Below are 288,358 nucleotides of genomic sequence, written 5' to 3' on the forward strand. Positions count from 1 at the left end.
GAAGAATAAAAAGACTTAAGGAGGACGAAATAAGTATAAGGGCCATGAATCAAGAACAGACAAAAAAGGAAGACAAATAATGAAAAGAATGAGGAGGGGAAATCTTTTTTTAGAAAAAAGCACAGAAAATGAAATTTAAAAAAAACCTAATGAATAAAACAAGTTGAAGGGAATGAGAGGAAGCAAAATAACTAAGTAAAAGTAAGCAAGAAAAGTGAACTAATAAATAAAACTAAGGAAAACAAACAAGAGGGGAAGCTTGAAGGTAAAGGGAAGAGAGCCAGATGATTGAGTTACCTTAAAATATATTGAGCCAAAATAACAGAAGAGACATAACACTGTGATTACAGATTTAGAAAAAAAAATTATGAGGGAAAAATAGAGGAAACTATAAACTTAATAATTATAACTTTAAATGTGTATAGATTAAACCAATAAAATTTAAAAGAGTGATAGATTGATAAAAAAGCAAAATCCCACAATCTGTTGCTTACCAGAAATACATTTTAAAAACAAAAACATAGACAATAAAACTGAGGGGCTAGAAAAAAGATATACTATTCATCAAATGAATCCAAAAAATCAGGAGTTGCAACCATGTCATCAGACAAAGCAAAAACAAACATTCAAAACATAAAAAGCATTAAATAAGGAGCTATTTGTTTATAGTTTATTAGGCTGAAATGAGCCATACACAACAAACCAATATCATTATTAAACTTATATGCTCCAAATGCCTTAGCATCTAAATTCATAAAGGAAACATTAACTGAACTACAAGAGGACATAGACAGTAACATAAAAGTATCAGGACATCTTAATGTGTCTCAGTTTTGGATAAGTCTAACAGATCAATAAACAAAAGGGAAATATATAGAACAGAACAAGTTACTAGAGGAACTAGAGCTAAAAAATAATAATAAAAAACCAACTATAATATCTTCTAAATGGGATTGCTAACCAATGTTTCTCAGAACCACTTAGATCTTTTACAAAAATTGATTATGTGTTAGGGCATAGATACAATGCACAATAAATGTAAAAGACAGAAATAGTAAATACATCCTTTACAGACCATAACAATAAAAATAGTCACTGGTTCAGGGAGCACAAACAAAAGACACATACCACAATATACATTTATCAATGAGGAAGTTGAAAAGCAAATCAAAGAAGCAATTAATAATTATGTAAAATGAAATTATAATGATGAAACAGTATGCCAAAACAAAAAGAGAGGTCTAATGAAATGAATATTCATTTTAAAAATTAGAAAGCAAATAAACCTAAAATAAGTACAAAAGAATATACATTAAAATATTGAGAGGAGTGGATAAACCGGAAATCATAAATACTATAGAAATTATTACTAAAACTAAGAACTATTTCTTGAAAAAATATTGATAAACCATCAACAAATAAACAAGGTGAAACAAGAAGAAACAAAAAGATAATCAGAACCCATTACTAACAAAACTAATAACCTAAAAGAAACATAGTAATTCTTTCAAAAATATAAAATAATTAAACTAATAGAAGACAAAATAGAGATCTTAAATAACCCACTTAGACAGTGACAGCTAGGTGGCGCAGTGGATAGAGTACCAGCCCTGAAGTCAGGAGGACTTGAGTTCAAATCTGAACTCAGACCAAACATTTGACACTTACTAGCTGTGTTGCCCTGGGCAAGTCACTTAACCCCAATTGCCTAATAAACAAACAAACAAACAAAAATAACCCACTCAGAAAAATTAATAGAATTAGCTCTAAATGAATCACTAAAGAAAAATCTGATCATCCTGGTAGACCTACAGGAGAATTCTATGAAACTTAAAAAAATTAGTACCAATACTACACAAATTATTCCTCAAAATTTAGACAAATGAGACAAATATAGTCCTAATACCACAAACCAAGGAAGGATAAAGCACAGAAGGAGAATTACAAATCAATATGTCAATTAATAATAATTGAAAATTTAAAATAAAATCCTGTCAAATGAATTACAGCAAATCATTCAAGAAATCACTCATTATGACCAAAATAGATTTATACCAGGATGCCAGGATGGTTCAACATTAAAGAAAATAAGAACATAAACTCATTGAAAACAAAAACATCCAAAATCACATGATTATCTCAACAGATGTGTGTGGGGGGAACCTTTGAAAAGCATAATCCTCATTTACACTAAAAATCCTACAAAATGCGGCATACATGGACCCTTTCAAAATATCATTAAAAATGTCTATTTAAAACTAAGAGCAAGAATCATATGCAATGCAATCACATGCAACACTAGAACCTTTCCCAGTAAATATAGGAGTAAAGCAAGGATAGCCGCTCTCCCTACTATTATTTGATATTTTGGAAATGCTAGCAATAGCAATAAGACAAGAGAAAGAAAATAAAGCTGTAAATATGGGTAAAGAGGAAATAAAGCTATCTATATATATTGACGATATGATAGTTTACTTAAAATTTCTCAAAGCACTAGCAAATATACTGAGACAATAACTTCAGCAAAGTTGTAGGCTACAACATAAAACCTCACAAATCAACAGTATTCCTATAATAGTTATTACAAAATCCAAAAGCCAGTAATAGAGATTAAGTCCCATTCCAAATAACCACAAAATGCATAAAGTACCTGCCATATATAAAATATTTATATAGATTCAATTCAACTAATTAAAGAAATAAAGAACAACTTAAATAACTGGAAGAATAGTCATGGCTGGATCATTCTAATATAACAAACATGATGATATTTCAAAAGGTGCTAAAGAATATCATTGAGGAAATGCACAATTATTTGAAATTGGGGAGGAGGGCCAGTAAGATGACTGAGAAAGAGGTGATGTCTACTGTAAGGAGGAAATCCTTAGATGGTCAGATAATTATAATGTTCTGGCCCTGAAATTAAAGACATGAGCTGACAAAGCTGGGACAGTGTTCAGCAATCAGGACATACAGCCCAAGAACTCTGAATACCTTCAGTCCTTTTATTTGAGTTTCCCTTGAAGAAAACAACACTCTGAACACAGATGACATGGGGAAGTCTGTAAATTGCTACCACTCTGAGTACAGATACTACTACAAATAAAAGACAGAAGCAAGACCCTAGATAATATAAAGATAAAATGGATCCACTATCCCATCTAAGAAGATTGAACATGAAACATACCACTAACCTCCTTCCAGGTAGGTAATATACTTAAAAAGAAAGTGAAATACATTTTTGGACCTGGCAATGGGAGAATTTGTTTTGCTGGACTATGCAAGTTTATTTTGACAGTTTTGTTTTTCAGTTTGTTATTGTTATTGAGTAGGGGAGGGATACATAGCTTATATATGTATGTAAAAAAAAGAATTTTTTAAAAAGAAATTGATTAGAGAAACGTCTTTACAATTTAAAAGAAATTACCTAAACACTATCTAAATAGTAATGATTTATTTATGCTAAGAATCTGGAACTATCTAACTCAAACATAGTCAAGCTTATTTTCAGGTACTTTATTTTTTGTTTCTCATTTAATTAAAAAAAGATGGTAAATTTAAAATAGTGATAAAATAAAATAAGACACTGGAGCCAAATATATTGTTTCAGGTGAACTACAAACAAACACTCACAGAGTTAGCAAATGTGATCTCAGACAAGGCTATAGTAAAAAGATACTTGATTAAAAGAGGCCAACTAGGAAACTACAATATTATTAAAGGTACCATAAACAATAAATTAGTATTAATATTTAATATGTGCAGTTAATGCCATAGCATCTAAATTTTCTGTTGTTGTTCAGTCACAACTGACTCTTTGTGACCCCATTTGGGGTTTTCTTGGCAAAGATGCTGGAGTGGTTTGCCCTTTCCTTCTCCAGTTCCTCTTACAGATGAGGAGCCGGAGGCCAACAGGGTTAAGTGACTTGCCCAGCATCACGTAGCTAGCAAGTGTGTGAGGCCAGATTTGAATTCAGGAAGATGAGTCTTCCTGACTCCAAGTCCAGTGTTTCATCTGCTGTACTACCTAGCTGCCCCTAGCATATAAATAGTTAAGTGATGTATATGAGGAACTTGACAATAAAACTATAGTAAGTAAGGACTTCAATACATACCTTTTAAAGATAGATAATGTTAACAAAAAGAAGATAGTTAAGGAAGTGAGTGGAATTTTTCTTAAAAATTAGAAGTCATTTAATTTCTGGCAATTAGTGAATAGAGATCAAAAGAAATTTATGTATGTACACACATATTTTTACATATTACACGTGAATGTATATTTATATACATATATATTTATACATATTTATTCATTTATAATTAGCTGTGAATGACACCTTTAAAGAATTAATCATGTATTAGGACATAAACACTTGAAGAAAAAACATAGGCATTAAAAACATTCTTTACTAACCACAATGAAATAAAATTATAATCTATAAAGGGACTTTGAAGAAAGGGTTAAAATTTATTGGAAACTAAATAATAGTAAATATTTGATAAATGAAAGGATATGTCATAGAAAAAAATTAATTTCTTCCATGAAAATGACAAGGCAACATACCAGACTTTTGGGGATGCAGCCTATGCAATCTTTAAGAATATTTTTATATAGAACCTATATCAAATTGCATGCTGTCTTGGAGTGGGGAAAGTGGAGAAATGGGGAGAAAAATTGGAACTCAAAATCTTATGAAAGTGAGTGTTGAAAACTAAAAATAAACAAATAAATTTTAAAAAGAATATTTTATATCTGTAAATACTTTCAATCAACACAAGAGGCAAAGAAAAATATCAATGAATTTAGTATGAAACTTTAAAAAGTAGATAACATAGAAAAGCAAGAAATTAGAAACCCAACACCAAATTATAAATTCTGTAAGTAACAAAGGACAAATATTGAAAGCAAAAAAAGCAAACTGATAAATGCATTAGAATAAAAACCTTTAAAAAAAACTATTACATTTTTAAAATCAACTATTTTGATTTTAAAAGACAGAAGAAAGCCTGATTATCAGCATCAAAAAGGAAGGCTATTTCACAAAAAAAAGATGAAAAAATAAAGATAAATATTAGATACTATTTGTCTAATTATATACCAGAAAAACTGACAAGTTAAATGAAATGCATGAATATTTACAAAAAAAAATAAATAAAATCCCCAGATTAACAGAACAAGAAAAGAGAATTTAGATAACTTCAAGAATAGACAATGAACAAGCAATAAGTGAATTTTTAAATAAACAAAAAGACAAGGACAGATGGATTTATAGACAAATTCTATCAAACTTTCATAGAACAATTAATTCCAATATTAAAAACAGCTGTTTAGAAAAATAGGAAAAAGATACTATCAAAATATTTCTATAACATACATAGAGTCTTGATTCCTAAATCATGGAGAGAGAAAATAGAGAAAGAAAATTATAAATTAATACCCCTAATGAATATCAATATAAAAATTTTAAACTTAATATTGTCAAAGAGGTCCCAGTAAGTTATCAAATAGATTATAACACTTATTGCCTGCCACATTAAGTAGGTGCTTAATAAATGTTAATTTATTTTACCCCATGACCATGTTTATTTATACCAAGAATACAGAGTTTATTCATTATTAGAAAAACCATAAACATAAGAATATTAGTATCAAATATAATAATATTAGTAACAAAATCAGTTTAAAAATCACATGATTATAGATGTTGAGAAAGTTTTTGACAAAATAAAACACCCACTTCTGTTAAAGACTACATAGTAATAAACGGATCTGTCCTTAATATAATAAATCATTTCTGCACAAAATCAAGAGCTAGCATCATAAATAATGGAGATAAATGAGGGACATTTCTGCTAAGACCAGGGATAAAGCAAGGATATTCATTTTCACTACTATTGTTTGAAAAAGTGCTTGAAATGAATTCTAGCAATAAGATAAGAGTAAGAAATTAGGTAAATAAGTATAGGTAAAGAAGAAACAAAATTTTCCTTATTTGTATGTAAAATAGTCTTCTTATTTGGCTCCCTAGAGAGTCAACTAAAAATCATTTAAAATGATGTAAAATAATTTTAAGCAAGAATGTATGTAATATGTATATGTATATGTATATGTATATGTATGTATATAATTATATATATATATATATACACATATATATATATATATAAAATAAACCCAAATAAGTCATTAGTGACTTTCTGTTTATTTCACCAAAGCCTAATATAAAGAGATGGAAAGGAAAATTCCACTCAAAAGAAATGCAGAAAGAATAAAATATTTAAGAAACTACCTACCAAGGCACAGCAGCAACCATATAAATACAAAAATAAAATATGCTCTACAGAAATAGAGAAATATAAATAATTTGGGAAATATTCATTGTTTACTGTTGCAACAAACCAATATGACAAAATAACAATAATACCTAAATTTATTTATTTATTCAGTGCCACACCAATCAAACTACCACAGGTTACTTTGTGAACACAGAAAAAATAAGTCCCCTGAAGAAATAAAAGATTAAGAATATCAATGGGAAATAATGAAAAAAAAAGTGGGAAGGAAATGGTCTTAGTGAATCCAGATCTCAGACTACACAATAAAGCTATAGTATCCAACTATTTGATAATGGTTAAAAAATTTGGGATCAGTTCATAGAACAGATTAGGCCCACAGCATAGAGAAGCAAATGAACATAATGTTTGACAAACTCAAATACACCAGCTAATAGGGTAAAAATTTACTATAAAACAAAAACTGCTGGGAAAACTGGAAAACAGTCTTGAAGAAATTAGGTTTAGACGAACATCTCGTAATATATTTCAAGATAAGCTCCAAATGCATAAACAACCTAAATATAAAATTTCAGATCACAAATAAATTAAAGAAACAAGTGAAGAAATATCTCTTGCAACTATAGAGAGGGGAATAATTCATGAAAGGGATCAAAAGAATCATAAAAGATAAAATGAACAATTTTGATTACATAAAATTAAACAATTTTACACAAATAAAGCCAATGCAACTAAAACTAAAAGGGAAAAAGTTAACTGGAAAAAATACTTATGGTATGATTCTCTGATAAAGTTCTCATATCTAAGATACATAAGGAAGCAATTCAAAATATAAGAGCAAGAGCCATTTCCCAATAGATAAATGGTCAAAAGTAGGCATACTCATTTCTCAAAGGAAGAAATCCAAACTATTAATAGCCACAAAGAGGAAAATGCTCCAAATTGCTAGTAATAATAGAAATTCAAATTAGAACGCCTGAGATTCTACCATACATACCACATACCTATCAATTGTTAAAGATGACAAAAAGAGAAAATGACAATTTTTGATGGTGTTGTAGAAATATAGGTACACTATTGCATTGTTGGTGGAGCTGCAAATTGGACTAGCTATTCTAGAAAGTAATTTGGAGCTATGTCCCATGCAATCAATCAACTGTACATCCTCTGACCCAGAGATGCTACTATTAGGCCTATATTCCAAAGAGTTCAAAGAAAAAGGAAAATGACCGAGATGTAAAAATATTTATACCATCTTTTTTTTTTGTAGGAAAGAACTGGAAACCTAAAGAAATGTTCATTAATTAGAAAACACTTAAATTAATTATTTGAACATAATAAAATATTACTGTGCCATAAGAAATTACCAAAGATGTAGTTCTCAGAGAAGCTGAGAAAGCTTCTATGAAATGGTACTGAATGAAAGAAGGGGTTTAACAGGACCAGATTTTACTGAGTAAAGAATGCAATTACATATTTACACACACATACATATGTACATATATATATATATATATATATATATATATATATATATAATGATTAAGGTAAATTAAAACTACAAAAAAAGAGAGCTGAACTCAAATTAATGCAATTAATTAATTGATTGATTTTAGAAGAGAGATGTTAAAACATTCCTTCCTCTCCTCAGCAGAGATACAAGACCACAGATACCAAATGAAGCAGTCATGGATAAACATGATTGTTGTACTGGTTGGTTTGGTTTGACTTTTTTGTTTTTTTGTTTTGTTTCACTTTGTTTTGCAGAGGAGAGTCCTGGGGGGAGGATTGTAATGCAAAAAAAAAAAATCCTAAAAATGTCAAAACTTCTTTTAAGAACTGTGATTTTCTTTAATTTATTATTAATACTAATTGGCAGCATGACAGAATGCTAGGCTTCTTTGCTGCCAAATGACAAGTTGACCTTTAGCTTCTGAGTTGCTGAAAAGAGGAGTTAAAAAGAATTTAAATGACCTCAACAGAAATTCCTGTACCTAAGTTTAATTTAATTTGGGAAGGTGTAGATCTAGATAATAACAAGGAAAGTTCACATTTTTCAAAATTAATTCCTCATTTGTTTAAAGTCATTCAACAACTATATTACAGGCCAAGGAGTTGGGGAGGGTGGGTTGGGTTTAGACAATGGGAAAAGTAAAAAAAAAAAGTGAAACAGGACATAAAAAAATATTCTACATAGCACTCTGTTTCAGAGTAATTGTATATATTTGAACTTATTTTATCCTCATAAAAATCCTATGGGATAGACATAGCAAGTATCATTAGCTCTTTTTTTACAGATAGGGAAATCAAGGCTCAAAGATGACTTATTCATGATCAACAAATCTAGTAAGAATGAGACTCAAATCCAATCCCCATTCCAGGTCAAGAATTTTTCCATTAACTATGTTGATTTTTCTTGTTTTTAACGCCTGTGATTTCCTTTCTCCCACTGCCTCTAAGTGATACCTATTTTTTTACCATTTACCAATATAGTACCTCGAGGCTCTCTCCACTCAGATGTACAACTAACTGTGATAGTACCCTTCATTTCTAATCTTTTCCTCATGCCTCATTTTACTAATCCAGTGTCAGACTTGCTTTTGCTTTTATTTGTGATAATTTTGGTTAACAATATATTATCCAAACAACATACCTATTTAATCTTTCTAATGTATAGGTCTCAAAGTAGTTAATAAACATTAATACCATAATCCCTGAAACAATTCATTGAATGTTTCTTAATAATAAACCTCTAAGTCCTCTCTCTCTCTCTCTCTCTCTCTCTCTCTATATATATATATATATATATATACACACACATATATATTTATATATATATATACATACACATAGATACACATAGATATACACACACACATACGTACATATATATACACATACACACGTACACACATACATCTAGATATATAGATATAGATATAGATATAGATATAGATATAGATATAGATATAGATATAGATATAGATATAGATATAGATATAGATATAGATATAGATATAGATATAGATATAGATATAGATATAGATATAGATATAGATATGAATGGGATATCTCATTCCTTCCAGTCACCTTGATACCTTCACGATTCAGGGCATCATCACTTATGTCAGATTCTTCTGAGTGCCTTCCAGTTGGTTTTTCTGCCTCAGGTCTCTCTCTACTCCAGTCTATCCTCCATTCAGCTGCCAAAGTGTTCTTTCTAAAATGTAGTCAATACTTTTGAATCTGAGATCCTTTCACTTTGGTCCTCTCCTAACTTAATGAATTATGAGGTTTTCTTTCTTCAAGCACTTTTATCTTAGGGCCTCTTTTCTTTCAGATTCCCTCAGCACTGTCATTTTTCTTCTCAAGCTGATTTTCCATTTCACGCAAAACATCTTTTTCTTCCCCTTTCAAGAAATAAAATGTCCATATAAGGAAGGATCAGTACCTTATATTCTCTTGTTATATTTTTAATGGTGTATGAGTATTTTTGAACTCTAAAGAAACATGCTGGTGGAGCTAGGTGGTACAGTGGATGGAGCTCTGGCTTTGGAGTCAGGAGCACCTGAGTTCAAATTTGACCTCAGACTTTCACTAGCTGTGTGACACTAGGTCAGTCACTTTAACCTCATTACCTCATTAAAAATGAAAAAAAAAGAAAAGAAAAGAAAAGAAAAGAAAAGGGGCAGCTAGGTGGCACAGTGGATAGAGCACTGGCCCTGAAGTCAGGAGTACCTGAGTTCAAATCCGGCCTCAGCCAAACACTTGACACTTACTAGCTGTGTGACCCTGGGCAAGTCACTTAACCCCAATTGGCTAAAAAAAGAAAAAAAACACAAAAAAAGGAAAGAAAAGAAAGAAAAAAGAGAAGAAAGGGGAAAAAAAGAAAGAAACATGTAAAAGTTGTAGCTCTTTAAGAGCATTCTTAAATAACTCTTAGAAATAATAGGGGGCAGCTAGGTGGTACAGTGGATAGAACTCTGGCCTTGGAGTCAGCAGGACCTGAGTTCAAATCTGGCCTCAGATGCTTTATACTTACTAGCTGTGTGACCTTGGGCAAGTCACTTAACCCCAATTGTCTCACCAAAAAGCAAAAATAAATAAATAAATTAATGATACAGTTGCTGTTGGCCTGGGAACACCAAATGTCTTAAACTGTTGCAAAACAGCCTACTTCGGGACTTCCAATCTTTTTCTGTGTGTCATGTACCTCTTTGGCAATCTGGTGAAATCCCGTGCACCCTGTCCCCACTAATGTTTTTAAATACATAAAATAAAATATATAGAATTACAAAAGAAACTTATTATATCAAAATAGTTATTAACATATTAAAAACAAAGTTCACAGACCTTAGATTAAGAAACCCTGAACTAGTTAATCCTTAGAAAACAAGCTAATACTTTCTGAAGGGTTGCTATTGATTGCTATACAGCATGGGATGTGAGGCAGGTTTCTTGAAGTTGGAAGAACAAGACTGTTTTTTTAAAAAAGCTGACTGTTGTATGAATATAAAACACTTTTCATAGGCAAAAAATTTTTGAACAGGGAAGTCCTGAAAATGATTTTAAGGTAATTTTTACTGTTGAAGCCCTCTTGCTACTCAAACAAGACACTTCATCTCCTGCTGCCTTCTGGTTTCCCAGGCTTCTTTCAAGTCCCAGATAAAATTCCACCTTCTACAGAGATTCTTTTCTAATCCCTCCCAATTTTAGTGACTTCCCTTTCTTAATGATTTCCAATTTATCCTGTATGTGGTTTGTTTGTACGTAGTTGTTTGCATATTGTCTCCCTCATGAGATTGTGAGTTCCGTAAGTTGCCTTTCTTTGTACTCCTAGCATTTAGCATAGTGCCTGGCACATAGTAGGCACTTAATAAATGTTTATTGCCTGTTTTTTTTTTAATTTCAGGCTATACCAAACCATTGTCATGACAAACTCAGGTGAGCCTATAAAATTTAAACTATAAAACATCCTCCCAAAACTGGTTGGGTTTTGTGTGTGTGTATGTGTGTGTGTGTGTTTTCTTTTAAATTTCTGGTGGGCCTGGAAGTCTTGTCACCATTGAGGAAATTATGAACTCTGATTAAAAGGAAAAAAGACTGATAGACTGAGAAGCAGATTTATTCTAGAATTATAGAAATTCTGAAATAGAAAGAGAATACTGGAATGACACACATCGTAAAAGAAACGTACAGACTACGTATAATTGAGTAGACTTGGAAAAATAAAGTGTTAGTCAAAGATATGCTAAGTATCCAATGTGATATGTAATTTCATGATGAAGAATATGAACATGCATCAAAGAAGAACATGTCAAAGTCTTGTAAACTCAATGTCAAATACTATAAGGCAAGTGATTATATTAAAAAGGCACATTGCATATTAAACATTTTTTAAAGATATCAAAAGTTGTATACTTTATTAGTTGATAAATTTAATTATTTTACTTTGTTCCAGTTAATCCATACAACACTGTACTATATCAACACTTACATGTAAAGTGTCAGTGACTTGTCCAAAAAGATCAAGGTCTCCCACTGCACCCCTGCCATCACTAGTCATCTTGACCTATGTCTTGCCAGTCTACTATGATGACTCTGAAGGAGAGAGTGAGGCCAGTGACTTTGCATAGCTCTGCTTCACTTAAATTCAATTCAGTTGCAAATCATGATATCACCCTCCTGATGTCATTGGTCCTCTTCAAGAATGAAGGATGAACAACAAACAGCAACAAGTGACTCATCCAGGGTCACACAGCTAGTAAGTTTCAGAAGCAGGAATTTGAACCAGGTCTTCTTGACTCTAATCCTAGCATTCTATCAATTGTACCAGGCACTCTCATTTTTAAAAATTTGTATCTATTTTAAATATTAAATATATGCATTTATACATATATCTAAGAGAAATGATATTTTGAAAAGAATACTGGATTTGGAGTCAGAGAATTTGGGTTTGAATCCTAGCTCTAAAGATTTAACTGTGTGAGTCTCAGTAAGTCATTTCATCTATTTCACCTTTACTTTTCTAATCTTTAAAATGCAGATAATAATACCCATAAAGGACTGTTAAGTGGGAAACATTTTATTGCTCTCTTTGTAACATATTCCAATATCTTTTCAATAAAGTACTCTGTAATAGGAAGTAGAATCAGAAAATACCTAAAAGAAATACAAATACATAGATGTCCTATAAAGCAGAGACAGTCTTGAACTTGACAAATGTTTGTTTCCCTTTCCCCTCCCCCCTCCTAAATATTTTTGAAACCTACTTGTCCTATACCAACAACACTGCTGTTCTTTGAAATAGGGTAGGATGGAGAACAAGTACAGGTCTTTCATTAGTAAGGATAGGGTCAAAATCACTCTATCCCATTTAGCTCTGATATATTAATTAGTTAAGAACACATAGTGAATCAATCAATTAAAGGTTTGATTAATTGTAAAAAAGTCTTTGAAAGCCACTAGATGAATTGCAGTGATTAGGCTATTCCAGTTGGGTGAGGAATGGGGTCATGAAGAATTGTATAAAACTGGGACCTATATCAGAACCAGGAGATATTTCAAGGGTTTGGCATAGGAACAGGAGGAATAGGCAGACCAGGAGTTGATCTGGAAAGAATCAAAGAGGTACAACCAGTGAAAGAAGAGAAAGTAGTACTGAACTGTGGCAAAGAACAGAGAAATCAAGATGACCCATTGACTCTAAATGCATCCCTGGGCAAAACAGTAGGGCAGATACCATCAAGTATACCCACTTCCTCAGGAACTGAGGGAAATTACAAGAAAAGTCCACTTTTTGTCCAACTTTCCTTCTTGGTGCCTATTAGCAAGCAGACACTAATATATTCTTTCTACATCTTTACCCAAATGTTTCTTGTAACCTGAAATTTGTCTCAACCACAAAGAAGCAAGGAGTTAGCAAAAGATAATCAAAACGTAAATTAGGAAGACAGTCAAACTTCTGCTTAAATTTTAGAAATTGTCAGCTGGGGGGCTTGGAGCAAGTGTGATAGTATTAAAACTTTTCATTTAATAAAAAAAATTCTCTATAACAACAGAGGCAAATGTTTACCCAACAATATTTTTGAAATCTACTTGTCCTGTCCCAACTATATCATTGTTCTTTCAGGACATATTGACCTTAGTGGCCATTATATTTTCACTAGGCTTAAAATGAATTGATTATTGTAAGAGAGCGTGATAAATATGTATTTCAGATTTCAATCATCCTAGTCAATTAGTAACTGACTTTGTGCAAATTTACCTATTTTAGATCAATATATGGTTCTAGACAGTAGACCATACTTTAGTTTCACATCCCATGTAGTTGACCAGCCAGAATATCTTACCATTTGACTACAACTGTTGGGGCTTTTTACACCTCCCCGGAACAAAATCACTTCCTTAGTCATCACTTCCTCATATGTGTTAACTTCTCTTATTGGAATATGAGCTCCTCTAGGGCAGAGATCATCTCTATTTTTAAAAATATTTGTATCCAGTGCTTAGTATAACCCCTGGCACATGAATGCTTAATAAATGTTTTTCATTTATTAATTCAAATATTTTCATCAATTCCAGTGGTCTAAATAGTATATTAATGTTTCAGTACCAGTTTTGTTTGTTTGCAACTGAAAGCAACTTCTAGATTTTTATTTTGAATAAAGATATTATCTGCAATTTGAAAGCTTTATTGTTTAATTAGGAGGTTGCTATAAAATATAGATTTTTCACCTAATCTATTATTAATTATATTGATAGATGACAAGAACTCTGAGGATGAAGAAAACATATTTTTCTGTTTCTGCAAAACTCAATTGATGTCATTTTTTAGTCTTTGAAGATCACCTTTTCATTTTTCCAGGCTAGAGCTCACGTTATCCAGGTTTGAATATAGAACCTTGGAACCAATGTCACATATTTCCCTCTGTATTTTAAAAGAGTAATAGGAATTTTGAGGTTGAAATTCATTTTTACATCCCTTTTCCAGAATAGGTAGTGTCAAAGTAAGAAGCTTTTCCCATAGAAATTAGAACTGAATGCTATGAGGAAGAAGCTTCTTGCATTCCAAGAAGTGATGACATAAATCCATAGGTACCATTAAAAGAGGTTATCCAATAATGATCAGAGGAAGAAAAGACAAGTATGGTGGTTCATAACTCCTTGTTGAAGAATGTTGTTAGGTCTTTATCTACATGACAAACAATACAGGAATCCACTATCTTCAATAGTCAAATAATCAATCAATAAACATTTATAAAGTGCCTATTATATGGCAGGCTCTGTGCTAAGCACTGGGAATACAAAAAGAGGGAAAAAAATACATAGTTCTTGTCCTTAAGGAACTCACACTCTAATGGGGAAGACGACATGCAAACAAATATATACAAAGCAAGCTATAAACAGGATAAATAGGAAAAAATTACAAGACATTAGAAGGCATTAGAATTAAGAGGGAAATGTCTATTTCTGTGTCGATAATGATATTGACATATCCAGGCCTTGACAGATAACTTCCAGACACTAGTCAAACCTGATGACCACAATACATATCTGGTGATTCATATGGAAATAAGTGATTCAGCCAGTTTCCTGAGTTCTATCAGGAAACATCATAAACTATTTATTGGACATTTCTAACCAGATGTCCTCATAGGCATATTCAAAACAAAACTATTATGCCTCTAAAGACACCACCTTTTTCAAGCTTCCCTATTATTGTTGAGGGTACCAACATCCTTCCAGTTACTGAGATTCAGAATCTTGGTGTCATACTAGATTCCTCCCTATCCCACATATCCAATTAGTTGCCAAATCCTATGGTTCTAGCTCCAAAATATCTCTCATATACACCTCTTCTTCCCTCATACAGCCAGTACCTTAATTCAAGACATTATCACCTCTTGCCCAAATTAGAATAATAGTCACATGATTGGTTTCTCTGCCTCATCTTTCCTCACTCTTCTAATCCATCCTCCTCCATCCAACTACCAAGTCATTTTCCTAATGTAGAACTGATTATGTCACTCTTTCACGCCAATCCTTCAATCAATAAATTTCAGTGACTCCATATTACCTCTAGGTTCAAATATAAATTCTTCGGTATTTAAAATTCATCTCAAACTTGCTCTTTATCATTACAGTTTTCTTATATATTACTCCCCTCCACGAATTCTGTAGTTTACCTATACTGGTCTACTTGATTTTCTTCACACATAACACATTTCTTACCTCAGTGACTTTGCACTGGCTGTCCTCATGCCTAGGATAGTCTCTCTTCTTACTACTGCTTCTTAGAACCCCTGGCTTCCTACATGATTCACAGCAGGACCTCAAAATCCTTCTTAAGAAGGCCTTTACTGGTCTTCTTAGTCATTAGTTCCTTCTCTTCTAAGGGCATCTTGTATGTATTTTACATATGTCAATAGATTTAGATAGCTATCTATATCTAAAGTTGGTACCCTCAACAATAATAGGGAAGTTTGAAAGTTTAGTATATTTATATGTGTATGTATACCATTGTCTCTCCCATTAGAATGAAAACACCTTGAAGAAAGGAGCTATTTTAATTTTTCCTCATATTCTCAGCACTTAGTACATTGTAGGCATTTAATAAATTCTTGTTGATTGATTATAAATTCATGGACAGAGACTTGAGTCTTAGTGAAGATGGGAGCTTATGGAGAAAAAGGCAGATTTCAAAAGTGAACAACTTTAGAAGATATTTTCTGACCCTGAAAGACTTAAATACTCTGATCAATGCAATAAAGACCATGTGTCCAAAGATTGATGATCATACTTCCTATTTCTTGACAGAGAGGTAATGAGTTAGAGGTGAGGAATGAGACATACTTTTTGGATACAACCAATTTGTGGATCTGTCTTCTTTAACTATGCTTATTAATTACGGAGAAAGATATTTTCTGTTTTTGTGTTTGTGTGAGGGGATAATGTTATTGGGGATAGATTTATGGGAGGAAGGGTGGAGTGACGGTAAAAAAAAAAGTAGGAAAGAAAGAAATTAATGAAATATTTATAAAATACATAGAAGAGATCAAAAGAGAAATTCAGAAAAAGAACATTATTGTAAGCACCATGTTAAATTTACCACATACTTTTTTAAAAAGCTGTGCATAATTGAGTTTTATAAGTAACTATTTTTTCTGAACTTTTTTGTATATGTAAATTATCAGATTTGTTGGTATTAGTCTTTATTTTATGGTCGTTTCAACTCATGGTATACATGATGAATGTAAATCAGAGAGGTTTCCAAGCTAAGGTATGTCCAGGATGTAAGGAGCTTATCAAGGGCACATAGGAAATATTTAGTTAATAGCTATATTATTCTATTAAAATATTACAAAAATAGTAATGTTAGTGAATATATCTGCATAAACGTGTGTGTGACTAGAGAGGAAAGGCTGCAAGGTATGTAAGAAAAGAATTATTGTAGTATATCTGAAAAATTTGAAAGAGAGTTGAAGGAATAATTCCTACTGACCAAAACCAAGTAAACGAGATTCAGATATTAAAATCCTCTTTGTATTGAACTAGAAAACTTAAGTGACAATTATACAGCAAAAGATAAAGTTAATTGCTTTCCACAATAACTAGAAATGCAGAATTTATTTCCAATCCAGTTACAAAATTTTGGTTTACCCTCCTAGAAGCATATGCTATTCTTGCTTACAAAGCTTTAGTTTCACTTCCCTCTGTAAATCAAGATTCTCAGTCCTTTTAATCAAATCCAAAGTCAGAAACAAACTAGAGACCAAGAATGATTTGTGGTTATTGCTTTCAAAAATTATACTGAAAACTCATAGTTGGCAAGACAGAATCAAAACTCTAATTCATTCAACTATTCTCATAAACACGTAACAACTTTATGATAGTAAAAATTGTTATGTACAAAAGAAACTGTTAATGAAAATGTAATTTATTTCTCATGTGCACATACTTTCAGAACACTCTAGAATTTATTTTCCATTATACTGAATACGGGGTATAGGAAGATTTACTGAAAGCCAAAAGACATGGAGACCCAAAAGTCTGGAAACTTCTGATGTAAATAGACCAGCATGCAGATAATGTGAGATTATATACATCTGTTGCAGAGTCTAAAAAGTCTAAAAAGACTATGTAGAAACTTCACAGGATACTTCAAACTAAGTCAGAATAGAGTTTGATACTTGATGACTTCAGTGTGAAGATGGGTATAGGAGAGGATGGCCAAAAATATATTGGAAAAATTATTCTGAATTCAGAAATGAAAGAATCCAAGGACTTCTAGATTACTCAGAAGTCTCATTTCAATAGATCACAGATATAGAACCGGAAGGAACCTCAGAAGTCATCTAGTCCTTAATGCTTTCTTCAGAAAAGAATACTTTCTTCCCCCTCCCCCACTACAATTTTCAGTTTAAATCCTTGCTGCAAATTTTGCAGATTTGCTTTAGGAAAAATAAAAAGGGGAGGAGGGGCAGGAATAACAAAGAAAATAATTTTGTAAAATACATTGTAATATTGTGTCAAATTTTCATCTACTTCTGATATTTCAATGACCTGTGGTTTTGTTAGTGTTGGCATTTCTTCTGCTAATGCAGATTACAACTCCTCTATGATTTAGCAGAGTGACTGCAAGAGTTGCTGTGGCAGAAAAAAACTCACGAATTTGTCGCAACTACGACGGTGAACCTCTCCATACTTACATCCGTAGTCCATCCTTAGCCAGGTGGTTCCTGAAGCAATACGCACAGTCAAAGTCTTTCTAGATTGAGAGGATCTATCGGATGTGCTCTGCAGGCATCGCGTTTGTGAAGTTAGGGTCATGTGACTGAGGTATCAGACTAGGACATATTACAACAACATTGGGAATGAAGTTTTACTCTTGTAATAAAAGAAGTCCAAAGCTGGCGTGCTAATACCAAAAGTACATTTGGCTTTCATGATAAGGAAGTGAAATTAGACATCAAAACAATGTGATACTTGATTGGAGTAGGGAGGGGGAACTTTATTGTTACTACTTATCGGGCTTGCCAAATAAAGTTGTGAGTAAGACCTCTAACAAGGCTTACAAAATCTACTGAAAGCTATACTTTCTGTACTAGTGACTTCTGGATATTCCTGTAGCATCCATACTCATTATTAAACAATTGAAATGACCATGCCACTAAAGGGATTCTTAATCTAAAGTCTATGAATTTGTTAAAAATATGTGTGTTAGTGTAATTGGTTTCTTTGTAACCTTATGTACTTTATTTTATGCATTTAAAAACATTCTGAGATGGATAGATTTCACCAGACATGACAATAAAAAAGTTAAAAACCCGTCGTAAAAGATACTGGTTTTCTTTTAAGCGTTACTTCCATAATCTCATTCTTCACTCATTTTCACCTTACTGGAAACTAGGGTTTCCCTCTTAACAACCTCGGTCCCCACACTCCGTGCTATCCCCTTCCCCTCCTTTCCAGCACCCCAATAAGTGATATCTTCTCCCATTAGAACGTAAGCTCTTTTGCAGGCAGGGACTGTCTGCCTTGCTCTTCTTTCTATCTATCCCCAGCACATAGCACAGTGCCTGGCACACAGTCAGTGCTTAAAAATGGTCCATCCATCTGTTTGTCTGTCTATCTATCATCTATCTGCCTATTTATCCATCTATCTACCTATTACTGAGGCAAAGAATTTTAGGAGTGCTTCAGCTGATTCACTAAATTCATTGTAAAAGTGAATAAATGAATGGATGGATGAATTCTGCCTCAATTCTTCACATTAGACTAAATAAGTGAACCAACTTAGGGGCTCATTTTTCAGGAATATGTATATGGATCCAGTTTCCCATGGGCTCCAAAGAAGGGTTACTTACCTACAAAGATAATGTCATATTCTTACTTTAGAATTTAAATGTATATCATTGCTGTTAATAGAACTCTTCAAATTAAAGTGAAAAATACGTAATAGTGTACCCAATATATAGCGAACCTGGGATGTAGTACATATTCCATTATGTCTAGAAAAATTGACAAGACTGTTTTCACCACAAAATAAGAGTTATTTTCATTTTTATTAAAGTCAAACAAGATTCCATGGAAGGAGGGCAATTCTGAGGGATTTTGCTTATGTGTGTGTGTGAATGTATATAAGTATATGCATCTGTGTATATATATATACATGTGTGTATATGCATACATATATGTATATATGTGTGTATGTGTGTATATATGCACACATATATATGTATATATGTGTGTATATACACACAAAGGGTTTTAAAAGCAAAAAACATGGAAACTAGAAAAAAATTAATAAATATCTAGAAACTAAAACAAACTGAGTAGCTCATGAGAATATTATATAGTTTTCTTTTAGAAAATATTGTCAAACTGCACAAAAACAAACTGAAGTCTTAACTTACACTTTTAAAATGTAAATAATGATAGTGTAAACACATTTTGATGGCTGAATGTTATGCTTTGGAGATAATAAATACTACTGAAGACCTGGCAATCCTTTAAATAATGTGGTTGAAAGTTTAAAAAATGCTAAAACTTGGGTTTAATTTAGGCAATGAAAAATTTTAGTTGCTTTCTGGTTTTAGCCAGAAATGAAAAAGATTATAGCAGCTTTTTTGGTCCCTTTCTGCTCCAAAATTCTATGATAATATTCTTTCAAATATTTCAGCTTTCATTTACATTAGAAAAATTCCTGTAAAATTTAATATTTTATGGTTCCTGAGTTGCCCTGATTTCATTTAAATTAAAATCAGTGAAAACTGGTCAGTGTATACATGTCTTCCAAGCTCCTTAATATCTATTCCTAAGTTAAAGCACTATTCAGAACTGCATAGCAAAATAAATCTCCGTTTATGACAAGATGTGGTCAGTGTCCCCTTGCCTCAAGAGAATATCATCAAGGACCTGAGTTCAAATCCGGCCTCAGAGACATGATACTTACTAGCTGTGTGACCCTGGGCAAGTCACTTAACCAAATTGCTGAGCCAAAAAACAAAAAACAAAACAAAACAAAAGAGAATATCATCTCCCCACTGAATTCTCTGGAAATTAAGCAGCCATAATATTATTGTTTCTAAATAAAAGTCAGATTTTATTTATCAACTCAGATAGCAGCTAACAGTTTAGAAAGCTTAAGAGAGATTAAAACATTATTTTCATGAGAATGTGGATGAACCTTAGAAAATATCCATCTATATAATAAAAGTAGAATTTTAAAAACCATCTGTAAAGTGCATAGAAATTGATTTCAAATGAGAATATCTCCATTAGTTATTTGCCCTTTTTGGAAGTAAAATATTGGCATATATACACTCTCAAGTGAAATGTAAATCATGTATTACTCATGTACTTCAACATGTTATAGTTGGCTGAACAACTGCAGAATACAAATCTGTGCATTTTGTAGAAAGCATCCTTATGGGATAAAAGGAGTCAGTTTTCTTGGCTCGTGTCCCACTGCCAGCAATGAAGTGTACATAATACCTAGCACCAAGAATCCTTCAGAATGAATACTCAGTCTGTGTGGAGAAGTAGCTACATTGGTCCAAGTTTGGCAAATGCAAGAGATTCTGCAAAAGGAAAAGCCAGCAATTTTTCTATACTATACATGCCTCTTATTACACTGCAAGTACATAGGACTCTATTTTTAAAGTTATCAATATAATATTAGAAGCCAACAACATGTTGTTTGGTAGTAGTTGTTTGAAGGTCATCCACTTACTGAATATTTTGTTTAAAATGCTCTTTTTATGGAATATCGTTACAGATTATACATCAACTACAGTTTTCACCTCAAATTTTTATTGAAAAAATGTAATATAAAATGCTACTTTGTTAAAATATACAAAACATGCATATCACTTTGGAAAAAATAGCTGACTTATGAAAGCAAACAAAAGCATATGGACTGACATGCGTTCCCTGCCTTTTCTAACTGTTACAAATTTTACTCTGAAATACATAAAAGAAAATATAAATAAAATCACATCTGAAAAGACGTAGGAATGTTTTAAGAATTGTTAATAGAAAGTCTTCTTGCACTATCCCATATGCTGAATTTTTAGCACTTGCAAATTAAATTCTTAGTTTGAGAATGTCTTCAGGATGATTAAATCACAAGAGCTTTGAAGAGGATGAATTGATATAACCAGTTTAGCATTTACGGTATCAGCTACAGTAGCAAAAAAACGAACAAACCAAAAAACCTAAACCCAGTGCACATTTCCTTGCACTTTCCAAATTACTAAAATGTTGTTTCAACTTTGAAACTTGTTTCCATAGTGCTTGTAATCCCAATCCTGCAGCAGAGAAGAAAATAGGCAAATGACAGAGTAGCCGCCACTACTATATTGCACATGTTTTCCCTAAATACCGATGCTTTCCCCTCCCACCCAGCACCAGTGTCGACACAGCCTAAATCATGCATTCTATGATTTAGTTAAAAAGTTATCTTCAATTGCAGACTCCATGACTGTTAAGTACGCTGCATTCACTTTTATATATTTACAGAGGAATCTGCCAGACCATAACAGAAGAAACCAGATCATCTTGTCGCTGTTGCTTGGCTTTCTTATTCACTCTTCGATGCCCCTGTCCTCCACAGATGACTAATACTGAACTTGCCTTTGTTTTCTTGAATTGGTGGCTCCTCCCTTTGTTCAGTGCAATATTTGGATCTTTCAAGAGCTCATAAATGGTGCTGTCTTCCGGCCCATGCTCCAAAGAACTAGATCCATGAGACAAGGTTAACGATCCAGACGATGATGACAGGTCACTTTTTTGGGTGATGGATCCCACTGAGTCCCCTAACCAAACTGCATTGTCAGGAGTGCTCTGACTTAGATAGGAACTAGATACCTCATTTGGAAGGATGTCCTTCTGGTCATCATCCTGAGGTTCAGCATTGGGAAGCAGACTGTTTCTGGAGTGACCTTTGTTTTTTTTGTTTAAAGCTGTAGCCATAACAAGAAATTTCACAGGGCCATTATGTGCATGGTACGAAACCATACCTCTGCCTGAGGGGGAGAAAACACATCTTTTTAAAGTAGAGAATATTACCGCATTTAGATGTATATGGCTATTAAACAAGTAAGAATTTCAGTCCCATTTTCTGTAAGTAGTCTTTATCAATCCTCCTTAATGTTAGTATCTTCCCTCTGTTGGTTATTTCTAATTTATCCTGCATATATATTGTTTGTACATACTTGTTTGCAAGTTGTTTCCCCATTAGACTGTCAGATCCTTGAGAGCAGGAACTGTCCTTTGCCTTTCTTTGGGTCCCCAGCCCTTAGAGTGTCTGGTACCTATTAACTTAATAAATGCTTGTTCATTTGACTCAACTCCTTTGTCTCCTACCACAAATACCTAATAATTTTGACCCTGAGACATTCAACTCAAGTCAAAGTGTTCTCAGCTTATGTTATTATTAATTTGGGAGATAATAATTTGAACATTTTAAAGATGGAAGCCTGAGAGAGGCAGGGTGTCAAAGGATTGCTGGGTCATAGATTTAGAGCTGGAAGGGATCTCAGAGGCCATCTAGTACACAGGAGGAAACTGAGGCTGATGGAGGTCAAGTAACTTAACCAAGGTTACTCCAGTAGTAAGTATCAGAGGTGGGATTTGAACCCAGGTCCTCTGACTCCAAAGCCAATATTGTCTTGTTGCTACTTGTTCTAATGTAACAATTTAACATCAAAGATGTCAAACACAATGAGGCATACACATGGCCTGTTTGGAGATCCAGATTAAAGTGTAATTGGGAAATACTTAACAAAATAAATAAAACTACAACATAACATGGTTGTTAATATGTGGTTTTCAAAATTGCCAAACACCTTATATATTGTTTCGTGGTCCATTTCTATTTGAGTTGGACACCACTGGTCTACACAGCTGCTAAAAAGAACTCCCAAATTATAGGGCCCCTGTTCAAGAATCTCCACTGGTCCCAAAGAAATCACACAACTGGGAAAAGGACCCACATGTACAAAACTATTTATAGCAGCTCTTTTTGTGGTGGCAAAGAATTGGAAATTGAGAGGATGCCCATCAATTGGGGAATGGCTGAACAAGTTGTGGTATACGAATGTAGTGGAATACTATTGTGCTATAAAAAATGATGAGCAGGCAGACTTCAGAAAAACCTGGAAAGACTTGCATGGTCTGATGCTGAGTCAAGTGAGCAGAACAAGGAGAACGTTGTACATAGTTGTGCAATGGAAGTGGCTTTTTCAAACTGGCTTTTCTCCTGACACAAAGCATTCCATCTCTCATCTCTGGGCCTTTGCATGGTCTGTCCCCTGTGCCTGGAGTATACTCCACTCTCTCCTTATCTCCACCTCTTACAATCCCAATGCTTACCTCAAACACCATTTTCTACATGGAACCTCTTCTGAACTTCGTATGTCCAGGTAATAGCACTTCCCCCCCCCATTCCCCAATTCCTCTGGATTTGTTTATATGTGTTTTATTTCTACTTTTTTGTGTATACCTTCTCTCCCTCCTTTTCCCCTTCACTACCCCAGAATGTAAGCTTCTTGAGGGCAGGAACTATTTTATCTTTAAGAACATTTTCTCATCTAGTACCAAGCCTGGAAGCTAGAGGGTGCTTAACAGATGCTTGCTAATTGACTGATAGGACCCAAAAAATGTATAGCTTTGTAAACTGTAGTTTCAAGTGTAATCTGAACCACTTCATTAGTTTTCATACACATCTTCTAAATGGCATTATCACACATAGCATATGGCCCAAATATTACAAATCCTTACTTTCTTTGAACAATAAAGACTTCCAGCTTATTGTCTGTGCTACTTCCTCTCCAGGTATCTATAAAAAAATAAGCATTTTTTTTTCTAGGAAGCCCCTGAACTACAATGTGGGTGTGTGTGGTGTGTGGGTGCATACATGTACATATCTACACACGTTGTAGTTCACAGATTTAATAGAAAAAATATATTTACTTATATACATATATGTATACATACATACATAAATATAATGCATATTGTCTATATATACACATATGTATATGTGCATATATAAAGTCACCTCATCTTCATATGCTTTGCTTTTAATATTTACTCCTTACATTACAAACTTTACTAATTTCAGATGTCATAATTGCTGTAAATGAATCTAATCATTCAATCAAGAAACACTCATTAAGTGTCTGCTATGCACCACTGAACCAATACCTCAAATTCTCCATTTCTTTTTTTTAAACTCCTAAGCAATGATCATGTGTTGCTTTAGTGCTGTCATTTTGCAACAGAGTATAACATAATTGTGTGAGACACTATCTCATGGACATAGTACTAGGGTATATACTTCAGAGCATCATATGAGATGACAAATGTATATATTGAAAACTTAGTAACATACAACTATGATTGAGAAAATTTCAGTAAGTAAGCATGTGTTAGCTGGGAGAGGAGAAAGGAGAGGATAGTATTGGAAAAGTATGGGATCACAGACTGTGGACCAGGATGAGATTTTCTGGGTAATCTAGTTTAATTCCTTCATTTACAAAAGAAGAAAAAGAATCAGAGAGGTGATATGATTTGATGGATGTCATTCAGGTGTAATTAACAGAACCAAGAGGCGAACATTATTCTTTGGATTCCCAATCTTTGGATTCCAAATCCAAACTCTTTCACATCAGTAGATGTATTTGAAAATTTAAAAGTAAGTCAGGTGGATTGGGCTTGTTTTGCTTGCTATACATGACATAACTAACCAAAAGCAAAGGGTGGAATTGGTTTTGGCTCATCATAAAGAAACAACATAAAAAATCAGAGCAATCTAAAAGCGAAATGGATTACATCAGAAGGTACTGAGCTCTCCATTAATGTACATCTGGAAAACCACTTGTCAGGCATATTCCCACTCAGATATGGGATGGACTAGATGATCTCGAATTCCTCCCCAATTCTTTGATGCTGTGATTGCAAAAAATGGAAGAGAAGTGACAGAAGGGTTGGTGATCTGTTTTTCAGTCCTACTTGTCCCACTGACTTTATATCATGTGAAGCTGAGCAAGTGATGTTTTAAAATTAGTGTTTACTTAAATCTAAAAGGATTATTTAGACACAAATATTTGAGGCTCTTTACTCACCAGTTACTTTGGGAATTCCTTGCAAACGAGGAACTGGTAATGATACAATGATTCCCAGATTTGTTCCAACCATTAATAAACCATGACACACCAGCAGACTAGTCACAGACACCCGCTGTTGCCCTATAAAAATTATCAATGGCCTGAGATTATTTCCAGTTACAAAAGTGTGATTAACACATTAAGCTAGAACAAACGCAACGTGTATGTCAGTATATATTTAAATACGATATCAATCAATCAACATCATTTATTAATCATCTATCATATACCAAGTACTAGGCACTAGGAATGCAAAGACATAAATGGATTAGTCCCTGCTTTCAAAGAGCTTACATTCTACCTAGAGAAAATAACATGAATATATTAAAGTAGACACAAACACACCCACACCCACACCCACACACACACACACACACATAATAAAGAGAAGGTAATCAAAGGATGGTACATTAACAGCTGGGGGGATGAGGAAAAAGTTCAAGTAATTAAACAATAATTTTATAATTTTTATGGAATTTTTAAGATACAAGGGGCCTTATAGATCATGTGAGTTAGTCCCCTCATTTGGGTGATGAAGAAATTGAAGAAAGTTAAGGAAGTGACTTCCCTCAGATCATTTCCTACCCCAGGTGCAGGACTTCTTTATGCCTTCATTATGCCCTGGTGCAGATTACTCTCTCCCCACTCCCATCCCCACTTTTAAGCATCTTTTTACATGTTTTCTTCTCTATTAGATTGCGAGCTCCTTGAGGGCAGCGATTGTCATGCCTTTCTTTGTATCCCCCATGCACAATGCCTGGGCCATAGTTGATATTTAATAAATGTTTATTGACTATGTCATTGGACCATAGGACTATTGATTTAGAATTGGAAGGGATGTTAGAGATCTTCTAGTCTAACTCTTCGTTTCATAGATGAAGAATATGAGAACCTGGAAAGGCTGAATAACTTGATCATCATGATATAGGTATCGAGTGAGAGGTGATTTGTGAACCCAAGTACTTGCTCTTTCAACTGTCCCTATTTCCACAAAGCCACAGCTCAACCATTTCTTCTAGGGGTAGGCTTCTTTCCCTTTTCTAATTTAAAGGCAGTAGTACTAGATTTTTATTTTCTCCACCTAATTATACCATTGACTCTATTCCTTTATTTTCACCCCAAGATTATCAGCATTAGCCATAGCAGGCAGATAATAAACAGATCTGAAGCAACTTTCTTCTGTTTGTCTGAGACCAACCTGACACAACAACCCAATTTACCCCTATCACATAATAAATGGCCCAGGAAAATAATTAGGGTTAATTTGTGTTTTTTTTCCTTTTCTGTAGAAATATAACTTATTTTCAAAAATCCTTTCAGAAGTTCTAACGTAAATGTGTCAGTTTCAGGTAAGCCATGATAGCTCTGACACTTCTTAAACTGTAGGACATGAGGGTAAAGAATCTACTATCACTGAACATCCTTTGAAATCCCAATTCATGCTCCAGCAGTTTCCAGCTGTAGAATTCATGTGTTTTTTGTTACCACTACAGTCCCTGAAACATACAACTTTATTTTTAAATGTTAACATTCATTCTTAATATAAAGCTTATGCCATTTACATTTTATGATTTATGAAGGTTTTTTAGATAGGAGGGAAAATAATGTGACTTAGAAATTTGCTTGGGAAGTTAGGAGGCATTTTTTTTTAATTTGCAAAGTATTAAAAAAAAACAATGAAAATACTGGTTTTATTCTATGACTGTGGTCTGTCACTTTTTAGAAGAGGTTTCTAAATCCGAATGCAATCAACAGTACCAATCACTTTCAAATATACAGAGACTTTAAGGTTTGCAAAGGGCTTTCCCCACAACAACCCAGTGATGCTAGTATTACAAACATAAGGGTGTGACTCTTAGATTTTGCTACCTTTTCAGGTTATTTGACTGGTTCATCCAAATATGGGAAAAAGTCTGGAAGGTACATTGTCAATGAACTTGCTTTCTTGGTATAGATTACCTCAGTACTTTTCCCTACCAGTTCTTTGGTAGGAACCAAAAGGAAAGACTTAGAATTTAACAACAACTGAAGAACTCTAAATTCCTGAGTCATTTGGTTATTATTAGTCAATTGATCATTACTTGATTAGGATCTATCCTGTAGAGGTGAGGATTTGAGAAATATACTGGAGGGTTACCATAGGGTGAGGCCTCTCAGAAAGGGGAGCCAGACTTGTGTTTGGCCTAGCCATCAACAAGAAGTGAAGCCAAAGGAGTACTAGCTTGACAAGATAAGACAATCCTCCTATCTCCTATATCAGAGGTGGTAGTCTTCACAGTTAAGATCCCAAGTGAGCAGAATTAAGGAGCCTTTTGATAGTTTTAGGGAAAGGATCCTTAATGCTTTCTGAAAGAGCACTGTGAAACCAAACCAAAGATTGCAGCTAAGTTTGAAGGTGAAGGTTGTAGAAACTACGACTGCCTGGCAGATCAAGTGAATCCAGATGGGAGCCAGACTCTAGGAGGAAGCCTGGTCCCAAACAAGCAAAAAGCCAGAGAAATTAAGGCTGTAATGGAGCTACATGGAGCTGGGAGAGTAGAAACTCAGGTAGAGGTGGCTGCCACAAGGAATGGGGCCAGGACTTTGGAAGTCAGACTATTTGGGACAAGAAGGCAAGAAGTTCAGACATATGCCTTCCTTTTCTCCTCTCCCTGGCAGCCATCTCCAGTTATCCTGAGTTATATCTTGCCGCTGGACCCAGATGGCTCCAGAAGAGAAGTGAAGATGGTGACTTTGCACAGCCCTCCCTCACTTAAATCCCATTCACTTACAAGTCATGGCATCAATTTCCTGATGTCATGGTCCTCTTCCAGAATGAAGGACAAACAGCAGCAACTCTCCTTAACCCTAACCCCCCTCTCCCAAGCACACATACACGATAGACCCTGAGACTGTAATTCTGTTTTCGTTTTTTTTTTCTCTCTCTCTCCTTGGACTCTCTTTGAGAAACCAAAGTCTTTTCCTCTGAGCACTGAGGAAAGTCTCTTGACTTTTCTTTGTTTTAAACATTTATTTTGTTGTTATAAACAATTTTAACCACAGACATTTGCTAATTTGGGTGCACTTATTGGGATTTGTGGTTGGGAGGAAGTAATTGTAGGGGAACGTTGGAGGAAAGGAGAAAGATTTAAAAATGATTTGCCAGAATGCTGTCTCTGACAGGGGGTCAGAACTAGAAAGATAGAGAATTAAAGATTCCTTTTATATCATTTCAAAACAGAGAAAAGATATTCATATGGGGAGCCTATTTAAGTCATGAATCAGTAGTAGGGAAGAGAGGAAGGCAAGAGTGGAGAGACTGAACAACCCTGCTCCCTACCTCATCTCACCACTGCTAGATAAGATTCATTATCTCCATTTTCTAGATAGAGAAACTGAAGGTCAGAAAGATACAGTAACTTGCCTAGGATTACACTAATTACTGTCAAAGCCTGGATTCAAACTCAGGTCTCTTAACTACAACTCTAATACACAATTCTCTACATTATACTGACTCTAATTGAAATATTGATATATTTCACAATAGGTTTGAGAACTGTAACCCATCTATAATTTAGTAGATAAAACTTGGAGAGCTGACTATGGCTCAGGAAAGTTAAGTGACTTGCCCATGGCCACAAAACTTGAAAATGTAAGAGCTGGGAGTTGAACTCAGGATATACTGATTCTGAGTCCAACATCCTTATCCAATACATCCCATTGCCTCCAGTCTCCTAACAAATAACCTCAATTTGAAATTGTCATTCTCTAATTCTGTAAGTTTACATTTCAAAAGTTTTTTCCTTCTTTGGGGTCCTGTCTCCCTTCATATCTAGTCAATTTAGATTATGGATAATAGCCAAGATTTTCCTGGAGTCCTGGTACAGTTTTTAAACTAGCAGTAAATATTCTCATTATAGATAATATATTTCAATCCTATTTACCACACAATACTATAGTTCATGAGTCTTTAAAAACTAAAATTTTTTTAGAATCTGAAATGAGAATACGATAAATAAATTCTGTAAGACTCATCAAACTTGAATAAATCTGCTTTTGAATGCCATTTTATAACACATATCATCTAGGACATTAAATTTAAACATCAAGAAAGACTTAATGGAGACTCCATGTAATAGGAGATAAAAGAAGACAACAGTCCAATGGATCTGTGATCTCATCCATAAGGGCATTTTCTCCAGTGATGAAGATTGCAATTTATCCATGCTTGTCCATTCTGAGCCATTCTTGTTCATATCCTACCATAAATTCTCTATAGAGGCCAATCCAATACCTTGGAAGCATCTTTTAGATTTTTTTTATACCATAGGGTGCCATTGTAGTATATGAACTGTCCATCAGTTAATCCTTACTGTTGTTATATGACTCGCCTATCATTTTTATTTGCTTGTTTCTGATCACACATTTCTAATGACCACCTTTTGCATAGATTCTCCTGCATAACTAATTCTTTATTTGTAACATAGTTCATTTTGCTCGTGCCTACCATTTTCTTTGGGTGATCATTTGGATAATCAATGGATACCTTTCCATTTCCCTTTGTGTGATTATAGACTTTAACTCTTCAAGGACTCTAGGATTCCATGACTCACAGCTAAAACTAAACCAAACAAAAATACCCAAGAAGAGAATATTGCTAAAGAACTCCCTGTACATAATGTCCCATAATCTCTTCCATCCCCTTATCTTTGTGGCTGAATGCTGGAAGATAAGAAGAAATATGTAAACCAATGAAAATTTCAGGTGATAAAGAGGGTAACAGTAACATGTTTGTGAGTGTAAATAGGTTATGTATATCACTAGTGATGACTACCGGGAAAGAAGTAAGATTACAGATTATACATTATTAAATGGAAGCTGACTGATTATGTAGTGTTGGTGAAGGATAAAAAATGGCCAATCCAAGTGCTGCATATATAACCCTGGAATATTAAAAACTTAAAGAATGTCCCCTACCTCCCAGAACATTGGGTGGATACTTTATAGAGAAATTTTAGAAGGATATAGACAAGAAATGTGCAACATGAAAAACAGTGGATGAATTTCATATACACAGATGGAGGGAATAATCATATGAATGAGATCACAAACCTCAAGTGTTCAGGGTAATAAGTGTCACATTTCCAGAACACATTTGTTTGGTATCCTATCAATTCTGGGTTTGAAGCCAATCCCACATTCATTAGTTCCTCCAGAAATAAATGTCCTAAGTTATATCTTCCTCTATAGATAATTATCCTAATGATGCTGATTTGTGGGTAAGTGGAGGATTATCAGGATTTTTATTCACTTTTAATACACATAGGCAAATGAAGATGATGGGACTTTTCATTTTCCCACTTTGATACTTTAAAAATCTCTTCATAAAACACATTTATCAATGACATAGGATGTCTTAAAATATCTCTGACCACAATTAGAAACAGAAACGGTAAATCCTTGTAAAATAAATAGTGGATGATTTCATTCTACTTTCACCTTTCCTAAGAAATGCTTTGTTGAAAGCAATTCATAGTACATAAAACCCATGCCATTTTGTGTTCTATGGAAATAACATATCCAGAGAAATTTTACTCTTGATTATGTCCTCTACTATTTTTTTAACAATTTTCCATAATAATTGGTAAATCTATGACCCCAGCTCTATCAAAATTTTATTGTATTACCTGGGTTAAGGCAATCTTTTGGGGCTTCAGTTTCTCTATGTATAAAATAAGGGAGTTGGACTAGATAACCTTAAAGATTCCTTCCAGTTCTGACATCCTGTGGTCTTTGAGTCTATTGAGTATTTGGTTGTTGTTACTGTTAAAGCTAGGTGGCACAGTGGAGAGACTGCCTGCCCTGGAGTCCAGAAGTCTCATTTTCATGGATTCAAGCCTGGCCTCAGACACTTACTAGCTGTGGGACCCTAAGCAGGTCACTTAACCAGGTTTGCCTCAGTTTCCTCATCTGTAAAATGAGCTAGAGGAAGAAATGGCAAACCACTCCAAGATATTTGCCAAGAAAATTCTAAATGGGGTCACAAAGTCAGACACAACTGAAAATGACTGAACAACAACGTGTGTGGGGGGGCGGTTAAAGAGAAAGATATAGGTGTCCTAAGAATTATTTCAAAGTGAGGAGGGGGAGAAAAAAAACAGTGTGTGGGGGAAAAGAATGTGAATTAGTGGGAGGATGAGAAACCTTAAACAGACTCCAATATCAGGAAAGATTAGTGAAAAATACATCTGAACAACAATGGGAACTCTTAGAAGAGCCTCTACAGGTTCACACCACATCTTTTATTTACTAATAAAGATAAAAAAGACCAATGGAACCCCAATGTTGGCTTTTCTCTCCACTTACTAGAACCTCTCAGAAGTTGGGTGAAATTATTATTTTCAGGGGCCCATTGAAGATCTGTGTTTGAGAGTAAACAGTTTTCTCTCACATGAAATGTTCTATTTTTAGACAGAATAAAAGTCAGTAACATGGTGAGTTCCCAAGGCAAGAAAATTTATGCTGGCTAAAAGCTTTTCTATTGTCCCTGAGACTTGCTATGGCAGTTGTCAAAAGAAAACATCATAAAAGTTAATCTGGGTCTTGGAACAGCAACCTTCTCTCAGGCTATAATTGGAAAGGTTGATGTGATCAAGTCCCAGAAAGATTCCAACACACTGAAGTTCATTCAAATCTCAAAGTGGTAGTATGAATAGCAATGAGGTACAGTGGTAAGTGTAAGGAAATAGCAAGACATGAATGGCAACCAAAGGTTGGAGCTTGGCTCTTCAACGTAAAGCCTAACAGGGGTAAGGAACCTGCAGTCCCGAGGCCATATGTGGCCCTTTGACTAAATCCAAACTTCATAGAAAAAATTCCCTCAATAAAAGGACTGAAGTCAAAGGCCTGCACTTGAAGACTTAGCAGGCCACATGTGGCCTTGAGGCTGCAGGTTTCCCACTCCTGGTCTAGCCTAAAAAGATCAGTAAATGGAGCCCCAGATAGACTTTTACAGGAAGTAAAGCAGATGAATATCATGTGCCCCAAGACTCTTTCCTGGGCTCTATTCACTTCTCTATGTATACAGTTTCACTTGATGATCTCATTATACCCCACAGATTCAATTATTTTCTTTATCTAATCCTAATCTTTCTCTTGCACTCCAGTCTCTCATTTCCAATTATCTATTTGACATCCCAAACTAATGTCCCACAACCACTTCAAACTCAACATGCCTAAAACTGAACTCATTAATTTTTTCCCCGTACCTACCCCTCTTTTTAAATTTCCCTAATATTATCAAGGGAATTGGGGCAGCTAGGTGGTACAGTGGATAGAGTGTCAGGCCTAGAGTCAGGAAGACCTGAGTTCGAATCTGATCCCTGGCACTTATTAGTTTAGTTGTAGGACCCTGGGCAAGTCACTTAACCCTGACTGCCTCAGTTTCCCCATCTATAAAATGAGCTAGAGAAGGAAAAGACAAACCACTCCACTTTCTTTGCAAAGAAAACTCCAAATGGGGTCACCAAGAGTTGGATGTCACTGAAATGACTGAACAACAAAAAAAATCTAAGGAACCTTATCCTCTCAGTCACTCCAGCTTGCAGCCTGTTATTCTCAACCTCTCACTGTTACTTATTCCATATACATAATTTGTTGCAAAATCTTATCAATTCTACATTCATTATATCTCTCATATATGCCTTCTTTTCTCATCCAACATTGCCACCACCGTAGCGTGAGCCTGCATCACCGCACACCTAGACTGCTATTGCAGTAGCTGGCTGGTTGGTTTCTGTGACAAAAGTCTCATCTTCCTAAATGGCAAGTATGACCATATGACCTGTCTTCCCCATTTCTCCCTACCCCCCCACTTCAATAAACTTCAGTGCCTCGCTATCACATCAAGAATGAAATATAAAATCAAAACTCTTCATAACCCGGCCCTTTTCTACCTTTTCAGTCTTTTTATATCTTACTCTCCTTCACTAATTCATAATCCAGTGACACTGGTCTCCTTGCTGTTGTTTGTATAAGACACTCTATGTTTGGACTCTGAGCATTTTCACTGGCTGTTCCCCATGGCTGGAATTCTCACTTCTTGTCTCTGCTTCCTTGTTTTCTTCAAGTCTCAACTAAAATTCCCCTTTCAGTAAGAAACCTTTCCCAGTTCTCTTTAATGCTAATGCCTTCCCCTTCAGATTATTTACAATGTATCCAGTATGTATTTCATTTACACATAGCTGTTTGCTCCTAGTCAGCTCCTTGAAAAGAGGAACTATTTTTTGTCTTACTTGGTATCCCAGGGCTTAGTACAGTACCTCACACATATCAGATACTTCACAACTGCTTGTTGACTAGACTTGATGATGGTTACACTGACTAAAAGGGTCGATCTGTGCTCAATGATGGCCATGGTAATTATTATAAAAGCTTGTATACCAGCAATAACAGAGGTTTGGATCTACCTATTGCCTTCCTGGAATATAAAATTTTTCTCTCTTTTTCTTTTAAATGAATGAAGTAAATTAAAATATATAAAGTAGTGCTAAAAACAGAACGCACCAACTTACACCCAAAACAAAATATGAATCAAAATTGAGATGGAGACAGCCCTATCCTAAAAACGCTGAATTAGTCTCTATTTTTACCAAGTCTCTGACAGACCAACCTAACAATGGATTCAAGATGACACCAGGGAACAAGAGGATCTAAACATTTACTTCCTATAGTTACCACCACGATGGAGACAAAACATAAACTGACTCTAATCCCATGAAGGTCAGCCTATGTTCCATCTTACTTGGGACATGAAAAGATACATACATACATATGCAAATATATATATTTGCTAATTAAAATTAGTCTCATAAATTAATTTAGTGGATTTTTCACTTCTCAAGTTTTGTTATTATGAGGGACATAGTATTTAGAAAAGTTATCAATGGCTAATAAAATGATAAATTATTGGCAATTATTTTAAATGCAATTTCTGGGAGCAACATTTGGGGCAACATTTATATGTGAAAACTAGGTACAATTATCTTAAGACTAAAAATCATGTTCAGCAATATCTGTTTTCCACTAAATAAGTAAAGGTCTTTAAGACTGTCCTTTGAAATCCTGTGATAAATGGAAAACCAGGAAACAGCTGCTTCAAGACATAACTTACAATAGCTTATAGGATACGGTAAATAGAATTCCATTAAAGTTTCTTGACATTTCCTAAGCCAGGGTTGGGTTTTACTCTTCAGCCCTGGCCATTTGTGACTTTTAGATATTTAATTTACTGCTTGGGATTAGAATGTGCTTACAGAGGAAGTAAGATTTAGTAACATCACAATTGCTGGACTGTGGGTAACATGGATGGATGAGTTTTATTTTAAGTAAATTATGACAAATTCTATCTTTCAGGCACAGGAGAACCTCGTTATAACACAGGAAATACTCTCAATAAACACTGGCTATATACACAATAACCTTATCATCTGAATCTTAGTTCTTGCTCATGACATGCCCAGTGTCACAACAGGGTTTTAATAACATTCACACTCAATTTTTTTCCTTTTTTGATGTGAGAAAGTCTTCACCCTTCAATCTCTGTTTCAATTCTATGGCCCAATGTTAGACTTTAAAATGTTCTCCAGGAACATATCATCTTGAATATTTTGTGGTAGAAAACTCAGTGGAAATCCTATGTAATGAATGCTGTACTTGTGTGATACATAGGAAATGTTATATTTATAATCTCTCTCTACTCTGTGTAGGTTTTCAGGAAACCCATGTTATTATTCTAAAAGAGAGGAAGGAAGTTACACCTATGCAATCTCCCAACCTAAGCAAAGGCGGACCCACTTACAGATACAGATGGATCATAAATATATACTCAATACAGTATTTTAGAAATAGGATCCTATTTAAAAGCTACACTTCATTAGGACCATCCCTGGGAAATAGGAATACAAAGGATAAGGATACTAGACAAATAGTAAAAAGGCAGGGAAAATAATGAATGCTTCCTTGATTAGTTTATAACCCTAAATTACAAACAGAAATAACTTATTCAATTAAAGTTTCCAAGTTTGTTCCTCAAAGACTTCTGAAAAATTGCATCATGACTTTTACCCTGTGGGACATAAACCTCTCTAGTGGGTGAGTAGAAATCTTGGTTCTTCTACTTAATGCTTAGGTGATCTCAAACACCTTTCTGAGCCTAAGCTGCCACACATTTCTGAGCCTAGGCTGGCACTCCTAAGCATATATCTGGAGGAGGCAAAAAACAGAAAGAAAGGTCTGATCTTCACCAAATTATTCAAAACAGCACTTTGGTAGTAGCAAAGAACTGGAACAAAGTATGTGCTCATGGACTAGGGAATGGCTAAACAAATTATGGTATATTAATATAAAGGAACATTCTTGCACGATAAGAAACAAGGAAGATGAATGATTTAGAGAAACATTGAGGAATCCATATGAAACTGATGTCCAGGGAAGTAAGTAAAACCAGGAAATGAATAAATACAATGATTACAATAATGTAAAGAAAAAATAACACAAAACTCAAACTAACCCTGTGTAATTAGAATATCCTAGGTTGGACTCAGAGAGAAATTGAGAAAATCTAAAAATGTACTTCTATCTTTTCATTATAGGGGTAGGGAACTACAGGTGGAATTTTGCATATATTGTCAGACTATCTATTTATCTATCTATCTGTCTGTCTATCTATCTATCTATCTATCTATCTATCTATGAATATATATTAGTTTTACTAAACGTTTTCTCTCTCTTTTTAATCTTTGTTACATTTAGCTTGGGGCAGCTAGGTAGACCCAGCAGATAGGGTGACAGGTCTGAAGACTCGTCTTCCTAACTTCAAATTTGGCCTCAGACACTTACTAGCTGTATGATCCTGGGCAAGTACCTTATCTCTGTTTGGCTCAATTTCCTCATCTGTAAAATGAGATGGAAAAGGAAATGGTAAACCACTCCAGTATCTTTGCCAAGAAAACCCAAATGGGGTCATGAAGAATTGGACATGACTGAAAATGACCAAATAACAATAACAAAAACATTTAGCTTCGTGGATGAATTACCAGAATTGCTATATTCAGAAATGAATGTGATGTCAAACAAAAACACCAATAATTATACTTTTTAAATGAACAAATTAGACTAAATAACAACTGGAAGGTCCTATCAATTGAGTCCAATCATTAGAGGAACCATTCTCATGACCTGTGTCCACTTTAGGACATGAAGAAAACTGGCAAATGATTGATGGCTAATGGTGTTTGGCTAAGGACAAGATTTTTAAATTTTGATTTAAAAATATGGAAAGTATGCTTTTAAGATATGTACATACAAAAGTGTATATGACAATTTAAAAAAATCCTCCCACACTTGCCTGCAGAAATGCCACACTTTTCTTTCTAACCAGAAGTGGAAAGTGATTGATTAAAATCCTGTGGGTGGTACAAAGCCTTGACTAGGAAAGTTGCAGCAGTACTTCTGCTGCTAGACTGTTAGGAGTCTGGAAACCATGGCAACCATGGTGGGAAAGACAAGAGTGATGTCAACCAGAACACTGGCTCCTGTTCCACAACTGCTGTGCCAACTGGAATGGAGTGAGCTATTGAAAAGCTTGATTGCAGCAACCCTTCCACCCATTTGCTAGGTTTGCAAGACTGCTTGTCATTGCAATGGCATCTCATTCCCTGTGCCCCCTCAAAATCTGACCTTTTGATATGTAGGCAAAATAAATTATTTCCATGAACTGGAAAAATAAATGCATGCTTTGGCAAACCAAAAATTTAATTTGGTTTTATCCCAACAACTACAACAGAGGTCCCAATAGCAAACATTCATTTCACTAACGTGTGTGCTTAGCGAAAACATTTACTTCAAGGACCATTGCAAAGTGTCAGTACACTTTTAGAGCAGTGAAGAAGCAGTAAATAAGTTTATGGGTTTAAAACGAAGAAATCATTTGCATGTCATTTTAATGCTTTATTTTCCTTTTTCACCAAAGTGGCTGAGAATTCATTAAAGAATTCTAAAAAGGTCATATCTGATTAACTCCTGCAAAGACCCTATAGCCAACCTCAAAGTCAACAAAACATGTTTCATAACAGAATCGGCCCTCAGCAAATCTGTGAAACAGACAAAGCTTGTGCTTGGCACCATTCCATTTCTCCTTTTAATGGTTCCCCCTCCCAAGTGCCTTGGGGCCTTTGTGTAATGGCTTGGGTACTCAGAACTTCCCACTATGTCACTATACTAAGACCCACCTTCCTGCCTAGGAAGCATCTCATGATCCAGGCTTCTAGAACCCTTCTCCTTATTCCCCTACCCTATCAAAGTATTTTTGTTTCAGGTCTACTTCAGTTTAGCTATCTCAACCAAAGACAATATGATAATCTAATCCTCATTAAGATGTCACTAAAAGAAGTGATCTCAAAGCATCATCTCTTCAAGGAATTTGCATTTCTGCAGAGGACTTCTAGAAAAACTTTTTTTTTCTCTGAATTTGTGACATAGTCTGCTTGAGGAGTTCTAAGAACTGTTCCACTTCTTATAGTCTTAGGATTGCCTGGGTATTAAGAGGTAAACTGACTTGTCCATGGTCATACAGTCCATATGTGTCAGAAGCAGCACATGAACCTAGGTTGTCTGAGGTTGAGTGAGGCTAAAGCAGACCCTCTGTCCATCATGCCATGCTTCCTCTTAGAGAATCTTTATGCTCAAAAAAATTATTCCAGAAGCATTTCTGATATGAGGGTTAGATAAGTTAGGAGATATTTTTGGACCTTTCTAGCATCCACCAAATCACAATTCCACCTATCAAATACTTAAGTTCACTACTCAAAGTTCCAATAAAACACCCAAATAAGTTAATTAAAATTTTTAAACTTCCTTTTCTCCTTTTTTTCTATAGTTACCTACCCACAGATACTACTTACAGCTTAATAAAGGATTTTCAGCTTTTGTATTTTAAGCTTATTGCATCTCATCATTTTCATTATAGCAACCTCCTACTTTCTTGACTCATAACCTTTTTTAGTTATTATCTTACAGACTCATGGAAACACGCAGGATATTTTCCCCCAGAATAATTGAAATATATCTCAGTCTTAAAATATAGTATCTTGAGGTCTTGTCTAACAAAATTCTCCCTCTTAATCCTTATGTAAGTTATAGCACTTTGACCTTAAAAGAAGTAATGTGGAGAATAATTTGATGTGTGTAACAAGGCATGAATGTACTATTGTGAAGTAACATTAGACTCCTTTGCCCAAGGATAGCTATTGCTAGAAGTAAATACCTTACTTACTACTTTGTACAATAACAACATCTATTTCTCTCAAAGAAAGTACAGAAATGTATTTTAAATAAAGCCAGAGAAAAGTAAATTTTTTTTCTCCAACAAGAAATAACATGTTGTATAAATGATACAGCATTAAAGTCAATATGCGGTGGGAAAATTAATTTAAACATCAGGAAAAATGGAGTTCAGTTCTCAAATAACTTTTCCACTTTTTCTATGATTAACATCTGTATTGATTAACAGTCTTTCCATAAATCTCTAGCGCCCCTCAAATAATACTCTTAACAGTCAACTAAAGAACTCCTTTGGCTCCTTTCAGAAAATGCTTACATAATTATCTCATTTCATCACCACAAATCCTCATGAAATACACAAATGAAAAGTATTATCCATTCTACAGATGGGAAATCCAAGGGGCAGAGAATTTGTGGCAGTTTTGCAAGCATATTTAATAAAACAATGGTGAAGGTCTCCTACCACCCAGGAATAGTCCTCTCCACCCTCATCCTTGACTAGGTTGCCAATAAAGTCTATTACAATGAATTCCCTTATGGGTGGATATTTTTATATTTACTAGAATCAGTCCTTTTGCTCCCAATTAAATTGTCTCTTTAGTGTCTTACATAGATTTTGATTGTATTGCCTGTGAGCTTCCCTGCTTTTTAAAAACTAGAATGTAAGCTCCTTGAAAAGTAAGAACACCCTAGGGGAACTAGTTTGGTGCCAAGAAGCTATAGGAATTGAAATGTATTTAACATATTTGCTTACCAAAAGGGTATCACAAAGAGCACTTGTTTTAGATTCTGGACCTAGGTTCAAATTCTGCATCAGGCATTCAATATGGTGGTGTAGGATTACTTGGTATAAGTAATGATTTTGATATGGTTTTGTTTTGTAACAGCATCTACTAACACTTGGTTAATTCAGCATGTCTAACTCTGATTAAATGAAACTGGATTAACCCAACTTCACCTTATTTAGTTCTCTGTCAAGTAAATGATCAATTTCATGCCATACACACATTTCATTACCTTCTTTATTTTTAGTTCTGTGTTTTTTTAAGAATACATATTATTCGAAGGAATCATGCAAAATTGTAGATCTTCAATGACTGTTAAAGGCATTGCAGTGACTGGTTGTTATGGGGAAATAAGGCATTTCAAGGATCATTCATGTGCTCATCAGTACATAAGGAAAGTAAAAGATGGAAAACAACAATAACTGACAAAATATTGCTTCAAAATAGCCTAATTAATCTAATTAATCCCCACAGAATAAGCGAAAGTTTTCAGAAAGACCTGGAAGCTGGAGCTGTCATCCAATTTCTCTATAGTGTAGTGTAAAACAAACAAATAAAAACTCTGCTAAGTATTGCTAAGAAGAAAAAGAAATCTTGCCATGGTCGAGACAATACAAAAAGCAGAATACAAAATATTAAGGGGAAAGCCATTTTTACTGAGGAAACTCACATTTCATTTGAAGCTATACAAAAATAAACAAAAAAATTCAGTAATCAGATTGTAAAACATCCATGTACAAAAGACTTTTTCCTTATTGAGAGATTGATGAGCCCTGACAGACTGTTATACAGAGAAAAAGAATTGTTCCAGAATTCTTGAACCACTTCTACTCTCTATTGTCCTCTTCTCTTGCTCCCTTTCCCCCTTACCCTGTGGCTAAACATGACCTGTCAAGCCTCAGCTTTAGATGATTCCCACCAATTGCTGCCTTTGTTCCTGCTGACACACTGCTCAGTCAAGCTGAAGAAAATCAGAAAACTGTGCAAACTAGGTCTACTACAAATTTATGTCACATAATCTCAATTGGGCCCTCACTGCAGCAAGGCAATCCTTTTATACCTCCCTAATCAACTCACTATCTCACTCACCTCAGTGGTTTTTCAAAAACTTTTCATTCCTCTTCCAATCTCCCATAACTCACCTTCCCCTGCCCTACTCCCTCAGCTGAGAATCTTGCCTCATATTTCACTGAAAAAATTGATGCCATTCACTAAGACCTCTCACTTTTTCTCTTTGCCTCCTACCATATCACTTAGATACCCTCCCACACTTTTACTCCTTGTAAACATGATGATGTTCTTCTTGCCAAGGCCAATCTCTCTATATGCAGAAGCGAACCCATTTCATCCTGATTCTCCAGCAGACTGCCTCCTCTGAACTTCAACCTTTGTCTGTCTATGGACTTCTACTCTACTGCCCACAAACAGGCCCATGTCTTCCCCACCCTCAAAAAACCATCATCTGATGTCTGTCCTTTCTCTTTAGCTACTGTTTTACATATTTCCTCCCTTTGTGGCTAAGCTGTTCATTTTACCACATCCTTTCCTCCCACTTTCTTAACTTTCTACAGTCTGGCTTCTAACTTTTGTCATTTAACTGAAACTTTCATCACCACCCAACTAGATTATAATAGCTTCCCATCAAGTCTTCTTGCTTCCACTCTACCATCTCCTCAAACAATCCATACTTTATACTAGATAAAAATAATTTATATGCATTGATCTGGTCATGTCAATTCAATGGCTCCCTAGTGTTTACCAAGTAAGATTCAAATGCCTTTACCTGACATTTACTGCCACCTTCATATTGTGGAAACATTCAAGCTTTCAAGTTTTATCTCACACTATTCCCCTCTATAAGCCCTGAATAGCAGTGAGGCACAGTAGAATTAGAGCTAGTCTCTAAATTAGGGAAATCTGAGGTCAAATCCCACCTTTGAGACACACACACACACACACACACACACACACACACACACACACACTGCTAATGTGCCCTTGGGCAAGAAATTTACTTCTCTTTTCAGTATTCCTAGGCAATTCCCTAAGGTTATAAGTTAAAAAGAAGGTAGTGAAGTTGAAGAGAAGAGGCTGCTTTGAATCACTGAGAAAGTTCCTCACCAATATAGCTCCCTCTATCTACGAAATCTCATACCTGTACATTCTAGTCTTAACCCTCCCATTTCCTAATAGCCCCTGCTAATACTTTTCCCTATGTATCATATATCTTTCTCCTTTGCCTGATGAATTCCTTTCCACTTTTTAAACCCCATCTCAAATGCTACATCCTCCCATAAGCCTTCACTTATCCTCTAACTGACTGTGATAATGACCCCCCCCCTTCAATCCCAAATAGCACTTTGTTGATGACTCCCTAACTCACTTGTTATGCAATATTATGTGATAGTCATTTGTGGTGATGTCTCATGCCCTCTACTAGACTGTGGGCTCCAAAAGGGCAAGGATGATGTCTCAGTTAAAATTTCACTCAAGCCCCAGAACAGTGGACATTCTGAACACATAATGGTTTCACAAATTCTTGTTTAATTTATTGAAGCAGAATTCTCCAAGTAGTATGAGGAAAATTTGTAGTCTTTCAAGAAGCAGCTGAAGAGATTCTACCAAACAGAATGAAGTTTGATGTTCAGATTACTGGGAGGAAACACATATAAGCCCTCACCCCTACATGATCACACTTAAAAACAAATGAAAAAGCAAACTAGTTACCTGACAACATATGATGAATAGGGGTAGCTATGTTAATGTCCTGGAGATGTTTTAGTGTCTCTGTGTGAAAAAGACGGAGAGTAGATCCAGATGTGAAGGCAATCCAGATGCCAACTCCAGCAACTGCCATGTGAGAGATCACCATTCCCTCTTCTTGATGGGCCTCTAGGTGGTTCTGATAAAATGAATGACAAGAAGATAAATGAAAAAAAAATTAATGCTCATACAGCCTTGCCATATGGCACTTATAGAACCAGAAGTTTCCTGTAGATTCTTTATTTTATATTTTTCTCCTAAGAAGTTAGTCCCTTGAAAATACATATCCATAGGGCTTTAGGAAGTATGATTTATTACTATGCAATTCAAAGTATGTAATTACATCTCTAGGGTATTCGGCAGGCACCTTCAGTGATCTAATGAATAATTAAAACTCTCCATCCAAGGGCCATTTCCAGTCATCCTGCTCTATTTGTTGCCACTGGCCCTCCCTTACTTAAATCCAGTTCATGCGCATGTAATGGCATCACCTTCCTGATGTTACGGTCCTCTTTGAGAATGAAGGTAAAACAATGCAACAATTAAAGCTATCAGACAGTCAGCCAACAAACATTTATTAAGCTTGGGATTGCTCTCAAGTCTTACATTTTGATAAGGCGACGAACATGTAAAACAACTATGCAGACACAAGATATATATACAGAGTAAATTTGGGATAATCTTAGAGGTATGGTAGAATTCTTGATGGGACCTGTAGGAAGCCAGTGAAACCAGGCGGTAGAGATGAGCAGGGAAAGAATTTCAGACATAGAGGGTCAAGCCAGTGAAAATGCATGGGGTCAGGAGATGAAGAATAAGGAACAGGAAGGAGGCCAGTGTCACTGGATTGTAGAATGTGGAGGGGAGTAAAGTGTAAGAAGACCATAAGGTTAGGAAGGGGACAGATTACGAAGGGCTTATAATACAGAGAATTTTATATTTGATCTTGGAAATAACAGGAAGCCACTGAAGTTTACTGACTAAGGGGGGATGGATGTCGTCAGGATTTTATCACTAAAGACAGTTCTGTGTCTGTTGGAAAATTAGATTACTGAAAGTTCAATATAATCAAACTACTGCTATTATTATTTTTTTATTTCCAAAAGTTGAAAGCACTTGGTAAAATTTAAAAAATTGCTTTACAACCATAGCAGCATTCTTATTTGCTTCAAAAGTTTATCCCATGGAGCTCTCACAGTTCACAGAAATCATCCTGAATCCCAGGAGACAGAGAAAGGGAAAAGGTCTAAATTCCAAATTCCAAAGGAAGCTGATAGCTGAGGCCATAATCTGGGCTGGTCTATGGGCTAGCACCAGGCAAGGAAGGGGGGAGGGAATAAGAGGCAGCACAGAGAGTGAGAAAAGAAGTCATACAACTGTTAAAAAAAATAGTACAGCTCACATATATAGCATTCTATGTTTATGAAACATTTTATAATTATCTTCTGAATCTATCAGCAAGGTAAGTAGAACAGGAATTATTCCTGGTATATAGGCAAGGATACTGAAGCTAAGAGAGTTTAACTGAATTATTTAAAAGTTTAGAGGGAGCTAATAACAGCTGGGACTCAAACTTCAAGTTGTCTAATTCTAAAATCCTGGACTTCAATCCAACTGTCACCCATGATTGTCTAAGAGAGTCAGTCCTAGCCCATTTTACTTTAACCAGAAATTAGAACACTCGTACTTTAAAATTTATACATATCAGATTCTGAACCCTTTATTCCATCTTCCCCCTACAAAAAAACCTTCAAAGAATTACAAGATAAAGCCCAAATTCCTTGGCTTGGCATTCAAAGCCTTACTAAAAAGATTGTGTTTCTCTATCCACCACTTGCCTACAGGAACCTTTCATTTCACCTAAATTTGTCTATTCATTGCTTCCTGAACACACATTCCTACCTCTATACCTTTGTCCATGCTATTTTCCATGCCTAAAATAAAAGTGTCTGTTCTCTACATGGCTAAATTCCATTCTTCCTTTAAGATTTAGCTTAGATACTTCCCCCATCATGACCCAGAGAGAGCATGGTATAATGGAACAGGGAAGAGATTTGGTATCTGAGGGTGTGTGTTTGAATTCTGACTCTGCACTTACAATTTTTTTTTAATCTGGGACAAATTCACTTAGGTTTTGGGCCTCAATTTCCATATCTATAATATGAAGGGTTTGAATTAGTTGACCTCTAAGCTTCCTTTTATATGTATGATGCTATATAGAAAAGATCTGGAGGTGTTAGTAGATTGCAAGTTCAATATAAATAAAAAGAATAACATGGGAAGAGCTGAGAACATCACTTAGATTGCTACCTTAGCTTCTTCTTTACCTTAATACTTGGAGAGTTCCAAAAAACTGTATGGGAACTGGAAGCTCTCTCCAAGTGCTGGAGCAACTGGGAAAGGTTCATAGGTACATAGATTTTTGAGCTGGAAGAAATCTCATAGGTCATCAAATCTAATTCCTTCATTTTAGAGTTGAAAGAATTCATCTGAGTCTAGAGATTAAGTGCCTTAACCAAGGTCACAAAGGTACACAAAGAACACAGGTTCTTGGACTCCAAATACTCTATACTTTCTTCTCTATCAAACTGCCTCTCTGACATGGAGGCACCGAGAGAGAGAGACAGAGAGAGAGAGACAGAGAGAGAGAGACAGAGAGACACAGAGAGAGAGAGAGAGAGAGAGAGAGAGAAATTTAAGCTGGGTCTTCAAGGAACAGCAGAATCTAGGCAAGTAGAAGATAGGAATTTTATTTCAGGCATAGGAAATAGCATAGACAAAGGCATGGGAGGTGGGAATGTGTAATCAGGAAGCAGTGAGTAGATCAATTTGTCTGAACTGAAGGTTCCTTGAAGGATAGCAGTAGAAATAAGGTTTGAAGAAACAAGACCATCTGGATGGCTTTGAGTGCTAGGCGAGGGAACCTAGGTCCTCTAACTCCAAATCCAGTGGGTTTTTTTTCCTATGTGAAATGCTATCTTGTCATGTTTCCTTCATCTCTACTTTTAATATTGATTCTTGAAGCCCAAGTGTAGGACTTTACATTATTGTTACTAAATTTCATCTGATTTGGCTCTTCATTATACCCTGTCATCAGCCAGTCAACTAGTATTTATTAATGCTAATGAATGATTTGACTGCTAGAATCTTTTTGGTTTCTCTTTCATCCACTGTTAGATCTCCTTCCCAGGTTTTTGTGTCCCACAAATGTATAAATCATTGATAAAAAGGTTAATTAACACAAGGTCAAACACAGATTTGAGGAACACACCATGAGATACCTCCTTCCAGGTTGACACCAACTTTGAGTCCAGTCATTCAACTGAATACACTCAACCATTCTATCAACTGAATTATAAAACTCAAAGCAAAAAAAAATTGAATTATTTCATTTCTATATAGAGATGGTTTCCATGGAATATAATCCCTCCTCATCTCTGTCTCATAGAATATCTAGCTTCCTTTAAAGCAGTGTCCCAGTATTTCTTCATCTCCCATCTCCTCCCCCAAACAATAAAACTGCAAAACTTTATACTTATTTCCATATATGTGGTCTGCTCCCTGCCCCATCCTGTATCTCAAGAGGAATCCACATCAAGTAAAATGCAAGCTCCTTGAGGATAGAGGTTGTTTAATTTTGATCTTTGTAAAGGGCCTCCCTTTGCAAACAGTAGGACATAAAAACATATTGGTTGACTTGAACAGAATTAATCACAATAGTATTATTCATAACTTTTATATAACCACGTAAAAGTTTTCAAAGTACTTTACATATTTTATCTCATTTAAGCCTGACAGCAGTCTTTTGAGGTAGGTTCTAGAAGTTATTATCCTCACTTTTCAGTTCAGGAAGCTGTAGTTTACAGAAGTTATATGCCTTGTACATGCTCACACAGTTAAATGTTAGAGGAAGGATTTGAACCCAGATCTTCCAGAATCCAATTATTTTCTCATATAAATGAAAATAATCATAAACTCATAAAAACCCATGATGGTGCTTAACCATCATGGATTTTTAAACTTTAAAATCTTTAAGTTTTCAATTATGTAAACTTTATCATATTTGCATAATTTTCCTGAAGAAACTAGAAACCAAAATGCAAATTTCATATGCTTAGTCAATGAAAATGAATGAATGATCATAAGGAATCCCTGAATTGCAGACTTGGGTCTTATTTATAGAATGGTTTGTGCCTACTACTAAATGACTCATTATGCACAAAAATTAAAAGAAAAACATATTTTTGAAAAATTAAATTAAATTCCACCTTGATAACTGAAGACAAGTATATTCAAAGGTGACTCCCAAAGGTAGGAAAAACTGAGATCAAGTCCTAACTATAAAACTAATTTTTTGTTACCTTTGGCAAATAATTTCCCCTTTCTGGGCCTCATTTTTCTCATGTGCAAAACATAGGGGTTGTTCCTCAAGTGATAAATAGTTAAAGGATATAAGTAGTACTTTTCTAAGGAAAAAATCCTGTTATTAATATGCACAGGAAAAAAATGCTCCAAATCACTAACAATTAAAGAAATACAAATTAAAGCAGCCCTGAGGTTGTATCTCACCCCCATCAGACTGACCAAATGGACAGAAAAGGAAAATAATAAATGCTGGAAGAACTATGGTTGGTGGAACTGTGAACTAGACCAGCCATTCTGGAAAACAATGTGGAACTATACTCCCAAATTTACTAAACTGTGCATATTCATTAACCTAGGGATATCTTTACTAGATCTATGCACCAAAGAGATTAAAAAGGGGGGAAAGATCCATTCATACAAAAATATGATAGTAGCTCTCTTTATAGTGGCAAAATACTGAATTAAGGGAATGTCCATTAATTTGGGAACAACTGAACAAATTACGATAAATGAATGGAATGGAATGCTATTGTGCCATAAGAAATAACACAAGTGATGAAGAGAAACCTGGGGATACTTATGTGAACTGATGCAGATTGGAGTGAACAGAACCAGGTAACAAACTAATAACAATAATGTTGTAAAGCCAAACAACTTTGAAAGAATTTAAATTTTTAATTAAAAACCTATTTTCTCCCCTTCTCCTTCCACCCAGTCCAACTGAATTTTAAAAAATCCTTTTAAACAAACATGTATGGTTAAGCAAAATTAATTTCCAATTTGCACATGTCAAAAAAGTATATATCTCAATCTTCACTCCTCTCTCAAGAAGTGGGAAGCATACTTCTTCATCAGCCCTTTGGAACTGAGATTAGTCAAAATATGCTGATCAGAGTTCTTAAATCTTTTAAAGTTATTTGCCTTTATGATGTATCAATTCATTGAATTAATTGTTGTCCTGGTTCTTCTTACTTCAGTCGGAATCAGTTCATACAAGTCTTCTCAAATTTCTCTTTGCAAGGCTTAAGAACTCAAATCAATGCAATGACCAATCACAAATTCAGAGGACTAATAATGAATAGTGCTCCTAACAAAGGGGTGATGAACTCATAATGCCAATGAGATGTATTTCTGGACATGGCCACTGTGGGGATTTATTTTGCTTGAGTATGTGTTTATTATAAGGTTTTTCCCACCAATGGGAGAAGTTGTTGGGGAGACAAAATAAATGCTTGTTACTTGGAAATAATTTTAAGAAAAAATAAAATGCTGAAGTCGTACACTTTTGAGTCCCTTCTAGCTCTAGATTCTAAAAGATATTTTTTGGTGAAATTTACTATTTTAAGACAATTACTTGGCAATGCTAACAATCTTAGTTATTAGAACTCTCTCTTGGTCTATCTTCCTTCTTCTTTCCCTTCCTCTAATATATTTCAGGAGCTTTCCTTTCAGGTCATTTAACAATCACCATGAATTTTCCTACAGAATTCATCAAGCTGGAAAGTAACCTCACAGTCGAATAGTTATTCTCTCAACTGCATTTTACTAATTGGTATAATCTCTCTACACATTCCCCAGACCAAATAAAAAAAGGTATGTGGGAAAAATTCTGCTGCTAAAGTTGAAATTCACACACACACACACACACACACACACACACACACACGGAATAAATACATTTTTAACACTTTTGTTTTTCCTTTTATAACTTTGGGTCACAGCAATTAATTATTAAAATACATGTAAAATTTCTTATTTAAAAGTTCAACAGTCATGGTATTTTTAAATTATTGTTTGTTAACCATGTTGTTAAAACAGTGCTATATTGAAAACATAGTGTTAAATTTTAAACACTGTGTTATACTGGATAAAGGGCTAGCCTTCAAGACAGGAAGATATGGGTTTAAGTCCTATCTCTCACAAATACTAGCTGTATGATCTAGGGGAAGTCATTCATTTAATCTCTAAGTGCCTTCAGGCAATTCTTTAAGACGAAATTTACAGAGGAGTTACTGATCTCTAGGGAGTTTCAAAAACTGATGAAATCACAAGTCTGAGTTCCCTGCCCACCCACAAAAAATACAAAAACAAAAAACCACCAAAGTAAAATTGAAAAAGTATAAAAAGTATTGTAAATATAACAAAGTACACTGGGTTCACTATGATAGCTAGAGAAATTCACTTTGAATAAACATTCCTGGAATCAGACAACTGAGGGAGGAGAGGAGATAGGATAAGCAAGACAAACAGGAGAAAGACAGAGGAAGAAAAAGACATAGTACTATGGAAAGAGCACTGATTCTTGAGTCCTGGGTTCAAATCTCATTTGCAACACGCTACTTGTGTGACTTTGGATAAGTCACTTAATCTTTATTTTCTCATCTGTAAAATGAGGGAGTTGGACTAGATTGCCTCAAAGGCCTCTTCCAGCTCTAAATCTGTGATCCTGTGAAGGAACTAGGCAGTTAAGAATTGGAACCAAAAGGGAAGACCCCATACAGAACTTCCCAGGCAGAGGCAACCATGGTCTGGCAGGATTCCCAGAAAGTTAGAGGGTAGTGGTGATAATGATGTTGGTAGTAAAGTACTTCACAGAAATTGCACGAGTATTCCATAATGACCCCCCCACAAAAAAAAAAAAAGAAAAGAAAAAACTACATCTTAAGGACATGACCAATTAGAAATGATACAACTTAACACATATCAACTCTCATCTTTTAATACTTCATTCTACAATTTTTTGAAGGAAGGAAGAAAAAAGAAAGGAAGGAAGAAAAGAAGGAAGGAAGGAAGGAAGGAAGGAAGGAAGGAAGGAAGGAAGGAAGGAAGGAAGGAAGGAAGGAAGGAAGGAAAGAAGGAAGGAAGGGAGGAAGGGAGAGAGAGAAAACATTCCTTTTATTCACTTTACTTTGGAGATACTGGTAGCACTATTCTAGGCAGGCTCAGAAAAGAGAAAGGGGGTAGTAAGTTTAAATTGAAAAGTCTTGCAGTAACCAATTTCAGAATGAAAAATGTATATCTTGCAGCAACAAATAAGCAACTTGAACAGAATTATCAGACTCTTCTGGCATGAGCTATATTAACTACTAGCAGCCTTTAAAGTGAACATCCCATGTCTGGATTCACAATGTGAAACCATAGGAATAGAAGCAATTATTCAGCTAATTTGGGGGGAAGTTTTCACCTGGAATTTCCAGGAAACTGAAGCTAATTTGTTGTTGTTGGTTTTTTTAATTAATCAGATAGCAGCCAAAATTTTAAGGAAGAATAATTTTTAAACCCCATCACCACCTTAAAATCACCAAAATACCCCTCCCATTATTTCTATTTATCAGAAATGTTACTTTTTTACATGATATTATGTAAACCGTCTATATTTTAGCGTTCTCTTAGAACTTCATCAAGTACATATTACATTAAGAATAAATTTACCCTAAGGCTATGTAGGGCTTTGCATATCAGATCAATGCTTTTGAAATCATTGATAACATCTTCTTCTACCTCCCTTTCCACTCATCCCAAGTACATTTCATTTTCTCAAACCATTCTTTTTCTAACTCTATAGCAACTCCTTTTATTGGGCATGTATCATAGAGTTAAGTCTCTCCAAAAGTGAAACATAGCATGGTCTGCCACTGTTTCATCATTACATTGTAGAATTAGGATCTCTTTTCAGCATCTCTTTCCCATAACTCAGGGGAAATTCAGGCATGATTGCAAATCCATGTCTCTGTGCCAAGAAGCAAACCACAGTTTCACAACAGGACCAACACAATGAATCTGGTTGTTCAAAAGTCAAGGGGCCAGGATCTTGCTATCCTCGACAGTAAAAAAAATTGCTAGTTTAAGTAGTGAGAGAGTTTCATAGAGCAGGTTTATGGTTGAAACAATTTTATTACTTCCACCTTAGCCAAATTTTAAAATATATTTTTAGATTATCTAAAAGTAAATGGCTGATTCTAAAAGTGTTAGAATTTGGGAAAACATGACTAGAAGAAATAGAAACCTGTAAATGTCTTGATTGCAACTAAGGAAATGTTTTCTTTTTATTTGTTAAATACATATGTGTATACATATTGACATACACACACACTTTTTTTTCAATATTTAAATTTAAATAGAATATAATTCCTTCAGGGCAGGAATTATTTCAGTTGTCCCTTGGTACTCTTAAGTTCTGTAATCAGTACTAGAATGTGCTTGGCACATGGTATGAGTTTAATAAATGCTACAGAGGGTTGTTGAATAACTGTTGGTATTAAATTTTTTTAAAATGAAGAATTTCACATGTTTGTCACAGTTTTGCACTGTAAGAGGAAAGCATAATCTAGGCAGATACAAAAGACCATACACTATAAAGGAGCACAATATAGGCAAACAACAATGCATGTGAAGTGATGGAAAATGCTATCCACATGCAAAGAAAGAACCCTAAATGCTGATTGAAGCATACTATTTTCTCTTTTTTTTTTTTTTTTTGTTTTTTCTTTCTTATGGTTTTTCCCTTTTGCTCTGATTCTTCTTTCACAACATGACCGATGTGGAAATATATCTAATATGATTGTACAAGTATAATCTATATCAGATTGCATGCTGCCTTGGGGAGGGGGAAAAATTTACAACTCAAAATCTTATAAAAGTGAACGTTGAGGGGCAACTAGGTGGCACAGCAGATAGAGCACCGGCCTTGAAGTCAGGAGGACCTGAGCCTCAGACCGAACATTTGACACTTACTAGCTGTGTGACCCTGGGCAAGTCACTTAGCCCCAATTGCCTAAAAAAAAAAGGGAATGTTGAAAACTAAATATAAATAAATAAAACAATGAATACGGAGATAGAAGACTCAAGGTCAAGGTCATTTAGTAACTAGGGCTAGTCATGGGCAAGTCACTTCCCCTCTTTCTCTATGACTCTCTATAGGCTATCCCCTCGTGTCTAGAATGCCCTTGCCCCTCACCTCTCCTGTTTGGATCCCTAACCCCACAATGGTTCATCTCAAGTGCCAACTCCTTTGAATGCTCTTTCCTGATTCCCCCAATTGTTAGTACCCTACTCTTGAAATCGCTTTGAATTTATTTTGTATATGTTACATGTCATGTGTTTTGTATTGTTATTTTGTATATGTTCACTTATTTTAAGCATGTTTTACTCCCTGTAGGAGATACACTTGGAGGAGTCACTTTCCCTTTTCTGGGCCTCAGCTTCCTGTAGAGTGTCAGGGTTGAACTAGTCGTCTTCCTATTTCCATTCACTCTCTAAAATTTTGTTCAGATTGTTTTGCTTATTTATCATATTTATTTCAGAAAATTTTAGAACTCATAGAACATGGGTCTCTTGAGGGCAAGAGTTGTCTCTTTTTTTTTTAATTTGTGGCCCTTCTTCTAGCACAATGTCTGGTCTCTAAGAGGTGCTTTATAAATGCTTATTGCTTAACTGAGTTGGAAGAAGATACTAATGGAAGAAATATATGCTGCCTACATAATAGTACCACAATTATATAGTTTTAACATGGAGTATAATAAGGATAACAGAGTTTACAAAATACTACAAAGAGGCTCAAGGGAGGAAAAATTATTTTCAAAATGGAAGCTGAGGTGAGAATCAGGGAAAGTTTTCTGGAGGAGATAGCGTTTGAGTTGGGACTTAAATATGTTCATCAAGCAGAGATTAAGGAAAAGAGTATAACATGCCCCAGGAGGTGGCATGAACAAAGGTAGTGGGATGTACTAGATAAAGGATGGCAAATAGGCCAGAGTGATGGAAGTGAGTGCATTGGAAGAGCATTACAAGAAGAGAAAGATAGAGAGGACGGTAGGGTATAGAATCTTGAATCATAAGCCAATAGAATTTAGACTTTGTTAGGTAATAACAGTTTCGATCAAGGGAGTGGTACACGCTAACCAGTGCATAAGGCAGCTTAATCTATCAGTAGCATGAAGAATGGATTAGGGAAGGAGGACATAAAACTCCAATGGTATATTAAGCTACAGAATTTTAAGAACTTGTATGCGGTTTAAATTTAAACCAATTTTTCTCTATAAAATCCAGACATTTCCTGAAATAAATGAAACAAATAAGCAAAACTTAAAATTTTAGAGAGGGAATGGAAATGAGAGGGTAACCAGTTCAACTCTCACACCCTAAAGGAAGCTGAGGCCCTGAAAAGGAAAGTGACTTCCCCAAGGTAATTTAGTTAAATAATAACTGAGAGCGCACCAGGATCCCAGGTCTCCTGACCCCAGTCCAATATTCCCTCCCCTCTAGACACCATTCTACTTTTCTATTATAATGCATATACTGAATACCTAATCAGTTTAGAAAAATCATTTGCTCGATTTTAGTTTGCTTTGAAACACTGAAAGCAGCCATCTACCATCTATACATATAGCTCCCAAAGGAATCAGGCAGAGGGCTTTAAGAAAATGGAATAGGCTTTGTTTCTGCAATTAGTTACCTACTGGAAGAGGCTCATAGGAATGCATTTTTCTAGAGTCGTTAATTGCACTGAGTACAAAAATATTAGCCAAGTTTAGATTGAACAGTAGGAGAGGGTATTATGCAGGCTGAGGAAACTTACATATTGCCCCACCCCACCCCCTACCCTTGAAAACAAACAAACAAAAACCAAAAACCCCGCAAAACCAACATCTATTTTTCCAAGAATATTTTAAAATAAATTTTAGAAGACATCAACATTTATCATTATATAACCTAATCAATATGGTTGGGATTATGGGGTGATCTTGATCATTTATCAAGTACTTTTGAAGCTCTCTCCTTCAGGCTTTCTGATTTCATCTGTGTTTGGGGAGTATCAGAAGCTGGTATCCTTAACTTTTTTTTTCAGATATATGTTCATTGGGTTTATTTCATCGCACAGTATAAAAATAATGTATTAAAAATAAGTTACCTCTATAGAATGAGTCTCAATACTGATGATAAAAACTTGTCCACCGGATGCTGCCCATATTGTATCTTCCATCACTAGTAGACTTCTAACTGGGAGGACACCTAATTTGACCACTTTTTGAGGTTCAGAATTCCAGGATCCATCTTAAATGAAAAAAATAAAATAAAATCACAGTCTAACCCTAATTATTGATGTAGTTTTGTTTTGTTATTCTGGATATGGGGGTAGCGAATTAGACCATTCTAACTGTCAAAGAATCAAAACTTATTTTTAACTGACATTAGAATATATGTATATTTGGTGGATGTACTTTATTTTATTCTGTCTAATCATATTTCATGTTCAGGATTAATACACAATGCAAAAAGCATTAGCCTAAGAGAAACTGTTCTCCTTTGCTTAATTTGCTTTCTTTTCTGGTGGGTTATGGGTAATGAGTATTAATAAAAGGTTGGCCACTGAGTACTGAATTATTTTGGCCACGAAAACTTTTGAAGACCATCTCTTAAATGTGAAGGGGTAACCCTTTAGGTCCATGAAGAAAGAACTTTGCTAATGAAATTATGGACCTCTGGCAGCTCTACATTTGAAAAAGAGAATAAGTATTTTAGGGTAAAAGATCCTTCCTTATAACTTCTGCATGATGGCAAAAATAACAATAATAACATCATGAATAATTGAAACATGACTAAATTTAAATACATATATTTGAAAATATATGTAGAATATGTAACAGTATAAGTAGTAATTCAGTAGCAATGCCCCCAAATAGAAAAAAAAATCAAAGCTGTTATTACATATAAGTTCTAATCATTAAAAGGTAATAGGATCTAGAATCATGACATCTAGAGCTTGGAGGAATCTTACTAGCCCAAACACAAGACGTAAAATATCTCGTTAGGATGTGGCAAGCCCATGTTCCTTTGACTCCAAATCTTGTGCTTTTTCCATTTTAAAATTTATCCATCCATCAATCAACAAACTAAGCATCTAAGCATTTAATAAGCGTCAAGGTGCAAAAACAGTAGAACAGAAGGTTCTAACTCATTCTTTGATTCTATATATTAAGCAATCACCAATTTTGGTCTTTTGATGTCTGTTAGACCCGTGGCTTTTAATGACAATAATGTCGGTCAGTCAGTAAACCTACTATGTGCTAGGCAGTGCTGGGGATACAGAAAAAAGCAAAAGACAGTCCTTGCTCTCAAGGAGCTCACAGTCTAATACAGGAGACAACATGCAAACAAGTATGTACAAACAAGGTATGTACAACATAAATTGGAGACAGTCAATGGAGAGATAGCACTAGAATTAAGAGGGATTGGGAAAAGCTCCTTGCAGAAGGTAGGATTTTAGCTGGGACTTAAAGGAAACCAGGAAAGCCAAGAGGTAGAGATGAGATACGTGAATATTGCAGGCATGGGAGATAGTTGGTAATGTCTGGAGTTTGGAGATGGAGTATCTTGTGTGAAGAATAGCAAGGTGGTCACTGTCACTGGATTACGGAGTATGTGAGAGTTGGTGAAAGGTATGTAAGAACACTGGAAAGATGGTAGGTTGGGGGTAGGTCATGAAGAACTTTGAAGGCCAAATAGAAGATTTTATATTTCATCTTAAAAGTGATAAAGAATCACTGGAATATACTGGGTATATGGGGGGGTAGGGAGGAGGGGCATGAATGCAAAGATCTGAGATTTTGGAAGATCCCTTCCGTAGCTGAGTAGAGAATAGACTGGGGTAGGGAGAGACCTGTGGCATTGCAATTAGGTTGGCAGATTGTGGCAAATGGTTTTATTAAGGGGTAGCATAATAGACTGGAAAGAGAAAACCCTGCAATCAGAAAACCTGGACTAGATTCCCAAGTCTGGAACTTATTAGTCATGTGACCACAGTTAGGCAAATTTCTTAATCTCTCTATTTCATCACTAGTAAAATATGAATAAATAACTCTTGTCTTGCTTACCTTATGGGGTTCAAAGATGAGAAAAGATCATTTACATGTAAGGGCTTTATAAACTACAGTGTGCTAGGCAGATATATAATTCATTATCATTGTTAATAGAAACAATATTATCTACTTCTCTTCATATTGTTTCACATCACTTGCTATGTTTTTCAAAATATTATTGGCCAATTCTCTTGAGCAAGAAACTCCAGATTAAATAACTCATAGCAGCCTATTTAAAAAAAAATTAAAGCTGGGATTTTATTTCTGATAATTAAACAGAGGGTGACATTTACCTTTTAATTTTGGCCCTAAAAATAAAGTGATACTGTTTCAGTCCACAAGCAAATAAATGATCTGAGACATCTCACAACTCAATTCAATTCAGTTCAATTCCATAAACATTTTTAGTCCCCACCACAGCTGCAAGGCAGAGAAAACTGGTTTTATCTACTTCCTGGGAGAATTTTCACTTTTGGTTTGGTTTGGTTCATGGTTATCCAATATAGTATTGGCATTTGGCAGAATCACAGAAAAGTCAGAAATGGAGGGGATCTTAGCAAATGCTTATTCCAAATCCATTATTTTATAGAAGAGGAAATCAGAATCAGAGGAAAGGAAAAGGCTTTCCAAGGTTGCACAGCTAATAACTGCCTGAGCTAGGATCAGAAGCTGGATATCCTGATTCTCAGCCCATTATATCCCCTACTATGTCAATTCCCACTATACCTTTACTTTTTCAAGATGACAGTTACAAGAGAAATAAATGGACATGTAACTGAAGAAAACCTATAGTTAGACTATTTTAATCTGATAATTTTTCTTTTATAATAAAATCCCATTAAAGCAGATGGTTGGAACACTGTACATGACACATGAATTAAAGATAACATGAATTTCTAAGGGGAGGGAAATGGGTTTCTATGTCCTTCTTTTCTCTATCCAGTGATTATTTTATAGTGTTCTTTTTAAGTGAGTGATCAATAACTATAGTTTACTAGAAAGTGTTTGTGGTGTCAATCAGGTCAGTAGAATAATGGCATGTGAGGCCTTCTAGAGTGAAAGTTAAATTTCATGAGCAGAAAAATTACTGGAGCATCATAAAAAGGATTATCAAGGCATAAAGGATTATTCCTCAGAAAAATAAGAGGTAGAGAAAGTTGCCTTTGGTCCTCCCAGCCTTCTTTTCCTCTATCTCCTTCCCCTTTATCCACAGAATTACCTTGTGATGCTTCCCTCTTTTCCCCTCCTCTATTAACATCTATACTCAGAAAAGGATCAATTAGCCATCCATTTCTTAACTTCACACTACAAAGATGTTTCACTCCTCCTGAGGCAACTATTTCAAGTTTTCTCTTAGGCTGTATAATGGAAGATTTTCTCCAGTAGTAAAAAGATCTTCAGAGCCAAAATAGGTGGTGAGTGCTGTGTATAAGAAGGCAGAGGATTCTTCCGGACTTCCATTAAGTCATGCTACATGCAGTAGGTAGCCACTCATTCTGCCTATATGTAAGATATCTATTGGCTTAATACCTTCTATGCCCCTCCAAGTCCTTATTTGTTCATTTTCAAAGCTCAGGAGAGAGAAAAAATAATGAATAGTTCCATGACATTATTATAGAAAAAGACTGGGCTGCAGAAAGGATTCCCAGAACACAAAATAGGCTGAAGTCCCTAAATAATGACAAATAAAAGGATAGAATTGACTACTGTTTGATTTTTCATCACAACTTTAGGAAGCTTTGATCTGACTTGGAACATGTAGCTGACTTTCGAACCCATGTCTTCAATAGCTTAGCATTTTGGTCAGAAGGGCAAAATGCAGCCTTCCCAGTAATTCTTCTCCAAAGTGTCTCCCATGAATATGTTGAGATCATACAAGATTTTTTGATAGATTTAACTGCACAAATAGCTTGTTTTCCTTGAATATCAATAGCAAACAAGACATAAAATAGGGAGACATATGCTCAACACTGTCATAGAAGATGTACTTAACAGAGGCCAATTGGAAGCGATTTCTTATATTTAGGTGGTAAAATTTTGCAGATGCTCACATTTACAGATAACACTGTGATGACTGCAGCAAGCCTTCAAACAATACAGGGCCTCCTCAGTGAGATCCAGAGGCACTCAGAAATGATAAGTTTAGTAAACCATACAGGAAAACCCAAGAGGATAAAGAATATTTATTGTCCAAATTATGGCATGAAGTTGGATGGATGGCCCAATGAATTAGCATATCAATATGTGTGTACTCTCTCCATCTCGGTCTCTTTGTCTCTCTCATCTATCTGTAGCATCAGTCCAAAATATTTGGGTCAAGCTTTAAGGAAACCTACTGTGTTTGTGTGTGTTTGTGTGTTTGTGTGTGTGTGTGGTCTAAATTGACAGATAAATTCAAATAATTTTCAAAAGATACTGGGCAACATGCCTAGAAGTATGTAAGTATATATGTATATGCTCTTACAGGTCTATGTTGATACACATATTGCCCCCAATCCATTCTTCATATTTATGTATACTGGGAGACTAATTCAATGAATTACCCAACATATGTATGTATCTATATTAAATCTCCATCTTGGACTAGTACTAAAGATAGACAATAAATTGAGCCCAGAATTGAAGGGGAAGTAGAGAAAAAATTGTCTTACAGTTGGAATATTAGGCTCCACTTTCATGCTATTCTTCTTAATGTATTCTACATTCAGTCTAACTAGCCTATTTGCTATTCCCTGGTTTTGCCTGGCTCTGCTCCACCTAATCCCACCCACATCTGAAATACAGCTATTGTCTTCAAGGGCAATAGAGCATGAGACAGTGAATTAAAGCAGGAGGAATTACTTTACATCTATCATAACTATAAAAAGAGAATGGCTATATTTTTGCTAGATTTCTACGTATAGTACTATGGGAAATGTTCCTGGCCTTTCAATATTTTAAGGATCTTGATGTTGATAACTTGAAAGTTTTGACTTTATAGGTCTGAAATTGAGCTAACCAGGTAATCTGATATCCCCAAGATCCTAAAATTCCAGGAGTTGATAATCTTTTACATTTCAATACTTCCAAAGACCTGTAATTTAATTTGTGTGGTTAGTTCATTCACTAACAGTTCTTCACCCCCTCCATGCTTCAATGGACATCTGAATGAGTTGATTCTAATGATATGGCTCTCTGAAGTTGGACAGGTTGGCTCACAGATGACATCATGTATTTCTGGGCCTGGTACTCAAAACTTTTTGACTTTGGTAAAAAATGTCAGGTCCTGCCCTTCACCAACAAAAATCATTAAGAACTGACAACCACTTCCACTTCGAATCAAAACAATGAAGCAATTGTACACCTACAATACTTGTTGCTTGACTGCTCCCCAAATCCCTAACCCTGACAAAAACAAAAACAAAACATGATTAACTTTGACTTGATCATTTCAATATATGTTTTAACATGTCTATACTATAGGGAATTTGCTAACTTTCTATTTGTATACCTAGTGTTTGTATCATGGAACATTTGGTAGATCTTTTAGGGCTTGAAAAGAAAATTTCAAGCCATGGATTTTCACTTAGTGGCTTTGAAAGACTTTCTCTGGAAACACAACCTTTAGCATTTCAGCTTTCACAGATTTTTTCCCCTCAGTCTTCCGCCAAAGGAATTTAGCCTTTTCCTTTCTTCTTTGTGCATTAGCAGCACTGATGATACCCTATGGTGACGGCACCCCTAGGACTCATTCACTGGCTTTTCTCCACCAATGACAATTGTGTGGAGTTTGCAGAAATGCTACAGTTAATGATTTGGCCTGGGCATCTGCCTAGGCATGGTGGAGTACTTGAGAATATTTTCCATGGAGGTATATCCTATGGCACATTTCATGCTGCTGTTGTGTAGGTTGTAACTGCAAGGGACTTATGGATGGATTCCAAACCAAAGATTACTTGTATGTCAGATGACACTGGTACAAATCTGACCTTTTGTCAGCAGCTTTGACTCTGGCTTGAACATGACATTGCATTTCAGGCAGAAAAAGTTTCAGTTTATGCGAGAGTAGTGTCATTTTCCCAAAGCAGGTGGACTAGATCAATTTTCAATTTTCTACCCAGAGGAAACTTCATTGTGTTCAGAGCTCAATAAAATGACATTCTGTCCCTAAGTAATATGTTATCATTTTAATTTTAGCACTTGAAAAACAAAGTGGATACCCATGTTAAAAAAAACCTGGAGCCTGATTTCCAGTGCATTGGATTGAGAAGGGTATGTTGAAGGAGGAGTCAGCTGGGTGGCTGAGTGGATAGAGTGCTGGGCCTGGAATCAGAAAGGCTCATCTTTGTGAGTTCAAATCTGGCCTTGGACACTAACTGTGTGACTCTGTGTTAGTCATTTAGCCCTGTTTGCCTCAGTTTTCTCATCTGTAAAATAAGCCAGAGAGGGAAATGAAATGGCAAAGCACTCCAGTATCTTTGCCAAGAAAACCCCAAATGGGGCTCAAAGACTCGGACATGATTGAAACAACTTAACAACAACAAATGTTGAAGCAGACACCACATAGTGAATAGAGAGTAGGCCTAGGAATCAGTGTATCAATCCTGCCTTTGATAATATAGTTTATATAAGGCTGGGCGAGACACGTAATCTTTTATTGTCCCCAAGCAACTCTATTTGATTATAACTTCCAAGACAGGTGCTTATTTATCTCATAGGCCTGGTCTCTCCAAAACAAATATCAAATGTAAGCTCCTTGAGGGAAGAGATTGTTTTATCTTTACAGGGGTGGGCAATCTCCAGCCTTGAGGCCACACGTGGCCTCTAGGTCCTGAAGTGCAGCCCTTTGACTGAATCCAAACTTCACAGAATAAATCCTTTACCACACTTCAGGACTTAGAGGGCCACATGTGGCCTTGAGGCTGAAAGTTCCCCACTCCTAGTCTAGTATCTAGCACAATGTCTTGTATACAGAAGAAACTTTGTTAAAAATAATAATAATAATAATTTTGATTGACAGGAACTAAATAAGATGAGACGGTATAGTTGTTTTATGATCTGCCCCAGTAGATAAGAGTACCTTGTGCTGAGCCTGTTGTTGTTTAGTCATTTGGGTCTTGTCAGACTCTTCATGACCCCATTTGGGGTTTTCTTGGCAAAGACACTGTACTGTTTTGCCATTTCCTTCTCCAGCTCACTTTATAGATGAGGAAACTGAGGCAAACAGGCTTATGTGACTTACCCAGGGTCACACAGCTAATAAGTATCTGAGGCTCGATTTGAACTCAGGTCTTCCTGACCCCAGGACCTCCCCTCATGGAGTTTACGTTATATCAAAGGAAATAACATGTACAAACATATATTCAAAATTTATATAAAGTAATCTGAACCAGACATGTGATTTCACTGGTACAGGGCACCCCTCAGAAAGGAAAATCCCTCTACCAATGCTAATTAGTACCAGTTCTGAAATTTACAGTCTTAAGAGAATAGCCTGTAGTGCTAAAAAGTTAAGGGACTTGTGTAGCCTCACTTGGTCAGGATGTGTCAGAGGTAAGACTTCAGTCCATATCTTGAGAATACATCTGTTTGACTCTAAGGTTATCTCTTTATCTACTAGCGGGCCTCTGGGACCACGGTGTAAATCTGGAGCAGGTGATGGGGAGGGAAAACCACAGAAAGCCTTCTGAGGGAAGTGGCCTTTAAAGGAACTTAGGAATTCTAAGAGGATTTGAATCCAAGTCTCTTTCCAAGATTCTCCCATTATACTAAACTGTCTCTCTAAAAGCAGAACAGTCAAACGTGGTCTTAAATGACAGTTACAATTTTTGTCTTAAATAGTTTTAAATAGGCTTTTATGCTGGTTGCCCTTCTTTTTAAATCAACATTTAAACAACTTGATGAAATATATTACAAATGGGTTGAATCTTTTATCTAATTACTGTCTAAAAGAAACAGTCTAGCAATCATGACATTCAAGCTAAAATGAACATATCTGGAAGACGTTCAACATTTAAATGATCAGTCTTAAATAACTTCATCCATCAAGTTATTTTATTCAGGAATATGTTTTCCAACTAATACTAGATGGACACAACTAGTCTAGCACAACTATCTAGACTTTCCCATGGTCGTTTGCATAATTGGCTTAAGAGTCATAAACAATCAATCAATCAACAGCCATTCACCAAATGCCTATGTGTCTGGTAGTGTACTAGGCACCAGGGATTCAAGGGCAAAAATGGAAAAAAAAAAAAGATCTTCTCCCTCATGGAGTTTACATTATATCAGAGAAAATAACAAATGTACAAATACAGGTATATTCGATATTTATACAAAGTAATCAGGTAGTTCTTAAAATAATGTGCTTTATGTTATGGCAACCAAGGAATTAATGTGAAGAACACATGAATGAGGAAGAAGAGCTGTTCTGAACCAAAAGATAGCCAAATACTTATAAATTTTTCAGGCCACAACAACTCTCAATGACCATGGAGAGGTAGTGATCTTCAGTACTCACATTGATAACAAGTCCTTGAAATGTTGAAGCAGTTGACAACACTTTTGCTCAACATTTTTATATAGTCCTCACTTTAACCAACACAGACTATCTGTATTGCATGCCTTAGTTTTAGAGATTTATCATGAATTCTATGTGGTCTATCACTTGGCCAAGATTCATTTAATACCTTTGAAATAGTAGGTAGAGAAATGAGATTTTGAAACTATAACTGAAGACATAAGAATGGTTGACCTCACTGACAGACTCAGGCATCAAGTAGAAGGTTGAAGAAAGAACCCAAAGGGAATCCACATTTAAGGAATGAGGAAAGGAAGGGAAGCAACAAAGAAGGCAGAGAAGGAACAGTTAAAGAATAATACCAAAAACTGTGCTTTCTACAAAACACAAGAAAGAAAATAGTTTCAAGAAATGCAGAGTGGTCAGTAAAGTAAAATGTTATGGCATAGAAGTTAAGAAAGACATAGACTGAGAAAAGGCCATTTGATTCAGCAAGAAAGAGTTTACTGGTTACCCATGAAAGCTATTTCAGTAGAGTGGTAGGGATGGAAATTAGATTTTTGATGACTATTTAGGGAATGGGCTCATAGAAAATGAAGGCAGTTAGTAGATGGAATGACTGAGTGAATGAATAACAGGACCATGCAAATGGCCTCTGTGTTACTACTTTCAAAGTTAGGGGGATACGTGAGCAAGTTTGAAGGCAGGAAGAGAGGATCTAGTGGGCAGAAAGACAATGAAGAAATTAGAACTGGATCAAACTTTGATAGTAGTAACTCTAGAAGAGTTGAAGCCATGAGGCGTAGAGTACAGGTGGATGATTTAGCTTTATAGAGAAAACAAACTGATTCTCTGCAAGTAGAAGGATATCTGAGAAGGCAGAGGAGACACTGATATGTTGATGTAAACCTGGGGGCAGATGGCAGAACTCTGATCCTTTGATCCTGTAATCCTTTGTTGAATACAGCTTACAATAGCCACAAATAGATGGAGAGACCATCTGCTAAAAGCGATGGTGAGAACAGAAATGGAGGTTTGAGGAGAGAGAGCAAGGCCCAAAATAACCACTGTTGGGGAGTATGCTAGGGATTCAAGGAGATGAATGAAAGAATTTGATCAACAGTAATCAGGTTGGACAGCATGAACCTCTGAAGGGCCAGGCCTGCAGGACTTTTCACCTTCTATTGAACTAGTCACCTTATTAATGTCACAATACTAATATCATTCACTGTATGTGTTTGGCCTGATTTTTTTTTTTTACTGCCAACGGTTTCAAAATTTAAATGAAGAAACATCAAACACTTTAGCACTCACTCATTCAACAAATATTCATTAAATGTCTGATACTTGTACAGAACCACACTGGGTAGTTTAGATCAATCAATCAGCAAACATTTATTAAATGTTTAATATATGCCAAACAAAACCTAAAGTACCAAGCAAAAATAAAAGACAAGAACTATAGAATTCCATAATTCAAGAGTTGGAAGTGATCACAGTGACCATCCAGTTCAACACATACATCAAAGGTGTCCTCACTATAACATACCTAACAAGTAGTTATCTAGACAAAAGTGTTTAAATTCAGAAGTTCTATAGAGAAACAAAAATACTTGATATACTTAGGCATAAATTATATAGTGGAAAAAGGGAACAAGCAAGCAACAAACACAAGACCTGATGTACAAATCCTGTAAATTCGGATTATAGTTACCTTCTGTTTTGGTGTAGACAGCAACATTCCCATTGACAAGACCAGCATAGAGACACTGGGATGTGCAAGTTAGGCTCATGACAGTAGACTTCTCAGGTGTGAAAAAGTGTTGAAGTCGCACCTTCTTTGAGCCTTGACTACTTTTATAAATAGAAATGCTTTAAAAGAAAAACATAAACTAATAAGCATATGTTTGACATATAGAGAAAGGACTTTAAAAGTTAGGGATTTTTTTGGTTAACTGTTTTTACTTTATTATAATGGAGTCAGTGTTAAATTTGGAGGGAGTAATAGGGTATTTCCAGAAACTGTGATACCAAAAAAAAAAAAAGCATGAAGAAAAAAAAAATTAAAGTGCCAAAGAAGAAGCTAACCATTAATATGCTATACTGCATTTATTTAATAATGAGTTTTAATCTGACCATGGCAAAAAATGCTGTGTGACTTCATCTTCTATCTTCAATGGTTTTGTCTTCGAATGAGTGATGCTACTTGGGTTCCTTTCCCTTCACTTGGATAAGAAGCATTCTTTTCTTGTTAACATATATTCTGTCACGTTATAGAAACATAGTCTTTAACTTCCCATATTTCTTGGAAGATCAAGCCAGAGAGTCATTACATTATTCTTTTCCAAATCAGGACCATGTCCAAAGGTGTCTACAGTACTAAAATGTGGTCCTCTTTTATTCTAAAATAGCTTTAAAAATATCTCAGCGGTCCATTTCACGGTATAAGTAAAACCAAACCTTTTAAAACAATTGCCATTCATGCTTGGGGGGGGTAGAATAATTTTGATGTTCCTTATTCAGTACTTACTTCAAAGGGTAATAATTATAAAATGTTCATGTGTATACTGCATTCTATGTATTCATGAACATACAATGCATTGTAAATATATATATATATATATATATATATATATATATGTATATATGTACATAGGATATAAATGTTTGTGCTTGTGTGTGATGACCATAGATATAGAGGGAAGGGATCTCAGAGGCAATCCAGTCTAAGCTTCTCATTTTATAATTGAGGAAACTGTGGTTCAGAAATGTAAAATGACTTTCTCGAAATTGATTGTCAAATGCAGGATCTGAAACCTTCTGACTTCAATTAGCAATCTTTCTACTGTACCAAGCATACATATACACATATCATTTTCTAACATGAATGTTAGTTAAATAATTCTTTGCATTATGATGGTTCACGGTTTAATTTTAATGATGAATACTTTTGAGAATTAATTTATTTGTAACAGTGAAAGACAATACTACCTCCCTTCTTCTGTGCCTAGACAAATAGTAGGTACATCTGAAGCTTTTCCAACCACAGTTTCAGAATCAGGGGTGACACTGGACTCTTTATGTTTCTTGTCCACTGGAATGTACACCATACAAAGAATTCGTGATTCCACATTGAAGCATTCAATCACTTTTGGACTGGAATGTTGAAATGAGATGATGGCTATTTGGCCCATTTGATTAGTACAGCTGCCAATCTGAATTAGGAAATTAAGAAAAAAAATGATCAGCAGATGCAGGATTTCTCAATCATACAATTCACAAAAACAGGTTTTAAAGAGGTAATGGCTTTGAAGGAAGCAGTGTGGCCTAGTCCTGAGCTTCTTAAACTGTGGGTTTAAAAATTTGGCAACAGTAAAAGGTTTCTGCATGCACAATGACCAAAAATTAATTCAAAATCAAACAGGTAATGAATCTGAGGTGTTTCTGGCAGTGCTTGCCCATGTTGCATACTGCTCTGGACACAAAGCATGCACGTTTTGCATTGTCCATGCCCTCAGGCTATGCAAAGCTAATGAAGGCTGCAGAAACCAAAAAGGGTTGTGAGTGGAAAAAGTTGAAGAAGTCCTGGCCTAGTCAATGGAGTACAGGACAAGAATCAGAAAGACATAAGTTCAAGTCCTGTCTTTAGCAGAAAGTGATTTAACCAGGTAACTCTCTAAAACTATACTTTACAAATGAGTTGACATTTTACAACAGTGAAGAGAGATTCCACACCAGAAGTCCCCTACATTGATTAAATCACATGTCCCAGAACCACCTCTCTCTCAACTCCAATACCATCCTCACCTCTGGCACAAAAAAAAAGTGATTTTGTTAAGAATATAAAATATTTTCAGACCCAAACTGATACTTGGGATCAGTTATGGCCTATTTTCTTAGATAAGCATTTTCCTTCAGCAACAACTCTTCTTACTCTTGATAGATTGATGTTTAGATAATAATAATAGCTTAAATTTCCTCTTTCAGGTTTACAGAGCTCTTTCATCAAACACTACCGCGTAAGAGAGACTATACATATTGTTAATTCAATTTTACATATGAGGAAATTGAGGCTGAAATGAAAAAATGACTTGCCCATGATCACACAGCTGGCAAGTGCTGTGGTCAGAATTTATACTTTGATTTTCCTGACTCAAAGCCAGTATTCCTTATGATAAACCACCACTTGGCTACAGAATCTAATATGTTGAACATACCACAGAAATTTACATGTTGTAACACAATAGTTCAAAGCACTTTAAAAAGCAAATTAAAAACTATTTTTTAAAAAAGTGAATACAGCCTAAAATAAATAAGTAAACTGAGGATCTTAATACATTTCATATGATCATAGATGTAGAATTGAAGAGAATTTCTGAGGCCCTCTAGTCCAATTCCCTCATTGTATAGATGAGGAAACTGAAAGCCAGTGAGTTTATATGATTTCTCCATGGTCACAGAAGTCACAAACGTTAGATGTAGGATTTGAACCCAGGTCATCTAATTCCAAAGCCATGAAGTACTTAAAATTTTGTACTTTATAAATCATTGAATATTTATATTGATTCTTTTTTTTAGTTATGACATTTTATCATGTAGAGAAGCTATGCAAGAAAGTCCAAACATATCAGCAAATCCATTGCAAATTAGAGTTGTCTGAAAGCACCAAGAAGTTAAATGACTTGCCCTCGGTCACAGTTAGTATGTGCCAAAGGTGGGACTTAAACTCAGGTCTTCCTGACTCTGAAATTAGTTCTCCATCCACTATCCCATTCTACCTTTCTATAAAGTCTAATAAAAATATTACAAATACTAAAAAAGATTTGTGATTTCCCCAGCATGGGGAACACTCTGTCTACCAACTAGTAAGTAAATCCTGGGGTACTGATTGACACTCATAACTAATAAGTGTCAGGGGTGGGATTTGAGCCTACATCTCCCTGATTCTAACCCTAGTACTCATTCAGAAGTGGGGTGGATGCCAAATTACTAATCATTGTTCTTTTGACTTTGGAGAATGACAATACAGTCAGGGAACAAGCAAAGGAGTAGAAGGAAGAAAGGCCGAGTCTGCTCAAAATTGTTTCTTCCACACACTTCACTAATTAGAAATCCATTTGGATTACTCATCTGATTTAAACGGGAAAAAACCCCTTTATGTTTAGACTGCCTACGCAGTGGACAGATGACAGTGCTGGACTTGGAGTCGGGAACATGTTAGGTCAAATTTGACAGTAACTGTGTAAACCTGGGCAAGTCACTAAACTTTTGTCTGCCTCAGTCTCCTCAACTGTAAAATATGGATCGTAATAGCACCTATCTCATAGTATTGTTGTGTAGGTCAAATGAGACTATTTATAAAGCTATAACCACAGTGCCTGGCATATAGTAGGTATTTAATAAATGCTTGCACTCTGCCTCCAACTCACACATTAGTGTAAATTAATCAGATGGTTTTCCTCCTTCTATGCAGCTGATATCACTAATGGATTGAGGTTTTAGATGAAGGGCAAGCAGGGTGAAAGAGGGAGAAGGAAGCATAATTTTGGATGCTGCATCACTTAAGGTACAGAAGCAAGCTCAAGAGGGGAGCGGGGGGGGTAATATTTGGCCAGCCAGTTGGCAGAGGGGATGGTTTAGGAGAGAGGGCACTTAGAGATTGGAGGTGCTGGTAGAAAAGGAAGTGAGAAGACACGCAAGATATACCAAATGCCTTAAGTTTGCTGAGGTCCTTGATATGGCATCCCACAGATATTTCTATGAGTCTCATAATTTTTCTTTAATTGCATAAGCAAAGTTAGAATGCATTCAACTGAAAATGTTTACTTCAAACATTAGGGAAGTTAACTTATCCTGTTCAATGACTTCAACAACCTTTCAGCATTTGGCTTCTGCAAGGTACATACTATCTACTCCAAACTCTAAATAGCTTATTTCCTGATGTCAGCATTTCAGTGGTTGCAAATTCATCTCTTTCCCAATGCAGTACAACAGTGGACTGTTCTCCGGAAAGTGCTTAGAGCCAGTTTCCAGTATGAGAGGGTATCAAATTCACTCAAGACAAGAAAGAAAAAATGCCATTTCATCTTTAAGGACAACTGAATTAATTTTCCAACTAGACTAAAATATTTGTCTTTGTAATGATATCAAACAAGAAAAAAATTTCCCCTTATATTTGACATTTTGACATTGGATTTTTTTTCAAAACTACTTTACTGCTATTGACTGTAATGCTTTTCTCTAAACTTAGAAAGTCACTGGATTTTATTTTACAAAGTTGATGAATCTTAAAATTCACAATTCAGAGAATGGTAGGGCATATTTTCCTATCCCATGTTAACTCTACAGGAAAAGAGCTCAAAAAATTTCTTAGTTTTAAAAATAAAGCTTTCCAATACATATGAACTGATTCAAAGTGAAATAAGTAGAACTAAGAAAACAATTAGTATAAGTAAAAGAACAAGAACAAAAAAAATTCAAACTGTATACTGTAAACACTGTATAATTACTAACCCAAACATTTGGACCAGAGGAAGAGATATGATAATGTATTTCACTCTTTGAGGGGCAACTAGGTGGTGTATAGGATAGAGTGCCAGGCCAGGAATCAGGAAAAGCCGAGTTCAAATCCAGAATCAGATACTTACTAGCTGTGTGACCCAGAGCAGGTCATTTAACCCTGTTTGCCTCAGTTTCCTCATCTGCAAATGAGCTACAGAAGGAAATGGCAAACCACTCCAGTATCTCTGCCAAGAAAACCTGGAATGGGGTCACAAAGAGTCAGACACTATTGAATATACAACACCTAGTCTTTGAAGATGTGTGACCTCTGGATGTGGAACACTGCATGTATTACTGGACTCAGTTGCTATGTTGGTTAATTTTGCTGAACTGCTTCCCCCCCTTTTTTTGAAAAAGTATTTGATAAAGGAGATGGCTCTCTGGATAGAGGAGAGGAAAGGAAGTACTAGGAAATTAAAGTGATTTAAAAACAAGAAATAATTTTAAAAAATCTTTTCAAAAAAGTAAAATAAAAAAATAAAAATAAAATCTTAAACTGCTCATTGCCTTTGACCCTGTGATCATACTATTGGGTATGTCTACCAAGGAAGTCAAAGGGGAAAAAAAATACAATATATACAAAAATATTCATGAGATCATTTTTTGCCATTAAATATCTGGAAACAAAGTGGATGCCTATCATTTGGGGAATGGCTTGAAAAAAACCCTCATGATCTGTGCATGTAATGGAATATTATTACAAAAATGAAGTATTTGGAGAAACATGGGAAGAGTTGTATGAACCTATGCACAGTAAAAGAAGCAGGACCAAGAGAAGAAAAAGTACAATGAGTATAATGGCAAAAAAAAATACTTAAAATGATCAGAACTTTGAGTAATTAAAAAAACGTTCCCAGAGAAAAGTAATGAATTCTTCCTTGAGAAGAATGTCGTATGCATTGTCAGATGGGGATCACCGAATAGGGTTTTGGTTTTTTTTTTTGCTTAATTGTTTTTCTTTTTTTTTTGTCTTTTCTTATTTTGAACTTAAATACAAATGAGAAAAAAACAAACTTAAATACTAAAACTAAAATAATACAAAATAAGGAAAGAAAAAAACAATGCCATGTGCACAGCAGAATGTAAGAGAGAATTCAAAATATACAGTAATGATTTCCATTTCAAGAAAGCTTATATAATAAATACCATGCATTGTGTTGAAAGTGGTCTATCTGTTCTTTGCTTCCTTGTAAGTTCTTTTGTTGTCTGCTGTACACTTTTTACTTTGTTCTTTTTACCCCCTTCCTCTCCCTCCCAGAAGGCTACAATTAAGCCTGGATATATTTATATACAGATATATGTGTATGTGTGTATATACGTGTGTGTGTATACACACACACATACCCATATATACATACACACAAAGATAAACATATATACACATATACCTATACATACATACACTTACCATGCATATCTTTAGATAATCAGTGATATATAGACATATACATTCATATACATCTATGTAAGACTGTACTATACTTATTGTTTCTCTGAGGGTGGATAACCTCTTCATTCATAAGTCCAAGTCTTGCTATATTTTCCCACAAACTCATCTTTCCTACACCACAACAATATTCTCACCTTGTACTGTCTAGTTGTTTTACACAGTCCAAAACAGTGTTGATAAATATGGCTGACACATAGTATAGTTTCCACACTTTTTTCTCTCTTGATTAAATCTATTTTAGCCTTAACTTTGTCTGAGATCATGATTACCACCCTTGCTCTTTTTTCCCTAACAAATTCTACTCCTGATCTTTATTTCATAGTTGTGTGTATCGCATTTCCTATCCCTCCTGACTCCTCCACTTTACTTTTATCCAATACATTACCTCCTATTACTTAACCTACCCCTACCTTCAATGATCCCTTCCTTATATTCCCATTCCCATGATCTAAACCCCCTTCTATGCACCCCTTTAACCTAATCCCTCACCCTCCCCTCTGAAGAGCCATCCCTTATCCTCTCCACTCATCCCCTTAGCATTTTATTTCTTTCTGAATTTGAAAGACTTTTATACTCTTCTAGGTGTACACACACACACACACACACACACATATATATAATATATAGTGTATGTGTGTATAGATATATAGATATATATCTAGATATATATCTAGATAGATAGACAGACAGACAGGCAGACAGACAGACAGATTAGATAGATGATTGATAGATAGATAGATAGATAGATAGATAGATAGATAGATAGATAGATAGATAGATAGATTTAAACCCATTCCTGAGGAAAGTAGGTTTACAGAACTACCAGCCCTCCTCCTCCATCTAATTCCATCCTGTCGGTTCTTCCTCTCACATTTCATTTGTATAAGATAATTACTCTTTTTAGCTGTTCCTAAACGGTCTTACTTTTTAAAAATATACCATACTCAGGTCTACCCCCCAATTTTTCTTACAAACTACCCAATTACTAATAACAACCTTAGATATACTTTTACATTTTACATACATGAAAGGTAAACAGTCTGTCTCTATTGAGTCCCTTGTAATTAGTCTTTGGTATGTACCTTACATTTCTCTTGGCTCTTGTATGTCAAATCTTCTATTAAGTTCAGGTTTGTTGTTGTTGCTGTTTTTTTTTTAAACAAAATCCTGAAAGTCTTACAGTTCATTAAATGTCCATTTTAAAAAAAAATTTCATTCAGGATTATGCTTAGCTTTGCTGGGTATATTTTTGGCTCAAACCCCAGTTCTTTTGCTTTTTGATATATAGTATTCCAAGACCTGTGATCTTTTAGTGTCGCTGTAACTAGGTCTTATGTGGTGTTAATTGTGATAACCACCCTATTTAAATTTTTTTCTTGTTGCTTGTAATATTTTATCCTTGAGCTGGGAGTTTCAGAATTTGCCTGTATTATTCCTGTGGGTTTTCCCTATAGGATCACTTTCAGATGCTGATTGGTGGATTTTTTTTTCTAATTTCTACTTCCCTCTCTTGTTCTAATACTTTCCAATCAACCATCCAGGTTGTCTTGGGCTGTAAATTTGTTTCACTCTCTTTTTTTGTGGGTTCTACTGATCTAGAATTTGTTTAGAGCCATTTTTTTACAGGTATTTGAAGAGGTTTAGGGGAGAGTTCAAGCAAGTCACTGCTTTTACACCGACACTTTGGCTCCACTCCTGGACCTCCTTTTCTAATTGATTGACTTTCTTTTCATAATCTTGGTTGTTTTTTTTTAGATTGCTATTTTTTTATTATTAGTTTTTCCTTAATCTCTCTCATCTGATTTTTTCAAGTCTTTTTTTTTATGTTCTTCTAGGAATTCTTTTTGGGGCAGGTGACCATCTGACATTACTCTTTGGGGTAGAAGAGGGTTTCTTTGCCTCGGTATCCTCCTCTGAAGACAAACTCCAGTCTTCTCTACTCCCATGGAAACTCTCCATGGTTGGATTCTTTCTCCTTTGCTTGTTCATTTTTTAATTGTTATTTGTAGCAGCTTAGTTTTTGTAGTCCCGTCTAGTCCTGGATTATGGGGAATGGTGCCTCTGGCCTCAGATCTTCCTTCAGGTTTCCCCTTTCACCTGGAACTGAAACCAAGACCTACAGCCTCCTGTAAGTGCCCACAGCCAGTGGCGTCCACACCCCACTGCTTCTGTACTCACAGGCTGTGATAGTTCCTTTTACACCTGCCATCCGAAGCCTGAACCCGTGCCCTCGTCACTCCCGCCCCCATCCCCATACCCCCAGCACAGTGGAGTCTGGTGTTCTTTATCAGCAGAGCAGCTTCTCTAAAGTTCCTGTGTCTGGGGCTGAGGCAGCTGCCCAATTCAGCTATAACCCCAGGGCTTTCCACTTGTTATTTAAATGGACACCGCCTGGAGGTGTTTACTCTTCCCAGGGACCAAACCCCGTCCTGGGACTTTTCTTCAGATCATCTCTAATTGTCCCTGGAGGACCACTGTTCTGCCTCTACTCTTATTTATTTTTACCACTCTATGTTCACCCTGAGGTGCTATTTTATCTCATTTGTAGGAGAAATCTGGTAAGTCTGGAATTTTCTGGCCTACTCTGCCATCTTCCCAGAATCCTCTCTGTTTTTCTTTTTTGTTTGTTTGTTTTTCCAAAGGATGTTTTAGGGGCCTGGGGGCAGGAGATTGATGGGGAAGAAGAGATATTTTCAGAAAGGTCTGTGATGTAATCTGTATGATATGGGCTGTATGATGTAAAAAGCACCAATAAAACTTTTTTTTTAAATAAAGCTTACCCAAAGAAATCCATGCTGCATGAAAAATGAATTTGGCTCACTTTCATTGCCAAGGTAAGGTTCTGGATTATAAGCAGCACATTCAATCTGAAATGGAATAAAATGAGCCATCCTCAGATAAAATAGTAATAGCATATTTCTACCCTTCTTGGATATAAATGGAAGGCATTTCTTCTTTATATCTCAATAGGACTTTCGGTTCATATATTATAAAATATTCAAGTGACAATCGCGTAAAAATCTCCAAAATAAACTGACTTCCTTAGAAGTAGAATTTAGTGTTTAAGGAGGTGACTGGCGAAGTTGTACTCTCCTCAATACTTCGCTCATCAGACCTCTGTTAAATAACTGAAAACAAAACACTCATCACTGAACGCAAGGCAAACTTGCATTTCCCTAAAGCACTTAGTCATGGCATCATGTAGTGTCCTTTGTCCAATAGGTCAAAGTGAATGCAAACCTTTTCCCCAGCAAAAAAGGAAAGACATCAAACTAAACCAGTCACTGCCATGGCACCAGGAACTTCCAAGGCCAGTAGGGACTCTGTGAATGTAAAAGGACTCCTCCTCCCCTTGCAATGTCCATTTAAACTCTTCCTACCAAGGACCTTCCAGTGCATGGAGCAAGTTTTGAGAAATCTCAGAGTTAGAAGGAGTGGGAAATTAGCATTGAAAACAAGGAATGACAGTATTTGGCAGAACAGGAAAATCAAAGTCATCACATAAATTATAGCTAATTAACTTATGTGTTCATATTGATATTATGGGGAACATTAGTAAAATGCCAAAGCGGGCAGAGATTTCACTTACCCCAAAGTAGGCCCAGGAAAAAAAAAGGCTTCTAATTATGACTAATTTTGGTTCCTGATAATTTGCCAAGCAGAGGCAAATAGAACAAATGTGAAACATATGTCTCACTTATTCAAATAATAATGTATTGAATGCAACAGAGCTGTTTTAATACTGAAGACCCTGAAGGGATCATGCAAAGCAGTTTCAAAGACAAAAGTACTTAAATAGATAAATTGTTGCTTGGCATTAACTAGTGTAAGTGGCAGTCAGCTGACAGAAGCCAACCAATCAAGAAATATCTAGTAAGTATCTACTCTATGCCAGACATTCAGAACTGGGAAAACAGACAAAAATGAAAGTTAGGCCATCAGGGATTCTACACTGTAGAGGGGGACACATATCCACATCTAAGTTTATATAATCTATAAGAAGGCACAAACAGCAAGGGAGGGTTTAAGAAAGATCTCTTTTAGGAAGTGGCATTTGAGCTGTGCTTAGAAACTGAGGACAGAAGGACAGAGAGAGAACTTTCTAGGGGAGATGGGATGTCATTTGTAAGGAAGAACATCAGTTTGGCTTGACAGAAGTCAGCAAACCCTGGCTAAAGAAGCTATCTTTCAAAAAGAAACCCCGTTACCTGTTAATAAAAAGGAGATGATGTATTCCTACCCTAGGCAATCATTCACTGTGCTGTCCAAACAGGAGTAATTGCAAACACAATATAGATGCTAAGGAAGTACAAATTAATCATTTTAGATATCAGTGTTCTCTACCTTAAACTCTTGCTGTTTGGCCACCATCACTGGCATGTGTTTAACGAGAAGGGGGTGTTTCTCCTTTTTTATTTGATTCCCGTCATCTTCTACACAGAACCAGCCCAGATGGTTCTCCTCCTCTATAATCATATTCAAAGAGAAAATAGATGAGCAAGTAGCTTCTGATAGACAAAAAGCTGCACCCAAAGGTCACATCAATAGAACTTTGCAATACTTTGACTTGCTTAAAGTTAAACATTTGAATACTTCGAAGATCTATTTTTTTTACCTTTATGCATTCTCCCTCCTCCAACAACATGATTATATCCCTCTGTAACTCTGTGGATGGATGGTTTGGGGAGTTGTTATGACTGAAAAATTCATCACCCCGAAGCCAGTGTCATGGGAAACTTCTCTGAACTTAGCTTGGAAGCCTCTAGGACAACAGCTTTTGAGTCTGCACAAGACCCATAGCCTAGGTTCACCCAGACTGTTGATCAATGATATCACCTTCTAGAACTTAGGGTAACCTCCACTCCACAAATAGAACAGAACTATGAGAGACTTAAACAGCTAAACTCTTTACAAGTTCTTTTTGGGGGGGTGGGGAAAGAGACTCTGTTTGGGGGAAAAACCCTCACTGTGTGTTTTTCATAAACTCTAGAACCATGGAACCAAAGAACTTAGAACACATGCAGTCATTTTAGATGTGAGGACACTGAAGCCCAATGTAGATAAGTGAAATTCCTAAGGTCAGACAAAGCAGAATTAGAACTGGAATTTGAATGCAAGTGGTCTAAGTCCAAATCAAATGTTCTTTCTGTTCCTAGACATCTTTTCTTACTATGATTTAAAGACAGTTTCACTGTTTTGTCTTTCTAAATACTAGAGGGTGGTTTCAACCAACTCTGAGACACTTCTTACATCCATTTAATACCACACTTCCTGTTGGCACTTCCTGAATGAGATGAAAACACATTAAAGACTGTGAAATCCAGCTGTTTTAATCCCAGTGGGTTTGATTAAAGCAATTCCGTGCCTGAGTTCACATGCTAGGGCTGCAGTGAGAATAAATTAGCTGACATTAGCACAATGCTCTTAGGTGAAAAATGCAACAGAAACTGAAGTGTTTAATGGTTTAAAAAGAAAAAAAAGCAAACTATGATTTCAGTAATTAAAAAAAAAATCCTTTAATCCAGAGACAAGAAAGCAATTCATTTTCGGTTTGGGGCTGCAATGTCTTGAAAAAAGGTTAGCCTAAACTCTTGTTTTTCAGAGATCATATTTCCTTTGCTTATAAAGTTCCTTTGCAGCCAAAGTTGACAATTCACTAAACTCTATTCACTATGTTAGTGACTTCCTTTTGAATGAACCAGTGAAATTCAGGGGGCCTTTCCATTTCAAAACAAAAACCCTTCCTCACCTATGGAAGGCAGCTAACTGGGTTAATGAGCTATTACTTTGAGAGCTAATTTTCTTTTTCTTTTTTTTAGGAGACTTCCACTTGGTTTAGAAAATAGCTTGTAAGTTCTAAAACACCCCCCCCCACACACACACACACACATGCACACACACTTTGCCTAAAATTTTCCCCAGTAACTTAGATATATATAGATATATATATCTATATATATATAGAGAGAGAGAGAGAGAGACATATTTATCTATCTATCTATCTATCTATCTATCTATACACATACATTGTATATAAATGCATAATGCTTTCACATAAGCAATTTAGGGACATAGTAAAAATTAAGAAATAGAAGAAAGGGAAATTAGAAGATGACAAAATTGGAACAAGTCCTGTTACCCAGTCATAAAATAATAAGTTAAAGAGTTGAGGAAACCTTAAAGATCATCTCATCCAATTCTCTCTTTTACTCATGACAAAACTGAGACTCAGAGAAGTTAAGGCACTTGTCCAAGGTGACACAGCTAGTTATTTGGGATGGAGTAAAGTCCAAGAGTCTTGAGTTGAAAGACTATTGGGAGAAAAAGGTTTTTCTTAAGCCAATGAAAAGATTGAGCTAGATAAAGCTAATAAGCAAGATAAAGCTAATTTTACACTAAAACAAAACTAAACAAAAAAAAGTCATCCATCTTGTGTTCATTTCTTTAGTATGATTATATTGTTTTATTCTTTAAAGACACTGGCATAGTCCATGTTAAGTTTGGTAATAAAGAGGCCATTTTGTTTGTTTTCCAATCACTATGGGAATTCATTCTATTCATATTATCCTTTTATAAACATATTTTATTGTAATCTTGAAAACTACCCAGGGAAAGTGTAAGAATGCTTCATTTAGTTTTAAATAACTAAATCTTACCCAGGGCAAGCTTAGCCATCTGTAAGTTGTTGATCCAAGATTGTTTGATGGCAGGGGTAAATGTATTAAACACAGCTGTAAAGAAAGTAGGCCGTCCAGACCTGCCAGAAATAACAATAAAACAGTAATCACTTTTTTTAAAAAGTAAGCTCCTTCACCTGAAATTTAGTTACATATTTTGTCTGCCTAATACAATCTTTGGGACTAAGAGATAAAGACAGTTCTATCATATTCATCCCTCCTCTCCCCCGGGACACTGCTTAAACTAAAAGAAATCTAATTTTTAAAGTTCTACTAACTTGTCTTGTTTCCCTGGGAGCTGCAACTGAATTCGACAGCAATCAGCTGCTCGGATTTCATCTTCTTTTTTCATGATAAGCTTTTGTAATCCTGATGTCCAATCATGTGCCACTGACTGATTTAAGTTCTACAAAAAAACAACAATATAAAAATTATGTGAAGTAATAAGGAAATAGCAATAGTATTCAAAGCAAGGCTGTAGCAAAAAAAAATTAAGAAGGCAGATTTAGTATTATGTGTGGTGACAATTTTTTTTTTTGTAGTTCAAGGTGCATTTTGGCATTGCCCAAGTAGTTAATTTATGGGAAACTGAGCTGGTAGCCAAAAGCCTTTATGAAAATGGGGAAGATAGTTCTCATGTTGTTTTTCAAAGATGAACACTAATAATCAAATCAGCCACTAGGACTGAAATTCATTCTGACCCCTCCAGGAAAGGGGGAAAAAATAGGAAAATTGGAATGTTGTATTTGGGACTTCACAAGTTATTAGAGGTTTTGAAATGAAACCAGCATTGAAAGTGAATGCATTTGAGAAATTACCTGATAGTTTCCTTTAAGGTTTCCTATCAATTGACTGATTTGACCAACTACATTCAAGTCATGCAACAAATTCTGTAAATCATGGTACAGTTGTCCTGGCCCCATGTAAAGTTTGTCTGTAACAAATAGAAATATGTAAAGATGTTGCATCAAAATATAAATCCAAGTCAAAATTAAAATGGAAATAAATTAGTAGGAAAAACATTCCTGTTTGAAGACAGGGGAAAGCGGAGGGAAATTTTTTTTAAAAGGGTAGGATCAGGAGGCAGATAAAGAAAGGAAAAGAAGGAAGCTAATACAAGTGAGTTATAATTTGGTTTCAATAAAAGCCAATCTTCTGAAGTAGCATTAAATACATTTTTAAAAATAGGGTGCAATCCTACTAATGGAATTTCTTGAGAGCAGTAACAATTTTTCATTTTATTTTTGTATCCCTGATCCCTCTGAGAAGGCACACAGTAGAAAAGACAGACAACCTAAGCTCTAAGCTGCCTCTGCCACATATAGTACATAAGCTGTGTAATCTTCAGTGTTCCAAGAAACTTTGTAAGACTCCAAGTTACAGAAAAGTTTCTGACACCTCTCGGTTTCCCAGGTTTTCTGTGAGATTCAGTTCAAAACCCACCTTCTGAAGGCCTTTCCTTTCCCCTCCCCTCCCTGCTAGTTAACACCTTCCCCTTTCAGACTGCTTTCCATCTACTGTGTATATATCTTACATTTAACTAGAGATTTACATGTTGCATCCTCCATTAGAATGTATGTTCCTTGAGGGCTAGGGCTATGTGTTTGGGGAGTGGGGGAGATTTGGTTTCATTTTCTTTATATTTCCAGCGCTTAGCATAGTAGCGCTTAAATGCACGTAGACTGATCTGCACCAGTAAAGGAAGTTTCTTCATTGGGAATACCAACAAAATTGCCAACCTCCCAATCTCTTCCTCCCCACCAAAAAATCCCCAGCACATAGAAAACACTTTATAAAAGTTTTTTTGTTTGTTGGTTGGTTTGAATGGTATTGCTCTGCCTAACACTATTAATTGGTTCCATTAAAAAAACAAATACAACTTCAGGTAAGTAAGTATTACAAATGGCAGTTCCACAGAAACCAGGCTCAGCAGAAGCAAACCCTCAGGGTGAGGATGCAAGACCCAGAGTCTCCTTGGCATGGAACATAACGTGGCAGCAGGCTCTTGACACTCAAATTAGAAAACTGAGACTTAGACTAGGGGAATTGTCCCAAGGGCACACAGTTAGTGACAGGTCTAAGGCAGGAATACAGATCTTTTCACTCCTAGCCCTGTACTTCCCCTTCCATCTGATGAGACCCCCAAAAGAATGGACTTTTTCTGCTATTGAAGTGAGCAACATCTTGATGTAAACAAGCTCTACCAAGGCTTTGACTTAAGATATTTTCTGTTCCACTTTGAAATGCTTACTTAAACATGCCACAGGCTGTTACTATCACAACTAAGAATAGAACATTTCTTCACAATCATTTAGGTACCAAAGGACTGCAAAGGACTGTCAGATTTACTATTAATGTACAAACTGATAGATGGAAAACAACTCTGTTGCTTTTATATGGAAATGCCTATCTATGTGTGTTGCATAGTAATTACCAGTTCTGTTTAGCTTCTGTTTAACTTAGACTTCTACTCACAGAAACTGCTTAATTTATTGCATGCAACTGAAATAAAGATTCCAGAGTGGACACTGAAAAAAAAGAGGGACTTTGTTATCCTGGCTTTCTCTTGAAGTTTTGCTGTATGCTTTGTACCAACCCCCAAGTAAAGTGGGGGGAAAAAACTATTAGTCAGGAATGAATGGGCTGTTTTTCATCATTCTATTTAACTATTCCTATTTACATGAAAATGTTAAAACATTCCCATTTCTTTGTTATTTCTTTTATATTTTGGCTAGTTTTGTTCAGCTGTCAAGATGTAGGCAAAATCTAAATGTGAACTTTAGCCAATATTCTGAAGGTATTTGGTGGGGGAAAATAAGGGGTTATTATGTCCAAGAGAATGCAAACTTCTGGATGGCAGAGAATGTTTTGACTTTTGTCTTTGCATCCTAGTGATTAGGACAGAGTAGGTACAATTGTGGCATATCACATGAATGCAATGAAATATTGCTGCACTATAAGAAATAATGAATATGAAAACATGAAGAAGCATGGGTAGACTTATTTGAATTGATGTAAAACAAAGGATGCAGAAAGAGGAAGAAGTATATACAACTATACAATAAGCAACAAATAACACTTAGGCAATTGATTTCATTTACCAAAGATTCCACTTTTTCATTTTTTAAAACCATTTTAGAATAAAGGGGATGAATTAGATGTTTTTTCCTAAAAAAAAAAATAACCTTTACAACTGTCAATCTGTAAATTTTCATTTAGTCTCTACCTTGGAATAAGTTTCTTTTGCATGTAGTTGAAGACTAAATGTTGAACTGACTAGTTTTAAGAAAAGATGTCAGGGCAGCTAGGTGGTTCAGTGGATAGAGAATCAGCCCTGGAGTCAGTGTGACGCTAGGCAAGCCATTTAACCCCAATTGCCTCACAAAAAAATGTATCAAAGACTCAAACGAGGTACCAGATGTTGTCAGATTAACTAGAATTACAGTGACATATATATGTATATGTATATGTATATGTATATGTATATGTATATGTATATGTATATGTATATGTATATGTATATGTATATGTATATGTATATGTATATGTATATGTATATGTATATGTATATGTATATGTATATATATATATATATCTTTTTGTTTTGGTTTGGTTTTTGTTCTTTTTTTGGTTAGGGAATGGGGTTAAGTGACTTGCCCAGGGTCACATAGCTAGTAAGTGTTATGTGTCTGAGGCCAGGTTTGAACTCAGGTCCTCCTGAATCCAGGGCTGGTGCTCTATCCACTGCACCACCTAGCTGTCCCAGCGCCACCTAGCTGCCCCATGTATATCTTTTTTTTCCACATAAAAATTGGGAAACATGATCTGATAAAGGATATATCTTTTTTCAAATCTCTATTGAATGCATACTATCTTTTCCTAAATTTGGAACCGTCAAAAAAAATCTAGAGTAACATCATTGCAACTTAGAATATCTTTAATATTTCCTTCTAGCTATGCGCTCTAATATAGGGAAAATGTTCGAGGACAAATAGCATACTATAGTTGGACACTGTTTTCGAAGGCAGCATGGAAAGATTATAGCAGAAAGAATCCCACAACTGGAGGGAAGAAACTTAAGTCGAAGTCTCATGGGTTAAGTTTCTCTCTACTTTCCTGAGCCTCAGTATCCTCAATCAATCATCATTTATGAAATACTGACTATGTGGTGGTCACTGTGCTAATTGCTGAGGACACAAAGAGAGGCAAAAGACAGTCTCTTCCCTCAAGGAGTTCATAACTTAATGGGGGAGACAACGTGCAAACTAATATAGACAAAGGAAGCTAAATACAGGATAGATAAGAAGTAAATAACAGAGTGAAGGCACTAGAATGAAGAGGGATTGGGAAAGGGTTCCTGTAAAAGAACTGGGATTTTATTTATGGCATAAAGAAAGCCAGAAGTCAGTAGGTGGAGCTGAGGAAGGAAGAACATTCCAGGCATAGGGGGATAGCCAGAGAAAATACTCAGACCAGAGAGACAGAATATCTTGTTTATGGAACAGCCAGGAGGCCAGTATCACTGGATTAAAAGGCATGTGACAGGGAATAAGGTATAAGAAGACCGGAAAGGGGCTGGGTTAAGAAAGGTTTGAATGGCACGCAGAGCATTTTGTATTTGATCCTGGGGGGCAGTAGGGAGCCACTGGAGTTTATCACATGTGTAGGGAAGGGGAGGTAGAGAATGACATTATTGAACATGCATTTTAAGAAAATCTCTTTAGTGGCTAAATGGAGGATGGATTAGAGTGGGGAGAGACTGGAGGCAGGCAGAAGCACCTATGAGCTATTTACAAAATAGAAATAATAACATTTGGACTACCAAGCTCAGAGAGTTGTTGGTCTGAAGGTTCTCTTTAATTATTAAGGTGCATGAACAAAGATAAGTAAACACACAATAATTTGAAGAGGGAGAAAGCACTAAGATGTGGGGGGAGGGATACAGGGAAATTGGGAAAGGTTTGCATGAGAGGTGGAACTATAGCTTAATTTCAATATCAAGTTTTCACCTGCTTGCCAAGAGATTCAAGGAAACATGGGATTTTATCAATACAAGCTAATACAAGATAGCAATACAAGCAAATGGAGAGCTTTGTATCACTTCTCTCCAGCAACAAATCAGTTTGGTCTTTCCCTGGTTCCTTTTGCATGAATATTATTCTTATTTGGGCCTCAGCACAACTGTGTGAGATAGGATGTATACAGGATGTATTGTTTCCATTTTTCAGATGAGGAAACTGAGTAATTAAACACAGGGTAACCCAGAGCAAATGAATGACTAATAGCAGGGTGGACATCAACATTTATCTTATTCTTCTCCATTACAATTTCAGAACTATTTCACAAGATACCAGATCTAGAGCAGGAAGGAATCATAGAGATCATCTACTCCACTTCTCTCATTTTACAGACAAAGAAAATAAGGCCTGAATCTCCCCAAGTGCACACAGGTCATAATTGGCAAAGCTGAGATTTGAACCTAAACCCTCTGGCTCCAAAGCCTATGGTCTTTTGAGTACATCGAGTTCATAAATAGCTAGGATGTCATGCACCATTTTATTGAGTGAAAAGAGTTCTGCCTTTTCTCTTAGATACTTTACAGTCAGTGATGGGGTTTGAATATAGTACCTGGCAGAGTATGAATTTTCAGTTAAAACTTGACTATTCAACTAAAGAGCTTTTCAAAGAAAGTTGACATAATGAGCCATTGAGGCTGCTATTACAGAACATTGATGGCAACTTCAGAAAGGAAATCAGAAGCAGAGAGAAATGTGGTGTGATTTGAGCAGAAGGAGCGAGTCAAGGTTATAAGTGTATTAACAGAAGCACACAAGCAAAAAACCTTCCAGTTAGAAACAAGAAAAATTTGATTTTGATTCAGAATGCAGGGTTGAGTCATTTGGGATTTGGAGTGTTACCTTCATAGAGAAAGGAGAGGCAGATTATTTGGCTCATAATGGAGCAGAGGAAAGAGCATTAGCCTTGGAGTCAGAAGATCTGGATGTGAAACCCAGGTCTGCCACAAATTAGTTGTGTGAATGAGGTAAATCCTTAACCTCTATGAAACCTCAGTGGCCTAATCTTTAAAATGGGGATAATAATCCTTGCACTGCCTATATGGGTTGTTGTGAGGACCAAAAGTAGAATGTATGGGGAAAAAACACTTTATAAAAAGGCAAAATAATGCAGTGAATAGGACCCTGACTTGAAGTTGGAAAAAATGGATTTGGCTCCCAGCTCTGAAATTTAATAGTTGTACAGGTTGGGGTGATCTCTCTGAACCTGTTTTCTCATTGAAAAATGGAGATAAAATACTCATACAATCTATCTCATACAATTGTGGTGAGGCCCAATGAAGAAGAATATTCATGCAAAAAGGACTGGGGAAAGACCTGTTGCTGGAGAGAAGTGCTACAAAGGTCTCTAGCCTTTGTAGCTTTTTCACAGCAGTGTGGCCTTTTTCAGTTACATGGAATAGAAATGGATGATGAGAAACATAAAAAAAAATGATTTAGTCACCATAGTTTCACTCCACTTCTTTCCTGTTTGATTAAGTAATATTTTTCTCATCCAAGGGAATACAAGAACTAAAATGGGTTTTTGACCCTAAGTAGATGCCAGTTGGAATGAAGGACTCAGAGATGTCAGTAGAGGAGAGAGAATTCAAATAGGAGATGAGTTCAAAGAACAGGCATGGTTATAAGTTTTTAACTTTATAAGAGAAAAGATGAAGCAACTGTTCCTTGCATAGGACACTCTATCTTCCCATCCTGTGTCTTTTCAATGGCTGTCCCCAAACCCCGTAACACTCTCTTTCAGTCTCTCCTTTCTTGCTTCCCTGGCTTCCTCCAAGTTTCCATGTAAGTCCCTCCTTCTACAAGAAGCTTTTCCCAGTTCTCTCGAATTTTAGTGCTTTGCTCCTAATTTACTCTGTAAATATCTTCCGTGTACTTCATTGTTTGCATATGTGCATTGTTGCGTCTCCCAACAGAAGAATGTCTGCTCCGTGAGGGCAGGGTTGTTGTTGCCTTCCTTTGTATCCCAAGAGCTTAGCCCAGTGCCTGGCAAATAGGAAGCACTTAATAAGTACTTGCTGACTTGACTTGAAGGGAGATGTAGCCCTCCCTTCAGAGAAGAGGCTTTCTAGCCACACCAACTAGATAGATTGAGAACAGAGTAGCAGATGGCCCTAGAAGTAGCATCTCAGCTGGAGACTATTGCTGAGGCCCAGAGGGAGGGTCAAAGAATTGTAATCCTAAGCAAAAGGACGAAGGGGATTTAAGTGAGGCAGTCAGATGTACAGTACATAGAGCTCTGAATCAGGAAGACCAAATTCAAATCCAGCCTCAGACACTTAACTAGTCCTGTGACCTTGGGCAAGTCACTTAAAACTGTTTGCCTGAGTTTCCTCACCTATAAAAAATGGGCATGATAATAGTACCCATCTCCCAAAGTTGTTGTGAAAACAAAAATAGATATTTGTAAAGTACTTTACAAACCTTAAAATGCTGTGTGAATGCTAAATATTACTATTAATTATAAAATTCTGACAGTTAGACATAGTATGAGGTGATCCTGAAGATAACTGAGGACCAGATGGAATAGAAATGTGACACTCAAAGAGAAGATGACATGATGTCCAGTGAAAAATAATGCCTGGTAGACAGCAGACCCAGCAAAAGACAAAGTCAAAACATCAGCAGGAGTCAGAGGAAGTTCTGCAGCACTGGAGGAATGAGTTGTTCCTTCATGGACATAAATATAATCCTAGACATAAACATTCTCCACATGCAACCCCTATTCAGGTCTAATCTCACTGATCTATATTTCTGGGAGAGTGATCTGAAGATTTATAAGAAGAATGTTCTATTGTTATTTTATTACTATGTGATTTCATTAAATGCTTTTGCTTTGAACTAAGTGTAACTTCTGGCAGACTAATAAAAACAAGCACATCAGTGGGGGCTTGTAGACTATAGTTTGGAAAGCATTCTGAACCACAAAATCCCTAAAACTGAGATCACTTTCTAGGGGCTGATGGTTGTGGGGAATGTCAGTGTTAGAAACAAAAAGCACTGCGTAAATTTTAAAGTACTAAATAAAGGTTAATTATTATTATAGATTGCAATGCACTATAAATGTAAGCTCATTTATTATTTAGTTGTATCTTTCTCCCATATTAAATGTACATAGCTAAAAGTGTTTTTTTTTTCCACACTTAGTGAAGAAGTCATACACTAAGCTGAGTGGGTGCTAATGAGAACACAAGATGAGTAACCAGGTTCCCTGAAATCTATTCCTAGCTCAGTGGAAGATTTACTGTGTTACTCTGGGAATAAGGTTTAATTTCTCTGAGTTTGCATTCCATTTATAAAGTGAAAATGTTAAGAAGTGGCAACCAAAAAATGCTTATTGAATGTATGAAACATTCTAACCTCCTCATGTGAAAGAGATTATTTCTGTCTTCTTATTATTCATCTGAATATGATGCTACCTTTGAAGCAATTAGGAGTTCCAATACTATAGTTTCCTATAGATGTCAAAGGGGGAATATCTCCTAAAAGAAGCAGTACTACCTTAACAATTCACATTCAAAGCACCATATGAGCTTAGTGGTTTTGTGGCATTTAAAGTATTTTGGCTGAGTAATTGTAAAACAAATTTAACCATCCATAATGTTAATTGAGTCCTTAGATTGCTGATGCCAAATTTAATGTTACTAGACAGAATATTTGTCGTATTATTCATTGTGAATGCAGTAAGGTGTGCTTATAATTGAGGGAATAAGGTAACTTCTCAGAGATCTCTGAATCAAAGATGCCATGAAGTACAAAGCAGTATTATCTTTAACCTCCTGATCCCTCCATTTTACTAAGCTAAAGCTAGCCAGTGGAAACTCTGAACTTTCATCTGGGTCTACTAAAATCAGCTGGAGCCAGATCTAAGAAGAGATGCACTTTTCAATTTCTCCCATTATAAATCCCTTTTGTGAACTTGGATCCTTATGTCTATAGTAATTCTGGCTCTGCACTCCCTCTCCAGGCTCAACTCTCACCGACTAATTGCTTCCAGTGTTTCCACAGAGCTAAAAAAAAAAAAAGAGAGAGAGAGAGAACCTTTGCCAAAACAGAAACTATTAAGGTCTACTTGTAGTGCTTTCCCAATCACATCCAGTACTATATTTATGGTCTTTAACAAAGTATTTGTTGTTTTAAATAACACATATATTCTTTTAATTTACCAAATGGATAAATGTGAAAGATAGCATGGCATAGTGAATAGGGGGCTAGTGAAGAATCACAAAGTCCTGGATTCAGATCCTGCCTCTTCCACATCCTAGCTACTTAACAAAGGTAATTTAGGCTCTTCAGTGCCCCAGACTATTCTCTAAGTTGTAGACGATCTGACAACCTGAATTAGTAAGGAAAATTTCGTATAAGGAAACTCATTACTAATGAAGTTATAGGTCTGACCATACCCCACCACCCAGAGACTACATTGACACATGTATAGATACCAATTGTTATTTGTAAGAACATTAGAACCGTGATGAAACATGCCTGTGATCCTTGCTTTTAGGAAGGTTGAGGCTGGTGGATCAGAAACTCAGAAGTTCTGAGTTGCAATAGTGTTGAAGTCAATTGATGTTTACACTAAATCTGGAACCAATATCATCAATGGCAAACTTGTGAGTGATTACCATACTTCTAATCTGGGTAAGATAGGGAGATTTAGGAAGGAAGGAAAGGAGAAAGAAAGGAAGGTAGGAAGGAAGGAAGGAAGGAAGGAAGGAAGGAAGGAAGGAAGGAAGGAAGGAAGGAAGGAAGGAAGGAAGGAAGGAAGGAAATTAGAACTAGAAAAGCTCTTAAAAATCATTAGTACAGACAACTCCCTCATTTTTCAGGGAAATAAATTGTGGCTTAGAAATTAGAAGTGATTTGCCACATTAAATCAGTAATAGAGCCAGGATGTATTGGTTTTGCAATACTGATTGCATCCCTTTAAGAATCCATATCAAACCAATACATTCATTGCACATAAACAAGGGTATAATGTGGAAAAAATGATTTTGAAAGAATCAGTCCAACATGGAAGAATACAGTCCTAAGTTTTCCAAAATTTTCTCTAGGCTATGATGTCAAGAATGATCTTAAAGGAACTGCCAGCTTTTTAGTGTTGCTGAAAAGTTGGACAGGCCAAGAATCTGACATTTATGCCTGAGTGTGAAGGCAGCTAGCTCTTCCTCCCACTAACTTTGTGAGTAAGCATCATGTTAAACTAAGCAGAAAAAAAAATCTTACCCAGGGACCAAAGAAAATCTCAGAAGATAAACACTGATCTTGAAGGTGACGGCTGGAAAATTATTCACCACAAATCTCTCTGTGGTAGTTCCTTCCTTATGTTATCCTGAAGTAACATTTGTCATCAATTAAGTCCCTGAAGAATTTAGTATGACACATCTTAATATATGAAAGGTCTTTAAAAAGCTGCAATTTTCACGCAAATAAGTCATATGCAAGCTCAGTACTCATGTCCGGAGCATAACTATAAGTGCAGTATGAGTCAACATTATGATATAGCATCCAAAAATAAAAACAACAACAACAATAACTCTTGTTACTTTAAGCTGCATTAAAAAAATATAATGTCCAAAATAGGGAGGTGAAAATCCCACTGTATTTTGCCCTGGTGAGATATTATACAGTATATTGTGTTCAACCTTGAGGGCCACAACAAATAAGAGCATTAATAAACTGGAACTATTTAGATAACTCTCAGGGTGGTAAGGAGAATCAAAAACATGTTCTACATATATTGATTTTAGGGAGTGAAAATGGTTAGCCTGGAGAAGAGGACTTAGGAGGAACATGCTCCATTTTCAAACATTTCAAAATTTGTTACAGAGGAGTTAGGATTAACCTATTAGGCCCTCAAACTAATAATTAAAACTGTACTAAAATGGAACAGACTGCCTTGTGGACTTAGTCCCTCATCCTGGATACATTTGCATAATAGCAGCTTTTTTTGGATAGACGTGGCTGAGAAGCAGGGAGCTCTGAATTCAATGTCTATATTATTATAAGCCTTTTCCTCATGTAGAGAATTTTTGAATATATGGCTATACTTCAAAACTCAATAAATAATCCCTATCACATTCCTAGAATTAACATAGAATGAAGGTATAGATAGAAGTAGCTGAGACAAAGTAATTTATTCAAGGTTGCCTAGGCTGATAGAGGCAGAACTTTGAATAAACATGACTGATTCATTTCTGCTCTCTGCCACATTTTGTACTCACAATTATTCTAGAAAGAATGAAGGAAAAGGAATATAAGCACAAAAAATAAGGATTCTTTCATGAGGATAAGACAGGTTCATATTCCTTACACAGCAGATCTAACTCTGCAGCTTGATAATTCTATCCAATAATCAATCACTAATTAAGCACATACTATTTGTCAAACACTACTCTATGTGCTGGGGATATACTAACAGTGTTTGTCCCCCAGGATTCTGTCTTAGGCCCTCTTCCCTTTTCCCTCTCTATGGTGATCTCATCAACTCCTATGATTCAATCATCATCTCTGTGCTGATGATTCCCAAATCTACTTATCTAACCCTACCATTCAGACTTGTATTTCCAACAACCAATTAGACATTTTGAACTACATATTCCATAGACATCTTTAACTCAACATGTCCAAAACTGAACTTATCATCTTTCCTCCCATACCGATAGATAATTTTTCTAGTACTTCTAAGGTTACTGCCATCCTCCTGATCACCCAGGCTCACAACTTGAGTGTTATCCTTGATGCCTCACTTTCTCCCCCAGGTTCCAATCTATTTCCCAAGTCCCGTCAATTCTACCTCTGTAACATCTTTCTCATATACGCCCTTCTCTTCTCTGACAGTGCCACTACCCTAGTGTAGGCCTTCATCACTTTATGTCTGGACTATTGCACCAGCCTGCTGGTTGGTCTCCCTGCTACAAGTGTCTCCCTACTCCAGTCAAGACTCTACTTAGCTGTCAAATGGATCTTTCCAAAGTGCAAGTGTGACCATGTCACACTTCTACTCGATAAATTCCAGTGGCTCCCTATCATCTCCAGGATCAAATATAAAATTGTCTGGCATTCAGAGCCCTTCTTAACCTGGTCCTGTTATATCCTTCCTGTCATCTGACATCTTACTCACCTTCATGTACTCTATGATGCAGTGACACTGGTCTCCTTGCTGTTAGGAGCATTTTCTAGCTGTCTTCCACTTACGGAATTCTCTCCCTCCTCATTTCAGCGTGCTGGATTCCTTCAATTGCAGCTAAAATCCTACCCTCTACAGGAAGCCTTAACTTGCCTCCCTTAATGCTGGTGCCTTACTTCTGAGATTAGCTTCAATTGATCCACTGTCTAGATTGTTTTTACATAGTCTTCTGCATTTTATCTCCCTTACAGGAGAGTGAGCTTCTTGAGAACAGGGACTAGATTTTTTTTTCTTTGTATACCCAGGGTTTGGCACATTATCTGGCTTGTTGAATGACTAACTGATTTGTCTTAAAGCTTACGTGCCTTATTTGCTTTCTCAAAAGAAGAGTTTTAGGGGAATCAAACCATTTTAAAGTTATCTGACACTACACAGTCCTTGTAAAAAAGAGGCATAACCTAGTAAAATGAGGGCACCTCCACGTAATTTGCAAAAGGATGGCAGAGAATCAAAAGTCTTTAAAATTCCACTTTCTGAATAAGAAATCTGTTGTTCTATCAGCTTCGATTAATTTTTAATTTGTATCTATGTTATCTGATAGGTATTTGTAAATCAATCCTTTTGGCCATCCTCACATTACATGTTCTGAAAGTTCATTAAAGTCAAATATCAGGATTGATTTGGTAGTGCTGCATTGCAAATGGCACATTCCATCATGACTAGGAAATTCTTACAGGGACATCCCCGTTGCAAAGGTCACTCCATTTCTGCTTTCTCAATCCTTAGCGCACGCATGTGGGCGTGCGGGCGCGTGCACACACACACACACACACACACACACACACACAGAGTTATTGTTTCCATGGTTACTTTAGCACTTTGCTTAAAAATCCAATGATCTAGCCCTGAAAAAAAGAACTTTCCTGTTGCAAACAACCCAGAGGGCTTTAGTCTGTATATCAATAACAACTATGCCTATGTAAGTGAAAACAAATATTTAAGATTCCTAAAACATAGTACATGGAGACAAATAAAATCAGGCCACCTTGTTTTTGCCAGGAGAACCAGGTTTCCTAAAGAAAGAGTCAGAAGTTTCTAAGGCATCTCTTAAGGTTTTTGTAATGCATTTCAGGGCCAGAAAACAGCTTGCAAGGATGAGAGATAAATGAGAGTGGGAGGAATAAAGAAAGAGCAAAAGACGAGATGATAACACTGAAAAAAAAAGTGGAGAAGGAACTGGCAGGCCTTGTTGTGGGAGGAGGAAAATTACCCATATACCAAAGTCTGGACATGTTAAATGTGAAGAAACAATAATTACGAAGAACAAAGGCTCCTATTTAATTCTTTTTCAGATCTACTTTTCTGTCCTTATTTCATAGTTCCAACCCATTCACGTTTTGTCTACTGCGATCTTTTTTCCTTCCAGCCATTTTTACTCCTCTTCTTAGAACCAGAGAGTGTGGTTCCCATTTATTTGCAAATGAAACTGACAGTTCTTATCATAGGACTTAAGGGAGGCCCTGGTCTTCCTTCATTCATCTTTCATCCCATAGCTCTGTGCTCTACAAAAGTCAGGCAATACTACTTATTTTAAAGCCATTATATATGGTATAGTTAAGTGTCAACATGGTATCCTAATAAATGAAGCTATCATAGACGTATCTTGGCAATGAAGCTAAAATGGGAAGTGGCAGAGTAAAAGCAGTGACTTACTTGAGCTCTCCCCCAAACCCCTCCAAATACTCATAAAAAATGGCTCTGAAAACATTCTGAAGCAGCAGAACCCACAAAAAGACAGAGTGAAGCAAATTTACAACCCAAGACAGCCTGGACAGTTGATCAGAAAGGTATATTGCGCCAGGCTGGAAGAGGGGCGCAGGCAAAACAGGCCTCAGTGAATCTGAAGCAGGCCTTAGAAGACTGAATCACAGGCAGCTGTGGAAGTTTCCAGACTTCTCAACCCACAAATACCAAAAACAACTTAGAATGTCAGTGGGAAAAGTCTGTGACTGCTGTGAGAGGGAAGCTTGGTCCCAGTCCCAGTCCCTGACCTTGGCCCTGGGGTGGTGGCTGCTTCCAGAGCTTCCGGACTGAGAAGGAATCAAGTGGCTGATCACAGGGGGATTGCAGGGATCTCTCTGCTGGTGCTGAGGTAGGATTCTTTTGCTTTGCCTATGCCTGGATCTGGGTTACAGTTCTGGGAGGTGGTCCTGGAGCGAGGAGGAGGAGAAGGAGTGCTGGCGTAGTGGAACTTGTGCTTTGGTTAAGAGAGAATCCTCCTCACTGTTCCACAGCAGAAAAGAGCACTCATAGAGCACAGGCCAGAAAAGGAGTAAACATCTTGCCTCTTATCATACCACCTTGGAAGAACTAAAAATTTACAGGTCCCTAGAAGTATTTCTGAAAACAGCTACACAAAACCCCCAAAGCTTGGGACAATACATTCTCCACACTGGAAGCAGACCCCTGCCTTAACAAAGAGTTTAAAACTCAAGTAATTGGCTGGGATCATGAACAAAGGCACAAAAAAAGTCAGACCACAGAATCTTTCTTTGGTAACAAAGAAGGTGAAAACATACAACCAGAAGAAGAAACAAAGTCAAAGCTCCTACATCCAAAATCTCCATAAAAAAATATGAATCAGTCCCAGGCCTTGGAATAGCTTAAAAGGGATTTTGAGAAGCACGTAAGGGAAGTAGAGGGAAAACTGGGAAGAGAAATGAGAGTGATGCAAGAAAATCATGACAAACAAGTAAACAGTTTGCTAAAGGAGACCCAAAAAAATACCGAAGAAAATAACCCCTTAAAAAATAGCCTAACCCAAATGGCAAAAGCGGTCCAAAAAGCCAATGAGGAGAAGAATGCCCTAAAAAGCAAAATTGGCCAAATGCAAAAGGAAGTCCAAAAGCTTACTGAATAAAACACCTCCTTTAAAAAAAAAAAAGAACTTATTAGCTGTGCAATTCTGGGCAAGTCACTTAACCTCAATTGCCTTAAAAAAAGAAATGAAGCTAACATGGAAGTAACTGTAACAAGTCATATTGTGGATGAAAAGTGATGCTTTTATTTTACTTGTAAAATAAACTGTGTAATAAAACGTTATTGTCCTATGAGAAACAATGTATAGGAGGAAGACAGATAACCATGGGAAGGCTTATATGAACTGATGGAAAATGAAGAAAATGATTAGAAAAACAATATATACAATTATTGCCACACTGATAATGGAAAGAACAAAAAAATTAAACTGAACTCTGTACAATTTGTCCTCGAAAAAAAACTTTTAAAATGCATCTTCCTTCCTTTTTTGCAAAGATGGGGTATTATGGATATGCAATATTGCATCTACTGCTAGACTCAGCTAGTATGTTTAGTTTGGCTGAAATGCCTTTTTCCTCTTTCTTTTTTCATTCCTTATTACAAGGGATGGCTCTCTAGGGAGCACACAGAGGATCAATATTTTTGGAAATAAGGAAGATAAAATATAAAAAAAAATTAATTTATAACAAATAATCTATGAACAAATATAGCTATAAATAATAGTGCACAATATGACCACCAACAAGAAGCAAACAAATAATACTTTCACAAAAGCACCATTTAAATATTCCAAAATGGAGTTTTTATAGAAGTCAATTTTGACTTCTGATCAAATTTCGTTAAAGAAGAAAAAAAATTTCCATTTATAGAATTTTAAAATATGCATACTTAGAAATAGCTCTACATGTTTGAGAACTCCTTGATATAGGAATGGAATGAGGCCCAATCTCTCACTCTTCCCTGCATATACTAGTTAATGGCATCAAAAAAGGAAAAGAGGTGAATGACAATCTCATTCTTTTCATTATATCTTTTTTTGTCAGTCATATGCTTTTCCAACTATGAAGTGGCAATTTGCTTCCAACTCTAACAGAACTGTCTTAATCTCCCTGCTACATATCCTTTATTGATTGTGTCAATCATAAAAATAAGAAATGGAAAAGGCCTGTTAAGTTACCTACTGCTGTCATCCTCCTTGCCTTGTCCAAATTAAAATTTCAATGCTTCCTCAAAATATACTTCCTGATATTCTTTTCAGGCTACTTTTAAGAACTGCCACCTCAGGATACTGCTACCCATTTGTTTACTGGTCTAATGAACTTGCTTTAGAAATTTTAACAAACTTTGCCATTGTTTATCTAAGATTCTTAACATTTCATTCTACTGTTTGAGTATCCTAATAGTATCACCCAACATATTTGTAAAGTTTCTGGAATCATTTATAAAGATAATTAAAATTCTATTGAGAATGATAATATTGGCATCAACTAATGTTTGGAAGATATAAGTACATGACAGTACTCTATATTCACAAAGCTCTAAGACAGGAAAAAATAAGGAAGAAAGAGTTAGTTTGGTATGTAGAGATAATTAAATGGAATAAAAAGAAGTGTAATTACTGGAATGCCCTTCCTCATCACTTCTGCCTTTTGGAAGCCCTAATTTCTTTCAAACTATAGCTCAAGTACGAAATACATAGGGCTTTTCCTGACATCGCACACCTCCCACCCCTAACTGCTAGTGGTGTTCCTTCAAGATGATTTTATATTTCTGTATGTACATATTTATATGTATGTACGTGTGTATGGGGTATGTGTGTGTATGTGTGTGTGTGTGTGTGTGTGTGTGTGTGTGTGTATGTGTTGTTTCCCCTGGTTTTTATCTTCAGGATCAGCATAGTGTCTAGCAATGATAAACTTAATAAATGTTTGTTGATTGACAAATTGATTGTAAGAGTTTTACTTAAAGGATCCCCGAGTTCTTCAGTTGAGAATTCCCTCTGACAATCCAGACTCCAGTTCCTCTACAGCTCAACAGACTTTTCGAGTTGTTATAACTAAAATAATGCATTACTCCAAAGCCAACCTAAGAATGAGTCTCTCATATTTATGTAGTTATGTAGGCTGACCCCAGATAAAAGATAACCAAAAGTTAACAAAAGGATCAAAGTCAAAGCCCTACTAGCTTGGGAGGCTAGAGATTAGGCCAGTCTGCTGGCCTAGGTTTCAAGAGCTCGGATTCACCAACATATCACACAAAGCTGTAAAGCAGACTTTAGCAGAGTCAAAAGAATCATGGTTGCACTAACTGATAAAAACAACAGCAAAAAACTTATCTCTTCACATTGTGATGCGATCGGGTTATAGCATATCAGAGTTGGAATGACCATAGAGATATACTTTTCAGTGTTGGCTGATTTGAACTTATCAAGACTACCATAGCACTCTATTATTATCTCCATTATTATTTGGGCACCAAATCCCTGGGGCAGCTAGGTGGTGCAGTGGATAGAGCACTGGGCTTGGAATCAGGAAGACTCCTCTTCATGAGTTCAAACCCAGCCTCAGACACTTATTAGTTATGTGACCCTGGGTAAGTCACTTAACCCTGTTTGCCTCATTTCCTCATCTGTAAAATGAACTGCAGAAGGAAATGGCAAACCACGCCAGTATCTCTGCCAAGAAAACCCCAAAAATGGGTCATGAAGAGTCAGACACGACTGAAAAAAACAACAAAAAACCAAATACCTAATAGCCAATTTTATTCTGTTCTTTCCAGTCCAAAAATTATTCTCCTTGTCAAAGGAAACTTTAGTAAAATAATAAGTTCCCCTTGTTGGTTTTTCAACTTTTCAAAGGATGTAATTACCATTAATATTATCCCTGACACTACCTAGGATAAAAGTTCCTTTTCTGGCCACCACTCCCCTTTGTGAATACTATTTCCCATTTAGAATGTAGGATTCTAGTGAACAAGGACTGTCTCACTTCTGTATTTGTTACCCCAGCACCCATCTTGGTGCTCAGCACCTGGAGAGTACATTAAATGCTTATCAACTGACTAATCATTAATGAAAATTAACAAAATGTCAACTATTTTGCACTGAACAGAGTTCTAACAGATTTTGAAACAAATGAAGTTACTATTGCATCATGCCTCTGTGACAAACTTGGGATGTGTTTCCTGATCTTGGCTATTTTTTCCATCTCACCAATTTATAATATACATCCGTGATAATGAGCTTCTATTTTTGTCTCTCTTGACCATCAACCAAATATTCTATACTGTGCTTTCTTATTCTGGTTGCCCGCATTATTATGCTTCTTAATAAACAATGCTGCTCTGTTCATCCCCTGCTATTCCCACTGTTCTGGCCTTTTAGTCTTCCTGTTCTTTTTGAATAAGTGTATACTTCCAGAGTCATATTTTTGTCACAAATGTCATATGACAGATGAGGAAACCAAGGCCCAGCAAGAAGAAACTGTCCAAAAATGATCCTTCATAGGAATGAGCAGTGTGATGTGATAGATTTGTAGTGATAATAATAATTACTATTATTATTGTAACAGCATTTATACAGTATTTTAGATTTTGCAAAGCAGTTTAAAAATATTTTGTCATCTGATCCTTACTAGTACTCTGAGAGGTAGATGCTATTATTATCCCCATTTTATAGATGTAGAAATTGAGGTAGACAGAGGTGAGGCTGGATTTGAACTCAGGTAGCTCTCTGTCCACTGGGTACTTTAGTTGCCTTATTCAATCTTGGTATGCATTAAGGATGGGAGAGATTGTCTATACTCTGACAGAGTCAGACCACATTTGGAATATTATGTTCACTTTGGGACACCAGAGTGTAAGAAGAATGTTGACAAATAGGCAAGAGCTCAAAAATGAGTAACCAGGAGACTGAAGGATCTTGAGACATGTTATCTGAGAAACGGTTGAAGGAACTAAAGGAGGGATGTGATGTCTGTCTTTAAGTACGTGAAGCATTGTCATATAGAACAGGGATTGGATTTCTTTTGTTTGGCCCCAGAAGGCAGAACCAGAAGCAATGTTGAAGTTTCCAGGAGACAAATTCAGGTCTGGTGGTAGGAAAAACTTTCTAATGATAAGCACTGTCTAAAAGCAAAATGTGCTGCTTCAAGAAGTGAGTCTTCAAACAAAGGCTAGATTAGCACCAGATTGCTTTCAGGTGTGTTGGATTACATGTACCTGTAGTTCCTTCCAGCTCTAAATCTGTGATTCTGAAGTTGCTTCCCCATGGTGACACATTTCATAAGCAGCACAGCTGAGAAACTCAGACAGCCTAGGACAGAACCCGCTAGGATGTCTACAGTTAGAGGGCATGATCATGACGAGGATCCAGCAAAGGAGACTAAGAAAGAACAGTCAGATAAGTAGGAGGAGAACCAGGAGAGAGTGGTGGCCCCAAAACTGAGAGTATTAAGAAGAGAGAGTGATCAACAATGTCAAAGTTTGCAGAGAGGTCAAGGAGAACAAGGATTGAGAAAAGGCCAATGGATATGGCAACTAAGAGACCACTGGTAAATTTGGAGAGAACAGTTCTGGTGGAATGATTGAATAGAAGCCTGATTATAGGAGATTAAGAAGAAAGTGAAAGGAAAGAAAGTGGAGGGATCTGCTGTAGATAATCTTTTCAAGGAGTTTGCCCACAAAAGGCAGAAGAGATATAGGATGATAGCAAGGATGGAAGGCCCAAGTAAGGGTTTGTTCAGAATAAGGAACACAAGGGTATGTCTGTTGTCAGTAGGAATGAGCCAGTAGAAAAGGAGAAGTTGAAAATATGCGATAGAATAGGTAATCTGTTGAAGGATAGGGGATGTAAGGGGATGGCTTGAGCATTTAGAAAAGTTAGCTTTACAAAGGAGTAAAGCCAACTCATTATCCAAGACAGAGTGAAGGAGGAGATGATGTCAGAAAGCATGAGTGATACGAAATGAAGAAGAGAAGATAAGAGAGAGCTCATAGTGAACAGTCTCAATTTTTCTGTAAAATAGAAGGCAAAGTTCTCAGCTAAGAGGGTGCAGGAGTGGGAAACAAGATTTGCGGAGGGATGAAAAAGTTTGGAAGAGCTGCTGTGGAGAGTGGGATAGTGAGTTGATAAAGCAGGTATAGTAGGATTGTCTAGCAGCAGTGAAGGACCAGTCAAGGTTATTTAACAAATTTGTAGTGGACACCAGTCAAAAGGGTTAAATAATTTCCTCCAACTTTGTTCTGCAACATGTGTAGGAGAGAAAGCAATAAATAGTGGGAGTGATCCAAGGCTGAGGCTTAGCAGGCAACTGGCAAAATAACAGGACTAGAGACTCAAGAGAAGAAGCCAGTGTAAAGTTGAGTTGATTTACCAAAAAGCCAACATGAAGAAAATAAAAAAAAGAGTTACTACTGCAAGGGAGATGGCCTGGGAGATAATTTAGGAGTCAAGGGATTGGAGGTGTGGATGGAGAGTAAGGCTCCTTAAGGGAAGATGAAAAGTCAAAAGCTTATAGTTGGATAAGGCGATTTTAGAATTATCATACATGGAGGTAGCAGTACATTTGTTAGTGATGGCAAGATCAAGGGTATTGCCGTCTTTCTGTGTGGCTGAGGTGAAGTGAAGGAGTAGGTCATGAGAAGCAAGTAGGTTGAGGAACTAAGTGTTAAGAAGAGTCAATAGATATGTTGAAGGTCCTTAGTATGAGGGCAGGAATTCAAGAAGAGAAAAAAAATTATGAGCCGTATACTGAACTTATTGAGGAAGGAAAGGAAATGACCTGGAGATCTGTAGGCAATAGTTACCAGGATTTTGATTGTGTGATAGAAATGAATCGCATGAACTTCAAAAGAGGAGAAGTTAGTGAATAATGGAACTAGGGAGAGGGCCTGGAAATAGCAATGGGGTACACAGAGTAATACAACACCCCCTGCCTCCCATGCCTTGGCCAGTGAGCTAAGTGCAATGAGTGCAGTTGCAGCCAGGGAGCCTGTGTGATTGGCAGAAAGCAGATTTCAATGCTATCAGCTGGTAATAGTTGGTAAACAGAAGGGAGTAGAAAACTAAAGGATTTAGGATAAAGGGAAATTTGTTGCCTATAGAACAGGCATTCCAGTATCAGCAGTTAGCAGACGTGAATTATGTGGTGACTATTTTAGCAGAAGTGCACTTGAACTGAATGTGACCAAAAGGTTCAGCTATTCTGATTTCCTACAGCTTAAGATTCCTGATTCTAGGACCTGATTCCAAACACACACACAATATAAGTTTTCTTATAAATGATATGAATTTTTTTTGAGTTGCAAATGATTCCATTCTGCAGATATGATCACAATTACAGGTTGTCTTTTAGATACTCATGCTCTCTTTTTTCTCCTTTTCCTTCCCCCAACTGTGTGTGTGTGTGGGGGGGGGATAGCTGTATATACATACTTTTTGGGGGGAAGGGGAATGAGGGGATGTCTGGATCTGTAATTTCATCAGCATATGAAATTCCCTGGTCAGGAAATTCCAATTGCTAAGACAGACCAGTAATTTTTCTGTAAACTGATAGCCTTGGAGAATTCTGTGGGAACACTGAAAGGCTGTCTTGCTCAGGGTCACACAGTTAATAAGTATCAGACGCAGAGTCTGAACCCAGGACTTCCTGACTCTGAGGGCTGCTTTCTATCCACTGTGCCGTGTTACTTCACTACTACCCTACATATCTTAAAGTAATTTTAATTTTATTTTTTTCTGCATTGTCCTTTGTCATTATTTAGTCTTTGAATATTTTGCGATTTAAAAATATTTTTAATTAATTTATTTTTAGTTGTCAACATTCATTTCCATAAACTTTTGAGTTTTAAATTTTCTCCCTCCCCAAGACGGCATGCAATCTGATATAGGCTCTACATATACATTCCTATTAAACATATTTTCACATTAATCATGTTGTGAAGAAGTATCAGAACCAATAGGAGGAACCACAAGAAAAAAGAAACAAAACAGAAGAAAAAAAATAAAAGAGCAAATAATATGCTTCAATCTGCATTCAGACTCCATAGTTCTTTCTCTAGATATGGATAGCATTTCCATCATGAGATTTTTGGGGGTGTCTTAGGTCCTTGAATTGCTGAGAAGAGCTAAGTGTATCAGTTAGTCATCACACAATGTGGCTGTTACTATGTACAACGTTCTCCTGGTTCTGCTCACTTCACTCAGCATCAGTCCACACAAGTCTTTCCAGATTTTTCTAAAATCCACTTGCTCATTTCTTACAGCACAATAGTATTCCATTACATTCAAATACCACAACTTGTTCAGCCATTCTTCAAATTGATGGGCATCCCCTCAATTTCCAATTCTTTGCCACAACAGAAAGAGCTGCTATAAATATTTTTGTACATGTGGGTCCTTTTCCCATTTTTATGGTCTCTTTGGGATACAGCCCTAGAAGTGCTAATGCTGGGTCTAAGTATTAAAAATATTTTTAAAATATTTAAAAATAAATTTTGCCCCTCCTGGAACAGTAATGGAAAAACCCAAAGAAATGCAATCTTTTAATATTATTCCTATCCCCAACCCCTGAAAGGAAATAAAGTTTGAATTTTAGCATCAATTTTTAACCTTCCATTTATACTGTGTATATCTTGTATGTATAATTGTTTTTGGCATGTTGTCTTCCACATTAGAATGTGAACTCATTGAGGGCAGGGATCATATTTTTGTATACTCAGTCCTTAACACTATACTTGGCACATAATAAATGCTTTTTAAAAAATGCTTATCGACTGACAGAATCAATGAATTTTATTATTCTCATTATACCTTCCTGATTGGACATCTGTTGTTCTCCAAACTCCTAACTTTTCCAAGAAAGTCATAAACTTTCAAACAAGTCTTAATCTTTATTAGTCATGGTCTATTTCCATAAAATTTGATATGGCTATTAACATTTGGAATTTAATATAGCTGAGAAGGAATAAAAACCTTAAAAAGTATTGTTTTATTTCTTTTTTCTTTAGGATTTATTTTCCCCAGTTACATGTAAAAGTGTTGGTTGTTTTTAAGAAAAGTTTTCTTTTTTTTTACAAAAACCTTAAGATTTATCAAAATTGTTCTAGGTAGTAAATGCTTTAGCCAAATTTGTAATTGAAGCTAACAACTAAAGAGGTTTCTGTAAAGTAAGTTCCCAATTTGAAAGTTCATTGAATTAAGGCAATTTAAAAGTTTAGTGGAAAATTGCTTCCTTCTGATTAGATAAAAATAGACTTGAGAGCTTTATATAGTTTTGGTCATATATGTTTTGGCTTTTGTAGAAAAAGAAAAACTATTGTGACATAGAAAAAACAAAGGGGAAGGTATTAATACAGGGCAGTTAAAGAATTCAAGTAAGGCCTTCCTTGTATTTAATAGGTATTTTTAAAAATTCTTGTTGATGCAAAGTGAATTATCTCACAAACTTAGACTGAGTGAAGAGATTACCTTCAGTCATGACAGAGATACCATACTCTGGCCCAAGAGCACACCAACCCAAGCTAGTGATGAGGCAAAGCCTGGGGAAGGGGTAATGGCAATCTCCATCTGAAGATATAGGGAATGGGGTCCAAATTTGAAAGTAACAGGATCATAAGATCATAGCTCTAGAGTTTGAAGGGACCTCAGAGCTCAATTTATTATAACCTCCTCATTTTACCAATGAGGAAACTGGGGCCCAAAGCGGTTAATTCATTTATTCAATGTTATGCAAGTAGTAAGAAACCTCAGCTGTGACTTGAATTTGGGGTCTTTAATTCTAAATCAATCACTTTTTCCACCACTCCATATTACCCCAAGGTAACAAAGGAAAAACAAAAACATGAGTTGGACTGGCACATGAGGGTCACTCAAGATTATGTAGGAAAGGTTAGCTGTAAGAACAGAGATTCAGGAAGCCATGAAAATGAATGGGATTTCCAAGAATATAGGGTGAAAAGTTCCAAGGATAGAGTCTTAGGGCTTTCCACTCACACTTATGGAGGAGAAGGAGGAAGAACAGGGTGAGAAGACATGAGTTTGAATTCTGGTTCAACTGCTTACTACCTATATGGATTTGGGCAGGTCACTTCACTGTTTAAAACAAAACAAAAATCTAGACTAAATGAGCTTGATAGTCCCTTCTACCTCTAAATTTTATAATCCCATGAACCAGGAAGAGTGGGTAGGAAGGTAGGAACAAGTGGTCATTGAAGTAGGAGACCCAGAAGAGGACAGTATTAGGGAACCTAAAGAAAGATATTAGCATCAATAAAGGGAAGGTCAATGGTGCCAAGTGCTACAGAAAAGATATGGAGCATGAGAACAGAAAGTGAACAATAGGTCTGCAAACAAGAATCATTGATAGGGCAGCAGGTGGTGCAGCGGATAGAGTTCTGGCCTTGGAGTTAGGAGGACCTGAGTTCAAATCTGACCTCAGACACATGACACTTACTAGCTGTGTGACCCTGGGCAAGTCATTTAACCCTGACTGCCTCACCAAAAAAAGGCCAATATATATATATATATATCATTGGTGACCTTGGAGACAGGAAGTTCAGTACTTGTGGTAGGGATGGAAGCCAGATTGTAAAGAGTTTGAGGAGAGAGTGGGTTCTAAGGAAGAAGAAGCAATGTGTTTATACTACTTTCTTGAATATCTGGAAATGGAAAAGAGAAGTAGGACAATAGTTTGAGTTGGGAGTCGGTCAAAGGTAAGTATTTTTAGCCTTAGGAAAACTGGAATATGTTTGTAATCAGAGAAGGACCCAAAGGGGAGGAGGACATTAAAGATAAGAGGAAGGAAGGTGGGAAAGAATAGACTCAGCAATGGAAGGATTATCTCAAAATTAAATTTGAGAAATATTAATTAAGTACCTATGATGGGCAAGTTAATTGTTTTAGCTTTGACAAGGAAGAAGATAACCTCATCTTTTAAGAATGGAGGAAAAGAAAAAAGGACAGATTATGACCAATAAAACTGACCAACATTAAATATACTATAACATATTAAATGATATATTAAACATTCATCTTAATGTTACACATTCAAGCTCATATATCAAGAAATGTAAAACAAACAAATCCAAAATTCTGTAACTATATTAAAAATGACAATAATACTGACACATTCAATAGATATATGTAACTCATGACACAAAACTGAAGATTCTAAGTTTATATGAAATTAAGTTCAGTCTCGGAAGTCCTAATATAAGGGAATATAAGACTATAGCTTGCGTACATAATTCCCTTAGAAAAGGTAAAAGGGCTCTCTGTACCTGTGTGAGCAATTGGATGAACAAGACATGACAAGTTTTATTTAACCTGACAGAAAACAAAAATGTACAAAAGACTCACATCAGAACCCCAGAATAATCAAAACAACACTTATTCCCACTCTAGTGGGCCTCCATTTTCCTCAGAGACTGCCCTATTGAGGCCCCCTGAAATGGGAAAAATCTTGTGGTTGCTAGAAAGTTGACCCCTTCCAGCATGGAAGTTGTCCATAATTACAGAACTACACTGTAGCTGAGGCCCCTCTACTGTGGGAAAGATCTAAAGCTTGTCAGAGAGTCTATCCAATTCCCTTGAACCTGCCCAGCCCACATAACTCAAAAGTGAGTTTTCTCTCCCACACTGTGACTATCCCACTGCTCTTCTATTATGGATCTCTGTAAGTTCCAGAATTCCTCTCCTTAGCTCAGAAACTCCTCTTCTTCTTTCTAGGAGGCTGGGCTCAGGAATTGGCTATCCAATTTCTCTACTCCAAAAGCCATATGGTTTCCTAGAGGAGATTAGTAAATGTGCAGCCTTGACCTCCAGGGAATAAGGTCCAAGTTTGTCTCCCCCCTCCTGAATTTGCACCATTTCTCTTCCAAGGACTTATAACTCCCCATTTTAAAAGACCAGATCTAGGATTCAACCCAGGTACTCTGAAATTGGCCTGAAGCCATCAGTCATCCAAAATGTGGTCTCAATGGGCCAACTTGTACTCAGGCCAAGGAAAATATACAAGCCATCAAGAAAATTGCATGGCAGCTAGGTGGCACAGTAGATAGAGCTCTGGGCTTGAAGTCAGGAAGACTCATCTTCCTGAGTTCAGATGCTTCCAAGCTGTGGTACCTTGGGCAAGTCACTTAATCCTGTTTGCCTCAGTTTCTTCATCTTGTAAAATGCACTGAAGAAGGAAATGGCAAACCACACCAGTAACTTTACCAAGAAAGCCCCAAATGGAGGATAAAAGAGTCTGACACAACTGAAATGACTGAACAACAACAATTAAGGAGACATTATTAATATCGGAAAAAATCTCAAGGATGGGCTCAATGGAAATGTTAATCCCTTATAAAGAAACATTTTCTTATCAATTAAAAATGAAAGCCTTTTCTTCTAACTTTGCTTACCTGGTTAATAATCCACTTGAACACATGCTCTATACATATTTGTATTTATATATTTTGTTTCCATTTGTATGTAAGGGGGTATATCAATATACCACTATGCTCATATAGAAACTTTGATTTGAAATCAGAAGAGTCTTGGGATGAATCCCATTTCTAATATAGGAACTCATGGACAAGTAATCTTATATCTCCAAGTTTCAGTTTCTTTCCCTATAAAATGGTCACAATGTTGCCTGTGGTATCTACCTCACGGGTTTGTTATGAGAATCAAAGACAAAGTGCTTTCCATATATCATCTCATTTTATTCTCACAATTCTAAACTATAAATTCAGCCTTCATTATGATAAAGAAGTGGCATGGTGTAGCAGATAGAGAGCTGTCTCTGGAACCAAGAAGACCTATTTCAAGTGCTGCTTCTACCACATATTGGTTATGTGACCCTGAGCAGGTCATCTAATTCCGTACTCTTGACAACTCTCTAATACTATGAACAGTTACTGAGGTGTCACTCTAGAGAGTTTGGTGGACAGACTTTTCTCATCTGAAAGTTCCCTAAACCAATAGAATCACAAATCCATTCCCTATCCCTATGATGATGATGATGATGATGATAATTTCTATCTACACGAATACTGGTGTACTCAAAACAACTCCCCTTTCTTCCATTTCTTATTTCTAAACTGGAAGTTGAACTACTGACTGCTTTTTATAAGGCCACATTTGGTATCATTTTACCAAATTGTTTACCACATTGTTCCTAATTTGAAAAACAAAACAGAACTATAAAAGCTATTACAGGGAGATAGTGGAAAACACCCGGAAAACTCACACCTACATTTGTTCCCATGGCAACCAAAAGAAAGAAATAAACTAATATCAAAAGGGAGAAGAAATAGTGCTTCAGAACAATCCCTACATTTTAATACACTATCACTTGAAACGCAAGTATATTCAGTGCGGTTCTAAAAGGCCACTTAACTATAAGGAGATGGCCTTCTCTGCTTCCAGCTTCTTCCCACCATTTCATCCCAATCAATGTAATACAAGCACACTCCTCTTTAGGTATGTTGTACCGCTCAACAGTTGACTGTAAAAACTGAAAGAGATTCTATTCCAACATACTTTCTTCGCTGGTCTCCTGGCCTGGCCTACCTATAGGAGAAGGGCAAAAAGGCCATTCCATCAGCTCCCCACACTTGTTCCCTTATCCTAAGTTCTTGAGAGGACTCCTCCCAGAGGCTAGACCCCATAAGTGGGGTTGAATATTGATAACCTACCTGAACTTACTCCTCAATGATTAACAAACTCCCACCTGGTCATACCTTCCTCATCTCAGTGATTCTGAACCCCTGATTATCAATTAAATGTAATTAGGTCCCCCTGCTTCCTATTCCCTTGTTACTAGTGTCCCACTTTAAAACTAGCCACCCCTTATACTATGCTTTTTGGAATGTGTGATCTATAGGTGACAAAGTTATTTTTGTCTTAAATCTTTTCCTTTCCCATTTCTTCAGATTTTTTATTCTGAACTTGAAATGCTGGTGACCCCCTTGGTGTTCTCTATACTGAAATCCCCTACTTTCCTGCTTCCTTTTGTGTGGTCTCCCCCCCATTAAATCGCTAAGCTCGTTGAGGGTAGGGACTGTTTTTCTTATTTGTATTCTCAGAGCTTAGCACAGTGTATGGCCCATAGTTAGCACTTAATAAATGTTTATTGAATTGAATTGAATTTTCTTTATTTAAAAAAAATTATTTTTCCATTTTTAGATGCCTACCTATCACTCTTCAAAGGATAGATGAGTCATCCCAAATTAGCTAAAGACTAATCCTCCTTTATATAAGGAGAAAATGTCACTTATTCTGCAAAGTTTTATCCAGACAAGTATAATAAAAATGCTGTCTTTTCAACAGATCAAATACAATAAGAAAAACAGTCATCATTAATAGTAAAAAGAAATCTGGGAAACTATCAGTGAAAGAAAAGGTAGTGAAGAGATAGAGGAAATAAGGAAGAAAAGAAAAAGGCTCATCTCTTCTCCAAAACCCATGTATACTTAGTACACATGGGCATATCAGTATAAGGAAATCTCTGTATGAAGTCATAGATCCATTACCAGTTAAGAAGATTGAATGAGGCAATACTTATATGATACATGAGTGTCATTTTCTTAGAAAATCAAAATTATTTGAATCCTGATTTCAATGAATAATTACTCAAACTTAAGGTCTCTTTATGTTTTATCTTGAAAATAACTAGGCAACTTCAGTTAGTGTATAAACAAAACCTTTTTAAAATCCACAATATTAAATCATCCGAAAAGAATTATTACCTAAATTTCCAAAGAATCCAAATTTTTAAAACTTTCCGCAAAAAGCGTTCAAGTCATGAGTCTTTTCCCTAAGTAGAATTCCAACTAAAAATGTCTCAATCTCTGTCTCTGATACACGATAGCTGAGAGAGTTCACATTTTGCTATGATGAGGTAATTTTTTTCACCAAACAACAACTAAGATGAAAACATCTATCTTGGTTTAAAAGTGGATGGTTTGGCTTTGTAAATAAATGAACAGAAGAGAGGCAGTGTAGTGTTTTGGGTGGAGAGCCAACCTTTCATTCAGCAAAGTCAGAATTCAAGACATGACTAAAAAATGACTGATCAAAAACAAAAAAATATCCAAGAGGCAGAATGGAAGAAGTTGAGCTTATTATGAATGCAAAGACTTTACACAGTTACATCCTATCCACTGTAGGCAGTGAGGCCCAGATTTAGGAGCAAAGGGAAAAAATCAAGAATAAAGGATAGAACTGGTTTTTATTTAGTAGCATTTTGTTATTTTGATGGATACAAGATCTCATCAATGTGAGATATCATAAAAGGAATCGGCAAGTTTTGCTGTTGTTCAGTCTAGTCATTTCTTTGCATAACCTGAGTCCCTCCCACCCCCCAAAATGGAAATATGTGTCAAATTTAAAGGTGCTTCCACAAGATAAATTTCCAAAATGGCTGAACTACCATCTAAGGAAAAAAACCTCATAAAATAACATTGATTACTTAAATATTTAAAGCTCCCACTCATGCATTCTTCACCAGCCCATGTTACTGTGTATAGTCAGTACAAGATACCTCCCAGGAGTATGTTTCAGAGTCCAGCTGAGGTGGTCCCTATTTCAAGCAGTTCAAACAATAAGAATAGAGGCAGAGAGATGGCAATAGGAATAGATTAGCATCAAAGTAGTATGAGCAAAACTAAACATTGGATCAAAATAAAATCTTAAATGCTTAAGTTTACCAAAATCTACACAAAATAAATAGAGAAAAAAAAACCAATCCTATCAAGAATAACCTTAAATATTAATAAGCAGTAATCACACTTAATTTGTTCACTCAATATGAGTGAATGAAATAAGCCAGCAATAAAGTGACAGAATGATTAAGAAAACAAAACTCAACAATATGCTGCATACAAAAAAAAAATGCAAAAATAAAGACAAAAAATGAAAATGAGTAAATGGAACAAAATATACTCTCAGGTGATTCCAGAAAAGCATGAGTTGTAATTGTTCTGTCAAACAAAGGAAAAAATAAAAATTCACATGTCCAAGAGAGATAAATACGGTAGGCAGGTAGGTAGACAGACAGACCATTTATTAAGCACCTACTATGTTCTATCATTGCAGTAAGTGCTGGGGATAAAAATACATAAAAAAAAATAACCAAGATGGTCTCTACCCTCAAGGAGCTTACATTCTAATAAGAGAAGGCAAAAAAAAACATAATGGGAAGATGGAAAATAGCGGGGAGGGTTAAAGAAAAGGGTACCCATATAGGGACAAGGCTGCTGAGGACATAAAGCAATGTGGAAAATGAAATGAGCAGGGAATGCAGACAGCATGGGAAACAATATCAATACTATATGCACCAAATGCATATCGACAAAATTCATAAAGGGGAAGTTTAATTGTATTCATTTTAATACTTTTATATGCTCTCATAAGTATATGTTATCTCTACCATTAGAATATAAGTTCCTTGAGAGCAGAGACTATTTTACTTTTGCTGTTATATCCCCAGTGCCTTAGAAGTAGTAGGTATTTAATAAATGCTTCTTGATTTGAACGAGAGACTTTAATGCTCCTTTTTCAAAGGTAAATAAATCAAACAGAAATAGAGACAAAAAGTAAACTATAGAAGTAAATAGACTACTGAGGAAAAAGTTAAATTTGAAAAACAATAGGTAATCTGAATGGATACATTAAGGAATATAAATATTTCTTGACACCACACACACACATACACACACACACACACACACACACACACAGAATGTACGAGGGCACAGAGAAATTATACATAAAACTTTAAAAGACAGAAATCCTTTACAAACCTTAATGTCAAAAAGTGATTAATAGAGGAAAAATAATCAAATGACACAGACCTAAATACATATTTAATAATGACATCCTAAATAATGAGTAGATTTAAGAACAAAACTTAGAAATAATTAACAACTATGTGAAAGAATGATAATGAGATATCTCAGAATTTTTGGGATATAGCCAAGCAGTTCTCAGAAGAAAATTAATATCTCTGAAAACACATTAACAAAACAGAGAAAGAGACTGCCTAAATTAATTTACAGAATTGACTGTGTCAAACTACCAAAGAATTAACATGCTTAATTTTAAATTGCTGATATACACAAAAAAAATCAAAGTGAACTGAAGCGATATAAACAGAACCAAGATAATAACATGTACAATGACTATCACAATGTAAATGGAAAAACCTATCACCACAAAACAAAAATTAATGTTGAGAAATTATAAAAAAGAAGCTTGGTCTCAAAGATGAGGTATGAAAAGATATTTTCTCCCTTCCTCCTTGATAGAGTAGATGGGAGTGGGGGAAGAAGTGTGTAACACTGAATCAGAATTTTTGATATTTTGATGTTTCGATATGATTTTTTTTCCTCCTCTTTTCTCTTTAAAGGATAGCTGTCGAGGAGAAGGAGGGGGTGATGCAAAGAGAAATTAAGCAATATAAAGACAATAAATTTTTAAAATCTTTTTTTTTTAGTTTTTATTTTTCCCTGAAACAAAGGCCCACACTTTTAGCCATACTGATGAGACCACAGATTCATTTAAGAATCAAAGGTCAAGCTAAATGAATGTTCCAAGATAGAGCAAATGCCTACACCATTAGATAAATCAACAACATCAATCAGCACATACACAAAAGAGAGTTAGCACAGCTCTCAGAAGGCCAGAATACTCAACTTAAAATCACAAAGAAGCCAAGGCACAGGGGAATATCTGGTTTAATAGGCCATCTTAGCCTATATTTACCAAGTGGCACATTATTATATGCTAAACACAATATTTTGAAAACAAACATTGTTGCATTCAATATCAGGAGGTAAAGAATATGGTGGTAAGGAGAAGAAGGTCTAATCATGTTAGGGGACAGAAAAGTATTATAAGTTTTGAAGAATATGAAGATTGTCACTTACGAGGCTTAGCATTGGCGACCACAATAATGCTTTCAGTGGAATGCGCTGGAGGGTATCTGCTATTTTCTCCTTGGCCTTGACCACTGCTGTATTCTATGACTTCTACATGTCCAAGAGGAACACTCCATTTTAATAAATATCTTTGGCTGGTTGATAAAGCCCCACTGCTTTCATGTGAAGTACTGAAAGAATGAGAATGGTTTTATGAGATATTATTAATTATATGTTTTATGGCATTTCCTGACACAGAGGACATGCAAATAAGGGATGTTTAAGCTGTTAAATTATAGGGGTTCTGTCTTTCTTTGGAACAGGCTCCATTTGGTTCTGTATTTGGGCTCCAAGAACATTAGAGGGTGGAGGAATCTTTCCAGCTCTGAGTCAGAAAACAGAAGGAATAATAGTGAAATTATACATTTCTTCAGAAAGCATTACAGTACTCAACTTAATGTTTAATTATCTATTAAAAGGGATGAGCTGGCCCAGTGCTGACCATCATATTGAAGAATTTCAAAGAGAATTATAGGATAATAAATTCCATTTGGTCAGAAAATTCTTACATGTATCTTAGTGATAGTTTAAAACAAAAAATCAACTCCATCACTCTTTTATGATCATAAGATTACAAGATTATGTAGATTTTGAATGGAAAGAAATCTAAGTGACCAATAAGTGCACTGTCCAAATTATACTGATGAGGAAACTGAGTCCAAGAAAGGTTAAGTAACCTGTCTGAAATCACCCAGGTTAAAAAAAAAATAGCAGAACTGATATTCAAGCCATGTTCTCTGGCTCTGAATCGAATGCTCTTTTTCTATAATAATGTTGTTGATATATATATTGAGATATATATATATATATATATATATATATATACACATATATATTGATATATATATACACATATATATTCAATAGCTGTTATTAATATATATATTACTTGCTAGTGTTAATATTAATAATGTTTCTAATACATATTTAATAGCTATTAAAGCTTAAAACAGCACTAAGACTTTTGGGACATTTTATATTACAGTGTGAGATTTACAAAGTGCACCACTACCCTTTTATAGAGGAGGAAACTGAGGCTCAGAGAGGTTTTTAAGTGACTTGCCCAAGATCCTAGAGTCAGTATATGTCTTCTTTGCTGGCTCATCACCCATATCAATCAGTCAGCCCAAAAGGATTTATTAAATGCTTACTATATGTCAAATACTAGGCTAAGGTTAGATCTACAAAGAAAGTAAATAATAAACAAACAAAAATCCCTGCCCTCAAGGAGTTTTCATGCTAATGCGGGAGATGGCATGTAAATTGCCAATAAATCATTTCACTCTCCATCTGCAGTTGTAGTTGGTTTCAACTCTAAGGAACATGATGCTCCTCCCAGGATAAGCTGAGCACTTTTAATACTCAGCATCTTTCCATCTCCCTCAGCCTTCCTTTGTAGAGGGCAGGAACTGGATTTGCAGCTCACTCCACTTTTCATCTGCTCTACTCAGTTCCAACTGCAATTAACAAGATCACCCTTCCCCATGTACCTCCTGGTTCTCTCACACACCCCCTTTTGGCTCCTTTTGTATGTGGTCTTCCCCAATTAGATGGTAAGCTCCTTGAGGACAGAGGTTGCCTTTCTTTTTCTTATTTACATCTTCAGAGTGTCTAGCACATGGTGGATACTTAATAAATTTTTGTTGAATTGACTTGATTTGAATTAGTTCCTACAGATATATACAGAGTAGAAGGAAACTAATCTGAAAGGGAAGGCATTAGCAACTGGAGGTGAGGAAGAGACCAGAAAAGGCTGAAAGAAGCTAAGAAGCAGAGGTGATTGAGCACAGTATTCTAGGCATGAGGGGATGGATAGTCAGTGCAAAGGCAAGAACAGAGGGTATTACATTCCAGGAACTGAAAGTAGCCCAGATTAGTTGGCAAATAAAGTTGAGAGTGAAGCAGAAGATGACAGGAAATGAAGAGGCAAATTCTGAAGAGATTTACATGTCAGAAGATACTAGATGTTGATACTATTTGGTACTAGTGGTAATAAGAACGACTGGAGCTCACTGAGTAGGAGGCTGGGATGACATGGTCAAACCTGCACTTGACTTGTCCAGGGTCACACTACTAATAAGTCTCTGAGACCTATTTTAAACTCAGGTCCTCCTGACTCCAGGGTTAGTGCTCTATCCACTGTGCCACCTAGCTGCCCCCAAATCCACACCTGAGAAAATTCACCTTGGCAGTTAAGTGAAGGATGGTTTGGAGGCAATGGGGGAGTATCTCAAGTATCATCTTCAGTATGACATCTTTCTTGATTCTCCCAGCCACTAAGACCTTCCCTACCAAACTACCTTATATTTAACTACTTTGTATATATTTGTATATATTTGTCTTATATTTATGTTGTACATAATTAGAAGGATCAAAGAATGATAGAGAACATTTATTAAGTACTTATTATATATCAGGCTATGTGCTGAATGGAATACAAATGCAAGAAAAAAATAGTTCCTGTTTTCAAGGAATTTACACTCTTCATTTTTATATGTACTTGTCATCTCTCCCATTAGGATGTGAGCTTCTTGCAAGCAGCAATAACACCTATAATAGAGTCAAGAGTGCCTGAAATGCAGAAAACAATTAATATTTGTTGACTGATTAGCAGAGCCAAGATTTGAATTGTGGCCTCTCCTGAATCCAAGTTCAGGTCTCTTTCCACTATGACTTCATTACACATCAAGCATTTATTAAGTACCTACTATGTGCCAAGCACTATGCTAAGCCCCAGGGAAACTGGTTGGTTACTGTCCTTCATTCTTAAAGAGGACTAAAATGATATCACTATATTGGAGTCAAGGTACGGGGCATCTGACTGTGGCTAATCAGACCGATATGAGTTCAGAAGGCTCTACCATAGGTTGGGCACAAATAGTTTATATGAACATTTGGAGTGGAGACGTCTCTAAAGTTTTGCATCTCATGTTTCTTGTGAGCTGCTGAGACAAACACATAGAAAGAGTCCTATCCCACATGGATTTTACATTTAATGGGGAAGATTATATACAAAAGGAGGCTTGAAAGCTAAGGGTGGGAAGAGATAGGATGTGGCACTATCCCTTATACTTATATAGTTTCATAAAGCATTTTCATTTACATGATCTCTTTTGATTCTCAAAGCAAACCTGCTGTGAAAGCAGGCATGACTATTTCTGTTTTACAGATGAGGAAACTGTCGTAGTTGTTGTTCATCTTTCATTTTCAAAGAGGACCATGACATCACAGGGTGATGCCTTGATTTTCGAGTGAACTGGACTTAAGTGAGGCAGAGTTACACAAAGCTGTCAGCCTCACTCTCTCTTTCTGAGTCACTGAAGTACAGTGGCAGGACAAAAGTCAAGATGACTGGCAATGGCCCCATATGCAGTGGATGATCTTAGCATCTTCAATATCTGACTAAGCTCTAAGTACTTCACAGGGCCTGCTCCAACCACCTTCATGGCCACTGGAACAAACTGTTCTCAAAACCCATTCTGCCAGAGAAGTCTAAAAGTTCTGGAAGTCTAAAAGTATAGACATTCTCCTAACTCACCAACAGGTTTGAGGCCTGCTGCTTACCCTCAACCTGGATTAGCCCATCTTCTGAGACAGTTTACCAGGGCGTGGCATGAGCGGCCCTGAAAAGGACTCAGTGAGCCCTCACACCACAGATGTTATTCCTCCCTGAATACACCATACATTATACATAAACTGAGGACCAGAGAATATAAGTGATATTTACTAGGTGATATTTACTTGCAAGCAGTAAATCCAAAGACCAAGCTCTATGTCTTTTGATTTGTAGTTATTTTAATATAAGCTCCTTGAGGGCAGGAGCTCTTTCATTTTCTTCTTTGTATCACTAGCAACTAGCACAATGCCATGGTAGGCATTTTAGAAATGCTTAATGGATGACTGATAGTCCAATGTGCATGATGCACGTACATGTCTCACATCATGTCCTGGGACCTACTTGCATCCAAATTTATGTTTTTGAAAAAAGATCTATTTTCAAGTGACTATTAAAGAAATTCTCTATTTATCTGTATAATGCCGGGCTTTAATTTTTCACTCTCACTCATTAGATCGGCAAGATTGACTTTTGTTTTTCTAATTTACCAAGAAGTATGAGATAGTGTATAGAGATGACCTCAGAGGCAGGAAGAACTGGGTTCTAGTCCAATGTCTGACACATAGTACTATTATGATCCTTAGCTAGTCAATTAATTAACTGCTCCAAGTTCCAGGATAACTTTGTAAAAAGCCCTAAGTTGCAGACCATTTGCTGACTCAAATTAGTGGAGGAAGTTTTCTCACAGAGAATTTCTCACACTAATAAAATTTCAAAAAAAAAAAGTCATAGGATTGTAGAATGATAGCTTGTTAGAACTGAAAGAGACCTTAGAGACCATCCATTCCAATCATCTTATTTAAAATCGAAAGCTATGGAGGCTCAGGAGGTCCAGGTGATTTGTCTAGAATCACCCAAGTGGTAGAACAGACTAGAATCCTCTAAGTCTTTCTCTCAGTCTCCAATGCTCTTTCCACTACTCCACAATTTCTCCATTGCTCCCTGTATGGATGTTTTCTCCTACCCCTTATTCTAGAGGTAGGATCCGAAATGGAAAAATCCAATTTTGCGCTTTAATATGAAGCTTTCAAAGTAGATTTATTTAAAAAAGAAATTGTCAGGATTATGGTGCTTTCTATAGAAAATGTGGTATTTTTGCTTTCACATATTATTAGCAAAAGTCAACACATAAAAGTTCATTTTGTGAAGATACAAAATGCATCGTCAGCATCAATGAGAACTGTTGAACTGACTTTCCTAAAAAATTGATCATAAGCATATCTGTGGTCAGAGTGAGGCCATGCAACAACAATGTGTACCCTGGAGCTTTTTTTCTTTTCTTTTTTTTTTTTTCTGAAATTAGTCTGACCATAAAACATGAATGATTAGAAAAGCAGTGTTTGGCTCCAAATGTTATTTTAAATAACAATGGTCTGAATACTCCATCCAACAAATACCATGCATGGTTCTGGGAAAGAACCCCCAGGAACATTTGCATTCCAGGATTGATTGTGTATTTTTCTTCTTTTATTTTCTTATTCTTTCAACTCCTTCAAACACTTATTCTATTATTATTCTTATCATCAATTATCATCATCAACAACTCACCTGTCTAAGTATCCTAAGGTTTATAAGGTCTCTTCCCCATAATACTGTACTGAAAGTGTTCTCTCAAAAGTTAACAAATAATCCCTTAACTCCTAAATCCAATGGCCTTTTCTCAATCCTTACCCTTGACTTTTCTAAGGCTTTTTGATACTATTGATCGCTCATTCATCCTGCACAGTCTCTCTCCACAGCTCCCTTTCCCCTCAACTTTTCTTCTTGGCATCCCAGACTCTGCTCTCTTGGCTTTCTTCCTACCTGCTTGACAACTCCACAGTCTACTTTTATCTCTCAACCTCTAATCTTGGGTGTCTCAAGATTCCATCCTAGACCCACTTCTATTGCTAACCTCTCCCTTAGTGACTTCATTCACTCTCATGGAGTAAATTACTCAAATGGACATCTTAAGTCCATTGGCCTATAGTTTGCAGAGTCTATTCTCCTTTCCTTTTTTTTTTTTAAATCAGGCCAAGATTTTACCTTTCTCTCTCAGGTAGTTTATAGTCTAGTTGGGGAGATAATGTATAAATATATGAAAAATTAGATAATATAGGAACTAAAAAACCAGTGTAATACATGAAAACACACAAGACAACATTAATTGTCAAATGAGAGGAAAGACAATGTATACTCTAGAAATATATAAAAAGAAGTGTGGGCCATGAAGGGAGTATTTTTGGAAGACTTAATGAAGAGGGATTTCCTTTCCATTGAAACTATCTTTTAAGTAATTCAGGAATTATTGAGAAACCAACATAAATCAAATTCTGAACTCAGCTATGGAAAAACTGAAAAACAAAACAAAACAAACAAAAAACCTCAGTAGCCTATGAGGCAATCTTGCCAACAGCTAATTTTGTACCTTCATTTAATTCATGACTTTCCCTGGCCCTCATGTTTATATTAATGTAAAATGGAGTTGAGCTAGATGATTGCTAAGCCAACTTTTAGATCTAAATTCTCATGGTTCTATGGGACATGGGGGAAGTGCAGATTGGGGGGCATGGTTTTAAAGACATAATGATACACCTTACATAGAGGAAAGAAAAAATTGGCATAAATACCACTAACAGGCCCCATGGTATGATATGGCACTGAATGTACAATCAGGAGCATCTGTATCCAAATACTGTCTCAGAAAATTATTATCCATGACCCTAGAAAAATCATTCAATTTCTCTCTGCCTTATCTATAAGAGGAAGACTTAAGTGTCTCCAAGTTCCTCCAAGATCTAAATCTATGATCTATGATTATCCCATTACTTTTACCCACAAAAATAAAACATTTTGAGGAATAAAATCACTGTCAGGAAAGAAAGCCTAGCATAGAAGAATCAATAGAAGAAAAGGGAGATAGAATCCTTGAAAATGAGAAAAGGTCAAGGGAGTAGGAAGAAACATTATAAAATAATATTAACACTGAAAACAAGGGGTTTGTTGATGTATTCAGTAATTATAGTGTACTACATGCTTTAGTCTAAAACTTCAGTGTTTGCAGAGGGGAGTTTTTAAAAAAGAACATTAGTGACCATCTTTGTTTCATGTTTTATTGTATAATGCCAAGAAAAACCTGATGATGTCAGGGAGTCATAATGTTGGGTCTAGGAGTTTCCATCCCACAGTGCTAGGAAAGGTAGGAAAGTATTCTATAGAAAATCAAGATATTATAGCAGTGACTCAAGGGAACATGAGAATTAATGGAAGGGAAACATGTTTTCTGTTGGCCCCAAAAGGAAAAACCAAATAAAAGATAGCTAAGCTGGAGAAGTCAGCATCTGTCAAATTTAAACAGATATAAGTGTGATTTAACTGCATTATTACCAGTAGTCTTTTAAAGGTACATTGCTCTTCTTTGTAGGAAGTTGGTCTGGTTGATCTACAGGTAGTACTCCCTCCATTTGGAGAGGCAGCCTCATGTAGTAAAACAGTAAAACACACATGTAGAATCAGAGGATCTGGGATCAAATCCTGTTTTTGCAACTCATTACCTCTGTGACCTTAGCTGCTTCATCTATAAAAAAGGATTTTGTCTCTAAAGGCCCTTTGAGCACTAAAATGCAATTAATCTTCATAGTGTTAAAATCTGACATATTTTACAATGTAGGGAAAATATTAGCAAGAATTTCTTGATAGAATTTTACAACTTCGAATCACATTTTCCTAAGAAAACACTTAAAAAAAAGATTATTCATCTGAAAACTGTTTTTTTTAAAGCAGCTCTAATTTAGGATTGACAGAAGCAAAGTAGTATAGTAGAAGAAAAAGTACCAGATGTAGAGTCAGAGGACATCATGTCAAATCTCAGCTCTGCCACTTATTATCTGACTTGGGCAAATCTCAATCTCTATGAATCTCAGTTTCTTCATCTGTAAAATGAAAGTTGAACTAGATGACCTCCAATGTCCCTTTCCAGCTCTAAAATCTTAAATAAACTCCTTTCTCCACAGGACTTAGCCTGACAGGTTCAGGTGTATCCCAACATATGAAAGTAACAGTCATATTCTCTCTACATGAAGAGGTCTTCAGAATTCCAAATAAAATTATGCATATAATTTTATTATATGCATCATATAGCATAAATGTGCTCATAGATCAATGTGTTGTCAAGAATAAATGTAAAGGAACTGTTAACAATAAATGGCAAAAAATATATAATACATAGAAAATAAAAATCAATAAATGTGGTGGTGGTTACCTGTGCTCCCTGCCCTTACCTAGAGGGTGAGCCCTGCATTCCAAGTAAGCCTATGTCTAATGGGGGCATCTGAGCCAGGATCAGCATTAGGAACTCAATGGGGACTCAAATTATCTCTCACTTCCCTCTTCCTGCCTTGTCCTATCCTGGCCACTGGCCATTGTCCACTGTCTGGGATACAATGGCCATGTTTTTCCCCAACCCTAGATCATTTTTCTGCCCTTCCACTCCCCATGTTCAGATTTTGGGGCATCTTGAAAACAATATTCATGTTTTTTTCTTCCACTTCTCTTTACCTCACACTCCCAACCTTGTATTGAGATAGGGATCGAGTTTGGAAGTAAAAGTTGGGCAGTAAACGGAACTTTTTTCTCAGATGAATGAAACTTTCCGTGACAACTCTGGATCTTCAGATGAAGATGATCCCTCCTTCCTCAAATATTTGAAGTAATTATCTTCAAGCGTCCCTTTGCCAAAACCTCTTTTTTGTACTTATCGCTCCACTTTGTGTCACAGTTATTTGTCTATTGGTCCTTGCCTGCATTGGTTATGAAGCTCTTTGAGAACAGGGGCTGTGTTCTATCCCTAGTACCAAGAACAGTGCCTTGCTCATAGCAAGTACTTAACATAAATTTGACAAACTAAAATGAATGTCTCTGTAGATTAATAGTTGAGAAGTTTATATAAAATTAGTAAATGAAAATACAGCAAGAACAAGACTATAAGAATGAAATAAGAGAAGAAAGTACTTGACAATTATCCAGCAAAATTAGGATAATAAAGTTAAAATAGAATATAATAGTTATAGTGACACTTATTCTACCAGATTCAATTTTGTCATAACACGTTGGGTTTATGTAGCTATTTCTCAACCCCTTGAAATCACCCAACTATCCCAGCTATAGTAAAATAAATACCAAATTTACTATAACATACATAAAACAAAAGACATTTTCATGAAAAACTTTAAAAAATGAAAAGATCTGACCCATTTTCTTGTTTATCTACCCTCAACATAAAATATTAACATATCCAATATAATTATACAAGAGTAACATATGTATAGTTTATTGAGTGGAGCAAGCAGCTAGAGTGACAGAAGTTGGGCAATGACCAAGAAGAACAACTGCAATGGGATTTACAAGGGTTATAAAAAGAAAAAAATCCAATTTCTCAACTCTGAAATTGTCCATGGGCACATTTCAAAAATAGGTAATCACATAGTGGGTGTTAAATGTTAAAAGACCCTAAAAGCATTAATGCACCTTCCAAACTACCTACTTTTTTACTAAAAATAATTTAGACTGAATCCACAAAAGAGTAATCTATGTTATAATAATGTTTAATCATTCAACCATTATTTTAAGTACCTACAGTATTTAGGATTATGGTTGGTACTAGAGATGTTAGAACATTTAGGTGAGATGTGGTACCTGTCTTTAAATATCTTATAATCTGGTTTCATGGGTATAATTGTAAATCATAACAGTTCATGTCAAGTACAAATTAGGGTTATAGATTTAGTGACATAAGGGAACTTAAAGATAATTTAGTTTAACCCCATGGTTGGGGAAATTGAGAGTCAAAGAGGTAAAAAGATTTACCCAAAATCATATCAGTACTAAGATACAGAAAGCAGACCTTCAGATTTCAAACTCATTATTCTTTTTATTTTCCTATGCTGCCTCTTTCTCATTAGAGAGATGCAAAAGATTACACCTAGTGCCAAGGGGAAAGGCTGGTAAATGATAGAGAGGTCCAAGAAAGCTGATGAAAACTTAGTGGCATTTAAGATGGGTTTTACAGAACTGGGTAGGAAGTAAACATATGACATGTCAAGGGAGGTCATTCCAAGAACGAGATAAGCATGACCAAAGCCATAGACACGGGAAAGTATATTGCCTAAACTGTAAAGGAAGTCTCCTTGGCCTTTTATCACTGAAATCCAATTCCCATCCTAATTATGCAAAAAAGTATATGACAGAATCATTTCAAATAGCCAATGGGATCACTCAAACTTATACTTACCGGGCACTAACGGTAGCACACATTAATACATCATTCAACATGAAGAGTCGACGTTCTTTGGTTTTGACGATCTCTCCTCTGTCATTGTAAACAGTTTCTACCATATCATCAGAACGAATGAGGTATCTATTGCCACTGCTGAGAAGCTACAATTTCAGAATATTCAAAATATAATAATAATAATTCATTACAATTAACCATTTAATGGCAAAAACACATGCAAATACAATGGCAGACTGTATAATGTTGTTTTGCTGTATAATCTTCTCAAAAGATTTAAAGAAAAGCTACACTGACCTAGTTGCTCACAAATTTATGCCCTATGTATTTATTTGCAGTTGGGCAAGTGACGGTATTAAAAGAAGTTGTTCATTACCAAAATATGCATTTTCACAGCCAGGCGTATGGAAATTTTCCTTTAAAAACAAATTTCCAAATTGACCGAAATTTGAGAAAAGGAATAATTCTTTTATTTTTACCTACCATGTAGCCGAACACTTCTATTTAAACTAATTCATCACATGAATACTCCATCCATTACAGACTTGTTCACACTGTTACTTTATGAAATATATTGCTTTCAAAATTTTTAAATTGCTGTGCAGAATTTGTGCATTTGTATTGAAGGATGTTTCTACTGTAGAGAAATGATGTAGAAATCATCTGTCATCTACAAGATAACAGGGTTTTCCTTCTTGGTCTTTTACATTAAAATTTAAAGTGTAAATACAATCCATAGGTTCACAATATAGACTGAGAGCTAGAAGAGACTTTGGAGGCTATGATTTTACAGATGAGGAAACTGAGACCTAGGGAGGTTAAATGACTTTCCTATCACAAAACTTCTAAGTGTCAGAATGAGAATCTGGACCTAGATTGCCTGACTCCAAAACCAGTTTTCCATTACACTGTATATTGTCTCATTCCTAATCTACTTTGTAATAAAGTAGCCCTTCTTCTATTTGTCTAATGGTAAACATAATCAGCATAAAACATTTTCTTGCAACCACTTTTACTGCTGCTTCCCCAGTTCTAATAATTAACAAAATGGAAAAACACTAGATAAGCAATTTAATTTAGCACAACCAAATTGGCTTCCACAGTCTATTTAGAATTTGAGGCTATATAAGCAGTTGATTATTCAGCAATGATTCTTCCAGTAACTAAAATCACTAAAGGTTTGTGTGGTAAGGCTGCTGAGTGTTAAATATGAGCCAATCAGTTGAAGAAGGCTCTGAAGTTTAAGGCTATCTTACTTTTATGATTTGGGAAAGTCTTAAGAAACATTAGCAAACAGAATTCTGTTTGGATTTCTGGTGGGCTAGGAACTTCCCACATTTACAAATGCAGTTCATGACATTTTTTTAGAGAAATAGACATACTGATTTCCTACATGACCATAAGCAAGTCACAACCTCACTTAGTCTCAGATTTCTCATTTATAAAGAGTTGTACTAAATGATCTCTGAACTCCTTTCCAGCTTTAATTCCTATGCTTTTAAGAACTGGGCAAGACATTTTTTTTCAGACTCAATTTCCTTATCTGAAAAATGATTAGGTTGGACTAGAAATTCTCTAAGGAATTTTCAAGTTCCAAAATTCTGTGATTCCATATATCCTAGGTGTGCCACTTGCTACCTCTGTGATACTGAGTGAGGCTTCCATTTTGTTAATTATTAGAACTGGGGAAGCAGCAGTAAAAGTGGTTGCAAGAAAATGTTTTATGCTGATATGTTTACCATTAGACAAATAGAAGAAGGGCTACTTTATTATAAAGTAGATTAGGAATGAGACAATATATAGTGTAATGGAAAACTGGTTTTGGAGTCAGGCCTTTGTTACTTCACCTATTAAAAAAGGGGAAGGTAGTAGGTCTAGATGATTTCTAAGGTCCTTTCCAGTTCTAAATCTATGATCCTATGTTGTCTTGTCTGGTCAAAAATACTAAAGTATAAGTGCTCTCAACCCATTTAAAATTAACCAGGCCATAGGATTTAGAGCTTGAAGGGACCTGAGAGATTATCTACTCTAACTCTCATCTTACATTGAGGAATAATGAAGACCAGAGGTGATATGATTTGTGTCAGATCACACAAGAATCTGAACCTAGGTCCTCTGGTTCCAGACTTTCATTCTATCACATTCTATCACATTCATTCTATCTAGACATGGCCGTGGAAATAACAAGACTGTCACAAATAAAAGCAGTTGTTATACTATGCCATTAGATATTATCAGTTGTTTGCTTTCCCAGTGTTTCAAACAAAAAAGTTCTCTGGCATTTGCCACTTATGTGCAAGTATTAAATGTTAAGTGTGTGAGAACAATTTCAAAAATGTTATTATTATTTTTTCTTTATATGGTATGTAGATACTTGCAAATACATGATAAAATCAATAGAAATAGATACTATGATAAAATCAATAGAAAATTAGAGAATAATGGTGATGTGTAAAGAGCAAAAGGATCTCAGTCTGGCATGACATAATGCAACATTTTAGGGGGGGGTGTTTTAAGACAGTACAAAGAACTATAGGGCAAGAAGGAACTCATATACCTAGGATAAAGATAAAATGCTTCTTTTTTTAAAAAAAATCCTTATCATTTTCAATAATTCAAAACAAAGAAACTATGCAAATTGGCAGGTGTCCACTGACCAGGTAGGTCCTATAGGAAGTTAGCCAAGCACTCAGGAAAATTAGATTACTTGGAAGTAAGAGGGTTTTTTTTTCCTTTAAAAGATAAAAACACCTAAATCTAGGGACGGCTTCCAAAAAACTAAAGTATATCACTCTTGGGAATCTGGTAAATATGAAAAAGGTCAGTTAAAAAAAATAGCAAGTGCTTTGGGCTGTTATTTCAGACTGCATTTTGAAAGAGAAAGGAATATGGTGACTTTTAAAATATTAGTGAAAACTTTCTAAGAAAGTTATAGTATATTGGTACACAAAGAGAAAGCAGAAGTCTCAGGATATAAGTAAAAAAAAATGTTCAACCTTGTTTAGATATCTTTCGTTTATGGCTTTTGCTATCTGCTTGATTTCACATCGCTGATCTGCATCCCGTTTCCTTTCATTGAGCTTCTCTGCTAATGTTTCAAGCTCTGTAAGCGCCATCTGCAAGGGTAACCTGTCAGGGTGTCCTTTTGTAGTGTTCTTCAACATGTCCTTTTGGGGGAAAAAAATAAAACAGCTAAGAGGGAAAGGTATGATGGCTCCTAACAAAGAAAGAGAAGGAGGCTGCTATCCTCCAGAAACTTCTCATCCCCCACAAGTGTGTTATTCACGACTCCTGGGAAAGAAGGAAATGACATTAATTGCTTCTAGTGAAAAATAAATCAAGCACCTTGGGAACAAGACTTGCCTCCAATGAATCACTATTTGGCTGAACATGCAAGCAGCCTTTTTGGAAAAGAAACAATGGCTCATGCAATGGCATCATTAATAGAAAAAATAGCTAGTCTTTTATAATAAAATGAATACTGATTCTCTGCCTAAAGCCATCCCCTGAAAGCTCATTGTGGGACAGAAGTGAGCCTGGGTTCTCAAAGGCTACGCCAGAAGAGCAAAAGGTCTGGCAGGTCCTACCAAACTGGAAAAGCTGCAACTACAAGCCTAGCAATAGAAGTCATGTAGTGAATAAGAAATAAGAACACTGGATGGCATTTCACAATCTTTGAAACAAGTGCCTTTCTGAAGTTTTGCTCACCAGAATATTGTTTATAAAATCCTAGCACTAACTTTTCCTCCACTGAGACCACATTAAAATTAGTGGCCTTCCCTCTACCAGCAAATGCAATACTGTCCTATTCCTGTATCTGAGAGGTATATCTGGGGAATCATGAATAGAGGTAGCTTTTGACTCACAAACACTTTTACACTTTACACACTCCTCCATGAAACAACTGCGTTCTATTTCAAATGACTGATTTTTTAAAAATATGCCATTTACTATATGTAGAATTATGCTGTATATTCTATAATGCTTAATATCAGTTTAATATGTGACAGGCGAGAGATACATACAAGGATATATACAGTAATTTTATACCTTTCTGACCTGATCTCTCCTCTTCTCCAAAACGAAACCTCACTCCAACCACTATAGTCTCCTCAGTGTCATCTGAACATGACAAGCTTATTCCCAACCCCATCTAAAATAATATTTAAAAATCAATGCATAAATATTAAGTTTCTACTATTCACATTGCTAAGCACTGTTCTAGGAGGAGGAAATGCAAATACAAAAGAGAGATAATACACACTGTCACAAAAAAAAATATAGAAGGTTTACATTTTATCGAGGGAATCCAACATGTTCAGAGGTCAATAAATGTGATGTATCTATAAGAGAAACAAGAAGCGATTTCAGGAGGAAAGGTGCTCACTTAACAACTGGAGGGATGAGAAAAGTCCTTGTAAATAAGGTGACTCTAGATCTGAGCCTTGAAGGGAGACAGAGATTCCAAAAGAGACTAGTAAGGAGGAGGATCATTCTAGGCATGGGGAGGAGAGAAGCGACAGTGTGGGGGAGGATGGCAATGGAGGCAGGAGATGAAATGTAGAATATGGACAACAGCAAGTTGCCTAGTTTGTTAGGACCATAGCATATATGAAGGGGTGGGGAGGGTGGGGAATTTGATTAAGATATAGGCTGGAACTCGATTGTGAATGGCCTTAAATGTTAAAAGGAGGAGTTTGCATTTTATTCTAGAGGCAATGAAGTTCCTTCAGCAGAGGAATGGCATGGTCAGCCTTAAACTTGAGAAGTATCAATTTGGAAACTGTGTGGAGGACAGATTACAGAGGAGAAACAAGGATTCCAAATTAAAAGGCTATTTCAACTGTCCAGGCAAGAGGTGATGAGTGCCTATATTAGAATGGTTGGGTCTAAATAGAAAGGAGGACAGATGCAAGAGATAAGATAAAACTTGCTAATTGACTGCATATTCAGGGTGAGAAGGAGTTGTTGAGCATGGAACTTCTGAACCTAGGTGACTGTAAGAATGCAGAGCCCTTGACAGAAACAGGGAGGTTGAGAGGAAGAGGTAGATTAGGGAGAAAGATAAGTAGTGTGTTTTTAGGTATGCTGTTTGCAATATCTGTAGAACATCTAGGTGATGTCTAACAGAATGCAGGAGATTCGGAACTAGAGTCAGGAGACTATGGCTGGATATATTGTTCTGAGAGTCATCTGCGTAAATATGATAGTTAAATCCCTAAGGAAAAGTTGAATTTATGAGCAAAGTGTGAGAGTCATCTCCATAAATATAATAGTTAAATCCTTAAGGAAAAGTTGAATTTATGAGTAACGTGTTTTATAAGCCTTAAAGTTTTATAGAAATGAGCTATTATTATCTCTATACTGTGCTGTGTGCATCATACGGACCTCTTACGGAAAATAAAACCCATCATAAAACTTAAAGTGCTAAGGGCCTTCAATATCATCTAGTCTAAAAACCTGAGCTTTACAGATGAGAAAAACAGAGATGAAAGGGAGGAAATTGTCTTCCCCAAGGTCACATAGATAGTAAGTGGCAAAGCCAGGACTCGAACCCACTCCCTGGGACTTGAAACCCAGTATTCTTTCCATGAGGGCATACTCCCAAAGGATTGGAATTTAAGAATACCCCAAAGGGCCAAGTAAATTTTTGTGTCAATTGACAAGCCTGGTCCAGATAGAATCAACAGATTCTTTCTGGAAATTCTTAAGAGTTATCCAAAGCCAATAATGCTGGTGGCAGAATTACTGAAGCCACAGGTATATGACTGCTTCTGTTTAAAAGCAGCTCTGACAGCTTCACTCACATGATTCTGTGCCTAGAAGATCCCCTCCCTGCCTGCCTCACCATCCTCCTGCTGTTGTACCAATGTATCTCTAGGGCAAAAAGGCTAAGAATTTCAGGAAAAGGCACATCTATACAAACTGAATCTCTTATGTCATGCCCATCAAATGATGCCAATGATTTTCAGCTGCCCAAAAAACTATTATGTTACTCCCTGAAACTATAGTATGGGTCATTGAATCACAAAACCTGAGGATGTATATTCTATTCAGTTTAACAAGCATTTATTAAGCACCTGCTACATGCAAAGACCTTGGGGGTAGGGGAAGGAAAGATGTAGTTGGAACAACATCAGACTCAGAATCTCTTAACAGCAGCCCTGATAAATTGTTATCCAGCCTTTACTTGAAGACTTCCAGTGAAAAGCCGTCAAGCACTTGTGAACACTCACCTTATCAAACACATGCTAAATATCTACTGGGATTTAGCAGTTTTTCTCAGTTTTTCCTTTTGTTTGGTATTGTCTAACACACCATTCTAACATACATACAACTTGAATAAGATAGACTTGAGAGTTTTGCCATTATAAAATAACATCTATTTATATGTTAATAATAGTAATAGCTAACATTTGTATAGTGCTTATTATACTAAGCACTTCGCAATATCATCTCATTTGATCCTAACAACAACCTTTAGAGGAAGGTGCTATTATTATTCCCATTTTACAGATGAAGAAACTGAGACAAACAGAGGTTAAGTGACTTGTCCAGGGTCACAAAGGTAGTGAATGTCTAAGGCTGGATTTGACCTCATGTCCTCCCGACTCCAGACCCAACACTCTATCCACTGTGATAAAAGCTACCAGCTCAGCTTCTTAACCTGGAATCTGTAAACAGCACCCCCTTCCAGATAAATTTCAGGGGTCGGGGGCGGTCTGAAAACTTAGGTGGGGAAAAATTATATCTTCATTTTCACTAACTTCTCCTTCAATTATGAATATAGCCAACAAATGTTATTCTGCAAAGGTCTCCATAAGTTTCACCAGACAAAGGGGTCTATGAGACAGAAATGTTTAAGAACTCCTGCTTTGAGATTTATAAAACATTTTGGGAAAATGAGGCCCAAAAATGTGAAGTGACTTGCCAGGCTCCCACAGGTAGAATCAGAGGTAAAATCTGAATGCAGATCTCTCTTAGACTTCCAAATCATCACTTCTTGTGTTACACAGCTACTTAGCTCTTCAAGAGAGCTGGGGGTGGGCTGGGGGGACGACAGTAATGGATAGATAGATAGGTAGATAGATAGGTAGATAGATAGATAGATAGATAGATAGATAGATAGATAGATAGATAGATAGGTATAGATATAGTCCATCATTATAGGAGTGGAAAAGAGTTTTAATTCCATTTTACCTCATGTTGTACATTTCCTTCCTTTGATAAGCAGTTTGTCCTGAGTTCTTAAATAAGTAAAATTTTCACATAAACTGAGATGAAAGAGTATCACTTCAAAACAATAGGTGGGTCATAATGACTCAGTAAAAAAGAGCCCTGAATCTGGAATTGTGGGCCATTTGAAAAATAATGGAAATAAACTAGATGGCTTTTGAGGTTTTGTCCTGCTCTAAATCTATGATCTTGGGAACAGTTAATCAAAGGAGACTTCTTGGTGTATCAGATTTCTTTGATAAGGGTTTGGTATCCAAAATACACAAACAATTTATAAATATGTATATATACATATATACACCCATCATATATATACATATATATATATATATATATATATATATATACATGTAAATATATAACTAATAGTCATTCTCCAATAGATAAATGGTCAACGGAAATTAACAAATAATTCTCAAAAGCATTGTAAAGTGTTAACAATCACATGAAAGAATGCTTCAAATCACTAATAATAAGAGAAATGCAAATCAAAACAATTCTAAGGTTTCACTTTGAACCTTGCAAATTAGCAAAGATGACAAAAAATAGCAATAGTCAATGCTGTATTGGTTGTGGGATGATAGGCATGCTAATGCATTGTTGATGGATCTATGAACTGGTACAGACATTCTGGAAAGCAATTCGGAATTATTCAAGTAAAGTGACTAAAATGTCCATATCCTTTGACCCAGAGACTCCATTGCTGGGCTTATACCCTAAAGGGAATCATTGGTAAGCAGAAAGTCAAAACATATACCAAAATATTCATAGCAGCACTTTTTGTAGTGGCAAAGAATTGGATGAAAAGTAGATGCCCATTGACTGTGGAATAGCTAAACAAATTGTGGTTACAAGAATATAATGGAATATTACGGTACTAGAAGAAAGGATGAATGTGATGAATCCAGAGAAGCATGGAAAGGTCTACATGAACTGATGTAGAGTAAAATAAGAAGACCCAAGAAAACAACAGGAAACACTGACTACAACAATGTAAATGAAAAGAACAACCACACACCAATAAATAAAAGTGAATGTAGCAAAATTATTAAATTGCACTTGATTCAAATGAAGAGATAAAAGAGGACACTCCCAACCTACTCCATGGAAGCGGGAGGTCCACAGGTATTGTACATTCCATGTTTTTGGACTTTTTCAATATGTTGATCTGCTATAATAATTTTTTCCTCCTCTTTTCTTTTTTTTTTTTAAACACTATTTGTTTTATGGGATGACTTTCTGGGAAAAGTATGAGGAAAGAAAACTATGGAGATGTGGAAAACAAAAGTCATTGGTAAAACTTTTTTTTAAAAAGGAGACTTCTTGGCCGTGTTTTCCAAATACCAATTTAGGCTTAAGGCTAAATCAACTAATTAATGTCTAATCAATTTTAATAAGCAGAAAACCCACCCGATGTCCATTTGGTTTAATTAAAATGAGCAGCTGATTGAATCTGAAGAGTAATAACAAAAGAGAAATTAGGACATAGCATAAATCTAAACCACCAGGGTGGAAAACCATCAGGAAAAGTATTCAATAAGCATGCCCATTTGTTTTAAAAAGGTAAATTGTCTCCTCTCAGTTCTGTCTTATGGACTTTTAAGGTATACAGAGGTGCTTATGTGCTATAAACTCTTACATAATAAACACATGATACATTAACCCTAAGTTTAAAGAAATATTTTGCTAATGGAATGCTTAAAATTTCTCATCAATTTGTAGATGATTTGATCTCAACAAAAATTCTCAGTTGAAATATTAATTATTCCCTCTCTTTCTTACACCTCCAATCTCTCCTTATTTCTTCTCTTCTGTCTACACAGATGCTTAGATTTTCCCTTACCTAGTGTTTAAAAAAATTCTCTAAAATCTGCAACCTCATTAATGCCTGTCCTGTGTCTGTTTCTGTCTGTCTCTGTTGGTCTCTATGTCTGTCTCTCTCTGTCTTTGTCTCTCTGTCTCTCTCACCAATCTCCCCCTCTCTCCTCTCTCCCTCACCAAAATTTTGAAAGAGTTGTCTGTATTCACCAAACTCACTTCCTCACCACCTTCTTATTTCCTAACTCCTTTCAAGCTGGCTTCAGCCCCTCCCACACACAATGGAAAATTGCTTTCTTAAAAGTGCAATAACAAACTCTTTAACCAATCCAATGATTTTTCCTCAGTTGTCATCCTCCTTGGCCTGTTCACTGCATTTGACACTTTTCATCAGTTCCTCCTTCAGTTTCCATGACACTTCACTCCCCTGATTTTTCTGCTTCATTTGACACTGATAACCATCCTCTTTTCTCTTTGGGTTTTTAGGACCTTGTTCTCTCCCGTTCTCCTCCTACTAATGCAATACCAGTGTCATATTAATCTTCTTTAGATACAACTCCAGTCATCTCAAGTTAACAAGCACTTCAGTGTCAACTATGTGTCAGGAACTATGCTAAGCCCCAGGGATACAAAGAAAGGCAAAAATAGTCCCTGCCTTCAAGAAGCTTAAAATCTAAACAAGAAGATAACATACAAATAACTCTGTACAAATAAAACATATAGAGTTTAAATTGGGGAAAAAATCCCAGAGGAAAGACATAAGCATCAATGAAAACCTCAAAGGATCCCTATTATCTACTGAAAAAATTCCAGCCTTTGCAACCTGATATTTAATACTCTTCACAATTTAATAGGAACATCAGCCTCCCCTACCTATAGGGATTAGAGATGAGACTTCCTTATTTTGAGGCCAGATTTGAACTCAGGTCCTCCTGACTTCAGGGCCAGTGCTCTATCCATTGCGCCACCTAGCTGCCCCGAGACCTCCTTATTTTGGAAAGATGAAAAGATATTTAAAAGATACATTATGGGAAAATGAAATGTTGGACTAACCAATCAAACTCGTATTATGCCATTTACCTGGAGTAGGAGAATAAACTGTGGAAAGCGTTGTATTGGCTTCATCATCAAACCATAGAGGGTAATTCGATCAGGACTTGACTCTTGGCACTGCTATAAGAAGAAGGTTAGACTGTTTATTTTCATTTTAAAACTGCTTGACATTTGATTTGAGGGAGCAATTTTCTAATTCCTAAGGCTGTCTACAGAGGATAGAAACTAAATGGTTGAGGAAGGAACTCATCAATGTTCATGGGCTTGGCTGTTAGTTTCCTAATGCAGTAACAGGTTCTACCTAATAGAAATTTTTCAGCACTGGCCCTGGATTCAGGAGGACCCGAGTTCAAATCTGGCCTCAGACACATAACACTCACTAGCTGTGTGACCCTGGGCAAGTCACTTAACCCCATTGCCTAACCAAATTTCTAAAAAAAGAAAATTTTTACCAACATTCCTGTTACAAAACTTTTTTTTTGGTGTTATGGGAGAATTTTTCACAGCAGTCAAAGGGTCATATCTCATCAGCTTCATAACTTGCCTTGCCTCATGCTTAACAGATCATAACAATTCTCCAACTTGCCTTTACACAATAGGGGACTTCCTAGGATCTTTACAGTGGCCACAAATTCATTTTAAAAATTCATTTTAATCTCTTGTCAAACTTTCAATTGGATGTGCCGCTAAATCCAAATACAGAAAGATGCGGTGTTACAACTTCTAAAAGTCACAAAATCACTGAGATATGGTCCAGTGCAAAGAGCTGGACCTAGGGCCAGAAGAACTAGGTTTGAGTTCCAGCTCTACCATTTACTAGCTGTGTGGCCCCAGGCAAGTCCTTTAATCTCTCAGAGTGCATCTGTAAAATGAAACAAGTAATCTTGATTCTATTTACTTCACAGGGATATTGTGAAGACAGTACTTTGTAAACCTTGAAGCGTTCTAGAAATGAGTTATTTTTATTTTTATCTAAACATTATTAAACTTAACAAACACTTTAAAAGTACTTCACAAATCATCCCTTTCAGAGGATCATAGATTCAAAGTGGAAATGACTTTGGAAATGTAGTTCAATCCCCTCATTTCTATGATCACATGGGTAGTTAAGTAGCAAAGCTAAGATTCACATCCAAGGTGTATTTATTCCAAATCCAGTGTTCTTTCCCCTATGTCACATTGCTGGTAATGGGGTGGGGGGGGGAAAGTGTTTTGTCCTAAACAAGGCAATATGCTTTTTGGGTAGATCTACTCAAAGGAAAAAAAAAAAGCTAGAACTAGAAACAGAAGACCTGCGTTCAAATACAAACTTTGCCACTTACTATACTGCTGAATTGATAATTCACTTATGAAATTATGAAATAAGGGCAGATATGCCTCATTCTTTGGGTACTCACTAGAAAAGACCACAATTGTAAGAAGGAAATGGGGCAGCAATCATACTTTAAACACCGATGGTATGTCTGGGGGGCAAAAAGCCCATAAAGGCAGGGACAAGTGGCGAAAAGTGAAGAGGCAGACAATGTAGGAACAGAGGACAGAGTGATGAAGGCAGGCAGTGTGAAGAAGAAGATAGGGAAGGAGAGAGGCAAAGTGTATATCATTCAAGTAACCATGAACTAGAGTTGGTAGCACTTAGCATATGGATCTGATGGAGATGGAAGAGTACTCTAGGGACAGGAGTTTGAGGTCTCTTTTTTAGAGGATTTCTTTTGGAAATAGACTATCTTCTCTCTGTGTCACATAACTAATCTTAGATGGCATATGAACCCAGGACTTTCTGACTCCAAGTTCAGCACTCTATTTACTACCTTCCGAGCCCCAGTGCAAATTAGGTTGATGTCAAGCTTCTATAGATGGCTAACAAAGTATCCGAAGAGGAAATTTAATTTGACCCAAACATGCAGCAAGTTTCCATATCCTATTTTTAATCCTACTACCTGATACATATCTTAGGCCTAAGGGCAAAGCACTGCCAGCTGATTAAATAGCATGTGTCAATATTCATTAGGCCTTTATAAGGGGCAGGGGAGAGAAGTCAGTAAAACATTCTTCACAACTTCAAAGACAGATAGCCACAAAGTAGGGTCCTCAGTTATCTCTGCTAAACATCAAAGGAAAAAGAAAAACAAATGTCTCCCCTGGTAGTGGTTCAGTGTACTCAGGGGGTTTGGCTTTTCAGTCCTTTGTTTTTAGACCTGACCCCAGAAGAGGCCACTCTGACAAATCAGAACATGTTCTCTGTTATTCCTATCATGATGTTTCAGAAGAGCAAGAGAAAGGAACCTTCCTTTTTAAATGTCACCTGAACATATCTAATTCAATTTTTTATTTCTTTCACTTTTATATAATTATAATAGTTAACATTTATATAGCACTTTAAGATTTGCAAAACATTTTACACATATGTTGTTTTATCCTTGCAACAACTCTGGAAGGTAGGCGCTATTATTATCCCCATTTTGTAGATGAAGAAATTGAGGCAGAGTTTAAGTGACTCGCCAGGGTCACACACCTATTATGTGTCTGAAGTCACATTTGACCTCAGGTAGTGTTCTATCCACTATACTATCCCACCTATACGGCTGTAACATATGGTTGATGTTTTTCTGATTCCAGATTTCATTGGGGAACTCTCCATAAGCAAATTTCTTATGCCAATACAGATTGGCAATCTTATGACAATTTGCAGTCTGAGAAAATTACCTAGGGCACTAATAATGTCACACAGGGTCACGCCTAGGGTCACACAGCCAATAAACTTCAAAATTATATTCCAATAACACTGATTTTCAATAATCTTAAAACACATTCCTAAAACATCTCAAATTCTAGTATCAGTTCAAAATCTCTAGTTCATTGCTAGTATCTACACATTTATGGCAAATAATATCATACATGAAGGCTCAAAATAATGATCATATACATAGAATTATGGTATCTGTCTTAGATATGGATACCTTTAGCCATTTCCATTTTCAATGGAAATTGTTGAAACAAAATATGAAACCAATATAATATTTTAAAAATTCTTACCTTTAAAAAATCCAGAAAAGCTGGTTTGGTAGCACAAGTTTTCTTGAGAATTCCCACAGCTGTACTAAAATTATTCACATACTCACTGTAAGCATCCAGTACCATGGATTTAGAAAACTAAAACATGAATAAATTAATAATATTCAGAAATATATAAATATGCAAAGAGCAAAATCTATAAATTTCAGCTTAGTATGAAAGTTTACATTTCATGAGTATCCTTTAAATTTCTATAATGTTAAAAGAAAAATCTTCACAGCTGTTATAATGAGCTTCTCATTAGTTGTCCTAAAACTGTCTGAATTTGGAATTATACTAAAAAGTCACTAAACTATACACAGCCTTTGACTCAGTGATACCACTATTAGGCATGGATTATGAGAAGATCAATGACAGAAGAAAAGGACATGACAGGACATGACAGAACATCTCACTTTATGCTAGAAGAAAGGACCAGAAGGAAGGTGTGCATTCCATCAACTGAGGAATAGTTGAACAAATTATAGTGACAAGATCACACTATCATGAATATTATGGAATTTTATTCCTCCACAGAAAATAATGAATATGAAAAATTCAGAGAATCTTGAGGAAACATATGAACTGATACAGAGTGAAGTAAGCAGACCAAGGATAACAATTTATACATGATCTACAATAATGTAAAGGAAAATAACAATGAAAGACTCTAATCCAGGGGTGGGGAATCTGTGGCCTCGAGGCCACGTGTGGCCCTCTAAGTCCTCAAGTGCAGCCCTTTGACTGAATATGAACTTCATAAAACTTAATAAGACGTGGTTAATTCTGGTTGCAGAATAAGGCATTCATTTTCAGGCATGACCTAAATATTATTCTGTTCTGCTTGATTATGCTTATTTGTTGAAAGAATATGTTCTATGGGGAAATGAAGGCATTATCAGAGATGACACTGATATAAAAATGAAATGAGCATTAAAAAGCACTAAAAATACAATTTTTAAAAATTACTTTTTAGCATCATATAGAAGTGGAGGGGTGAGAGAACTGAGAAAAGAATATGAATTAGGAATCTGTAATCTAGACATGAGGTGAGGAAGACTTGAACTAAAGCTGTAGCTGTATGAGTGGAATTAGATGCTGGAGATGTCGTGAAGGTAGAAACAACAAATGATTGGATATGTGGGATGAGGGCAAGTGAGAGGTCCAGGATAATGACGATAATATGTACTAAGACATTAGAAGAATTATGGAGTCTTCAACAGAAATAAGGAAACGTTCAATAACTAGTTGGTTATCTGAGACTAAAGCCTGGGGGAGATACTGAAGCTGGAGACAGAGGCATCTAGGAACCATTCATTTAGAGATTAAAGCTAGGCCCATGAAAAATGAGATTATCAAGACAGTAGATATATAAGAAGATTAGAAAGCCTACAGAAGCTTGAGGAATCATCTATAGTTAGCATGATTGATGAAGACGATGAACCAGCAAAGGAAACTGAGAAGAAGCAGTCATATAAGTAAGAAGCAAATCAGGAGAACAAAAGCATCATGAAAAAAAAAAAACCAGGGCCAGCTAGGTGGCGCAGTGGACAGAGTACCAGCCCTGAAGTCAGGAGGACCTGAGTTCAAATACGGCCTCAGACCAAACACTTGATACTCACTAGCTGTGTGACCCTGGGCAAATCACTTAACCCCAATCGTCTTAAAAAAAAAAAAAGAGAAGAGAGTATCTAGGAAGAAAGGGTGGTCAAGTGTGTCAAATGCAGCAGATAAATCAAGAATTAGGACTGAGAAAAGACCAACAGATTTGGTTTCCATTCAGTGATGATGTAGATAGCCAGATTACAAAGGGCTGAGGAATAAAAGAAGAGTATGTAGAGGTATTGAGTATAGAAAACCTTTCCCAAAGAGTCTGGCTGAGAAAGGGAGAGATGCAGGAAGTTAGCCTAAAGGAATTGTAGGGTCTAATGAAGATTTTTTTAAGGATGGGGACAATGTGACCATGTTTAGAGGAAATAAAAAAAGATACAAGGTGCTAGGGGAAGGTTAACAACTTGAAAGAGAGAGGGAAGAGACGACTGAAGGATGCAATCTGCTGAAGAAGAAGGGATGGAGTGGGTACAAGTGCACATGCAGAGGGACTGGCCTTGGCAAGAAGGACAAACTTTTTGTCAGACTAGGGGAAAGAAGGAGAGAGTAGAAAATGATATCAATGGAGGTTTGTAATAAAGAAAGGAGAACAGGGAACACATGTTGAATGTCCTCAGTATTTTCTTTAAAGAGGCAGGCTAATGGAGAAAAGGGAAGAGAAGAAAGTGTAGAGGCCTTGAAGAGGAAATAGGTCTGGAATAGTTTCTGTGGGGAGAGATAGAAAATCAATTAGGGAAGAAGAAAAAGGTTGCCTTGCTTCAGTGGGAGCCCAATTGAGACTGGAGTACATAAATTTGTAATGCACCAGTAAGCATAGTTGTGAGACTTCTTCCAGATTCGTTTAGTGGCTCAAGTAGGAGCAAAGCAGGAATATGGTGGGAATAATCCAGGGCTGAGATTTGGCAAACAAAAAGTGTATATAGGACAAATAGGGGGATAAGGGTTGGGGAAAGGGATAAGAGAAGAGGATAGTGTAGAGGTGAAATGGCTAACTATTCGATTGAGGCTGGAGAGGGAAGAAGGTGAAGTCTAAGCAGATATCTACTATCTATATAGAAAGCAATGTGTAATATCTTTTGATTGACCTTCATATCACAAGAACCACACTACTATGAAAATTTACTAACTTCTCACATTTTAAATGCAGCCCATATTAAAAACAGAGAGAAGCAATACAATGTAGTGGATAGGGAGTCAGCTTTGGAGTCAGGAAGGCTGGGATTCAAATTCTGCTAAATTTCATATGAATTCCCAAATAGCACTAGCCAAAAGAGTTTTCGAATTGGGGCTTCCCCTCACTAATGAAATCATAAGTTAAAAGAAATCTCAAAATTCAGTAAACAGTATCAGGACAGTTTTAAATGATACTGAACCACTATAAAACTTCAGTCATGTATTATGGGATAACACACTAGACCACTGAAACAATTTTGCTCCTGATTCCTATTTTACTTGACAAAACGTATCTTCTTCCTTAACATTTTGAATATTAATCTATGCTTTGCTAGTGAATTTCCATTTGAGCCTGAAATAACTCTATGGTCATATCAATTGCATATATGATGAGCCTAACATTCTCCCTTCCTGCTATGTTCATCAAGTTAATTGTTCCCATGATCAGCGGTACAAGTCCAAGGTTCAGACAGCCAAAAGAATGCAGCCAAAGGAGGAATGAGATTATTTGGATGTGCTACTGTATTTACCGAAGCAACAAAGACATCTCCAATCATTTCAACAGAATCCCATTCCGATACCCGACTGGCCAAAGCAATCTGGAACATAGAATGACACTGAAGGATTTCCTTAATGCGATAAAACACCATCTTTAGTTTCCTTTCACTTAAAACCTTTGGTTCCATCTCTGAAAGTGGCTTTTCATATTGCTAGAGTTAAAAAAAAGATTAATTTTTTTTAGGTTTTGAAAATATAAATCACACAAATTCCTTGATAACTAGTCTATGAATATATAAAATATATGATTTTGAGAAATTGATCAATTTACTAAACTATAGTAGTTTACAAAAAATACAATAATGACATTTAGGTACCTCCAAAATCCTTTTAAGAGCATCCACATAGTTTTTTTCACTATCAACAACTGAACCCAAAATATATCTTCTTACAACCTGTGGAAGATTTGAAAATATTATTAGAGAAAATTGCTTCAACTGTATGTATCATACATGTAGCAGGAAATAATTTGCATTTTAGCTTTGGGGATGGCTAACAGTATTGTTATAATATAGAAAAATGCTGGGGTCCCCAAAAAGCTTTATTTTTTTAAACTTTTGCTTGCCAGAAAGACACAAAGAATCAATAATTTACAATCATTGTAGAACGCAATGCGTTATAGGATCAAGACATTATTTTTAACATATCTGTGCATATATGTGTGGGTATGTACATATATATACACATATACATATGTGTATATACATATATACATGTATACATGTATACATATATACATATATGTATATATATACATGTATATATGTATACATATATATATGTATATACATATATACATGTATATATATGTACACACACACACACACACACACACACACAGAGCCCCCTACCCCAGACATTTCACCACCTACTTTGCTCCTTTCTCTCTCTCTAAAAGGGAATAGTGCCCTCCAGATCAGCACTCCAAAAACCATACCCTTTCCTCCGTCTTCCCAACTTCCCCTTTCTTCCTCTGGGGTAGTTAGTCCACTCAGCTCTAGATCTTAACTCTGAGGCTGAGCTATCCTAATGGGTGAGTGCAAATTCAGCAAACACACTATCTCTAAGCCAGCCTTAGACCAACCTCAACATTTATCCAACCATGATAAGTTGCTAGCGTCCTGCCACAGCACATTCCACCGCTGTCCTCTATGCCACATTTTACCTTTTGTTCTAAGAACAGTAATTACAGGCTAGGGACTATCCCAGTGCCCTCATTTTATAGTTGAGGAAGCCGAGGCCCATGGAAATTAACTGATTTATCCAAGCTCACACAAGACAGTATCCATCAGAAGCAGGATGAAGTGGATGATCAGCAAAAGAAAATCTAGGATAGAGTCCATCTCACAACACAAAATAATAAGAGCAATTACAACAATAATTCATTTTCACAAAGAACTTTCCTCAACAATAATCCTAGGAAAAGCCCAAGGCATAATCATCTCTATTTTACAGCTGAAGAAACTGAGGCTCAACATTTTTGACAGACCTCATCACATAAAGTGATGATGGAGCTCTTAAGTGTTGGGGCCAAGACTTATGCTCATCCTTCTTGATTCTGAATTTCATACTCTTTTCACTTTATCACACTGCATTGTAAAGACCTTATTTTCTGAGAAATAGATTAGTATGTTAGGGACAAGGAAGGATAAATGAAAGGAACTTACCATAAGTGTACAATTAAAGCATGTTAAATGTATGACAGCAAGTATTGTTAGTCATGCACATATTGCATAATATAGTACAATTTTCCTCACGGTCAAGATATATATTTTATAAACTTGTAATTTTCATTTTTTAAAATTTCTTGGGGTATGATTTGTTCTCCATATGGATATTTTCTAATCTCAACTAATAGCTACATTGCATGAGTTAAGTCCATTCTATACAGTTGACGATACAACGGCACTTGTGTGGAGACAAGGGAAATGTATCTTCACATTTAATTGTACTGAATAATTTTTTTTGTCCACAAGTGGCACACTGATTATAAATAATACAACAGAATGACTAACATAAAGTTAAGCCCAAAATAATTTCCTGAGCCTCTCTTTATCACTATCAGGCAATGCGGCCTATGAATATTTAAGCATCCTACACTACCACCTAGTGGATAAAAGAAGTATAAGGGTTAAGCTTTAAGAAAAATTCCAGTCTGGAAAAACATCATATTTTTATAATTAGAGTAATTAGAGAGCACTTATTTTATCAGAGGCTTCATCATTATACAAAAGGTTTACCAGAAGTTTTCTTGCCTTAACTAACACAGTCTTCTAATGCATTTAAAATAGTATGTTTGAGAGTGGGATAAGGAGGGGGGGAACTGATTTATGACCAACATTTATAGAATCTCAGAGCTTGAAAAGGTCCCTAGTTGGGGGATGACCCCAGATGTCATCTGCAGATGTTCATCCTCTATCTAAACAATAATCACTACCATAATATGGTGGGTCATCCAATCTTTGTTTGAAGACCTCAAAAGGTCTTCAAAAATGTGGGGGAACTCATTCCTGAGGAAACCCATTTCTACTTTTGAATGGATCTAATTATTAGGGACAGGGCAATTAGGTGGTGCAGTGGATAGACTTCAAGGCCTGGAGTCAGGAAAACCTGAATACAAATCTGGTCTCAGACATTTACTAGCTGTGAGACCCTGGGCAAGTCACTTAATCCTATTTACCTCAGTTTCCTCATATGTAAAATAAGCTGGAGAAGGAAACAGCAAACCACTCTAGTATCTTTGCCAAAAAAACTCTAAATGGGGTCATGGAGAGCTGGACATGATTGAAACAACTGAACAACAATTATTAGGAAGTTTTTCCATACTTTAAACATAGACTTGTTTTACATTTTTCCACTCTGGATCCAAGTTGAACAAGTCTAATCCTTTTTCCACATGACAGTCTGTCCAATACTTTAAAGAAGCTGTAATTTACCCCACCCCAAAACCTCTTCTCCAGATTAAAAATCTGTCCCTTCAACCTGTCCTTATCCAGATTGTATTTGAGGTCCTTTGGTATCTTAGCTGTCCTCCTTGAAATATTATCCAGTTTATCAATACATTTTCTAAAATGTAGTTTAAAACATTTGAACTATAATCCAATTTATCAATCTCTTTGCTAAAATGCTGTTTATAGAACTGCCTAGTCCTGGTCACCATGTCTCTCAATACTGTACTTTCACATTAGCCTTTTTGGTTCCTATATCAGACTAAAATACACAAATGTAGATAGCCATTCAATATACTGATTCTGGGGAGAAAATAACAACATAAAATTCTTTACCACTTAACCCTTTTTCCCAATTAATTCCCATAAGATTGTCTAATACCTAACATAGTACCTGACACAGAGAAGGCTTTTAGTAACATTTGTGGATTGATTGATTGATTTTACACTAGGCTCTTAAAATTTCCCTTTGGAGCCGGGAAAAAACAAGTCTAATCTGTCTTCTACACAACAGACCTTCCACAAATTGAAGACAGAAATCATACCACCTAACTATTTTCTTCTTCAGGCTATGGCACTGCCTCTAGTCCTTCCTCCAGCCTGGTCACCCTCCTCTGGCTATGCTCCAACTCACCAGTCTCCACTCCTCTAGATGTTTATTTTTTTTCCAATATGTCAATCTATGTTTTAATTAGGTTCATTGGATAATCACATCCTGAAAATTCTTAGGCCCTCCACAACGTAGCTGCCACTAATCTTTCCAAATCTGTTTGATCCCCTTTCCTGCAAACTCATTTCCAATCACACTGGCCTACCAAATGTTTCCTGTACATGAAATTCCACCTCCTGTCTCTATACCTTTGGATAGGCCTGGAAATATACTCTCTATTCATCACCAAGATCTCTAACTTCCTGGAAAAACAGTTCCACCGCCTCCTGCATGTGAGACCTCTTCTGATCCCCTCAGCTGACATTCTCTATCTCTTGAAATTACTTTGCATCATTTTAAAAATAGTCTGAATTTACTTTTCCAGGTACATATCTTCCTACTAGAATATTAGGTCTTCATGACAAAGTCTGGTTTTTGTTTGTTTGTTTGCTTTGTTTTTATATTCCTAGCACCTAATGCAATGCTTGGCTCCTAGAAGGCATCTAAATACTTGTTGAATTGAACTAAATCACTGCCTATCTCTTAGGCTTAAATTAGCTAAAAACTAATAATAAACATTTATTGGATTAAGGTTCACAAAGAGTTTTCCTTAGAAATGTCCCCCAATGAAATAGGTAGCAAATACTGATATCTTCATCCAGGCTTGATCAGAGAGATGAAGTTTCTTGGCCATGAGCACCCGATTAAGTAAGCATCAAAGCCAGTCAGTGTTTGAATTAGGCTCAAGTTCAGGGCCTTTTTTTTTCTCAATGTTTCTATATTATAGACTCAGTATCCTTCCTTAGATTCCTCTTCCATACTGCCATCCACTTCTTTAGATCTCTTTCGCTGGATCAATAGATAATTTTTTAGAGCTGGAAGGGACAGACCATGGAGGACATGTAGTCCAGCATTTAAGAGATAAGGAACTAAGGCCTCAAATGATTTGCCCAAGGTCACAGAGATAGCGGGGGGATTGGAACCCAGGTCCTCAGCCTTTAAATCCAATACTCTTGCCACTTATATCCAAATCAGATTTTAATGTCCTTTTTAAAACCTGCCTATTTATCCATTGGCATCATGGACATTTTTTATCCTTAATCTCTAATATTCTTCTTATTTTTGGCATCTCATCTGACCAAATAGACATTCTTGATAACATTTATTGCCTTTATTTTCTACTTCCTGTATCTATAATTTTTATCACATCACCTATTTGGAAAGCTATAGAGCACAGGCCTAGAGTCAGGAAGACCTGAATTCAAATTCTGCATCAGATGCTTAATAGCTGTTTGACCTGGGGCAAGTCACTAAAACCTCTCTGTGCCTCACTTTCCTCCTCTGCAAAATGGGGATAATAATCATACCTAACCTCACAAGTTTGTTATGAGGATCAAATGAATTCACAGATAAAAAGGACTTTGAAAACCTTAAAGAGCTATATAAATGCTAGCTATTGTTATTAGTAGTAGAATTAATATTAGCATTTTCCCCCATAAAACCACCCAATCCATTCTACAGGCAATATAAACTAGAGTAGAAGGAACACTAGATTCAAAGTTAATAGATCTGAGTTCTAATTCTGGTTGTGCCATCAACAAGTCATGTGACCTTGAGCGTGACATTTCCCATCTCAGAGCCTCACCTACTCTTCATCTACGTATATGCCCCAACAAGGGCATATGCTTACAGTATATTTTATGGACAAAGCATAATAAATAGAAGATACTTTGAAAATTGGAAGTCATGGGGCAGCTAGGTGGAGCAACAGATTCAGGAGGACCTGAGTTCAAATCCAACCTTAGACATGTAACACTTACTAGCTGTGTGACCCTGGGCAAGTCACTTAACCCCAATTGCCCGCACCAAAAAAAAAAAAAAGAAAGAAAACTATAAGTCACAAAACAAACATTGCTTCACAACACGTGGTGATGTTCAGTTTTTTCATAATACAAAATATACTAACTTGCTGCTGGGATAAACCTTCTGGCATTGGAGTCATAATTGCCTCTGTATGCACACAATCAACATCAATAAATAAATTTAGCTCTTCTTCTTGAAGACAAGATCTGTGTTCTAAAAATAGAAAATGAAATACTTGTTTTTAGTAGAAATATATTTAAAATTATATACCACATTGAAATAAGCATATACACAAATAATTTGTTAAATTTCAGTTCCTCATAGATTATATTTCAAGCAAATTCCTATTGTCCTTCACACAAAAGTTGAGAAAGCATTTGGTAACATATAAACTTTACTAAAATGAAAACTATAGTAAACAGTTGCTTTAGGGAGGTAGGTGGAACAGTGGACAAAGTAATGAATCTGGAGTCAGGAAGACTTGAGTTCAAATCCACCCTCAGACATTTATAACTGTGTGACCCTGGGCAAGTCATAAGTGGTGACTGTCTCAGTTTACTCATCTGTAAAAACAACTACCTCACAGGGTTGTTGTGAGGATAAAATTACATAATATTTATAAAGCATCTTCTGTTTTTACATCACCCACATCCCTTTGGCATCCCTTTCATAACAAATTTTTTTTAAAATGAAAAGGAAAAAAAATCAGCAAACGCAACCAAAACATCCCACCAAAACCAGATATTACATGCAATGTTTCATACCCATGGGTCTCCCCTCACCCTCACTATGCAAAGGATAAAGGGGGAAAGATATATATTTCTTTTTCTTTTTTTTTAAAGTAAGTTATGTATCTTTAGTTTTCAACAATCACTTACAAAAGCTTTTGAGTTTTAAATTTTCTTTCCTCCCCAAGATGGCATGAAATCTGATATAAGCTCTACATGTACATTCTATTAAACATATTTTCACATTAGTCATGTTATAAAGAAGAATTATAACCCATAAGAAGAACAACAAGAAAGAAGAAAAAAAAGAGCAAATAGTATGCCTCGATCTGCATTCAAACTCCATAGTTCTTTCTCTGGATGTGGACAGCATTTTCCATCATGAGACTTTTGGAGATGACTTAGATCCTCGCATTGCTGAGAAGCTCTGTCTATCAAAGTTAGTCATCACACAATGTGGCTGTTACTGTGTACAATGTTCTCCTTGTTCTACTCACTTCACTCAGCATCAGTGTTCTACTCACTTCACTCAGCATCAGTCCACACAAGTGTTTCCAGGTTTTTCTGAAGTCAGCTTGCTCATTATTTCTTATAGCACAATAGTATTCCATTACATTCATATACCACAACTTGTTCAGCCAGTCCCCAATAAATGGGCATCCCCTCAATTTCCAATTCTTTGCCACCACAGAAAGAGCTGCTATGAATATTTTTGTACATGTGCATCCTTTTCCCACTTGAGTGATCTCTTTGGGATATAGTCCTAGAAGTGCTATTGCTGGGTCAAAGGGTATGTGCATTTTTATAGCCTTTTGGGCATAGTTCCAATTTGCTCTCCAAAACAGTTGGATCAGTTAACAACTCCACCAACGCTGCATTAATGTTCTAATTTTCCCACAGAAGATATCTTTTTCATATCATTCTTTGAAGGCCAAGGTTATAATTTTACAATAGTCATTTTCAATTGTTCTTTGCTTGTTCTTTCCATTTACATTGTTGTGGTCATTGTGTATACTTTCCTTGGCTCTGCCTACTTCACTTTGCATCAGTTCATATAAGTCTTTCCTAGTTTCTCTGTGTATGTCATGTTCACAAATCTCCTAGCACCCTAAGATTCTGTTATACGAATATAATATGTTTAGCCATTCTCCAACCAATGGGAATCTACTTTGAATAGTCTTTTTAACCTTAGGATGCAGGAGATGATCTAGAGAGCTCAATGATAAATAAGCAATAAGGCCCCAGTCTCATAATCTATAAGCTATAGCTCCTGAAATATCTACATATGAATAACAGACTAAAGGAAACATAACTGAGTCTAGAGTTCTCCTCAAGCAGAGCTCTCATTAAGAGTTCGGAAAAGTCCAATTCCCCAAATCCTTAAGTCTTTAAGAACTAACCTAAATGGGTGCTTTGAAAATTTAGGCAAGTATTGACACATTGGCACTTAAAGCCAAGTCTATAAAATCATCAAGTGTTCACCTAGAAGGGTAGTATGGTAGAAATTGGGAGTTAGGATATCCAGGTTTGAAGCCGTGCTCTGCCTCTAACTAGCTCTGTAATCCAGGATTTACTTAACTTCTTTGGACCTGTTTTTTCCTCTATAAAATGACATGGCTTAACTGATAATCTCTAATGTCCATATCTGCTGTAATATAGTAGTCATTTAAGAAACATTAATTGACTGACAATTTGATTATCTAAATCTGATTCTATGACCTAAGAGGTCACCTAGAACAAGCTCTTTTATAAAAGAGGAAACTGAGGCCTGTAGAATCTAAGTGACTTGTCCAAATCTACAAATCTAGCCACAAATTCAGTTCACTCTCTGCTGTGCCACTGATAGGCCAATCACCTTAAACACCAAGACCATATTTCAACAACCGGTTTAGGATATTGTTTAATTTAGATCCTGTTCAAAATACCTTTTCTCATATTCTGTGGTACTGCCAACTGAATGTCATGCTATTAGTAAATAGTTAAGTCTTTAAAGCATTTCTACACAGGTCAATATCAAAACCAGACTGATTACATACTTTGCAGCCAAAAGCAGAAAAACTCTATACAGACTTTTGAGAGTCCCTTGGACAGTAAGGAGATCAAATCAGTCACTACTTAAAGAAATTAATTCAGACTGTGCACTAGAAGGTCAAATACTAAAGCTGAAACTTAAATATCTTAGCCACATAATGAAAAGACCCTGATGTTGGGAAAGATTGAAGGCAGAAGGAAAAGAAGACAGCGGAGGATGAGATGGACAGATAGCGTCATGGAAGCAACGAACCCAAGTTTGAACAGACTTTGGGAGACAGGGGAAGATAGAACAGTCTGGTATGCTATGTATGGTCCATGGGGTCATGAAGAGTCAGACACAATTGAATGACTGAACACAACAACAAAAGTCCCTGAGAGGCAGCATGATTCTGTGGACAGAAGGATAGCCCTGGATTCAGTAAGGTGTACATTCACACCCTAACTCTGACACATAACTAACTTGTAAATCACTTAACTCCTTAGTGTGATCACTTGACTTCTTAGTGTCCCTGTGTAGCTCTCAGCTGGCATCTACACTGGTATCCTAGACTGTTATACTCCAGAGTTCCACATCCATTGATCCAGACAAAAAAAAAATTAAAATAACAATTTTAAGCTATATGCTCCAACCATCATATAGATTATAGACTGCTGCCAGTATATTATACCTCTAGGCAGGCCCTCCCTTATGGTTTGTAGATAGAGGAATTGGTCACCTACATGGTACAATGTCAGAACAATTGGGAAACATTAATGTCCTACTGAACATCACTCAATAAACCTTTAGTAAGTACCAATTATGAGCCAGGCACTGTTGTAAGTGCTGGGGTTACAAACAAGCAAAAAGACAGTACTTGTCAAGAAGCTTACAATCTAAAATCCTCCCTTGAAAGGCGTTGTGTGTGGTGTGGTGGTTGTCCCTGGAGTCAGCACTCAATTTGACAATTTAATAAGGATTTAATGAATGACCCCAGTGTGTCATCCACTGTGCTAGGAACTAGGGATAAAAGTGAGATAGTCCCTTCCTTCAAGGAGCTTTCTTTCTTCTACTGGAAGAAAATACCTTTTTCTATCAATAAGAATTTACAAATACATACAAAGTAAAGAGAAAGTAATTTGGGAGAGCAGAGAATATTAATAACTAAGACAGAATCTTCAAAGGACTGCTATAGTTGGTGGCCACCAAGAAATTCTTCGAAGGAAGCTAGGGATCCTATGAGGCAGAGATGAGGAGGGAGAGCATTCCAGACATGGAGGATGGCCAGTGCCAAGCCCTGGAAATGGGAAGTGGGATGTTGTATATGACGCAAAGGAAAGAGATCAGTTTAGTTAGAAAATGGGAGAATAATGTATGCTATCTTGAAAAATTAGGAGGAACTTTAAATCCCAAATAGAAGAGTCTATATTTTATCCTACAGGTAATAGAGAGCTGTTTCCTTTTCATAAGCAGGGGGCATGATCACATCTGCAAATCAGGATTATTTTAGCAGTGGTGTGGAGGATGAATTGTACGGTCCTCTGACAATAAGTACATGATCTTGGGCAAATCGCTTTTTCACTCCTCCCCAATCAACTTTAAACAAAACCCCACCCATATGACTGACATTGAAAGTATATAGTCAGGTCTCATAGTTAGATTAAGGTTTTGGCCTTTGCTAAAATACAAATCCCCTGGAAGGAGTGAAACTTTACATCTTTTGCCCTACTTTTCAATAATGTGTGATTTTACATCCTGGACCTGTGAGGTCATAAGCTGGGGAATTCCTGGTGTGGAAACTCCTTCTACCAAAGCAAATTGGCAATTCTTCTATAACTGTCCGAATTTTCTTAAAAAGATGATGGAAAAATTGAGAGGCTAAGGGACTTTCCTATTTTACATGAATTATCTTTTATCGGTCATTTGGTTTTCCATTAGTGTAGCCCCAATGCTTTGCACGGTACTTACTATTCTTTTTTTTAAACATCCAAGTGGTTGAATACAGTACCTAAGGACAGTTTTTTTTTTTTAAGAAGTCTGAGAGGAGAAGGCAAGCATAAAAGGGGCCTGGAAGGAAGTGTGGAGAATCATGATTTCTTACACCTAGAACACTAGAAGAACAGAGAAAAGTTTCCATTTTGGAGAATTTCCATTATTCACTGTTAGTATTTTCAAGACTCTTCTATCAGATTCTCCCCAAAGTAGGAAAACACAAAAGTATTTTCTCCATGAATATGCTCTCCTTAAGGAGGATCCTGACTTTGCTTCATGGAGAGTCACACGTAAGGTATAATAATCACAACATTTACCCATCCTTGACACAGTGACATCAACTCTATAGACACTGACCATTGGAAACAAATGATTTAGTTCGGATGAATGAGCGGCCTTTTTTCACAGCAGCTTTGGTTTTTTCAAGGCCATCTTTGGTACCTTCTTTTGCTGCCCGCATGAGTTTTTGCATCTGCAAGAGAGGAAAAATGGTAAGCTATGAATTTGGTGCTTATTGATGCAGTTGAACAGATATCCATACACATCGTGGCACAGATCTTTACTTTTCACTAGCTTTTTGAAAAGAATACTGTCAAGTAGTTTGGTCCCAAATTGATCTTTTCACTTAAAAATATATTCAATAAATATTTAAATATGGCATATTTATACTATACACACACACACACACACACACACACACACACACACACACACATATTTGGGTATATGCACAACAATTTTCTGAAGCACTTATCTCTTGGAAACAGACCTACAAAGCATTCTAGTACCATATCCAAAGAGTACAAAGGGCAATAAGCACACAAAACCAGGTCAGATAGAATTCAGTTCTCTCCAGGGCTCCCATTGTACAAGTTTGACCATCTAAATACTGAAGTCATCACTGTACTCAAGTCCCCAATTGATATAGAACTGCCAATCTACAAATGGCCAAATGAGAACCGGCCAAGGTCTAAGAACCACTTAAAGCCGTTCATGTGTCAATGTAAATTTACTTTTGACTTGAGCTTAGCAGAACATAGGAAACAATGAACTCAGAAGCTGATTTTGAAATGAAAAAGACCTGTTGACTGAGAGACCCAACAATTATTTTCTGCTTGGATAGGTCTTCATTACTTCTCACCCAGACTACTGTAATAATTTTATTAATTGGTCTTCTCTAACTCCTCTCCAATTTATCCTTCATAAAAGATGTCTTCCTAACAAATAGCTCTAGTCTTATCATTCCTGTAGTCATAGTCAGTAACTATTCCAATGCCATATAAATTCAAAGTATAACTCTTTTGTTCCTAGTACTCAAGACCTGACACAATCTGGGTCCAATCTAACTTTCTATAGTTTTCATACTGCTTCCCTTCAGCTATACATTACAGCCAAGCTAAGCTCCTCTGTAGGCTCTGTTCTTGTTCCGCCCTCTCCTGTCATGTCTCTATGTTCATCTGTCTGTCTTGCCTAGAATAGACTCTTCTCTCTATTACCACATCACCACTTATTATCACTCCCTTTTGTGTGAGGCACCAGCTGAGTGAAGCTTTTCTTAATTCCCCTACCTGAAAGTGAAGTCTCTGTCCTCAATTTTTCAGAGCAATGTGCTTTGATCTCTTTGCTTAGATGTCTTCTTTCCATTCATCGTACTCTTCCCTTGTATTACTGTTATTCACATATACATTTTTCCATTAGCTTGTAAATAGGCCTTAAGTCATGTTCATCATTGCATCCGTGGCACAGAGACCAAGGCATTGGTATATAATAGATATTTAATGAATTTTTATTTAATTCATCCCAGAGGTATCAAGTCAAAAGTTCTGACAACACATTCATTTTGTTGTTTCACTCATGTCTGACTCTTCATGACCCCATTTGGGGTTGTCTTCGCAAAGATACTGAAGTGGTTTGCCATTTCCTTCTCCAGCTCATTTTACAGATGAGGAAACTGAGGCAAACGGGGTAAGTGACTTGCCCAGGGTCACACAGCTAGTTTAGTGTCTGAGGCAGAATTTGAACTCAGGTCTTCCTGACTCGAGGCCCAGCAATCTATCTACTGTGCCACCTAGCCACCCTCATATATTCATTAATAAATGCCAAAATGCAATAAATATCCAAGTGTGATATTTCAATTCATTTCTAAATCTCAACATTCCTTCACATTTGAGAAGAGCCTATATAATAGCTTTATACAGAAACCAAATCATTCTAACAGTTGATTCTACTTGATCTTTGAAGAGTTTTCCCTTCTTGAAATTCTCTACTTGTTTTCTGTGATAATAATCTATTTATCTCTTTTGTTTTTCTCTATTTCCTTTATCTCTGGTTCTTCTTCCTTCTCTCATCCCCTTACTAAGAGTAATTTTTAAAGTTCGGTCATCTGTCTTCAGCTCTTTACATTCTCTCCCTTGGAGAGTTCACTACCTCTTATGACTTCAGCTAGTACCTCCATGCTTATGATACCTAAATACAGATGTTCAAGATTAGTCTTTGACCAATGTCCCTTCTTTCTAGCTACCTGCAAGATAGCTACCAATCAAGAATGAACTCATGTTACATCCTCAGTAAGTTCCCATTCCTAACTTCCTGTTTCTACAAATATCACTATTCTTTTCTGTACCACCCACACGTTTGAAATCTTAGACTTATCTTACTCTACATAACCAGAGGTTATATATAATTAGATATAATTAGATATAGAATCAGTTACCAGGCCCTGAAAACTCATATCTATTAGCTTTCCCCTGACCTCTTTATTTTCATAGTTCTAATACTAGTCCAGTCAAGACCCTTCTCATTCATTCCTGTACTACTGATATGTAATCCTAATTTATTTTCCTGCTCCTACTTTCTCCCTCTTCAAACCATACTATCAGACTAATCTTTCTATAACATTTCTTTTGCCTCATTTCTCCCTGGCATAAGAATCTATCATTATTCCTTATATCCTACTGGATTAAAACTAAATTAAGTTCTCTAAATTCAACACCTTTTATAATCTGTCTCCCATTTACCTAGTCAACATAATTTCTCATTATTATCCAATGTGAACTATTTTTATACCCCCATATGGCTCCCAACTCTACCACCAACAGCCTGAAATATTTCTCATCACTATCCAAAATTTTAACCATTTTTGGAGGCTCACTTACTCCATGGCCCTTCCCTGAATACCCTTGGCTTTCTTTGTATTGTTACAGTAATTATAATCTATATTATCAGATTCTATGTGATACCCTAACTTATCCATTTTTCTACCTGTTTCCTATGTAAAAGCAAATAAATTCTACTTAATAACACTGATATCATCCTTAAACCTATGATACTATCATAACAGAGCCAAGGCTATGAGGATATTTTAGCCTTATAAGTTACTCAAAAATCAGAACATATTCTTAAATTAATCCACCTAGTTCAATATGACATTAGTCAGCAGATATAAGTCAAAGTGGTAGACACAAAAAAATGGAGACCAAACGAAAGTAGAAGTTACTTGACAATGTGCTTTTAATACAGATTTTAAAGATATCACCATGTTGACATTTTAATTAAAATCATCATCTATTTGGCTGTTATTTTAAAAAAAAGCTCTTAAAGTTTATTTTCAAATCATCATTTAAAATGTTGCTGGTCAAAAAATTAACCACACTACCTTCAGCTCATGTTTTTGCTTTAGCTGCTGAATCTCTACTGCTCCCACAGTGTTTGCCATCAGATCTTTCATCTTTTTTTCATAGTGCTCCTTTAAACGGGTTAGGTCATGAGATAGCTACAGTGCATAAAGAGATACAATCTTTTCAAAAAAAAAAAAGGCTGTAGTACTTTTTGACAAGCGTAAATGGAAAGTACTTCAGTAGTGTCACACATGCAATTTTGTCTGACAAATGATGCACATATATGAGAACCTGGTTTGGCAAGGATGTTCAAGCAGCGGCATGTCTTGAGTCTTTTGGTAAGCACAAGTACAATCAGGTCAAGCATGCCATATGCTCTATTTAGCACCAGTGATTTTGGAAAATTAAAACCCAAAGCTGAGAGACCACAACTACTTTAGGTGAGCCAGACTGGAGACTTCTTGGTGTCCTGATATTAATAATGAAATGGAAAAAAATAAAGAATTTTTTAGTTTAAAAATCATTCTTTAACACTGCAATAGTATTTTAAATAAAACTATTGGTGTGTTTTCAATAAAATGGCATTCTTTTGAGTCAGTCCTGCAGAATAAGATGCAGGCAATATGGTAGACAATTTTAACATCCACTTTGCAAGAGCAGGGAGAAATCATGACTTGAACAGTCTCCAAGCTGACATGAGTTGATCTCAACATTATGGGTTTAGTTCTCTAACCAAATATCAAAATCTATTAACTATCAGCTAAAAAATAGTTGAGCATAAATAACTCAAAAACACAGACAAAAATAACACAGCTCCTTCAGGGCTAGCTTTTCTCATGCTTAGTTCCAGACAGTGCTATTTTGGGCAAAATAAAAAAAAAATGGAGCCTTTTTTTTGAGTTGAAGTTAAAAAAAGATATAGCTTTTGTTATGTTTTAAACATTCCTTTGCGGGCTAAATCTTAACTTTTAAGTCCATCCTCTGAAAGCGTGGTATCAGGTATGGGATTGAATAAATTAGTACTTTCCTTAATAGGAATCATAGAGAGAAAGGCTCATCTATTCAACTTCAACTCAAGGTTGACATATTTATTTGTAGTTACCAGATAGGTAGGTAAACAAAGGCCTCTTTAAAGTAAGGGCCAACGTTTAGACCTCCTTTCACTAAAATGTTAGTGACGTTTCTGACCCCGTGTATAAAAAAGGCCACCACTGAGAAGGACCCCAATGAGATGTGGGCTAAATTGTTGACCATAGGACTTAATGGTTACAAAATACATTTACATATATTATACACCCTAAAAATACTCCCTTGAAATAAGTAACACAAGTATAAAATTATCTTTGTATGTGTGTGTATATGTATGTGTATGGGTGAAGAAGGCGGGGTTATAGTGAAAAGAACACTGATTCAGAAGATGTAGGTTTAAATCTCCTGACTCAAGCTTACTACCTGTGTGACCTTGGGCAGGTCACTTAACCTCACTGGGATCAGTGTCTTCATCTGTAAGATCAGGGGGTTGAACTAGATGGCCTCTGAGTTCTCTTTCAGCTCTAGATCTGTAAAATGTAAGATCTACACCTGCAATTTCATTGGTTTTATGAACTCCCTGTGAGAAAACTTCTACCACCAATAAATACTTTTGCAAATTAATGCCTTAGAGAATTGCCTAGGGTCACTCAGTTGTCATAGCCTTTGAGAACCCAGGAACACCTTTACTCTACCCAGTGGGACTTGAGTGGATCAGTGAACAGAGAATCTAAAAGGGGGTGACCTTATCAATACCAGTCTCAAAACCAAAGGTCTCAAACTCAAATCTCTTGTTTAAGTTACTAGCACTTTTTAATTTTTATTTCTGTTATCTAATTCTTTGCTTCCCTTCCCAAAGGCTTATTAACTCAATTTCATAGTCAGGGAAAGAAGGACAAAGTAAATTAAACATACCTATTAGCTATAAGTTTGAGATCCTGTTCTAACCAGCTAAACTAATTGATTCAGGCATTCAAATAATAAATCTGTGTGATTGAGACTATTTGTAAACAGACTGTAAGTCTCTGTATTTATTACCACATCCTACCGGAACTTAAGGATGCCACAACCTCTGAATTAGTTTTAATACAAAATTCAAAACCCAAGACATTAAAGTCACCTGTTTTATTAGAAATTTCATTTTGATAAAAGAGAGTTGATCTCAGATCTGAGTTGAAGGGGATGGCCAGTGATATCCTTGCCAATTCTCAAATTTTGTGATTCTGTAATGCTTTTCAGTAGTAGCTAAATTTTACATCACCTAAGAAACTAATTTCCTAGAGCTTGTACTTGATTACCCTGAAGGGAAACCAAATTTGTCACTATAAATTGAACTGGTGCTATTTGTTTTTAATGAGTTCCACTGAGACGTTTACAGAAACCTGAATTGGAAAGCACAGATAAGTTATGTTTTGAGGGTTTATGGCAATTGCGTCTCATGGTGTCAATGTGGTAATTTCTGACCACATTAATGGTCAGACCTTTAATCACATAGGTCAGATTCAGTAAGCCTGACCAATATAATCAACCTATCTGTTCAGTGATCCAATTCACTTTGGGGATGACATGAATAGATGAAGCCAGTCTCATACATGGACACACATTACCATACAAATTCAGTGGCATTAATATGGGTATTTAACACCACTCCATTCAAATACAGCTGATTAAAACAAAGGCACAGAAAAGGCATACAGGTCACTAATAAGTACTGAAAACTTCAGCTCAAAAAAAAAATATGATGCAGTAACTGAAGCCAAGGACAGATTTTAAAGGAGGTATGTTTTTTTCTACTTTCCTCAAACTTCAGAGTCCCTCCTGAGACCCCTAAATTCAATAGCACTTATCAAAGAACATTATCTAGAAGATATGACATTCACAGAAAACAAAGTAGAATTTTGGTCTTCTAACCATTATGCATTTTACTCTCTATTCTCTCTTCCTTCTTATGGTAAAAATGTTTGGAGTCCAAAACATTATTTTAAAAAATATATAGTTGGGCTTGCTTCAAACAAAGCTGGCACATGAAAACACAGCTTTTTAAAGACAGACAGATTTAGGAAATGCTTCACTAAGAGACTCATCATAGGATGTCTTTAAATAGTAATATACTTTATTACATTTAAAATGGACGTTTTATGAAAATTAAATAGCATCTTTCACAAATTAATATACTATGTAAAGTACACTCTTCTCCTTTGAGCACTACATTTCATGAATTCACCATCTTAACCATATTTCAACTCCCATTTAAAAATTTTATTTAAACTTTTTCAGAATTAAAATATATATTTTAAAATAAATTTTTAAAAAGCAGGAGACCATCCTATGCGAATGAATAAAGTATTTTGGTTACATACTTGTTTTTTGTGGTTGCCTCGCAAAAAGGAGCTGGGAATCCCATTTTTGCACTCTGAATCACTTTGCTCTTCATAGCTTTCAAATTCACTTGAACTCCACCCATAATCCAAAGAGCTGTTTCCACCTTCATCCCCATTCTCAACATCATCATAAATCATTTCCTCTGCATGCATTAATACCAAAATGGAATGAAAATGAAAATGCAGAATGTCATTTGGATTTACATTTAAACATGAGCTTCAACTAGTTATAATTTTCTACAATATGGTTTGGAATATTTCATACATCATTATAGAAAGTGAGATGCTGACTGTGGAGGAGTCCTTCCAAAGAACAAAATTGGAAATGCTTTCATTCTTATTATTCAGAGAAACTTTAAATTAGCTGAAAGCTTCCACCCTTGGCTTTCAATTCGACACTGAGAATTTTTTGTTTAACAAGACTCATGATTTCATTGGCATAAGGACTTCTCAACACGGGAATTCAGTCTACCAGTGCAGATCAGTACCCGCTCTGCAGCTTAGCAGTTGTCTGGTGGCATTGAGTAGTTAGGAGATTTCCCCAGAGTCATATAGCCAATATTTATCAAAGGTGTTGAACTCTGGTCTTCCTAATTCTCAGATTGTCCTTCTATCCCAGTGGTTCCCAAGGTTTTTTTTTTTTTTTAATCCTGTGAACACCTTTCAACAACAACCACAAAAAAGTATGTTGTGAATCCCTAGAAAAACTGAATACACTACTCATAATATTATTTACAGTTATTTACTGCTTAAGATGATGTTAAAGAATTTTTAGAATGAACCCCTTGGACAATCATCACAAACCCCCAAGGGATCATAAATCACTAAGTGGGAACCACTGCTCTAGCCTATAAAGCGGCATGTTGGTTTGGTGCAAAAACACTGGGCTTGGAGTCAGAAGACTTGGAATAGAGTCCCAGCTCTCCTCCTCATTTGAATGTATGACCACGGGCAACTGAACCTTTCAGAACCTCAGTTCTCTCATTATTTTTTTTCTCAAATAGAGCTTTTCTGTGTTCTCACTGCATTGTTTCTGAATTTCTCACTTGAACCAGTTTGAACATTTACAAATTTTGTGCTAATAGACTCTGATGTAAATTTTCTTCCTAAATGCGTAATTCACACTATTTCATTATAGAAGTTGGTAAATAGTCCCTGAACACTACAGAGGGTAAAATCCAGGGGTCCATATGTGTGCACTTCTGCTTCCTAAGTCTACGAACAGCACTACAATTTTATCCTATAAAAATAGTCTACGCCCATAGTGGACATCTTGATTTCTACATGGGCTGGCCTCTATATTTAAATATCTGATTTCTTTAGTGGTAGTGCTATATACATGTCAGCTAATAGCATTATACTTGCAAGGACACTTTGGGCTTTTAAAAGATTTCATGTACATTCTCTCTTCAAAGCAGGTAAGCAGGACAAGAATCATTCTCTTCATTTTACAGATGAAGAAACTGAGGTTCAGAGAAGTTCCATGATCATACAGCTAGAAAGGGGGCAGAGATAAGAGTCAAACTCAGGTTATCTGGTTCTAATGCCAGTGCTCTATTTCCCCAATCTCAGAACGTTAAAAAAATGCAGACTAAAATTATACTCAATTGTTACACAGCAGATAGCATGTAGTAGACTCAGAGACTCTCGTCTTTGGCAAATATTCCATATCATTTATCTTCCTAAAGAATTTGCTTCTAGAAGAGGCCCCTGTTGAAAGCCCCAGAATATCAGCATGGCTCTGGTTTCAATTATTTATCAAATGCATGGTTAGAAATGTCTATTTTGGGTAAGATCTTCCTCTAGGAATGAGTTTCAATTGAAAAATTATGCAGAATAATTAGAAAGATGGCACTCCTATAGTGTGAAAACTTGCCAGCATTTCCCTAATTAAGTCTATCTTTTGGGTTATTTCAATTAAACCTGTTGTAAAGAATATTCTCACAAGCCACTAAAAATAGACACAACCAAAATAGCACTAAAGATTAGATTCTCATGTAGAAAAAGCACACAAAAAGAAAGATTTGAATGCATTTGGAATTTTTGCATTTAAAAATTGAAACTTTTTTCAAGTCAAATTAAACATGGCATATAATCATAACTCCTTGAAACATCAGCTTCTTCATACATTCACATTAATTCTTCTAAAAGCACAATGTACATCTTAAACTTCCATTCAAATATCCTGAAAAAAGAATGAATTTTTAAAAGATGCCTGAAAAAAAAAAGACATGAGCTGTTTCATTTTAGCACAACTCTTCAATATCTTCTGAAATAAAACTACCATTGCATTTTCCTTACTGGCATTTAGGTGGATCATAGTATTTACAATTGGAAAAGAATTAGTGAACATCTAGTTCAACCTCCTCATTAACAGATGAGGAAACTGAGGCCCATAGAGAAAAAGTGACTTGTCCAAGGTCACTTAGGCAGCCTGATGCAGTAGCGAGGATGATGAATTTGGAGTCAGAGGGCCTGGATTCTAATCCTGACTCTGTCATGTGCTACCTTTTCAACCTCAATTACTTAATCTCTGAGACTTAGTTTCTTGTCGTTAAGAAGAAGGGAGTGAATAAAACTACCTCTTAGTTTTCTCACCAAGCTAAATATATAATCCTATAATACTGGAAATGGCAGAGCTGGATTCTCAGACCATGTCTACACAACATCAAACCAGCAAATTGATAGACTCAAGCAATCATTTCGGTCACAAAACATTGTCAATTTAGTGACTAAAATGACTCCCTGTTTGCCTGGTTGATTCCATCAAAATAGTCATCCAGGTAGCTCAATGTTGATATATTTTGAATCCAGGACTTGATGACTCAATTAGGATCAAAGAAGACTTAGAGGCAGACACAACTTTAGAAATTAGCCTGTTCAACCCCCTCACTTTACAGTGAAGGGAAACTAGGCCCAAACATTAAGTAGCTTTTCCAGAGAGATACAGGCAAGTAGGAGAGGACTTGAACCCAGGTCTTTTGACTCCAAATCTGGTGCATTTCTCATATTACTTCAGCCTTCACTAAATTCCCTCTTTTTGAGTACTTATGGTACTCTATACAACACTGGCTTATATTCTCTAATGTCCAGTTTGTTATTTTTTTCCAGTATATGGGGGTATATCCCCAACCAGGATCATACAATCCTAGGTTTAGCTCTGGAAGGTCTATTCCAAGTCCGTCATTTAATGGATGAGGAAACTGAGACCCAGAGGACCCAAAGAGATTAAGTGACTTTGCCTAAGGTCTCACAGATGGTGTCAAACACAAGATTTGAACTAAGGTCTTACACCTCCAGAACTTGTGATCATCCTACTGCACAATAGAATTGTAGGGTCATTGAGAATATGGACCTGCATTACATTTCTTCTATATTCTTCCATGGACCTAGCACAGCAGTAAATCTGCAATAATCATTCAATTAATAATTACTGACTAAGCAGTTGAAAATACGCAAGACTTCTTATAAAATTGTTTTTGTTTTCCATATTTCTACTTCTTAAAGTTTTTTCCCCCACTCACTTTGTGAAGAACGAGAGCATTGACTCCTTTCAACAATGCTGTTTCATCTACCAAAAAAATTAACTTGGCTTTAAGGAGTACAGTCACAGTAACCAGATTGTGTGCTCCTTCAGAGCAGGGACCCTCCTTTGCCTTTCTTTGTATCCCTAGTACTTAGCCCAGTCCTTAATACATAATAGGTACTTAATGCTTGTTGACTTTTTCTTCCATGTTTCTTAAAACTCTGGTTTTGTTCTCCACAATTTTTCAAGCTCTTTCAAGGGCTACAAGATTGCTGGTATCTTTATGCAATATCAAATCCTAAGGGAATGATTTGGGTCCTCTATTGGGCCTGGATCCAAAGGGCTTCTTCTCTCACTGCCAGGAAAAACATCTCAAGTCTGCCACTAGCATCTGTTTTTCCCAGCAAGTCCACTGATTGGCAGGTTCCTCTCTTAGTTTGACAGGAACCAAGCTGTGTGTCATCAGAGCACAATAATTTTGGAATCTGGCCCTGGGCAATTTCCTTCCCAGTTGAGGTCATTCATCTGGTCAGAGACCCCTTAATACCCTCACCTAGTGGCTATGGATTGAAAGATCTCACACATAGTCCATTGTTATTCTCTAAGAGATTAGATTTTGCCCAAGGCAACTTTTAGAACATTCTCCCTCATAAACACATTGGATACTGCAGCAAGTAAGCCCAGTAGACTTGAAGTCAGAGAGCTATGTTTGGTCAGTCTTGCCTACTGAGACTTAGAAAATTATATTCAATGGTATCTGCAAATTCTAGAGAGTCCTAAATAAAATTTAGAAGTGAGAATGGCCTTAAAGACCATCAAGTATGACTCCCTCATTTTGCAGTTGAGAAAATTGAATTCTGGGAAGGATGATAATAATAACAACATCGACAATTCACATCCACATGGCATTTTAATGAGTGCAAAGCATTTTACATGTTCTATCTCTCATTTAGCTGTCAGAATATATGATTCCCATTCAAATGAGGAAGCCAAGGCTCAGAGAGGTGAAGTGATTTACCCTGTCATGTAAGTGGTAAATGTTTGAGGCAAGACTGATACTCAGTGTTTCTTACTTCAAGAACAGGGTTCTAGCTACTGCACCATACTGCCTTGCCCATGGTGACAAAGATAGTAAGTAACAGAATGAAAATTCAATAAAAAGAAGGAAGGAAGGAGAGAAAGAAAAGACAAAAAACTATAAATTCTGATAAGCCATCACGAAATACAAACATTTATAGATCAGATATTCAAAGTAATCAATTATACATATATATATATATATAGGGATAAAAAGATGTTAGGATGTATATCCCACATCTAATTTGCACTCAAGTCAAACCTGGTTCTGAGTCTGAGTTTTCTCTTGGAACATCATCATAAATCACTTCTTCTGGGTCTAAAACAATAAAAGAAATATGTTTAAAACCTAGGCAAGAACAGTTCAGTGCTATTTACATTTTACACAGCCAAAATTAGTTTTCTAAAACTAATACTAAAGCCTTTTCAAAAGTTAAGTCTAGAAGGTGATATATGAATGTACTGTGTATAAAAATCACCATGCTGGTAGTATGATATTTTGATGGACACATGGCCACCCACAACATTAGGTAAAATAATTGTAACTGGATTTTGCTTCACTCTTTGACAAAAATGTTATCTCTCTCCCAAATACTTAGTCCCTGGATAAAATACATGCTGCCATCTAATTTTAAAACATCAAAAGCATTATCATAACATCACAGATTGAAAACTAACAGGGACCATCACATGACCTTAGAGGCCATCTATTCAAATCCCCTCATTTTATAGATGAAGAAACTGAGCCCCAACAAATGACTTATTCAAGGTCACCCTGCAAAAATCACAAGAGGAAAAAATCTGAACTCATATCCTCTGATTCCAAATCAGAATATTTTCCCCTAGAAGGAATTTGCAGCCAACTCAGTGGTGTTTCTGGAGGGAATATCATTTTTTTATAATTGTAATGTTTGAGGGCTGATGAAGAGTATCAAAAGAGGTGAGTGAGGTTTTGGAAAGGAAAGCCAAGTCCAAGAATGCCAGCTTTAAGGTGAAAATCAACCAAAGCCAATTAAGTGCTGGAAGTTCTACTAAACAAGTCCCAACCAGGTTATAACAGTGCTTATATCCACCAGGGAATTGTGTAGAAAAATAGGCAAAAAATTTTAAATATATCTAACAATTACTCCTCTTTGTATTAAAAAATCATTTTCTTAACTATAATCCTGCTTTAAAATATCTGCATAATAAAATAATTGACTTAAGTAGATTATAACATATCCTCCAGATTAGAGCATAATGCTACTTTATAATATTAAATCTATCTTTATATACTGTATAAAATTCTCAAGATAACTAAGACTCTATTGTATAATGCACTCAGTCGGTTCTCCAAGCCTTAGCTAGAAGACCTCTACTAAAGAGGAACCAAATACTTCCTAGGGCAACCAACCTCATTCCCCTTCTAGAGAGTTCTGATTATTAGAAAGAATGTCCTCAAGTCTAGCCGTATCTTACCTCTTTGCAAGTAACTTTCCTCAGGTCTGCCCTCTGGCACCAACAACAAGACTTCTAGAAGGCAGCCTTTCAAATACCTGAAGATAGCTATCACATTCCCCTGTCACATCCCACCTCAAGATTTTTCTCCATACTAAAATCTTTAGTTATTTCAACCGATGTTATTGTGTCGTGGTCTCAAGACTCTTAACATCCTGATTGTTTTAACTTTGGATTAATCTCACTTTGTCAGTGTCCTATCTGTTTTTTTTTAAAGCATAGATGTTTTTTTTTTCTCCCTTACTACTTCAACATTTAAATATTTAGTTTAAACTAAACTACATAGTATCTAACAGAGATTATGCCCTATCCCTTTCTTGCCATCATACTTTTCACATAAGAGAATATTTACTCTTGTTTAATAACATTTATGATCAAAACCTCTTTACTACTTTTGCTTCTGATGAGATTTATAGAATGTTTGAATTGGTAGGAATCTTGGAGATTCAAATTCCTCATTTTATAGATGAGAATGCTGAAGTCTAGGTTAGGGAAGTGACACGTTCTGGGTCACATGACTAGCTGGTTGCAGAATGAGGACAAGAAAGTAGGGACCCTGACTACTAATACAGCATTCTTTCCATTGCACTGTATGACTACTGTTTGCTGCTGTTGAAGTAATGCCAGTTTACTGTTTGTACTAAAATGCAACCCCTCTAATTAGCTGTCATCTGGATAGGAGGAATGACTACAGGAAAAAAATTCAGATTAATTTAGCTTTGGAATTGAACTGCTTTGGAATAGCATGTCCATAATTTTATGGTAAATTAATGCTGATTTAATATCCCCTGAGCAGAATCATCCAATTAGGTTAGGTTTTTTGTTTTGACAGTGTCATAATTAAAACCCAGAATGAAACATCCCAGCAGACAATTTAATAATTATGGATAACTAAGATAGCTCTACCTTGTAAGTCAATCACACAAGCCAATTACACAGAAATTAGTGAGCCAGCAAATAACAAAAGGGGTAATTAGGGAACCAATTTTCGTTTTTCTACTAAGAAAAAAAAACCCACAACCCTTAAAATTAACCTAGCTAAAAATATTCAGTCTTACAAAACTACACACGGGCTAGAAGATCACATATGCTGTCTGCCACATGGGCCAACCTTTTCCAGGAAAAAAAAAAAAAGAATAAATTTCCATGAAAGGGAATTGGTTCAAAGGCAAATAAAGAGGCAGAATGCCTGTGAATATTCCAAGAGATCTACTGATGACTGTAGGCTGGAAATCAGAGCATTACAACCCCATATTCTTTAAAGTTGGTTACAGGTACAAGATTTCCAGCAGCAATCAAAAGTCAGAAGGAGCTGTGTTCCTGGCATGCCCATTGACTGAAGCACCTTCACCTGTGGAGGTAATTCTGTACTGAACAAACTACTAGCTTCCAGACGTAGGGCTACTAAAAAAGGTTTCTTCTCTTCAGCCTGCTTGTTATATATGCTTCATTTTTAGTAAATGGATGAATTTTTTCTGTCTTTTAGCAATTTTGTCAGTAAACTTTTCATTCAACAGTTTCTCCTTTGGAGTTGTTTTTTATTACACTCACTTTCCATCCATGCTGTATTGGCAGGATCTGCAACCCACTTGGCTAGAGGACTGTCTTCTTTATTAACCTGGTCTTCACTTGAAAATAGATGACAAAAAAGAGTATTAATATTCATTAACATCACCCAGTGATGAAGACCCTTCATCTCATATTTCACCACATGGCTAAGTCTTTATTTTACACTATAATAGGCCAAGAAATAAGGGCAATCATAAACTTGTTTTTTAAAAAGAACTTTAAAATTTACATTGAATTTTCTTAAAATAGTCCTGAGAGGCAGGTGACATCAATATCATTACCTCTATTTAACAGAAGAGAAAATTTTAAGTCTATAAAGCAGTAATAGGACTGAATTTCACAGTGGTGGTGTTGGAAGCTTGAACCCATGACTTTCCAGTCAGTTCTCTCTCAACCAAGTGGCCTTTGGGCACTTTTGGGCAAACAAGCCCAAATTATAATTTTTGCTAACAACTTCAGTGTTGTGAGGTGGAAAGAGCACTGGATTTGTGCCACAGGCCTTAAATTTAAATACTGATCCAAACACTTGCTACTTGTTTGACCTTGGGTCACTTAAAGTCCCTCAGCCTCAATTTTCTCATTTGTAAAATGAGGGGGATGGCTTATATGTCCTCTGAAATCTCTTCCAGGTTGAAATCTATGATCTTATGATCTACTCCATCTACTTTCCATTCATTAATAAAGTCAAGTGTTTATTGAGTGCCTATTGTGGGCACAGCACAAAATAAGGAATTGTAGAACCATCAAAGAAATAATAGACGCAATCCTTGACATTCCAGGAGCTGAAAATCTCATTGGAGAGACACAGCATACAAACATGAACCAAGTGATGTGATTGACTTGAAATTAGGAAGACCTAAGTTTGAATCTTGCCTAAGACACTTTCTAGTTGTGTGAACCTGGGCAGATCATCAAACTTCTCTCAGACTCAGTTTCCTTATGTAATACAGAACATTATTTTGCCATTTAGGTAGTAGGGCCCTTTAAGCCATGGAAAGCAAAAGTTGGTGCTTAATCTTGCCCCAGACCTCTTTCCTCCTAAATCTAAACAATAGTGAAATGTACTCTTGCATAGCTCAGCATAGCCCGTACCTCCAATGCAAACGGATAAGAAAGCTTGCAATATAATTGCTTTAGATAATTATGTTTATACCAGAGACCAGGACACCTGGTCTGGTTTGTGTGATCTCTGATCCATAATAATGGGGTGCTTGGGTGCTTGTGCTTGTACTTGTACTTGTGCCCCAATTTCTCCCTAGTCTCAGAAACACTGTCTCTAACAACCATTCCCCAGCCCAAGGACACTATGCCTAGCAGTTATTCATGCATGGGCCTCAGCATGACCCTTATCTCTCTCCCTGGTACAGCTACACAGAGCTGGGCTGCTCAGGCCCCAGCCCTCAGATCATGTCTCTGGAAGCCTCCCAATTCCTCAGTAAGTTCCTGTGTTGTGAGAAAGCTTTCCCTTGTTGCAGAGCATTCTCTCATCAAGACAGAGGGAGAGGGGTGTCCTTGACCAGCCCAAGGACTCTTCCTCTTGCCAGACTTCAAAGATCCATCCCCCTCCCTGTCCTGTATACTCCCTGTACTTTCCCATCCATAGCCCCCAAAGACACCTGCATCTTTGGATTACCTCATCAGTGTTCCTCGCATTTCTTTCCCATGCTCTTTTCTATATAAACCCTAGCTCGACCCCTGATGGGGGCTGCTTGATTTGGATGCGCATACCCCTGGCAGCCGCGCGCTAATAAATCCACATCTTAAATTACATCTGAATCTCACTCGCTGATTTCTCGGTACAACACTTATCTGTAAAATGAAGGGTTTGGACTCAATGGCTTCTAATTTTCCTTCTAGCTCTAAATCTAATGTCCTATGATCCTCAGGTGCTATTATGTATAAGTGGCAAGAAGTAAGTTTTAAAAAACAAAGTGGCAAATGAGTTCAAGGAATGGAGAAAATCAGTGTGAGCTGGATTGGCAGGAGAAGGCCTTATAGAAGAACTGATTTGTGAAAGAAAAGTCTTTCTTTCACAGGGAGAGAGGGAGGAAGGAAAGGAGAAGGGCATTCTGGGTAGGGAGAGTCCCATGAGCAAAAACTTAAAAGGGGACTAAAATTACCAACACAGAAAAAAAATGCATTTGATATCTTCTCCTTTGTATTATTCCATCCCTGGGAAAGTTATAGATATCAGGGGGAAAGAGCTGAACAGGTCATGGACAGTTTTTAATAATTAAATCCATGAACCATCAAAGGTAAATTTTCCAAAGTAAAATGGTATGAGTGGTTGTAAAAATCCATGAAGACACAATCTCCACTCCTATGGAGTTTGAGTTCACAGATTTATAATCTCATTTCATTTTGCTTATCTATATATTCTACTTTATCTTCTAAATTTAAAAAAAGGCTGAGTTCAGATGCTACTTCAGATTCATTTTTTTTTTTGTTCAGTCATATTTTAGTCACGTCCAACTCTACATGACTCCATTTGGGGCTTTCTTGGCAAAGATACTGGAGTGGTTTGCCATTTCCTTCTCCAGCTCATTTTATAGATGAGGAACTAAGGCAAATAGGGTTAACTGATTTGCCCAGGGACACGCAGCTAGTAAAAGTCTGAAGACAGATTTGAACTCAAGGGAGATGAGTCTCCTGACTTCAGGCCCCATGCTCTGCACCACCTAACTGGCCTATTTCTGATGCATACTGGTTATATAACCAAATCACTTGAGCTCTCCATGCTCCAGCTCTAAAAAACATGTTGCAAATCACGTGCCAATTGCATTAAGTAAAGAAAGCTTCTTCGCCCAGTACTGATTACATCAATGAAATGATGTCTAGTTCAAAAACAAAATAAGCCGGAGGGGGGGGGGCGGGGAGAGGTATTTTCAAAGTCAAATATAGCTAAGTATTTGGACACACTAAAATAAAAGTTAATGAAGTAAAACAAGCACTGATAAGGCACTTACTAAATGTCAAGCACTGTGCTAAACAAGAGGGATACTAATACTAAAATGAAACCTTCCCTACCCTCAAGCAACTTACATCCTACTGTGAAGAAATCATTCTCATTTCCAATAGTTCTCATTTCCAGATAAATATAGATTTTGTTCATTATAATAACAAATGAAGTCCTAAAAAGATTTGTTTTATTTCAAAATATAGATAGTAAATACCTGAATAAATGAACACTTGTGCCTAAAAAGGCTTCAAGTTTCTAATTTTAAAGGCACTCACGTGGTACTCTAAAAATACTAGCCTTTTTACCCAAGAGGAAAAAATCAAAAAACTTTTTTAAGCTCTTTGCAAGAAAAAAATAATGTATTCACAAATAGCAAAGGCACTTGTTCCAAGCCTTGGCTGATACATAAGCAAAGATAGTTTGAATTGGAAGCACATCCTAAATCTTAAAAATCCTTCCTTCTTTTTCTCTCCATTCCAAAGTTCAACCTTTCATCCAGATATAGCTGAGGGGTATATTCTGCCAAAGACCTCTAAGAACTTGCTCCTAAATAATGATTTATGGAAAGTATTTCCATATATGTATAGGTTAAGAGCACAGTGTCCTTGCAATCTGGAAAATCTGCATAAAATTTTTTGGCCCTCCCTTCATACCAGAGAAGAAATTGCACATATTTATGATATTAAAAGATAAAATATATTGATATTATACAATATTACACATATTTTTTCCTCATTTCTGAGTTTCCAAACTTTTTCTGTGTCATCTGCTGATCTTTAAGTGTTGTCTGGGGCTTCCACAAAACTCCCAAAAATTCCCATTTAATTTCTTATGCTGACTCACAATATATCAAAACCACAAGAGGGAAAGTCACAATGTGGAAGGGATAACTATATTTAAAAAATCATAGAATGGAAGAGATTTTAGAAGTCACATTATGTAAACTCTTCATTTTACCGATAAGGAAACTGAGTCCTAGAGAGAGCAAATGACCTGCCCAAGGTCACACAACAGAACCTTGGTCCCTGATTCCCAGTCCACTGATTTTTCTAAATTGAAATTAAGGAAACCAAGGAATCAAATAGTCAGGACGTGAGACATGTTACTAATGTGCCTGAGTATGAACAGCAGGGTTTGTGGTATTAAGGAAATCATAACCAAAACCCTATGGTCTTTTAGAGATTTGGGCGAGTGACCTAAAGATCAGTACAAAACACCAAGAAAAATAGGAAAAAGATGATATAAATACAAGTCTCAAAAGAGGAAAGATTTAGGGATGAAGGTAGAAAGACAGTCTGGAAGTGTCATTACGGAATAAGGAATATGCCAGTCCTTCTTTCTGATCCTATAAGGGAAATGGGGGAGTTGCTTTTCATGGAGAAGGCTACAAGATATATTATATCCTCAGAGGAAAGTGAGATTTTATTAAATGAAGGAGGTTGAAAGATTATTAGTTGAAAGCTCAAAAAAATAGGAGATAGCATGCCACAGTGTAACTTGCACTGCATAACTATATCACACAGGATTATTGCCTTGGGAACTAGAAGCAATTCATGAATCCTGCAGCCATAAACATTATGTAGGAAAAAAAGGTTTCCTTCCTAAGTTCTCATGAATGTTTTAGGGGTTTTTTCTCTCTCTCTGTGTGTGTGGTGTGTGTGTGTGTGTGTGTGTGTGTGTGTGTGTGTGTTTTGGAGAAGGGAGTAATAACTTCTAGCCATGTATGCCAGGAGAAGATTCATGGAAGAGGTACAAATTGAGTTGAACTATAATGAGTAGGATTTCTAAAGTTGGAGAAGTTGGGATGAACAAATAGACTTGAGGATTAGTATGGAATAAGTAGGGAGTAAGACGGGGCTCAAACTTTGTAAATCCCTGAAGAGTAGATTAAGAACTTTTTTGCATTAAAAATTCTTGTTGATTGACTAATTATTATTGACTATTGATTGAAAATCAAGTGCTAGTGATGGCTTTTGAACCCGAGGATGATGTGACTGAAGTAACATTTTCAGTGTGATCAACCAAAGAATAAATATTTATTAAGTGACTACTAAGTGCCAGGCACATCAGAGGAAGCACAATATAGTGGATAATCAGCCTAGACGTCAAGAAGACTTGGGTTCAAATATCATCTCTAAAACTGGTTCTGTGACCCTGTGTACTTAATTTCTCAATGATGTAAGGAACTTTCTAAGACTATGCATTATGAAGACTCTGTTAACCTGCATTGGTGAGATAGTTTCCACACCTGGGAGTTCATTATACCAATGAAATCATAGGTTCAGTCTCTATTTCCTATTCCTACATGTTAGGTACTGTCCTAGGCCTTGGGAGTGGGTATGAGACAAAAAAGAAAGCATTTGCCCTCAAAGAGCTTATACTTAATCAAGAAAGACGGTTTGACATATAAAAGTTCATACAAAATAAACACAAGGTAATTTTAGAGAGGAAGGCATTAATAGCCAGGGGCTCAGAAAAGGTTTCAAGTAAAAGGTCTTACTTAAACTGAACTTTGAGGGAGATTAAGGATTCTAAGGAAGGGAGGTGAAGATGGAAAGCATTCCAGCAATGACCAGCACAAATGTACCAAGGTGGGTGGAGGGATGGAATGTCAAGTGTGAGGTACAGTAAGAAGACCAGTTTGGCTGAACTGTAGAGTGAGGGTAAGGAAGTAATTTATAATAATTCTGGAAAGGTGGGGGAGCTGGATTCTTTAGGAAGCAAAGGGCTGTGGAAGGTGGGACAAGAGGAATAGAGGCAGAGAGACAAACTGGACATTCACTGAGATTGCCTAGGCATTATGTATGAATCTAAGCCAGCTAGCATGGTGACAGTGGGGATGGAGAGGAAGGGACAATATCTGAAGGAACTTTGTGAGGAAAGAATATATAAAACTTAGTGACTGAATGGAGGTGGGCAAGAAATGACAGAAGTCAGGGGGACATCAAAATTTCAGGCCTAGCTGACTAGATAGATTGAAGGAGTATTAACAGAAAGAAGGAAGTACAAGGTGGAGATTGGGTTTTAAACATGCTGAGTTTATGACAATGGTGGGAACTACAAGTACAAATGTCCAGAAGGCATTTGGAACTAGGGGAGACATCAAGATGTCAAAAGAGACATCACACCTAACCATATAGATTTGAGAATCATCCACTTTTATATAAGCTAAAAGGAAGACTTGGGATTTTGGAAATGCAGAAAGAAGAAAGAAAGCAAGTTAGAATAAATTGTATTAAAGTTTTCAAAGAAAATAGCATCAAAAAAATCCAATTATAAATAGATAATTCAAATACGTCTATATATGTGTGTATGCATATATATACATGTATGTATTAGACATAGATACCTGTTTGGAGGATCCTCTGAACTTAAAGAATTGAAATGAGACTCTTCTATCAGCTCCTGTGTATCCACTAGAAAAAAAACAGAAAAATTCATAATTATCCTGTGTCCTTTTCTATACAAATATTTGAAGTGGAGTGAGCAAGGTAGGGAAGTAAGTAGGAAAAAAAAGAGCAGATTGCCTCTGTGCTGGCCAGGGTACTCTTTGAGCTGACTGCTTAGGCATAAACTGCAGGCCTCTTCTTTGAACCAACCAGTAGAGCCACTTTTCTTCTCTCCAAATTCATGCCCAGCCACCACTACCCTAACCGTTATCCAGCAATAGCTGCGATTTACTAAGGAATATTTTGTTGCCCCCTCCCATCAGTTAATGGCTAAAACTGAATAATAACTAGGAAAAACTCTACCAGAAGAGCCTGTATGAAGGGAAATATCATGGCTATATGCAGACTTAAATAAATCCAAAACATTCTACATCATAAAGCTGAAGGAAGCTAAAGGACTCAATCTTTTGCCATAAAAAGTTCCAATCATAATCATAATCATAATCATACTACCTTGAAATACATTTGTGGCTGCTACATAGGTAGCTGAACCAAAAAATTAATTTGACCAAAATATCAGATATAAAAGCTCCACAAAGATGTGGCAGAGTATAATGACCATAAACTGGTACCAATGCAAAATTGTTAAGGACTAATGTTTTTTTTTTAAATGATTGAAAGATAACAAAGCTGATCTAGAGAACAATTTTGGTTCACATGGGACAGTCTCTTACCCCTAAGTGCTCAATACATAACCTTTTTTCATAGCTTCTTAGAGTATCCAGGCCAGGGATTCTTGTTATCTTGTATTAATTGTTCAACAACAATCCACTTGCTTTGTAAGTTGAGGCAAATGACTAAGTTCCCTCTTTCCTGAGTTCTCATATCAATTATAGCAACTGACCATTTTTATTCTTCCATGTCAGAAAACACAAATTATTTTACTTAATCTAGATCAGGTATTTTTAATCTTTTTGTGTATGTCATGAACCCCTATGGTAGTCCCATAAAATCTATGGACTCCTTCTCAGAATAAGATTTTTAAATGCATAAAACAAAGTGCATGGAATTACAAAGGAAACCAATTATATCGAAATAAAGATATAATTTCTCCCATCCAAGCAGATAGTCTCAGGTTAAGAGCCTTTCATCTAGATATTACTTTTTGAGCAGATCCCTAGATTAAATATTTGTGCTATTCAAGAGCTAGTCACAGGTAAATCCAGGGCTACAAAAGGAATTCTTGGGAACTGCTTATGTGCAAAGCATAGGGTCAACCAGATTGTCTCAATGAATTCACACAAACTGCCACCCAATCCAAGTAAGGGCAGAAAAGGGAGGCAATCTGGAAAAAAAATAAACAGATAGATTAGCCTATAGCTACCCCTAAAAACTTCAGAAGATAGACCAACTTTAAGAGTTCAATGTAGTCTGAACCACTATTTAATGACTAATGGAGAAGGAGCTAGCACCTGTCTAAAACAATAATTATAACTAGAACAGTTGTTGACCTACACTGTTAAAAGTAGTTTCCTCACCAGGAAGTCACATAAATTGATATAATCTGATGTTAGAACCAAAAAAAATCTATTAATATGACAGAAAAAATTATCAGATTGAAGTATATTTACTTGTAGTATACATTTTATTGTTCATTACAAAGAATTTATTATCAATATTGTATCACTTAATATTATTTGATTACTATAGAAATACAGTAATATAATCAATCATGCTAAAATTTCCTGAATCATGGCCAGACTCAGGAAGTAAATTTTGAGAGAGCTACCATAAAGTTCTACATAATTCCTCAAAAGTAATACAATATTACTTTTTTTAAAAAAATTCACATGACCAATGGCCCTAATCTAGGCCCTCATTACCTCTCATCTATGTTAGTACAGTAGCCTCCTAATTGATTTCTCTCAGTTCTCTCTTCTTTCTAATCTATCCTTCATACTGATTGTGCCAGTGATATTCCCAAAGCACATCTCTAACCATGTCTCTCCCCTACTTAATAAGCTCCCATGGATCCCTATTTCTCTCAGATCATATACAAATTCCTCTGTGGCATTTAAAACCCTTCAAAATCTGACTACAACCAACTTTCTAGCCTTACGTTATTTCCTTTCACATAGTTGATGGTACGGATACAAAGGTAAAAAATGGCAGTCTATCCTCTTTAGGAATTAACAGTCTAGCAGAAGTCATAAGTTGTGAAAGCAAATAATTTTAATATTAGTTGATGTGATATAAGGCCAGACCTGAGAGATATGAGGACAAAGACATCACTTTTGGGTATAGGAAGTAGGGAAATCAGGCTGCATAGAGGAAGCCTCAGCTGGGTTTGTTAGAAAGCATTTTCACAGGTAGATGGATGGCAGAGGGATTCAGCCCAGGCACAAGGGAATGAGACTAAAAATTCATGGAGATAAATGAGGGCAATGAGTCCAGTTTGGCTGGAACACAAATTATTTGAAGAGGAGTAATGTGAAATAAGGCCAAAAAGGAAAGTCAGAACCAAACTGTAGAGGTTCTTGAATGCTAATTAGCCTGATTCTAATGTATCTTTTTGACTTTAGTTGACACTATCCCCCTTCACACACTATATATTATAGCCAAATTGGACTAACTGCTGCTTCCTATATTTGTTCTGGATTCTTTTACTTTGTTGAATTTGTAAACGCTGTTCCCAGTCCCTAGACTGAAGATTACTCTCATAACCACCTGTTCTTATTTTTTAAAGCCCATATTGGGCCACTTTCTCTATGAAATCTGACTGAGAAAGTACAAATTAGCCCACACTAGATACACTGACCAGCCACTGACTGTGCTTCCACTTTACATTCCATCCAGCCATGCACCCAGACCATCTTATTATCTGCCTGCCTCCCTCCGCTTTCTACCTCCTCAGAACAAAATATCCCTCCTTAGCGACCACTCACCTATATCCATTGCCTTCTATAAAAATGTAAACTACTTTGAGGGCACAGACTGGATCTTTCAAAAAATATTTGTATCCTCCACGCTTAGCACAGTGCCTACTACATAGTAAGCAATTCATTTATTCATTCATTATTAGCCTGGCATGACCTGTTACTGATGAGCCATGCTGGCTCTTTGTAATCACCACTTACTTTATTTCTTCTGTTTTTACTAATCATCTCTTTAATGATCTGTGGATATAATATTAGACCATAATATATATCTCTATACTTAGGAAACGAAAATCTCTTTGAGCTCTTTTTTTTCCCTATTAGGACAATGTCACTTTTGCTTTTTCTTACAGAAAAGAAACCCCTTTCCCTTCCTGTTCTCTCACCACAGATACACACTCAACTCTTTCCTCCAGCTGCTAGTAGGAGTTATATACATTTTAAAAAGAATGACTCTCCAGTCTTTAGATGACGTTATTCCTAGAAATGGCTTGCCTCACGACAGCTTATAACAAACTGCCTTCTGACACAACCTCAGTTAAACAGACTCTATATTACACCAACCTCCTTTAAAAAAATAAAAAAAACCTGAAATTTAAAAAAAGTAGAAATTTACAATAAAAAAAGAGAGTTTGGTCACATTAATCTAACTCCATTAAATTCAAGAGAGGTTGAATGCATTCAGATCCTCTTACTGTGTTTTCAATTCATGAAAATAGGTCAGCTAAACATCATTTGTGCTTGGAATGAACAGATTTCTCAGACAATTAAATCTTTTAATAAATGTTTCCCCCTCCAAAAGAGTATTTGTGTTCCTTTAGCAGAAAGGTCTGCTACTATTTTCAAACCAAATTCTTTGAAAAATTGGGAAAAACCACAATATTGTAAAGGATAACTGAAAAACTTCAGAACTCCAATCAAAACACCATTCTTGACTCTAAAAAATTAATGATTAAGCATCTCTCCATTTCTTGGAAAAGAGGTGATGGACTAAAGGTGCAGAATGGACTAGATGTGGCTTTTTTTCACATTTTCAAACATGCTAATATGTTGCTTTGTTTTTCCTGATTATATTTATTTGTTGCAAGAGGGGCCTTGTACTTGGGAGTAGATGGAGAAGGGGACACTGGACATGGCAGGGGAAGGGATTAAGTTAATGGATAGTAACACAGCCAAAAAAAATTAAAGAAAGAAAAGATCAATAGAATATTTTTAAAATACAGAAGACAAAAAAAAAGGGAATACAAACAGGATAATCTTGTTCCTTCCTTATAAAATTTAATATTTCTAAAAATTTACAAATAATATGAATATACAATTTCATCTACAATTTTCTTTTTGTTCTTTGAATATTGATGTTTGTCTGTTGTTGATTCTTAAATTCACAGGTGTTTTTAAATGGAAAATGCTATGATTTACAACCCAGAATAACCATATCTATCAATTTCTTTTTGATACATACAAGATAAAAATTACCTTCTTCATCCACAGAGAGAGTCCGAATGATGATGGGGCTAGAGTAGGCTGGAAGTATCAGTGGTAAATTGGAAGGAACTGCATAACCGCAAGGCACAGGAACAGAGTAAACATTTGGCACGCTGGGGCTTGAACCTTCTTCTTCAGCACTTGGATCTGGTGACAGTCGCTCCTTCTCCTGGAATGCTGTAATATTGATGACTGAATATGGATTTACTCTCATGGGGACAGCTAGTTTCCCAGCTTCTGCAGCTTGCAAATTGTCTCCTCCAGCTTCATGACTGTCTCCTAAGAAAGAAGAAGAAGCTTTATTTTCTCACGCATCATAGAATAATGATACCTATTAAATATTTCTCTTCAGTGTTTGTCTAGGAGTGGGAAAGGGAAAAAAATGGTAAAAATTTTAAAACCTCCAGTTCAGCTCTTATTTTCAGATATTAGGCCTCCCTAAAGGCTTTTGGTCCTTTGTATATGTGACTTCACACCTATGATAAAAGCTGAAAAGGTTAAACTGCTGGTGTGGGAACTCTGAAAGGAAGTGATTTTAGCTGTTAGAGAGGGGTAAATCTTTGGAAAATAAGGACAAAATCAATGGAACTTTTGGGGAGCAGAAAGAATTGCAAGAGTCCAATAACTACTGAAAACTTTACAAAATTAAGTTCTGGACAGGTAAATAGATCATCTTGATCACATGAGCAATGACATCAGCATTCCTGATATATCATGTAAGTGCATAATTCACAGAGGGCTATTTATTGCTTTAATCCAACCAGTTTACCTGTTGAGTACTTTGTAAGACTTAGATAAAATAAGTAGCTACATCCAGCATAGATTTGCATTGAATCAACATATCATTGCAGTCAATTCTTTTCTTCAGTAGCTTTCTGTTGTTTCTAGGAAAACATCTGGCATGTAAAGGTCTTCATAATTTGACTGCAGTTTACATTTCCAGATTTGTTACACATTATTGTCCTTCATACAGTGTGTTTCAGCCAAGCTGGCCTTCCTGCTGTTCTCTCTCACCTCCATGGCTCTCTGCACAGACTGTCCCCCATGACTAGAATGTACTTCTCTGTTCATCTCCTAGGATTCTCCATTTCTTTCACAATTCAGCTCAGGTACCATCTTCTATAGGAAGTTTGCCCTGAATGTCACCCCTTGCTTCCATAGTCTTCACTGTTTTCTTCCTCCTCATGTCATTGTATATATACTTATCTGTGACATGAAAAGTAGCATAGTACAGAAAGAACACTGTATTCAGAGTCAAAGGAACTGGGTCGGAGTCCTGGCTTTGTCACTTATGACCTGTGTGACCTGGGTGAATCAAACCTTTCTGGGACTAAATTACACCATCTGTAAAATAATGGGGTTAGACTAGATGACTTGTGAGATCCCTTCCCTCTAGGACTATGATCCTATCATCCATCTGTAGAATACAGGCACCATGAGGGCAGGAAATGTTTGGGTTTTGTCCTTGAATCCCCAGTACCAGCACAAAGCCTGGCATATACTAAGCACTTAATAAATGCTTCTTTAATTGAATTCTAAAGTACCAGTAGATGAATTACAAATTGCTTTTCTCTGAAAGAAAATATCTCTCACTGCACTCTCCAAAATCTAGTTACAAACAATGGAAAATAGTACCTGAAGAGAAATATATACAAAATTTAAACAATTTATAATGAAACTGACCTCTCTGGCTTCCTTTAAGTTCCAACTGAAGTACTACCTTCTACAGGAAGCCTTCTCTAACCCCTCTTAATTTCAGTGCCTTCCTCCTTTTAATTATCTCCTATTTATCATATGTGTGTGTGTGTATACATATATATATATATTATATATATATATATATATATATATACTTATATATACATACACACTTATAGATATTTGTTTATATGTTGTCCCCCCATTAGATTGTTAACTCCTTGAGAGCAAGGATTGTCTTTTGACTCTTTCAGTATTCCCAGCTCTTAACACAGTGCCTGACTCATAGCAGGAACTTAGCATTTATAACTGAATTAAAAAACTAAAAAAAAAAAAACCACAGTATAAGTATGCTTTTCTTAAGAATGCACTTAAAATGGGCTTCTAGAACACATATTAGGGGGGTGGGGAGGTGTGAGAGGAGGGATAGAAATCATAGAAATCAGTTCTATAAAATATTACTCGAACAACATGATGCTATCTCTGGATGGCCACCTGGGTATTCACCTGTAGATGGAACCTCTTTATTTTCAGCATCCCCCCTGGAGTCAGATTCAGATGATGGCAGAAGTGCTTGTCTATCAGCTTCTGGAATTTCATCTCCACTGTCAAAATCGAATTGCTCTCCTTCCTCCTCTTCATCATTATTTGTAGCACTTTTTAACTCATTTTCTAGAACTGAACAAGGACAGATATGGAGATGGTTAGTACTTGTTGAGAGTCTAAAAACTGTAACATCCTGATATCAAACAGTTTACCCCAGGACTCATCAACAATTTACCACAGTGGCAGTACATCAGTTTCTTAGTTGACATTTCTACTAGCATTGCCAAGGTAGTGATGGTAAAAATCTTCCAAATAAAATCTTCCAGAATTTCATCTCTACTGTTGGATCTCACTGTCTTCCCTTCCTTTTGTTCATCATTAGCAAAAGGGATTCTTTAATTCACTTTCTAAGATCTGAATAATGACAGAAATTCATATAATTTTGCTTTAGCTTCTGCCCTGCTTCTAAATCCTATAGTTTTGCTTTTTCTTTAAAGAAAGCAAGAAATCAACTACAGATATTTTCATCTTCTCACTGAGGAAATTTAAAAATAATTTGTGAGAAAGCTAAGTTGTAATGCATTAAAGCAGTGTCACTGGAATGGAAGGGGAGGGTTAACTTCAAGTGAAGTATACTATTTCAAATGATCATAACTGCTCTTCTACTAGCTATGACATGCTTTATATCTTCTTTGTGAGGAAACCCTTACATATTCACTGGGTCTTATTGTTTATGTTGCCATGGTAATAAGAAATCTTGCCAGGGCTTCTCTTTCTTCAGGAGGCAAAGATCTGCTGATCCAACATGCTTTACTGCAAAGACAATAACGAAACCATTCATGCGGACTTTTGATGGGGGAAGGGGAGAACCTCCATTGAATGTATTATTATAAAGCAGAACACTATGTTGGCAGCCCATGCAAATTTTTGGACAGCCTAATCCTTGAACTGAAGCATTAACCTCCAACCTCAATTTTCATAAATGACAACTTTTTAGGGGCAAAAAATCAAACACCAGAATTAAGTCAACATTAAATCTCCACAGCTAACCTCAGTGTGATTTTTATTTATGCACATGTTTAAAAAACATTTGCAAATGATAGTGGTAGACTTTCAGGTTTTTTTTCTTCCCTCTAAAGAAAACAAAATCTCCCTAAACCTACACTCTCCTTAACTTCCCTATTACTGGGCACCATCACCCCAAGTCCGTAACCTTGCTGTCTTCCTCTATTCCTCTATTAAGTATTTATTAAGCTCTACTATAGTGTATTAAAATATAATATTTTTGACCAACCAAGGAAAAATTCTAGGTAGGACCTGGCAACAGGTTGGACAAAATAGGTTAACTCTCTTTCCTTTTTCCTCTTTGAAGGCTAAGCCAGGTAGATGTAGCATTGAGGGAGTAGTATTAGTTTAGTGAGATAGATAGATAGATAGATAGATAGATAGATAGATAGATAGATAGATAGATAGATACACAGATCTATCATCCATCCATCCATCCATTTATCTATATGAAAAATTGATTTTAAAGTGCTTAGGTATGGTAGCTATCTGAATACAAAATACAAACAAGAAATAACAACAAAACACAGAAAATGTCTTGTTACTTATCCCATTACAACCTGCCACGTAGGCTCAGCATTTGTCAATGAAACATAAAGCTAGACAATTTTTTGATGCACTAAGGCAGCACAATGGAAAAACCACTTAGAGTCAGGATGATTTGAGTTCTTTCAGAAGTAGCTGTGCGACCCTGAACAAGGCACTGTCTGCCTCAGTTTCCTCAAATGTAAAATAGGGATCATAATAGCGCCTGCTTCCTTGGGTCATTGTAAGGATGAAATGAGATGTTTGTTAAGTACTTAACACAGTTCTTGGCACATTCTGCCCCCTTCACTACAAGTATATAAGAAGCACAGTGATGAAGGATCATCTACAAAGGACATATATCTCACACAGAATCACAGAATTTCAGATTTGGTTGGTGACTCAGGAACCATTGAATCCAGACCATAACTGAGAAATAATTCTTTGTATAACAGACTCAGCAAACTTCCATCTAGGCTAGTCTTCAAGACCTCCAATGAGTGAGAACCTAATATTTCCGAATGTAGCCCATTCCACTTTTAGATAGCTTTGATTCCCAGAAAGTTTTTTGGTTTTTCATTTTCCTTTTTTCAGGTTTAAATTTGACTCTTTGCAACTTCCATCCATTACTCCTGGTTCCACTCTCTGCAGCTAAGCAAAACACATTTTATCCCAGTTCTACAGGGCAGGATTTAAAATACTTGAACACAGTTATCTTATATCTTTTGAATCTTCTCTTCATAAAATCTTATTCAGGCTACTCATCCTCAGATCCTTCAAACAATTTTCATATGGGATCGTTTTTGAACATCCTGGTCTCCCTCTTCTGGATGCTCTCTAGTTTATCAATGATCTCACTAAAATGTGGCACCCAGAACTAAACAGGATACTCCATGTGTGGTCTGAGCAGGGCAGAGGACCGGCATCACTATTATTTCCTCATTCCTACACACTAAGCCTGAATTAATACAGTCTAAGATAGCATTAGTTTTCTTGGTTGCCATATCAGACTGTTAACTCATGTTGTATTTGAAATCTACGGAAACCTTTGATCTTTAAAAAAAATTAGTGGCTTACCTAACCATTCATCTCTCATGCCTAGAAAGCACTCTCTCTCCTACTCCACTTCTTAGAATCCCTAATTTCCTTCAAAGTCCATGGCAAGAATTACATCCTACAGGAAATCTTATATGATCCTTCCCAGCTACTAATACCCTCATCCACAAATGCCTTGTATTATTTATTTCATGTGTATCTATATCTATGTCTATATCTATATCTATATCTATATCTATATCTATATCTATATCTATATCTATATCTATATCTATATCTATATCTATATCTATATCTATATCTGTATCTATATATCTATATCTATATCTATCTATCTATCTATATCTATATCTATATCTATATCTATCTATCTATCTATTTATATATCTATATTATATCTATATATATATAGATATAGATATAATATAGATATATATAGTATGAACATGTTGCTTCTTGCAAAAGAATGTAAGCTCCTTGAGGGCAAGGGCTGTCTCCTTTTATCTCTGTATCCCCAGTGCCTACCAAAGTGAAATTACATAGAAGGTACTTAATAAATTCTTATTGATTGATTAGAGGTTAAACACAAACATGTTTTTTCCAGTTAAAGTTTTGTATATAATTACGAAGTGTTTTTTTGGTCCAGACACATGATTTAACTAGCAGAGGGTACTACTCCCAGTGGGAAACTCTCTATGCTAATGCAGATGCACCAAGTGATCTGCAACTTTTAATCTTAGACATTTATCTGGGGCACTGAGAGGTTAACTGACTTTGCCAGGGTCACAAAGCCAGTGTTTACATAAAAAGACTTAAAGCCAGCTCCTCTTGACCCTGAGATCTATTAATTTCTCTCTATTAATTTCATCTTTGCGCCTCTAATTATAGACTGAATCTATCAAACAAAAAAAAGAAAGAAAAAAAGAAAGGCTCAAAATCTTTCAAATAAATGTGTAGCTCTATTAAAATATTTCCATATGGTTTGCATTTTATACAAAGGACAGTTTTATATTTATATCATTTGAAATAGCTTTTTATTGTTCCTAAGTTTGCAAAATATGTCAAAATGTATTTTTCTGAAATATAAATATAAGAAAATATTAATAAGTATTCAATTTACTGAAATAAATTGAGGAAACAGGGTTTTAGAGGTACAAAAGTATTAAATTGAGTAGTTATTTTGTTTTTGGAATTTATCAAATATAACTAGTTTATTATCACTTTACATTTTGTATTTTTGTGCAAATATAAATGTAAATTAATGTAGATTAAATATTCTGATAAGAATGTCTATGCTCATATTAAATCTTAGCAACCTAGTTATAATAAATACTGTGGAGCACACATTGGGATTCCTAAGAATGATGACTCAAATTTGAGGTATTGGGCTTTCTTTTGTCTACACACTTCTTAAGTTATTATATTTGAAGCACTACTGTTAACAGTATTGCTGAAGAGTTTTGTAAATATTACAGAAAGTACTTCTGGAAAAAATATTTATGGAGAAGCTGGACTGATGACAACTAAAAAAACAAGTCAGTGCATTTACAACATCCCATTTACAAGTGGAAAAATAATATCTTCAGAATCTCTAAGTGCAAGAATTGCTTTAAGCAAAAGTTAAATGCTGAGAAGGGACAGAAAAAGAAATTTAATTCAAAATAAAGATAGAATATATAAAATATTTACTAGTCCATTTACCAAAGCACACATAGAAAACACATGAATACAATTACAAAACAATCTTTATAGAAATAGATAGTTCTAAATAATTGGAGAGATATTAACTGCTTATGCCAATATAATAAAAATAGCAATGATATATAAATTAATTCACTTATTCAGTTCCGTACAATCAGACTTCCATAGAGCTAGATTAAAAAATAAATAAATCAAATTTATTTGGAGGAACAAAAGGTCAAGGATCTCAGGAGAAATAATTTTAAAAGTGGGAAAGAGGGGCTTAATAGTGCCAGATCTCAAGCCACAGGCATACCTCACCTTATTACACTTTGCTTTATTTGTACTTCATAAATATTATGTTTTTACAAATTGAAGGTTTGTGGCAGCCCTGCATTGAGCAAGTCTATCAAGGCCATTTTTTCCAACAGTATATGTACGTGTCTCTGTGTAATTTTTATAATTTTTACAATATTTCAAACTTTTTTCATTATAACCATATTTATTATGGGGATATGTGATCAGTGATATTTGATGTCACTATTTTAATTGTTTTGGGGCACCATGAACTGCACCCACATAAGATGGCAAACTTAATCAATGAATGTGTGAATTCTGACTGCTGCACCAACCAGCCATTCCAATATCTTTCCCTATCTTTGGGCCTCCTTATTCTCTGAGACACAACTATATTGGAATTAGGTCACTTAATAAACCTACAATGGACTTTAAGTGTTCTAATGAAAGAATCAATCGATGAGAAAAACTTCATTGTTGTCTTATTTTAAGAAATTGCCATAGCCACCCACACTTTCAGCAACCATTACCCTAATCAGTCAGCAGCCATCAACATTAAGAGAAGATGCTCCAACAGCAGAAAGATTATGTGTGATTCGCTGAGGGCTCAGATGATGTTTAGTATTTTTAGCAATAAATTATGTTTTAATTAAGGTATGTATATTTTCCTAGATCTAATACTATTGCATACTTTATAGGCTACAGTATAGTGTAAACATAGCTTTTATATGCACTGAGAGATCAAAAAAATTGTGTGACTCGCTTTATTGCAATCTTTGTTTTATAGTAATGGTCTATAACTAAAACTATGCTATCTCTGAGGTATGCTTTCATATTAAAAAGCAATAATCATCAAAACCAAGAGGAACTGTTTAAAAAACAAAAAAGTTGATCAGTGCAACAGGTCAAGCCCATAAGGTCTAGAAGGCAACAAATATAGGAAAGAACATTCAATAAACCAAAAAACCCTAACTACTGAGAAATTGACTCAATCTGGCAGAACTTAGAAATAGACCAGGAGTTTTTAACTTGGAGTCCAAGGATCCCCAAAGAGTTAGGGATAAATTTCAGGCAGCCTATCAGATTGGATGGGGAAAAGATTATATCCTTGTTTTCACTAACCTCTAACTGAAATTTAACATTCCCTCCAATTACTTAAAACATTACTCCTAGGAGGCTGAAAGGTGGGCATAGGCTTCATGAGACTACCAATATCAGTGACACAAAAAGGTTAATTCCCGGTTTATACCAACATTTCACATCATGTACTACAATAAGCTCCAAATGTTTACATGACTTAGATAATAAAGTTAAATCATAAATAAATTGGAGGATAAGGGAAGGAACTGCTTTTACAACTACGGACAGACATATAATGGGTGGACAAAGGACAACAGAAGATAACTGATGCTTAATTACATAAAATTGAAAAGATTTTGTACAAAATCAATGTAATTAAAACTAAGAGAACAGTTAACTGAGGGAAAATATTTGCAACAAATTTTCTAAGGTCTCATATCCAAAATACATAAGGAACCGATTCAAAAAGACATTTCCCAGTAGATAAATGGTCAAAGAACATAAACTGGCAGTTCTTGAAAGAATAAATGTAAGTTATAAATAATCATATGGAAAAAAGCTCTAAATCACTAAAAATAAGAGAAATGTACATTAAAACAACTCTGAAGTTCTCATCATAGCTATTATATTGGCAGAGATGATTAAAAAGAGAAGAAATAAAATTGTTGGAGGGAATGTGGAAAGTTGAACACACTAAGAAGAAAAAAGGGAAAGAAAATAGCATCAAATGAAATATTTAGAAAAAGAGCAAGGAGAAAAGAAGGAAGTTCAGATGGAGACAAAGACAAGAAGGGCAGCTTTGGAACTAAGGTGTTAAAGTTGACCTAAAGATCAGTTTCATATTTGTTTGTTGATAAATCAACTTTAGTATAGCAAACCATTTTTTTAAAAAAAGTAAATACTCTATTTAGATTCTGAAAACCTGAGTTTGAATCCTGACTCTAGCACTTACTACCTGTTACCTTGGATGAATCACTTCACTTCTCAGAGACTGTTTTCTCACCTGTAAAATGGTAGTACTGGACTAGTTGACCTCTAAGGTGCTTTCTAGCACTAAATTACTAAGACATACTATTCACATGGTAGAGTTAGCCCATTAGCAAAACATTTGGACAACTTCTCTTAGACTGCTATTTTACTCTCCTGTGATGTTACTCAAGCACCTGAGTTGCAAAGTTCCCTCTAACAAGAACTGCCTCTGGCTAGACCAGGGGTGGGCAACCTGCAGCCTCAAGGCCACATGCAGCCCTCTAGGTCCTCAGGGGCAGCCCTTTGACTGAATTCAAACTTCACAGAACAAATCCCCTTAATAAAAGGATTTGTTCTGTAAAACTTGGTCTCAAATCTAGCAGGTAGGCCTTGGACCTAACTCTAAATCTCCAATCTATGCCACAATATCATGACCGTTAAAGACCTGGGAGTCAGTGTTTTTCCTAAGGCAATTCACAGACCTGGAAAGCATCATCCACAAAGCTCTTTGAGGAAACCTGAGACATCATCCAAGGAACCACAGTGCCACTTGGACTGATTCCTACAACAGGCAAAAAGAGCAATTCACAGATTGCTATAACAAATGCTGAAGAGCAGTAAAAAGTTACTGGAAAGAGAGAAAAAAGGGAGGAATTGTTGTATATCACCTAAAACCAGTCCCAGAAGGGAAGAGGGAAAGTCATAAGTTTTGATTGAGAATGAGAGGGAGTTAGGGGAGATACCACCTGCCTCCAAGTGATAGGGTGTTTGACAAAGCTTGAAATTATAAATTTAGACAGCTCTGCACAAATGTCACAACTATCAGAAATTTGGGAAGGCAAATATTACACTCCCCCTAGCATGACCCACTGGCTTCAGTGCTAAAAACCTCAGTTAAACATATATTCCCAATGCTATACTGCACTTGGAGTCAATACAGCATTTCAATGAACAGCTTATCTCCACTGTCACATCTCTTAAAATACTGTATAATGTTTACGTATTTTATACACTTTCTCTGACAAGAACCTTTAAGTATTCATTTTGTTTAATCAAATCAACTTTTTATAAAAAATCAACAAACATAGGAAGATCATATTTTCTCCATCCCTTTCATTTAGCTTTTTAATTATGAAGATGTCATCTGCTATTAAAAATCATCTGTGAAAGTCTATGTTGTGTTCCCTTCTTGTGTTTTCATTGTGGATACCTTCATTTGATAGGTGAATAAAAGATTTTAAAAGATTTTATAGAAATAAGAAAATAGGCGTACAGGTATGTAGTGATTAGTTGATTTTGGTCATTTCTTTCTTTTTTTTACTTTTTCCCCAAAAGCTGTCTACAATCACCTCTAACTTGTGGAGTTTCTTTTCTCTGCTATCCTAAAAATCACTGCCTTAATGCCTTTAAAATTGTATCCCTCCCAGCAAGAATTTTTTCCTGGTGTATTTGTATGGCTGTAAGTCATATTACATTATTCTTTGAAGAATTAAAAATGAACATCACTCAAAGGGCAGTGAAAAGGTGCTCTGAGCTGTCAGAAGGCTGATGCACATAACATACAGGGAACAATGAGAAAGAAATGAAGTAAACGATATCACAAAATAAATAAATGATTTTTAAAAATAGACTGGTGATGAGAAAGAAAATTCATGAGGCACCAGTGCAGGAGGGTGACTAAGTGACCTCCACCTGATGCCCATACATGAGCTACTGAGAGAGGGAGAAAGACTACAAAAATATACTTTCCAATTCCTTCCACACAAATTATGTCATCTTTTGTTCTGAATGTTCCAGTGAAGTTCCAGAACAAATATAAAAACCAGTGATGGCTCCAACGTCTATTGACTTGGCATTTTTAATATCTGCCAAAATACACACACACGCACACACACACATACACACACACACACACACACACATACACACACACAATTAGTCTACCTTGAATAGCAGAGCACTGGCCTTAATTTCCTTATCTCTTATACAGAATTGAAAAAAAATGATTAAATTTTAAAATTCTCTCAAATTTAAATTTCAGAATGCTCCATTAAACCCCCAAGTTCAAGCACATAACTAAACAAAGAGAACTCACTCCTCAATTAATTTTGGGAATGAATTAAAGAAATTTAATAAGTATAGCCTGAGCAAAGTATAAGACCTTACTGCATGCATAAAACTACATAAAGCAATAGAAGCACAGAACTGGAGCTTTTAAAACTATTCATAATCTGATTACCTTTCCAAACTTATTGTGAACTACAGTCCTTCATGAATGCTACATTGTAACCAAAATGACCTACTTACTTATTCCCTGGATATCCATTCCTCCACATTCAGATAGAAAAATCCTCTGAAGCCCTTCACAACCTTTCCAGTCTTCTCACACATTACTACTCTATGATCCAGTGACAGTGTCTTCCTTGCTGTCTCTCACTCAAGACATTCATCTCCCCACTCCAGGCATTTTCACTGGTTTTCCCCATGCCTGGAATTCTCATCTCTACCTTCTGCCTTCTATGGCTTCCTTCAGGTCTCAGTTAAAAATCTTACCTTCTGCAAGAAGCCCTTCCAAATCTACCTTAATGCTACTTAACTCTGAGAATCCTGCTAAATTTTCCTGTATGTTTGTTCATAGTTGCTTGCATGTTGTCTCCCTTTTTTTTTTTTTTGGCCTTTACCTGTAGGTGAACTAGGCAGGCCAACACATGCCACACTACTAAATCCATTGGATATTTCTCAGACATCATCTGTCTTGACTTCTCAGTAGCTTTTCAATTAGTTTATTCAGTATTATTAGGTAGGTATCAAGGATTAGTTATTAAGCTCTAACTAGAAGACAGGAACAACGCTAAGTGTTTGGGATACAAAAAAAAAAAAGGCAACAACACTTTTTCTGCCCTCAAGGAACTCATTCCAATGGAGGTGATGATATACAAATAACTATGTATACAAAGGGTACCTACAGAGTAGATAGAATGTAATTTTGGAGGGAAGGCACTAACAACAAATGAAAAAGGCCTCCTATTGAAGGGAGGATTGAATAGAGTCTTGAAAGAAGCCAAAGAAGGCAAGAGATAGAAATAAAGAGGGAGAACATTCCATGTATGAAGGTTGGGGAGCAGCAAGTGAAAAGGCACAAAGATAAAAAAGGTATAGAATATGTGAGAAATAGCAAGAAGGCCAGAATAGCTACATTTGTGTGGAAGAGAGAAAGACAAAAGAAAGAAGGATGGAAGGAAGGAAGGAAGAAGAGGCTGTGGGAAGATAGGCACACTAGTCAACTGTTGAAGCTGTGAATCAGTACAACCATTTTGGAAAGCGCTTTGGAACTATGCAAACAAAGTGACGAAAATGTCTATACCTTTTGCCCCTGAGATTCCTTTGTTAGGTATATACCTCAAGAAGGTCATTAATAAATAAAAGTCCCCACATACACCAAAATATTTATAGCAGCACTTTGTGGTAGCAAAGAGCTGGAAACAATGTAGATACCAACAATTATTGAATGGCTAAAAAAATATTGTGGTTAATAAACATAACAGAATATTATTGTGCTGTAAGAAAGGATATGGCAAATACAGAGAAGCCCAGAAAATGATGCAGAGAACATGCACGCAATGACTACAGCACTCTAAATGGAAAGGAAAAAAAAGAAACACAAAATCTGAAGTGAAGGTTTCAAAATTACAAATAAGAATAGCCCCCAAAAAGAGATATTGTGGTACCGAGAAATCAGCGAGTGAGATCCAGACGTGATTTAAGATGTGGACTTTATTAGCGTGTGGCTGCAAGGGGTATGCACATCCAAATCAAGCAGCCCCCATCAGGGGTCGAGCTAGGGTTTATATAGAAAAGAGCATGGGAAAGAAATGCGAGGAACACTGATGAGGTAATCCAAAGATGCAGGTGTCTTTGGGGGCTATGGATGGGAAAGTACAGGGAGTATACAGGACAGGGAGGGGGATGGATCTTTGAAGTCTGGCAAGAAGAAGAGTTCTTGGGCTGGTCAAGGACACCCCTCTCCCTCTGTCTTGATGAGAGAATGCTCTGCAACAAGGGAAAGCTTTCTCACAACATAGGAACTTACTGAGGAATTGGGAGGCTTCCAGAGACATGATCTGAGGGCTGGGGCCTGAGCAGCCCAGCTCTGTGTAGCTGTACTAGGGAGAGAGATAAGGATCATGCTGAGGCCCATGCATGAATAACTGCTAGGCATAGTGTCCTTGGGCTGGGGAATGGTTGTTAGAGACAGTGTTTCTGAGACTAGGGAGAAATTGGGGCACAAGTACAAGTACAAGCACAAGCACCCAAGCACCCCATTATTATGGATCAGAGATCACACAAACCAGACCAGGTGTCCTGGTCTCTGGTATAAACATAATTATCTAAAGCAATTATATTGCAAGCTTTCTTATCCGTTTGCATTGGAGGTACGGGCTATGCTGAACTATGCAAGAGTACATTTCACTATTGTTTAGATTTAGGAGGAAAGAGGTCTGGGGCAAGATTAAGCACCAACTTTTGCTTTCCATGGCTTAAAGGGCCCTACTACCTAAATGGCAAAATAATGTTCTGTATTACAATATGAGAAGACACTTCTACCCCACTCCTTGGAAAAAGTGGAAGGTCTATGGGTGTGGTACATTAGAACACTTTAATGTGTTGATTGGTTTGTATTCATTTTTCTTATTCTTCCTTTTCTTGTTTTTTCTTTAAACAATATTCTTTGTTATAGAGAATGTCTTTCTGTGAGGAAGATGAGGGGGAGGAGTAGAGGGAGGACCAATGGGAGAAATCTTAGTGATATGAAACTAAAAGATATTAAAATAATTTTTAGAATAGACATTCTATTACATAAAAAGTCACCAAATTATACACACCATTTGACCCAATGACTAGGCATACATACCTCCCAAGGGGGTCAAACAACAGCATAGGGAGAAGTGCCATATATTTTTAAATGCTTTTAACTTTTAAGAAGTGGAAACAAAGTGGGTGCCCATTAATTAGAGAATGGTTGAACAAATTGTGGTATAGGAATATAAGAAGTAATGAATATGAAGAATTCAAAGAAACATGAAAAGATTTGTATGAACTGATACAGAGTGAAATAAACAGAACCAAGATAACAATTTACAGAATGACCAGTTATTATAAAGGAAAGCAAAATATTCAAAAACTTATAGAGCTCTGATCAATTCAGTGATTAATTATGACTTGAGCAGATTGATGGCAAAACATGTCTCCCATCTCCCAAAAAAAGAGGTGGTAGAGGTATGAAATGAGGCAGACATTTTCAGATATAGCCAAAGGGTTGGTTTGTTTAGCTTGATTATACTTAATTGTTCCCCCCAAAGGCTCTACTGGGCTGTGGAAAGTCAATGGGATATGGCAGTGTTGTTTTTTTTTTAAAGAACACAAATATTTTATGATTTTTTGAAATATTTTATGGATGTTCTTTTAAAAACAATTCCTAAAACCTTAACAATTAAAGCAGTCATATGAGGCTCTATTATATTTTTTGCTATCTAAGTAGCATAAATAGGGGGAATGAGTAACTTAGGCAAATAGTAGTAATCTCATTGGCTCAGAGAACAATTTTTTTCTTTAATTCTAGTTGTAGCCAGCTAATTCAAACATGGAAATATCTGATTCCTCTTTGACTCAGAGATGATATCAGCATTGGCTTAATAACACACTGTTATTCATCCATTGGGCATTTAGCCTAATTCTCCCCCTGTCTCTGGAAGATTACTAGGAACTTTCCTTAAGAGAGCAAGGCCTCTCTCTTTTGCCTTTGTCTCAAACATGCCTCTTCAACCTCTACCCACTTTACATATATTAATCGGCATTTCAGGATGATCATCTACATCTTGATAAGTGTTCATCTAGCCACCACTTGGTTACCCACAGCAATGGGGATTGCACTGCTTTGCAAGGAAACATTCCAATGTTGGGCAGCTCAAATGCAGCCATAATCTATCTCTGAAACTTGCCTGTCTGCTTCTAGTTCTTCCCTTTGCCGCCAAGGAGAGCAAGTCTAACAATTTTTCCACATAACAGCTCTTCAAATGCTTCAAATTTTTCAGATTATAGTGAACTGTGGGGCCACTGATAGTAAAACATGATGGAACACACAAGTGAGGGGCAGAATTTGGAGCAATTCTCTTTCAAGGTATGTGTAGCTATGGTACTCTGAAGACAGTACAGCCCTGCAGCACTCATAGCCAAGGAAAAACATCTTTTTCCTCACCCCTTATATACTCATCAATGAGAGGAATCAGGTTACACTCAGAAATACTGTATGTGTTCTTACTTAAAATCCCATCAAATGCCAAATAAGAGAAAGATCTGTGCAATCGTAAGTGTAGGGAATTCCTGCTATGGGAATACCCTTTTTAAAAACAATGTTAATCAAAACCCCTCTATGACTTAATAGATAAATCCTAGAGAATTGCCAGAGGCAAATAAAATTTAAGTGACTTGCCCAGAATCAGAAAGCTAATAGCTATTAGGAGTAAGATTAAACTCAGCTCTCTGTTCTCTATATATGCTACCATATAGTAACTTCACAGGAAGGGAAGGAAGGAGGGAAAAAGGGAGGAAGGAAAGAAGGAACAAATGAAGGAAGGAAGGAACAAAGGAAGAAAACAAGCATCCATTAATCCCTACTATGAGCCAGTAATTAAGCTGATTTCCAAATATTAGCTTATTTGATCCGCACAACAACCCTGTCAGTATAGGTGTTATTATTATCTCTATTTTACAATTCAGGAAATTGAGGCAGAGATTTAAGTGACTTGTCCAAGGTCATACAACTAATGTTGGGGGATATATTCACACTCAAAGTCTCTCTGACTACAGGCCCAGTAGTCTATTTGTGTAAATGAATCTTCTTCATATATCAAGGCATCAAGGTGGTACAGAAGATAGTGTTGGACTTGAAGTCTAAGTGTACAATGCTCTGTGCTAAGAGCTAGAGAAACAAAAATGAAGAATGATGTAAACCTTGACCTCAAAGACCATGTAGCTTATTAGGGAATCAGATGAGTCCTTCCCCAGACACATTGGGTCAAATACTATCTCTACCATTCACTACCTGTGTGACTTTAGACAAATCATTTTACCTCTCCAGGCCTCAATTTATTTATTAAATGACCTCTGAGGTCCTTCTAGGTCTAAATGTATGATCCAATAATGTAATAAAGGAAAATAAAATAACCAAAATGGTATAAGAAAATTTTCACAGAGACAGAACAATAACAACTATTATTATTACATTTAATCTAATTGCAAATATATAATTTAATATAAATTAAATATAGAATTTAAAATGATGATAATAGTATCTATTGCACAGGATTGTGAAGCTCAAATATATATATAAAACAATGCTCTGAGGTCTATAAATACTTCACTTATATTATCTCATTTCAGCCTCACAACAACCCTGTAAGAGAACTACTATTATCATCATCTTAAAGGTAATGAAACTAGGATTCAGAGAACTTAAGTCATTTGCCCAGGGCCACAGAGCCAATATGTATTTGTGGCAGGATGTCAACCTAGACCTTCCTGACTGTAAGTCCTGTACTCTCTCCATGAAACTATCCTACCTCTAAGGTGACTTTCACCTTGGGAAGGGGAAACAAGGAAGATTCCATAAGAGAATGTGGCTCCCAGAGCCTTGAAGAAAAAGAAGGTTCTTAACAAGAACCCATATATAGGGAATACATTCAAGGCATGGAAGAATACAACCTGTGTGAATTCAGAAAAGGTAAGAAAGTGCAGGTCAAGATACACCTGGATTTCACAAGGGAGGGAAACAAGACTGGAAAAGGACACTGGAATCAGGTTGCAAAGAACCATACTGAGAAGTTCATATTTCATCTTATAATCAGTAGGGAGCTATTGAAGGTTTCTGAGCAGGACATATGTAGTAGGTAAATCACACCTACTAAGTATATTAGAGGTTATATACTGTTTGGTATGTAAATTATGCATAAAAACATAGGTAACAGACTTTTAGGCCTGTTTAAAAAAAAGCTAGAAATTGAGCAAGCCATTGATGACCTCCCTGGGAAAAAAAACTCCAGGGCCAGATGGATTTACAAGTGAATTCTATCAAACATTTAAAGAACAATTAATTCCAATACTATATAGCCTATTTTGGAAAACAGACGAAGAGAGAGTCTTACCAAATTCTTTTTATGATACAAATATGGTGCTGATACCTAAACTAGGAAGAGTCAAAACAGAGAAAGAAAATTATAGATAAATTTCCTTAATGAATATAGATGCAAAAATTTTAAATAAAATATTATCAAATAGATTACAGCAACTTATCACAAGAATAATACACTATGACGAGGTAGGATTTATAACAGGAATGCAGGGCTGGTTCAATATCAGGAAAACTATCAGCATAATTTATCATATCAACCATAAAATTAACAGAAACCACATGATCATCTCAATAGATGCAGAAAAAGCTTCTGACAAATTCAACACCCATTTCTATTAAAAACACTAGAAAGCATAGGTATAAATGGAGTCTTCCTTAAAATGATAAGTAGCATCTACCTAAAACCTTCAGCAACCATCATATGTAATAGGGATAAGCTAGAAGCATTTCCAGTAAGATTAGGGGTGAAACAAGGTTGTCATTATCACCACTGTTGTTCAATATGGTACTGGAAACATTAGCTTTAGCAATAAGAGAAGAAAATGAAATTGAAGGTATTAAAATAGGCAAAGAAGAAACAAAACTATCACTCTTTGCAGATAGTATGATGACATATTTAGAGAATTCTAGAGAATCAAGTAAAAAACTACTTGAAATAATAAACCACTTTATCAAAGTTGCAGGTTATAAAATAAACCCACATAAATCATCAGCATTTCTATATATTATCAACAAAGCCCAACAGCAAAAGGTAGAGAAATTCCATTTAAAGCCACTAAAGACATTATAAAATATTTAGGAGTCTACCTACCGAAACAAACCCAAGAACTCTATGAACAAAATTACAAAACACTTCACACAAATAAAATCAGATCTGCATAACTGGAAAAACATCAGTTGCTCATGGGTAGGCCAAGCCAATATAATAAAAATGATAATTCTGCCTAAGTTAATTTACTTATTCAGTGCCATAACAATCAAACTACCAAAATTATTTTATAAAAATAGAAAAAATAATAATAAGATTCATTTGGAATAGCAAAAGGTCCAGAATACCAAGGGATTTAATGAAAAGAAATGCTAGGGAAGGTGGCCTAGCCATTCCAGATCTTAAATTGTATTATAAAACGGCAATCATCAAAATTGCTCAGTACTGGCTAAGAAAAAGAGTGGTGGATTAATGGAATAGGTTAGGCATACAAGACACAGTAGTCGATGACTATAGTAATCTACTGTTAGATAAACTCAAAGACCCCAGCTTCTGGGATAAGAACTTACTATTTGACAAAAACTGCTGGGAAAACTGGAAAATAGTATGGCAGAAACTAGGCATAGACCAAAATCTTACACCATATACCAAAATAAAGTCAAAATGGGTTCATGATTTAGATATAAAGGCTGATACTGTAAGCAAACTGGCAGAGCAAGGAATAGTTTTGTGGAGAACAGAAGAATTTTATGACCAAACAGGAGACAGAGAACATTATGAATGCAAAATAGATAATTTTGATTATATTAAATTGAAAAGTTTTTGCACAAACAAAGCCACTGCAACCAAGATTAAGAGGAAAGCAGAAAAGTGGGAAATAATTTTTACAACCGTATCTCTGATAAGGGCCTCATTTCTAAAATATATAGAGAATTAAGTCAAATTTATAAGAATACAAGTCATTCCCCAGTTGGTAAATGGTCAAAGGATATGAACAGGTAGTTTTCAGATGAAGATATTAAAGCCATCTACAGTCAAAGGAAAAAATGCTCTAAATCACTATTGATTAGAGAAATGCAAATCAAAACAACTCTGAGGTACCACATCACACCTATCAAATTGGCCAACATGACAAAACAAGAAAATGATAAATTTTGGAGATGTGGGAAAATTGGAACACTAAAGCATTATTGGTGGAGTTGTAAATTGATTCAACCATTTTGAAGAGCAATTTGGTACTATGCCCAAAGGTTTATAAAAATGTGCATACCCTTTTACCCAGCAATAATACTTCTAGGGCTATATCTCAAAGAAATTGTACAAATGGGAAAAGGACCCATGTGAACAAAAATATTTATAGCAGCTCTTTCTGTGATGGCAAAGAATTGGAAATTGAAGGGATGCCCATCAATTGGAGAATGGCTGAACAAGTTGTGGTATATGAATGTGATGGAATACTATTGTGCTATAAGAAATGATGAGCAGGCGGACTTCAGAAAAACCTGGAAAGACTTGCATGGACTAATGCTGAGTAAAGTGAGCAGAACCAGGAGAACATTGTACACAGTAACAACCACATTGTGCAATGACTAATTTTAATAGACTTAGCCCTTCTCAGCAATGCAAGGATCTCCAAAAGTCTCCTGCAGGAAAATGCTATCCACATCCAGAGAAAGAACCCCTCTATCTACTCTTTCTAGCAGGAATATTGTTGGCCTACCTATGTAAATAGAAAGACCCTTAGATAATTCTCTAAATTCTTAGCAGGAGGAAGAAAAAGAAACTTTGTTGGATCACAAATGTGATCTAGTTCCCAAAATTATTTTACACAGTACTCCAATCCAGGAGCCTCAAACTAATGGAATTAGCCTTTGCCACATGAGAAAATTTTCAGGGTTTATATCATTCTTCATTTTTGCTTTTGAGAAAGCCATCTCTAGCACAAATAGTGCTTAAAAACCTCAGACTGTAGAGCACTGTAGAGCTGAAAGAAAGCCTGGAGAGTACCTAGTCTTCATTTTGTAGGTGAGAAAACTGAGGCCTCAAGCAAGGAAGTGACTTGCTTGAAGTCGCACAGACAGTAAAGTGACAAAGCTGGGATCCAAAACTTGGTCCTACCATTCCCTGGTTCCTTCAGATCCTTCTGCTGGCATTTCCCTGGATTCACTACAGTTTGCCTACACTCAGGTAGTCTTTGTCACTAGCTTAAAAACCACCTACTGTGAATAACATAGAGCCATGAATCACTTTCACAGTAGCGTAAGCTACTGCCACCGAGAATAATATGAATTTGATGATTCAACTCATGAGAGTCAGGTTTGAAAGCCAGTCTTGGGGTCAGAAAGACTTGGGTGCAAGACCTGGTTCTGACACATGGCTGTGTGACCCCAGACAAGTTATATAGAAAGTTGCTCTCCATAGTTCTCTAAAGCTAGAAAGCTGATCTGCACTGGTAGAGAGAGTTTGCTACTTATGAAATCACATTCTTGGCCCTTCCATTCCCCTTTCCCAATTAATGATATGCAGATGATATAATCAAAACTTTTCTTACTTAAAAAAATCCGTATTTAAATGTAAGGTGGATGCTTCACTCAAGGCATAGGCTTCCTCTAATTACAAATGGAGAGCTATTGATCTTTTTTTTAAGAATAAAGTTATAATCTAAAAGGGATTTATATCTACCAGCCCCAAAACAGCTTCACCAACAAGGAGCTATTCATATCCACAATTCATATTCTGTTCTCTTTTCTCCTAAATCTTGGCTTTGACTTTTACCATCACATTTAACTGCATGTGTCAAAAACAGGAATCACTCAGAAACAATTCAGCTGAGTCAAAGACTGACTTCCTGTTCCCCACCATTTGATTTGGGGTCCTTCGCCCACTGGAAGCCCAATGTTGCCCCTTTATTATTTCCCAAAGTTAAGTGTGAGAGCACAGCATTCTCTTCTGTTAAAGAAGACTATAAGACTTTCAAAACACATTATAACTGATTTTTTTTCCTCTTTAAGATCAAAAGGGCAACAGTATTAATTTCTCTTTCCTAACCATCTTTTACAGCAGAATATTTTTTTTTCTTTTTTTGGCTAGGCAATGGTGTTAAGTGACTTGCCCAGGGTCACACAGCTATTAAGTGTTATGTGTCTGAGGCCACATTTGAACTCAAGTCCTCCTGACTCCAGAGCCCATGCTCTATCCACTGCGCCACCTAGCTGCCCCTACAGCAGGAATGCTGTTGCTAATTTTACAAAAGAAACATTGGTAGTTTTTAAAATCATAAAACTTTTAGTTAAGACTTTCATCATCAAATATTTCAAAGTCTTTTATAAAACATCACAATTTTGTTTTAGGAGAAGCAACAGGCATATAGTAGAAAAGGCACTGCACCCAGAGTTTAATACCAAAAATAATGTTTACTGTATGGACAAATCACTTAGCTTCCCTGAGACTCTATTTCCTCATTTGTAAAATGAGACCAATAATACTTGCACTGCCTAACTTACAATGCCATTTGGCAGAAAAGTGCTACTTAAGCTATATATTATTTTATAGATATGAGCTATACAATCTTCTTACAAGGAATGGCTTCACTTGGATGTGATAGAATTCAAAACCGGATAGGATCATAGGGGTTATCCAGTCCAACCTCTTCTAGAGATGAAGAAAAGATCTAAAGCAATTTGCCAGGGCTTCAAACGTTGGCTAGGATTCAAACCTATATCATCTGAATCCCAATCCCATGGCCATGGAAGTTACTATTTGCATAAGTGAAAGGAACTTCACATGGGTAGTCCCTTATACTGATGCAATCACAGGTCAGTACCATGCACCCCACAAAAAAATGTATATGTATATATACATATACATATATATGTGTGTGTGTGTATACATATATATACATATATGTGTGTATGTGTGTAGTATATGTGTGTTTCATATACATGTATATGTGTATATAAAGTTAATCATTATTATTGTTATTACTAAATAAAAGTCCTTTCTCAACTTTCCAGATCAGAGAAAAATCCAAGGATGTCAAAGTAGGAATATTGTTATTATATTGATTATTTAATTATGTTTAATTATGTAATACAAATTATTAAATAAAATATTTTAAAATATTAAATAATGTCCTTGATGTTAATATTTAGATATACTTCTCTTTTGCACTCAAGCACTAAAAAGTTATTTTCAAAGTTGTTCAATCTCTATAAATTACATTAAAAGGATAATGGATTTCAAATCTCTCTCAAAAATAATGAATCTAAGATGGCTTATTCAGAATCTTATATCTGAATTCTAATCAAGTAGTTAAAATGTACTTTCCAAATTCCCAACACAAAAGGGGCTTTTCAGGCTTAACCTTCTTTGATCAACAACCTTTAATTACCTCTCAGGCACTTAAACTATTGTTTTCTCCTCCTTACTGCACCTGTGTGGGTAGAGGCAGTGACAAAATAAAGACATGGTTTAGGATGCTTTTTTTTCTGTTCACACAGTTAAAAAATAATTAATTAAGTCTTACTTTAGTGGTCTACTTAAACCCTTCCATTACACACATGCTAATCATTATGTAACAAATACACACAAAAATCTAATGTAGAAATCAAAAATCAGTTGATTTTAAGTGACAATTTTACCTTTTTCAATTTTACCCTTTCCCCCATGTATTTCTATGGGCATATGACATTTATATAGGCTCCCTACTATGTTCACACTCTTGGTTTTATTTATGATTATTTTTTCTTCCACTCCAGTTCATATCCAAACATGTACCAAGTTCTGACCATTCTATCTCTGGAATATCTTTTTCCTGATTGGAACATTATGGCAGAACAATCACCACTGTTCATTTAGAATATTTTAATAAGCTTCTAACCCACCCCCACTCACCTGAACCTCTACCTCCATTAAAATTCTTCATGCCACCACCAGATTAAACTTCATTATAGACAAATTAGGTCATGACATGCCCTTGTTCAAAATCCTTCAAAGGCTCCATCTCACCGTCAAAGTTCAAACTTCTTTATCTAGTTTTCAAAGTCTTCCACAATTTAACAGCACGTTACCTTTAAAGATAACTTCATTTTGCTGGAAAGCCCTTCACATACAATTTCCAAACAAACTGGGTTACTCACATTCCCTCTATATTCTATATGTTTATGCCTCTAGCCTTTGTTCACATTGTTCCTGAAGTCTAGAATGTCCTCCCATATCTTTGCACATCCTATGCATCCTTTAATTCCCAGTTAAAATGCTACCTAATCCAACAAGGTTTTTTAATACCCCAATTAGTAATAAGCTTTTCCTTTTCAGATTTTACATACCTCTGTTTGCTCTTTTCTAATGTACTCAATTAACATGTATATATTTTCTTTTACAGGGTGTCCCAAAAGTCTTAGTGCCAATATTAACATTTTCTCTATCACTTTCTTAAGTCTAGACAATTAACAAAACAATAAATGAAGTTTAGATTTGTAATGTTTGCTGATTTCTAAGGTATAAATGCTCACACTGAAAATTTAAGAAGGGGCTTTCAGTGGGCATTAGCTTTTAGAACCAAACTTTTAGAAAAATCTGGCTATACCAATTTCATCCATCCTTCCTTTTCACTCAACTCTTTGCATACAGTTTATAGAATCTTCAATCTGTTTCACCCTTGAAACTGCTTTCTCTAAGGTAGTCAGAAATAGGCACAGTGTAGGTGCTTAATATATGTTTATTGACTGACAGATCTCTTACTTGCTAAATCTGATTGCTTTTTTTGATGGCTTTTTCTGAGTCTTCATCTCTTTTTTTTTTTTGGCTTGTTTGTTTACCTCTGTGCAGCATTTGATAATATTACTACTCTTGCCCTCCTGGGTACTTTTTCCTCTCTGATTTTTCTATGAAGCTGTTTTCTCTTGATTCTTTTCCTACCTGTCTTCTGGCTACTTCTTAATCTCTTCTACTGAATCATTATCCTTGTCCCTAAATCTGGATGTAATTCAAAGTTCTATCCTCAACCCTTTTTTCTCTCTCACTTTCAAGGACATCATTAGCTCATCGGTTCACTTTTCATCTCAATGCAAATGAGTCCCAAATCTATTTAATACCTCTCTTAGCGGCAGTCCTATAACAACAACTATCTATTGGACATTTCCAACTGTAGGTCCCAGAGGCAACCCAACTCAAAAATTCAAAGTAGAACTCACAGTCTTTCTCTCCAAAACCAATCCCTCATTAGTAATCTTCTCAATATCTGACTATAACAAAGGGCTGCCCACTCTCAGAAGTATAAAATAGGGAGAAGAATAAGCAATACCTATACCAGAAGTAGACTTCACTATCTCTGGACCCTGCCTTCCTAGACCTTTGTTACCCATCTTTTCCTCTTTCCCCTGGCAAGAATTGACGTACCTGATGTCACACCTTGTCTTCCTAGACTTTCATTCAGTATGTGTGTGTGTGTGTGTGTGTGTGTGTGTGTGTGTGTGTGTGTGTCCACATGGCTCCTACTGAGCTAAACTCCTGGTCTTGGCACCCCTAGTTTGGCACAAGAACCTAATTTAGCCAAGTAGATGTGCTCTAACACATACGATTAGAATTATAGCTTTAGAAGTCTAGAAACAATTTTAGAGATTATTTAGTCAATCTCTTCAATTTTACAGAAAAAAAAACTGTGTCCCAGAGAAAGGAAGAGACTTGGCTATAATTGTGCAGTAAAGAAAAAGATTTGAAATTTGAAACCAGGTCCCCAAAATTCTCCAAACACATTTCCTCTAGATAACACAGATTATAAAGCTTCAGCATTTTCAAGCATGTAGTATGTACCACGTGAAATAGAAAGTGTTACTAACATATGTTTTAAAGCTTGTTGTTGAGTCAATTTTCTATTGTGTCTAATGAACCCATTTGGGATTTTCTTGGAAAAGATACTGGAGTGATTTGCCATTTCCTTCTCAACTCATTTTACAGATGAGGAAATTGAGGCAAGCAGGGTTAAGTGACTTGCCCAGGGTCACACAGATATAGTAAATATCTGAGGCTAAATTTTAACTCAGGAAGATGAGTCGTCCTGACTTCAGGCCAGCCACTCTATCCAGTGTGCCTCCTAGCTACATATTATACATGACATACTCAAGTAGAATTATAGGTCTAAAGCTGGAAGGGACCTTCCCCCTCCTAGTCCAACCTCCTCATCTTATAGATGAAGAACTGAGGCCTAGACAGGTAAAGTAATTTGCCCCCAGGCCAGCCAGGTATTAAGTGGCCAAGCTAGGATTTGAACTCAGGTCTTAAGACTCCAAGTTCAACACCTTTTGCAATGCATCGTGCGATGTGGTTTTTGACAGTGGCCTTCCATTGATTATACGATTTCCGTCTAGGCTTCCATGAAAAGAAAAAAGTAACCTGTGGTTCCTTCTCCTCACATGTTTTCCTTACCCATCTGGTTAACAAAGTAGACTTTTTTGCCTAAGCTTGTGAAACAGGAAATATAAAAGGAAATTCCTATTCAGGAGTTTCCAGGTGTTTTGAAAAACTGTATATTCTCTATGTTAAAATACCAGCTCTGTGTATGTCTATATATGTGTATGTACATGAAAGAATTAACCTCATCTTAAAACAGGAAATGTCCAAATGACTAAAATGTTGCATTTTTCCCCTTAAAAATGAAGCTAATTATGCATTTTTTCTGAAAAATCGTATCACTTTGAGCATAAACAGTACTATTCTTGATACAAATGTTAAGTATGTTACAAACTTTACAAGATCCAACTTACAGATTTATAACAAAGGTATCATTTGGAAATGTGAATTATTAAAAAAAAAAAACCTTGTTCTGCGTATGCAGTCATCATTTTCCAAACCTTTTAAATATTATGGAGCTAGTACAAACCTTAGGTTACCTATCCACACAACATAGAATTGTTTTCTCTAAAATCTTTGACGTCTAGTTATTCAGCCTCTGAGCATTTCTAGTCATGGGGAACTCACTGCCCTGAAACAAAGCAAGCAAGGATGTTTTTGAACAGCTCTAGTTGTTAGAAAATTCTTCCTTATTTGGAGTCAACATCACCTCTGTAAATGCCACCAAGTGGTCCAAATTTTGCTCTCTCCAGTCACAAAGAGCAAGCCTTTTCTTCTTCTCTGCAGATAGAGAGAAGGGAACAGGAAGAGATATAAGGGAAAACACCTGACTGAACACAAGAAGTAGGCTCAGCACACACATACAGCGTTATAAAAGATTTATTAAAATTCTGTCATTGACTGTAGACATTATATTAGATCACAAGGGTGGGTTTTGTATCTTTCATTTCTGTTATATCTTTTCCCTGATGGGAGGGGGGAATTTAATATAGTGTTCTGAATAAGGAAAGGGAAACAAATGAGATGGAAAGTACAATATTCTTGTAATATCAGTGGAAATAACATTAAAGAAAAGATATTAACACATGCTTTGCCACTGCATCCTAAGGACCATGGGACCTTTCCATCTGACTGGCAGCTAAAAATTTTCATATGTATTGTCTCCTATATTAGAATGTTAGCTTTTTGAAGGTAGGGTTTGTCTTGCTCTTCTATTTTTATCTCCAGCATTTAGTATAGTGCCTTTCACATAATACGCACTTCATAAATGTCTTACACTATTATTTATTCATTCAATCAATCAAAGAGTTTATAGTCTGACTGGTAATACAACACACACATAAAATGATATGTGGATATATTGCTTTGCTATGATTTACAGGCAAAGATAGAGAATTCCAGTGGTATTCTAGGAAACCGTGTAATACAGTAGAAAGAGTCACTAAATTTGGAATAAGAAGACCTAGGTTGAATCCCAGCTCTGCAACTGATTTTCTATGTTGTATGATCCTGGTCACATTAGTTCACCACTTTGGGCCTGTTTCCTCCTATAAAATGAAGAAGTTAGAAAAGATGACCTCTAAGTCTCCTTGAGGCACCTAGTGAGACAGTGGATATAGCACTGAGCCTAGAGTTAGGAAGACCTAAGTTCAAATTCAACCTCAAGACAGTTACTAGTTGTATGACTCTTGGCAAGTCACTTAACTTCTGTTTGCCTCAGTTTCCTCAGCTGTGACAATAATAGCACCTACTTTTCAGGGTTGTTGTGAGGAACAAATGAGATAATGTTTGTGAAAGTGCTTAGAACAATGCACATGGTAGGTGCTATATAAATCTTATTCCATTCCTTTCCCCTTCCATTCTGGTGCTAAACTTATGAACCAGGATAACATGTAACTGTACAAGAACTCCATCCACAACATCACTGACACATGGTCACCAAGCCTCTAAATGAAGACTTCCAGGGAGGGGAAACGTACTAGCCCCTACCCAAAGCCACTCATTCCACTTTTATACTGCTTCTAAGTATTGAAAATGTTATTACTCTTTCTTTCAAACAGTTTTAATTATCTCTTGTCAAATGCAGAATACAGAAAGATTGATTCAGGTCTGGCAAATATGAAAGAAGATTCATTTTCTAGTTTTTCCAGGCCATGCTAACATAAGAAGATGAAGAGTAAACCTGAATTATTAGCTATAAAACTTATGAAATTATTTCTAGAATGAATAGATACCACTTCACAAGGCCATACTAAATGTTGACAATAGGTCCACATTTAGGGGACTTTTCAAATGTAATTGACATTCTTTTGCCAACTGAGCCTATGAAATGGCAAAAAATTAAAAGGTGGATCTATGGGCAGCCCCCACATGAATTCAACCAATGATGTATTGACAAATAAGTATCAAACAAAAGACTGTCACATAGACCTGTTTCTAAAAATTGAGATGTTCATCATAGCAATACAAAACCAAGGGACTGCTATCAGAAAGTACAGAAAATTATCCTTTGAAAGCCTAGACTTATTTGTGCAGATTTTGCAAGAAAACAGTATATACTGAGAACATTATGCCTACAGATTACAAACTATATTGGAGGAAAAGTTCTCAAAATATATAGTAGAGACAGTGGAGGAAATCATAATAATTTGGGAACAGGGTGAAAAAGATATCTGCCTTGTCACCCTGACTGCAATGGGAATAAGTCCTTTCCTGCTATATTTCTTTTATGTTTATTCTTTGGTGGATTCTTGGGCAGGTAGAAAAATCATTGTTTTTTATAACCGGATAAAAGCATCATTGGGACAACTTCTTGGAATTTTGGTTTCAAAAGCCTAAAATGACGAAATTGAGCCCAGATGATTTCTAAAGTTCCTTAGAGCCCCAGAATCTGTGATTTCATGAAAGTTTTCTCATTACAATACTTTAAAAAGGAAGTCCTACACACCTGCCTTGGGGAAGGGAAGAAGCTACCAACTATGGTTACTCCACCCAATATAAAATAAGAAGAATGAGGATAATCATCAAGAAAAGCAGTGTGGCGTAATGAATATAGGACCATTCAAAGAGTCAGGAAGACCCAGGTTCTAGTCTTCATCCTGATGTATATTGGCTGTATGACTATGAGCAAGTCATTTGTTCTCTCAGTGCCCACATCAACTTATCAATGAGCTGCTGATCTTAATAGGTAGAAAGATTTCCCATATCAGAAGTTCCTAGTGTGCAGCAGTGCAGTGAATAGAGCACTGGCCCTGGAGTCAGAAGGACTTGAGTTCAAATCTGGCCTCAGACGCAATACTTACTAGCTGTGTGACCCTGGGCAAGTCACTTCACCTCAACTGCCTCACCAAAAAAAAAAAGTTCCTCACACAAATGAAATCAGAAATCTATATTTTTTTTTAAATTTTAATAGTACCTAAAATTTCTATAATGCTTTAAGTTTTGCTCAAAACAACCCCCCAGTGTAGAAAATAACATACCTCCCCAACCTGAAAACTCTTTGTGAGCTGCATGAACTTGGAAAAATTACTTACATTTGTGTGGACTGATAAAGAGTGAAGTAACCTGAACCTGGAGAACAATTTACATAATAACAACTGTAAAGAAAAATAATTTTGAAAGACATGACTCTGATCAACACAATCATGATTCCAGAGGACTGATGACAAAACATTACTACCCACTTCCTAACAAACAGAAGAAACACACTTCTTTTTTTAATATGGATAATGTCGGAATTTGTTTTGCTTGACTGAGCACGTTTGTTACAGGGTTTATTTTCCTTTGTTTCTTTTTAATTGAAGTGGTGGGAGAGATAGAAATAATCAATTCTTAATCAATTTTTTAAGTTAGTTCACTTCTTGGGACTTCAGTTTCACCACCTTTTTAAAATGAGGAAGTTGTACGAAATGGTCTCTAAGGTTCCTTAGAGCCCTAGATTCTACAATTCGGTGATTTCATGAAAGCATTCCGGTTACAGTGCCTTAAAGGGGAATTCCCACACACCTGACTGAGGAAGGGAAGGAAGTTATGAATTCACACTATGAGTCTCAAATCATTTTTTAAAAAATAACAGCAGCTAATGGTACCAAGTCCTTTTTTCCCCAACAGGTTGCTTTGCTAAGTTACTATCCAGACATTACTATCATAGCAGTTCCAAAAGCTAAAGCCCTAAGAAATTGGTCCGAACTGCCACCCTCTAGGGATGGTCCAGCTAGGTGGTACAGTGTATAGAGCACCAGGCCTGGAATCAAGCAGACCTGAGGTCAAAACCAACCTTAGACACGTAGTAGCTGGGTGACCCTGTACAAGTCATTTAACCTTGTGTGCCTCAGTTTCCTCATCTATAAAATGAGCTGGAGAAGGAAATGGCAAATCACTCCAATATCTTTGCCAAGAAAATCCCAAATGGGCTCACAAAGAGTCAGACAGAATTAAAAGACTAAATAATAACAACAAAAAGCAATGGTCCAAATGTATCAGAATATTTCACTTACCTTCAGGCGGTGGAGGAGGAAATTCCTCAGGATCCATATTACTCTCTGCAACTCTGAACTACCTCCTTAACTCTACTTCCTTAACTGAATGGAGGTGCCTAAAAGAAAGACAAAAAAAAAAAAGATGAATTCTGATTTCAGATAACTCTGTGATTACCATAAATTCTTCAGCTAGAATCTCACCAAAGGCATTCTTGCACTACGCAAATAATGATAGCTAGCATTTATTATCCCTATTTTACAAATGAAGAAACTGAGGCAGACAGATAAGCAAACCCTGCTTGCCCAGGGTTACCCAGCTAGTTAGTGTCAGATGCTAGATTTGACTCCAGATCTGGTATTCTATATTCTACGACACCTAGTGACCCCTTAGCTTTGTCAGATGTAGCAGGAAAGAATATTATATTTGCTACCAGGAGACCTCAGTGCAAGGGGCATCTAGGTGGTGCGGTGGATAGAGCACGGCCCTGAAGTCAGGAGGACCTGAGTTCAAATTCAGCCTCAGACCAAACACTTACTAGCTGTGTGTGACCTTGAGCACGTCACGTAACCCCAATTGCCTAAAAAAAAAAAAAGGCGACCTCAGTTCAAGCCTCTAGTATTCTCCCTTGCTGGACCAAGTTATTTAATCCCTCAGGGCCAATTCATCTGTGAAGTGAGATTAGACTGAATTGTGTTTAAGATTCCTTCCACCTCACAATCTATGATTTTATTAGCCGAAGATCCTATTTGCTATTTGTGTCACCTTGGACAAGGTGTAGTCCTTTCCACTTCTAAGTCCAATGAGCCTGTTTTCTACGTATCTGAAAGATGAGGAAGAGGTATACTTTCACTAAAGTGGGAAAATTAATTTTCAAGAAGTGGAGGAAACCAGTTAAATTAACATAAATGAATGCAGGTTGAAGCACACTATTTTCACTTCTTTGTGGGTTTTTTGATCATTTTACCTTTTGTTCTGTTTCTTCGTTCACAACACAACTAATGTGGAAATATGTTTACATGATTGCACATGTATAACCTATCAGATTGCTTGCCATATTTGGGAGACAGGAGAAGGGGGAGGGAGAAAAATTTGGAACTCAAAATCTTTCAAAAAAAGAATATTGAAAATGTCTTGACATGTAATTGGAAAAAATAAATAATATGAAAAAATTAACATAAATGCCCTCTCTTTTCTATACCATTAAACCACAGTTTCGAAAGGGTATTATTTTTCTTTCCTCTCTCCCTTCATCTGAGTCATGCCTTACAATCTCTGTAAGGTCTTACTTCTTGCAAACTTTAAAGCACTGTATTATTGGTCTATTCTCAGACCAGACTTATTAATAATCTTCACCAGATCAAATCCCTCATGAGCAAGTGTAGACTTGAAGTTGTTCATCCTGGATCCTACAGGGACCCATTCCTCTCTCACCAATGTTAAGAATCCCCATGCCCTATTAGAAAATTAAATTTCAGAATAAATGGAGTAGCTGATGTAACATATAATTACTACTTCCTTCAGATGACAGCTTGTGAACATATATTCTGTTCTTGTTTCTATTCTTAACAACAGCCCAATATTACCAACTAATGTTTTGTCAACACAAAACCAAAGCAGTCAGTTGAAAAGTTTAAAAAAAAAAAAAGGAATAGCTAACCAATTGCTTATTCTGTATATGTCATGTCCCAGGTCCTTGTTGACACTCATTCACCTGTGATTAAACCAAAAGAACTTAAACCTAGAAGTGTGATTATCACCTTAATTCTATTTACATTTTAGAACCTTGAGATAAAAGGCAGCAAAAACAATGGTGAGAGAGAGAGACAAGGGACAGAGGTTGAAATGATGACGGCTTAACTAGCTTGACCATCATCCAGAAGAACCCCAGCCAACCATCACTTGGCCCATCTAAGGCCAAAATAATGATTTTTTTTTCATGCCTTCCATCACTCATACTAACCAGATTGAAAATAATGGGGCCAAGTTTTGGTTAAGCAGCAATTTGGACCCTGTCAGTAACATATACAAGATGCCAAACTACTCACTTGAGTATTTTTTCCCCTTGAATTGACTTTATTTTTTAAAAAATGGAATTCTTTGGTTCACTTAGCACTATGCAAGCATAGCCTTGTCTTACAGTTTACGATGATCTACAAATCCAAAATGTTTAATTGCAATAAGAGCTTGAATTTATGTAGAGTTTTATGGCTTATAAAGTGTTTTATGTACATTATCTTATTTAATCCTCACAACAACCCTCTGAGGCAGGTAATACAAATAGCCCCATTCGACAGATTGGAAAACTGAGGGTCAAAGAGCTTAAGTGACTTGCCAAAGTTACAGAGCCAAAAAATAACAGTACTCAGACTGAAGGGATCTAACGACTCCCAGTAAAGTACTGTTTTCCACTGTATTTACCTCTTAAGCTTCCATATTTGTGTCTAACCTAGTCCTACTATGTAAAATTTCCCTGCCCTAAACTTAAATGTAGTTGATTGAATTTGATCTTCATTTTATTCAAATCTACTGCTCCAGCTAAACTCATCATTCTCCCAACATATTCTTAGAAGTGAGAGTTAAAATATCTCTACTCACATTTTCCTCTACCTAGAATGCCCTTCTTCTTTCCTCCTACGTAAGTCAAACTCATTTTTCAAAGCCCAGCTCAACTGCATCCTCCTGAACAATACCTCTTTCTGAACCATGGTGACACTAATTGTCTCTAACACTCATCTGACAGTAGTCATTTATTATCTCATTCAGCAAATTACACATTGATATATCATATACATAAACTATGCTTTTCTTTGTAGCCTTCACAGTGTTTCCTTACACACAATAGGTGTCCTAAAAAGTCTAGTCATTAATTGATTGTTCTGAATTAAATAGTTCCTTAATTTCTAAAATTCCAGTTTTCTCTTCTAAGATGTTAGGAAGTAACAGCATCATGGCATTTATAAATAGTGAATATAGTCTCTATTCTAATATCAATTCATCTTCTTAATAGTTAAAGTGGAAACTGAGAGAACAACAGACTTAGAGTGAGTAGAAACCTGCTTACAGTCTTACTTGTTATAGAAAGACGAACCACTCATTTAACCTCTCAGCCTCAGTTTCTTCATCTTTAAAGTTGGGATAAAATTGGGGATAACACTCACTCTCAGGGTTGCTAGAGTAACATATGTGAAGCATTTTGCAAACCTTAAATCACTATCATTATTGTTGTTGTCTTCTTAGACCAGACATACAATTGAAATAGTGTGCAAAAGAAGGATGGTTAGTTTCCACAACTGGCAGAAAGCAAAGACTCATGTTGGATTTCCCTTAGGGAAAACAGCCTCTGATTAAGACAAAATTTTTTCTTGTTTCACCACATGTGCAAAGGTGTACGCTGTTAGGAAGGCAGAGACAAGCACTGGACAAGTTTCTATGATCAAGTAATACTCAGAGAAATCTCACCCATCCCAATCCAAGAAAATTGATTTGCCATATTTGAATACCTATATATCTATAATGGAACTATAACAACAGATGATGTTAATCTTGGCTGTTTAACTTTATTTTAATTATTTCTCTGGCTTTCTAATTTAAGCATTTTAGTTCATGATTTCACTGTGCATTTAGCCTGTGGTTTTAAACAAACAAAAAAAAAGCATAATTTTCCAATCTAGTAAACACACTAAAACCAAGATGACACATTCAACCGAAGAAGCAATCCAGTGACTCTGAGGGATGATTTCATTACATGTATATTTAGACTTCTTTTAATTCATACAGAAGAATTAAGATTATAATTGACCCAAAGGGCAATGGAAAGACACATGGTGGGTGTAAGTACAGGCTGCACATATTACCCATAATACCTTGTAAACAAGAAGTGGCATAATAGACATCAGCAAGGACATTTGTGACCAAAAAAGGAGGTGGATCACATTTCAAAAGTGAGGCATAACTATGGGTGGCTCAAGTGCTGACATCCATGAATTACCAAACTAAAAGATGACTTTCAGGGAATTGGGCCAGTCCTCTAGGACTTACAGAAAGACATGGAAAAGAATTACACAGGAAGAGAAGGCATGGGAGAATGGCCATCTGCACCCTTTGAAGGAAGACCTACACAAATAATCGTTACTATCTATAAATGTATTATCTAATTGCATCATCATTATTATTATAGTTGACTGATACAGTTCTTTAAAATTTGTCAAATATTTTATGTACATTATCTCATTTGAACCACATAACGACACTATAAGGTAGGCACTATAGACTTGAAGAAATTTAAAAAAGCATTTGTTAAGCACCTACTATGTGCCAAGCCCTGAACTAAGCAACTGGAGATGTAAATACAAGAAGCAAATATAAAATGTTCCTACCCTCAAAGAGGTTACATTCTAAAAGACATGTGTCCCATCTCATCCTATCCAGACAATCTCCATGAAACCGGGGTCTACCCAAATATCTTGCAATCTGGTCTACTGCAGTTTCTCTTCATTTTACCTGCTACAGCTCTCCAGAGACCACGCCTTCTCATCCCAACCCTGGGAGAGCTAATATACTCAATTTTAGGACTCTACCCCGGGACTAGCTGAGCTTACCTAATTGGTAGCTATGTGAATTAAAACCCATCTAACCCATGGTATCTTTCTGACCCCAGATCCTATTTCCCATTCCATTCATCGTACCTCTCCCAAACCTCCCCCCACAATTTTCCACCTATTATACTGGGAATAGTAATCAAATCAATATCACCAAAGATACTGAAATAAGCATGACGATGAACTGCCCTATGGTTTCTCTCAAAGTCCTTGATTGACTGTTCCCTAGGCATATGCCCTATATATGTTATGTCTATTAGAATATAAGCTCCTGGGGGCAGCTAGCTGGCACAGTGAATAGAGCACTGGCCCTGTATTCAGAAGGATCCAAGTTCAAATTCAGCCTCAGACACATAACACTTACTAGCTGTGTGACCCTGGGCAAGTCACTTAACCCCAGTGCCGAGCCAAAAAAAAAAAAAAGAAGAATATAAGCTCCTGAAAGGAAGGGACTATCTACCTCACTTTTGAATTTGTATCTTCTAAGCATAGCACAGTTGCTGGTATACTGTATATGCTAAATTATTTTCCATTCATTTTATAATGTATCAGGAACTTCACACACACACACACACACACACACACACACACACACACACACACACACACACATTTCTAAGGAGCATGTTCAGTTTCTATTCCTGGTTCTAGGCAACCATGAAGAAAATTAGGAGGAAGGGAGGCAGAACCAAGATGACAGGGAAAATTCAGAAAGTTGCCTTATCTCTCTCCCATTTCCCTAGGAAACAATGTTAAATCAAGCCCCCAGACAAATTCTGGAGTGAAAGAACTCACAGAAAGACAGAGTAAAACAATTTTCCAGCCCAAGACAACTTATAAGGGCTTTAGGAAAGGTCTGTCTCACGTGGGTAAAAGGGGAGCACAGCCCAGTGCATGCAGTGTCCGGGCAAGCCAGGGGGAGGCTCTTAGCAACGGCATATATCAGCAGCTAAGGCCCCACAGTCCTGCCTCAATAGGACAGTGCAGGCAAACTGTCAGTCCCGGAACCCCAGCCACAATAGATGTGACTAGGCCAAGCCACCCTGATAACGGTGAACAAGCCACCAGCCCTGGCCCAGAAAGCCAGCGACTAGGACCTGGCCCCCAGTGTATGAAGCTTGGGACAGTGCCCCCTATATCCTAAGAGCATAGCTCAACTTTAAAAGTCACAAAACAGTCTAGAAAATGAACAAAAAACTAAAATAAACTAAAAGAGCCTTCACCATAGAAAGTTACTATGATGATAAACTCAGAAAAGACAATAATGTCAAAATGCTTATGAACAAAGAACCCTCAAAGGTTACTATAAATTGGTCTCAAGACCAAAAAGTCCTCTTGGAAGAGCTCAAAAAGGATTTTAAAAATCAAATAAGAGAGGCAGAGAGAAATTTGGAAAAGAAATGAGAGTTATACAACAGAACTATGAAAAAAAGAGTCAACAGCTTGGAAAAGGAAGCACAAAAACTGGCTGAAGAAAACAACTCCTTAAAAAGTAGAACTGGCCAAATAAAAAAGGAGTTACAAAAGCTAACTGAAGAAAATAATTCCTTAAAAATCAGAATTGAGCGAGTGGAAACAAATGACTCTATGAGACATCAAGAATCAGTCAAACAAAATCAAAAGAATGAAAAAGTGGAAGAAAATGTAAAATACCTTATTGGAAAAACAACTGACCTGGAAAATAGATTCAGGAGAGATAATTTAAGAATTATTTGACTACCCGAAAGCAATGATCAAAAAAAGAGCTGGATGAGGGGGATAGAGCACCGGCCCTGAAGTCAGGAGGACCTGAGTTCAAATGCGGCCTCAGACCAAACACTTGACACTTACTAGCTGTGTGATCCTGGGCAAGCCACTTAACTCCAATTGCCTTAAAAAAAAAAAAGAGCCTGGACCGCATCTTTCAAGAAACTATCAAGAAAAACTGCACTGAGGTTCTAGGACCAGAGTGTAAAGTATTTATTGAAAGAATCCACCAATCACCTCCTGAAAGAGATCACAAAATTAAAACTCTAAGAAATATCGTAGCCAAATTCCAGAACTATCAAGTCAAGGAAAAAATACTGCAATCAGCCATAAAAAAAAATTCAAATATCAAGGAGCCACAGCCAGGGTTAGACAGGACTTAGCAGCTTCCACATTAAAGGATCAAGGGCTTGGAATATAATATTCAGGAAGGCAAAGGAGCTTGGATAGCAATCAAGAATCAACTAACCAACAAAATTAACATAATCTTTCAGGCAGAAAAATGGACATTCAATGAAGTAGGGAACTTCAAACTTTTCTGATGAAAAGACCAAAGCTGAACAGAAAATTTGATTTTCAAATATAAGACTCAAGAGAAGCATAAGAAGATAAACAGCAAAGAAAAATATATATTATTCAATATTCAATGTTTACATCCCTACATTGGAGGATGATACTTATAACTCCTATGAGCTCTAGCTCTATTAGGAGAGTTAGAAGGAGTATACATAGTTGACTTTGATGTGATTATATTAAAAAAAATTAAGGGGTGAAAAAAAGGATTGTATTGGGAGAAGAGGAAAGGAGTAGACAGAATTGGGTAAATTATATCATATAAAGAGGCATGAAAGACCTGTTATCAACAGAGGGGGAGAAAAGGAGAGGGGGGTTAGCATTGTTTGAACCTTACTTTCATGGAAATTGACTCAAACATACACATTCAAATGAGTAAAGAAATTGATCATATCCTATAGGGAAATAGGAGGGGAAGGGGAAAATAAAATAGGGTGGGGCTGATAGAAAGGAGGATGTATTGAGAAAGAAGGTGGTCAGAAGCAAAACACTGGTGAAGGGGGACAGGGTGAAAAGAGAGAGAGAGGAAAAAAATAAACAGAGGATAAGGATGGAGGGAAAAACACAGTTAGTAATCATAACTGAATGTGAATGGGATGAACTCTCCCATAAACCAGAAGCAGTTAGCAGAGTGGATTAAAAACCAGAACCCTATAATATGTTGTTTATAAGAAAACATCTGAAGCAGAGAGACACAGAATAAAGGTAAAAGGCTGGAGCAGAATATATTATGCTTCACCTGAAGTAAAAAAAAAAAAGCAAGAGTAAAAAGTTAGGAGGAGGATGACTGCTTGATTTCAGATTGGTATGGGTCAGGACTAAAGGGCTGGAGCTTTAAGATGACCAAGAATCCCTTAATTGAGCTGGAATAACTGATGATTCAGCAGATGTACAAAAGGGAACAACCAGTCCACCTGCTTCTTTTTCTCTCTTAACAAGCTACTATCTTGCCTCCACCCCTTCACATCTCCACAATATGACTCCAGAGAGGAGTGGGAAAGAATGGATTCTTCTCTGCCCAAGGATCATGCCGATCCTGCAATTGGTCCCCACAGAGAGCCTGAACTCAACTAGGTAGGTTCATCCTTGGTCCCCTGGCTGCTTCTACCTATTTTATATTTGTTCTCTCTTGATTTTAGGCATACAAAAAAAATACCCCAAGACAGATATGTCCAAGTTTGGAAAGGCTCTCTAGAGGAAGAAAGTCAAGAAGTTCTGGTTTCCTGTGAAAAACTGGATGATGCCATGGGAAGCTTCTGCACTGGAGAGGGCAGCCATCAGAAAGAAGATTAGAGAATGCTGGATTTGTTTTACCAACAGATATGTAACAGGAAGGGTTTGGACAATGTCAAGCTGAAATGAAATGTAAAATGCCTAGTTAACTTTTCTGCCAACTACTTTATGTTCTGATATGGTTTAAGTATGTCTCCCAAAAGATTGTAAAAGTAGTTATATTAAATTAATGCATCCCATCAATCCTACTCATTTCATTAATGTACACTCTGATTCTTTATGCCTAGCATTCTGTTTTATGTTAAGGAATAAATAATCCTGTCTTATACCCAATTCATATTGTACATTGGATGCCTTTTGAACTTCCCCTTTTTGGGGGAGGTAGAGGTAGAAATCCTAGAACTATAAGCCATAATCTAATTTACTATAATAAAAAAAAATGCTAGCTAGGTGGTACAGTGGATACAGTGCCAGGTCTGGAGTCAGGAAGACTCATCCTCCTGAGTTCAAATCTGGCCTCAGACCTTACTAGCTGTAGTACCCTGGACAAGTTACTTAATCCTGTTTGCTTCCATTTCCTCATTTGTAATAAGAACTAGAGAAGGAAATAGCAAACCACTCCAGTATCTTTGCCAAGAAAACCCCAAACGGGGTCATGAAATATCAGACATGACTGAAAAATGATTCAACAACAACAAAAATAATGAAAAACATCCCAGGATAGCTAAAGTAGGGGGTTTAACCAGACAATAACATGAGAAAAGAAAGCTCCTCTCACCAAAGGCAAAGCCCTCCAGGAGCAAACCTGGACCAAAACATATGGCTAGTTTCAGGATAGGATGAATGAATCGAACTCAACTAAATGGCCACTTATTGCTAGACAGATAAGAATGCATCAATTTTATAGTTGAGATGCATTGAAATAAGTATTCATACTCTTATCACTGTGTAAAGATGAGAACAGAGAGGAGGTTGGCCACCAAATTTCTTTTGTGCATGAAACTGCATAACTTCATCTGGGCCTTGAACCCTTAATTTTAGTATAATTTACCACATGTCCAAATCTTTAAGCAAAGTTCTGGGAATCTCTCTTTCAGTAAACAATCAAAAGGGAATCCAATCCCACTTTCTCTCCCCAGTTACAACATAAATGTGTTCGTCTTATCTCAAAGACATAATCATTTTCAAAAAGATCACTGCCATGACAGAACTGCAGCGGTAGAAGGGCCCTCTTGGGGCTGTCTAGTCTACCCTGCACCTGAACAGTAATCACATCAACATGATTCTTGCCAAGTGGTTGTCCAATCTATGCTAGTTGACCAGAAAACCTACAAAATATTTTTTTAAATATTCCCCAGATAATTGGAACAGAATGTATAAGTAGTTTTTAGGCTGATAGTGAGATTTCCCTTCCCCACCCCTCCACCCCTGTTTTTTTTTTTAATTTTATATTACAGTTATTTTCCTCTGGACTTTTAATTCTGTCATGCTCAGTCAAGGTAAGGTGAAAATCACAGTATCTCAGAAGTGTAAAGAACCTCAAAGGTCATCCAGTCCAACCAATACCTAATAAGGAAAAAGCTCCTGCTGCATTATCTCCAAAAGATGCTCTGATTCTTCCTGAAGACTTTCAATGACAGGAAATGTACTAACTCCCAAAACAACCTATTCCATTTTTAGACACTTAATTGTTAGAAATTCTTACCTTACATCCAGTCTACTGCTACTTTATTACTTCCACTGATTGCCCCTAACAGTCAACAGTACAAGGCTAATCCCTGTTCACATGGCAGTCTTTCAAAACTATAACATGACAATGCAATGTAAAAAAGTTATTTATGGCCTTATTTAAATCAATCAACTTTTTGATGACCCCAAATGTCAGCAAACTTGACTAACAAAAGTTTAAAAAAAAAAAGGAACTCAGTAAAGCAAGAAATATATTAGGAAAATAAAAGTAAAGGAAGAAATATATAGCAAGTGGCTGCAAGTATATGAAAGCTGTGACTCAACAGCTCAACAATGATAATTATTTGGCAAGTGCTATATAAAGGTTGTATTGGGAGTGACTTCTTAGGCTGTTAAATATATAACCTTAGGATATGTCAGTTGCTATTTTCTTTAGGTAGTAACTGTTTAGTTCCCTGGAGCATGTATTAATGGTTATCATCAATTAATGCATGGTTTTTTTGGAAATAAAATAAGAATGCACTGTCATTTTCCAACTGGGATTAATAAGGAAATACAAATTTTAAGTACAATACTTTTCCATTTCTTACTGCTGTTTAGAAGTAAGAACTCCAAAAACCCTAGTCCATAATCAGCCAGCCAGTAAACATTTATTGAGTACCTCCTATGTGCGGGGCACTGTAGTAAGCAGTAGAGATACAAATATGAAAAAGAAAGATAGTCCCTGCCCTCAAGGAATTTATAATCTAATGGAGGAAGACAACACACCAAAAGAAGCCAAAAATTGGGTGAGAGGGAAGGTACCCAGGAAGAGGGCATGATGGAGAACTCCAAAGGCGTACAACTGGGTGGAAAAGGAAAAAGATGGCTTGCCTGGACACCCTCCCTAAGTGGAGGTTTTGGGAAGAGCTCTCTACCCTCCATCCAGAGAGCTACCAGGACAAAGGTATGAGTACCAAAGCAGAAGTCAACTTTCAGGACGGTAAGATTCCTAAAGCCATGATGGAGAAGTCCAAACAGAAATTCTGGGAGGACTTCTCCACCCTCCTTTCAGATGTCCATAGTCACATGATCACAGCTGTGTATATTTCAAATGTATACAAGCCAAGGAAGTAGATGTCTTTTCTCTTGTATCACTGTTATTTTTCCCTCTAATTCATTTATCATGAAAGACTGTGTATTATGATTTTCCACATATGCCATAAGCTCCAAAAGACTGTGAGATCCAGGAGGGCAGGAACTATTCCTTATTAAGGCTTCATCTCTCACGTCTAGCATAAGGCTGTAAAAACAGAAGGCATTTTTTAAAATGTGCGTTGAACCAAATTTGTTGTTGAACAGTTCAGAAGGAAACTTCTGGAACAGGGTGAGCTGGTGAAACTAATTGATGGGCTGGACTATTCATCTGTACAGCTAGCCTAAAGCAACACTTGTCTCAACAATCCCTACATTTAATAGGATGTATTCTCTGACAAGGTTTTTCCCCCACTAAGGTTATGCTAAAAGAATTTTCTCTGCCCCAAGTAAGCACAGCAACATTTAATAGAGAGATTGGTTCAAGAAATAATGTTACAAATAGGATGCTACATCAAAATAATAGTAATTATAGCAACTCAACCTATTTCCAACATGAGACAGTGCACAAAGCAGTAACAAGTCTCTTATACTTACAAAGCTCTTTAAGGTTTGCAAATCTCTAAGCAATGTAGTTCTGGATAGGACCAGCCTTATGGGTGATTGGTCCCTAAAGATTATAACTGGAAGGTTTCAGCCAAGTTCCTCTGCCCAAAATAACCCCCTTGCTTAGATATCTCAAATTTCGCTTTAATAATATTAGCATTGAATATTTATTTGGGGTCACTGAGGTTTTAAAAGTACTTTATGTCCATTATCTCATTTGAGTCTTACAACTCTGTATGGTGAGTATGATTAGTATCATTTTGTTGTTCAGACATTTTTCAGTTGTGTCTGACCCTTCAGGACCCCTAAATGGGGATAAATGAGGGGAATGGTTTGCCATTTCCTTCTCTAGCTCATTTTACAAATGAGGAAACTGAGGTGAATAGGGTTAAGTGATTTGCCCAAGGTGTCATAGCTGGTAAGTGTCTGAAGCCAGATTTGAACTCAGGAAGTCAAGTCTTTCTGACCAGCACTCTATCCACTGGGCCACAGAGAGAGACTGATTTGCCCAGAGTCACAAACCTGGTAGATGGATGTCAAGCTGGATTCAAACCTAGATCCTCCGTACTATAAGTCCAGAGCTCTTTCCAAAATATCAAACTGATGTGTTCCTCTCTATACCATCCTTTTTCAAATGAAAGAAGGAACCAGGATAGTAGGACTTTTTTCCTAAAGATAGGGAGCAATGAACCCTGAAAATAAACTTTCTCAAATGCTCGATTTTGCCTGATACTGGTTTGGGTTCTTGTCACTGTTTCTGTGAGCTTGAGGAAGGGAAGAAAAAAAAGAAATTCACATGATAATTTTGTCATATATTTGAAAGAAATAGAAAGGTATGCATAGTAGATTTGCAGTTTCATCAGATAAATCCCTCAGTTGATTTTCATTTCCCTTCATTGGCCAAAATATGGAAATGAAAAATGGTTTCTATTTGTCATAAGAAGTGAATGTTGTTGGATGGGATTCTTTTGCTCTATTGACTAAAATGTTTTTTAATAATCAACTTAAAGTTTTTGATAATTTTAACAATCAACTAATAAAAATTATTTAGCTCTCATAGTCTCTGCACTGAAAATGTGGTCTGCTGTAGAAAATCAATTGCAAAAGTCTGCCTGTTCCCTTCTCGTATTTTGATCAGGTTGACACTTGATGTGTGTGCGTATGTATAGATCATTATCAAAGATTTTGTAGATGATAAAGTAGATCAGTAGTTGCTGCTGCCCTCTAAATTATCTTTTCTTAAGATAATACAGTTTGTGATTTCTGCAGACTGTCTTGCTATAATATACATATATAAATAGAGTATATATATATGTATATATATATATATATACACACATATAGTGCAATATAGTATAATGTACATATACAATACATTGGCAGAATAGGCATTCCAGATGGAATGTTGTTGCCAACAATTCTAAGCCAACTTCTGACTCAAAAATGCCTGTCTTTTAACAACAATACCCTCCTCGATACTACAGTATAGTTTCAAATCATAATGCCTTGGCATTTTTCCTATGGCTAGAATGCAGGCCTTCCTGACTTTTACCTCACAAAATCCTTCTCTTCCATCTCAGGCACAGCTCAGGGACCATTATTCTGCCAGAAGCATTTCCTGGGGGGCAGCTAGGTGGCACAGTGGATAGAGCACCAGCCCTGAAGTCAGGAGGACCTGAGTTCAAATCTGGATTCAGACCAAACACTTGACACTTACTAGCTGTGTGACCCTGGGCAAGTCATTTAACCCAATTGCCTAAAAAAAAAAATAAAATGAAGCATTTCCCAATTCCCCTAACTGCTAGTGCCTTCCCTCCCAAACTACTTTGTGTTTACTTTGCACACATTTGTATTTACTCACTTTATACTTATACTGTAGATGTTTATATATGTACTTGTTGTCTCTCACATTCGAATGTAAGCTCCTTCACCCTCCTTGTTTTTTTTTTTATTTTGAACTCAGGTCCTCCTGACTTCAGGGCTGGTGCTTTATCCACTGAGCCACCTACCTTCCCCTGTAAGTTCCTTCAAAGTACGGATAATTCTTTGTACTTGTATCACTAAGGCTTAGCCCAGGCCTGGCATGTATTAGATACTTAATAAGTATTTATTGGTCGAGTAGTGTGCCATAATATCCTTGAGTCTAAGCAGACTCCATTATGCTATAATATCATACCATACCATGCCATACCATACCATACCATTCTATAATACTATACTTGCATCTCACCAAGGAAATGTGTGATCAGAAAAGGGAGTGAGTAGGCTGATCATATAGCTATGTATATAGTTATAGTTAAGGCAATGGGACAGCCTTGGTACATAGTATGATGGCATCTCTGCAGTACCAGAAGATCTAAGGGTAGGCCTCCAGCGCATTGTACAGATCCTCTATGGAGAATTTTTGGAAAACCAGGAACAAGAATAAGATTGTATCAAAGAGCTTACAGATCACAACTAAACCACCATTTGGGGGAACATTTACATTGATGAGATTATATATCTGTTAAAACAGATTCATTAAATCAAGTTACGGATTCACTTTTAATTTTAAAGGTAGGTCTAGAACAGCGATTTACATGCAATAGAAATGTAATAATTTCTTGTTGAGTGAATGAACAACTTATATTTCTTACTTTAAGAATTTACTGACAGGTCACTTTTTACCTGAGAATGAACCTTAAATTTATTTATTCTGCATATCACAGGATTTCAGAATTTAGAGTTAGAAAAGGTCTCAGGGCCCAACTTTCCTATTTCGCAGATAATGAAAATGAGGCTCCAAGAGATGAAAATAATTTGCCCATCATCATATAGTAGTAGGTAGCATAGCCCAGATTTGAATTCAAGTCTATTGATTCTAAATCTAGTGCTCTGTTCATTGTTCCTATTTCTTAGAGTCCTTAATAGAGAAAAAAAAGTTTCTTATTCCATAAGAATGATTTAGGAGTGAATATTCATTCTTTCAAACCAATAAATTATATTCTCTGTACATTAAATGGTTTTCTAGAAATCAAAAAAGGAACCAACATACTATTACAAGTGTCAGATTTAACCCCCTGCCCCACCTGAGGATACCCATACTTAAGGAATCCAGCTAGCAACTGTTCAACACTCAAATATCATTAAAACAAATGCTCTGATGACATTTTTTAAGATCAACTTACTAAGATTAATAACTTACCGACAGAAGACAAGGTAGGCTTTCTTAACCAATGCTTCAAAACAGAATAAAACATTTCCTAGAGACCTAATTGGGCTGCAGGTTTCATCCAAATTTACAAATGAACCCAACTCTTCACCATGGACTCTTATCTCTGATATTATGATATAACTCAAACTAAGATTAACTTAAGTCATCATTCCAAAGCTATAAAGCCAAATTGCATTTTTTCATTTTTATTAAATTTTTTTTCTGTTCATATTTTTACTATTAGAAAGGACTCCAGTTGCCATTAAATATGACACATCTGAAAGAGTCTTCCCTACAATATAACCAACTAGTAGCTATCCAGCCTTTGAAAACCTTTAATAGGAGGCAAGCCACTGCCTCCTAAGGCTGCCCACTTCCCAAGCAGCCTGTTCTATTTTTACACAGTTCTAATTATTATTTTTTTCATCACATCAAGTTTAAATTTGTTTCTCTGCAATGTGTGCCTACTACAATCTTTAAATGTGAACATCTCTGGGACTTTTTTCACAAAAAGTATATATTCATCTTTCATAAGACTGTAATACAAAAAAAAAGCCCACTATTCAATTATTCAACTTCCTTGATTTAGTTTTTTCAAAAATAATGCTTTTTATATTTGAATTTTACACACTCAGTGCTCTCAGTATTTGGAAGTATCCTGTTCATCTATCAGGAGAGCCGCTATTTTAGGTAACTTTTCCAGATGCGTCTGTGGGCTTCCATCAATTTTTTCTCACTTGAATATCCACTTTGCATTTCTGAAATGATACGTAGGAGTCAGGGGTGAAGATTACTGCTAGAAGAGAGTTTTTTGGTTACACAAAGGTACGCAGCCTACTGAAGAATAAATATTGATACTACAGTTCTTAAAACACTTCCATGAAATGAGTATTCAGTCTTCAATTTACCTATCATTTTTAAATGGATTACCAAATTACATCCACAGAGGTTTGGAGAGGAGATAAATTAGAGATAAAAAAGTAAGATTTGACATAGCAAATCAAACATGGAGTTGACAATAATGCCAAAATGCCCAATCGTAATGATGATGATGATAAGTACCTTTATAGTGCTTCAAAGTTTGCAAAAAACTACTTATATGTTATGTCATTTGGTAACCCAATTTCTTAGAAACACTGCAGATACTTTTAACAGATTTGTTGCCAGGCAACAGATAATTGTGCAGAGTGCTGGGCCTAAGTAATAAGGTAATACAAAATTTCAGGCAAAGTCTCTGCCATCATGAAGATTACAGTCTAGAAGGAGGATATGACATCCAGACAGACAGCATTATCACACAATCTTGCATATCATATCATTTGTTGTTATTACTGTTCTGTCATCTCAGTTGTGTCTAATCCTTTATGACCCAATTTGGGGTTTTTTTGACAAAGACATTACAGTAATTTACCATTTCCTTCTTCAATTCATTTTACAGATGGGAAAACTGAGACAAACAGGGTCAAGTGACTTGCCCAGGATTACACAGCTGGTAGGGTCTGAGGCCAGATTTGAACTCAGGAAGATGAGTCTTCCTGACTACAGGCCCAGTATTCTATCCACTGTACCACCTAGCTGTCCATATCATAGCATTAGATAAATACAAAATAAAGTGCTACATGAGGTCTGAGGTAAACAGTAATTATAAACTAGGGAAAATAGGAAAAGTTTCATGGAGAAGTAGCACCAGAGTTGGGTTTTAAAGGATTGGTAGGAATTGAATAGCACTGACAAAGGGAAGAGTCTAAGGAAGTTATAGTAGAACATATTTGTGAGGCAGAGCATTTGTGCATAGAAAGAGACTATAGGATATGTTGTCAAGAACTGACATGTAGAAGACAAGGGAGAGGTCCTCTGTTTTCTCTGGAAAGTTTGTGGCAGAGTCCTCTGCTAAGAGGCAGCAGCAGAAGGGGAGGTGGTCCCTTCTTAGGCCTGAGGCCTAAAGAGAGAAGAGAAAGTTAAGAATGGATACAATGGGGACTATCCATTAAGCAAGAGTAAAAGGATTGCTTTGCTGCAGGGAGGGCTGAATTGAGATTAGATTTCACGAATTTGTAGTGGATCCATTTGGCAAGGTTGGCAACATTCTTCCATCTCATCACTCATCATCTCCCTCAGGTGCTGAGAAGGAGGATGGTCAGGGTCATTCAGGGCTGGGGTTTGGCCGGGCAAGAGTACTAATAGCACCAGGTTGTAAGGTGGCAAGGGATTCAAGAGATCTTTAACCTTGCTCACATCACTGGCTCCTCCCCATTCACATTTTTTAAATACTCATTTGTCCCCTAAAAACACTTTATCCTTCATTATTCACCATACATTTACCATCCTTTTTCTATGAAAGCCATTAGAAAAAAGTTGCCTTTATCTTTTGCTTCTAATTTCTCACCAACTATCCTCTCCTGAACCCAAAGATTTTGGCTTCCACCCTTTACTCTACTGAAACTGTACTTTCTGATATAATGAATGGCCTAATTGCCAAATCCAGTAGTGTTTTTTTGAGTTTTCATTGACCTGTTTATATATTTTTATACTGTTGATCATGTCCTGTTAGATACTTCCTCCTTTTGTTTCATACTTGCCATGTTATACTCTGACTCTAATTTCTTTTCTAATTTGTACATTTAAGCTAAGCAGGGGTGGGGACCCTACAGTCTCAAGGCCACACATGTGGCCCTCTAGGTCCTCAAGTGCAGCCTTTTGACTGAATCCAAACTTCACAGAACAAATCCATTTAACAAAAGGATTTGTTCTGTAAAACTTGGACTCAATAAAAAGGCCGTACCCCAGGGATGTAGAATGCCACATGTAGCCTCAAGGCTGCAGGTTCCCCACCCCTGGACTAAAGTGTAAAACATGTGGAAAAAAGAAATATGAGATGAAACTGGAAAGTTAAAGTGGTACGGATGGGGGAGTTTTCCCACAAATTTCAGGCACCCAGTCCTGGCATTCTCCAAGGCATCAGACCCATCCCAGTATAATTTTTTCACTGTCCTTTCATTGTGGCCCTCTGACTCAGCCCAGCCCTTCATTCTCTGTTACCTCTGGACCACCCCAGGCTACTTGCCACTCCTTAATTCCATGAAGATCTTTTCTCTGACTTTTTCCCTTTTTCTCTATAAAAATATCATTCTCACCCCCATTAAACACAGACTCACTAGGAATCTCTCCCACCTAATCAGTGTCATTGGACTGGAAAAAGGCTTGAGTGGTCAAGTTCTTTCAAGGCAGACCGGCCCTGTAGCCTTGCATTTTGGGGTTCCTATCACCCGTAGACCACATCAGTACCAGTTGGTGGGGCCCCCCAAATGTGGCACTTCTCACTAATGGCAATCTTGAATTGATCCTGATCCTTCCTTCCTCCTTTAGTAGCTTTCCACCTTAATCATTCCCCCTCTCCCACTGCTCCCTAATCTTTATTCTCAACCTTTTCTATAGGTTTCTTCTCTGCTTCCAACAAACAAGCCCAGGTTTCCCCAATCCTTAAAAAAAAAAATTTACTTGACCCCACTATCATACTCATAAACTCAAGGCACTCCTTTTTATAGCCAAATTGCTTTAAAAAAAAAAAGTCTGGTTACACCCATTTATCTCTACTTTCTCTCACCTCACTGACTTAAGTGTGAGTTCTGACTTCATCATTCAAAAGAAACTGCTCTCCAAGGTAACCAATGATCTCTCACTTTGTAAACTCCATGGCCTTTCCTCAATATCTATCCTTCTTAACATCTCTGAAACATTTGACACTGTTAACCACCATTTCTGGATACTCTTTCCTCCCTGGGTTTCCTAACATTATGCCTTCCTCCTTCTTTTCACATTCATTCTCAATCTTCTCCTAAGAACCTGGTTTCACTCCTTCCCACAAATACACACAGAATTGATGAGAGGAGTAGGTTTAAACTTAGACTATAATAGTAGTGAGGTATATGTGTAAGAAAGATGTATGACAAGGTTTTAACACATCACCTGTTGTGGCAATTTACTTTTTGTCCTGCTTAGTTGTCATTTTGGATTTCTTGAAATATTACTCAGAAAAATATGTTTTTAAAAAGCCTGGTCTTTTAAATGGAGCTACTTGACTACCCTTTAAACCCAAATTATTCTGGCTTTCATTGAATGGCCAATAATCAGCCCAGCGCAAGCCTCTGGGGCTAACTATAGAGGTTCTGACAGCTTAGAATGAGTATAAACAGCAATTGTTTTCTGTTCTGGTCAGACGCTCCAAAGGTCTGCCCTTTCCAGACTGATATCTTTGAGATGGGAATTTAAGCCATCTTTTGTCTCAGATCTTATCTATCCCTTCCTTACTGAATGGGCATGGCCTCAGACAAACTGAGACCTAAGAAGTACCTTAATTTAGAAAAGCCAATGTCATCCAGGCCACCACCAGTAGTCTTGACCTTTGTCTTTCTACTGGGCTCCAGGAGACAAGCAGATAACTCGGCCTCATTAAAATGCAATTCACATACAAATCAAGACATGATGTCATTGGTCCTCTTGGAGAACAAAAGATAACTGATACTTAGTCTCCTTTGACAGATCATTATTCCCCAAATGAGTGTCTACAAGGCTCAGTCCTGGGTTCTCTATTTATGCTCACTTCTCAGTGATCTATCAGTTTCTATGGTTCAATCTTCATTACTATATAAATTATTTCCAGATCTATAAACCAAACTTTGGTCTCTCTCCTAAGCTCTAGTCAATTGCCCATTTTACTTTTCCAGACAGATGTCCTACAACCATTTCAAATTAAACTCGTCTAAAAGAGAACTCATCCCTCCCCACCCCTTTCTAAACGCACCCATCCTCTAAACTGTCTACTTCTGCTAAGTATACTATCATCCTTCCAATCACAAAATTTAACAACTTTGTAATCATTTTTCATTCCTCTTACCTATGTGTATTGTTAACCATTTACCAGATGTTTGGTCCAAAGAAACAAACAGAATCAGTTTCCCCCTTAACCAAAGGTCTGTCCTAAGAACAAACAGAATGGGATCCCCTTCACCAAAGGTTTGTCCAAAGAACAAACAGAATGGGGTTCCCCCATAACCAAAGGTTTGTTCAAGAACAAACAGAATAGGATTCACCTCACCAAAGGTTTGAACAAGGAACAAACAGAATAAGGCTGTACATGTGCTATAACTTGTTTTTTATTCTCATTAAGCCAGAGAATCCTGCATTGCACGGAAGTCAGAAAATAATTCTGAACTCAGAGGTAAACAAGCTGAAGGAGACCCTTCATACACTTTCTAAAGAGCAATCCCAACTCAAGATGCCTGTGTCAACCAAAATTATATTCTCTGTATCTGTTAAACATAATATGGGAAAGGAATTTCTAATAGGATAGATTGTAAATATAATAAGTGTCAAAGTATCATTTGATAGATTGATCAATTAATTTCATACATTATATATATATATATATATATATATATATATATATATATAAAATAACATAGCATAACATGTGTCCATAAAACACCAAGATAAGGGAAAGTCTCACTATTCAAGATTGTCCAGTTCAAGGCATCTTGCCCTTGATAGTCCTAAACAAAAGAATGCTCCTGGTGAAATTGATCTGGCCTTGTAGTTGCTAATATAAGAAGGGGCATTTTGGGGTTCAGTCAGAGAGCAAAGCAAAGTATGTCTGTTATGCCAGAGCACACAAAGCATTATGGTAAGTTAAGCTCAGAGTGGGCCAAAAAAATGTCTTTCTCCTGATTGGTCAATCCAGGTTTTAGGACTTACTCAGGTGATGAGGGGGCTCAAAATGGTTCACAGTATATATGCTGTTCCCTCACTTCACCTACAGAATATAACTTTATATAAAAAAAGGGAGTTTCTTTTTTTTTATTCCTAGTACCATGATTTGCAAATAGTAAGTGCTCATCAAATACTTAACTGTATCAATGGGTGAGGGTGCATGAGAAAGGGGACAAATGATGGAGCAAGGTTCAAAACAAGGCAGGAAGGAATAGACCAAGGGCACAAGTAGAAGGGTTAGCAGTAGTAACAGTGGAGAAATTTTTCCCTGGGTGACGAGGGGGGAATGGAAAAAGAGGATGATGTTATTGAGATGCCTTGATGAAGAGATAAGGCATTAAGTTAATTCCCATTAGATGATCTTAATTTTTTCAGTAAAAGAGTAGGAAACAAGAATATCTGTTCTAAAAAATGCTATCCATCTCCACAGAGAGAACTGATGAACTCTAAGCACAGATTAAAGCATACCTTTTTTACTTCCTTTTATTTTTCTCGTTTGTATAGGTGTTTTCTTTTGCAACATGGCTAATTCGGAAATATGTTTTGCTCACTTCACATGTATAACCAATATCATTCCGCGTGCCTTCTCAAAGGGCAGGTGGGGAGGGAGAAAACTCGGAACTCAAAAATTTCCAAAATAAATGTTTTAAAAAATTGTAAATGTAATTGAAAGTAATAGAATTCTAAAGCAGTTGTGAGGACCCAGATTTGGTAATGTATCATGAATTTTTAGTGAGTAAATTGTTGTTGGGGTTTTTTTGTGATTGCTCTCCAGTGATATTCAACAACTCTGCAGAGGTAGAGAAACCAGATTATGGCAGTTACCCAAGGGCTATGATTCATTTAAACCCTTATAGTAGGTCAAAATATTTATAATAAGCAGTATTATTCTTAATTCTTTTGCCCTATTTAACTTATTTTCTTATCCCTGCATGTTTTCAATTTTAATTTTTTAAAATTCATCATTCTTTAATTCTTATTTTTAAACTATTCTGAGGCTAAAAAACATATTAAGACCATTTTGATGAGAACAATTTTTTTGGTTATTTTTGCTTTTTGGTGAGGCAATTGGGATTAAGTGACTTGCCCAGAGTCACACAGCTAGTAAGTATAAAGTGTCTGATGTCAGATTTGAACTCAGGTCCTCCTGACTCTAAGGCTGGAACTCTATCTACTGTGCCACCTAGTTGCCCTGCAAAGTAATTTTTCACACTAGGATGCAAGACCCCTGAAATAGACACCTCCTCCCAAGAGAGAGATATACTTGAGTGATGCCAACCCACTTTCCTTTAATTTGACCTAGAGCTACATTAAGGGTAATGTAGCTTTTATATATAAGGTGATGGTCCTGCTATACTCTGCTCTGGTAAGACCACATCAAGAGAAAGGTATGGGCATCACTGTTTAGAAAGGCCACTTCGAAACTGGCGAGCAACCAAAGCATGTCCACCAGGATGGTGAAGGGCTTCAGACCCATGCCACATATAGATACCAGTTGAAGAAACAGGGAATTTTTAGCCTAGAAAAGAGAATGTAAAGGAAACACCATATCTGTGTTCAAGAATATGAAGGACTATCATGTGGAAGCATCAGACTTTCTCTGTTTGGCCTCAAGAAAGCGGAATGAAAAGCAATGGGTAGAAGTTGCAAAGAGGCAAATTTAGGTGGATGACAGGAACTTGGTTCCTGTTAAGTGCCAGCTAAGATCTCGCCTTCTAAAAGATATCTTTTCCTAATTCATCTTAATGCTAGAGCCTTCCCTCTGTTGATTACGCCCAATGTGTCCTGTATGCAACTTGACTGATAGTGCAGTAGATAGAGTGTTGGTCCTGGAGTCAGGAAGACTTGAGCTCAAATCCAGCCTCAGATATTTACTAGCTGGGTAACCCTGGACAAGTCACTTAAGCTGTTTGCTTCAGTTTCCTCATCTGTAAAATGAGGATAATAATAGCATCTCTCTCCCTCTCAGGGTTGTTGTGAGGATAAAATGAGATAATATTTTTCAGGCTCTTAGCACGGTATCTGGCACATCGTAGGTGCTATGTAAATGTTAGCTATTATTATTATACTGCACATAATTATTCTCATGTTGTCTCCCTTATTACACTATAAGCTCCTTGAGAGCAAGCTCTGTGTTTTGTTTTACTTTCTATCTCCAGTGCTTAGCACAGTACCTGGCACACAACAGACTTTTAATAAGTGCTTACTGATTGACTAAAATGACTGAATTAGAACTATACCAAAATGAAACGAGATGCCTTAGGAGATAGAAGATTCCCATCACTACCACTACTACCACTGGAAGTCTTCAAGTGGGCATCAAGGGGCTGAAATATGTACCTATTAGGTATGATGTAGAGAGAGGGGATTCTTTCTTACATAGGGATCAACCTACATGGCTGCAGAGTTCTAAAATTCTGTGACTCTTGTGAAATGCTTCCCTAGTGCCTCCCAAGCATCCTACTAACCATAGCCAGGTGAGCCCTTCAGTCTATAAGAGAAGTTTAGATTAAAGAATCACAGTTACAGCTTGAAGGGAACTTCAAGGTCATTGACAATAAAAGTGGTTTCACAACTTCAGAAAATGAATAATTTACAAGATACACATTGTATATGCAGACACAGTCCCTGATTATTGATACACACATCAAATTTTAAGCGATTTACTCCTTCACTTTCTAACTTTACTGTATTAAATAAATATTGATCAAAATTTCTTCCTATAAAATATAGAGAAAAAAATGAAAAAGTTTCAATACAGTTTACAATCAACATTTCCTGAATTCCACACCTCCTGCTGCCCATCAGCTGGATGGAATGGCTGAACAAGTTATGATACATGACTGTGATGGAATACTACTGTGCTATAAGAAGTGATGAGTTTGATGATCTTAGAAAAACATGGATAGACTTGCATGAAACAATGAAGAACAAAATGAGCAGAACCAAGTGAATGCTGTATACAATAATAGTAATACTGTTTTAAGAATAACTTTGAGTGACTAAATCATTTTGACCATTATAAATACCCAAATGAACTACAAAGGACCTATGAAGTTAGCTGCTATCTGCATCCAGGGGAAGAACTGATAGAGATAAGTATGTATAGAATGATTTTACATATATATATACATATTTGTGACTAATAGTAGCCACCTGGGAGAAGAGAAAAAAAGGAAAAAAAGAAAGTTACATAACTTTGTTATATTATTTAAAAGAAATAGCAAGTTATACATAATAGATTTGCAGTTTCAAGTGCAGTCATCTTTTTTTTTCTATTCTACTGCCATGGAAATGCTTGTTTTGTTTCTTAAATTCAGAATAAATAAATTTTTTAAAAAAGAATAAAATAACTACAGAGATTATCTATATCTAAAGATACTAATATTTATCCATTTTCCATGGTTCAAGATCTGTACCTGTGAGCTCATGAAGTCACTGAAATATAATCTTAATCCTTGCTGTAACAACCTAGGATTAACCTACCAAAATCATCTTCATTAATTAATTAAAAATACAGCACCATGTATAACTGTTCATTTAATCATCAAATAAAATGATTGTCAAAACACCATTCAAGTAGCTGGTAAGTGACAGAAAATGGGCTGCCTCAGGAATTAGGGAGTTCCCCCCTTTGCTGCAGGTCTACCAGTGATGTCTGGATCATTACTTGTCAAGAATGTTGGAGAATGTAGCAAGGTATGATTTGGACTAAATGGTCTATGAGGTCTTTTCTAAACCTAACATTCTGTGGTCTCCATCATAAATTATAATAATACCAGAAAAGTATTAGTCTACCCTTTGTTTCATTTTTTCTGCAAATTCTTTATCTTAACTATATTTTTAATTCATAAAGTAGGATATTTGCTTTTTGCTCAACCTAAAACCTAACTACTTGCTTTCCCAATTTAGTACCAAATGAAAAAAGCATACACCCTGCTACTCAGACTGATATTTTGGAGAAAGGAATCTTTAGTCCCCCATTCCTTTATAAGAAATATTTCTTCTGATCTGATTCACTGATTGCCTATGCAAATGACATTAAGCTTTAGCCTTTTTAATAGTGCAGTCAATATGCTGCACATGAATCCATGATCTGCAATAATGCATTACTTCCCATATGGCTCAAATATTTGAGAAAATGAAATCAATTTTTATGTAGCATTTGCAAGACGGCCGATCAGGGTAAGGCTCTTCCTGTGGTCATAGAAGAGAAAAAAAACGAACTGAACCACACATAGCTACAACTCAGAGTGTTGACGTCATTTGCATCAATACAACTAACTTAAACATAATGGATGTTTAATAGAGGACCCTGAAATAAATGTTTAGCACAGTGCCTGGAGCTTAATAAATACTTATTGATTAATTGATACAAGACGTACAAAACTGGAAAAAAATAAGTCTGTCCTCAAAGAGATTATGATCTGGGGGTGGATGGGGAGAGGGAGGAAATAAAACGTACACACAAATCAGTATAATATATGGTAGGGAGACAGGAGAATTACATGCAAAACTCTCTAGGAAAATTTAATGAGAGAGATCACTTCCAGCTCAGAGGAGGGAATGGCACCTGAACCTGGCCTGGAAGAAAGAAGATTTTAAGAAATAAATATGAGAAGAGAGTATGTTCCTAGTGTGAAGGATGACCTTCAAATAGATAGAGTGACTTTATCCAACAGGACCATTCAGGTATAGAAACATCATACACACACACACACACACACACACATACACACATACACATACACACACACACAGACACACACACAGATACATATACATACATACAGTATACTATCAAAAAGACATTTGGATTTCAAAGTTCTTTCAATGATATGCAAATCCTTCTTTTTACAACAGCATGCTATAAGATAATAAAGTTTAGCATGCCACCTACAGATGCAATTATTACTAACTATGGAATTTCACATAGGACCAAGTCACTTAAAAACCCTGTTTATCAAAACAGGAAATCATTGAATACATAAATGTTAAATTACTTTTTTGAGTGATTTGAAATTTCCCAACTAAATACTACATTGTGATTTGAGGCCAGTAAATACATTTTTACTTTTGGTTATTATTATAGGGATATCTATCATGAAGGATGATAACTAAGAAAACAAATAAGAATACTTAGACTATCTTTATGTTAACAATTTTCTTTTGATAATTCAAACCAGTGGAGGGGAGCCACAAGATGGTGCTAAGATAATTCTACTGACTTATAATGTGTTGCTGATATTTATATTTGAATGTGGATGTTCACAGGGCTTCATAATATAAGTAATCAAATCATATGAAATATCTGACTTAAAAGCAACTAGAAAATAGTCTGGCTGCCTCTATACTGTCTGTTTGCAACCTGTTTACTACTCAGGATAAACAGCATTATCTCCCAGACAAACACAAAACACCTCTATGAAGCGTTTCCCTTTTCAGGCAAAGTCCTTCCTTAGAACTGAGTAATTATATATTTGGATTTGAAAGGGCTTCCCTGCAGGACTGAAGGGTAACTACTGAGAATATGGTCCCAGGAGGAAGGCAATTAAGAAAAACAGACACTAACTCTCAGAGCACTAGTTCTGGAGTAGAAGGACCTTGGGTCAAATCTCTCCTCTGAAAATTACAAGCTGTATAACTTTGGACAACATATTTAATTTTGCTGAGCCTCAGTACCTTCATCAATAAGATGAGAAAATAGACTAGTTGGCCTCTGTGGACCTTTCCAACCCTAGGTCTCTGGTTCCATATTTCTCATATGCACTTTGATGCAAAAAACACAGCCGACTGTACATTTTGCTTCCAAAATGTTAAATACACTATTAAAGAACTAACATCTTCCATATGACTTTGCTCAGAACTTGGTGATTTTTCTACTCTATCTCCCCACCATTACCAAAAGAGAGAAAATGGAACTTTTAAAAAGTTATATTAGTATAGCAATGTAGAATTAAAATAAAAAGACAGGAAGTCCATCTTTTTTCTCAAGGGTGAATATTAAAAGATCACACGCATTTTTTGCCTACAAAATTAGGGTTTTTAGGAGCTTCCAGGATAAAACTTCACAACACTGACCCCACCCATAGGAATGAGCAATAAAAAGCAACACCCAGTCAAATCAATCCAACATAACTTTAAGTCAAACTGCTTTTTCACTCAGATCTGATTTGGGGCCACCAATCCACATCTCAAATAGTATTTCCTTAAAGACTGGGAAATAACAAGGCTATTCTCAAAGGCCATACCAAAAACATGTCATTCTTTAGTTCACAACATACAAGAGCATGATTTTGAGCTGCAAGAGACATTAAACTTCATGTTGTTCAATTTCCTTATTTTACAGAGAAGAAAATAACATCCAAGACGTTAAATGATTTTCCCAAAGTCACAGATAGCAAATAACAAGAGTTGTGATTTGAACACAGGTCCAGTTTATACTACATAATGCTCTCAGAAAAGAAGTTTGTTGCACATGAAATGAACAACTTTTTTTTAAGTGCCTACTATGAAGAAAGAGTAATGTGCACATCAATAACTTTTAATTTTTTTGGGTCAGGACTATGATTTCATTAACATAATAATTGACATTGATATAATGCTTCAAGGTTTTCAAAACACTTCACATGTTATCTCACTTTACTATCACAACAACCCTGTGAGTTAATTGCTATTATTATCCCCATTTTATGGATGAGGAAATTGATAAAGGTAAAGTGATTTGCCCAAGAGGGAAACTGATTTTCCCATACAACTAATAAGTATCTGAGGCAGGAATTGACCTTAAAGTTCAGAGTTCCAGTCTAATACTCAGTACACTATATCTATTCTCTAGAAACAAACTCCTTCTACCAATACAGATCAGCATCTCTTTCCATAATACAGATTCTAATTTACCTTACAATTATTAAACCATGGTAATTAATAAGTTAAACTAAGACGAATGAGAGGTCAAAACTTAGCAGCATAACAGTTTCAAGAAGGAAGGAATTCAGCAATTCAAATCTATTCAACAAATATTTCCTGGAGAGCTACTACACACAAAACACTTGTACAAGGATCTGAAGATACAAAAATAAAAATAAAAAATCCTCTTCCTCCAGGAACTTTGAGGAACCAACATGTACACAGATAAGTAAATATAAAGTTCACAGAAAATAAATACAAAGTAATTTCAGGAAGGAGAAGGTACTAACAACTTGGGACAAAAGGAAAGGCCTATGGTGGCACCAAAGGTGGTTGCAAGGATTCTAGGGAATCTGAGCATGGGATGAGAGAGAGCATTCCAAGGATGGAGGACCACCTGTGCAAAGATGTGGAGGAGGGAGTGGAATGTCAGGAATGGGGATCAGCTAATGGGCCAGTTTGATTGAAAGGGAGGATGTCTAAAGGGGAGTAATATGAACAAAGACTCTGAAGACAGAAAAACATCAGATTGTGGGTTTGTTTAGACGTCAGGCTGAGAAGTCCATATTTTGCCCAGAAGCATTAGAGAGCCCTGAAGGGTTTGGATTAGGAGATTGACAAAGTCAGATCTGTGTTTTAGGAATATAGATTATGCAGCTGTGTGGAATAGAGAGAGAAAGAGGATAGACTAAGATGAGGAAGACTATTAAACAGATATAGCATTGGCAACAAGAAGAGGGAAGATCAGAAAAGGATTCATGGATCCTCTATTCTTACTACACGATTATAGTTTCCTATCAATCAATAAACAAGCAGTTATTAAGCACCTACTGTGTATCAGGCCCTGTACTAAGTGATAAGAATGAAAGATAAAAAGGAAACAGTCCATGGCCTCAAAGAGCTTACCTTTTATTGGGAGAAAAAACATGTACAGATGTGAGCAGATATAGAAGGTGTCCCAAAAGTATTAGTGCAGCTTTAATCATTATGCTTTAATAGCTTTAAAACTAAGTTTTGGTAGTCTAAAATTGAATGAGGACTTTTAGAGTATCATGTAGAATATAGTAAATAAGAGCAATTTTAAAATCAGTGTTCCATCAAAATCAATATCAAATCAAAAAGAACTGATTAAATAAATTTTCAACTCCAAAGACATCAGAAATGAACAAAAATAAAGACACTGATTCTAACAATCACCATTTCTATCTAGTTGTTTATTTCCTAGGTTCCTCTTCTTATCCTAAATCCCAGGAACTTCTTCCCTACCCCCAAAATGCCCTTTGTGTTCTTTGCCTACATAATGGGTGTAACATTAGGACTAGCCAATGAAAATCTGGGTCTCAGAGCATTGTTGGGGTGGAGGTATTCTCCTTATGAGCTCCATGTAGTCTATGAACAAATACTTTGTTTCTTCTGTACCTACTATATTTTGGGTTTTTTTCCTGATCTGTGATAAGGGAGTATTGGAGGAAAATGACCAAGCTTTGACCTTTTGAGTTTGGAAACATTAGAAGCCTAATGCATAAGAAGGATTCAACTCTGAGGAGCAAACTGCTTGATCCAGCCAGCACTGTACTGACCTAGCAGCTAAGACACTACATCCTGCAAGCAACACAGATTCATCAATCAGCTATACCTCACCCCAAAGTGAACAGAGGAACAGAATGAATGTTTGTGGCAGCCACTCTCTCCAGGAACACCAAAGGAGTGAAGAGAGACTTCTGTTTTTCTGGAGAGTGGAAGGAGGGATACATTGTACTTCTGTTTTTGCCTATCTTCTCAGTAAATATCTCTTTATAAAAGCTACTTGATATTTATTGGTTATCAATTTTATTAAGGAATTATCAATGATGCACTAATCACTGGTGATAGATGATATTGAAAGATACACACCAGGTGGAGGCTTTAACTGGTATCAGAAGAAGAACGCAACTGTCCTTCAAGGGTACCCTTAAAATCCTAAAGAAGAAATGTAACCAGTTGAGCTCTGGGGCTCCAATATAGTGGGCTAGGAGAATAAGTCTAGAATTCCACTACATAGGGTTTTTTTCATGAGGGCTTTACCAATGTAAAACAGCTGACAAAATGAAGAGACCAAAAAGCCCAGAAACTGCCTCTGTCAACAAATGCGTGATCCTCTTGCCAACTAACATCTCTCCTAGATATGGTTGCCAAAGACAGCAATAGTATGGAGTACAAACTCATTTGCCAAATATAGAGGAGGATGACAGAAGATTAGGAGAAATACAGCCTTACAAAACAGTAAAAAACAGTTTAAGGAAAAAACTTAATGTGAGACTCCTCCATGGCAAATCACCCTGAAGATATCCGTAGATGAAGCCTAAAAAACTTGACTAAATACGCAGCGAAGAAATCCATGCAGAAGAAAGCACAATTTTAAAGGCATCAAATGTCAATTTTTAAGATCTCAAAACAGAAGTTTGCAAAAGAAGAGATGGTACAATGATTAATTTAAAATGACCAATAAGACAACATCAAATATCAAATAATATATCTACTTTTTCATCTCCATAAAAGCTTTATGAGAATGACCTAGGCACGCATTAAGATTGTCCTTGGTGAAAAGATGGAGTTGAACAGGCAGGCTTCATAGATGCTTTTCTAGAACAGACCACATCTCACAGTCACAAAACTGACTGGGACATATAAAAAACATATCTCACTCTATAATTTGTTGATTAGAATGAAAAAAAATTGATTTAATGGAACAAACTTCAGCCTTGAAATCTTTTCTCAAAGAAGATATCTCCCAAGCATATGTTACATTCATGCAAGAGTCCATTGACATAATTTCCTCTCCTCCTACGTGTTTCAAAACCTTGCAATGTAGCTTCCAACATTATCTCTCAATTGAAACAAAATGATCTCTCCAAGGTTACCAGCAATCTCTTCATTCCTAAATCTGATAGTCTTTTCTAAATTCTCATCCTTCTTGTCATATCTGTAGCATTTTAACAATGTTACCTCAGCTTTTTTACTGGATAATTTCTCTTTCCTCAGCTTTGGTGATGCTGCTTTCTGATTTCCTATCCACCTTCCTAATCACCCCTCAGACACCTTTACTAGATCATCATTCATGTACTGCATCCTAACTATGGTTGTCCCCCAGACTCTATTCATCAGCTCCCTTCTGCTTTAAACAGGTAACTCCCATATCTTTCACATAGCTCAGTCAAGAAAGCTCCAGGGCTGGAGTAAATCAATCAATAAATATTTATTAGGCACCTACTATGTACTATGCTAACTGCTGGGGAAATAAAAAAAAAAAGGCGAAAGACAGTCTCTGCCCTCAAGTCTAGTGGCAGGAAGACCTGAATTCAAATTCAGTCTCAGATACTCACTAGCTGTGTAAACCCTGGGCAAGTCATTTAACTTCTGCCTCACTTTCTTCATCTATACAATGACACCTGCTCCCAGGGTTGTTGAGAAGACCAAAATAGACAAAAAAATGTAAAGCACTTAGCACAGCCTGGCATGTAGTAAGTAGGTACCATATAAATGTTAGCTATTACTAACACTATCATTACCTTTATTATTATCCATCCATATCCTCTCCTGAACTCCTGTCTCACATCATAAACTTGTAGGCTTCTCCAAATAGATGTCCTGTTACTAAATTCAATGTGTCCAAACTGAAATTCATTATCTTCCCACCTAAATTTACTCTTTCTCCAAACTCCTTTGTTTCCACTGAGGATGCCTCCATTCTTCTAGTCAATCAGATTCATAACCTCCAAGTTAATCACATCAAATCATACCAAGTCTTGTTGATTCTCCCTTCACACTATCTCTGTATAATCCATCTCCTTCTTTCAACTCAAAGAGCAACTACCCTAATTAAAGTCTTCATCTGTCCTGAACTTTTGCAATAGGCTCCAAATAGAATTCTTGGTTTCCAGTTTCTCCCTTCTTTAATTCATCTTCCACACAACTACCAAAATTATCTTCCAAAAGAACAAATATGACCATGTCACTATCCTATTCAAAATAATTCAGAGGCTTCTCATCAACTCTAGGAAAAAATATTACTTCCTCAGATTTACATATAAAGCCCTTCATAATCTTGGTCCAACCTTCTTTTCCAGGGTTAGCTCACATTATTCCCTTTCACAGCTAGCCAAACTGACCTTCTTTTCAGGAACTCTGCATTCTCTCTCCCACCTCAGTGACTTTTCACAGTATCTTTCCAATGCCTAGAATATACTCCTTCCTCACTTCTGTGGACCGTATCAGTAAAATGATGGAACCAATACAGTTTTGATGCATCTTAATGTATGTATGGTATATATTTATTCCTAATATTTTAACTTTGCTTTGTACAATCGAAAAAGTAGTATCATGCAAACAGGCACTTCATATTTTGATCACAATGGCAGTGCTTTTCCAGCAGTGGAATCCTATGGTTGCTTTACCAATAGTAAGTCACAAAATGATCATCACTGAATTTTCTTTTTCCTTCAGGTATTAAATCCAATAGAATCCAATAGAGCGTTTTTCTCCCATAAAGCAACTTACATAGGAATATCTAAAATATGAAACATCTGAAAATTTATTTTATTCTGAAATCTGAAAATCATCATGTAATCTCAAGGAGTTTCTTTTTATTTTAAATACAAAAACTTTGAGGAATTATTGGATTTCAAGATATGGAGACATACATTATCACTGTAGTAAAACTCAAAAGTTAAGTTCTAAAAGCTGACAATAGTTTTCTGTAACTTTTGTAATTTTTACTTTTCTACTGATTTTCATAAACTTTCATTTTAAAATAGCCACTCTAAATTTCTAATAGGGAAAAGTGAATTTAAATAAAATACAGTTGGAGTATCCCTGAATAAGCACATAGCTCTTATTAAAAAGTAATTACAGCATTCATTTTGTTTTTTAAAAAAATGCAACTGTGGGTCCAACTACAAAATATTGGAATATCACTAAATTATATTGTGAAAGTAGTCAAATAGAAGATCTTATTAAATAAAACCATGCAAACTCATTTCACTGTTCATCCTTAAAAAAACTATTTAGGGAAAACATTTTGTTATTTTTTTAAATAAAAAAAGAACGAGTAGTTTTACATTTTTTTGTTTTTAAATCCATTTCTTCCAAACCCTTTTGTGAACATTAGAGTGAAAGCTCACCTAAATATTTCTTACATAGAATCTAAAGTCCTCACAATTATTTAACTGTTACTTTATGACAACTGAAGAAAATAATAAAATCAGATTGTGTATTACTCTGGTAAATAATATTAAATAGGAAATTTTGCCTCACACTAAAAAATAATCAGTTACTGAAAATGACATTAAATTTTTGGATATGTTTTGCTTTTTTCCTTCAAAATGTGGAGGGAAAAAGTCTGCCAATGACACATTTATTAATCATGATTTTACATTAGCTGGTAAGCACCCTAAAGAGGGGATGATTATGGTTGTCTGATGGGGGGGGAAAGGAGGCACCTGTTAGCCAATCAGATCACAGACACCTCCAGTTCCTTAGCACTGATGGATTCTGAGGTGTGAAGTAAGGGCAAAAATACTTTTTCTCAATAAAAAAGTAAACATCGATTATCTTTCCTCCAGAAGCGGACCAAATTATTTTGTAGGAAAAATATACACCCCTGTTGCCAATATAGCCTTACCTTCTCCCTTGCTATGCAACTTAAGAGATACACAGCTTTAAATGACATACTAAAAATACTACTTGATAAGTAGTAATACACCCATAAACAGAAGAGATTTGCTAGGACACAATTCCCTGAAGGGAGCTGCGGTTGAGAACAATAGCAGAGTGCTGAGTTCCCAGTCTTAGTGTTTTGTAAGGGACTGAAGAACCCGGTCCTGAGAAGCACAATTCTGTGATCTAGCAATTTTGCTGATGTTGCCTGGGATGGTCAAACTAAGCTCGATGAGTACTGGGAGGGAAGGGAGGAATGCAAAAAAAAAAAAAAGAAAGAAAGAAAAAAAAAAAACCTCTCTTCCCCACCCCACCCAGTGAAATCAACATGATGGATACTGAGGTTTTTCCCCCAAAGGAAGAGGGAAAAAAAATGCATCTCCTCCCAACATATGCTGCCCAAAGTAAGTCGGACACGTCACTGAAGCTCTCCCCCCACCCCCACCCCCTATTGCGCTTTCTGCTAGGCAAGGAAATTCCAACTGTTAAGATGCCTCAGGGAGGGAGACCCAGCTTGGTAAGAGTGGCAGCACTCACCATCAGCGATCGTATCCCGCTGCACAAATGCCGCCAGTTTCTTGGGATAATGACTTCTGCCAGCCACGGTTCCCCCTCTGGCTTCTGTCCTCCTTCACTCCTGCACCGCTGTGATTGCTTTAGCCTCAGTTATCTGCTGTGCCTGGAGTGTGTGTGTTGAGTGTGTATTCTATGTCTCATTAGCCCAGCTAGTATTTCTTACAACAGAGATCAACCGAGCCTACTGAGCAGCATTTCTTTTCTTTTCTTTTCTTTTCTTTTTTCCTTTTTTTTCCCCCCTTACTTGAGAACTCTGTGATTGGCGGGCCCAGGGAGCCTCGCCGAGAAGTTATTGGTCGCTCTTTCTGCCTATTTCCTTGCAGCTGGCTGGAAAGGGTAGGTCACTGGGCTGGGGAGCCAGTTCTCTCGCCTCCCCCTCCACCCATACACATCGACCACATTCCTGAAGGGCCATGTGATCCACCTCATTGACTCCTTTTTGCACAGCTGTGGGAGGAAGAAGCCGGCTAGCTACGGTTCCACCTTCCCCCTGCAGAGCCCCTAGATGTGACCTGGCTTCCCCACGTCATAAGTTTTAGTCCGGGTGATCGATAACTTAAGGTTGGGAGCATCTGGCTGTTGTTCTTTCCCGAGGTGGACTGCTGACTACCTCATTGGCTTAATAATGAAGTCTTCCCCACTGGAAACTGCAGTGATCCACAGAACCTGGCAAGGACCCAGGCATTTGGAAAGCGGGACAGTGACCTCACACAGATTTTGGAGTTAATTCTAAAACAAACAAAAAGGGATTTAAGTTTGCTGAATCCCTTTCCCTGGTCTCCCAGGCAAACTCATCGAGTGGCCTTATTTGCTACTGTTATTATCATTATAACTATTATTATTATTACAAGTAATATAAAATTTTAAAAATCATAGATTTAGAGCTATAAAGGGTCTTATGGGTGAACTTATCCAACCTCACTTTAAAGGAAATTGAGGCTGAGATAGCTTACCTATCTCATCTCCTTACTTAAAATCAGGGTTCTGTAATCCTCTTTTTGCAGATAATAAAACTGAGGCCTTGGAAATTCAGTAATTTGACCAAGGTCTGAGACCTAGTAAGAATGCTCTATCCTTAAGTCTTGAACGGCCTAAATGAGTGAACAAAAGTGCTGGAACTACATTTTGGTTATCTATGAGTTACAAATAAATTAAAAGAAAATAATTTCTAGAAATATATATTAAATCTGTTTTGTTTTTGTAGCAAATCCTAATGGAGGATTTCATACTGTAAATAAGCGAATTGCAACCTATCTATGTCTTAGTAGATAGATGCTGGAGAATTTTCTCAGTCACAGAGAGGTTAATTGACTTACACAGAATCATACAACAGGTACATGTCAGAGGTGGAATTTGAAACCAGAGCTTTCTGACTACAGACCCAGTTCTCTGTATCCTACATTGACAATTTCTCTTTTTAAATTATAGATGCACTTATTAAATTGGCATTTTCTAATTGCCTAATAGTCTCTATAAGTCAAATCAGTCAACAAGCAATTATTAAGCATTTGCTATGTGCCAGGCATAAAGGTCATGCCCTAAGGGACCTTCCATTATTTGAACTTACAGAAGCTTATGTGATTGCGGGAGAAAATATAAAAAGAAGAGAAAATGGCCAGGATAGAGCCTTAAAGAAAAACCACAGTTAATGATCATGACATGGAGGAAGAACCAGCAAAGGACACTGAGGTGTATCTGGACAAATAGGAAGGAACACAAGAACAGTGGTGCCATGAAAACCTAATGAAGAAAGGAAGTATGTTTTGCATGATTTCACATGTATAAATGATAAATTGCTTGCCTTCTCAATGGGTGGTCCAGAGGCTGGAGGAAAGGAAAGAATTTGGAACTTAAAATTAAAAAAATAAAAGATGTAAACAACTCTATTCTGCTTTACCAAAGGTAAAATATTTGATCCTCCTGCACTGTAGGAATTATTTGCATAGTATTTAGAAACCAGTGTCTTGCAAAGACTTGATTTCAAGTTCCAAGTCAGTCCTAAGTAATTATTTTTTCCATTTCATGAGATGTCCACACCATTCTCACTTCACCCCCTGCTCTACTCTCTCTCCAAACTTCTCCCACCTTCCTACTAGCTGCCTTCTTACCCTGGAGATGGCCTGCCTGAAGCCCTCTTTTCTGATTGGTGAATGCCTGGATCAGCTTCACTTCCACCTCCACTGCTCACTTTGTGGACTTCTCCACTTCTTGCCAATGGGCTTGCCTGCATCTTTGCCCCTATATGTGTATCTTCCTTTTACCTTTCACTCCTCACCATTCCCCTTAATGGGTTACCTTCCTTGATAATAAAGACTCTCTTTTTGTTTTTGTTTTTATCTGCAACATTTATTTAGCACAGTGCCAGCATATAATAAAGCACTAAATAAATGCTTCATCTGTCTATCTATCTATCTATCTATCATCTATCTATCATCTATGTTATTTAATTTCTTTGGACCTTAGTTTCATCTGTGTAGAATGAGGTTGAAGTAAATGATTTCTGAAATCCTTTTTAACATTCCATGATCATAGAAAAAGAAAACATTTGCCCAGGATAAGACCCTAGATATGGATCTTGTTTGTGTCCCTTTTATATTTCCTTTTACATTTCTTTTTTAATAGTGTTTTCTTTTTTTTCCCATCTATGTGTCAAAAAAATTTTAGCATTCATTTTTACAAGATTCTGACTTCCAAATTTTTCTCCCTCCCTCCCTCCCCTTCCCTCTTCTGAAAATTGTAGGCAGTTTGATATAGTTTATACTTGTTCTATCATGTAAAAAATATTTCCATAATTGTAAAAAAAAATAAAGATTTTAAAAAACCATGAGAAAGAATAAAGTGAAAAAAATATGCTTTGATCTGCATTCAGAGGCCATCAGTTCTTTTGTCTGGATAAGGATAGCATTTTCCTTTTTGTATCCTTTGCATTTAACATAGTGCCTAGAACATAATAGGTACTTAATAAATGTTTATGGAATTTAATAGACATTCCTCCTCCAGCAAGTAGATTACTTCTTGGCAACTCACTTAGGACTTATTACTGATTAATAGAAAGACCTCTAGACTTGGAATCAAGATCTGGATTCAAATCTCATTTATGCAAAGTGTGTAAATTTAAGGAAATTACTTAAGATTAAGATGATCCAAGAAGTCTCAAGGTAGCCCTTGAAAAAATGATAAGGTTTAGATACAGGGAGGAAAAAGTCATTTCAGAAAGAACAACATAAGCAAAATTAGGGAGATGGAACTGTACAGACATATTGGTGAAACAATGAGGAGACCAATATGGCTTAAAAAAACTAAACTGAAGATTTTTATAAGAAATTAGTGGGAGATGAAGTTGAAGAAGTATATAGAGGCCTAATCATAGAAGATCTTAAGAGGCAGTTTGGTATATTGGAGAGAACAGCCTAGGGGATTTATATTCACAACCCTCTTCTTCTACATGCTGCCTGTGTGACCTTGATAAAGTCACTGTAACTCTCAGGTCCTCAGTTTCTTTCCCTGTAAAATGAGGGAGTTGACCTTTAAGGTCTCTCCCAGCTCTTAAATTCTGTGAGCCAGAATAATTTAACTGAATTGGGTATTACATTTGTAGAGGATCAGCCCAGGAGAAGTCTGTTGGAAATTAACTTCTTATTAACAAGGTTGAAGAATAAGACCTTTGTTAGGGCATTAAAGATGTATCTGCGGAAAACAGATAAACATCCACATTGACAATGCAAATGAAATTTTATTCTGACAATGAGGACATCTCCTTAATGGGATATCTTTTTCCCTAGGTACCACATTAAGGATGTTTGATTTTTGAGCCTTAGAAAGACTGAAGGAAAAATTGAGGAAACAAAATGAGAGAAAATGGTGTACACATGATAATCCCAATTTCCTTTAGATAAGTGTGGGTGGCTCTATGGCTACTCCAGGGAACTATATGCCTCTGAGAACCACAGAGTTCCAAGAGAGAAGAAAATCATGTAGCACAAGGCAGGGGTAAAATAGCAGAGTTCCTGGGCCAGATAAAAGTTGGTGGCCATGGAAAAGCAGTGATGGAAGGACAGAAAAGTTTCTGGACAAGCAGAATTCTGGGATCAAGCCCACTAGATGCAGTGGAAGAATGCCACAATGGGGAGGAGCAAATCTGTACCTTTCCAATCACTGTAACTAGAATCACTAGTATGTGAAATTCAAAAGTCCAAGAGAGAAAAGATGTAAACTTTCTGTAGACTCTCAATGCTTTCTCTCTCAGTGCCTCAACCCTCCCATCATACTAAACATATGGAAGACTGTATAGGTGCCTGGGACAACCAGGGTTCACCATAGGAATAGGTTACTTATTCAAGAGCATGCCTAATTCTTTCCCCTTGCTGGGTCATGGAGTCAGAAAGCTCCCTGAAGAGGGAAGAATTGTTCTATTGTTTATGATTTGGAGTATGAATCCTTTGTCTTTTCTATTGGGTCAAATAAAATCTATCCTATATTTGATGTGCTGTTACATGTACTTTGCATAATATCTGAGGACCTCTTTTAACTTTTTGAGGGGGAAGATGGAGGGTAAGAGAAAGAACCTAGACATGAGCCAAATTCTGATTTTCCCTGGAGAGACCTTAATTAAGGTATGAGCCAAAAAGAGTAACCTGTGAGACTCAATCAAGCATTTATTAAGCACCCACTATGTGAAAGTCTCTGCCTTCAGGAGTCTTAGATTCAGTCAGGGAATGTAACATGTACATATATAGATATATGCAAAATAAATCAAAAATAAATACAAGAAATTTGGGAAAAGCCTCCCAAATTTAACACAGTCCATCTTAAGCCAGAGCCTTCCATTCTGGTCCATGTGCATATGCATATGAAGTATTTTATGGAACCTTAGAAATTTCAATAATTGTCTTCTTTCTACCTACCACCTGTCCCCACCCACCCCTCCCTATCATGACCCTTTAGGTATAAAAAGTAGTTCCCTGCTCCTAAAAAAGTTGTAGAACTTAGGAGATGAATAGAAGTTGCGAGGTAAAGACAGGAAATTGCTGGCTCCTAGAGATATGGTGAGGGCAGTTCTGAAGGATTCCAGAAGAACATTTTTCCTGCTGGAAGTATGAACCCATGACTGACCATAAGAAAGGAAAGACAGAATGAAAAACTGATGGTCTCAGTCCAGTGGCACTGGGGAGACTCTCAGTCATTTTTTTATTTATAAAGCAGTAGCACTATTCTACCCATCCTTTACCCTTGAAAGACGAATTAGTAGATTGAGAGACACTCTTGGAAACATATGATACGGATAATATCAATAACATAGACTCCAGATTACCTTTTTTTTTTTTCCTTTTCCACATCCCCTGCAGCAAGTTGAGTCCTCCTCTCCTCTGCCTACAGTTAGGCCCAAGGATACTGACAAAAGGACCTAATCTGGAACAACCCAATGACAGATATAGCGAGGTGTAAGATATGCTACAGTGCACTTTTTTTATTATCTCTCTGTACTCTCAAAACAAAATGGGTAATATCTTCTATTATCCTTTCATACACAAAGATAATAGAAATATTCACCAGATCCTCAGAGTTGTATGAAGCTACAAAGAGGTAATGCTAGGGAGGGAGAAAGGGAGGAAGATAGTGTTGTATTTATCTGTGTAACCTTTTATTAGTCATTTCCCATTTCAGGACTTCAGTTTCTACTTCTAAGAATGAAGGAATAGGATTAGATTCTCTCTGAAATCCCTTCCAGTTCTAATATTCTACAATGCTATGTAATTATAGTGATCTCTCATTGCCCTGGATCCTCATTGCCTCCACTTATAAGAACTTCATTCTAGCATTAATGGTGTCTTCTTGTACAAGATGTAAAAGCTCTCATTCCCATCCCCTGATTAGGATATTCTTTTAGTACTGATATTGTCTCCTTGATAAGGAATAAATTCCTTGACTTGTCCTGACTTTCCCTATTAATAACACATGGAGGGTGATTCATGGAGCAGTGGCCAGCTTAAACATCCAGGCTGGGCTACTCCCGAAGACTTGGCCTTTGAAAGGAAGAGCAGACAGAGAACAAGATCAGAGGTGAGACAGGAAACTTGTATGGCCATTTGCTCTCTTCCTAGCCCCAGAGAACATGGAATCATAGGTTTAATACTAAGAGGATCTTAGAGGCCATCTAGTCCAACTCTCTCATTTTACAGATGAGGTTAACTGGTTTGTCCAGGGTCACATTGTCCCAAAGTATATCTTAGGATGCAGAAAGAATTTGGATATGCGATTCCTGAACTGCTACTGGTAATCTTTACAGAATTATGGGGAAAGGGAGGGATGTCAGAAGATTGGAGATGAAAACATATTCCAGTTTTTTTTTAATGGAGAAAGATGTTTTGACCTTCAGATGCTTAAAGACAGCTATTATGTTTCTCCCAAGTTTCTCCAGGCTAAAATCCCCTGTTGCTTCAGTCAGTCAGTTAATAGGTATTTATTAAGCATTTACTGTATACCAGGCACTTTGCTAAAGACTTGGCATACAAAAAAGAGCAAAATCATGGTCCCTCCCCTCAAGGAGCTAATATACTAATTGGGAATGCAAAGTGTCATATACGTTGGATATATACAGAGTGAATAGAAAGTAATCTCAGAGAGATGGCACTTGGGTTGGGGTTTCTGGGGAGACAATGGGAAAGGCTTCTTGCAGAAGATGGAATTTGAACTGAGTCTTGGAGGAAGCTAGGGGAGCCCTAAGGCCAAATTGATGAAGGAAAGGATTCCAGGTGTAGGAATGGTTAGGGAAAGGGCCAAAATTAGGAGATGGAATGTCTTATGAGAGAAACAGCTAAAGGCCAGTGTTACTGAACTTCTGAATTATATGGTAGAGTGCCAGTACTGGAATAAAATAGAAAATTAAAAGCCAAACAGAAGATACTATATTTTTTATGTTGGTGGTGATAAGGAGCCATTGGAGTTTATTAAATGCGACGGGAGGGTGGGTGGGAATAATATAGACAGACATATAGGAAAATCACTTTGGCATCTGAGTAAAGAATAAATTGTAGTAGGCAAAGCAGGAAGACCAATTACAAAGCTACTACAATAGTCCAGGCATGAGGTGATCAATTATTCTTCATAAAAGACTTTTATTATCCTCTCACCATGACAACTGGCCCTTTGGAGATATATTTCAGCTGCCAATGAACCTATTAAAGTATAGTGCTCAGAAGTGAATGTGGCTTCAGATACAAGCTGACCAGTACAGACTAGAAGAAGGATATTACTTTTAACACCGTTTCTGTTAATGTAACTCAAAATCATATTAGTATTTTGTCATCCAAATTATAAATGTTTCTGATCCATATTAAGTTCACAATCAATAAAACTCCTATGTCTTTTTCACATTCAGTGATATTAAGGCAAATTTGTCTCATTCTGTATTTGTGTTGTTGATATTTTGATAATAAATATAAGACTTTACATTTATCCTCATCCTATTTCATTTTGTTGGATATAACTTATCATTATAATCTGTTTAGATTAATCTATTTCTTTCATCCATCACAACTATCCCTCTTAGCTTTTCTTGTCCACAGATATGATAGATATAGAATCTTCATCCAGGTTGGTGAGCAGTACCTAGCTCTGTTCTGGATATAAATCTGTTAAATTGCACAGTCCTCCAACCTATAGTTCTCTGCTTTTTTTTTTTCTAAAAGGATGACATAATAGATGTACAATGTTGTGCTGAAATGCAGGCATACTTTATCTCTGATAGGCTTATTTAGTGACATAGGAGGGAAATTATGCCTATTAAAAAAGTGAATTAGATTAGTTTGCAATAACTTGTTCTTAGTAACCCATTTTGGGTGTGACACTTTATCACTTTTTAAGTGCTCATTGACCATTTGTGTAATAGATCCTAGAATTTAAAGGTGTTGAAATAAAAGTCACTGGGTTATAATTGCAAAATGTTTCTCTCTTTCCAAAACTCAGAATACTTGTTCATCTTCAATCTTCTAGCATTCCTCCTGTTCTCCATAATCCTATAAAGATCACCAACAACTTCTCAGGAGTCACATATCCAAATTCTTTCATATCCTGGGATAAAATTAAGGTCAGAATATTTGAACTCAATGACACTAGTTAGGTTTTTTTTTCTTTCTATCTCTTTTCTTGCTGTCTTTCGGCCCCTTTTAAACTTTCTGGTTCTATCCTTTCGAGTTTGAAGATTACTTTTCTTTTTTAAATACTATGGCTACAAATTGTTTATTGAGTTACTACACATACTTTCTGTGTGATCTTTTCTCATTACATTATCTACCCTTCAATAGGCTTTGTCCTTCTGACCTTAAACCTCCTTAAAAAGGCCTTTTTCCTCTTGTTTCTGGTAATTTTTCCCCCTTTTCACAAGTCTAAATTCAATCTGGGTTTAGGCCTTCCTGACAATGTGGCTGGGAAGATAGTAAAGTGCTGTTGTGGTGAACCCAAGTTTGGACTTGGAATTCACAAGCCTGGGCTCAAGGCCCTCCTAGACGTGTTACTAGATGTGAAATAATGTGCAGGTTAGTTAAGCTCTATGAGCCTAAGTATCCTAGTATGAGGAAAATATTTTATAAATGATAAAACAGTGATCCCATAAATGGAAGTTATTACCATCATTACAACCAACTGCCCCATAATAGTCTTGTGTATTTGTCCCTGGTTATGTGCTTCTACTTTCATCTTTCTACCTGCCCTTTTAATCTGAACCCCTTCTGTGTAAATTTTAAGAATTGGCATTTCCCCTACATAATGAATCCCCAAATGATTTCTGCTTCTTATGCCCACACTCTTCTAGTTACAATGTATGGGCTCCATAGATTTTTCTGTGCATACCACAGATTGTCTCGTAATTATCTTTCATATCTGAAGATGGCATGAGAGGCAGCCTCTCAAAATAGAAAAAGTGGCTAGAGTGCTAGACCTGCACCAGGAAGACTTGGTTCAAAACCTCTCTGACACTTATTAGAAAGTGGTCATGGATAACAAGTCACTTAACCTCTCTGAGCTTCAGTCTTTCCATCAGTAAAATGGGAATGATACTACATCTACCTCAGAGAGTTGGTGTGGAGCTCAAATGAGATAATATATGAAAAGCCCTTTGCTAACTTTAAAGCTATAAAATATGGTAAATTTGAGAGTCATCATAGAGTAGTGGACAAAGCAGAAAGACTTGGGTTCACATCCTGACTCTAACCCATACTGGCTGTGTGTGACCCTGGCAAGTCACATCTCAGTGTCCCAGGTAATTCTCTACAATGATAAGTTGCAGAGATTTTGCAGATCTACATTGGTAGAAGGAGTTTCTTCCCCAATAGTTCCAGACACTGATAAAATTACAGATCCAATTTTTTAAGTCAGTTATTGTTCTGCATTTTGTGAGTTTGAAAAGACAGATACTTGACCGAGACTCACTGCCTCAGGGTTTCTGCCCTAGTCCTGCTGATCTCCTCATTTTATTGTTTTCTTGCATTTCAGGGCCCTGTGACATTGTTTGCACATATTACATCATAGTTTTCTTCTGATTCACTTATGGATATTTTCCCCCTGAGGTAAAAATAATAGACAATACTCAAAAAACTAGATAAACTGAGAAACACCAGAAACCAGGAAAGTGGAACATGAAGAAAGTTCTCAAATTAAGTAACATGCTTTATCAGCTTCTGCTGCTGTTCAAAGTTGCATAAAATTAAAGACTTCTTCCATATATCACCACTTATCAGAAAATTCAAGGCCTCAAGAACTCGGGGTTCAATGAGACAACCCAAATATTGTAGAGAAAGCACTAAGTTTAGAGTCAAAGGACTTGGGTTTGAATTCCAGCTCTGACATTTAGTATCTGTCACTCTAGACAAGTTACTTCATCTCCAGGCTTCTCTTTCTACCTCTGTAACATGTGTGTGGAAAGGGGTGAGAAGGAGGAGGGAGTGGGAAGGCAGAAGGAGTGGAAAGGCAGAAGACTAGATGTTTTCTTATGTTCCTTCCAGTTCTACATCATATAACTTCCATTGACATTTGAATTATGACAATAGGAGATCTGAAGCAAGCCTTTCTCCAGAACCAAGGAAAGTGTGCCCTTTTAAAAAAGACTCTTTATTTCTTCACACAGCAAGCCAATTGAATTGGAATTTCTGTGCCCAGATGGGAATGCCATCATTCAGGATGCTAAGGCACAGTGGGTGAGTGCTATGTTGAAATGACAAAGAGTTTGAGAAGCAGAGTTTCTTACCTGTAATCACTTTCTAACACTCATCTTATTTTCCTGGGATACTTATCGTTGATTTTTTTCCTTTGGGGGAAGACTGGAGAAAGTAAGAAAAGATAAGGCTAGTTTCAAGTGTTCTCTCTCTGTTCCCGAAAGATAACCAGAGGCAAGCGGGGGAGGAAAGAACATTGTTCCAAGAGGAAACAGAGCCTTTTTGTTTTCACAGGAGGAACAATTCAGCCTTTTTTAGTCCTTTACCCTGCAAAAAAGGGAGAGACAGGAGGGGACTTTCAGTGGACAAAGCAACCCCCCAATAAGTATAAATGGTAGCATGAGGACAGATAGGATGTTAAACATTTTTAAGGAAATTTGCATTTTAAGCTCATTTCCCACAGTGGGAAGAGAGTGGGATAACATAAAGGGCTGGCATGCCAGTGTACATGTATGTAGGTGGGGAACAATGGAGAATAGCTTCCCTCCCACCAGGGAAAAGAAGTATAGTATAACAGAAAGTGCAATAATTTGGAGTCAGAGAAACTGGGTTTGAATCCTAGCTCTCAACTTACAATCTACGTGTGACTTTTGGCAAGTTACTTCCCTTCTTTGATATTATTCCCTTATCTAACACATGATGGAGGTTGGTTTCCATCATTTCTGGAAGGGCCTAGCTAAAACTCTGTGATTCTATAAGTGGATGAGAAAAGGTTTCTCTCCTTTGTAACTTCCTGGCTCAAAATAGAAACTTGATGTCTATATAACCTCAAAGGCAATGAAATCTTGTGTCTCTTCCCAATATTTGGCACTGCAAAAGAGGTGATTCCTGACCATACATGAATGTTTTACAATTTACTTTAAAGTTGATACAGACTTAAAGAAGCACCCTTTCTTGTAAATGTTTTCTACATGTGAGCAACAGGAGCAATGCGCCACATTGGGAAGTCCAGTGGCCTGTCAGTCAAAAGATCTGGGTTCTAGTACCAAATGTTCTACTAACTCACTTTGTAACCAATGTTCTACTAACTCACTTGAGTAAATCGCTATCTCTCTTTATCAATGTATATTTTGAGAAAAACAAACTATTCCCAGTAATTAAAAATCTTAGCATAGAGTAGTTTATCAGTTTAGCTTCAGTTATAGGTCTTATGATAACAGGGAAATAAAACAGAGCAATCTTTGAATGGTTATATAAGGGGAGAAAAAGACCTAGAGCATGATTATGGAGAAGAATAAGTAGGCCCAGTGGCTAAAGAATTAAAAAAAATTATGAAATGCCAACTTTTTCTACAGCCAACCTGGCCTATTTGACATTTCAAAGACACTTAGCATGAACCATGGCCACCTATAACTTTGAATGGGTTGATTGGATTTAGAATCAAGTTTCAGTGTCATTGGACACAAGCATCAAGTAACAGCTCAGTCAACAGACGGCTCAAAGCTGGAAACAATGAAGAATAACCTCCCTCCCATAAGGGAAAAAGGGTTTAGTGTAGAAGAAAGAGCATTGAATAGAGATCCATATGAGTCATATCCACTCTATTAAATTTTTTTTAAGTTCCAAAACGCCAAGGGCCAATTTATAATGCATCCTGCTCACACCTACTAGTTTGTTGTTGTTTAGTCATTTTTCAGTCATATCCTACTCTTTGTGATCCCTTTCAAGGTTTTCTTGTCAAAGATACTGTAGTAGTTTGCTGTTTCCTTCTTTAGCTCATTTTACAACTGAGGAAACTAAAGCAAACAGGGTTAAGTAACTTGCCCAAGGTCACACAACTAGTAAGTGTCTGAGGCTGAATTTGAACTCACGTCTTCCTGACTTCAGGCCCAGCACTCTATCCACTGTGCCACCAAGCTGCCCTGCATAAGCCTCTTTACCCTGAGTGACCCTCAATTTCAGTTGTTCAGGGACTATATGTGAATATTGCACAGCCATACACCAGCACCAGAAAAATGTTGGTATTGCAAAGATTAGCCTTTGTTTCAACAAGAAGCTTGAGGTCATTAAAATAATTTTTCAAGTTTCCTAAAGGCAATCCTGTCTACTCCCCTGTCCATTTGCAGTATCTGTCGAAAGAAAGAAAGAAAGAAAGAAAGAAAGAAAGAAAGAAAGAAGGAAAAAAAGATAGAAAGAAGGAAGAAGAAGAAGGAAGGAAGGAAGGAAGGAAGGAAGGAAGGAAGGAAGGAAGGAAGGAAGGAAGGAAGGAAGGTAGATAGATAGATAGTAGATATGGCAGGACTCTACAGGTTGTCCATTCAACTACATATTATAGCCTGGACAATAGGTGTTCTTCATGTATTTGATTTCTCTGTGTGATTAAGCCAAACTCTTCATGTACTTACGGATCTCACTTATCAGATTCTGAAATTTCCAAGTCTTGGTACAATCAGGACAATGTCATCCTCTAATACCTCTACAACGTAAACTCTGTATTGTATCTCCTGCTTTACGTTGATGAATGCTTTTGGCGAGCATGTATTGCCGTATTTCATGCCACATTTGATATTAACAATCAGAGGATTGTCAAATGAGGTCATATCTGTTGTCTCATCTTTCAAAGAATCTTGTATAATTCTGACATATGCATGGGAGATACCCAAAGCAGCATTTTTCTTAACCCAGTGAAATGATTTCTTATAGTCAACAGACAATGAACACAGGAGGATCTTGTATTCTTTACTTTCAGTCAATTGTATAATGGTAATGATGTCACATACTGTTTGTGAAGGCCTGCCTTTTCACTTTTATTATGCTCATTAAGGATGACCTCGATGTGTGATTATTCTTATAAAAATGTATATAAATACATTGTTGGTAGAGATATGAATTGGTCCAAGCATTCTGGATATCAATTTGGAATTATGCAAGCACCTTTTCACCTAGCAATCCACAACTGGACATTTAACTCAAAGAGAGAAAAAACAGAAACAAAAATTCAAAATGTGCCAAAATATATTCATAGCAGAATTCTTTGTGGTAGCCAAAAAGCAAAACCAAGTAATGTACATCAGTTGAAGAGTGACTGGGGAAAACAACAGCAATAACAACAACAACCCTGTCATATGCGAATGTAATGGAATATTATTGTACAGTAAGAAATGACCAATATGAGGAATTCAGAGAAACATGAAAAGGGTCATAGGAACTGATAAAGAGTAAAATAAGCAGAACTAAAGAACAATTTACACAAACAATCTACAAGCACTTATTAAGCTTTTACTAAGTGCCAGGCATGGTGCTAGGCGCTCAGGACACAAAAGGCAAAGTGAAAGTCTCTGATGTTAAGAAGCTTACGATTTAGTTGAGGGAAATTATTTGTATATGAAAAGGTTTATACAAAATAGAAACAAGAAAATAGGGGGTGGGATGAAGATGACACCATTAGCTGAAGAGATCTGGAAGGGCTTCACGTGGAATATGTTGTTTGAACTGAGTCTTAAAAGAAATTAAGGTTTCTAAAGTGGAGGTGAGGAAGGAATGAATTCCAGGCATCAGGAGCAGCCATTGCAAAAGCAGGAGATAAGAGATGAAATGCTATGTATGACAAAGCGTTAAGAAGGCTAGTATGGCTATACTGTAGTCTATGTGAAAGTTACTTATGTGTAATAATTCTAGAAAATAGAATATGGCCAGGATGTAAAGGTTTTTAAATACCAGACAGAAGAGACTGTATTTGATCCTTGAAGTAATAGGGAACCAATAGAGTTTATGAACTATGGGAATGAAAAGGTCAGACTTGAACTTTAGGAAAAGCACTTTGGTGGCTCTTAGGAGGATAGACTGAAATAGGAAGAAACCTGACAAAGGAAGACCAATTATGAGACTTTTGTAATAGTCCAGGTGAGAGGCAATGAGAACCTGAACTAGGGTCATATCTATGTGAGTAGAAAGATAAAGATAAGTGAGCGAGATGTAGTGGAGGTAGAAATGACATCTACCTGTATATAATCAACCATAAACTTGTGAGAACAAAGATCAATACATAGGTATGATTTTATGTTGATGATCGAGAGTGAGGAGTTAAAAGACGACACCATAGTTGCAAACCTGAAAGAATAGAAAAGAAGGATGGTGGTGCCTTAGAAAAAGAAAGACAAGGAAAAACAAAAAAAAAAGGAAAAATATAATAAGTTTTGTTTTGAACCTTCTGAGTTTAAGATGTCTATACAACATAAGTTCAAAATATCCAATGGGCAGTTGGTGATATGGATTGAAACTCAGAAAAGAAAAAAGTTCCAAATATATTGATCTGGGAAGCATCAGAATAGAGATGGTAACAACCCATGTTGAGCCAATGAAGTCACCAAAAAAGTAGAGAAGATGGCCCAGGACAGAACCTTGGCATACATTTACAATTTAAGCTATAATACATGATGATGATGATGATGATGATGATGATGATGATGATGATGATGATGAGAGAAGCAGAAATTCAAAAATATCCAGAAGAAGAGGGTGAGCAAAAGTGACTAGATAGGACACTACAGATAGGTCAAGGACAATGATGATTTGAGGGGGAAAACCTATCACCTTTGGCACTGGTTACTTTGCAGAAAGTAGTTTCAGTTGAGGGAGGTCAGAAGCACAATTTGGAGAACTGAGAAATCAGATGGGGGAAAGGCAACAATTGTAGATACATTTTTCTAGCAGTTTGGTTGAGAAAACGAGGAGTAATAGAGCTTAAGGTAAAGGTACGGTTTAGTAAAGGTTTTTTAATGAATACAACAAGGTAAATAAAAGATTACTGAAAGTAAGCTGCCTTATGAGTAAGTTTTTAAAAATATCTTGGTCCTACAGAACAGAAAAAGAAACATACTTCCTCACAAAAAGAATGAGAAGACTACTAGAAGGTTGTGTATTTTGTCAGACATAGTCATTATACTGCACTTTGGTTTTTTGCTTGATTTTTTTCATTTATAACATGGTAAGGTCTAATATGGGGCACGAAGATATATATGTGTGAGTATGTATATATACACACCCACACTCATATGTATATATGTATATATACATATGTGTTTCCCAATACTACTGTGATGAAAAACAAAAGGCACCAATAAAACTTTTTAAAAGTTTATTTAAATGGGAATTTAAGCATGTGGACTGGTAGTTATTTATGTTTTCTTTTTACTATTTTTCAAAATAATAACTATAGAATTTTTTCCATGCTTTCCATGCTTTCCTTTCTTCAGAACTTGAAAATTAATCCTACAACATGCTCAAAATTGTGTTGTCTCTAGCACGGACTTTCTCTCTGTCTAGTCTACCTGTTTCTCCCATCTTTGTCTTCTTCAGTTTCTATTTCTTCTAGACACACATCCAGGACTACAATGTTAGAGTCCTAATGAGATGGTTTCACTATACTCGATAGTGAAAAGAGTTTATTAACATATATAATATATGCATATATGTATATATATTCACATATATTTTACATCTTTTTGTCCATTTGTAGCTGCTCTTCCAGTTTCACCCTTAAATGTCCTCTGGATAACTTTTCTCATTTGGATGTCTCACCAAGATTTCTTTAACATATTTTCCCCTCCATTACTTCTCACTGTTTTATGAGTCAATACTGCTCATAATCTTTTACCACCCTCTATAATATTTTACAAGTGAGCTCATATTTTAAAGTGATATTGTCCTTGGCTATCATATCTCTTTATTTGGCCAAATATATTAATTGTTTTCTGGCATGAGGCTGTTTTTAGATTTTTTTTGTCTCCTCATTATGACAACCTAAACATTGGTCATACTTCAATGTGAAGTTATTCTAATTGGTAGAAATGTCCTTTTCTCTATCCATTTCTTTTTTTAAACATTGGTACCTCATATAAGTAGGTCAGGTTGGAGTTCTTTTAATTACATACTATATCTTTGGTTAATTTTATGTTTTCCTCTAGTTTTGTATTGATCTTTGCTTTAATAAGTTGATGGTTAATTATACACAGATAGTTGATTCAGGATGACTCCCACATTAGTAAGATTATCATTTTTTATCTGTTAAAATGTAATGAATTTCTGAAGACCAAAGTGAGCAGAACCAAGAGAGCATTGTATACAGTAACAGCAATATTATTTTGAGAATGATTTTGATCTACTATTATATTGTATTCTATTATAGTTTGACTATTATAAATACCCAAATTAACTACAAAGGATATATATGAAGGAAGACACTATCTGCATCCAGAGAAAGAACTGATAAATAAAAGTATATATAGGCTATTTTACATATATGTATATGTGTATGTGTGTGTGTGTGTGTGTGTGTGTGTGTGTGTGTGTGTGTGTATGTTTCTAATGGTAGATCCTAGGGTGGGGGAAGAGGTAAGAAAAAAAGGGGAAAAATAAATTTACATAACTTTATTGTATATTTGGAGGGAATAGCAAATTGTAGATGGTAGATTTTCAGTTTCTTGTGCAGTCCTCTTTTTTATTGTACTGTTATAGAAATGCTTGTTTTGTTCCATGAACTGAAAATAAAATAAATTTAAATATATATATGTATAAAATCAATTTCACTTAAAAACACTACTTAGTGCTTGCCATGTCCAACGCTTTCTGAATCTTCTCTTGAAGAAAATATTCATGATATGTAAGCATTAGGCTTATCTATAAGTCTTTCTCATGTCTCATTCTTTATTGTTAAATCATGTTTTCGAATATATCTTACCATTCTCACCTTTGTCCTGAAGTTAAAATCAATCAAAGTATGTAGTTATTATTGTTCAGTCATGTCCAACTCTTTGTGATCCCATTTGGTGTTTTCTTGGCATTTGCCATTTCCTTCTTCAGCTCATTTTACAGATGAGGAACTGAGGCAAACAAGGTTAAGTGACATGCCCAGGGTCACACAGCTAATAAGTGTCTGAGGCTAGATTTGAACTCAGGAAGATGAGTCTTCCTGACTCCAGGCCTGGCACTCTATCCACTGTGCCACCTAGCTGCCCCAAAGTATATGTTAATTTAATTTGGATGGTGTTACTGAGTTCTTTGGAAAATGTCTCTAACTTTTTATTCCCTATAACATCTTAGAGCATAGGCTGCAATTATTTACACAGTGATCCCTTTAGAAATACTTTTCATGAACACTGCATAAAAGATTTATTCATTCAGCAAGTAAACATTTATTAAGTTCCTACTAGGTGCTGGACATTGTACTAGGTATTTGGGATACAAAGACAAAAATGAAACCATGAAGGAATACATATTCTGATCTCAAGAAGTACATATTCTGTTGGGCAGAACAATATGAACAACATCCATTGAGGGAACAATATAAGTAAAGATAAAATATATGCAAAGAAAATATAAAGCTATAATAAGTATCTAAGAAAACAGTATATAACTACATATATACATAGAGAGGTATATATGCATATATATATATTAATTTTATATTTATATAAGTTGAAGAACAGTTACCCACCTGCATTGGTAGTAGCTGTTTGCTGATTGGGAGTTCCCTACCAAAAAAAAAAAAGTGTATAAGAAACATGCAAAGTTCTGTGCAAGGCCCAAAGAAGGTAATATTGGTTTCTTTTCCACTAAACTAGGGCTTGTTTACTAAGGTCCACATATCCCAGGGGGTATGAAAAGTTAGTCAAGAGGACACAGGGAATATTTGACAAATGACTACATCATTCTATTGAAATGTTTCAAAAGTACTAGTTTGGTTGGGGGGGGGGAATTTTGTCTTAACACTCAAGAAAGAGATGAACAGATGTGTGTGTGTGTGTGTGTGTGTGTGTGTGTGAGAGAGAGAGAGAGAGAGAGAGAGAGAGAGAGAGAGAGAGAGAGAGAGAGAGAGAGAGCTCATTATAGGGCATCTGAAAAAAAAATTTAAAAGAAACTGATAGAATAATTCCTACTGACCTTAAAACGAACCGAATAAGATTTGAAGTTAAAATCCTTTTCATATAAAGCTAGAAAAGACCAATCATAACCTCCCAGAGACAGTATGATGGCAAAGGAGTATATATTCTAGGTATAGAGAATGATGTGAGCAAAAGCAAGAATATAAAAAAAAAAAAACCAACACAAACTTGAAAACAATTCTGTATGATTGAAATGCAGAGTATTGGGGAGTAAAATAAGTGGGAGATCAAGCTGGGAAGATAAGGAGGTAGTGAGTTATGGAAGACCTTGAATACCAAGCTAAGGAGTTTGGACTTTCTTCTTGAGCAAATAGTCACTACAGGGTTCTGAGGATGATCTAATTTGTGCATAAGAACGACTAATCTTAAAGCAATGTTAAAGATAGATTAGAAAGGAATAAACTGTTTTATTAAAATAATTTCACACTTATTCAGTGCTTTAAAGCTTACATAAAGTGCCTTCCTTTCTACATCATGATTATAAGATTATCATTAATCATGAACCTTGTGACATCAGTAGTACAAGTACTATTGTCCCCATTTTACAGATGAAAAAAAATGGAGCTCTGAGAAGTTAAATGGCTTGCCCATGATCACAGCTAGTGTTAAAGGCAAAGTTTAAAATCCATGTTTCCAAAATTCAAGTCCAGAATTCTTTTTAGTATTCCATGTTGCCTCCCAATATCATAAAGTATACCAAAATACATGGTAAAAAGATACAAACATGCATATAACAGTATTTCCTGTGTATGTCACTGTAGCAAAACTGTATAAATAATGCTGGGGAAAACAAAATAAAGGAGTGATAAGTTGTGGGTAAAATTAGTTAAGGAAGGCTCTTTGGGAAGGAAGGACTTAGGCCAAGTGTTGAAGGAAATGATGGGCATTGATTGGCAGGGCTCTTGGCGTATGTGTCTGCTCATGTGCTGATGTGCCATCTACCTTTTGTTTGCAGGTAAATTACCCATGCACCACTGTTTAATGCTGATGCAGTTTGGAGCCTCAAGGTATGTCTACATTCCTGAGCAGTGTGTGAATCACCACAGCTCATCATGGGATATTGTTTTATTTAACTTCAGGATATATATGAATTATTTCTTAGAGGGCAGACATCATACTCTCCTATACAAAGTTTCTGTGCTGCTAACATTACACAGAAGTGTCACCGTGTTTTAAAAGGCATCTCACAGTACATAATGAATAGCAGCATTTCAGTGAACGAGAGCTCAACAAGTCAGAACCCCGGACTACCTGGAATTTCTTGCTGTCCTCAATCTTTCTGACAGAAAGAAGGATATCATGAATAAATTAACATCAGGGTTGTTATTTAAAAGTCCCAGGGGAAATCATGTACTCAATCAACATTTAGCCCCATCAGTGACCCTTTGTACACTTATCAATCAGGGATCATAGATTTATGTCCTATTGAAGATGTATCCCATTCTGCTGTAATTATGCTAGTAGGAGTTCTCATTTCTAGCACCAAATCATGGAATCTCTGTATTGGAAGGTGTCTCAGAAACCATGTAGTCCAAGCTGTTTCTGATCAAGAATGCCTTCTACAGTGTCCTCTAAAAGTAGTCATCCAACTTCTTCTTGAAGACCTCCAGGAAGGGGGAATCCACTACCTCCCAAGCAGAGCCATTATACTTTCAAATAGATCCAGTTGTTAGGGCATTTTCCCATACATGTGTGTGTGTGTGTGTGTGTGTGTGTGTATGTGTGTGTCCTGTAAATCATCAACTTTCACTCACTGCCAAATCTGTCCTCTGAAGATGAATGTAAGTTAATACTCTCTTCTACATGACAACCCAGTAAAGTGACTAGAAAAAAATAGAACATTAAGGTGTCTTTCAGCTCTAAATCTATGAAATATGATCCTATGATCCTGTGCTCTTCCCAATGGTCTTGCTGGAACCACTCATACTGGCTCTCAAGAGCTGATTGTTAAATTTTCTGCGTGAGCATTTATGCCTCAATAACTGGCAAATGCTACAAACCACAGCTTAGTTTATTGTTCTATTGTCTAGACTTGAAGAAGTAATGGAAAAAAATGTTACTAATGGAGATTAAAATTTTAAAATGTGTCCTGAATTTTTGGATAGCTGACTGTTAAACATTTACCAGTATACTCTTGAGTCTCCCTAAGTTACCTCTCCTTTAGACTAAATATCCTCAGTTTACTCAGCTAATCTTCATATATGGCAATGTATCCATATGTATATGACATATATGTATACATATATATGGCAATATATACATTAGATGTGGCATGCCATGTATACATGCGGCAATGACTACATATGGTAATGTATCCAGTCCATCCATCCTCCCAGTAATCATCTTTTTTTTTTTTGGTTTGTTTTAGTTTTTCTTTTTTTTTCTTTTGTTTGCTTTTTTTGTGAGGCAATCGGAGTTAAGTGACTTGCCCAGGGTCACACAGCTAGTGAGTGTCATGTGTCTGAGGCCAGATTTGAACTCAGGTCCTCCTGACTCCAAGGCTGGAGCTCTATCTACTGTGCCACCTAGTTGCCCGAGTAATCATCTTTTTGAGCATGCTCCAGCTTGTCTCTATCTTTCTTAAAATGCAGCGTGAAGAATTTAATCAAATTATAACAGCACACTATTGGTGGAGCTGTTGATTGGTCCAAATATTGTAGAAACAACTTGAGGCTTGAGGCTATAGGAGAACACACAGTAAAGTTTTCCTACCCTTTAATCTAGAGATCTTACTACTGAAAAATAAAGACCCTATATATAGCAAAAATATTCATAGTAGCATTTCTTGTGACAAGAATAAAAACTGATATAATTCCATTCCTGACTAAGCCTGTGGAAGTTTTTCCTATGAGTCAGCCTCATAAAGAGGGAGACATGACCCTATTGACTGAGAAACCTCTGAGCCCATGGTGCAGTATATCATTAATTGGTGAAGGGATTTCTTCAGAATTGAAGAGACTCCTGGGAGAAAGCGACAGGGAGTTTTCAAGAGAAAAACAGTTGTGGACTTTTGAATGACTGATGGGAGATCTATTAAGAGCTGCAGCATCTGGGGAAGCTGGTTCTTAACTCTATCTTGATTTGCAGCACCTGCAACCCTAAAGACTGCTAAGAGTGAATTCCCCTTTATGAGATCATTCTCTCTCTTCAATGAAGCTAAGTGTTTATCTTGCTCCCAAAGAGCTCATTAACTCTTATTTATTCATTCCTTTTCTCTAATATGTATACGTGCTCCAATTTCTGTTTACTGCTTATTATGATACAAGATTCACCAGCTATCCACGACTGATATTTGCATAACTAATATTTGATAACAAGGGACTAAGCTAATAAGAGCAAGCTAAATGTTATTCTCCCCTTGAGAGGGATCAAGTGTAACTAGGGCTTGTCCAGCATGATAATATTGCCTAACATGGAGGTACACTGAGAAGCCATTAAAGCATGTCTGCATTGCCTAAAATGGAGGCCTTTGTGCCCCCTGTCTCATAGGTGGGCTTAGCTTCCTTTGATTGGCTGCCTGTCTCTTTAAAATTGGCAACACTGAGATCATTGCTTTCTTTCAGCCATTCTTTCTGGCTCATGGGTGATGATCACAGTTCAACCACAGTAAAGGTGCCATGAACTGAACCAGTAAGAGGAGAAGGACTTCCCTCTCTTGTACCCCGGCTCCAAGTAATAGGGCCTGTTCTGTTCTATTTCATTCATCCTTCTCAATCTCAAGTGCCAGCAGTGATTCCCTCCTTACCTGAGAGTTTGAACTCCAGCAACCTTAGAGACAGGTTTGCAGGAAGGATGTTACTACCAATCCTTAATCAGTTATTAATCTATCCGTGCTACCCTCAGACCAGCCTATGCTAGATATATCTTTTTCTCTATTATATGTGTATTAAGTGAGAAAATCCAGAACATGACTACACCAGAAACAAAGTGGGTGCCCAGTAGTTCAGAGAACAGCTGAACAGATTGTGGCAGTTGGATATAATGGAATGTTATGTTCAGGGAAACTTAAGTAGAACTGTTTTAAATAATGCTGTATAAAACAAGTAGAATGAAGAGAACAATATGCATAATGGTCACAATAATGTAAATAAAAAGAACACCAAAAGAAAGCTGAATACTCAGTAAGTGTGATGTCCAATCTTGGCCAACAAAAGAGATGAGAAATTACCTCCCTCCTTTGGATAGAGAAGAGGGAAACTACAGGTATGGATGTTACAAGCACGGTCAGATGTGGTCACCATGTTGGTTGGTTTTATTAGCTATTTTTCTTTGTTATTAGAGAGAGTTCTTTGAGGGAGTGGAGGGTAAATCTGTAGATGGCAATGATACAAAAACCAAAAGATTTTATTAATTCTGTAAGAAACAGTGATCACTAATACTTTTTATATGAGTCATTTAAGATGCAATCCTCCAAGAGAACCCTCCTTTTAACAAAGAAAAATAAAAATTGTGTATATTTATGTATACACATGTGTATATGTGTATGTACATACATACATATGTGTAGCCACACAATATCTTACACTAGATATGGTCTGGCTACAATAGGGTGTATAGGAGAACTATTATCTCCTTTGCTTTGGACTGTCTTTGTAATGCAGCCTATGGAAGAATGAAACACAATTGAACAGGTCCCATTTCTTGGAGCCAGGGTAAAAGAAAGGAAAGCCCTTCTCTCACTGGTTTAGTTCATGGCACCTTTGCTATGGCTGAACTGTGATTATCACCAATGAGCCAGAAAGAGTGGCTGAAATATGATTTAACATTAGCTTTTTTGACTTCCAGATGACACTGTTGGATTTATAGGAGGTGCCATTATTGAAGAATTGATTTTTCAAGGCAAAGGACCTATAGTTAAGGACAATAAGTAGTCTAAGTCCAAAAACAAGAAGCATATCCAAGGCCAGAAAGAAAAAGTTAGTAATTTGGCATCAGTGGAATTCAAAATGACAAAAAGTCAGTTGTAACTCTAAGAAACATATATAACTTATATGGATATACAAAACAGAGTTGAACAAAGAAAAGAGGTATACTTCCCATTTGACTCATTCAACAGTGTTTCTACAAATGCGTCTGAATATAGGCAAATCATTTAACTTCTCTCAGCCTCAGTTTCTTCCTCTGCAAAATTAGGATAATGCTGATAATACTTACCTCACTGAGTTGCTATAAGGCTCAACCCCCATTTTACAGAGGAGAAAACTGAGGCCCTAAAAGACTGAGTAACTTGCATAAAGTCACACAGGTCATTAGAGGCTAAGCCATAGCCAAAACCCAGATCCCTTGACTTACATCAGACCAATTTTAACCACACTGTACTGCCTTCACAAATGAGTACCATTAAATTAACCTAGTCCTTTAAATGAGAATTTCATAAATTATTTTAAAATAGGAAATGATCAAGATAATGTCAAAAATGGTGGCTAGCTTCTTTTAAAAAATTGTCTATTAATTCAATTCAACCTTTGAAAATCAGGAGTTCTGTTTAAGTTTTGTCAAGGAAGGAAATAGGAAAAGGCATTTAAACAACATTGTGAATATCCAGTGAGTCATATCCTCTCTATAAAAGTTTCAGTCATTTTGTCTAAGTCTAACCCTGTGCTAGCCAAATCCTTAGAACTGAAAGAGGGTGGGGGTCGGTCATTTGCTTCTTTTTTTAGTTTTTGTCAGCTAAGTTTAGGGATGACTCTATCAATCTGGCACTGAAAATAAAAGGAAAAGGACAAAAAGTTAATTTTAGGATTTTTTAAAATTTTATCCCAAGGAGGTCAAAGCCAGAGGGGAAAAGGGAAAAAAAAAAGTCACATACAGGCATACCTAAGAGATACTGTAAGGATCAGTTGCAGACAACTACAATAAAGTGAATATTGAAAAAAGTGAGTCATGATTTCTTTTGGTTTCCCATTGCATATAAAAGTCATGTTTACACTATAATGTAATCTATTAAGTGTACAATAGAACGTCTAAAAAATGTGCTACCTTAATTAAAAAATGCTTTATTGCAAAAAAAAATGTTAACCATCTAAGACTTCAGTGAGTCATAATCTTTTTGCTGGTAGATAGTCTTACTTCAATGTTGAAGGCTGCTGACTGTTCAAGGTGGTGGTTGCTAAAGGTTGGGATAACTATGGCAATTTCTTAAAAAAAAGAAAACAATGAAGTTTGAAGCATCGTTTGACTCTCCCTTTCACTTAAACACTTTGAAACTATTGTATGGTTATTAATTGGCCTAATTTCAATATTATTGTGTCTCAGGGAATAGGGAGGCCCTAGGAGAGGGAGAGACACGGGAGAATGGCTGTTCAGTGGAGCAGTCAGAACACATACAACATTCATAGATTAAATTCACCATCTTATATGGGTGCAGTTTGTGGTACTCCAAAACAATTATAATAGTAACATCAAAGAACACTGATCACAAATAAACATAACAGATATAATAGTAATGAAAAAGTTTGAAATATTGTGAGAATTACCAAAATATGAGATACAATGCGAGCACATGCTGGTAGAAAAATGGCACTCAAAGATTTGTTCTATGCATTGCCACAAACCTTCAATTTGTTAAAAAAAAAAAGCAATATCGGAGAAGCACAATAAAGAGAGCTGCAATTAAAAAAAGGCATGCCTATATATGCCAAGATAGTTATAGCAGCACTTTTGTGGTCACAAACGATTGGAAACAAAATAAATGTCAGTTGATGGGAATGGTTAAGCAAATTGTCCACCTCCTTTAGTCTGCTTTCATTTCTGTTTGGAGACCTGGAGGGAAGAATACCCAAACTCCTCCCAATACCTTCCTTTATAGAGAACAGAAATTGGAATCTCAGATCACTCCACTTTGCATCTACTACCTTGCCTGATTTCAATTCCACTGAGTAAAATGCCCCTATGCCAGGTATCTCCTGTTATCCTGTCTCCCCTTTTCTTGTCACCTTTTGTGCATTGTCTCCTCCTTAAATTGTAAGCTTGTTGAGGGCATGGACTGTCTTTCTTTTGTATCCCCCAGCACTTAGCCCAGTACCTGGCACATCATAGGCACTTAATACATATTTATTGGATTGGATAACATTGAAACCTGAAGGTTTAGACAAATACTGGAAGATTTATTTAAAGTAAGGGAGATTAAGTAGACAGAACTAAGAAAAACAATAAATACAACTAAAAATATGTATAAAAATCTTTTTAAAAAGGAAAGCTAAATTATTTTACTGAATTGGAAAAAATAATAACAAAATTCATTTGGAAAAACAAAGAGTCAAGAATATCAAAGGAACCAATAAAAAATGTAAAGGAAGGAGATTTAGCAGTACCAGATCTTAAACTATATTATAAGGTAGTAATTATCTAAACTATCTAACTGGCTAAAAAAAATAGAAAGGTACATCAATGGAACAGAGTAGACATATAATTTACTACAGCAAATAAATATAATAACCTTGTATTTAACAAATATAAAGACTTAAGATTTAGAGATAAGAGTACATTATTTGGTAAAAAAAAAATATTGGGAAAACTAGAAGGCAGTATGGTAGAAACTGGGCATAGAAGAATATCTTACACCATTTACCAAGATAAGGTCAAAATGGGTACATGACCTAGATATAGAGAGATATTACAAGATAATTTGAAAAACATGGGACATAGTATTTATTAGACTTATAGAAGGGCAAACAATTTATGAATAAACAAGAAAGAGAAAGCAAAGTTAGGTGTAAAGTATATAATTGTGATTACATTAAATATAAAAGTTTTTGTACAAATAAAGCAAATGTACCCAAGATCAGAAGGAAAGCAGAAGATTGGGGGGGAGGAATTTACAGTTTTTCGGATAAAAGTATCATATCTCAAATATTTAAAGAACTTTGTCAAATTTATAAGAATACAAGTCATTCCCCAATTGATAAACGGTCAAGGGATATGAACAGTTTTCCAATGAAGACATCAAAACAATTTGTATTCTTAAGAAAAAAAATGCTCTAAATCATTATTGATTAGAGAAATGCAAATTAAAACAACCTTGAGATATCATTTTATGCATACCAGATTAGTTAAAATGATTGAAGGAGAAAGTGACAAATATTGAAGAAATGTGGAAAAAATTGGAACACTAATTCATTGTTGGTAGAGTTGTGAACTGATCCAACTGTTTTGGACAGCAGTCTGGAATTATGCCCAAAGAGTAATAACTGCCTATATCCTTTGACCTAGCAATACCATTGTTAGGTCTATTTCCAAAGGTGATTAGGGAATAAGGAAAAAACCTATATGTTCTAAAATGTTTATAGCAATTCTCTTTGTGGTGTCAAAAAACTGGAAATTGCAGGGATAACCATCAATTGTGCAATGACTGAACAAGTTGTGGTACATGATTGTGATGGAATACTACCGTGCTATAAGAAATGGTGAACTCAATGATCTTAGAAAAACATATAAAGACTTGCACAAAATAATGAAGAGCAAAATGAGCAGAACCAAGAAAACATTTTATACAGTAACAGCAATATTGTTTTAAGAATGACTTTGAGTGAATAAGTTATTTTGACTATTCTAAATATCCAAATTAACTATAAAGGACATATGAAGAAAGATGTTATTTGCATCCAGAGAAAGAACTGATAAATACAAGTATGTCTAGAATGATTTTACATACATGTATATATATATATATACCCATATATACATATATGTATACATACAAAAATATTTGTGTCTAATGAGGGGAAAGAAGAAAAAAGGGGAAAAAAAGGAAATTTACAAGATAAGTTTGTTGTGTATTTAAAAGGAATAGTAAATTATACATAATGAATTTGCAGTTTCATGTGCAATAATCTTTTTTATTGTACTATGTTATAGAAAGGCTTGTTCATTCCATAAATTAAAAAAAAAACTTAATTAAAAAAAAAGGAAGGCTGTGCATTATAATAGATAATGTAGGTCTCAGAGAACAAATGAAAAAAAGACTTCTTTCCAGGGTGAGGAACTAAGGTTGTGGAATATTACTTATACTGCCAGACTCTCTTGATAGGTGGTTTAATGTTGATCAATCATCTTTTTTCTCTTTAGTTTTTATTCTTTGTTACAAAGATGGCTTACTGAAGTTGGGAGGTGAGGGAAGTGGAGTAGATGGGAGAGAGAAATGCATTTGGAAATGAAGATATAGCATCCCTTCTAGGATCATTTTCCCAACTCCCACCAGCACTACAGACTGGTCCCCAGAAAGTATTTGACCACTTCTGCCTTCAGGGTTCTAAGAACAAGTGTGAGAGGTGGAGTAATTGTTTAATACTATCATTCATGGGCCTCTAATGTTGTTTTCCTCATTAATTATCAGTTTGTAGTCAGTATTAATTAACTTTTAGAAATAAATATTTGCTGCCAGGCACAGCATATCTAGAATCCTGAGAAGAGGAGGCTGAGGTTGGTAGATTGCTTAAACTTGGGAGTTCTGAACTGTAGTAGTGCTAAAGCTAGTTGGATGTCCATACTAATTCTGACACCAATATAGTGAGCCCTCAAAAGAGGGGGACCAACCAGCCTGCCTTGGGAAAAGCAAAATAGTCCAGGTCAGAAATAAAGAAAGACAGAGCTTCTATGCTAAGAAGCACAGGACAGTGGATGAGGCCCACAACTGCATTGCCAGACTCCAGGATCAAAAACACCCAGTCTCCAAAACTAACAAATAAAGTGAATAAATGGATGAATACAAATGAGTATTTACTTAGATGTTGGGGCAGCCAGGTGGTGCAGTAGACAGAACACCCTATCTATAGGCAGGATGACTGATCTTTATGAGTTCAAATCTGGCCTCAGAAACTCACTGTGTGATCCTGGGCAAGTCACTTAACCCTGTTTGCCTTAGTTTCCTTGTCTGTAAAATGAGCTAGAGAAGGAAATGGCAAACCACTCTAGTATCTCTGTCAAGAAAACCCCAAATGAGGTCACAAAGAGTTAAACATAACTGAAAAATGACAGAACATATTTACTCAGATGATATAGGAAGGATAGTTGGAACAAAACATCCGCCTCGAAGTTTGAGACTCTCCCCTTACACAAATTCTTACCTGAGGAGAGTGGGCTCAAGCTTAAAGTTCACGTATGACAAAAGAGTAGCTCATAGCTGCAGGTTCTGGAAATTGTTTCTTTCCTTTTCCCTTTGTGGAGTTTTCATGAAGTTCCCCCTTCAATATGTCTAGTCACTTAGCTTTCTGCTGGGCTCTGAGGGTTAGTGTTCTTCTAAAGTCCAGAAGCTTCCTTTCCTTGTTTTCTGAGGTGTTTTGTTTTCGTTTTTGGTTTTTTTTGTTAGCCATTGCTTCTCCTGGGACACTGCCACTAGCTCTGATGGGAAGTGCAAATGTTCAGAACATTTTGAAGTTTGTAAAGTTTTCCTCTATTTGAAGAGGGGGGAAAGGAGGAAACAGAAACTCCTCCCCTTCTCAAGTGATTCCTTCTCAGGGATTTGTCTGGCCTACTTCCAACATTAGGCTCACCTGCTATTTGAATACTGGATTCCAACAGAGTTAGCTGTTTTATCCAAGCTACACAGGGTATGACAGATTTTCTTCAACCAAGCCCAATACATTTTACTGAAAACTTAGATTACAGCTTTGATTAATTAGTTCAACAGAAGTAACTAAGAATTATTGTTATTGTTTTATTGAATTGTTTTTCAGTAATGTCTGACTCTTCATGACTCCATTTGGGATTTTCTTGGTGAAGACACTATCCTGATTTGCCATTTCTTTCTCCAGCTTATTTTATAGGTGAGGAACTGAAGCAAACAGGGTGAAGTGACTTACCCAGGGTCACATAGCTAGTAAGTGTCAGAGAACAGATTTGAACTCACAAAGATAAGTCTTCCTGACTCCAGCCCTGGTACCCTATCCCCTGTGCCACCTAGTTGCCTATATAACACCTATGATAATCTAAGAATTGTTCACACCAAATTTACAAAGTCTGGACTTCAGACTTTGGTGTCCCTGGTCTAGTCGGGAATATTTGCACTCATAAAGCTACTTTCCTGTTACCAGCTCTTCTGTTGTTTCTTACTGTTCTCTAGTTAGGCAACTTGTCTTCTCTTCTATTCTCAAATCAATGAAGCATTTACAATCTCTAGCTATAACTTTATTTCAAATGAGTTATAAAAGAGAGACCAATGCTTTTTTCAAAAATATATTTTGTTTTTCTCCAATTACATGTAAAAACAATTTTTAACATTAGTTGTTTTTTTTTAAAGTTTTGAGTTCCAAATTCTATCCTTTCCTCCCTCTTTCCCTTCCTTTTCTCTGAGACAATGAGCAATCTGATATAGGTTATACATGCACAATCATGTAAAACATTTCCATATTAGTCATTTTATGAAAGAAAATTTGAACAAAAAAAAAGAAAGTGAAAAATATAATGCTTCAATATGTATTCAGACACCATCAGTTCTGTCTCTGGAGGTGAATAGCTTTTTCATCATGAGTCTTTGGGGTTGTCTTGGATCATTGTTTTGCTGAGAATAGCTAAGTCATTCACAATTGTTCATCATACACTATTGCTGTTACTGTATACAATGTTGCCCTGGTTCTGTTCGCTTCACTCTGTATCGAGTCATTCAGGTCTTTCCAGGTTTTTCTGAAATCATTCTGCTTGTCATTTCTTATAGCATAATAAAATCTATTACAATTATATACCACAACTTGTTCAGCTATTCCCCTTAATTTCCAATTCTTAGCCACCACAAAAAAAGCTGCTATAAATATTTTTGTACAAAATAAGTTCTTTTCCCTTTTTTATCTCTTTGGGATACAAACCTAGTAGTGTATTACTGGATCAAAGTGTGTGCACATTTTTAAAGCCCTTTGGGCATAGTTCCAAATTGTTGTCCAGAATGGTTAGATCAGTTCACAACTCTACCAACAGTGTGTTAGTAAGACCTATGCTTTCTAAAGAAATTGTGACAGCCATGTAATATATACAGTGTAGAAACCAAATTTAAGATGGATTCCACATAGATGATTAGGTCCTTCAGATGCTTCTATTTCTGGATAACTTTTTGCTAGTTGTATCAAGCTACAGAACATTACAGAGCACAGGAGTGCAGACTAACTAACCACACAAGAGAAAACAAGTGAATAAAGAATGTCTATTGCCCAGGTGAGGGAATGCAGTTGTATGGACAACCTATGAAGCTGGTTCATCAGTACATGTATAACCACCTGCCTGGCATATCTAACATTAGCTTCTATGATGGAATATGGACCATTCACTCACTCTATCTCTGGAAGAGAGAATGAACCTGCCCTAGATTGGAAGTTCTAAATTCCCAGAGAATGGGGCACTGCTAAATGACTACACTCACACTTTCATGGTCCTAGGATTAAAGTTGTTAAAGGAAATAAATGCCTTCTACATACCGTTTTAGCTCTCAAACCCCACTGATGTGCTTCCATTTACACAAACCAGTTTACATTAGATATTAAACATAAATGTTTAATTAGCATAAGGCAAAAGAAATAATAATATAACAAGTGCCTTTTTATTAAAGCAAATTCAGGAATTTAAAGGTATCAGTCACCTATTAGAGGATGGCTAAAAATAGTTGCACAAATATAATGAGATAAAATGGACAGTTTCAAGGAAAACTGGTAAGAAGGCTATGAACTGATATATAGTGAAGTAGAATTAGGACAACAATTTATACAACATAATAAAGAAAAATAACTTTGAAAGACTATAGAACTCTTATAAATGCAATGATAAATCATGGGTTCAGAATACTGAGGGTGAAATATGCCATCTTCCTCCTGCTAGAGAGGTGAGGGACTTAAAATAAAGAAAATATTCATTCTTGGACATGACCAATGCAGAAATTATTATTTTTTTTTATCTAGAGAGATGATAGACATAAGATATAGAAAACATACATTCTTGGACATGGCCAATGCATAAATTTGTTTTGTTGGACTATGCATACTTGCTATGAGACTTTCTTTTTCATTTCTTTAAATGTTCAATTCTGGGGTTGATGAGAGGGAGAGATAATAAATGCTTATAAAACAAAACAATTTTTTAAAATAATGAATACCTCACAATCCATATATAAGCTTGGTCCATTCTATCCTACTAATTCTCTCAGTTATTTGTAGGGGGAAACAAACACACACACTTAGAGAACCCTAGCAAGGAAGCACAAGAGGGAGGAAAGGCCATAAGTCATAACATTGGACTGCAGGATTTGATGCCTTTGATTCATTCAGGAACATCTGCACCACACAAAACCACTTCTCTTCCAACTACTTTCCTGCTGATCCTCACTGCTCTCCAGCTGGGCAAATTCTATTATCAACTATTCTTGAGCTGATGAAACATTAGCAAGCTGGCTCTCTAACAAGCCCATTCAGCACTTCACCCACCATTTGATCTCAGCATCTCTTCCTCTATGGCAGAGCAAGTGCAAAATCTGCCTTTCCTCTTTTCTGCTTTTCATTCTTAAACCACACTGTTATTGCTGTTCATCCTTCTTTCTTGAAGAAGATCAATGATATCACAAGAGTGATGTTCTTGCCTTGGCCAGGGATGCGATGGATGACCTTGGCCTTTCTAAATTAATATCTTTCCCAGGCTTCAGTTTGTCTAAGGTAATGCCTATTCAATGACTAGGGGCTAGAATTGACACAAAAGATGGCCTAATTTACCATCACAAAAATATCAATGTGAAAGGGGAAGATTTTCAAAGTTTCTGGCCAGAACAGAAAACAATTGCTATTAGCACTTATTCTAAGCTATCAAAACCAAGGAGGGCATCAAAGAACAGGTATTTCTGAGCAGTTTCAACTCTCCCAAACTCTAGGTGGCACTAAAAAGCAATAGCTGGAACAGAAGTAATCTTCCAAGGAGTTCCAGTTTTAATTCAGTCAATAAAGAACTAGTGGCTGAGTTGTTCTTGTCAGCTGCTGGTTTCTTCATACAGCTTTGATAGCTAATTTTCTACTCCTTGCTGAGTCTCCCCTCACCTCCACACACTTAACTCTTTAAACCAGACTTTTTCAACCTCTTCATCATGCACTCAATGGCTCAAATCAGTGCCTTTTAGTTCTCAGTGACTCATCTTTCACTTATAAAGTAAAAATTCACTTAATTTCCCCTTTTGCAATCAGAAGTCTTTAATCATCCCATAGACTCCAGTTACATGATTTTGTTTTGTTTTGTTTTATCATCTTAAGGCCTAAGACATTTACAAGCAAATGAGTTACAAAACCATAATACCTTTCCTTTTGTCCACTTTTAAAAAGGTATTCCATAATCTGTATCTTTGAAGACTTTTTCTTCATACTTATATTTTATATTTTTAATAAAAAGTTCTTTTTCTGCCCCTCTTAACCAAAATACTCACATACAACAGTCATCATCATCTTATGTTTTATACACATTAATTTAACCCTTTATTATTTATTCCACAGTTCATTGTATACCCCAAACTACTCACATCCCATCTGAAAAGAGTTTCTTTACACATGGATTTTATCAATATTTATTAAACCAAAGTTCTTTACTGCTGCTTTCAGGCATCACACTGTTCGCTTAGGAGAGAGGCAATAATTTAATCAGTTAGTCCATAAGCATTTATTAAGCATCTACTATGTGCCAAACACTATGCTAAGTACTGGGGATATGAAGAAAGGCAAAATGCAGCCCCTGCCCTCAATGAACCCATAATATAATGGGGAAGAGCAAATGCAAATAAAGCTGTACCAAAAAAGCTATATAAATAGGAAATATTTGACAGAGGAAAGCCATTAGAATCAAGTGGGTTTGGGAAAGGTAGAAGATAGAATTTTAGCTAGGACTTGAAGAAAGCCAGGGATTCTAGGAGGCAGGGATGAAGAGGGAGAGCATTCCAGGCATGGGGGACAGTCAGTGAAAATGCCTGGAGCCTAGATATTGAGTGCCTTATCCAAGGAATGACATGGAAGCCAGTGTCACTAGATTGCAGAGTACAAATGGTGGGGTGTGAGGTCTAAGAAGATTGGGGGGGGGAAGGTTGGTTATGAAGGCTTTGAACACCAATTAAAGAATTTTACATTTTATCTTGAAAGTAATAGGGAGCCACAGTTTATTATTGAGTAAGGGATGACATAGTCAGACTTGTGCTTTTGGAAAATCTCTTTGGCAGCTAAGTGGAGGATAGAATGGAGTAGGAGAGAATTATGGCTGGCAGACTAACCAGCAAGCTATTTTAATTGTCCAAGACTGAGAAAATGATGGCCTCCACAAGAATGATGGCAGTATCAGAAGAGACAGAGAGAGAGAGTGAATTAGAGAGATATTACAACAACGAAATCAACAGGTCTTAGCAATAGATTGAATATGGGGAGTGAGAGACTGGGGAGTCTAGAATGAACCCTAGGTTACAAGCATGAGGGACTAAGAGGATGGTGGTTCCCAGTAATAGGAAAGTTTGGAACGTGGGGAATTTTGGTGGAAAAGATAATTAGTTCAGTTTGGGACATGCTGAGTTTAAGATGCCTATAGGATATCTAGTTTGAGATGTCTAATAAGGCAGTTGGAAGTGAAAGACTAGAGATCAGTAGAGGGCTGAATAAGTTGATTTGAGAATCATCAGCATAAAGATATTAATTGAATCCTTGGGAGTTGATGAGATCACCAAGAGAAAAAGTATAGAGAAAGAAGAGGAGGGCCCAGGACAGAATCTGAAAGAATAGTCGGTAAGACTTGGATGAAGATCCAGCAAAGGAGACTGAAAAGGATAGGTAGGAGCAGAAGAACCAGGAGAGGATAGAGTCCCAAAAATCTAAAGAGAAGAGAATGTCAAGGAGAAGAGGGTGATTGACATTGTCAAATTCTATAGAGAAGTGAAAAAAGATGAGGACTGAGAAAAGATCATTGGATTTGACAGTTAAAAGATTATTGGTAACTCTAGAGAGAATAATTTCAGTGATGGAATGATGAAGTCAGGAGTTGGATAAAAGTTGTTAAGAAGAGTGAGAGAAAAGAAAGAAGTACCTACTAAAGAGGGTCTTCTCAAGAAGTTTAGCCACAAAGGCAGAAAAAATATGGGATGATGGTGGGTATGGACGTATGGATCAAGTGAGAGTTTTATGTGGATAAAAGAGATATGGACATGTTTGTAGGCAGTAGGGAAGAAGCCAGTGGAAAGGAAGAGATTGAAAGAAGAGATTGGGTAAGTGTGAGAGTGGGGATGATAGAGAGAACAATATGCTGGGGGAGATTGGCAGTGTAGGTAGAGGGGTTTGTCTTGGCAAGGAGAAAGGCTATGTATTTATGAGAGACAGGGGAGAAGGACAGAGTAACAGAAGGCCTCTGAGTGATATGTGTGAGAATAGGGAGCTCTTGGAGAAAGGCCTTCATATTTTTGATAAAATATAAGACAACATTCTCAAGTGAGAGGGTAGGAATAGGGAAAACAATGGAAGGCTAGAGGAGGTATGAAAAAGTTTGCAACAGATACTGGGGATAGTTGGGGTTAGTAAGTTAATTAGGGAAACATAAAAGGATTGCCTAGCAACAGTGAGGGCCCAATTAAGGTAATGTAACATAAATTTGTAGTGTACCCAGTCAAAGTGGTTGTGATTTTCTCCACCTTCACTCAGTAGCACATGTATAGGAATGAAGGCAACAGGTGGTAAGAGTGATCTAAATGTGAGACTTGGCAGGACACAGGCAGAAATATGATAAGATGGCAAGAGACTCAAGAGAAAAGGACAGTGTAGAGTTGAATTGGTTCACCAAGGGGTCAAGATAGAGAAAGGAAGAGAAAAGTGTAGCTAGTGCAGAGGTAATGGCTTGGGAGAGAACTGAGGAATTGAGATATTGCAAATTATGGTATGGATAAAGAGCTGGGTTTGGTATTAGAAGACAGGAGAGGTGGAAATCTGATAGATTATGAACAGATAAGGGATAAATTCATGAACATGAAAGTGGTGCATTCCCATTTTTGTGCATGGCTAAGATAAGGTAGAGGAGAAAGTCTTGGGAAATTAGTAAGCTAATGAACTGGGAAGTTTAAAAGAATATCAATATATATATATATTGAAGTTCTATGGTATGAAAACAGGAGTTGAGGAGGAGATAAAGATTGTGAGTTAGGTACTAAACTCATAATTGGGGACAGATGTTGCATTAACTTCAAAGGAGAGAGGTTACTGAATCATGGTGGCAGTGGGAATCTGAAAGTGGCAATGGGGAGCAAGGAGTATTTCAGTCCTCTATTTCAAACCAATGAGTTGAGAAAAATGAGTGAAAGCATAGCCAGTACTGAAAAGAGTGGCCAGGGAGGCTGTATCATCAAGAAGGAGCTAGGTCTCAGTAAGACTCAGAAAACGGAAGGAAAGGAAAAAGGAAAAGAAAAAAGTTAAGATAAAAGCAAGTTTGTTGCCTATGGAGCAGACATTTGAGAGAGAATAAAGGATTAATTGGCTTTTGTTTGGGGTTTTGGTGACAGGTAGGTTGAGGGGAATGGCAATAAAGAATTGGGTAGTAGGGGATTGAGAATGAGGTTTAAATGATAACCTATGGGAGTTCAGAATCACTGGGATGGGTAGGATATGACTATGTGTGAGTTTATTTTGTGATATTTTGTAAATAAGACCTTTATCAGCTATATTTACTACAAAGACTCCCCATTGTTTCCCTTTTAACCTTAGCTTTATTAAATTTGTACAAAAAACTTTGAAATTTTATGTAATCAAAATTATTTACTCTGTGGTCTTCTCTGTTCTTTTTTTGGTCATGAACTTTTCTCCTATCCTTAGATCTAATAGCAACTTTTCCCATGTTTCTCCAATTTGTTTATGATGTGAATCTTCTATCTAGGTCACATACCTATTTGGAGCTTATATTTGTATAAGGTATGAAGTATTGGTCTATATCTAGCTTCTCCAAAGAAATTATCAAGTTAATGGTTCCTATTAAATAGTGAGTCCATACAATTTCAATAGTAAGCACATTTTAAAGAATTATAATTTTTCTAAAATTTGTAGTTGACATGATATATAGTAATTTTCTATTAACTAGAATATGTGAGTAATCAGATCATTATATTTTTGCCTATACTAGATAAAAAAGAAATTACTACATAAAGATCTAAATGTTCTTTAAAATGTTTGTAAAATGCAGTACTCTGTAGAATGTATTTAAAAAATAGACTGTAGCAAAAGATATTAATGAGTAATATCTTCCACTCAGATATACATTAAAAGGCCACATTTTCTTTCCTTTGCTCTGGCATAGTATTTTTATGATGCTATAGCAAATTATTTTCTCTGGGTCTTAGTTTCCCCATCTGTAAGATGAGAGGGTTCAACTATTTGATCTCTAAAGGCCCTTCTCATTCTGACATTCTCTAATTCCAAACCAAAAATGAATAAGAAAACCTACTCATAGAGCTCCCTATGTTCTCATAAAAATACTGCCACCTTGTGTAAAAATATAGAGCAGCCATAAAAAGATCCAATATTTCTCTCAGTGCTTAATGAATCTGGATTCCTAGAAAATCCCTGGATTATTTCTCGGAGTTTCTATTTTCTGCATTTAAAAAGAGATGAGAGGTGGGAGGAACCACATCCTTAGTTATATAGTTAGGTAGCTTTTGCAAACTGACACTTGGAAACTGCTACATCCCTATATTCTACGTGTGCTGTAATATGTTTGTACTTTATATAATCAAATTCTTCTCTTCTGACTTTTAGGTGCTTTTGCTAATATTTTTCCCCTTCAAAAAAACAATGCAGCAAACTTCCAGTCCCTTTCCTGTAAGTTAAAACACGTGTGCGTGTGACACACACACACACACACACACACACATGCACACACACACGCACCTGGCATCTGATATTGGGTACAAACTTCCAGTTGTTGCTATTTTGGAGATTCCAGGTTATCACAATGTGAGTGTGGGTAGACAACTCCTTTTGCAGACTTTTCCATCCTGTCTCTATTTAAGCACATATAAATTGAAAGAAGCAAGGGCTTGCTTCTTTGCTGGTGTTTATGGCTGGCCCATTGTACTGCAGTTACAGAAGTGATTGCCTTGAGGACAGGCGTAAGGAGACATATGAAGGGAGACAGCTGAGCCTTCATTATAGCATAGCAGAGAAGCAATGAAGGACTGATGTTCCCAAGCAATTTTCCCTTTGTCCCTGCAATCATCCTCCCTCATTTTGTATGCAGAACAATTTTGTGAGTTGAGATATGATAAAAGATGATTGAGATGTTTAGCACAGAAGATACAGAAGTGTCTGGCAGTGGTATTTGTGTCACAAGGGCAGCGAGAAGTACTTTGACAGTATGTCCTGAACCCTTCCCAGTTCTCTCAGGTCTGCCTGTGTCAGAGTCTTGTGACTTCATGTCCTGGACCTTCCCATCTGTAATAATCAGAACAGAATGTTAAGAGTTAGAGAGTGCTATTCAAACCCCTTAATTTTCTAGGAGGGAAGAAATGAGGCCTAGAGTCATTTAATATGCTCAAGGTCACACAGCTGGTAAGTGTGTGGTAGAGTTAAGAATCAGAGCATATTTCTCTTGAATCCCAACCAAGGCAATTTTTCCATTCATCACAAAAATAGTGAAGTAAAGCAATCACCTCCAGAAAAAAATCCAATGAATGAATACTAGTCTACAAATGAATTTGCCTTAATGATTGAGATTTTCCTATACTTAGAACCATCCTCCCTCCCCTTTCACTTCCAGGTATCTCTCAGACCAGGTTTATGGAAAGCCACCTGAGGCTTCTATCTACCACAGGTGCTACTCCCCTAACATATCTTCTTCTCTAGTAATTCTATTATCCTGTTATCCTGAAGTATCATTTGGGATCCCCAAAGTTATCAGTATGACACAACACATTAAAGAAAGTATCTTATTTCTTGTTGACTAGGAGTACCACAAAGACCTATATGAACTCACTGTTTTTTTCCATGTAGGAAGGCATCTAGGACTGAATAGACATGCAGTTTTATTCATTGTCTAGACTTTAGAAAGTGATGGAGAAAATGTTAACAAAGCAGATCAAACTTAGAAGTGCCTTAAACATATATGGATATATATATGTATGTGTGCATAAAGGCATATAAACATATATGTATGTGTATATATCACACATATCTTTTGGTTTTTATGGAAAGCTAAGTTTAACCATTTACCAGCAAACCCCTGATAATATTACAGATATATTGTGAGGCTTGAATTATTTAATATATACTAAACACTTTTTATACTTTAAAATATTACATAAAGATTAGTTACCATTACTGCTGCTGCTGCTATTACTAATTACTACTACTCCCTTGAGAGGAATGGAGTTGGAAACAGCAACAGCAACAGTCACTTACTACTGAAGACTTGTATATCTCATGATCTCATCACCAACACTATCTTCCATTTACCTAATTGCAATAAAACTTTGTGGATGCACCCTTGCAGCAAACATTGGTATTTAATAGACTATGGCACGGTAAGGAGAAGAGACAGACAGGATGTAAGAGAAACAAAAGAGATATATGGCGCAGGGTAGCTGGATGGATCACAGACTTAGCCTCTACAAGCTAAATACTAGGATTCAAGGCAAGATGACTACCAGAAGACTTGATGGCAACAAACTAGAGTGCTTCTCCATGCATGAACAGTTTGTTGCTGTTGGAGGAAAAGCTGAGCCAACACACAGTTGTCAGCAATGGAGCAAAGAAAGAGTGGGCAGCTTCCAGAGATTTGGTGTACAGCACCGCATTTACTCATCTGGGCCAGAACACTCACAAACATCAAGACTGGTTTGATGAAAATGATGGGGAAATTCAGAAGTTGCTAAACCAAACATGAGAACTCCACAGGGTTTACCAGCAGGATAGTTCAACCATCTCTAAGAAGGCAGTGTTCAACTCCAATGTGCGAGCAAAGCTTAGAGAGATAAAGGATTCTTGGCTCAGGAAGAAGGCAGACAAAATTGAGTTTTACACTGATAGTAACAATCCAAAGAGCTTTTATGATGCCCGGAAAGCTATTTATGGGCCAAAAACCAATGGTGCATCTCAACCACTCAGTGCTGATGGCGTCACATTGATTAGTGATAAAGACATAACACTGGAGAGATGAGCTGAACATTTCCATAGCATTCTCAAGAGATCATCATCACACTATGCTGAAGCCATTGACCATACCCTTCAGGTTTAAGTCAATCACTCTCTAGCCCAACTTCCAAATGAAGAGGTAGTTAGTTCTGAATGCCATTAGACTCCTCTCATGTGGCAAAGTGCCTGGGACTGATTCTATTCCACTTGATACTTAGAAGGCAGGGGGGTCCACTGCTTATGTAAAAGCTGACAGAAATTTTCCAGGTTATATGGCAAGAGGAGGTCATCCCCCCAATAGTTCAAAAATACCTCCATTGTCCATCTCTACAAAAGAAAGAGAAACAAGTTATCCCGTGACAATCACAGAGGAGTCTCTTAGTCATTGCTGGACTCTTGTCAGAGTCCTCCTTAATAGATTGATCCTTCACCTGGAAGATGAGCCAATATGGCTTCAGGAAGGGCCAAGGAACAGTTGATATGGTGTTTGCTGCCTGACAACTCCAAGAAATGCCAGAAGCAGAACAGAGATCTGTATACAATGTTTGTAAATCTGACCAAGGCCTTTAATACTGTCAGTCATGAGGGCTTTTCAAAGATCATAGCAAAATTTGGTTGCCCAGAGAAGTTCATCTGTATTGTACACCAGTTCCATGACAGCATGCTTGAATGGGTTCAGGATAATGGACAATGTTCTCACGCTTTCCCAGCCACCAATGGAGTAAAGCAGGGCTGTGTGCTTGCTCCCATTCTTTTTAGTATGATATCTTCAGCAATGTTGTCAGATGCCTTAAATAAGGACAAAAATGATATCAAGGTCAGCCACAGCATCGACAATAAATTATTTAACTTGAAAGGCTACAAGCCAAGACTAAAGTGGAGGGAAAGTTGGCATGTGACTTTTTGTTCACAGATGACTATGCATTCAGTGCAGCCTCTGAGGCTGAGATGCAACAAAATATGTAACACAACAAAAATTATCTGCTCCTTGTGCTAATTTTGGCCTAATAATTAACACCAAGAAAACACAGGTTCTCTCCCAGCCAGAAACATGCCATCCCTATGTGGAACCGGTGGTTTCCTCATAAAAAGAAAAAAAATTCCGTATGGAGAAATTTTGAATGCTATGGATAAATTCACTTATCTTGGTAGTATGCATTCCAGGATATAACACATAGATGATGAGGCTGATACATGTATCACCTGAGCTAGCTCAGTGTTTGGGAAGCTCTGAAAGAAAGTGTGGGAGAGAAGAGGTATTGGGCTGTCTACCAAATGAAGATCTACAGAGATGCTGACTTCATTGTTGTATGCCTGTGAAACCTGGACAGTATACCAGAGCCATGCCAGGAAACTGAATCCCTTCCATTTGAATTGCCTTAGGAAAATTCTAAAGATGATCTGGCAAGGTAAGGTACCTAACACTGAGATCCTTTCTAGAGCTCAACTACCAAGCATTAGACTCTACTGCAGAGAATGCAACTCTGATGACCTCGCCACATTGTTTGAATACCAAAAGTACATTTGCCTAAAAGCCCATTTTACAGAGAACTCACAAAAAGTAAACACTCACATGGAGGTCAGAAGTGATATAGGAACACTCTCAAGGTCTCTCGGAAGAACTTTGGAATCAAGTGTGACACATGGGAGAGATATCCAACACGGTGTACCTGCATCAGAGAAGGTGCTGGGTATTATGAGCAAATTAGAATTGCATTGCTTAAAAGAAACATGAGATGAGCATATTTAGAGACATCTCCACTCCAAATGTTCGTATGGACTATTTGTGCCCGACCTATAGTACAGCCTTCCAAGCTTGTATGGGTCTGATCAGCTACAGTCAGGTACACTGTGCTTTGGCCACAACATAGTGATGTCATTGTGGTCCTCTTTGAGAATGAAGGGCAACAACCAACCATGTCCTTTGACTCCAGAGCCAGTGATCTTTCCACCGTACCACATCGCCTCCAAACATTTTATTCATCTTTGTACTCTCATGATGCCTAACAGAATGCCTTGAATATAGTTGACATACTCAATACATATGTTGAATTAAATTTATGGTATTTGGAAAAGTAGCACTAAAAGAAGTATATTTCCAGTAAAAACAAACAAAAGGGTTTTTTTTTCCCCAGCACTGATATCTGTCTTGTTAGGTTTCTTAAATGTATACAAATGTTTCAACTATCACTATGTTTTTTAAACTAATAATTTGCCAAAGATATAGAAGCTGAAATATTAATGATGGCCCCAAAATGTCAAAATGCAAATTGAGACTTGATAAGATGGATATGTCTGTCTTCTGTTATAGTGCCAGCAGGGAAAAGAATAAATGTTTATAGAGAAAATAATTCCAGGGCTATAAAATCTTTGTAGGTGAAATGTTAGGTTAAAATATGTTGAAAATGCAAAAATTCAAGATTGTAAGAGACAATTTAACACATTGCAGAAAAGAAAACTCCACATCCCACATAAAGTAAACCATATGTCATTTGATGATAGACAACAGAACCTACTGTGCAGATAGCAGGAAGTCTTAGAAGGGTCAATTTCAGTTACCCACATCTCCCGCCTCATCTCCAGCCTCCTGTGGAAAGAGGATAACTATTACATCAAACAGGCCTCTCATTAACAGGTGAGGGGACATTAAATCAAGTTTTCAGCTATGATGCTTTTCTTGGAAGGAAGGAAAGTATCACCATTCCTTATTCCTTCTGCTTCAAGTTCTTGCTCCCTCTCCTGAACTCAAGGCTGTGACAGGACTCCACTCAGAGATCATCACACTACTGACATTGAAACTCTTTCTAAAAATTTTCTTTAATGACTAACATTCCCCCAATTAAGCCATTTCTATCCCAGTGTTTCTGAATCTCTGTAGGTCATCATTCAAACTCCATTCCCTATCTACCATTGCCTTATTCCTTATTCCCATTTGCCTCAACCTAACCCCCTCCCCACTATTCTACTCCACAGTTTTCTGTCCCTTCCACTTTGCTCTCTGGAATGTTTGCTCAATAGGCAGAAAAATTTGTTATCATGTTAAATATTTTACTTTCCCACTCCTTCCATATTCTAGCTCTTCTTTCTCCCTGTCTCATGCAAAGAGGTATCTTTACTCCTTACCCAGGCAAAGCCCTCTGATGGAATTCTAATAAAACTACTCCCAGTCTTTTCTTGGATTGGAGATGGTCTGAGTCTGAATTCTTTCAAGATGACCTCCACAACACAACATGAAACCACAATACCTCTACCTACACAAACAATCTCATTCCAGCTCATCTCTTCCAACAGATTATCCCTTTTATCACTCTTATTCTTTCACTTATTTTCAATCACTCCCTGTGTATCACCCCAGTATTTGAACTTCCTTATGAGCCTCACTGAATAGCTAATATATCCTGATTTAACCATACAATTTTTTGCTTTAACCACACCACTGCCCCCAGACTCAATAATAGGCCTCGCTGAGCAGGAGACCCACTGCCTCTAGCTAGCCACTGCCCTCTCCCACCCCACCCCTCACTCAATATCTAATATCCTCTTATGTGCCTCACTGCCTCTCTAGAATAGCAGTCATGTCCATGTGATGGAATCCCAGACACTGCCTCTAGTTAGCCACTGCCCCCACTCCTCATATTTTTCACAGAAACAGCAGGAGTGTTCATGTACTCAATCACAACTACATCCTTCTAATCTCAGGCAGGACCACAATAGCTAGCCAATCAGAAAGCAGCACTACTAAGATGCCCGAGCAGGATGTGGATCCCAAAACCATAGAAGAGACGTCCTTAGTAGGCACCTGCATAATAATAGCAAAAGCTGCCCTTTCCATGAACTTATGACATAGAGAGGCTTATTATAACATCATTATAATACATAAATGCCCATCCAAAAGGGTTTTTCTATATGCATTATGGGTAATCACATGCACAGTTCCACTGAGGCTGGGACCACTCCCCTATTACCTAACTCCTTGACAAACCCTTCTTGCCTTTTTGATATGCATAATTTCTGTTGTGTAATCAGCATCATTACACTATAAAATTGCCTGTTTTGTCTTACTGAAGCTGCTGATTCCTTCTTGGAACTCAGCCTTTTCTTGGAGTGGACATGGTCTGAGTCTATGAATTCTTTCAAGATGACCTTCACAACATAACATGAAACCACAACACCTCTACCTACACAAACAATCTCATTCCAGCCCATCTCTTCCAACAGATTACCCCCTTTTTCACTTTTATTCTTTCATTTATTTTCAATCACTCCCTGTCTACTGGCTCCTTCTTTACTGCCTACAAACATGCTTATGTCTACCCATCCTCAAAAAGTCTTCATTTGGTCCTCCATCTCTGCTAACTATTATCCTGTATCTCTACTGCCTTTTATGGCTAAACTCCTTAAGAAGGCCTTCTATAATAGGTGCCACCACTTTCTCTCCTCTCATTCTCTTCTTAACCACATACAATTCTAATCTCATCATTCCACCAAAACCACTCTCTCCAAAATTACCAGTGATCTCTTAATTGCCAAATACAATGACTTTTTTCCTAGTCCTTATTATTCTTAACCTCTGAAACTTTGCCACAATTGATCACTCTCTTCTTCTTAATACTCCCTTATCCCTAGGTTTTCAGGACACCACTCTCTCATGGTTCTGACCACTCCTTTTCAGACTCCTTTGCTAGATCTTCATCTAAATCACATCTTCTAACCATTAGTGTCCCATAAGACTCTCTTTTCTTTTCCCTCTATATTTCTCCACTTGGGGATCTCATCAGTTGTCATGGATTTAATTATCATCTCTATGCTGATTATTCTCAAATCTACTTATCCAGCTCTAACCTCTCTGCTGACCTTCAGTCTCACATGTCTTTCAGACATCTCAAACTGGATGTCCAGTAGACATCTTATATCAGCATGCCCAAAACAAAACTCAATATCTTTCCATCTAAAGCCTCCCCCATTCCTTTCTTCCTCATTACTGTTGAAGGCACCACCATCCTCCCAGTCCCCCATGCTCACAACCCAGGTATCATCCTAAACTCCTTATTATCTCTTATCCCTCATATTCAATCTGTTTCCAACACCAGTCAATTTCACCTTTGCAATGTCTCTCAAATACAAGTCCTTCTCTCCTCTGATATTGCCACCACTCTGGTGAAAGCCCTCATCACCTCATGCTTTGATAATTACAATAGCTTGCTGGTGAATCTGTATGTCTCAAGTCTCTCCCCACTCATTCAAACTCCAGTTACCATAGTAATTTTCCTAAAGTGAGAGTCTAACCATATTACCCTTTACTCAGTAAACTACAGTGTCTCCCTATCACCTCCAGGAGTAAATACAAAATGCTCTACATGGCATTCAAAGCCCTTCTTAACCTAGCTTTCCCATTCCCCACCTTTCCACTCTTCTGACATCTTTCTTCCCAACATATACTCTTTGCTCCAGTGACATTAGTTTCCTTGCTGTTCCATGAACAAGACACTCGATCTCCAGACTCCAGTCGTTTTCTCTGGTCATCCTTCATGCGTGGAATACTCTCCTTCCTCTTGACTTCCTCCTGAACTTCCAGATCCAACTAAAATCCTAATGCCTCTTAATTCTTGTGATTTCCCTGTTAATTATTTCTATTTACCTTGTATTTAGCTTGTTTGTACATATTTGTTTTGTTTTTTGTCTCCCCATTAGACTGTGAACTCTTTGAGGGGAAGAATTGTCATTTGACTCTTTTGTATCCCCAATGCTTAGTACACTGCCTGACACATAGTAGACGCTTAATAAATGTTTTTTGACTGACAGAAACCTGATCTGAAATATCATTTTCTGTATTGTCAGCCACCTTCCTTCCTTCAAATAAAAGTATCTGATGATTCTATCCATATGCGCCTTATAAAAATGTAACTTTCAACAGCTACAACCACTACTAGGGAAAACTCACTGCCCTTTAAAATGCACTATCAAGGGGCAGCTAGGTGGCACAGTAGACAGAGCAGTGGCCTTGGAGTCAGGAGTACCTGAGTTCAAATCCAGCCTCGGACACATAACACTCACTAGCTGTGTGACCCTGGGCAAGTCACTTAATCCCACTGCCTAGCAAAAACCAAAATAAATAAATAAATAAATGGAACCAACAAAAAATAAAATAAATGCACTATCAGGGTCTTTAATATATTCTATACCTTTGTTAGCCTGTGTCCTACTTTGTTGTGTTCTGGTGAGGGAGACAGTGCTATAAGAGCAGAGGGCTGTATTCATCAACTAGATTAACCAGTGAAAATGGGCTTCTGCTCTTTGTCTCTTTGAGATTATTCTTTACTGTTTTGGATAAAGAAATTAGAGATGGCCATGACCTTCTTAGCTTTCAAAAATCAGAAGAATGAACCACCCAAATCAGGGATGAAAATCCATTCTGGAATTTACTGGAAGACAGATCATAAGTAGTAAAGTCCTAAGTAACCTGAGCAAAATCTAGCAGTAGCAAAGATACAGCCTCATCCATTCATCTGTCAATCAGCCATACTGCTTTTGGAAGCAAACTTGGTGGGACAAATGCTATGTAAAAGTATGTTATCTCTGAGTTTACTCTCCCTATGGACTGAAGTGGTATAGGCAGGAGAGTGTTTGTATTTCTTTTCTCCATGTATCTTCAAAGTAAACACCAGGGGCATCATGGACTGGTCTTCAGGATCCATCCCAGTAGTATCCCACTGGGGACCTGACTGGCCAGTTGGACAACACAGCTTCTTTTCTTTTCTTTCCTTTCTTTTCTCTGTCCACAAAGGGTATCATACCCTTACCTGCAGGTGCTCTTCCCAAAGGAATATAAATTTTGATCTTTGAAACTTTTTTGTTTTTGTTTTCTTAAGGACCACACCTTAAAGCCAAGGCACTCTGGCTCTCATTGGTCAGCCAACGGTAGGTCCCAGGCCAAGCCCCACTTGATCATGATTTAGGTCCTGATTGGCTCAGAGTGAACGTAAATAGCAATTGTTTCTATTTTAGCCAGAAACGCTGAGGGTTTCTCCCTCTCAGATTGATTTTTTTTTTTTGGGACTAGGTAAAGAGGCCATTTTCTGCCTCATTTCTTATCTAGCCTTAATCATTGAATGGGGTGCTGCCTCAGTCAAATTGAGACCTGTTAAAGACCTTAGCTTAAAGAGGCCAAGTCTCCCATTGCATCCAAGGCCATCTCCAGTCACACTGCTCTATATCTCCCCACTGGACTCAGATGGCTCCAGAGGAGAAAGTAAGGCTGGTGACTCTACCCAGCCCTCCCTCACTTGAATCCAATTCATTTGCATGTCATGGCATCACCTCCCTGAAGTCATGGTCCTCTTCCAGAACAAAGGTCAAACAAATAACAACAACCAACAACAGCTGAGATAAGGATCCATTCAGTAATGATGATGCTTTTAGACATTAACCAATAATATGAAGAAATGCTATGCATTAAGTCTGAGCTCATTCTCCTAAGAAGCTGAGATGGTATAGGGTAGCATGTGCTCCCTAGATGTTGAAGGGAAATGTTTATACTCCTGTTTTTCCTGCATCTTCAAAGGAAATAAAGAATGAAAATGAAGTAATTATACTATATAATCAACAAAGTATTTCTTATGCTCCTACTGTGTGCCAGGCACAATGACAAGCACTTGAGATAAAAGCAAAACAAATTTATATTCTCATGAGGGGGTCAAATACATAGATATGTACATACCCACATATGTAATAAAGCTAATAAATATAAACCCATTCAAAGTAGTTAAATATAAGGTAGTTTAGAAAGGAAGGCACTATTAGTTGCAGGAATTCAAGAGAGAGGGACTCTGTGAAGTAGAACGGAGGAAGGAGTGCATTCGAGGCATTAGGACAGTTAGTGCAAAGATACGGAGGTGGGAGACGGAGTGTTACATATGAGGAACAGAAAATGGTCAATCTGGTGTGATTGCAGAGTGCAGAAGTAAAAGTAATGTCCAATGAGTCTGGAAGGAGGTTGGCGCCAGGCTGTGGTGGGCTTTTGAAAGCTAAACTGGGGAGTTTGTATTTTATCCTAGAGGCAAAAGGAAGCTATTCTAGCTGGCTGAGTCAGGGAGCACATGATCACAGTATAATTAAGGAACATTACTTGGCTCTATTGGGTAGAACATGAGTTGCTTCAGGTCAAGGCCTGTTTCCCTTTTATATTTTTATTCTCAGCACCTAGCACAATGCCTGGCTTTTGACGGGTGCTTAACGAATGCCTGTTGTTTAATTTCATTCCCTTTTATATTAATATGTCCGTATTTGTGGTTGTTGTTGAGTCATTTCAATCTTGTCTGACACTCCGTGACCACGTTTGGGGTTTTCTTGGCAGATACTAGAGTGGTTTTCCATTTCCTTCTCCAGCTCATTTTACAGATGAGGAAACTGAGACAAACAGGGTTAAGGGACTTGCCCAGGGGCACATAGCTAGTAAGTGTCTGAGGCCAGATTTGAATTCAGGAAGATGAGTCTTCCTGACTCCAGGCCTGGCGCTCTATCCACTGCACTACCTAGCTGCCCAATATAGACATATGCTTATCTATATTTGCCTTTGAGAATACTACTTTTGGGGAAACTGTACCTGTGATTGCTTCAGTGTTAAGGACCTAGCCAGTGAGGAAACTCTCTTTAACCACTATCATTTAAATAGCTAGTGCTTTACATATATTATCTCATTTGATCCAATAACAACCCTGTGAAGTACATGTTCATTTTATAGATGAAGAAATTGAGGTTTACAGAGGTCAAATGACTTGTAACCAGTAAATGTCTGAGGCAGGAATTGAACTCAAATCTTGCCAATTCCAAATCCAACACTTGCACCATCTTGTTCTTCTGCTAAGACAGGTTGGCACCTGCTCTATAATTTCTAGCCTTAGAGTTAGGCTACTGAGAGTTTGTGACTTAACCAAGGTCACACAATAAGCATGTATTAGAATGAGGATTTGAACCCAGGTTTTTGTTCTGTCTTTTTTTTTTTAATCTGGAAAAGAAGAGAACATGAAATGAAGACCGTAAATCTGTCAGCTAAACTCTTGAAAAACAGGAACTATATCTTTGAAGCACTTTGCCCACTCATACCATATTATCCTGTACAGTGTAGCTTTGACTGTTCATGGATTTAATTACCAAGTGTTGTCCATGACTTTATCAGCTACTTTCTCCTGACATTTCTTGACTTTTGCCAGGTCCGAGTAAGAAAAAGAGCATGTGAAATTCAAATGAATCATTTTCTCCTCTGTTACTAATTGCACTCCCCAACTAAGCCTTTGCTCATGGGACTCTCCCTACCTGAATTGCCCTTCTCCCTTCCTTATACCTATCCCCCAAGGTTCACCTCTACCTGCTTTTCCACAAGGCCTTTTCTGTCAATCCAACTCACACTGATTTTTCTCCTTCCTCTGGACTCCTTTACTACTTTTTTTCTGTGGTAGGAACAACATCCTAACTTCTACCCCCATGCTAGTTAGACTAGTTTTTCCTTAAAAGCTATTGAGACTTGGATTACTCAGGAGACTAAAGGTTCAGGATATTGACATCACTTCCTGTTCACCTTAGTACAATGCAACCATGAGGAGTTTCAGACTATCTCTCTAATGCCTGGCTGTTGGATCATGATGGGCAACTCAGGTAAGGGAGCTTCATTCACCTCATAACTGGAGTTGGTTTCATGGCCTAGCCTTGTTGAATCTCCTTCTACTATGGCCAAGTGGTTTTCCTTTTGTTAACTGTTGAATGATCTATGAGTGCCTCATATCAAACATAAATTACCAGGCGACTGGCCTGTGTCAGGCTCAGCCCAGAACAATTGACATAGTCTAGCAGGATTGGAACATAATGAACCCATTGAAGTGGGGAATAGGCAGAGCAAAGAAAGGCAAGCCTGGATTGACCTTCATGATTCTTGCGGTGCTTTTGGTAATGCGTCTAGAGATGGTGGTCGTTTACTAAGAGGTGCTTCCGCTCTCCATTGGAGAGTAAATTACCTGGGACTGATGTGTGAGGGTGCTCTGTCCTTAAGAACTGAATCTAGAATACAATCCCTGATAACAGTCTTTTAGCTCCTCAGGCTGTGTTGACTTTGGGTCTTCTAGCCTGGTATTTTAATTAAGCATCCTCTAGGTGTTTACTAGATGATTTCTTCAGAACTCAGTTTACTTCAAAAGCACTCTGGAAGGGGAGCTAGGTGGCTCGGTGGATAGGGTACTGACCCTGGAGTCAGGAGAACCTGAGTTCAAATCTGGCCTCAGACACATAACACTTACTAGCTGTGTGACTCTGGGCAAGTCACTTAACCCCAACTGCCTCAACAACAACAACAACAACAACAACAACAAACAAAAGCAATCTGGAAGGATTGGGTTTTTTTGGTATTGAGATTTCCCCCTCATTAGAAAAGGCCAAATTTGGAACAACTAATTGTGCTCTGTCATTGCTTGGACTCAATGCCTTTGTATTTCTGATGGTCATGGTGACCTAATTGCTTGGGGAGGCCTACTGAAAGAAGGTACCCCTCCACTTTAAGTGAGTCACATTTGCGTATGAATAGGGAAATAACTGGTGTTGAATGCCTTTTTCAAAATCACAATGCAGCTAAACAAGCATGTATTGTACATGAATGTAGCCAGCTATTGACATGTGGCGTGAGGGACCCCAGCAATGACAAAATGTAAACCAAGTCAAAGCCCTACAATTTTAGTGTTTTCTAACAACTGTGTTGAAGAAATTGTCTGAATTTTATTTAATTTGGAATTAAAGAGGTGGAGGGGAATTTTGCTACATAAATTTTGTTGTGAATTTTTTATGAAAGCTGTTGGGGTAGGCACTTAAAAGAATAATGCTTATTTCTTAACTGGAGCCCAAGGATATTTCTTAGGGACACACGTGCCAATTTTATCACCACCAATTTGCTGAGGATAGGCAGGGATACTGAATAAGTGAAAAAAAGTTTCTGAGAACTATAACTGTCTGAAATTTCCAGTGAGGGGAACCTGCAAAGAGCAGGCCCCAGACATGGAAATAGCTAGTTCATGCATATGGCAAATGGAGCACATTTGCTGGCCTAGAGAAGAATAGGGTTTTTTGGTTTGTTTGTTTAGTGTTGTGTCCTTCCCTGAGCATATAAGTTGACAAAGGACATTCTTGGTCTTCTTGGTAGCCTTGTGAGTTCAAGATGTCAGGAATTCCTGGATCCCTCTGACACTCTATCCACTGTGCCACCTAGCTGTCCCAGGCAGTGGCATGGGTAATGGCAAAAGGCAAGACCACTTTTACTCAGTGATTATTAGAATGTAAAACTGATTTTCCTAAACCTTGCTACCAGTATAACAACCAGTAACCATCGTACAACTCCTCTCCAGGGAGGAGTTGGAGGACCAAGGGCTAGCATTCTGGGGTGGGGAAGTTTGTTTTCCGGAAATAAAGAGGAAGTGAAAATGTCCAACCAGGCCCCACAGAGAAGAGGAACAATCCCTAATGGGGCTCTCTCATTGGAAAACATTTTGTATTCTAAAGCCAGGCAACACAAAGTGGGTGGGGGTACAAGGTTAATTCTCCTTAATCTGTAGTAAGGATGAGTGACAATACAGGAAGTAGCATCAATTTTGTTACAGCCCCAATGTTCCTGGTGCTGCTTCTGCTTCTAGTCATTTTACATTGAGATACCCACTGTGAACTACAAAGATTTGGCATCACTCACCATGTGGACCTGATCCTTTAGGCACAAGACTTAGTCATTCTTGGAGTCTTCAAGATTTAGCAACGTCTTCAGGGAGCATTTGAAAATTTTTATTTTGCAATTTCTTTTTTTTTTTCTTTTCCTACTTTAGTACTTTTTATAGTAACTTTTTTGAATATCAGAAGTCAGAAATGACCAATAACCTTAATGTCATTTAAGGGGTGAAAGGTCTATTAGAATACTTTAAGCATCTTACCACCAAGTTAAGAGAGAGTGTAGTAAGGCGCAATATCCTAACTACTCTATCATGCTAGTTAGGCTAGTTTTTCTTTCCTTGCATAATGAAGCTTACAGCATGCCCCAATCACCTAACACAGAGGCACCCTAAAGGGCTTGTTCTAGGCATGCCCAAATTGCCTAATTTGGAGGTCCCCTATCATATGGTTAGGGGTAGCTTCTTTTGATTGTCTGTATAATGGAAAGGATAAATCTTTAAAACTGGCCAGAATGAGACATTCTCTTTCCTATTTGCTCTTTTTCAGCTGTATCCAGAATGTAAAGATCACAGTTTACCCACAGCACAGACACCACTAGCTAAACCAAGAAGCGGGGATATTCCCTCCTTTTTACCCTGATTCTCAGAAATGGGCCCATAGTGTTTTCATCGTTTTGTTTTGTTTGTTCTGGTCAGTTTCAGGTGCCAGTGACGATCTTCCTCTGGCGATGTTCCCTCAGTTATAGGAGTGGAATCCCTGGGGCTCAATCTTCCTCCTCCTTGAATCACCTCAGTCTCTGGGGAGGGGAAGGAGATTAGGTTCACAGTTAGTTCAGTTCCGTTAGAACATAGACCCAGTTCCAAGTCTAAAACCCCCTTAAGGCTTAAGTTCCAGGCATCTTGACTTCTCTAGCCTTCTCTACCAGACTGGCTTGCTGTACCATCCTGCTGGAATTCTGCTTCCAAGAGAATCATAACTTAAGTGTAAATAAGTAAAATAAACTTGTAAAATTTTTAATGGCAATGTAGTGTGATATAAGTTGTGGAGTTTCTGTCACTTAGTGATGCTAATGCATATTAATACTCTGTTCTGTCCTTTGTTTCCTTCAAGTAAAGACCAAGTTAATAAAGAAGACAGCTCTTTAGCCAGGTGGGTTGTAAATCTTATCAGTACAGCATGAAAGGGAAGAAAATGTGATCAGAAGAAAGCCCTGAACACCAGGATGTGAAGCCAAACTGGACAGTGAACCCACTTCTAATGAGCATGTGAAGAATGCCACTGATATACTTTCCTATAGAAAAGAAGTAAAGTTGTCTGCTTCTGGGAGTCATTATGATACATCATGGAAGGGCCTGGGAAAGGTCTTAAATTATGCATATTCTATCAACTGTTTTCAGTATGCTAACTGCATGGTGAACATCATCCTCTTAGGCTGTGGTTGCAAAATTGGAACTTAAGGCACCTTTTAAAAGCACAGATTGGCCTCCACCACTGCTCTTAATTTGATTTCTCTTCAGGTAGATTTTTCTAGCCAGATGATGTCTGGTGAAAAACAGAGCTTTCAGTCTTTCAGGGAAAGGTGAGATTTCTTGGGACCTCACTCTTTTGGGTTGATATGTAGCCCCATGAAGATGGGTCTTGGTTCCTAGCCTGGATATTTATTCTTTTGTTTTAGGTAAAGGAAGTTAAAGGCTGCAAACTTGTGAATTATAAAAGGTCAGAAGAATCTGGGAGTTAAGTCCATGATAGATTCTGCAAGCACCCAAACATCAATGCCCCCAACCATTAAGGAGAAAACTTCAGTACCCAGATCAGCACTAGTTGAGAAAGGGACCTATCCAGTAGCAATGAACATATTTGGGCATGGAATTTGGTGGGACTGATGAGATTTAGAAACTGCATTAAGTATGAGCCCACTCTGCCCTGAAGCTAAGATGTTAAATGAGAGAAAATTTAACCCTGGTGTGTTTGATAATGATGGTAATGTTTGGAGGTGTGTGTGGATATTTATACTTCTGTTCTTGCTATATCTTCAAAGTAATCATTCCTTTGTAAAAGCTAATTGATGTTAATGAGTCAAAAAGAATTGAGCTACTAGTCACTGGTGGCTAACAGGAGGGGAAAAACAGAATAGGAGCTGGAGTTGACAGTATAGGAAGAGACATCTTAACTCCTCAGGGTACTCCTACATCTTTGACAAGCAGATGTTGTCAGCTTGACTCTGGAATGTTGAGCCTAGAGCACACATGCTACATTTAGCATTATAACAAGTAGTCAGGCTGACTAGAAGAAATAATTTTCAGTGGCCTTAGGAAGCTGGTACCTTGCTGCTGAATTTCCTCCACAGATACTGCTTCAGTTGATGAATGTAACAGGGGTGCATATCCTGACTTTTCATTGCTACTAAAAGTTATGTACCTGTAACCTTCATAAAAGATGATGGGTTTGAAATACCCTAAATTCTAGCCTACAACCAACAGTATCTTTGCCCAAACATTCACAAGGCCTTCTGTCTCATTTGTCTTTGAACCAATTCCTTTTCATTGAAATGTATTCTTATCCTGTAAAAGGACATTCCCTTTGCTAGACAATACATGGGATCTTGCAGTCCATATATAGCTTTGTAAGACTACAAATATTTTTAGCTAGGTTGATTTTAAGAGTTATGGGTTTTTTTTTTCTTTTATCAGCAAACCAAAAATTGCTTCTTAATTACCTCTTCTATTATTTGCTGGCTCACTAATCTCTGTGTAATTGGCTTGTGTGATTGACTTATAAGGTAGAACCATCTTAATTATCTGCCCAATTATTAAATTATCTGCTAAAGATGTTCCATTCTGTTTTAATTATGACACCCTCACAACAAAAAAACCTCTCCTAATTAGATGATTCTGCTTTGACGATATTAAATCAGCTTTGGTTTACCATAAAATTATGGGCATGTTATTCCAAAGCAGTTTAATTCCAAAGTTAAATTAATCTGAATGTTTTTCCTTTAGTCATTCCTCCTATCCAGATGACAGCTAAAGGGACTACATTTTAGCACAAATTGTAAACTGGCATTACCTCAACATCAATAGAAGTTTCTAGCCCCATTGAAAGAATGTTAGAGAAACAGTTAGGGGCTCTAGCTTCTAACAACAAGAAGAAAAACAAGAAACATGTATTAAGTGCTTACCATGTACTAGGTAGATATCATATTAAACCCTAGAGAAACAAAGAAAAGTCACTTTTCTCAAGGGGCTCCTAGTCTAATGAGAAAGAAAACATACAAACCACATATGAAATATGTACCAGGCAAATTGAAAGTAATCTCAGAGAAAAAGCACTAGCCTAACAACTAATTAACTACATGACCCATGGTAAATCACTGCTCTGATCTGGGCTTCAAATTTCCCACCTAAAA

The 288,358-nt window shown here is 36.5% G+C and overlaps 1 protein-coding gene across 4 annotated transcripts; it reads right to left on the bottom strand.

Moving 5' to 3' along the window:
- Positions 1-21,094: 21,094 nt before the first annotated feature.
- ARHGEF10 (Rho guanine nucleotide exchange factor 10) lies at positions 21,095-234,578 on the bottom strand. 4 transcript variants are annotated; one of them, XM_020973005.2, is made up of 29 exons: positions 234,040-234,576; positions 200,439-200,536; positions 172,985-173,155; positions 170,771-171,058; positions 166,319-166,385; positions 159,993-160,069; positions 157,207-157,263; positions 152,321-152,484; positions 148,970-149,086; positions 145,672-145,786; positions 140,687-140,796; positions 135,441-135,518; positions 135,096-135,275; positions 131,764-131,880; positions 128,755-128,844; positions 121,617-121,787; positions 118,621-118,766; positions 108,686-108,867; positions 77,566-77,681; positions 77,026-77,153; positions 76,727-76,827; positions 74,415-74,536; positions 72,851-72,937; positions 65,051-65,274; positions 63,774-63,931; positions 53,613-53,755; positions 42,302-42,476; positions 25,428-25,550; positions 21,095-22,325 (listed from the first exon to the last, which is right to left on the bottom strand). In XM_020973005.2, the coding sequence occupies exons 2-29, from the start codon at positions 200,473-200,475 to the stop codon at positions 21,814-21,816; spliced, it is 4,056 nt and encodes a 1,351-aa protein (XP_020828664.1). In that variant the 5' UTR covers positions 200,476-200,536; positions 234,040-234,576; the 3' UTR covers positions 21,095-21,813. The 4 variants fall into 4 exon arrangements, with proteins under 4 accessions (XP_020828664.1, XP_020828663.1, XP_078005868.1 ...); XM_020973004.2 differs by having other exon boundaries at positions 128,755-128,847; positions 234,040-234,574; XM_078149742.1 differs by lacking the exon at positions 148,970-149,086 and having other exon boundaries at positions 234,040-234,578.
- Between the last annotated feature and the right edge of the window lie 53,780 nt (positions 234,579-288,358).

This window comes from Phascolarctos cinereus, unplaced genomic scaffold (genome assembly GCF_003287225.1).
Source record: "Phascolarctos cinereus isolate Bilbo 61053 unplaced genomic scaffold, phaCin_HiC Scaffold_2;HRSCAF=192, whole genome shotgun sequence".
NCBI classification, from domain to species: Eukaryota; Metazoa; Chordata; class Mammalia; order Diprotodontia; family Phascolarctidae; genus Phascolarctos; species Phascolarctos cinereus.

Excerpts from the sequence above, each read along its gene's own strand:
- ARHGEF10 (XM_020973004.2), bottom strand. The coding sequence starts at position 200,475 with ATGGATCCTGAGGAATTTCCTCCTCCACCGCCTGAAG. Across the intron at positions 149,087-152,320 it reads GAGGCAACCACAAAAAACAA|CTATCTCATGACCTAACCCG; the intron begins GTATGTAACCAA and ends TATGCACTGTAG. Across the intron at positions 121,788-128,754 it reads AGTTTATTCTCCTACTCCAG|GACATGTTGAAGAACACTAC; the intron begins GTAAATGGCATA and ends TTCCCCCAAAAG.